The sequence below is a fragment of the Schistocerca americana genome, chromosome 3 (assembly GCF_021461395.2).
Source record: "Schistocerca americana isolate TAMUIC-IGC-003095 chromosome 3, iqSchAmer2.1, whole genome shotgun sequence".
Taxonomy (NCBI): Eukaryota; Metazoa; Arthropoda; class Insecta; order Orthoptera; family Acrididae; genus Schistocerca; species Schistocerca americana.
Window position 1 is genome coordinate 160,098,924 of NC_060121.1, and position 288,358 is coordinate 160,387,281.

At 42.5% G+C, this 288,358-nt stretch overlaps 1 protein-coding gene across 1 annotated transcript; it reads right to left on the bottom strand.

The window, feature by feature from the left end:
- Positions 1-34,894: 34,894 nt before the first annotated feature.
- On the bottom strand, positions 34,895-229,876 carry LOC124605941 (solute carrier family 22 member 7-like). Its single transcript, XM_047137900.1, has 10 exons — positions 229,787-229,876; positions 157,904-158,163; positions 125,912-126,142; positions 117,829-117,986; positions 109,004-109,171; positions 89,135-89,237; positions 81,076-81,297; positions 72,010-72,224; positions 68,767-68,954; positions 34,895-35,235 (listed from the first exon to the last, which is right to left on the bottom strand). Exons 1-10 carry the CDS (start codon positions 229,826-229,828, stop codon positions 35,035-35,037), a joined length of 1,788 nt encoding a protein of 595 aa, XP_046993856.1. The 5' UTR covers positions 229,829-229,876; the 3' UTR covers positions 34,895-35,034.
- Positions 229,877-288,358: the final 58,482 nt, after the last annotated feature.

A 288,358-nucleotide genomic window follows, 5' to 3' on the forward strand; every position in this document is an offset into this window, starting at 1 on the left:
TTCTCCACACACTGAGAAAGAAATTAATAGCTGCTGTTACGTTTCCATAACAGTTATGTAAATGCCTTCTCAATGGAATTTATATTTATTTTATTCAAGCCATGTAGCAAACAAAAGGCAACAAAAGGGGCACACTTAGTTTGCCGTTCAGAGGAAGCGTGTTTCTACAATATTAAGTTAAATTCTCTCTTTAAAGGCGGAGAACCCGGGCCGAGAAGGCAAAAGTTGGCTAGTGTAAAGGACAGGTTGAAGGGGTGCAAGGAGACAAAAAAAAGTAAAAAAACAGTGGTAATCGCTGCGCATTCTAACCTTATAGTCGCGTGTTCGCGTCCGACCATTACTCCCTTTCTTTACCATATTTCGGCCCTCGTCTAACGTTATGAGTCTGATTGAACATCGAAGATAATTCGCTTCACATTTTACCCACCAATAATAACAAATACTTCCAGAAACAATTCCACAGGACAGCTCATGGCTGCGTCGCGTTAAGAACAGCTTACGCTCGAGCGTTTCCTCGCGCTGCAGCGGCTACCGGCCACGGGCCAGACGCCACCCGCCGCCTGAAATCTGGCGCCGGCTAGGTGAACACGGCGCGACGCTGTCAGTGTATGTATCAGGTGCCACTTTCGAATTTGAAGTTCTAGTTATCATCTTGCAGTTAATCATCAGATTTTGCATACTTGAAAATCATGAACTACGGTTAAGCGTTATAAAATTGGGTCGCAAGTGGGAACAGGCGTAACATCTGCAACACAGTATTTACTTTTGGTATAATACAGGGGTGAATGCCAAGGAGGCAGCTCGAAAGATGTAAACTGTGTGTGGAGCGAGTGCTTTTAGGGAAAAAAAGGCACAAAAAGATCGTTCTAGCGTGAATGATTTTCCACATTAATGAAGTTTCACCTACTCATATAAGTGATTGATTACCATTTAACCATTACTGCGACATTTGCTTTCAACAGGCAAGGCTCAGAAGTCTAGTGTAGGAGTACTGCATGCTCTAATTCGAAACAACAAAAATCAACCGAGTGACTGTTATTGCAGTTTTGCTTTAACGTCGTCAGGTCGCTCATTGAGCGTTCCTATGCAATAGCTTGGTGTTATCTAATAATTCTTTGAGGGCAGAGAACAGAGTTCCATTGCAGAGAGCTGTGTATTCAGCTGTTCTACTGTCCGCCATCTTGTTTCTACAGGTGGTAAACAGTGAAGCATTGGCAGTGGCAGCTCAATACACAGAACTTTACAGTGAAGAAGATGAGGAAAAAAGAAAACGTAAGAGAAACATAATGTGAACACACACACACACACACACACACACACACACACAAAACGTGTAATTTCAGGCGTAGCCATAACAGTTTCCCAATCGTAATTTTTGCTTAAATACACTCCTGGAAATTGAAATAAAAACACCGTGAATTCATTGTCCCAGGAAGGGGAAACTTTATTGACACATTCGTGGGGTCAGATACATGATCACATGATCACACTGACAGAACCACAGGCACATAGACACAGGCAACAGAGCATGCACAATGTCGGCACTAGTACAGTGTATATCCACCTTTCGCAGCAATGCAGGCTGCTATTCTCCCATGGAGACGATCGTAGAGATGCTGGATGTAGTCCTGTGGAACGGCTTGCCATGCCGTTTCCACCTGGCGCCTCAGTTGGACCAGCGTTCGTGCTGGACGTGCAGACCGCGTGAGACGACGCTTCATCCAGTCCCAAACATGCTCAATGGGGGACAGATCCGGAGATCTTGCTGGCCAGGGTAGTTGACTTACACCTTCTAGAGCACGTTGGGTGCACGGGATACATGCGGACGTGCATTGTCCTGTTGGAACAGCAAGTTCCCTTGCCGGTCTAGGAATGGTAGAACGATGGGTTCGATGACGGTTTGGATGTACCGTGCACTATTCAGTGTCCCCTCGACGATCACCAGTGGTGTAAGGCCAGTGTAGGAGATCGCTCCCCACACCATGATGCCGGGTGTTGGCCCTGTGTGCCTCGGTCGTATGCAGTCCTGATTGTGGCGCTCACCTGCACGGCGCCAAACACGCATACGACCATCATTGGCACCAAGGCAGAAGCGACTCTCATCGCTGAAGACGACACGTCTCCATTCGTCCCTCCATTCACGCCTGTCGCGACACCACTGGAGGCGGGCTGCACGATGTTGGGGCGTGAGCGAAAGACGGCCTAACGGTGTGCGGGACCGTAGCCCAGCTTCACGGAGACGGTTGCGAATGGTCCTTGTCGATACCCCAGGAGCAACCGTGTCCCTAATTTGCTGGGAATTGGCGGTGCGGTCCCCTACGGCACTGCGTAGGATCCTACGGTCTTGGCGTGCATCCGTGCGTCGCTGCGGTCCGGTCCCAGGTCGACGGGCACGTGCACCTTCCGCCGACCACTGGCGACAACATCGATGTACTGTGGAGACCTCACGCCCCACGTGTTGAGCAATTCGGCGGTACGTCCACCCGGCCTCCCGCATGCCCACGATACGCCCTCGCTCAAAGTCCGTCAAGTGCACATACGGTTAACGTCCACGCTGTCGCGGCATGCTACCAGTGTTAAAGACTGCGATGGAGCTCCGTATGCCACGGCAAACTGGCTGACACTGACGGCGGCGGTGCACAAATGCTGCGCAGCTAGCGCCATTCGACGGCCAACACCGCGGTTCCTGGTGTGTGCGCTGTGCCGTGCGTGTGATCATTGCTTGTACAGCCCTCTCGCAGTGTCCGGAGCAAGTATGGTGGGTCTGACACACCGGTGTCAATGTGTTCATTTTTCCATTTCCAGGAGTGTATTTTGCCTACATTAAGTTGTATATGGTTGCAGATGACAAACTGTGAAAGAAAACAGACACTAAAAAAATATAATACAGCAGGAAAACCACACTATGTGGTAAAAAGGTATGAACACATAATTTTATGTGTGATTCAAACATCTGTAATTACGATTCAAAAACCAATATTTAAAGTATGCAAACAGTAAAGAGCATTCTTGATGTTTAACAGCCATAAAATAGAAGCTCACTGATGATGCTGCAACTGCAGTTAAACTGTTCTGGATATAAAAAAAAACTGTGTTTTGCTAAAGGCGGACACCATCCAAAAACATATGTACTGTTAAAGCAAACACGGACAAAAGAGCTTCAACCTCAAGATAATTATAAAGTACAGATTAATATGGAATGCTCCTTTTATATGAATCAGCAGTTATCAGCAGTAAACAACTGTTTGCTGATGACTCTATACTGCACGGGGAAAATGTCGTCGTTGAGAGTGTGGAGTAGGGTGTAGGATGCCTTAGACAAAATTACTAATTGGTACAATGTATGGCATATCTGTAAATCTACGAGGGGCGTTTTTTATGAAATCAGGGTGGTTTTATGTACGATTGCAATACACCGTATTATTCTCCAGTTTTGGCCACGAAATACTATTTCTCAACATTAAAACCCGTTCAGTGGGACAGACTTACTGCGCAGTCCCTCCCAGTGGAGGTTCGAGTCCTTCCTCAGTCGTGGGTGTGTGTGTTGTTCTTAGTATAGATTATTTTAAGTTAGTTTAAGTAGTGTGTATGTCTAGGGACCGATGACCTAAGCAGTCTGTACCCTCAGGAATGTGAACATTTGGAAGGACTTACGCCACATTAACCAGAAGGCCGGTTTGTCTGCGTGGTACCAATCTACAGGTCGAGGTCTCACTGTATCAATAACCTCTCCGTCAACCACATACAGTCCCGCTATGGGGTGCACCCTTCACTGGGCCAAATAGATGGGAGTTAGAAGCTAGGAGATCCCTGCAGGCTCTCACCTTTTGTAGCACAACTGGTGGACGAGTGTGTCAACACTACTAACAGAGACTTTCAGTTGGGCAGCGAGGTGTTTGATTGTGATCCGTCGATCACCTGGAATGAGAGTGTCCGCACGTTCCAACACCGCAGGAGTCACAGGTGTGTGCGGCCAACCGGCGAACGGGAAATCCGACAGGTTTGCGCAACCTTGTTGCGATGATGACACACATTACCTAACGATTCCCTGTGCTTTCACAACCAGGTCACTATAGACATTCAGCAAGTTGCTAAGAGTATCTGCGATGCTCTAATTTTCTGCCAAAAGAAAGTCTGTGCCTGGAATGCACTTTGTTACAGATGACACTGTGAAGGCTGAAGTGGGAATATTCCACGGTGTCCACAAGAAATTCTGCATTGTTTTTTTTCCGCATTCGGTAGGACGACGGTTCAATCCCGCGTCCGGCCATCCTGATTTAGGTTTTCCGTGAATTTCCTAAATAGCTCCAGGCAAATGCCGGGATGGTACTCTGAAAGGGCACGGCCGACTTCCTTCTCCGTCCTTCCCTAATCCGATGAGACCGATGACCTCGCTGTCTGGTCTCCTCCCCCAAAAAACCCAATCTGCGTTTCTTCAACCGAAACTGGCAGAGAAATAAATGTATTGCACTACTTATTGAATGTCCCTTTTAGAAAAATGTAAGTTAGTGTAAATAAGTGGGAAAATCAATCCGTGATGTTCCAATATAGTATTTGTGGAGAGCCACATGACCCAGCCACTTCGACTAAATATCTAGGCATAACGTTTCCAAGCTCTACGAAATGGAGCGAGGACCTAAGATTGATATTAAGGGACGCAGATTGTCGCCTTCGGTTTATTATTCTGGAGTAACACATCTATAAAAGAGCGAGCTTATAGGACACTTGTGCTATATGAGGTGACCTTGTGCTGTTGGGATTTATGCAATACTGTTGTGACGTGGCCTGGTTAGTTGTGTAAAAGTTTTCTTACTGAAGTATAGTGCTTCTTACGGAGGAAGCTAGTAAAGAAAGAAGAGCGCCTGCGTCTGCACTCACATCTACACAGAGCGTACGGTGCGTAGCGGAGAGTACATTGTACCACCACTTTTGACTTCCTAACTTGTTTCGCTCGCAAACAGAGCGAGCGAAAAACAACTGTCCGTATGCCTCAGTATCTACATCTACATCGATACTCTGCAAATCACAATTAAGCGCCTGGCACAGGGTTCATCGAACTACCTTCACATTTCTCTATTATTCCGATCTCGTATAGCGCACGGAAAGAATGAACACCCATATCTTTCCGTACGAGCTCTGATTTCCCTTATTTTATCTTGGTGATCGTTTCTCCCTGCGTAGGTCGGTGTCAACAAAATATTTTCGCATTCAGAGGAGAAAGTTGGTAATTGGAATTTCGTGAGAAGATTCCGTCGCAACGAAAAACGCCTTTCTTTCAATGATTTCCAGCCCAAATCTTCTATCATTTCTGTGACACTCTCTCCCATATTTCGCTACAATACAAAGCGTGCTCCCTTTTTTGAACTTTTTCGATGTACTCCGTCAGTCCTATCTGGTAAGGATCGCACACCGCTCAGCAGTACTCTAAAGGAGGCCGAACAAGCGTAGTGTAGGAAGTCTCCTTAGTAGGTCTGTTACATTTTCTAAGTGTCCCGCCAGTAAAACGCAGCCTTTGGTTAGCCTTCCCCACAACATTTTCCGTGTGTTCCTTCCAATTTAAGTTGTTCGTTATTGTAATACCTAAATATTTAGTTGAATTTACGGCTTTTAGATTAGACTGATTTATCGTGTAACCGAAGTTTAACGAGTTCCTTTTAGCACTCATGTCCATGACCTCACACTTTTCGTTATTTAGGGTCAACAGCCACTTTTCGCACCATTCAGATAATTTTTCTGAATCGTTTTACAGTTTGTTTTGATCTTCTGATGACTTGATTAGTCGATAAACGACACCGTCATCTGCAGACAACCGAAGACGGCTGATCAGATTGTCTCCCAAATCGTTTACATAGATAAGGAACAGAAAAGGGCCTATAACACTACCTTGGGGAACGCCTGAAATGACTTCTGTTTTACTCGACGACTTTCCGCCAAATATTACCAACTGAGACCTCTCTGACAGGAAATCGCAGACCCAGTCACATAACTGAGACGATATTCCATAAGCACGCAATTTCACTACGAGCCGCTTGTGTGGTACTGTGTCAAAAACCTTCCGGAAATCCAGGAATACGGAATCGATCTGAAATCCCTTGTCAATAGCACTCAGTACTTCATGTGAATAAAGAGCTAGTTGTCTTTCAGAGGAAGGATGTTTCCTAAATCCATGTTGACTGTGTGTCAAAAGATTGTTTTCTTCGAGGTTATTCATAATGTTCGAACACAATATATATTCTAAAATCCTGGTGCATATCGATTTTAACGATATGGGCCTGTAATTTAGTGGATTACTTCTACTACCTTTCTTGAATATTGGTGTGACCTGTGCAATTTTCCAGTCTTTGGGTTCGGATCTTTCGTCGAGCGAACGGTTGTGTATGATTGTTAAGTATGGAGCTAATCCATCAGCATACTCGGAAAGGAACCTAATTGGTATACAGTCTGGACCAGAAGACTTGCTTTTAATAAGTGATTTGAGTTGCTTCTCTACTTCGAGGATATTTACTTCTACGTTACTTATATTGGCAGCTGTTTTCGATTCGAATTCTGGAATATTTACTTCGTCTTCTTTTGTGAGCCCTAATTTCTCGTGTCTTACCTTCGTGGTCCGTATGCGCAATGTATGTCGCGGCAGTAGAATCGTCCGGAAATCAGATCCAAAAGCCGATTCTCTGAATTTTCTCAATAGTGTTGCTTTAAAAGAACATCGCCTTCCCTCCAGGTGCTCCCATCTGAATGCACGAAGCATCTCGGTAACACTTGCTCGAGTCTAACAGTAACAAATCTAGCTGCCCGCCTCTGAATTGCTTCGATATCTTCCTTCAATCTGACCAGGAACGGATCCCAAACACTCGAGCAGTACTCAAAAACAAATCGCACCAGCGCCCTACATGCGGTCTCCTTTAGAGATGGACCACATTTTCCTAAACTTTTCCCACTTACACCGCTTTGCAACGTCACGCCCAGATATTTTATCGACTTCACAGTGTCAAGCAGGACACTAGTAATATCGAAACGGAACATAACACGTTTCATCTTCCTGCTCATCCACATTAACTTACGTGTTTCCACATTTAGGGCTAGCTCCTTTCATCACACCAACTGAAAATTTTGTCTAAGTCGTCTTGTATCTTCCTATAGTCACTCAAATTCGACTAGTTCATCAGGGCATGCCAAAGTACTGCCTAGCCTGAAAAACCCTTATGTGCACTCCACAAGTTCAAATGGTTCAAATGGCTCTGAGCACTATGGGACTCAACTGCTGTGGTCATAAGTCCCCTAGAACTTAGAACTACTTAAACCTAACTAACCTAAGGACATCACACACATCCATGCCCGAGGCAGGATTCGAACCTGCGACCGTAGCGGTCGTGCGGTTCCAGACTGTAGCGCCTTTAACCGCTCGGCCACTCCGGCCGGCACTCCACAAGTACTCTGCTACTCGAGTAGCTGCTTCCTTTGTGCAGTGCACCCCTGACCTATCAAGGGGAATCATACAAATCCCTACACGCTAACGCTGGTCTTGAAACACGCAGTCAAGACTGTCACAGAATCAACAAAGCCTTTGGTTGAGACCCTTCTCTCGGCTCCAAACCAAAGGACCCCGATCAACTCTGTGAACCATGCTGCACATTGCGAACTCCGCTCGCACCCCGCGCGCGAGGCCAGCAGTCTTCACCACCACCAACACCAACACCACCGTCGCCTCCTATGCCAACTACTTGTACGAGGAGAGGATCGCCTCAGAGCCCATGCGGCAGGCGTCGTTGGTACCGACGTGAGCCACTACATGCAGACGACTGCGCTCTGCACGCTCGGTAGCCACAGGCAAGGCCGCCTCCACATCTCGGATGAGGCCCCCCGGCAGACATACGAAGTGCATATTGGCTTTCCTTCCAGCCCTGAACGCTATATGCCTAACACTGGAGCTCCCAATAAGTAGCAAACACCTCCCCCGTGTGCCTGCTGAAGGAGAGCTGTCCACACACATGGTGAGTGGCAGAGGCCAGACGATTGGTCTCCACGTTGTCCCTCCACCTCGAGCGACGCTAACGCCTTACCATCCGCCACTCACCCTACTGTGAGGGCGGATTCACCGCGTCCGGTGCACTAGGAGGCAGAGCCCTTAGGCAAAACAAGTGACGACCGAGGTGTCCTATGCGACACTCCAGACTCTTCACCACCGCTACACCCCGAGGTAGAGCCTGAAGGTGACTGACCGTAGCCAAAAGCTGCGTCTGCACACAGCATGCGCACATCCTAGGCATCCTAGCAAGACTAAATGAAGAAGTAAGCTATAAAAGCATGCAGAATCCAAGATATGCAACTTGGTGCCCACCTGATGTGTCACCAATGGACGCTGATGTGCTAATGAGCAACTATTGCACTACGCACTACACACTACGGAAAGAATGAATTTACTCTTAAACAAACGGGAGAAACACACACGAAATTTAATAAATACACTAAGTGGTAAACACAGAGAAAGATAAATATTTAACTTGTCGCTCTATAGATGTGTATTCGCTGATAGCTGAAGTCTATGTTTAATTGTCCTTTTTGTTAAGTTACCACACGCCGCATATGGAAGATCACCAGTATGTAGATAGCACAGACCCACAGGTAAGCAAATTATAGTTCGACAATAACATTACACGCGCTGTGAGTCAATTCTCGTTGTCTTGGTTGCAAGAATAGAAGTCTCTGATCGAAAAATGTTACGTAACTGCTTTCCGCATTTTACTTAAAGGGTTCCAGCACTGTCACTGATATTTAGAGTTTAAAATTCTACTGCGTTTTACTGTATGAAAAGATACATTAAGTTTCTCAATTAAAATTATCCTAATACTTTCAGTTTCATATGCCACCATAAAGCCAGAGCAGTGTTACGCCAGGAAAAAATGAATATTGCAGAGTCATCTGCAGGTGACTGCTTGTTATGAGAGAATAGTACGAAGTCCCTTTTCACACATAAACTTTTCATTTTAAAAGGATCCACACTAAAAGACAAGTCATGTAGAGAAGACGAACGGTAATGAATAAGAACAAGACTGCTCTAAGTTATGGCTTATATATTTCAGTAATAGTACAGAGCTTACACAAAATCATACAACATTCTTTGTGTTTTAAATAACATTATTCTTGTTGCTATTAATATCATTTTTGTACCTTCTATCATGCCAACTCTTCTAATATTTATGTTTTTTGGTTGGAATAACATGTAAAAGATTTCTGTGATGCGTATATTTACTTATTCCGTTAGGGAGGCTTGTAAGTTTGGTTACCGTGACCCATTTTGAGTACTGTATTAGTAGCGACATTTAATATTGTAATCCCCAAATCCTCGAAAAATAAGCGAATAATATACCTATTCAAAAAAGCAGTTAAAAATTTTCTCGATGCCTTCCTGAGAGACAATCTCCACTCATTCCAAATTAATAATATAAGTGTAGACCATATGTGGCTTAAATTCAAAGAAATAGTATCGGCAGCAATTGAGATATTTATACCAAATAAATTAAGAAACGACGGAGCTGATCCTCTTTGGTACTCAAACGGGTTAGAACACTGTTGCAGAAACAACGAAACAAACATGCCAAATTTAACAGATGCAAAATCCCTAAGATTGTCGATCTTTTACACAAGCTCGAAATTTAGCATGGACTCCAATGCGAGATGTTTATAACAGTTTCCACAACGAAACTTTGTCTCGAAACCTGGCAGAAAATCCAAACAGATTCTGGTCGTACGTGAAGTATGTTAGCGGCAAGAAACAATCAATGCTTTTTCTGCGCGATAGCGATGGAGATACTATCGAAAACAGTGCTGCCAAAACAAAGTCTTCTGGTCCAAACTGTATACCAATTGGGTTCCTTTCGGAGTATGCAGATGCATTAGCTCCATACTTAACAATCATATACAACCGTTCGGTCGACGAAAGATCCGTACCAAAAGACTGGAAAGTTGCACAGGTCATACCAATGATCAAGAAAGGTAATAGCGGTAATCGACTAGATTACATGCCATATCGTTAACGTCGATATGCAGCAGGATTTTAGAACATATATTGTGTTCGAACATTATGAATTATCTCGATGATGGTTGGTTGGTTGGTTTGGGGAAGGAGACCAGACAGCGTGGTCATCGGTCTCATCGGATTTGGGAAGGATGGGGAAGGAAGTCGGCCGTGCCCTTTCAGAGGAACCATCCCGGCATTTGCCTGGAGTGATTTAGGGAAATCACGGAAAACCTAAATCAGGATGGCCGGACGCGGGATTGAACCGTCGTTCTCCCGAATGCGAGAATTATCTCGAAGAAATCGGTGTATTGACACACAGTCAATATGGATGTAGAAAATATCGTTCCTGTGAAACACAACTAGCTCTTTATTCACATAAAGTGTTGAGTGGTATTGACAAGGGATTTCAGATCGATTCCGTATTTCTGGATTTCCGGAAGGCTTTTGGCACTGTACCACACAAGCGGCTTGTAGGGAAATTACGTGCTTATAGAATATCGTCTCAGTTATGTGACTGGATTTGTGATTTCCTGTCAGAGAGGTCACAGGTCGTAGTAACTGACGGATAGTCATCGAGTAAAACAGAAGTGATTTCAGGCTTTCCCCAAGGTGGTGTTATAGGCCCTTTGCTTTTTCTTATCTATATAAACGATTTGGGAGACAATCTCAGTAGCCGTCTTCGGTTGCTTGCAGAAGACGCTGTCGTTTATCGACTAACAAAGTCATCAGAAGAACAAAACAAACTGCGAAACAAATTAGAATAAATATCTGGCAGTTGACTCTGAATAACGAAAAGTGTGAGGTCATCCACACGAGTGCTGAAAGGAACTCGTTAAACTTCCGTTACACGATAAATCGGTCTAATCTAAAAGCCGTAAATTCAACTAAATACCTAGGTATTACAATTACGGAAAACTTAAATTGGAAGGAACATATAGAAATTGTTGTGGGGATGGGTAACAAAAGTCTGCGTTTTATTGGCAGGATACTTAGAAAATGTAACAGACCTACTAAAGAGACTCCCTACACTACGCTTGTCCGTCCTATTTTAGAATACTGCTGCGCAGTATGTGATCCTTTCCAGATAGAACTGATAGAGTGCATCGAAAAAGTTCAAAGAAGGGCAGCACTTTTTGTATTATGGCGAAATATGGGAGAGAGTGACACAGAAATGATACATGATCTGGGCTGGAAATCATTAAAAGAAAGGCGTTTTTCGTTTCGACGGTATCTTCTTACGAAATTCCAACCACAAACTTTCTCCTCTGAATGCGAAAATATTTTTTTGACACCGACCTACATAGGGAGGAACGATCACCATCATAAAATAAGGGAAATCAGAGCTCGTGCAGAAAGATATAGATGTTCATTCTTTTCGCGTGATAAACCTCTGCCAGGCATTTAAATGTGATTTGCAGAGTATCCATGTAGATATAGATGTAGATGTATTTGGTATCCCACTAGGTCGGATTAAAGAAAGAATTCGAAGCAATTGAGAGGCGTGCTGCTAGTTACCGATAGGGTCACTGAACACGCGGCTATTACGGATATGCTTCGTGTATCCAAGTCGGAATACCTGGATGGGTGACGAAGTTATTTTGCAAAACACCACTCATGAAATGTAGAGAACCGGCATGTGCGGCTGAATACAGAACGATGTACTGGCAGCAACATTCATCTTGCTTGATGACCTCGAAGACTAGAAAGAGAAATCACGGCTTGTATAGAAGTATATAGGCAGTCTTTCCTCTCCCTCTCCATTTCCACATTGAGCAAGAAACGGACTGACTAGCAGGGGAACAAGGCACCCCTCTACATGCATCGTATGATGGCTTGCGGGGTTTGCCTTTGATGTAGACTAGCGAAATACAGATGTAAGCGCGGAAACGGGGCCGGAAATTCTCCAGTGGGTAGCCCCTGGTATAGCTGTGCAGCGGTTGGGTTTGCGGAGGCTGTGGTTTGCAACCGGACGTCCTTGAGATATCTATTTGGTCTTGGCGCGTGGTAAGTGGCAGGTCGAAGCCCTGCTCTGGCGTGGGGATCCACGTGACCGCTTCAAGCAGTCACACGCCACAAGACCCACCCCACCTGCTGTGGCGACGATGGCTATAGCAAAGTTCAATTCACTCCTCACTAACGATACTCATTTTGTCGCGGTTAGTAACCACCGTTGTTGTCGCTTGCCTTAACGCGTCGGGTTAAAATACTGGTAGCAGAAGAGCATTGTATAATCATAACTTGGCAGGAAAGGTCAGGAGGATTGAGACTGGGTATACATTGAGATCATAGGATACCTCCTGATGTTGTTGTTGTAGTCTTCAGTCCTGAGACTGGTTTGATGAAGCTCTGCATGCTACTCTATCCTGTGCAAGCTGCTTCATCTCTCAGTACGTACTGTAGCCTACATCGTTCTGAATCTGCTTAGCGTATTCATCTCTTGGTCTCCCTCTACGATTTTTAGCCTCCATGCTGCCCTCCAATACTAAATTGGTGATCCCTCGATGTCTCAGAACATGTCCTACCAACCGATCCCTTCTTCTAGTCAAGTTGTGCCACAAACTCCTCTTCTCCCCAATTCTATTCAATACCTCCTCATTAGTTACGTGATCTACCCATCTAATCTTCAGCATTCTTCTGTAGCACCACATTTCGAAAGCTTCTATTCTCTTCTTGTCCGAACTATTTATCGTCCATGTTTTACTGCCATACATGGCTACACTCCATACAAATACCCCTAGAAACGACTTCCTGGCACTTCAATCTATACTCGATGTTAACGAATTTCTCTTCTTCAGAAACGCTTTCCTTGCCATTGCCAGTCTACATTTTATATCCTCTCTACTTCGACCATCATCAGTTATTTTGCTCCCCAAATAGCAAAATTCCTTTACTACTTTAGGCGTCTCATTCCCTAATCTAATTCCCACAGCGTCACCCGAGTTAACTCGACCACATTCAATTATCCTCGTTTTGCTTTTGTTGATGCTCGTCTTATATCCTCCTTTCAAGACAATGTCCATTGCGTTCAAGTACTCTTCCAAGTCCTTTGCTGTCTCTGACAGAATTAAAATGTCATCGGCGAACCTTAAAGTTTTTATTTCTTCCCAATGGATTTTAATTTCTTCCGAATTTTTCTTTTGTTTCCTTTATTGCTTGCTCAATATACAGATTGAGTAACATTGAGGAGAGGCTACAACCCTGTCTCACTCCCTTCCCAACCACTGCTTCCGTTTCATGTCCCTCGACTCTTATATCTGCCACCTGGTTTCTGTACAAATTGTAAATAGCCTTTCGCTGCCTTCATTTTACCTCTGCCACCTTCACAATTTGAAAGAGAGTATTCCAGTCAACATTGTCATAAGCTTTCTCTAAGCCTACAAATGCTAGAAACGTAGGTTTGCCTTTCCTTAATCTTTCTTCTAAGATAAGTCGTAGGGTCAGTAATCCCTCACGTATTCCAATATTTCTACGGAATCCAAACTGATCTTACCCGAGGTGGCCTTCTACCAGTTTTTCCATTCGTCTGTAAAGAATTCACGCTAGTATTTTGCAGCCGTGACTTATTAAACTGATAGTTCGGTAATCTTCACATCTGTCAACTCCTGCTTTCTTTGGGATTGGAATGATTATATTCTTCTTCAAGTCTGAGGGTATGTCGCCTGTCTCATACATTTTGCTCACCATATGGTAGAATTTTGTCAGGACTGGCTCTCGCAAGGCTGTTAGTAGTTCTAATGGAATGTTGTTTACTCCCGGGGCCTTGTTCCGGCTTAGGTCTTTCTCCGCCTGGTATCATGCCAGATCTTCATTTGCCCGGTATTGTGCAGCAACTCGGCAGTGGATGGACTATTCGTTGGAAGTCCCCTGCAGCTATATTGAGTCATGATGCCTCTATTTCCGTCAGCTACTGCGGAAGTTCTGCCAGTGTAGGATTTTTGGCACGAACTGACGCCTCATTTATGTCCCATAAACGTTCGTTGGAATTCATGCAAGGTGGTCTGGGCGGCCAATTTACTCGCTCGAACTGTTCAGAATATTCAAACCAATCGCGAACGGTTGTGGCCCAGTAGCATGGCGCATTGTGAACCATAGAAATTCCATCGTTGCTTGGGAGCATGAAGTCCATGAATGACTGCAAATGGTCTCCAAGTTACCGAATATAACCATTTCCAGTCGGTGATCAAGTAAACACAACCACACCATTATGGAGTCCTCCCCAGGCTGCTCAGTGCCTTGTTGTCCATGGCTCCATGGGTGTTTGCGCTTTACTGGAGCTCTATCATCAACTCCTACCAACTGCAACCTGGACTCATCTGACCAGGCCACGGTTCGCCAATCGTCTAGGGTTCAACAGATGTGGTCACGACTCCAGGAAAGACGCTGCTGGCGATGTAGAGATGTTAGCAAAGCCACTCGCATCAATCGTCCAATGCCCTAGGCCATTAACACCAACTTTCGAAGCACTTTCCTAACGTATACGTTCGTCGTACATCCCACATTGATTTCTGAAATTATTTAACGCAGTGTTGCTTGTCTGTTAGCACGGACAATTCTACGCGAATGCCGCTGCTGTCGGTCGGTAAGTGAAGGCAATCGGCCACTACTTTCATTGTGGTGAGAGGTAGTGCCTGAAGTTTGGTATTCTCGGCACACTCTTGACACTGTGGATCTCGGAATATTGAATTCTCGAACGATATCCGAAATGAAACGTCCCATGCGTCTAGTTCCAACTATGATTCCGCGTTCAAAACGTTAATTCCTGTCGTGCGACCATAATCACGTCGGACACCTTTCCACTTGTATTACCTTAGTTCAAATGACGGCTCCACCAATACACTGCCCTTTTATATCCTGAGTACGCGATACTACCGTCATCTGTGTATGAGTGTATGGCTGTCCCATGACTTTTTGTCACGTCAGTCTACAATGGGACACAGACGCAGCGGACAGTACTGTATCCAGTGACGTGTGCCTTAGTGGAGCATCGTAAGCATGGTTTACGCCGAATGCAGGGAACACGAGCGAACGAGCATTCGCAGACAATTCGCCGGTGTTCACTACCATTCGCCTCTTCCTGTGAACGAGCGTTTACAATACTGGAGAGAACGGCAGAGAAACGATGGAACTAAGACAGCGTGCCAGTCCTGCGAACCCTGCATTATGACTTTTTGGCGCTAATAGTCGCCACACACGTCACTCTCGTTACAACACTTCTTGTAGTGACACTGTCACATCCGTGGATGAGGACCAGGAACACACTACCTTTAGGACTGTTACAAACAAATTTTAATTTACACATTGTAATTATAATTATGTTTTACTGAAATCAAGCTTTTTGTTTATAATGCAATCAAACAATTTAAAATCCGTTACACCGCCTGCATGTAGATATTTCAGATTTGGCACTTAAGTGCGTATTGCCAACTTCTTCATTTGATATATATTCATTAACTGAACAGAAAAGAATTTTAACTAGGAGTAGTTTTAGAACTACCTTAAATTTGTTATTCACATTGATATACACCCTAATACAAAAATTAGATTCACCACGAAGAAATTGTCCGAATGGGACGGAAATCTGCAGATGTGATGTACATGTACATAAGACAAATGATTACAATTTCAGAGAAATTGGATGAGTTATAAGACATGGATGTTTCTATTGTCTATTGTCAAACCACAATTTGTAAAATATGTTTATATTTCATTAATAGGATTAAGTAGGAATAATTAATATTTGTCATTTTGGAAATAATTGTGGTAGCAGGGAATGCCTGCACCAAAGTATTGTTGGCGGGAGAGACCGCACATTGATATAATTTCAAAAAGGGCGTGAGTGACCGCGTATGGATACATTTTAAGAAAAGAGCGGGAAAGACGGCGCTCTGATGTATTTTGTAATGGTAGCAGGGATTGTCTGCACCAGAAAGCATTGTTGGCAGGAGAGACCGCACTTTAGCGCTCTTAGGAAGTCAGCATTAAGTGAGATGTGAAGCGAGTCGGTAGCAGGTCTGAAGTGAGAGGTTGAGATTATTGTAAAAAGTAAGTCCCATTTAAACGTTTGTAAAATCATTTCATTACCAACAGTACATATTTGAAGAATCGTTTTCAGAATATAATTAATTTTTGCCAGCAGTATTGCATTACTGATGAAAATCCATCCCAAAACCATCAACGTAAAACTTTGCAAAATTTTATTGTTGTCAAGAAAATGTTTAACTATGAATTACGTAACTCCAGTTAAATTAAATAAAAAATAACGTCTGCTTTGCTATTAAAGAATAACGTCAGCTTTGGTAATAAATACAGCCACTTATTATGACAGCCCAGCAGCAGCTAATAGAGTACAGTAAAGAGAGCAACTGTATTCATGTCAGTTCAATATAGCAGTCAGATGGCGATCTAGTTACAGTAAAAAAGGTAACGAACAGTTTTGGGTTATTGCAGGCAACGACTGAGGGCCACGACGACGACGACACATTCATTCTATGTTTCATCGAAGTAATCAGCAAATCACTTTTAATAAGCAGCATTTAAATTTGTATGCGAAGATTGCACTTATTATTATTGAGAAAGAGAATTAATTTCAAAGGGAAGATTTCATTTGTTATTATTAAGCAAGAGATAGAAATCCTAAGGGAAGGTTACAGAGGTTATTGTAGAAGGGGAGGTTGCGTAACAAAAGAGATATAAAGGAGACGGGAAGGTTTCAGTTACTCAAGAGAAAGAGCTTCACAAATTAAGAAAGTAAACATAGCGTTGGTGCACCTCTAACCCTTATGCAAACAGTTATTCGGCTTGGCATAGAAGGACAGAGTTGCCAGAAGTCCTGCTGAGGGATATCACGCAAAATTATGCCCAACTCTTGCTTCAAACCGTCCAAATCCCGATATGGTCGGAGGGCCCTGCCCGTAATCCTCCTAACGTTATCAATTGTACAGAAATCCGGCGATCTCGCTGGATAAGGAGGATACGGCAAGCACCGAGAAAAGCAGTAAAAAGTCTCTCCATTAGCAGGCGGGCATTATCTTGCTGAAATGTAAGCCTGGGATGGCTTACCATGAAGGGTAACAAAACGAATCATAAAATATCGTCAACGTACCGCTGTGCTGTAAGAATGCCTCGGATGACAAAAAAATGTGTCCTGCTATGAAAATAAATGTCGCCCAAGAGCATCACTCCTGGTTGTCGGGCTGTACGGTGGGTGGCAGTCAGGCTGTGGTACCCCACCACTGTCCGGAGCGCCACCAGACAGGTCTTCGGCCCGAAATCTCATTGACTGGAGTAGAATTGTCTTCAGTGATGAGTCGCGCTTGAAACTGAACAAGGACGACCTGCACACACGTGTCTCGGGCGTGGAGACTCCACGGATAACTGTGGGATGTCAATCTGACTGCCATCCTCATGTGGCCCGACAGCCAGGATTGATGGTCTGAGCTGCCATTTCATTCCATAGCAGGCACATATTTGGTTGTCACCTATAGCACCCATAGCACCCTTACGGGGCAGCGGTAGATCGACGATATTCTACATCCTGTTTCGTTGCTCCTTATCGTAAGCTGTTTCGAGCTTAAATTTTGGAAACATAATGGCCGCCCACAAGCGTCAGAGTTCCTACTGCTTGTCTTAGTGATTGCCAAGCCCTACGTTGGCCGGGAAGGGCGTGGGTCTCTCCCCGACTGAGAACGTCTGGAGCACTATCGGCAAGGCCATCCAACCATCTCGGGATTTTGACTATCTAACGAGAGAATTCTCTCAGAAAAACCATGGGCCAATTGTTGTTGTTGTTGTGGTCTTCAGTCCAGAGATGCAGCTCTCTATACTACTCTATCCTGTGCAAGCTTCTTCATTTCCTAATACCTACTACAACCAACATCCTTCTGAATCTGCTTAGTGTATTCATCTCTTGGTCTCCCTCTACGATTTTTACCCTCCACGCTGCCCTCCAGGACTAAATTGGTGATCCCTTGATGCCCCAGAACGTGCCCTATCAACCGATCCCTTCTTCTAGTCAAGTTGTGGCACAAACTCCTCTTCTCCCCAATTCTATTCAACATCTCCTCATTAGTTATGTGATCTACCCCTCTAATCTTCAGCATTCTTCTGTAGCACCACATTTCGAAAGCATCTAATCTCTTCTTGTCTAAACTATTTATCGTCCACATTTTACTTCCATACATGGCTACACTCCATACAAATACTTTCAGAAACGACTCCCTGACACTTCAATCTATACTCGATGTTAACAAATTTCTCTTCTTCAGAAACGCTTTCCTTGCCATTGCCAGTCTACATTTTATATCCTCTCTACTTCGACCATCATCAATTATTTTGTTCCCCAAATAGCAGAACTTCTTTACTACCTTAAGTGTCTCATTTCCTAATCTAATTCCTTCAACATCAGCTGACTTAATTCGACCACATTCCGTATACGCAACGTTGAAGTGTTATGCAAGAACAGCGCCAGAACCTCAAATGAAAAATGACCTTGATAAGTACACTTACAGCTACGTACGTACCACCACACCAGAGAAAATCGTCGCGAATGTAACCACCAACCTCCTATATCCAGGTAAAGTTTTCTCGTAAAAATATTTTACCCTTAAAACCATGCTACAATATCAAAGCACGTCATTATTGGCTATGTGAGTGCAGAAACGTTCCCTGTAGATCATAGGCTCAAGGCGCAATACGTCGCTATCACCTTCGATGACGCTGGTTAGTGTCAGGCCGTTGAGGCAGAAATTGTTCTGACCAGGACATGCAGCCACGAGCTCTTTCACAGAAATATTTCTCTAATGGTTCACTATTATTGGCGGGTAATAAAGTGAAGTAAATTACTTCTGAGCCTCCTACACATTGACACCGTTCACAGGCAGAGGAGGTGTGGTTTATTAAATTACAGAAAAATAGAGTGCATTAACTCAGCTTGGCGTTTGGAGTGTACGACGTTTACCAGCACAGGAGTTCAACGGAAAGCAACACTCCCTGCGGGAACTTCACATTGTACAGTGTTCATAGTTTGTGTGGATGGCAAATACATGATTTTATTTCAGTGATTACGAAATAAAGTCCAGTGTACGCACCGGGTAGCCAAGGCAGCTGCTTAATGGCGACTGAATCGAAAAAGAAAAAGAATTAATCTATTGAACAGGCTGCGATACACTCCAGAGATATGAGGTGTCAGAACTGTTATCAGATGTGGCACACCTGCGCTGATAAGAAATTGCAGTCGCGCCACATACGGAGCTGGGTTCGATTTAAGTTGTTTGCATTGATTTTTAATAGGCTCACGTCTAATTCTTCAATAACCGTGAAGATAAGTGAATATTGCAGAGTAAAAATGTTGTGTTGCTGCTATATGTTACTTGCTCTGCTAGTCTGGGTTAACACTGTGGAACAGTTTCATGTGTTATTCACGTCTCTTCAGTAGCCCAGTTTATAAATTCACTACTATCCATTAAAATTGCTACACCAAGAAGGAATGCAGATGATAAACGGCTATTCATTGGACAAATATATTATACTAGAACTGACATGTGATTACATTTTCACGCAATTTGGGTGCATAAATCCTGAGAAATCAGTACCCAGAACAACCACCTCTGGCCGTAATAACGGCCTTCATACGCCTGGGCATTTAGTCAAACAGAGCTTGGATGGCGTCTACAGGTACAGCTGCCCATGCAGCTTCAACACGATACCACAGTTTATCAAGAGACTTGCGTATTGTGACGAGCCAGTTGCTCGGCCTCCATTGACCAGACGTTTTCAATTGGGAAGAGATCTAGAGAATGTGCTGACCAGGACAGCTGTTGAACATTTTCTGTATCCAGAAAGGCCTGTACAGGACCTGCAACATGCGGTCGTGCATTATCCTGCTGAAATGTGGGGTTTCGCAAGGATAGAATGAAGGGTAGAGCCACGGGTCGTAACACGGGTCGCAATCGCGATAGGCTACAATCCGACCTTTATCGAAGTCGGAAACGTGATGGTACGCATTGCTCTTCCTTACACGAGGCATCACAACAACATTTCACGAGGCAACGCCGAACAACTGCTGTTTGTGTATGAGAAATCGGTTGGAAACTTTCCTCATGTCTGCACGTTGTAGGTGTCGCCGCGGGCACCAACCTTGTGTGAATGCTCTGAAAAGTTAATAATTTGCGTATCACAGCATCTTCTTCCTGTCGGTTAAATTTCGTGTCTGTAGCACGTCATCTTCGTGGTTTAGCTATTTTAATGGCCAGTAGTGTAATTATTTACTATAAGGAGAGTTCAAAAAGAAATGATCCTGAGTGTGGAATGCACAAACCGGTGACAGAAGGGTAATATCGTGGCGTGTGTAACGAGGTGTGGTTCCGACGAGAGCGTGGAACTTCACAGCCTATCTCCAGAGGGCACAAGTGCACGTCACGCATGCATCAATGGTCCAACGCTGCCAGTCGCATTGCAAACAGTGACATGGAGGCACCAACAGAAGAGCAAAGAAGTGTTGTTCGTCTTCTGATAGCGGAAGGAGTAGAAGGAACGGACATGCTGTAGTATACAGAGAAGTAGCAGCATTAGAAAATTGTAGCGAAATGCAGGAAGATCTGCAGCGGATAGGCACTTGGTGCAGGGAGTGGCAACTGACCCTTAACATAGACAAATGTAATGTATTGCGAATACATAGAAAGAAGGATTCTTTATTGTATGATTATATGATAGCGGAACAAACACTGGTAGCAGTTACTTCTGTAAACTATCTGGGAGTATGCGTGCGGAACGATTTGAAGTGGAATGATCATATAAAATTAATTGTTGGTAAGGCGGGTACCAGGTTGACAATCATTGGGAGAGTGCTTAGAAAATGTAGTCCATCAACAAAGGAGGTGGCTTACAAAACACTCGTTCGACCTATACTTGAGTATTGCTCATCAGTGTGGGATTCGTACCAGATCGGTCTGACGGAGGAGATAGAGAAGATCCAAAGAAGAGCGGCGCGTTTCGTCACAGGGTTATTTGGTAACCGTGATAGCGTTACGGAGATGTTTAACGAACTCAAATGGCAGACTCTGCAAGAGAGGCGATCTGCATCGCGGTGTAGCTTGCTCGCCAGGTTTCGAGAGGGTGCGTTTTTGGATGAGGTATCGAATATATTGCTTCCCCCTACTTATACCTCGCGAGGAGATCACGAATGTAAAATTAGAGAGATTAGAGCGCGCACGGAGGCTTTCAGACAGTCGTTCTTCCCGCGAACCATACGCGATTGGAACAGGAAAGGGAGGTAATGACAGTGGCACTTAAATTGCCCTCCGCCACACACCATTGGGTGGCTTGCGGAGTATAAATGTAGATGTAGATGTAGATGTAGACGAATGTCACACAGCAAGCGTCAAGGCGTGGCACAAGCGCTTCAGGGAAGGACGGCTGTCGTTAGCCGATGATGCACGGTCTGGAGCACCACACTGCATTACTGATGACGTCGTCCAGCTGGTTGATGCACTCATTACCCAGGACCGTCGAGTGACAGTGAAAGCCATAGCCGCCGTGGTCGGACTGAGCGTCGGAAGTGATCACTCCATAATGAGGGAACGACTGTACATGTGCAAAGTGTGTGCCCAATGGGTGCCCCACAGTCTTCAACCACACCAGGAAGCATGTCGAATGGCCCACTGTCTTGCTCATCTGCAGCGCTATGCTCGGGAGGGAAATGAGTTCCTGGCGCGAGTGGTGGCTGGAGATGAGTCATGGTGTCATCACTTCGAACCACAATCAAAACGACAAAGTCTCCAATGGAAGCATCTAGGGTCACCACCACCCAAAAAAGCCAAGACCATCCACACGAGTGCAGGAAATGTTATGATGACGTTCTTCTTTGACCAATATGGCCCCCTTCTGATTCACTTCCTGCAGCACATAACAACAGTGAATGCTCAGCGCTCCTCACAAACCTTGACCACCCTTCGCCAAGCGATCAAATCAAAACGACCAGGCAGTCTCACCCGTGGGGTCATTCTGCTCCACAACAATGGAAAGCATCACACGGCCAACACAGTCGCGACTCTCCTGCAGAAATTCAAATGGGAGATTATCGGCCACCCTCCATAGAGCCCGGACCTCTCCCTGTAGTTACGCCATTTTTCGTCTCCATAAAAAGTCTCTAAGGGGCAAACGATTCGCGTCAGATGACGACGTCCAGCTGTACGTGCGGAACTGGTTAACATTGCAGCCCAGGGAATTTTATGAGACAGCCATTCACCTCCTTGTGTCAGTGGGACAAGTGTCTCAACAGCCAGGGTCAATACGTCTAACATACAGGTATTGGTTTCTGTAGTTAAGCCTCTGGCTCGTTTCGTTTTAAACGCCTCTTATAGAAGTCTGAGAAACGGAACAGGAGAGGGTAGACCTTTCACAAGAGGTTTTGAATCTATGATACTGTCGGCATTTTTGCATCATGAGTGAGTATATATTGAGAATTACTTTATTTGCAAGTAGATGAGTAGAAGAATCAAGGACCTTTGTGCCGAACAAGGTATAAGAACGAGATTGATTATGTTGCAGTGGGAAAGGAGATAATGAAAAGAAAGTTTTTGAGGTAATGTGTCCTCATTCTGCAGTGTTTTATGAGTACTTAGATGCTATTAAGGGATTTGCGAATCACTTCAAGGGTAAGGAACATAAGAGATTTTTTGTCAGGCTATATGCAACACTAGAGATTTACAAAGAGAAAGCTGAAGCAGAAACTGAAATGTTGCCCCAGAGAGTGGTGTCAGCTCATATGACAATTTTTTGTTAGTAATCACATAGGAGTGAGGTCGTATTAGGTTGGTGCTGGGTTCAAGGGAGACTAATATAGTTATTTTGACAGAAACTGGTAACTTTTGACATTAGATGAGTTGTTGCAAGTCTTTCAAGGTATTAAGGTTCTGTGTCCAGTTGATCTAAGAGAAAGCTACTGGCATATTGAACTGCATCCTCCAGTTAGGAATTTCATCGCACTCTTCAGTTATGGCTGTTATTATCAGTTTTGTGGGTTACTTTTGTGTTGAATGTCAGTTTACCTGCATTTATCAGAGGTCCTAATAGCATAATTCCACTATATTTAGGAGAGATGTTGACCAAATATGCTGATGACATGTTAGTTTCAGAGGAAAGTTGGGAGGAAGATACTGAGAATTTGAATAGTTTTAATTATTTTCTATGAGTTTCGTGTATAGTCCAAGTAGAATGCCATGGGCATTAGATGTGAGAACGACAGGCCAAGCGTGGGGAGAGTGGTAGTGGTGGGGGTTATGGGCAGGTGTTGTAGAGGAAATGCCGAGAGCTAGAGGGGAAGTGCCATTCTACACTAAAGCATAATCTCACGTTTTTTGTAAATATTAGGTGGGACCCCTCCACCCCTACACTTGCATGGTGGCCATTCAAAAAGATCTATTGTCACCTCAGTTCCGTTCGTATCTAAAAAGAATTCGGCCGAAAATGCAGCGATTTACTTTCGCCTGGCTTGTTAACCATTTCAAGGTTACAGAGAAGCGTCATGAGTGCCGAATTTTGAATAAAACGTACGCATTTCTCTGGCTGACATTCTAAAATTTTCTTCTTCTGCCAAAACACAGTGAAGTTTATGCTGTTTAACCTCATTATAATGCTGTGCAGACACAATTGTGGTTTATTACTTTTCTTAAGTGAGGAACTGAAGAAAATTAAGGTCAACAGCATAAGAAAAAGCATAACATCAGTACAAAAAAACGAAACCCGTAGCATTTCTCGTTTCACCAGCTATTGATGGGCCTTAAAAACCACCTTCTTTCATCGAAAAAGTCTGTATTTAGTAGAATGACACGCTAGATAATGAATTTTTACATAATAATGATATGATAAAATACTCTACTCCTTACCGAGCGAGGTGGCGCAGTGGTTAGACACTGGACTCGCATTCGGGAGGACGACGGTTCAATCCCGCGTCCGGCCATCCAGATTTAGGTTTTCCGTGATTTCCCTAAATCACTCCAGGCAAATGCCGGGATGGTTCCTCTGAAAGGGCACGGCCGACTTCCTTCCCCATCCTTCCCTAATCCGATGAGACCGATGACCACGCTGTCTGGTCTCCTTCCCCAAAACCAACCAACCAACCAACTCTACTCCCTGTGTGCCATCCTTGCCAAAATATCATTTAGATATGTGAAACTGTCAATGAAATACGAGGAATGTGGTCGATATTTCACTCTGTGTTTATTGTTGGCGCTGTACGGACGCAAATGAGTGTTCAATGTCAGATCAATTTTCTCAAGATTGGTGATGGATAGATACCTCTACCAAAGTCTACAAAAATGAAATGGCTCTGACCGCTATGGGACTTAGCGTCTGAGGTCATCAGTCCCCTAGAACTTAGAACTACTTAAACCTAACTAAGCTAAGGACATCACACACATCCATGCCCGAGGCAGGATTCCAACTTACCACCGTAGCGGTCGCGCGGTTCCAGACTGTAGCATCTAGAACCGCCGGCCACCCCAGCCGGCCCGAATTCTAAAGATAAATTCAATATGTTAGCTATATTTCACACGCGACAGCATAACATGCAATATGCACCAAAAGCAAAATCATAGCGACCTCTATTTTTCATTGCAAATTTTTCAGAATTTTGCAGTGTCTTACTTCCGCATAAATATCACAATAACTATAACCATTAACGGATGATGGGCATAATTAACCTGACATTTAAGGCTATAAGTAAATCACAACTGAAATATTTTTACCGAGTACTTTCTGTAAAATCGTTTGAGAAAGATTGCAGGCTGTGCGCCTCGATTCTCTCATCGTCGACTGGCCAAAACGTGGAAAACACTTGTTGGCCTCCCCTACCGAACAAACGAATGAACTCACCCAGGGCTTTGGACGAAAACTGGTCAGTGCACATCAGCCACGCGTGTCCCATGTGGACTGTAACTGTTAATTTGGAAAAATCAGAATTTGGATACATTCTGAATGTGTCAGGGATTTCACCTGATCCGGATAAAATAATGCCATTTCTTGGACACATTGTGACTGTGTTAGGCAGTTTACCTGGTTCAGATGAAACAGATTAAATCTAAGACGTTTCTCGTCCTAAGGTGAGCATATTTGTTCATTTTTGGTGTTGATCTGTTTTTATGAAACATTATTTAATTTGACAATTCTGGCTACGCCATACTTCGGTTCATTGACTTCTTGGAATTTGATGCCCAGTCGCAGACAGAATTTGAGAGTATAGAACACTTCCCTTTATAGGCTTCAATTCCTTCTCATCCATACTTACGTGAGGATTTGTAACTAAGATCAGACACCTGCAAGATAGGTTTCCATGCCGAGTTATTCCAGAAATTTGAAGTAGATGGAGTGGTGAAGCACCATGCTGTTGCTTTTGCAAGCTGCGTGATAACAAAGTGCAAACCCAACTATTTAATGACTGACCTTAAGGCTCTTGCCATTGTATGGGTCTTTCAGAAATTTAGGTGTTCCTTATTTGGCCAGATGGCCAAGGTTCATACTGACCAAAGATCACTGTACTTTGAATGAGCGCAAAACTGAGTGGTCACTTAGCTAGGCAGGCGCTGTATCTTACAGAGATCGGTTTCACTATCGTATACATTTCTTGTCAGGAAAACAATGTCAACGAAAAATATTTCAGCAGCGTATAATTACAGAATGTTGCATTTTTGGAAAAGATTGTTTAGGGACAAGACAAGGAGCCGTCATGGAAGGAAGTAAGGTGAGGTGAAGTGATCACAATAACCGTTGTCGACTGACAACTTTATTTGATTAGAAATGGTATCCTGTTCAAGTAGAGAGATGCAGATGATTCACAGTGTGCTGTTTGTATTCCTGGTGAGCTATTCAATAAGTTAATTTGGCAAACTGATTGATTGATACACATTTCGGGATGGAAGTGATTTCAAAAGCTTCATGAAATGTGTTATTTTTTAATATTCAGGAAAGCATTTGCGATTAGCTTCCTGCAAGCATTGTCGCAAAGTAAAGCTGCCAAAGGTGTCTCATCATACAACTTTATTTCCAATTATTCCGTCAAGAATAAAAGAGCTTGTCTTTCCTAAGAACTAATCAGGGATATGCGCATGTTTTTGTTGTTGTTGTGAAGTTCCAAATTTGTGTTACCCACAGTGCTGAAGACAGCTGCTACTCAGTGTGTCATACACACAATCGTTATCCATTTCCAGTATAGAGTCAGACATGTGAAGAAGGTGCTATCGGGAAAAGGCCCAAAATTTAGCTCGAAACTTTGGAAATGTGCTTCAAATTGTCCAAAGATTAAAAACCATTTCCATCTCGCTATTTCATACATTGTCCAGTCCTTCTGAATGTGTAATGAAAGAACTAGGGCAACTATGTACATTTTACTGTGAAAGATGTCACATGCTTGTGGGACTCTTACATTCAGCAATTTAAGGAAATCATCAGTGAGGTGACAAATGATTCAACATTTCCACCACTAATTCAGGTAGTGTCGAATTGGCTTGTACAGGGAAAAATTCCAGAGACAGTGCCATTTCCAATAAGTACCAAGTTGTGACATAATGTTGTACTGAGGCTAGCTTCAACGAATATCAGGTAGGCTGCTGACTGATGACAGAGAAATGATAATCGCTGAAGATTATCAAAGTCAATTGCTGTCGAACAACAGATGTAAATAATATGATGTAAATTGCCCACCAAGTGTCATCCATTAATATACGAGTTTCTCACTGTATATCGAGGACCCTATAGAGAGAGAGAGAGAGATGTTTTGCATTCAAACACCGTAGAGGTGGAGATCCTCAGGAACAGAAAATGCTAAGTGGTCCATCGCATTTCCACTGTAAAAGTTGTTAAATGGTAAAATGTGTAGAGCAATATTTCAACTTGAGTAGAGTGTATCTGAACCGTGATGACGTGTTTATGGTTATGTAATGTAGTTTATTTTTTATGTGCTTGAAATTTTATAGGTACTTTGCGAATGGCAGTCACGCTCTGTGTCGTCCAGTTGGGAGTGATGATGCAGATGAAAACGAAAGGAAGGAAATGCTAGAGAAGAGTGGGCAACTAGACAATTTAATAGATATATCTGAGAAAAATCTGACGTAGGCAGAGGAGAGTAGGAGCAGGCCAATGAGTGCAAAATTGAATGCAGCATAGGTATTTGTAAATAGGTGATAATGAAACGAAGAGAAATTGATTATGTTTGAGAGGTACTTTGACATGATTATTGAATCCTGCCCAGTGCATCTTTCTATCTGTTTGTTATTAATGTCTCTGCACAGGAAGTGTCATCTGATAATTTCACATTGACTTGCATGCTTATTGATCTAGTATTTATCTGTAAGTGTTGACATTTCTTGAAAATGTAACAGAGTTTTCTATATGAATGATAGCAGTGATGCATAACTGTCATGTATTTTCTGTAGAATAGAATTTGCAGTTTGTTGTCATTAGTTGTAGAAAATGTACTGGCGTGTAGAGTCAGTGATTAGCAATACATACGGCAAGATATACAAAGAGGGAATTGCAGCACTACTGAGCTCTGCAGAAGGAGTGCACTTAGTAAGTACACAGTAATGTATGCATGTAATCATTTTAAAAGAAAGCATAACAAAATTTATTGAGAGATGTGAATAATGATGAAGCAACTAGGATTTAAACAAGATTCTATGCATAGTTGTGTTGTAACATTAGTCTACTAGAGCACTCTAGAAATGGTAGTACCAATATGATTATACGTTGACCTGCAGAACTTGAGAGAAGCAAGAGAAATAATTCTGGTACTAGACCCAAGCCAAATGCTAGACCATTGTGGAGGAGGCTCATTAATGTTTTGAGAACAAATGGGCTCCATGTGAGTACCATACCAAAACATATGGTCGTCAGTAGCCAGCTCTACCAAGATGAGTCGCCCTATACTGAGTGATACCGTTCCATCCTCCATTCTATTGTCGTGAAAAGCTATTTCCTTACAATCAGAAACAATGTGTACTTTGCAGCTCACCCTCTGGCCCTCCATGTGTTGAAAAATATGATGAATCATTGCAGAAAGTATGACACTCCCCTCAATACCTAATGCATTGAATGAACTGTTACCATTATGAATAGTCACAATCGATTAATATTCTGTGATGTAAACCATCTCATTTTTCATGAATATTTTTGTACATACGAATATCATTCATTGCTTAATCTAAATTTGTGGTCTTATTGAACTTACTAAACTGCGTCATACTCTATTAAAACTGCTGACAGTCCACCAGTGTCTCATAACTCATTGAAGGTATTTCTTTAATTGACTATAATTTCGAAAACCTTCCTCTATACACGTGTAACTGGTAGTGGGATCATTAAGAATGTAGGGAACAAAAAATAATTGGGAAACCCCTTTCCCGATTTGTTCTGCCACATGTGTCACCACACATTGAGCAGCCACGTTTTTTACAATGAGGTTACCTACACCTAACAACTCCGAGCAAAGTCTGGCAAGAACAATCCCCTTGAAAGACAGAGAACGAATGTTCCTTCCACGATAGGCTGTTTTAAATCTTTTCCTAGTAGCATACAAGAGTCCATAATTTTTTTGGTCTCTCGTTTTTTGGATTTTAATTTAATGCAAGAAACATGTCACTCTTACCATTTCGTGAAAGTACTTAAAACTTCCCCCAGCTAGAGTGTACATGGTTTCCAACACAAAGTATTAGAAATTCCCTGTGAATTTTGGTTTATTGTCACCAATAGGTAATTATGTTGATTCCTAATAGACGAATTCCTTTACCGACCTTTAAGTTCTGGATGAAATGTCAATTTCTTTTATCAGTTATCCAGCATCTCCAAAATATTTCCGTAATTGATAATCACTCCGCCGATTTCTTAAAATGTTTCCAGTCTTTTTCATCTTATTTATTACTTTCTGAGTGCAGACTTCGTTCCCTTATAGAACGTGCTAGATGACCCATTGCTAACCAGTCTTCTTTATTATGGCAATCTGAGATTACCTTAATTCGTTGAAGTCGAATGCCATGATGGATGCTTTGCAAGGCATCGATGCATGTATATCCCCTCCCTTTCATAGTGCGAGTTTGTTCTCCAACTGTAATGATATCGTTGCCGCTTTTCCTTCTTTTCTCCTCCTGCACAACTGATTAGTCACGTTGGTTTTAACTGGGTGTAAACGATAACTGTTTATAATGTCCCACAGTGGTGTAGATGAACTCGAGAAGATCAAACACTTGCTACCTTTAAACCTGGAAGCAGTCTCTAACTGGCCTATAGAAGACGCTTAAGCTACAGTGCAAGCGTGTCGCGTGAGTGCATTTCTTTTCCTTGCAAAAATCGTGCGTGAGTGTTTAAAACATCTTATCCTTTCAGACGTACCAACTGTTAAAGAATAGGGGTAGATTTTATAATTAGAGTCCCACATGGAAAACCTTAATTGTGACATACCAGATTAAGGTACTGGCGGTCGAATAGCATTTAGGCTATGCATGGCTCTGTTCACAAGATATGGCTCCACGTTGTCATCGGCTCTAGCCTTGTAAGACTGCTTAAATGCAAATAAGCGAAGATAGCTAAAATCACAGATAATGATCCTCTGGTCAAATTGCTAAAGTACTGAGAAGTTAGGCGAAATTTTAAATAAACACAAATTGTATGAATAATTGTAAATAACAATAATGGATTATTACCCACGGATATAGAGGACACCATAACTCGATTGCGAATAAAGAATATCTAGATATACAAGAAAGAATATCTGGATATGGTGGTCGTACAGTAATTCAGTTTAAAGGATACAAATGGATAAGTATACAGTTGCAGTTAAGACTGTGTTAATCAGAGTGGTAGTGGGCCCCTACAAATCAATAATTTCACCAAATAACAGTACCGTGCTTTTAACTAGGCACAAATAATCACGGAAAAGCAAGTAAATCACTTCAGAGTTGCTCGAAGCATGTCATACGATGCTTGCTCACAGTTAACGTTGATACTAGCTACTGTGTCAAAGTCCCATTGGCATGGTATTTTACCGATTACGAACAAATTTTAAAGTATTCACAACTACTAGCCGTTCATACCTCACCAACTTCTTTGCAACATAATTCTATCCTCTATTACGTCTCGACATATACTTCACTGTATCACTCCTCCACATCAAATCCTCTCTCTGTTCCCCTTCGACACGAACTGCCGTTGTACCACCTCTCCAAACCAAGAGTTTCAACTCTCTACCACTCCCAGATATCCCATCTTGCTCCCAAGAGCCACTCCATGAATCCTCAGCACTCGCGCCGATAAGAAACACTCTCTTCCCCCTCAAATAGCATCATTTATTATAATCTATCAAATAGCCCACCATCTGCATAGTAATAAAGTTACAGTTTAAATGTATGGGTGAAATTAAACAACATTTTATCTCATTTCTGCAGAGACCAAACATGTTAATGTACATACAAAAGCATAGACATAACTAATTAATTATGTTACAGTGCATATACACTTATAATAAATGATAAATAATACATGTTGAAAAATATGCAATATAAGTGTGGCGTGTTAAGCTGGTGCCTCTGTTCACACAATACCTATTTATGGTATTAAATCACACAGATAATTTAATCTTCTTAAGTTCATTAACAAGCAGTCAATAACTGAGATAGACATACGTGATTAGATATGGACAGATCTCAGAATTGTTGTACTGTTTCCATTTGTTGTGTACCTGTGTGGGATATACGATCTGACACATTTATGTAGTAAATGGGTATAAACGCAATAATTCAACAAACAAAATATGTATCAATGTTTGACTCTCAGAGATGGTAGCTGAAGTCCTGAGCTATCATCCAATACCTTGGTTATATAGATAGCAAAAAGCGTTCGGCATTTATTAATTTGTGGTCACTTGTAACTACATTTGTTAAGTGTCTTCAGCTAACTCCTATAATTTTTATATTTGTAATATGAAAGGCTTAATAAATGTGACTCAATGCCACAAGCAACCCGATATTTTGGGATTTGTCGTACTGTTAAACATAGAATTATGATGCAATTATGAAGTATTTCAATTTGGTCACCTTTCATCCTGAAGCAAAAGCCGCCATTGCACTGGAGAAGCATGGTATCCCAGGATGAATGTTCGCCACTTTCTGCCTACTACTGGGGGAAAAGCCTAGTAAGGTCCTCAGTTGGTTGGTCCTTTGTCGACTCAAGTGACCCATCCGGAAAGCCCTTGCAGCCGACCCCAATCTCATGATAGATTTTAAAATTTCTCGCTTGTCGACTTCCCGAACATATGTAATAAGATACACCTTGCACTTGCGAAATGTAAAATTGACGTTTGTATAAATTTAACCTCGTAGCATTGTGAATTTTTACAGCATAAATATTAACAGTTACATCGCATCAATTGACTGTCCTTCCTACAACGTAACCTACCCTATCAAGTTGCTCCGTCAATCGTATCTTTGCCTGCATATATCTTCAAAAGGCAACTACTGCACTTGATGGATTACGACAGACCTCACGGACGCTCTAGTACTTACGTCAACAATACCAAAAAGGGATTGTGATTGCGGTCATTTTCTCTATTTGACTAACAATGAGCGTGCAATCAGCAGTAGCTTAAATGTACTTCACTGCAAGGCACCGACCAGACACACTGACCACCTAATAAATTTGACGTCAGTGTGTAATAACCATTTACAGACGGCTGGTGGCAGCACTAGCAGGTGAGGGTGTATAAAGCGCCTCAGGGGGAAATTGATGTCGCACTGCGGTAGTGGAGCAATTTATCTGACCTCCGAGAGGGTATGATCATGGGCTTCTGGGCCAAGAGTGAAAGCATTTTCTAAACGGCCGAGTTTTTAAACGTTGCTCATCCCTGTGTGGTTAAAGTGAACTGCGCCTGGAAAAATGGCGTCATTCAAAACCAGGACCGAGGCAACAGTGGTGCACCACACCCCACACATGACAAGGTCGACCGACAGCTATGTGGATGCGTACAGGCGAACAGACGTGCAACTGCTGAGCATCTGACCACCCAGATGAACCAAGGAGCCACCAGCAGTGCCTACTCAGCCACCGTTCAGTGAATGTTGCCGCGTAGGGACCTTAGCAGCTGGCGCCCGCTTCATGCAGCCGTGCTAACTGGTGCTCTTCGGCAACGATGGCTGGCATCTGCCCGCCAGTACCGCATCTGGATGTCCACTGAGCGGCGATAGGTGACCTTTCCAGGAGAACAACGTTTTATGCTTCGTCGGTCACATCGCCCTTGCCGTGTAGGCCGTGAAACATCTGAAAGAATTGGGGTCCAGGACACAGACTGGAGCATTATGATGTGTGAAATGTTTTCGTTGCACTCCCTGAGTAATATCGTCACTATGGAAGAAAAAAATTGATAAACGGATACTACATCTATCTGTGGGGACCATGTCCACCCCTAGATGAAGTTCGTTACTCCTAGGCATGATGGCATCTACCGGCAGGACAATCTAACGTGTCCCGTGGCTCACTGTGTACGTGCGTTGTTCAGGGAGCACCAGGATGGGTTTACGGTACTCCAGTGGCCACCAAGCTCCCCGGATTTGAACCCAATCGTGAATGTGTGGGACATGTCGATCGGGCTGTTGGGGATCCTCAACCAAGAAACCCCGGGTATCTGACCAGGCACTGGAATCAGCATGACACCGTACCGCTGGCAGTACCTCCAGGAACCTCACTGACATTCCTCTTGCACATCTGCCGATGAAGGGATTGTTATTTTGGCTTTTACAAGAGTTCACATTAATGTGATTGGACAGCATATTATGATTGATAGCGTTCATTAAGACTTTTCCCACACTGTCTGCATGTGAGCTACACGGAAGCCATCGGCGCCTGTTTGGGCTCGTACTTACTTTCTTCTTTTATTTTTTGTAGTTCGTAATTTTATTAGCATGAACTTGAGCCATCTGCCGCATCACGTCACTGCAGTTGGATCACTTGCAGCTGTTTTCCTTTGATCTTCATTTAGTCTGTTATACCTCGAGTTAATACCCTTCTTCGAATTTACAGTGTGGGAGATGGATAGTGACTGTCTTCGTTTCCTGCAGATGCAGAGGGAATTGGACCTTTTTCATAAACAGCTAGATGTAGTGATCGACGGAGTTGAGGGGCTTTCCCTGAGCTGCAGCCACGTTTGGGTAGCTGAAGAAACGGCTGTGGCATTTTTGGTTCCATTGGAGTCGCCTAGGAAACGTGATACATCTGAAAGTTAGTACATGCTCGACATGAACGGGTCCCCAACACCCATGTGGCAGTGATGGGGTACCTGAGCGACTGGGCCCAAACATGGCACGTGTAGCAAGGCAGCCCTCTCACGACCTAGCGAGGATATGAGACGTTTCCTACTGTTGGGGGCATATCTGCACATCTGAACTAGCATGGGTTCCTTCCTCTGATGGGCCTGTGATGCCTGGGTGTGTCGTTGCCTAGTGGGGCCATATGTCTGTGGTAGCTGAGTGGCGGTAGTGGTTATGCATTTGTTTCCTGCTGATCCGGGGCGCAAAGTAAACGAAAACATAATTTGTTGATATCTTATAGAATTTTGCCCGAAATTACACTCTTACCTACCACCTCCGCCCTCCCACCAGGGTAGATTGAAGGCCTGAGTGACACAAGACGCCGATTATGGAGCCAAGATAAGAAGGCTGCAACAACTGTAAGATTTCTGTACAAGACGCATCACAGTTAGCAGCGAAAACTGACAAAGGCGAAAGTCTATAAGGGAAAAGGGGGGGGGGGGGCAACACGAAGGGAAGCCAAGTGGTAGGTTGCTTGTGTGGAAAATCTTCCCGAACTGACTCTGCCTCCCTACCAACCCCCTCCCCCCCCCCCTATTCTCACGCCCCTTTCTCCTTTCCAAACATCGGTGCTCTGTGCAGCAGGTTATTTCTCCTATATGCAAGAGACATCTTTTTTTAACATCGTTGACCTGGTGGACCAACCAGTCAGAGCATGATTGTTAATCCTACGTAGAAGTGTATACCAGGGTCACTCTGACGGAGTCTTTTCTTCTTTCTTTTCGTTCATGTGCCAACGCCACTGCAGATACACAGCTCGCTGACACCAACGTAGATTCAGCATTGAGTGCGCCATAGTAGACGATGGACGTTCGCAATTGTGAGGCACTGTTGTCTAATTAATTTGACAGAAATGTTTTTAAGGGTTACTGTGATCCTGGAGTACAGATTGAGTAACCATTTTGTCGCTGAATGTGAAGTTCATTTATGAGAAAATAGCATTTTACTAACGGAAGATCCTATACGGGAAGTACTGTCAGAACGACCCAATTGTGGAAGTGATGTAAGTCACTCACGTGATGGAAGTGATTCTGAAGCTGATGATACTGCAGTTTTTATGAACAATGGAGAAATGCATCAGACTGCCGACTGATGAAGAAAATCTAGTCGTCACAGTGAGAGTGGCTATTGCTGGAAAACAGTTGTCCCTAATAGTTCAGGCCTACCATTTGCCGATAACATTATAGTCCATATTCCAAAAATGTGGAAATAATGAATGAACGCATTTATGAATAACTGAGAATACCTCAACGTTTCGTGTAATATGTGCAGTTCATTAAATAAATATCATCAACATCTAACTGAACTGCAAATAAAGTCTTTAGATCGGGATCATTTTCAGGTTTCCTCCCTGAAAAGTTCCCATAACTGTTTTTACTTAGTCTCGAATTTCAGATTTGTTAATAATAATACCGACTGAAAAAGTTCATGACAGAGGTAAAATAAAATGAGTTTAGTAAGTCAGAGCACAATTTCATTACAAAATATTATATTTTCAAGCATTTCAATCGCAAATCATTGAGGGTTGCTGCGACCCTGGTGCGTACTTCGTGTGACAATTTACATTATGTACAATACTAGAGTTAAGCTTTTTTTCCCTCTTCAGTAGACAAGTTGTTCTTCAGTTTGAAGTATGTAAGACAAAATGGGAGACTGGACCGTAACTGAAAGCGCCTATTGTCCCTGAACAAATGACGGCGGGGCGATGAGTCTCCAGCTCCAGTAGGGACGCCCTCTGCCAAACTCGGCGGCGTCCTGCAGAGACTCCGGCAGCCTCTGCAGCGCAGTTTCCGGCAGGAACGACACCGACAGCGCTACCAGCAGGTGAATCGCTGACAAGATGGCGAACGGCAGCCTACGGTCCACCGAGCCTCCCTGTAACAGATGGTACACGACATGAGACATAGGACGGTGGAGCATGGAAAATACAAAAATAAATAACGAAGAACAACATTTGGAGATGAAAATGAGAACTTCAAGGCTGACTAGAACTCGGTGCCTGACCGAGACTCGAATCTGGCAGCCTCGCGCTTAACGAGCGAGTGCTCTAACAGCTGAGCTACCCGAGAAGAGGTACTGACGGAAGCAAACCTGAGAGGACGGACCGTGAATCGTGTTCTGGTAGATGAGTTGGTGGAGCACTTGCTTTCAAAATACAGAGGTCCCACACTGGAGTCCCAACAAGGCACAAACTTTTAATCTGCCAGGACGTTTATATATTGATACACGTAAGTTATTGATTAAAGTCTTCTTACTGGCTATTTCAACGAAGTTCGAGCTAGTTTCAGAATGCTGATATCCAGCTGGATATCAATGTTCACGTAACTCAAAAAAGGTAAGAGTGTTAGAAAGTGACATGTCTGAGAAACACTGACGATTTCCAGTTTCTCAGTAGACTAGCACCACCAAATTTCTCTGCACAAAAAATGCCTCTGAGCACTATGGGACTCAACATCTGAGCTCATCGCCGGCCGCGGTGGTCTCGCGGTTAAGGCGCTCAGTCCGGAACCGCGCGACTGCTACGGTCGCAGGTTCGAATCCTGCCTCTGGCATGGATGTGTTTGATGTCCTTAGGTTAGGTAGGTTTAAGTGGTTCTAAGGTCTAGGGGACTGATGACCACAGATGTTAAGTCCCATAGTGCTCACAGCCATTTGATTCATTATTGAGGTCATCAGTCCCCTAGGACTTAGAACTAATTAAACCTAACCAACCTAAGAACATCACACACATCCATGCCCGAGGCAGGATTCGAACGTGCGGCCGTAGTGGTCTCGCGGTACCAGACTGAAGCACCTAGAACCGCTCGGCCACACCGTCCGGCTTTCGCTGCATACTCCAAACAACAAACCAGCTTGTTACAATACGGAATTTCAATCCTGATGAAGTACCATTAGCTGCACTTCCGCCAAATACATCAGTTCTGAACAATGAAAGCTTGTGTGTACGTGTAAGCTTAACATACAAAAAAGAGATGAAACAGTAGACAGAGATATTATTTTCGTGATTCAGACCAGACACCATACGATATATCCTTGATTGAGAGAGACAAGTTCCGGTGAAAAACGGATCAAAAAATTGATAACACTGATGATTCCCCTCCCTTAGATAAGTGTACCTACCACCTCTTCGAGGAAGGTAACTACATTCTCTTCTCAGTGATAGCAGTAAAATTCGAAGTCAGTTTTTTGTATGAAGGGAAAAAACTTCTACAAGTCCTGTGCTGTACGATGATATTCAACCTGGGAAATTATTACATTAGAAAGGCGGTCAAAGCGCTCTGTTCAGTCACTGAAAAGCAAAGACAAGCATTAGAAAGCTTTAAACAGAAAAATACTTTTTCGTTAAGTTTTTTAATGGAGCATTCTAAAATACACTCATATTCAGTAGAACTGCAACACCTTGGAGGACCCTTGCAACAGACATCAATCGGTCAAGAAGTTTGCTACATTCTTGGATATGCAAATGATTAGCATTTCAGTGCAAATTAGTGTATATGAGTAGTGCTATCTATATTCTGTATATAGAGAAAGATTACCCAACGGATTTCTTATTAAGACACAGCAGGTGAATGCTAATTGTCTTCTAAGAAGAACGTTTTATGTGTTCGTGTGAAGAGGTTGTCCATCTGCACCTGTCTATGTGTGACAGCAGCGGAACAACAATGTTTCTGCTCGCATTGGTCGGGATCTTACAATTGTCACGCGAATATCTCATTTATGTGTTCAGCAGGACCATGCAAGACGCTGTGCCGGATCTCAATAGTTCCACGCAACTAGCGCCTGAGAGGACGGAAGTATTGTCCACTCAGAGGTGCAGCATAGTACAGCCACATCATATGTCTTAAGTCTGTTTGGAACTAGACAGGTATCCACACGGACAGTGCAATGACATCTGAAGCGCCACACATTCTCAGCACTGCGACCATTGTAGCAGCTTCCCTTGAAGCATCAGCACAGACGTGCCAGCAGAGATGCACTCAACGATGACACAGAAGCGGTTTAATGTCGTTTTCTCAGACGAGTCCCAGTTCTGTGAATGGACACATCCATGTGTTGAGGCTCCAACGAAAATGAACTGTCATTGAGTGCCCAACTTGATCACTCCTGCTTAACTTAGCGGGTACTACGGACATCAGAGGCATAATTAGGTCGTATTTTAGGCAGCTGGGAGTGCCCAGTCATAGAGATGTCCGTGGAATTATCTACCATCAATGTAACACAAGATAGCTTATTGCCTGTGCTGTCCTGAACTAGCCTCAAACAGGAGGTTTTCGACAGCAACCCTGTCCAGCACATTCTCCAGAATGAACTGGAAACATCTGGTGGTGGGTTGGCGGGAGGCTGGCATGCCACCACACTCAAAGCGCTACCTCTTGTATCAGTTCATTATGTTCTGGGGTATATGAGCGATTACAAGTTCTAGTAGTTTTGAAAATATCTGTAAAGTTGGATGGAAGTGCCTAGGTACCCTCATTCTCAAATACTGGGTGGATATAACCCAGGTAATTGGCAAGTATGTGTTACGCTGCCTCAAGATAGGTACACAGCTTCCAACAGTAATACTTCTCTTACTGTGTCGAACTTTAACGTAATGTTACGGAGTAAAGGCAAGCGTTCGCACGCCAGTCGGAAACAAGAGAGCAGAGAGGGCTGTGAAGAAGACGTTAGCCAATTGCACGCTGCCCGACTCCTCTCCAGGACGACAACGCGACAGCACCGGCCTCTAAACGAAGAGAACATAAGCTCCACGCCGACTAGCCGCGGCCCACTTCTACAGCAATATCAAGATTAGGCACTTCAAGACCAATGACTTAGGAATTGTACGGGCTGTTCAAAATGTCTCTCTGTCGTGCCGTATGATTGTTAGCCGAGCGTGCCGTATGATTGTTCGCCTGCCTGGGTTACTTCCCCTCTACTGGACGCTCCCAACATTCCACTGTTTCACTTATCTCAGCCAGCGTCAGCAGTAGCCTTGGTGTGTGTCGTTATGTGTTGACGTGAACGTTTAAGTTTTAAGTTTAGCTCGCGTTTCAATGTCACTGCTTGCTGACGTTTTTGGTGATCGCATAATTTCACAGGGAGTTTGGCCTCCTCCACGACCGCCAGACCTAACACGACCTGGCCGCGCGGGATTAGCCGAGCGGTCTAAGGCGCTGCAGTCATGGACTGTGCGGCTGGTCCCGGCGGAGGTTCGAGTCCTCCCTCGGCCATGGGTGTGAGTGTTTGTCCTTAGGATACTTTAGGCTAAGTAGTGTGTAAGCTTAGGGACTGGTGACCTTAGCAGTTAAGTCCGATAAGATTTTACACACATTTGAACATTTTTTTTAGACGACCTGACTATTTCTTCTGGGGTGCAGCGAAAGCAACTGTCTATAGAAACCGTCCAAAGTCCATTGATGAACTGAAAACTGCAATATCCACTTTCATTGCCTCTGTTACAGAAGAAATGTTACAGCTTGTGTTTGGAAACATAATTAGACGAATTGAATTCTGTGTTCAACATAAGAGGGAATTCAACATTTAATGCGAACATTTGTAAATAAAAATGAATATTCAATAAATTAATAACTTATATTTCACTGAGTTTCATTTCGGTATATTCACTGCGGCGTACGGCACGCGCGGCTAGCGATCATACGGCACTGCGGAGAGACTTTTTGAACACCCCGTATATACTGAAGGACATTGTTTATTTTGTCTGTCGCTCTTTGCTTGCGACACATCTGTTTAACACAAAGTTAAGCATTGTAATCCTTTCCTTTTGTAATGTAATTAATTAATACGATTTGCTTGAATTGTTGTCCAGCGAACCGAGAAAGAAGGTTTCGTAGGGACCCCATATTTGACGAGTAAGCAGGATTTAACAGCCGGCCGACGCGCAACAGCCTGGAACCGCGTGACCGCTACGGTAGCAGGTTCGAATCCTGCCTCGGGCATGGATGTGTGTGCTGTCCTTAGTTACGTTTAAGCTCTAAGTTCTAGGGGACTGATGACCTTAGAAGTTGAGTCCCATAGTGCTCAGAGCCATTTGAACCAGGATTTAACACATAATATTGTACCCCATAACTAGCAGATTATGACAGCATTTTAATCTTTTAAATTCGGTCAGTAATTATATGAAATATCTTAATTGGAGTAACAGAATCTGTTACGTTGGTATTAAGTGCACCTGGCACCTTAACATGTGGGAAGCGTCTAGTCTTTTTCCTGTTTCACGCTGCCACAGGAACACTTAGCACCAAGAGCGGCTTTTATTTATTTTCCTCTGCACAGTCCGTTTATTTTCTCAGATTACCAGTGTGAGTGATTAAATTCCAGTTTTGTAAATTTGTCTCCCCTCTTGCCAGAGATCTTACAGACTGGTGAAATGGAAGTCCCAACTTAACTTGTAGATGGGCAGTGCTGAAAGGAAAGAGCATGATCAGTCACCTGGCGTGAACGTGTATTTTTACGTGGCTCAGATGAACAAATGGTCTCAGGGACCAACTCTCTCCGCTGCCCACAGACTGGATGCTCTCATGCACAGGACCTGCTGGTTACTGCTCCGCAGAGCTTGGTAAGTTAAGGACGCTTTCGATTAAGCTTCCCTTTGGTATCATGAACAAAGATATTTTGTTGTTTTAATTTAAGTTGACGTTTCAGATACATTATTTATTTATTTGTTTATTTATTTATTTTGAGGATGTTAGGGAAATGTTTAAAGATCCTTTATTACTCCTAACGTTCTTGCGTAAAAATCACGTGTTAAAAATAGCATTAAGTGGTCCGCTTTATGTCATTACGGAACCCATTAAACTTGTGCTCTCAGCAGTATAACGTCAAAGTATCATTGCAAGACCTCTCGTTTCTTCCCTTTTCTGTCATCTCTTCTCTGCCTCTTGCATAAACTGAATGATCCATTCTAATTGTGCACTTGCAGTAACGCCCTAGAACTAGACGCCTGTGACTCGACTGCTCTATGGTGCATTGCCTGCGAAATCGGACTGTTACTTTACGTGAATTTCCGGTTTTACACAACATGCATTACCTGCCACCTCGGCATCGTTTTCACTTTCATTTCCTGAGTGAACTGAACCTTCATCAGAGGCGTGTTCTGCATTTTACATTTGAGTCCTGTTTAGAGCGTGATTTAAATGATCTTCTTCCGGCGTCCTACCTTGTCCTGCATCAATGACTGGCTCGTGTTCCATTTTGGACGACTGTGATGTGCAGCCTGTCTCACACACACACGAGCTTTGCTTCTCGTAAGCATTCAAATCAATATCCACTTCCGCAAGCTTCCGACTCAAATGAATCACGCGCCACAACTATAGTCTGGTCTTTTTCAAATAATGCACAAATTTATGCCTAAGCCCATGAAATAAAACCTAATGTAAACGTCTTACACATTTCTATAAACAAATATGCTCCACAAGAGCTTGCACAACGCTGTTACCAGCGGCACAACATCGGACAAGAAGTGATGCAGAAGTCACAGACAGGACACAATTCAAAGCAAAATGGAAGACACAGACAGTAGATACACTGAAATAAAATGTCTACAGCATACTACAAATTACTGAGATACAACGCAAAGCGCCAAAAGCGAGTCTAAATGTTCTCACTTTGAAGAAAATACAAACACTCACCTGTTCCACGAGATTACTAACTATATTTTTACGATTGCATTATGACTTGCTGATGTATCCACGTATCACCACAACAAAATAAAAGCAGAGAATGGCTGCGGGAGTATGAATGAGAACAGTGGCTTATCTAAGTTTACAAAAATAATGACAATTTTTATTTTCTACATCCTTGTACAATTTACAAAAAACAAAATGATAAACATAAATCAGGAAAGGAATGGTGCTTGTTTGGCAAATCATTCATTTGGGTGGAAACTCTACAAGTTTTCCCATGAACGCAATGAGACCTTTTACATCAGTCCACTCTGAGGCCAAATTCTGCTCTAATGGAATCAACTACGACCAGGTAAACCACAAAATATGGTTCACGGAGCATAGGAAGCTGTGAATATCATTTAACAACTGTACGCCAGTGCAGCGATACTTTACTCTTTCACCTTGGTTCAGGCGCCAACAGAAAACGGCGCGCTCTGGGCAAAGGACGGTGCGCGGGTGCAGCTATAACGTTCTGACGCGTCCACCAAAATTTGCAAACTAGGCGGACTGGCGTTCTCATTATTTGAACGCGGAAAACTTCCCTATCAGAGTTCTGAAATCCCGGCAGATTTAAGGGTGAGATGCACCCGTTCGCTGCTCTGGCCATCCAATTCGACTCTCAGGCACGATGGCGCGTGCTGGAATTGTCAAACGTCAGATGAACGACTCAGGACGAATAAGGTCACCCTCGTGACATACGACGTGTCTGAGATGATACGCAGTTTCACTATCGGTACACTTGGAAACTGCCACAGGCTCTTAGTCCACCACAAGTTGCAGAACACAAGTCTCACCCACTAGGAAAAGACCTAAAGTTCTCCACCAGGGGAGGACCAGAAGACGAAGACACCCAAGAATCATAAACACCTTCCACCAAATCTCGTACAGGAGATGAATTAGCAGAAAAAACTCGCCTCCACGTTGTATAAACAAATAGAACTGTCATCCACTCATTGGATCTCCCCTCTTGACTGTTGCGCTGTCCTTGCAACCAATGCAGATACAGCACCAGGGTTACCACACTGGGAGAGGAAACCTCTGCTTTGCATATACTGAGGAGAGTCAATCAGCTACTCAAAATCTCTCTTGTCTCAAAAAAGAATATTTCAGACTAGGGAGGCGTCGTTCTCACTGTAAGAATGGCCATGTTTCAGCAGAAAAGGTCTACCTGGATGGGACCGCAGTCCCTCATTTACGAAGAGATCTAATCTTTCCAGGCCGACCATATCCGACTTCTGAAAGAAGGCTAATAATCTTTCCAGACAGTCGGGCCTTTAATATATATATATATATATATATATATATATATATATATATATATATATATATATATATATATATATATATATATATATATATGGGGTGGTCAATTGATCGTGACCGGGCCAAATTTCTCACGAAATGAGAGCCAAACGAAGAAACTACAAAGGACGAAACATGCTAGCTTGTCGGGGGAAACCAGATGGCGCTATGGTTGGCCCGCTAGATGGTGTACTTGCTGAAAATGTAACTGTAACTGGAGATATCGCTTTGTACTATAACTATTAATAAAGTGTAATCCTTGATCTCTGTAACCGGGGAGCGTACATCGCGAAACGGGGGCTCAAGGATGCAACAGATTGACATGGCCAGATGTCCCTCTGCCGGTACAATTCACAGAGCGCTTCTTCCCCGAATCACTTGCACAGCTAGGATGCTGGACATAACATTCATCCCCCACAATCCATCTTTCTCCCTGTTCAGCATCGTCTGCACTACGGCCCCTCCGGTACAAGTACTCTACAAGCTACACATGCAGTTATAAGAACATTATGCTCAAAATCTCCTCATGTAAAAATTTCATAACCCACACATACCAAATGTAGTATTGGGAAACATGGAGATGATGAGTATTACGACTATTAATCTCACTGACAGAGTCGTTTAAGTGAGAGAGTGGCTTGCCACCTTTCGTCATGAGCAGGTGTATTTGTAGTGTGTTGCTGTCTACTGTTGTTCATGAGTAGTGTTCTAACTAACGTGGTTTCACAGAGTTTGATGCAGTTGTCTTTGTGACAGCGTGACTAAAGATTGGTCTTCAGTGGATCATGTGGCCACCATTTAACGGTTATTGTTGCGTGACCCAGCATTATTACAGAACTTAAAGTCCTGAGTGTAATGAATACTAGCATGGTTATGGAATGTTTATTTGTTTCATGCATTTTGAATCAACTGGTCTTTGCGTAAACTTTTGCCTCTAGTCAGTCATGTGACCTTCACTTAAACGTTCTTGATCAATGTGATAGCCCAAATGACAGAACTCAAACCTCTAATTATAATGAAAACTCACATGTGTGTGAAATTTCTGTTGGTTTCAGAGATTTTGAATTCACCAAACTTCACCTAAAATCTGGCGTTCCGCGAATCACGTGGTCTTTGCCTGAAGATTCTTCATTTGTGGCATAGCTCAATACATAGAACTAACATCCGCGAATTTAAAGAATAATTTCGTGCAGTTCGAATTTCTGTTTATTTCAGGGTCATCAATTTATTGGAGATAGCACCAATTTCGGCCCAAAACTGGCTTGTGTTGGTTTGAACCTGCTCACTGCTGCATTCTAATAGAAATAATGTCTGACAATGATTATTACGAATACAACAGCTACATATATATTTGGTGAATTTCTTTGAAATACCGACTTCTGCATATTTCTAAACGGTCGCAGACACGCTTCATCTCACCAGAAACATGCTCCCCTCCCCCAACTCTTCCACTCACACTCCGAGTCCCAGTAAGCTAGTGCGTGGCAGAAGTGATGTTGTTGGGATCACGCATGTTTCAGTACATGAGTAAGTGACGATTCTCCATTGCCATTTTCTTTATGCCTTTGCCATCCTAAAACATCGTATTGTGTTTGACAATAATGAAATATCGGGAATACATTAGTCTACGGGGCATTTTTGAGTGATTAACACTGCAGGATCAGAGGTTAACGCACGCGCGAGGCAGCTCATTCAAACGTGAAATGCTAATACATTAACGACCGGTGTAACCGCCAGAATGTTGCATGCAAAAGACACGCATTATGTTTTACAGGTGCCAGATTTCAGTCTGTGGGCTAGAGTTCCATGCCTGTTGCACTTGTTTGGTCAGTAGAGGGACGGTTAACACTGTTACTGGATGACGCTACGGTAGTCGTCTGGTGATGTCCAAATGTGCTCCACTGGAGATAGATCTGGTGATCGAGCAGGCCATGCCACACGTCGACACCCTGTAGAGCATGTTCGGTTGTAACAGTGGTATGTGAGAGAGCGTTATGCCGTTGGAAAACATCTGCTGGAATACTGTTCATGAATTGCAGCACTACAGGACGGATCACCAGATTGACATGAAGATTTGCAGTCAGGGTGCACGGGGCTCACACGTGAGTTCTTCTGCTGTCACACGAGATCGCACCACAGAGCACAACTCCAGGTGTAGATGCAGACACACTGTATGCAGGTTCTCAACTGGCCTCCTATTCAACACACAGCGAGGCAGAAACAGAAGATTCATCAGAAAACACAACAAAACTCCACCCTGCCCTTGAATGGGCTCTCGCTTGACACCACACGGTGGTTTGGCGTCAGTGAAATGCGCGCTACAGGGCATCCGTCTCGGAACTGCCATTGAAGTAAGCGATTTGTAAGAGTTTGTTGTGTCATTGAGGTGCCAACTGCTGCTCAAAATGCTGATGTAGATGCAGATACGATGCACCCGAGCAATAAGCCGAATACGATGGTCTTCCCTCTCGGTGGTGCCAAGTGTCCGTTTGCACTCTGGTGGTATTGAAATCATGTACAGTGGCTGCATTCCTGTCAAGTCTTTCTGCGTATCCTCGAAGGAATATACAGCTTCTCGTAGCCCTGTTACGCCACCTCGCTGAAACTCAGTGAGGTGCTGATAATGGCGTCTTCATCGCTTTAAAGGCAGTTTGGACTCATATTAACCCGCCACGTCCAGTGTCACAGGTAACTAACGGTCTGACCGTTACAGCGTGAATTTAACGGAAACCTGATTTGCATCGTCATAGCAGTGCTAATAGCGCCACTACTCTGTAACTAGTGCGAAATATGAATTGACATCATCTACAGATGCAGAAACAAGACCCAGATTTCATCTGTGTCTCATAACTCCTTCTTGATGTTGCGATTTTTTTCTGTCAGTGTATTTCATAAACTACGGTTCATTAATGGTTATTAGTTCTTTCGTTGTGTGAATATATGGTGGTATTCCTGTCATTTTTTGCGGTTGAAGCAGCTCATTTAGTGCTTAGATATATATGCTGGTTATTTATCGCATTATAGTAATCTATAATCTGTCCCCCAAATGGATGTTATTTGAGACCTAAGTAAAAATATTAAACTGAAATTTAGATGTATCCTGAGTTATGGAAACGATGGTTTCGTAAAGAGAAATTTGACAAACAAACATTGTATTGCATTGCTCATGACGTCAGCTTGTATACTCCGACATACCTAACACACATACAGAACGCATAAATGCTAGTTATCCGAAGCATATAAAACGCAGAAAATATCTTCTTACTTCTTGGACCAATTCGTCTGTCTGAAGGTAGCTTACCCGATGGGCAATCAAAGCTGGGAGTATGATGTGCACGAACGAAATTCGATCGACCCCATGTGGTGCTAACTCACGACATAAGACAACTTCAATTACAAGTTTTCACTCAATCACCTTTCATGTGGCGACGGCGCCAGGATAGTTCTTACTTTGAAAGCTTCCGGTTAACGGTTGAGTGGTAGGATTTGCAGCAACAATTTACCCTTCAGTTTCAGAAATATTTTTAAATTGTTTTTTAATGCACTCGAACCCACGACACCACACCCACCGTGCGAGACACTTACCATTATTTTTTTATTTTTATATATTTTTTATTGTTTTTTTTATATTTTACTGAATGTGAGCGCGGCAGGCAGGTGGCGGCAAGGAGGGCAGGGGTCAACTAGTCCGAGGCCTGGCCACTGTGCCGCCCTAATACCCGTCACCACTCACACTGTTTTTAAAGGAACATTGATTTTTTTATTTTATTTATTTATTTATTTATTTTGGAAAAGCATCACTAGGGGATTGGAGCCAGTTCATTCGGTTGATACATAAACGGGTGAGGTCGACCAGCTATCCAATACCTGTTCTATTGAATGCAATATGGAGCATATTACCGTACTTGCGACGGTGATCCACGTACTGTCTGATTTTTATATATTCCGTTTCCATGCGTAACAGAAATTCGCTGTAATCGTCGCCCGTCAGCCGATTGAAGACATGACTTGTATAGTGGCCCAACAGCCACATGACGGCATTATTTTTAGTTGGCGGAAAATATTTGACGTCCGGTCTGTGCAGTAAGTTCGTGTCTATGTTATTTTCAGTAGTCCTATTTATAAGGGCGACTTTTTGACGAACCCATTGCCAATTGTGCATGCGGTGACTGCAAGTATATCTGTGGGGAACAGTATCCACTTGGTGATAATCTGGACAATGGGCTGTGTCGCTTAGCCCAAACGCATGCAGACGCTCATTTGTGCTGATAATGTTGTTGACCGTTTTGTACCGCGTCGACCTGACCAAGGACGGAAGTACACTGCTGCTGATGTTCGCCCACAGGACATCCCAACTGACACCAGTATGCTTTTGTTCGATTTTGCTCCTGCACTCGTATTGTTTCCTATGCTCCAGAATGTCCTTGGCAGTTGAGGGTCGATGTTGGAGAAGGACCTCGCTCAAGTAGCTCTTTTCCAGGTAATATGTGCGGATGTGGAAGAGCTGGTAGTCGATCGTCTGCACATTGATCGGCGGTTCTACGCTTTTCGGCGCGACTGCCTCGAACAACTTTGCCGTAAAGGTGTCAGAGTAGCTTTGGATTAAGGATGTCATCCGTTTAATGTACAAAGCCATTGCTTTGACGTTCAGATCGGTCAGACCCATACCGCCACGCAGAGGGTCGAGGGTCACAGTCTTCACGTCAACTCGAAATATTTCCCCCCGCCACAGAAAATTGGTCAACTTGCTCATTATCTGTTTGGCTATGACAGTGGGGATTGGAAAGACCTGTGCCACATAATATGCTCGCGACAGGATACACGTATTTATAAATTGAACCCTCTGAATTTGGTCCATGCTGCGAAAGACGTTATCTATTAAAGCACCCTTGACTTTGAGAGAGACATCCCGCCAATTCGCCGTTATCATCCTTTGTGTGTGTGTGGCGGGGGGGGGGGGGGGGGGGGCCGTCAGTATCGTCCCAAGAGATTTGTGTTCCGTAACATGGTTAGCTCATTCTAGGCCGACATCGCCAAGTCCTCTTATACGTAGAAATTTGCTTTTAGTTTCATTCATTTTAGCGCTAAGAAGCGGAACAATAGCTTCTGAGGTCTGCTTCCAGTTGAATCACATCTTCCCTGTTCCTCACGACGATGCCGACATCATCAGCATATGCGCCAACTGCAGTTTTCTTCCCGGCGATCGTTATGCCCGTCATGTGCTCTTGTACTAGCCGCAGCAATGGTTCTAGTGCGATGACAAAGAGCAACATGGAAAGGGGGCTTCCTTGGGGGACACCCCTTGCGATGGTAATTGGTCTTGTGAGCTGGCAGTTGACGGAGATCGTGGCGGCCAGACCAGTAATCATATTGCGCACGACAGCGATGGAGTCATGCCGGAAGCCCATCCTCCGCATCGTTTCGAAGAGGTGTTTATGGCTGACACGATCAAATGCTTTTTAAAAATCGACAAAAAGGAGGCCGCAATTAATGGTGCTGGCAGACGACAGAGCGCCGATATCTCTATATTGTGCTGTAGTCTGACATATTGATCGCCTATAAGCACACGTTTGCTGTTGCCCAATTATGGTTGCGGTCAACGCCATCATTCGTTTGTTTAAAGCTCTCGCAATAATCTTATAATCTGAATTAAGAAGAGAAATCAGCGGGAGGTGGTTAATCATTTTACATCCTTTATTTTTAGGAATCAACACGATTTTACATTCTTTAAGTTCTGGTGGTACAAACTTTCCCCCCAGGACGTCGTTAACGGCTTGTGTCAACTTATCACCTATGATACTCCAATATCGTTGATAGAATTCGACCGGAAGGCCATCAGGACCCGGCGATTTCCTTTTAGGGGAGCCACGAATTATTTCAAAGACGTCATCTGGACTAAAAGCCGAAAATAGGCTGGCGTTATCGTCGGCCGTAAGTGTGGAGGTTGTAAACGCAAATAACTCATCCGAATCGTCCTCTTGCGTTGCTTCTGCCTCATACAGGGTACTGTAATACCTGCGGATTTCTCTGATTATCTCGTTTTGCACAGTGAGGACAGTACCGTTTTCTAATCTAAGTTCGTCCATGAATATCCGTCGTCGGTTCTTGCGGTGTTTAATGAGATGATATAACGCAGCCGTTTCCGCCTCGCTGACAGATCTGGCTTTTGACTTAATTTTAAGATCCTCCAGTTGTTTTCTCTTTAAGCTTAAAAATGTCGCTTTAATTTTCTTGATGTCGGACAATCGCCTGTCTGAGCCATCTGCCTGTTCATGCAAGTCGCGTAAAACCACGTAGTAAAATTCCATTTTACGGTGAACTGCCCGAGATCTCTCTATACCATAAGATATAATTACTTTCCGTAATTTGGGCTTCACCTTGCGGGTCCACCACTCCAAAACACTCGGATAGTTGTGTACAGAGCGCAAGAAAAATTCCCAAGCTTCTTTTTAATTCGGCCTCGAGCTCGTCGTCTGTTAAAAGGCCGACATTCATACTCCACTGATTCCTAAACCAGTGAGTTGGTTGCCGGTCTAAGTTTATGCAGGCACTCACACTACAGTGATCAGAAAAGCTGACTGGTGTGATTTCCACTTGTAGCAAATTCCTCACTGTGAGACTCGACATATAGATTCTATCAATCCTGCTGCTGGAATTATGTGAAATGTGTGTGTATTTCACAAGCGTGGGATACTTAACTTCCCACGCGTCCCTCAATTTCATTTGGGAGACAAGAAAGTTTAATTCAGGGGAATAATAAAAATTGTGGGATTGATCTTTACGGTGCAATACACAATTAAAATCGCCTGCAATGATCAAGTTTGGAGAGTCTCTCCGCAATAAGTAAATGATATCCTCCTTAAAAAACTTCGATCTGTCAGCGCGCCGTGCACTTCCTGATGGTGCATACAGATTGATTACACTGACGCCCATGATATTCACGCCTATCCCCCGTCCAGATTCAAACTTTTCGACATCGGTTAGAGGTATTCCTTCCCTGACTAAAATCGCTGTGCCAGCACTCAATTCGTGAGCGAAATTGATTATTGCAACATAGCCGGGAATGTTAATTTCCCATGTTGCGACCTCTTGTAAAAGGGCAATATCCGTACCAGAATCAAACAAAAATTGTTTTAATAAAGCAAGTTTTAACTCTGACGTAATCCTGTTGATATTAAGGGAGGTGATAGTGTAGGCCTGTAGCATATAGATATTGAGATGTAAAAGTACAACAAAACGTTGGCATGGGTCTCAAGAGTGCCGGATGCAGGATTAAAAAAGGTATAATGTGAGCAGCCATTGAAAGGATGAAATAAAAACCATAACAAGTGATACACTACGAATCGCAGGCCGGTTGAAGCAATAACGACACAGTGAATGCTGCGAACCATAACCGGATAAGAGGGCAGAAAGAAACACGAAGAAGCTTTGCAACCTTGGGCGACAGCACGGAACAAACCTTGTACCAACGGAATTACTACTGTGGGGGATGGGCTTCGCCGAGTTCTTTGCTGATGTCATCACCGAATCCTTCCTTCACAATTTCATAACATATATTTCGGGGTGCTACATCCGCTTGCGCCGAAGTGGAATTGCCCATGTTGCGAGGAACGGAGAGATTTGGCTGTGGATTGAGCCTTCGTCGTGGGGCCTTTTGAAGTCCCGGAGTTTTTGTGGATTCTTTGAGACGCGGTGGTGCCGTTGTCGCAGCACTGCCGCCGGCAGCTGGCAGGTTGGTAACCACTTTCGCTTGTGTACTTCCACCCGGAACTTGTTGTCGGGCGTCAGCTGCAGCGCGTTGTCGACACAACACTTCTTCACTGTGTGCGCGTTGTAGCGGCTGTTGTCCTTCGGGCGCGGCACGCAAAATTGGAGGTTCCTGTTCATGACCTGGCGTCTCAGAATTCGGCATCCCCTTAAGTCCATCCGCACTGGCTTCAAAGTCGACCCGCATAACATCATCCGGTACTAAATCCTCCGCGATTGATGGTTTGGGTTTCCGGGTTGCAGGAGTCGTGTGAGATACTTCCTCATCTGAATGCTCATCACTATGTCCCCGCGGCCTTTCCTTTTACTGAGATTCACTTTCAAGACAAACTGGTGCAGCAGTTTTCCGTCCTACAAGAGGTGGAAACTCATTAGCGGTTATGGAGGGGTCTCGGAGGTAGTTGCCTGGGGAGCATCAACATCAGGGCGTGCAGAAGAAGCAGAAGTATCTACTGCCATAACCTCGTTAAGTGTTAATCTACGCCGCGGCTGGAGATTATTTTTCAAGGAAAAAACTCGGCGGGGACAGTCCTGGCGAAGATGGCCTAATTCATTGCAGACATGGCAGGTGGGGGCTTGACCAGAATATATAATGTGAGCCTTATAACCATCGACCGTGATGTGAGAAGCAATATTCATTTTTACTTCCATGTCCACAGATCTAATCCCATTGAAACATTGTAATTTGTAGCGAGACGACCACTTTTAGTCGACAATTTCTTTAACCTCACCAAACATAGAAAGTACATCTTTAATTTTAGCATTGTCAATCTCTATGGGCAAGTTAAGTACTCGAACTGTCTGAATCGAGGCATCGGCACGTGTTACATTAACCATACTAGTGGTGCAGTCGCGATGAACAAAAGGGACTTGTTTGCCGATTTTTTCAAAAAGTCGATCAACTGCTACTGGACTGAGAAACTTGACAAACACGCAATAACGATCAGAATCTAGTTGGGTGGTGTGCACAGAATCAGAAGTGATACCTATTACCTCGGTTAGCCAGTCATGAATCTCGAGGGCGGTCGGTTGAACTCGGATATCCTTGTCAAAGCCAAAAACCAGGGTGTTTTTCCGGATGGTGGTAGTCATGGCGCTGCAGCTGTAGGGAATCCGGTCAAGCCCGAATCCCGTACAAAATCGGCAAGTTGCTGACGAAAAGGACGACCACAAAGAAGTACAGTACACGTGAATCACTCGCAACGCAGAAACACACAACGGCACACAGTAGACACTGGCAAGGACACCGACGATGCAGAGCAACCAGCTAGCACGTCCGATCGCGGCGACAGCGAAAGCCGGAATGACGAAATCGTATATTACTGTTTGTTCGGTATAGCCTAACAGATTTACTTCGATGTTTGAGAAATGTACTGGTAGATGTTGTTTTTGTACTTTTGGGGTTTTTGTTTGCTTTCGTTTCCGTGCATAGAGGGTACACATACGATATGTAGTGGTAATGAGCATTTGGCGTCATTGGCCGGGAGGCCCCTTACAGAGCAGGTCTGGCCGCCTTGGGCAGGTCTTGTTACATTCGACGCCACATTGGGCGGCCTGCGCTCCGGATGGGGATGAAATGATTATGGTAAAAACACAACAGCCAGTCCCTGAGCGGAGAAAATCCCCGACCTCGAGGAATCGAACCCGGGCCCGTAGGACGGCAATCCGTCACGCTGACTACGTTTTTTTTTTTTTTTTTTAGATCTTTTTTTTGTTTTGTTTTTTGTGGTAGGCGTTGTTATTTATTTATTTGCATGTGTTTTTGTAATATTCACTAATAGCATGAAATTATGGGAACACATATGCGAAAGAGAAAAGAAATATAAATTCTGGTTAAAGAAAAAGAAAGGAGAAAAAAATAAAGCAAAAAGAAATAAAATCCGCGCAATCTGCAACGCGCTCTCCCATCCGCGGAGGTCTGAAGTAGAATAGATCGTAGCCGGTTGAAACTCAGACACCGCCGGGGGAGGAGGGGTGGGTGCCCTCTGAGCCAGGCACCCCCCAACTCAGTGGAGGTCTAACAAAGACCGCTCGAAGATAGTTAGCAAATAATGTTCGGTAACGTGGCGTGTTTTCGAGAGCTGCATGGGCTGTTCGTAAATAGGTCCAGAAGTCGAGGCAGGATTTAGGTCCCTCACGAAAGAGATAAGCGACCGCCCACCCTTTGACCCACGTAATAGCATGATATTTGGCGGCGGGAAAATGTCGGTCCTCCGGGTATAGAAACATTCGAGGTTCGACTCTGTCTGGTGGCACCCGGAGATAGCAGGCAATGATTTGCTGCACAAAGCGCCATACATCTTGCGATGAGGCGCATGTCAGACGGTGTTCATCAGTGTCCAGTTGCTGGCAAAGGAGACAAAGAGGGGATTCCGACAAGCCAATGCTGTGCAGGCGCTGCTTCGTGGCAAATTTCCTGTTGACTATGTGATACCACAGTGCCCGGACGTTCGTAGGGAGAAAGGGCTGGTGGACGGTAGTCCACACTATGGGCCACTGGATGGAGGGGTGTTTGGTCTCCATCACATTCCGGGGAACACAGCGCAGCAACAGGCTGTAAAAATCCTTAGTCCTAGGTGGGCGTGTATCTGGGAGACTGGTATGTATGTAACTGTAGTCGACGAAAAAGGTCGAAAAATGGGACAAATAAGGCACGATATGGCCGACAGACACCGGTGGTGAGGTGGAAGCAGGTAGGAGGACCTCAAGCAAGCTGCGTGTTAGAGATGTACCCTGGCCCGTCCACTGTTTTCTCATGGTACTCATGTACAATGCTGCAGCTCGCATACGGACATTGACGAGCCCGACGCCACCATACCGTGAGGGCAGGGTAAGTGTCTCATAACGGACCTTAAACATTGAACCAGCCGTGAGATAATAGCCAAAAGCCGCCTGAAGGTTGCGCCCAATTGCAGTTGGTAGAGGGAGAACTTGCGCGATGTGAACCAATTTTGATGCCACATAAAGATTAATAAACTCAACCCGTTGAAGTGTGTCCTGGCGGCGCAAGAGGTTCTGGCGGACGTCGTTGCGGATGACGTGTAACAGGCGACGGAAATTCGTTGCCGCCGTGCGTGTGACCGTGGGGGTAAAGGTAATGCCAAGGTACCGGAGAGTCCGCACAAGCGGCAGGGGTGCCACTTCAGCCTCCTGGAGGCCTCGTCCAATGTGCATTGCAGAAGATTTGGCGACATTCATGGCACTGCCAGCGGCAGCCCCATAACAGGTAATCAATTCGAGGACATCCCTAATCTCAGAGCCGGAGCGAATGAGGAGGAGGAGGTCATCAGCATATGCTCGACAGCGAAAAGTGTGTTGGCGCAGGGTGAGGCCAGAGAGCTTGGTCGTCAAGCCCCCAATAAGGGGCTCAAGGGCAATGGCATACAGGAGGGTAGAGAGGGGGACCCCTGCCGTATCGAACGGCAGATAGGTACCGGCCCTGCTAAACGTCCATTGACTTGGACGTGGGAACTGGCACTGTCGTAAAGACGCCGGATGACGTCGAGAAACGGAGGGGGGATGCCCATTCGGGCTGCCACCGAAAACAGGAAACGATGACGCACTTTATCGAAGGCGCTGTCGAAGTCTATAGCGACGACCGCTGCCCGGAGCCTGCAGGCCGCCGCTATCGCAATTAAGTCGCGGCATTCCCCTGTGGCAGTCTGTATGTTAATCTGTTCGCCAGGCGTCGTTTGCTCTGGCGAGAGGATATGAGGGAGTGTAGTTCGGAGCCGCATTGCCAGTAAGCGCGCGAAAATCTTGTAATCGGCATTGAGGAGGGTGAGTGGTCTGTAACTCGTGACCATCGAACCACGGGCTGGTTTGTGGACTGGTATAATGATGCCCACAGCAAAGGCGGGTGGGACTGCTTGGTCAGATGTTATCAGTTCTTGATACATAGTCGTCCACCGTGGGGCCATGAGGTCCCGAAAGGAACGGTAAAACTCAATCGGTAAGCCGTCAATGCCGGGCGATCTGTTGACTGCACCCTTGGCGATTGCGTTGTGGACTTCGTCTAGCGTGACCGCCACTGTCAAAGCATCCGCCTCCGTGTGGGGGAGGGTGCGCGTGACGTAATGCAAAATGGAGTCGTCTGCTGCAGTTTCCCCCGCGTCGTCATCACTATAAGTACGACGGTAGTGCTCGACGAATGCGCGGACGATGTCATTCTGAGTGGTCACCTGCGTTCCATGAGGCGTGGTCAGAGTGCTGATGATCTGCCGACGACGCCTTCGTTTGTGGGACACTATATCATGCATGGATGGAATTTCTAAATCCGCGTGATCGTGGCGCCGCGACCGTATCACGACCCCTTGCAGTTTCCGGCGTGCCAGCGCAATTATCTTCGCCTTAGTTCTTTGCCGTTCCAACTGGTTGTCCGGGGTTGGCGGTTGAGCATCCAGATCTCGGAGAATCGCGTAATAGAAGTCAACAGTGGTGCGGTGCCAGTCGGCCATGTCCTTCCCGTATCTCATCAGTGTCCTCCGGAACGCCGGCTTGGCGCAGTCTAACCACCATGTCAATGTCGAGTGGTAGCGGGGAAGGCGTCGTTCGCAGGCTGTCCATGTTTCAGTGACTTGTTGGCGACACGCCAGGTCATGCAAGTGTGAGGTATTGAGTTTCCATGGCGCACGGCTGCGCCATACTGATTGCGGCGGAAGGAGGACCGTACAAATGTAAGCGCAATGGTCGGAAAAGGCCAGCGGCCAGCGTTCGGCGCCCCGTATCGCAGATCTAAGAGTTTCTGAGACATATATCCTGCCTAGTCGGCTTGCGGAATGACTTGTAAGAAAGGTATGACCAGAAAGGTCGCCGTGTTGTACTTCCCAGATATCGTGAAGCAGGAGGTCTCGCACCACTATACGTAACTCCTGGCAGGTAGTATAGTGGGGAATCTGATCTTTAGGATGCAGAACGCAGTTAAAATCACCCCCTAGTAGGCAATGATCATAACGCCCTAAAAAGAGGGGAGCGATTTCTTCGGAATAAAACTGGGCTCTTTCATGCCGTCGGTCGGTGCCTGAGGGAGCGTAGACATTAATGATGCGTGTCCCCATGGCAGTGAGTGCCATGCCCCGAGCTGATGGAAGGAAGGCGACATCGGTCACAGAAATCCCGTGGCGGACGTAGATGGCCACCCCGCGGCCCATAGGATCACTCGCGGAGGCGTGGGCGGTATAGCCATTGATATCCGGGAGACTAGCCAAGTGAACTTCCTGCAGAAGGGCGAAATCAATATCCGAAGCCCAGAACATCTCCTGCATAAGGCGGATTTTCACCCTGGAACAGATGTTGTTGGTGTTGATGGTTGCTATCCGGTAGGCCTGGTGTCGGATTGCTGGAGGCTGGTCCACTCCGCCGTCCACGCAAGGGCGTGGGCGTCGCAGTGGAACGTTATCCCGCTGGCCCGCAGGGGAGTCTGGGGAGAGTATGATTAGTGGTGCGGCCCTGACGGCGCAGGGTCCCGTAACGGCTCCTGCTCCGTGACCTCCTCCTCGTGCCACGCCGTGGAAGCGGAAACTGGTGTATCGTCCATTTTGTCTGCAGAAGATGTTGTAATTGTGCGTGGTGTAGTGTCGCCTGTGATGCGTTCTTGATTTAGTTCAGCGTCAGCACGGGGCGCAGGCACACCGATAGATGTCTCCGCGCTCATTACGTCATCGTCAGCAGTAGCGGGTTCTGAGGCCTCGTGCTGGTCGACGGTTACGTCCTCCTCGACTTGTAACGTCTCCTCTTGGCCGGAAACGGTGCGACGTCTTCGCTTGCGACGTTTCGGGGAACGTTGTTTCCTTGTGCGACCCTCCGTGTCCGACGACGGAAGGGAGTCGCGTCGTTCTGGCAGAAAGGCCGCTGTAGGAACGATGAGCGAGTCGATCTCCATCGTGGTTCCGAGATCAGGGTCAGCGTCCGGTTGCGCCGGCATCTTCGGAACGGCGTCGATGGCCGGCCGAGGCGGCGGGTCGTCCGAGGCGCTCTCCGTCGGGCTCGTTGGTGGCGTCGTTTGTGGTGACTGGGCGACGTTGCAAAGCGGTAGGAGAAGCCAGAGCAGCGGCATAGGTCACCGGTAGCACTGTAGGTTGCGATGTGGGTGGTTCTGCGGCAGCTGGAAGTTGCGTAATACGCCGTTGTAGGCATTCGGATCTAAGGTGGCCTTCTTTGCCGCACCCGGAACAGGTCCGAGGCTGGCCGTCGTATATAATTATGGCACGGCATCCGCCGATCTGTAAGTAGGACGGTACGTGGCTTCGGAGATCAATGGTGATCTGTCGGACCCCGTTTACGACAGGATACGTCCGAAACTGTGTCCACTTCTCCGCAGTGTGGCCGTGGACTGTGCCGTATGGGCGTAGTGCCGCGACGACTTCCTCAGCTGGAAGTTCGAATGGCAATTCGAAAATGCGTATCGTTCGCATACCTAAGCCTGCGTGGTCGACGGTTACCTCCCCCACATTGCCATCAGCGTGACAGAAGCGTAACCCCTGTTTGGTCTCACGTAGTATGCGTTCGCACGCCGCGTCGTTAATGATTTTCACACAGACCGTGCTGCTCACGATGGACAAATGTATGCCGATAATATCGGTCGCCGGGATCTTCACTTCCTCTCGCAGAAAACGCTCCACCTCGAGTGCTTTGGGTCTGGCATAATCGTTGCAGAAAGTAAATCGGAGTGTTGATTTACGGTAAAGGTTCGCCATGGATCGTACAAGGTAAGCCGGCACTTAAGCAACGGCCGTCAGAAAGTAAACAAGGCGAGCTCGCGCGCCGCACGAAGTCAACACGTACGCGTCCGCTCTGTTGCCCTGCCGAAGGCAGACTGGCTACTCAGCTATCGGGGCGGACATAATATGTGAAATGAACGTGCGTCTTAAATAGATAGAAGGTTTTTGCATTTTCTGAATGTAGTAAAAACGAGAAGTGTTTTCTCTTAAAGTGAAATCTGTGCAGTTAATCTCGCAGTACAGCTTTCGCAAAGATGGTAGGAACGACTGTGACATCTTGTGATGACTGTGGAATAACTGTTAGTGTACCGATAGTGACTCAGACCATAGGCAGCCCTTTGCTGCAAGTGGCAGCTAATAGGTGCACTCACTCCTGAGGTTCAAGGAAAACCAAGTACAAATAAATCAGCGCAGCCGTGAGGCTTTGCTGCACCTGCAGTGAACGAGTCATGGTTACATCTCAAGTTACCACCTTGCTTGTAACTCTTCAGTAAGATCATGAAGGAATTAAGGAATCAGGTAAGTTATGCCAGGTTTATCTCTCGTAGCATCATAGACCTCGGATGTCTACTTAAAGACTTCCAAAATATCATAAATGAGCTACATCACACATCCATAGGATTAGCTCCCGTATTAATTTTGAAATATAAGTTATTTGCCAACAGAAGTTGGGGATTGGTCAGTTTTCTACCTGGTGAAGAGAGAAGGCGAAAGGCCGTTGTTCAACTTGCGACTGAAACTGTTCTCAAAGAGTCAAAGAAGGGAAGATTACGAAATAAAGGTTCGGTTTCGAAAAAGGAACTAAGAGTCAGACAAAAGGTTTCATTGAGAATACACTGACTGTCATAGACACAGAAATTTGTATCTCATAAGTTTTCCATGAAAGAAGGTTGTATACGTGGAAGAGGCCTGGAGACACTAGAAGGTTTCAGATAGATTATGTGCTAGTAATACCGAGTTTTAGGGACTTGCTTTTAAATTGTAAGACATTTCCTGGGGCAGATGTAGACTCTGACCACAATTTATTGAATAAACTGTAGATTAAAACTGAAGAAACAGCCAAAAGGTAGGAATTGAAGCAGATGGGACCTGGATAAGGTGAAAGAACCAGAAGTTGTAGAGAGACCATTAGGGGACGGTTGACAAGAATGGGGGAAAGAAACGCAGTAGAAGACGAATCGGTAGCTTTGAGAGATGTGGTGAAGGCAGCAGAGAATCAAGTAGGTAAAAAGACGAGGGCTAGTAGAAATTCTTGGGCAACAGAAGAGATAATGAACTTAATTGATGAAGAAGAAAATATAAAAATGCGGTAATGAAGCAGGCGAAAAGGAATACAAACGTCTCAAAAATGAGATCGACAGGAACTGCAAAATGGCTAAGTATGGATGGGTAGAGGACAAATGTAAGAATTTAGAGGCATATATCACTAGGGGTAAGATAGATACTGCCTATAGGAAAATTAAAGACACCTTTGGGGAAAAGAGAACCGCATATGTGAATATCAAGAGCTCAGATGGTAAACCAGTCTTAAGCAAAGAAGGGAAAGCAGAAAGGTGGAAGGAGTATATAGAGGGTCTATACAAGGCCGATGTACTTGAAGGCAATGTTATGAGAATGGAAGAGGAAGTAAATGAAGATGAACTGGGACATATGACACTGTGAGAAGAATTTGACAGGCCTCTGAAAGACCTAATCCGAAACAAGGCCCTGAGAGTAGTCACCATTCCATTAGAACCACTGATAGCCTTGGGAGAGCCAGTCATGACGAAACTCTTCCATTTGGTAAGCAGGATGTATTAGACAGGCGAAATACCCCCAGATTTCAAGGAGAATATAATTATTCCAATCCCAAAGAAAGTAGGTGCCCACAGGTGTGAAAATTACCGAACTATCACTTTAATAAGTCATGGTTGCAAAACACTAACACGAATTCTTTGTAAAAGAATGGAAAAACTGGTAGAAGCCGACCTCGGGGAAGATCAGTTTCGATTCTGTAGAAATGTTTAAACACGCGAGGCAGTAATAACCCTAACACTTATCTTAAAAGATAGGTTAAGAAAAGGCAAACCTCTATTTCTGACATTTGCAGAGTTAGAAAAAGCTTTTTAAAATGTTAAATGGAATACTCTCTTTCAAATTCTAAAGGTGACGGGGGTAAAATACAGGGAGCGAAAGGCTATTTACAATTTGGGTAGAAACCAGACGACAGTTGAGGGGCATGACAGAGAAGAAGTGATTGAGGAGGAAGTGAGACGGGATTGTATCCTATCCCTGATGTTGTTTGTGGTGTCACCGCCAGACACCACACATGCTAGGTGGTAGCTTAAATCGGCCGCGGTCCATTTAGTACATGTCGGACCCGCGTGTCGCCACTGTGAGATCGCAGACCGAGCGCCACCACAAGGCAGGTCTCGAGATACGGACTAGCACTCGCCCCAGTTGTACGACGACTTTGCTAGCGACTACACTGACGAGCCTTTCTCTCATTTGCCGAGAAACAGTTAGAATAGCCTTCAGCTAAGTCCATGGCTACGACCTAGCAAGGCGCCATTAACCGTATCTGAAGATAGTCTTATCTGTATTATCAAGAGCGATGTACCACAAGGACGATATAAAGTTAAGTATTCGAGGAGCTGCATACTTTCCTTATTAGCATTCACTTCTTATCCTGTTCCAGAATTCACGCCCGTCTGCGTTAGATAGCTTCCTTTTCGGCCTTCTCTATCTACAAGGTGTTGGCACATTTACCAACACATCATTGTTCAATCTGTATAATGAGCAATCAGTAAAGGAAATAAAAGAAACAATTGGAGTATGAATTAAAATCCATGCAGGAGAAATGAGAACTTTGAGGTTTTCTGACGACAGAGAAAGCAAAGGAGCAACTGAACAGAGTGGACAGTGTTTTGAAAGGAGGATATAGGATGAGAATCAACAGAAGCAAAACGAAGATAATGAAATGTAGTTGAATTAAATCCGAGACTGATGAGGGAATTAGATTATTAAAAGAGACACTTAAAGCAGAAAATGAGTTTTGCTATTTGGGGAGCAAAATAACTCATGATGGTTGAAGTAGAGAGGATATAAAATGTAGAATGTCTGTGGCAATGAAAGCGTCTCTGAAGAACAGAAATCTGTTATCATCCAGTATAGATTTAAGTGACAGGAAGTCTTCTGTGAAAGTATTTGTATGGAGGGTAGCTCCGTATGGAAGTGAAACACGGACGATAAATAGTGTAGACAAGAAGAGAATAGAAGCTTTCGAAATGTGGTGCTGCAGCAGAATGCTGAACATTAGATAGGTAGACCACGTAACTAATGAAGAGGTACTGAACAGAATTGGGGATAAGAGAAATTTGTGGCACAGCTTAACTGGAAGAAGGGATCGGCTGGTAGGACACGTTCTGAGGCATCAAGCGATCACAAATTTAGAACTGGAGGGAAGCGTGGAACATAAAAATCGAAGAGGGAGACCAAGAGATGAATACACTACGCAGATGCAGAAATATGTACGTTGAAGTAGTTATTCGGAGATGAAGAGGCTTGCACGGGATAGAGTAGCGTGGAGAGCTGCATCTCTGGACTGCATCTCTGGACTGAAGTCCACAGCAGAAGCTTTTCAGAATCTGTATGCAGGATGATGCCTCAGACTGCTGTGGAGTTAGAAACTCTACAATTCAAACATTCCAAGGGAGTGCACCATGTGTCAAATGTAAAGGTTTCCATGGAATAAATGGATGTTGATCATAGGATATAAAGTTTCTTCATCATAAATCTGTATCATGTGTATGTTTGCTTGTGTGATTAACTATCCTTATGTCAAGGGAATAGCCTATCAGATTCTTCCTAGCAGTATACCTGTATGTGTGTCATCACTGGCTAAATATTTCCTGGTTATATTGTAAGTGGGACTGGTTCTCACAGTTTTAAAATAATAAGGAGTACAACCCGGAAGTAATCTGTTACAAAGACAACAAGTATGGTCGAATTTAAGGATTGTGTTTTCTAAGACTGCTAGATGATATGAACGCCTTTTCATGCAGCATTGTGTCTTTCAGAAAATCTCAAATTTCTTATTCACTCAAGGTTTCGACATCCATGAATCAGAGGAAACGAGGAATATTACATGTCGACTTATAGAAATATATGGCTGCAATGAGAAGAATGTTGGCTGAAAGAAAGCGCCTTGCTCATGTTAATGTGGGAAGCGAGACTGTATGGAAGTTTTATTTGTCAGCCACTGAGAAAAGCATCACTACTTTTACGCTATGCGTACACTGAGGGAGACGCAACCTGAAAGAATGATTACAGTGCAACTAATCTGTACAAGGTGAAATGTCAAAATAAGATTTTGTTGTTGCTGCAGATTAATAGTGTACTGTTATTTTTTACGCTTTTCTGTGATGGAACGCTCAGTTCAGGATGACAACCGAGATATATTATTGAGGAGTGTAATGTGGATAATGGCAATTCTGACTGTGAGAAAGAATTTTCGAAAAAATGGTGTCTAAATGAGAATAACACTCGTACTGATGAGAGACCCACTAAAGAAAAAGTTCATGATATAGATCGACTACAGCCCTCGCGTGAGGTAGTCAGTGCCATCTGTGAAATTAGGCAGATAAGGGGAAGAGGCAGGGACGACTGTTAAAAGTGGATTAAATAATATGTATATGAGAGTTTTGCCATGTCCTTGTATGGTTGTGCTGTGTCCATATGTTACTGTTTGCTTTATGGGTGTTTCTCCAGATATAGGTTTTCTGTGACGAAGAGTGGGATTCTTGCTCTTTGGCCAATGAGGACTGAAAAAAGGTGTTGAAGAAGTGTGGACAGTCGCTAGTCCCTACAAAAAAGCAATAGTAACTGAGAAGGGGAAATTTGAATATAGCAGATGGTCCACAACAGCCGGTGTATGTGATGAAGTAGACTGATATAGACTAAACAGCTGCAAGTTGTCCTGGCACAGTAGTTTTCCTGTGGATCTGTGGTCTGTGCGAATGCTGACAGTAGCGAGAAGGGGGATGCACATATCTGCTATAGTGATGTAGTTTGAAGAAAATATACTTGGAGTAGTTATGTAGTTTGAAGGAAATGGTAGTAGCAGGAACTAGTCCCTTCTGCCTCACCTCACACCTCATCCCAGTTACTTCTATATAGGACTTTTTATTGTGTTGTGTAATGTACCTTCTTGATAATAGTGCCAAGAGTACCTCACTGTCATAATCATCACATTTTTTCTTAAAATTATTTTTAAAATGAAGATAATGCATTTAAAACTTTACAACTGTTTGCTAATTATTATATTTTTGTCCCAGAGGGGATGAATCTATGCAATCCTGTTTACATTTTAAATTTCTGTTATTAAAGCTAGTTTTCTGACAGCTACTTGTGCCCGTCCATTGTGACTTCTTTTCATGTTTACTAGGAGAAACGGCTGGGTGTTATGATGTACTTATATAGATTTTTTTGTAAAAAGAATGATAGTGCAGAAGAAGCAAAAGACTGTCCACAATCGATCCCAGCAGCATCGGTGAGACAACAAATCGTCTCCCCCTCTGCCAGGCAGGTAAAATAACATATCCGGCGGCATCCCTGGCTGGAATTGGACAGGTTCCGCTGCCAAAGGTGAGAGCCCACTGCAGGTGGAGAGCGGACCACCTCACACCTACAGGAGGTAAGCTCACGTCACACCAGCGTCGAGTCAGTGGCTGGTCTCAGCAGCCGCAATAGATGGGGAGCCGTTACAACGGTGGTGACGTCACGAGGCAAGATTTTGGGCGAGTGGCGGCACCCGTGGTGAAGCCACGCCACTTCTAGCTTTGGAGCATATGAGGTGTGCGCGTCACAGTCTGTGCCAACCACGTTTTGACACTGCATGTGCAGATAGATTAGATTAGATTAGATGTACTTTTCGTTCGAATTGACCCATGGTGAGGAGAAATTTGGAAATTTGTGGTAAGGTCATATGGGACCAAACTGCTGAGGTCGTCGGTCCCTACGCCTACACATTTCTTAATCTAACTTAGTTTAAGTTAGATTAAGCAGTGTGTAGGCTATAGACTACACACACACACACTCGAACCTCCGACGGGGGGAGCAGCACGAACCGTGACAAGTCGCCCAAGACCACATGGCTACCTCGCGTGGCATAGTGAGGACATCCTCAAGGACGTCGAACATCTCAGAAAGCAACCATACACAGTAAATATTTACAAAATACGCCCAGAAATGGTAATGTACCTTCCACATATTCGAAATGAAATTCCGTTCTTGATGTGGAGTTGGTTAGCAGAAAAGCCTTAAGCCTATTTTCATTTAAAATGTTCAACTCTCTTAGTGCATATGATAATTCTTGAGCATTTGTAGCCATACATCATCAAATAAAATAAAAAAAAACATTTTACAGCACTTGTTTACAATGATCGCATCACACCACAAAATTGGGACCGATGTCAGATTGTAAGCAAATATTCACACTGTGTGATAATATCAATAACATACACGCTCAATAGGTTCTGCTAAGACATTCAACAATGGATAAGAAGGAGTTCGCTACCATTGCATCCTTTAGACTCTTCTAAAAATGAACTTCGTTATTAGTGATTTATGGTTGCTGGCATGTTATTGAAAATGTATACTGCGGAATTGTGGACACCTTTCTGAACCAAGTAGGTGACTTTAAATCATTGTGAAAGTTATTCTTATTTCTAGTTTGATTCGATGAACAGAGCTGCTGATTTGGGAAAAAAAGATATATTTTAATGACGAATTTCGTTAAGGAATAAATATATCGGGAAGCCTTAAATAGCTCTCTGCAGCACATTCTTGAGTTCACACCACAAATAATTCATATTCCACGTTTTTGGGCTCGGAAATCCTTACCTTGGCTTCATGAGCTACGCCAGAAAATATTTCCGTATGACATTATGGAATAAAAGTAAGCATAGTACGCTAGCGTTTTTTTTTAATTTTTACATCACCTGTGTCTCACAAAATTGACACAGCACATAAAGATTTGTTTAGGCGCTTTAGCAGTTCCGTGGTATGCTCCTCCCAGTTAAATCTGTTATTAAGCTGTAATGCTAAGAATTTGACACACAATCCTTGTACGCCCTACGCCATATGGCAGGTGACAGTACTTCAGATAACGTTAAGCTCGGCAGTCTGAGAGGTGCCATTAGACAGGATTACACCATGTGCCGGCTCTGGTATTCACGCTGCCCTTGCTCTCATTTAGATCATCAGTACAGATGGCGCAGCCTACACATTCTCTTCATACTAAACTACACTAAACAGCGACACTTAAAACTTGGACGACATTCTTTTGACAGCGGATGACATCAACGATCACTCAACTTGTCCCGAAGGTTCGCCAAGGTGACATTATCTCCTCTCTTCATCAGTCCAGGTAAAAATAGTTTTTGCACGATCTGCAGAATAAGCAAAGACCATTACAAAGAATTATTCTGGGAAAGGGTGCCGGAGATTTTCTACTCTGGAATTAACATACAGTGATTCTACTAACATTCTTCGCCACATTTATTGGTCATGGTTGTAATTTTGATTTAACATATTTTTACTGATTTTTCTTAGACAAACCGTAAACGGAAAAGTAACATACATTTAAATATATAATCGCATCAGTAAGCATGTGCTTTGGTGTAGCACCTTTACATAAACTCAACGTAAATTTTGTGGTTACTGTAAACTAAGTATTACGCCCACTAGGAAATAACTGTGTATCTGTGTAATTGAAACGAAGATACCTGAAATTGCAGCTACGGTCTACGTCACGGAAATACGTTAAGGCAGGATCGTTATATACATTGTGGGAAGAAGAAGCTTTATGAGTCTAGTTCCGGAATCCGATGCGTTGAGGTGAAGGCAAATGGTTCAAATGGCTCTGAGCACTATGGAACTTAACTGCTGAGGTCATCAGTCCCCTAAAACTTAGAACTATTTAAACGTAATTAACCTAAGGACATCACACACATCTATGCCCGAGGCAGGATTCGAACCTGGGACTGTAGCGGTCGCGCGGTTCCAGTCTGGAGCTCCTAGAACCGCACGGCCACTCCGGCCGGCGTGCTGAAGGAAAGAGAGATACAATCATGTGAAGAAGTTACATTGTTACAGTTGTAGAGGATCATCAGAGGCAACGACGAGTTTTGGTAGCTATTTCGTCTTGAAGATATGTAGTGTCAAAATCTATGTTGAACATCAAGTATACAAAATATCCGCAAGCAGTACATACGGCTCAAGAAGACAGGATGTTGTTATATTTACGGAAAAAGAAGCGAAAGTAATTTTTTGAGTAAGATTTAAAAAAAAGAGGAGAAGCAACATGAATCAACAGTCGTGTAATGGTGGAAAGCAGATGTGACGTGGTTTCATAGAACCCAGTAAGAAACTGGCCTTCGACTTGAATCTGTCTAGCAGAAGATAGGCACACTGGATTGTCATTGGAGTAAGTTAAGTGGACTTTCATGCTTCAGTGAGATAAAATTGTTATATACATGTGTTGTCTTTATCTGAATCAGCAAATATTATACGGACTTACTTTATTAACAAACAATTTTTATCTGTTTAACTTTGTAGTGTAGAAGCGTAGCACATTTGAGTGAAAGTTTAAATATCAAGCACACATTGCTCGATCATATAAATATATTATGCCAGCGCGTTCTTCTCCACATCTAAATCTACATCTACATGAATACTCTGCAATTCACAATTAAATGCGTGACAGAGGATTTATCGAATCACCTTCAAGCTACTTGTTTACCGTTCCACTCTCGAACAACATGCAGGAAAAATGAACACTTAAATCTTTCTCTGCGAGCTCTCACTTCTCTTACACATATACGATGTTTGTTTTACTCATAGATCACATTTAAATCGCAGCTGCAATTTTCTATAAAGTGTTTGTGGCATTTCATGTAATCAAATCGATTTTTAGAGCAGTACGATATAGAAAAATATTTTTTACGTAATTCAAAAGGGCTGAATCGAGAACTGGCGCTGTATTGTCAGCAGCCTAGTCTAGCGACACCTTGACAGTCGAAAATCACTGCAATCATCATCCACTGTCAGCATTTACGACTATCTCTGGTAGAAAAAGCGTCGAATCACATTTTTGACTCCACGCTGAAAACATCTACAGCATGGCCTGTGTACGAGAACGTAATAATATGCACCATTTTCTATTTGAGTGCAGTTTATGAATTACAACGTATTAGAAGAGTACTGAACAATCAGAAATTACATATTAAATCCAAACTCTTTTGTATTTAAAAAAGTATAGGAATATGTTCACGCTGTCAGTGCTCAGCACATTTGTTATTGAGTACACAGCAATAGTGACTTTTCTTGTAGTTATTTTCCATACAGTTTTAGTGCGAATATAATTATTTACCCTCAAATTGTTTTGTAAAGTTTTAGCAGGGTCATTACAGATGGAGCTCTTGTAACGTCACGTTAGGAATTCATAGTTTTACTTGATTTTAAACGGACATTGTCCAGTATTCAATACTAACTCCAACATTTACTCAAGAAATTAGTACTATTGTACTTCACTACGCAGTATTTGTGCGCCTCTGTGTAGTATGACTGTGTGAGTGTTTGAGTACAAATGCTAGATGCGTCAGTACGTAAAGAACTGAGAGAGTGCTCTGATAGTAAAGTTGTCTATCGGTGCAGATATTTAGCAGTTCAATAAAGCAAAGAGAATTTATCGCAGTACTTTGTGTGAGTGTTTATATATATATATATGTGTGTGTGTATGTGTGTTTTGTGTGTGTGTGTGTGAGTGTGTGTGTGTATGTGTGTGTGTGTGTGTGTGTGTGTGTGTGTGTAGGTGTGAGAGAGAGAGAGAGTCAGATTAAGAATAAAGCACATTTGTCATCGGGCCAGTGAGACACTGCAACGAGTTACTGCAGAGCACACAGTTGTTTAATTTCTGTTTTATTTGATAACGGCATCAAGTATAAAAAGAGTCGTTTGAGTCACTGAAGATCAAGTTGTGCTAAAGTTGAAAGAAGCAGAATTAGGAGGTGATAAACACATGATTAGAATTGTTTTAAAATCATGAGATTCACTGTAATGAAGCAAACACTCAAAATATCATCATCAGTGAATGGATGGTTCAGGACGTACTCGAAATTGGGGCATGTAAGTAAATAACGGGTGAAGCGCCAAAAAATGAAAATCTGAGTTGTAGGCGAAATTCCGCTGTGATCGCCAAGGCCAATGACACACATTCTGACACAAGAACGAGAACAGCGGGAAACAATGCTTACAGCTGCCACAAAACGACATTCGTGTCTAACACTGTCGACGTTCAAATAATGAGTCTTGTGCCAAGCCTCTGGTAATGCCTTAGCGTACACTGTTGTGAATTGCTGAGCGTTGCAACAATAGGGCAACGCTGAAGTAATTATTACAGAAGTAGCACAAAATATTTCAAAATGTAAAGGAAAATTCCACCAAAATGGAGGAAGAGAGATGAAGGTAGAGCTCAAAGTGAAAGAAAGAAACTACGCAGCGAAGGAAACGAATGTACTCTTCCTTCATTCAGGCACTGTTAAATGTACTACTTATTGGAGCTCTCAAATTACAACTTTTGCATTCGTGTTGGTGATAATCAAACCGGTTACATGTTTCTCTGGCATGTGGCCGTACGTGGCAGGGATGGGAATGCAACTGCTTCCTGTGTGCACCAAACTTTTAGATCGAAATTTACTTCTAAATAGAAACTAATAACATGAACTGACTGCTGCTGTGGGGAGAACAAAAATAAGACGATGTTTCTGTGACTTTACCTAACAGCAAAGGGTTAGCTTACGGAAATAGTACACTTTTATGTTCTGCGATCGTGATTTTGAGAAATGAAAGAGAGTAACGGTGTGTGAAGCTACGAAAGATGCAGTTCCCGTCTCACTGAACCTACGCGCACGACACCACAAACCTATGTTTACGACTTTTAAGTCAGCTGCCGAAAAATATAAAAGATCACCAGTGTGCATATTTCAATAGCACAGTTGATCAGACTGGCTACTCAACGCCTAGGGACTCTGTATTCATCAACTCTCAATGCAACTGAAGAGTTCAAGGACAATTACTCCTTGAAGAGGAATGTGTAGCCTTCTGATCATCAGAGGGTGCAGTTGGAAACAGTATCCTGTGAACCTAGGTTTTCTGAAGGAAAGAGAAGGGATTTAGCTAAAATGATTGCATTTGTTAGAGAGGAGAACATTCTGAACTGAGTGCTAATTGCTATGAGGGCACTTGTATCATTATTTAAGTTAAAGCCGTTGCATACTGAATAATTTATTATCTTCAAGTTTTATATCATTTTGTTCTTACCGTAGAATAACAACACGTGTATGAAAAGAAACCAGTACTGTTTTTATGTTGTACTGTGATCTCCAACTTTTATATTGATTTTGTACAACTGCTATACATAACCACAACAATATGCTAATTGTCGGACAGCCTTCCAAAAACTAATGTCAGCCACAAGTATTTCCATCTTCAGTGGGTTCTTTAATTCTAAAACGTGCAGAGATAGCATATACAAAAGTATATTTAAAAAACAAACAGTGGACATGTAGTAATCTTTTACAACGTTTTGTACCTATGCTATTGCTGCATATTTCAGAATTAAGGATGCCACTATAGATGGCGATATTTGTTGTCAAAACTAGTTTAGGAATAAATAACTAAATAATAAAAGTTTTTTGCATCGAGGCAGAGCCAAATTTCCCATATTGTTTTTATTGTAAGGAAAGACGCACCGATGGAAGAGCTGCAAGATTAAATTGCTGCTATAAACATTTTGCTAATTATCTGTAAACCAGATTTTTGGCGCTTGAAGTAGTATTTAGTTACAGGCCACAGTTGCTTTCACGGGTTCAATATAATTTTCAGTAGAAGCTGAGCACATTGTTACGGAGTACCTGAAAGACGATGTACGGAACAAGAGACATGCAAACACCAGCAACCGTGCACTCTACGCTGGCGGTGATCTGTCGCAGACACGTGGGGTGCACCTCGATGCTCTGAAGGTTGATGAAAGCTGAACCAGCCGACGACCAGAACTGCATGACCATCATTACCACTGCCATGGCGACACTCGGAACACCAACTGCAAGGTCAAAACACATGGGCTGTATGGCTGAAAGAGATTTGTTAGAAACATATTTGTAACCACACAAGAGTAAAGGAAATCGAAATGATTTTTCCAGTGTCTTCTAATGAACTGTCCTGTTAAAGTACAAATGATAAAAGTCTTTTGGACTTCACGTTGTCAGGAACTAAGCATTACCACAATCATTATGGTGGTGCTGTACGATCAGCCCTGTTGCCGATGTGAATAAGCCTGTTGAATGCTGAAAGCGACGGAATCGGTGAAAGTTACAGAATTATGTTTTCTGCATATTCTTAAGCCCACCTACGTAGTTGAATGTGTGTGAAATCTTATGGGACGTAACTGTTAAGGTCATCAGTCCCTAAGATTGTACACTACTTAAGCTAAATTATCCTAAGGTCAAACACACACACCCATGCCCGAGGGAGGACTCGAAGCTCCGCCGGGACGAGTCGCACAGTCCATGCTACGTAGTTGAATGATTGACGTGACTGCCTTCAATGCAGCGTCTAGAGTCTGCCAATTATGCTATGAAGACGGTACCGAGGCGTCTCCCTTGGCATCAAATGAAAGTCTCCTCCAGTCCTCGACTTATCGTGGAACATTTCGAAATTAATCCGCAAGTATGTCGTCACCTAGGCAAAGGTCCCCAGTTCAAGTCTCGGTCCGGCACACAGTTTTAATCTGCCAGGAAGTTTCATATCAGCGCACACTCTGCTGCAGAGAGAAAATCTCATTCTGGATCTCGAAATTCATTTTCTGTGCTCGTATAAAAATTTCAGGTCCCCTTCCACTCTTCTTGCAGGACCAGTCCATCTGTTAATATCGTCACGATTGGCTCAATTCACGACTTCTGCGTGCCACTCCCTGCCAGTCTGCCAAGAGCATCTGTCCCTCTCTCATTTCTCCTCTCATTTCTCAATCTTCCTTTTTCGCATCCGTCTCCAACGTGCTGTTGAAGCGTCTCACATTGCGTCTACTAGAAAATTAGAATTCCTTATCAGGGTATCCGGTACACGGCGGAAGAATTTTGTTGACGCCACTTCGTTACTCTCTGCATGTCACATTATGCCGTTTACCTGTAAGTGCACGCAAACAGATTTATGCAAGACTAAGGGGAACTCAGTCTATGACTGGCTGGCTTAACGAACTAGATCCGGAGATCTTCCTGTGATACCACTTTGGCCAGTAGGGCAATGCTAATGCTAATATAAGCTAGCCCTTCGCAGGATGTAGGATTCTTGCCCAAGCTTTACAATTTAAACGATTGTGTTACCTCTTCCATTGAAACAAAACTGTAGCGTTTTTTGCTTCAGTTGGTTGTAAATCACTGTAGCACTCATCATTCACAAGAGATGGCAGGTAGCCTGAAAAACGTGCAAACCAACAGTGTAACAATGGCTAAACAAGTCTTTGAGAGATGACACTAGGGGATGTCATCGACAGTTACTGTTTTATGTATCACAAGTATCACAAGAAACAGCCAATACAAAAATTGTTCAGAAGTGGCCGAAACGAGATGGTTATAATGGAAACAAACGATTTTATCCTGCATCAGGAATTTTTATGACAATTAGTACCTCTCAGCATACACTGTCTGATAATAAATGAAGCAATAAGGGCACGTGTTTAGATGTGAATACAACTTTGTACACATGCTCACCATTGGTCTGTATGCAAATCGTTAGTGTTGCAATTTTCTGTGATTGGTAGAATGGCCATTGTTCTGCATTAGTATTGTTTACGTTTAGTGTTGTTATCAGGTGTGCTGTGCTATATGAGGGGACTCAAGTACGTCAGATGTTGAGTGACCACTGTGAATAACATCGAGACACAGCATATTTGTATGAGACTGCGTTATCACATGAGAGACCTCACTGTGGGTCTCCACTTGACCAGCTCGTCGAATTGTGCAGCATCAAGATTTGTGGGACATCCGCGTTTCAAGTTCAGGCCGACCGACCGAATCTGCCTTGTGAAAAGGAGGGTGACCATATTCCGCACCCAGTACATCGTAACCCCTTCGCATCTGCGATTGCCATCCAACAAGTGATAGACTTCATGCAACATTCTGTGTCATTCTACACCATTCGTCAGAGAATAGCAGTAGGTGGTCTAGGGAATTATGATCCCATCACAACACACCCAGCTGCATTAGTAGTAGCGTCATGATTGGGAAAGATGTATTGCTGACGAATATTCTCGCATTTTTTTACAGTAGTGAATCGTGGTACTGCACTGCCTTCAATAACCGTCGACGACGGGTTTGAAGCGACTTGGGAGGAGGTTCCATTCTTTCCATGTTTCGGAAAGTCACAACGGTGTTGCTCCTGGCGTCATAGTCTGGGGAACCTTTTGGTATAACCTCAGGTCACCACTGGCAGAGATTGAGGGAGGACTGGCATATGCCCTGTGAACCCAAATGTTACCTCTCATCTGACAGTATAAAGACGCTTTTTTTCAACAGTACAATGCTCTTACACATGTGGCACATGTCTATATGAACTCTCCAAATGATGCTGAGGTGCTCCTGTGACCAGCTAGATCGTCAGATCTGTACCAGATGTAACATGTGTGGGAGCAGCTCGATCATAAATTCGATTCCGGTGGCAATATCCGGGATATCAAGGACAAGGTAACAACACTGGTGGGCCAGCTGGCCACAGGAGGGGATACAACGGATTTATAAAACCTTTCCCAAAAAAATCACTGCATGCACCTTGGAGAGAAGAGGTACAACATCATACCGATAAGTGGGTTCATATGGCCACCTTCTTTGTAAATTTGACTGGGTTCTGTAATTTCTGAAACAAAAATCACATACCCTCTCAACCCATGAATTTTCATTGTGTTTCCTCCTCCACTTCTGAGTGCTTGACTTTGTTTGTCGGGCAGTGGAGATCGGCTGTTGCCAAATGGTCTGACTCGATTGACACAGTAATTTTAGTCGCAATACAGATGTTTGAAATCTCTAATCCACGGCAGGTGGAGGAGGGCGCCAGCAGGCAAGTGTGAGAGGTGTGTGAGCGCTCTCACGGGCCGTGTTGTTTACCTGTGAGCAGTACGACACAGAGTGCACCAAGGAGGCCGACCAGCGCCAGACAGGCGACGCTGGACCACCGGCGCCCGAAGTGGGTCCCGCAGTAGTGCTGCAGCAGCACAGACGCCGCCTGCGCCATGGCCTGACCAGACACCGCCACCAGCGGGTTCACGCTGATGATGCCCACGCTCAGTACCAGTGCTAATATCGTCATCCAGCACAGGGACCTGTCAACATATGGGACGCTTCTGTATCCTCTCAGAAAGGACGTACTTTAGAACAGACACAAACTCAGCTTCTACACCAAAGTCAGCAATTAGCAGCAGCAGCATTTAAACCAGACTGAATCAGATAGTCATTATCAAACATCTGGGCCCATCTGTGACGCAGCTGCATTTACCGCTGTAGGCTCACGAATCCCTGTCCACACCTGAGCTCTCGGAAGCTTGGACAACTCGACACTTAGCCACCATATTCGGAGCACAACACGATGGACCAGACATCCATCTCCCTCCCATCCCCCTGAGGTGTCAAGGGAGGACCTCTTCAGTTTGGATCACTGCAACACATTGCAGTCAGTTGTTACACACAGCTACCACCGCTGGGCTGTCCATACTTCCGTCATGGAGTAAGAACCTCCTGTCAACACAGCACCAGTGACAGCAGGGTGCATGTTCAGCAGCTGGAGACTCTGTGATGTGGTAATCACGTCGCCTGCCATTGTCGCTCGCAGTTTCCTAGAGCCCTGATTGTAAACAAACATCAATAAATAAGTTGTAACCGCAGCTGGACCATCTTCTGCTGTACATCGCATCATCCTTATTTTTGGGTAATTGGTATACTAGTATTTATTATTAAACATTCAATATAGCTCAAGACGTTTCAGCTCAGAGTGCGATTCAGCAGTTGAGAGATGAAGTTGCTCAGGTGCAGATGGAATTGGGACAGTTAACGGAGGGAAGGACGAAACCATCCTTTCTGAGGCACCTACCTTTGACGCTGACAGCCCTTCATTGGTCATCTCACTTTCTCGTAAATTAGAAGACAATGGCTTTGTGACATCTTGGATATTCGGGAATCCAGCCAGATGTTCGCGTCGTTTTCGCACGATATTTCAACAGCGTGCCTCAGGTGCTACCTGAGACTTGTCCTTGGATCGATCGAGTCCAGTATTTATTCCTGAAAGGAGCTGGGCGTTCCTTATCGGTCTGCGCCGAGTCGAGTGTTCCGTCTGTGGTCCGCGCCCGCCAGACTCGGCGCCGAGCCAATGGGCTCCAAATCCCCGCCAATCGCCTAATCACCTGGAATCTCATGTAACTCAGCACTTTGCCTTTTGTGAGGATTCAGCCGTCACCGCGTCCAGTGAGGGGTCAACAGAGGACTTCTTCCTTCTGAACGCTGGAACGTGACACCACTAGAAGTACATACAGGTACCACTATCAGACCACCGAAGCTTTGACCGGTGAATACGAGCAGTAGTGTCAGTGGAGTGTATGGTCAATAACCAGAACCTGACTAAACGGGGTATGCCTAGATGGAGTATCTCCTTTGCCCGTCATCAATCACTTGCAGTTTCCAGGATGCACGACTGGAAACAAACTACAATTAAAAATGTATATATTTGCAGACTGAAGTGATGAATGAGAATCTGAACTAAGGCCCAGATTCGAACCCAGTTCTCCTCCTCACTAAGAATATGCGCTAGCCGCTATGCCACCGTGGCACAATGGCTTTGCACAACTGCTCGTGCTACTCTAGAAGCCTCCCTCCTCAGTCCAAATTCCCACCGATGCCACAGCCAACTTGGTATTCCCTCTACACTTGAACAGCATTGCAGAGGCTCTGCAACTGTATTGCAGTAGTACCTCAGCATTGGGCTACCTTGCTGGCTAAGCTGCTTGGCAAGCACGAAAATAAGCAGCAGAAATTTTCGCCTTGTGGAGGTGGGCATTGCCTTGCTAAAATCTAAGTCCAGAATGGATTGCTCTCAAGGGCCACAAAACAGGGAGTAGACTTTCGTCCATGTTCCACTGTGCTGTAATGGTGCTGGGGTTGAAAGGAAAGGGGTCCTGCTACGAAATCAAATGGCACCTCAGACCATCACTCCTGGTTGTCGGACTGCATGGGGTGACAATCAGGTTGGTATCCCAGCAGTGTCCAAGATGTCTCCAGTCACGGCTTCGGCCTAGAATCTTATCGACTGAACTAGAACTGTCCTCAGTGATCACCTTCACTTCGAACTGAGCCCAGATGACCAGCGAAGATGTGTATGGAGGGACCCCAGAGAGCAGATGGATACCACCAACCTGATTGTCACCCATCATGTGGCCTGACAACAGGACTGATGGTCTGGACTGCCATTTCTTTTCATAGGATGAGCTCTTTGGTTGCGTCCATGGCACCCTTATAGCACAAAGTTATGTCGACGATATTGTACCTCCCATTTTGTTGTCCTTCATGGCAAGCCATCCTGAGCTTCCACTTCAGCCAGACAATGCTCACCCACACAAGGCGAGAGTTTTTATTGCTTCTCTTCGTGGTTGACAAGTGCCAGCAAGGTCACCTGATCTCCCCCACAGTTGAGAACGTTTCGAGCAATTTGGGCATGGCCCTGTAACCAGTTCGGGATTTTGACAATCTAATGCACCAGTTGGACAGAATTTGGCACAGTGAACTCAGGAGCACATCCAGCTATCGATGCCAAACCGGTTCATGAATGACTGCCCAACAGGTCGAATCACCAGACTAACGCACAAAAATTTCGGTTAGGGTGCGTGGGGCAACCTCGGTACTGTTCCTGCGGACATACGAAACTACACCCCAGGTCATATATTCAGGTGTAGGTCCCGTGTGTCTAGAACGCAGACAGGTTGGCTGCAGTTCCTGAACTGGCCTCCTTCTGACCAACACACGGCCATAACTGTTACTGAGGCAGAACAAGCCTTCATCAGAAAACATGACAGACCTTCAGCCTGTCCTCCAAGGAGCTCTCGCTTGATACCACCGAAGTAGCAAATAGCACACCGTCTTCAGGCCACAAGTGGCCCATCGGGACCATCCGACCGCCGTGTCATCCTCAGTTGAGGATGCGGATAGGAGGGGCATGGGGTCAGCTCACCGCTCTCCCAGTCTTTATGATGGTTTTCTTTGACCGGAGCCGCTACCATTCGGTCAAGTAGCTCCTCAATTTGCATTACGAGGATGAGTGCACCCCGGAAAAACGGCAACAGCCCATGGCGGATGGATGGTCACCCATCCAAGTGCGGGCCACGCCCGACAGCGCTTAACTTTGGTGATCTCACGGATACCGGTGTATCTACTGCGGCAAGGCCGTTGCCGAAGTAGCAAACGGCGGTGGTTTAGCGCCAGTGGAATGCACGCTACAGGGCATCTGGCACGGAACTGTCCTTGAAGTAACCGATTTGTAAGGTACGTTGTGTCACTGTGGTGCCAACTACTGCTCAAACTGCTGCTGCAGATGCAGTACAATTCGCCAGCGCCATACGCTGAACGTGATGGTTTCTCTCTCGGTAGTGTTAAGTGGCCGTCCGGAATCAGATCATCGTGTGACCGTACAATCGCGTGATCACCGCTGCCAGCAATAATGTACAGTGGCTGAATTCCTACGAGGAACATCCACCTTCTCATAGCCATATTACACGACTTGCTTCAAATTCAGTGAGGTGTTGACAATGCGGTCTTTGTCGTCTTAAAGGCATTCTTGACTAACAGCTACTCACTACGTCCAATCTCAAAGATAACTAGCGCTCACGACCGTTGCATCGTGTAATTAAAACAAACCTGATTTGCATTCTCATAGTGGGCACTACTAGGGCCACTCTGAAGCGACTGGCGAGAAATTTGAATAGACATCATGTTTCAGATGCAGAAATACGCCTACTGGCTTTCGTTTATGTCGCACAACACTTTCTTGGTGCTGTGATGATTTTTTCCGTCAGTGGATATTTGGAAATGCGTTAAGTGTTTGCGTAGTGTTTATCACATATCATTGTGATTTCTGTGTTTAAGGTTTTCTCTTTACCTGCAACGAATGCGATGACGCAATCGATATATCGCACTCGACAAAGCCCCCCGCGCGGGATTAGCCGAGCGGTCTTAGGCGCTGCAGTCATGGACTGTGCGGCTGGTCCCGGCGGAGGTTCGAGCCTCCCTCGGGCATGGACGGGTGTGTTTGTCCTTAGGATAATTTAGGTTAAGTAGTCTGTAAGTTTAGGGACTGATGACCTTAGCAGTTAAGTCCCATAGGATTTCACACACATTTGAACTTTTTTGAACAAAGCCCAAGAATTATGTTCACACGTTCACCTCTTTCGTGGAGCGGCCTTATCTGTACAGTCTAGTGCACACAGAATGACGTGTTGCATAGTCATACAGCTCGCTTTACTTCCGCCAAGTGGTCGGCCGAACGTTTATATGACTGTCATTTCCAGGTTTTGCCTCTGCGTTTGGTAAGGTAACTTGATCTCTTGAATCGCTGCATGGACACATCTAGGCAATGATTCATTATGAGGTTGTTGGAAGTGTGAGCTGATTAACTTATTCGTTAAGATCCTATTGCTTTTAGCCTAATTTATTGATGTGTTTCACTGCAGGTGACCTCATGGTATTGTAACCCACGAAAGAGGTCGTGACAGAAGAAATGTGTTCCATTTCATTTGTGTAAGTTTTCGTTGATGGTTAATATTGCGATACATTGCGTATCAGAATGAATTACATCTTTTATTCTAACATTGGCAGCTCAAAGAGGTAATTCACATTTGTGGCAAAGAACACAGCTAATGTGGCTTTATGAAAGTAACGATAACATTACGAAGAACTATATGTTAAACACTCACGCTTCACATGATCTAAGGAAAAAGACTGGATGAGAGATACACGCGAACGACTCGTGGCAGTGATGTTCAGTCGTTGTCACATTCAATACTGGGAAATAATAAAGAGTGACCAGTAAAGCAATCGAATTGAGCAAGTACGCTTGTCGAGAGTTACAATTTTACCTCGGCAAGTGCTGCGGTCTTATGACTATAGCTGTGACTGACCTCGTATGGGGATTATGGATTTGTAAGTTAACTTCTCTAGAAAAGTTCCCAATTTGGTACCGCTGTGTCGACCGGACAAGACACAGCCAGGGCAGAAGCACCACAGGCGGAAAGAGCGAGCAGGTGCCAGCGCCATAGAGACTCGCCACTTGCACAAATTCGACCAGCGCCACGGGCGGCGCTTAGGACGAAGACATCGACTTCGCCTCGGCCAATTTCCGGCCGAGTACAATCCGCCAGTGACCAGACGACAACGGACAGAATCCTATTCGGAAGGCAGAAGAGCAGCTCTCGCCGACTGTGTTACAGATCATCTTCTAGGGCTGGCTTAGACACGGAACGTCGTATAGTGAATGAACTCTTAAGAAGTGAAGAGACAGTTGCCGTAAATTGCATTAACTGTGTACTGTGAAGTTTACCCACGATTATTTTCACTTAGTCTTTGAGGGCCTTTTTTGTCTTATATTATATGCAGTGTTCCAGACTTAATCATTCAATAAGTCACAAAGATAAGTAAACCTTTTAACTCATTTGTATGACTTTGCTACTAATTTGTTGGAGTATTGTGGAACCTTCGTTCTCCTACCCTGTTACGTGACCTTGAGGCATAGCTGCATTACAGTGGCAGGGAGAAATTATCTTAGCGGTGTACTGCGCCCCAAGCCGTTTCACGAACCCACAAAGTCACCCTCCACAGCAGTAGCGACGAGGCTTTACAAAACTGGCGACGAGGGTTTACAAAAGATACCTCCCATCGCACCCAACGGTTTATTTGCATCATTAGAAACGAAGCAGTGTGGAAGAATCTCTGGCTTCAGCCACGTAAGTTAACTGTGTCTGAGTGGAGAAACAAAATGTATAAACTGGTGTCCTACACTGACGTACCAAACAACTGTGCCCAACAAAACACATCAGAATTCCGTCATTTTAATGAAATACCTGTCTAGAATAACTGATGACCGATATTAATATTGCTGCTCTTGTGCTCGAACTTAATCGAGAAGGCGCACTTACTTACTTTAACTGAACTTCATGAGCTTGTAGGTTTTACACTACTGGCCATTAAAATTGCTACACCAAGAAGAAATGCAGATGATAAACGGGTATTTGTTGGACAAATATATTATACTAGAACTGACATGTGACTACATTTTCACGCAATTCGGGTGCATAGATCCTGAGAAATCAGTACCCAGAAAAACTACGTCTGGCCGTAACACCGGCCTTGATACGCCTCGGCATTGAGTCAAACAGAGCTTGGATGGCGTGTACAGGTACAGCTGCCCATGCTGCTTCAACACGATACCACAGTTCATCAAGAGTAATGACTGGCGTATTGTGACGAGCCAGACGTTTTCAATTGGTGAGAAATCTGGGGAATGTGCTGGCCAGGGCAGTAGTCGAACATTTCCCGTATCCAGGAAGGCCCGCACATGACCTGCAACATGCGGTCGTGCATTATTCTGCTGAAATTTAGGGTTTTGCATGGCCCGAATGAAGGGTAGAGCCACGTCAGAGTATCATCTTCCCGTCGGTTAAATTTCGCGTCTGTAGCGCGTCATATTCGTGGTGTAGTAACGTTAATGGCCAGTAGTGTAAATGAAAAATGTTACTGCACGTCACTCGGGGCAGTGCTGCTACAAAATGGCGCACGATAGACGTATGGGAAACAATCGGCAACTAAACTGAAAAGTTCATGGAAAGATAAACCGTTTGGAAAACAGAAACTGAGCTTAAAGAAATGACCACTACCATGTATGTGACTGCTGAACTTTATTTACTCGAGAGCACAGAGTCAATGAAAACAGTAGAAATAAATCAGCAAACATAAAATGTTCAAGGTAGAGCTGCTAATCTTCGCCAAACTTCTAGCAATGCAATTAAGCCGAAAGACGGAATGTTAAACACGAATAATGTATAACTTTTACAAGAGCTTTCCGATCCGAATTCACGTCTGAAATTGCGACAACACGCGTCAATGATAGCCTTCATCGTTGCTAGGTAACAACAATTACTCAGGTTTTTATACTCTGCTTGTTGGTTCTTTTTCTTCCTACCGCTCTAAACATACAAAGTCATTCACTGGGTCAATGACTTTATTGCTGCTATTACTCTTTTATTCTTCGTATTTACTTCAGAACTTTTTTAGTTTTATTACGGTTTGAAACCTACTTTCAAATTCAATTTCCTTCATTCTTTGTTACCCCTACAGATGCCCCCTTCAGATGTCGTTTCATACAACTCGAAGTTCTACATTTTTTTTCAGAAACCATGCGCGAGATTTTCCTGTTCTCTCGCTTGCTACGTGCTACGTGTGAGGCCTACAGAAAGAATTGAACAAGTCCTATTTGTAGGAAATTTAATGTAGATAAATTTTGTACCAGGATACATTTTCGTTGGAGGCAGTAGTTTTCGAGTTGTTCAAGTGAAACGCACGAAAGAGACCTTGAAACGCACCTCCATTCCCACATTCCGTCCCCAACGTTCAGGATTTCTAGTATGTTGTGCATGGCACTCCCTCTAACTACTGTACAAAAATATGCGACTGCAGGAATTATTTGCCAAATTTTACCTTCTTTGGTCTTCACTGATTGGCCTTATCACGTCACCGTCTTAGTCGAGCACATTGTAAAACTGGCGTTTGTCTAAATTTTACCCAACACTTTTGTGAATTTTCATTGCATAAACTAAACAATTACATCACTGTCAGGGTTAAGTTTACGTCTGCTCTCCCCGCCCTCCAGGGTTTCATGCCCTAAATCTACATCTACTACATCTACATTTATACTCCGCAAGCCACTCAACGGTGTGTGACGGAGGGCTCTTTACGTGCCACTGTCATTACCTCCCTTTCCTGTTCCAGTCGCGTATGGTTCGCGGGAAGAACAACTGCCGGAAAGCCTATCTAATTTTACATTCGTGATCTCCTCGGGAGGTATACGTAGGGGGAAGCGATATATTCGATACCTCATCCAGAAACGCACCCCCTCGAAACCTGGACAACAAGCTACACCGCGACGCAGAGCGCCTCTCTTCCAGAGTCTGCCACTTGAGGTTGCTAAACACCTCCGTAACGCTATTACGCTTACCAAATAATCCTGTGACGAAACGCGCCGCTCTTCTTTGGATCTTCTCTATCTCTTCTGTCAACCCGATCTGGTACGGATCCCACACTGATGAGCAATACTCAAGTATAGGTCGAACGAGTGTTTTGTAAGCCACCTATTTTGTTGATGGACTACATTTTCTAAGGAATCTCCCAATGAATCTCAACCTGGCACTCGCCTTACCAACAAGTAATTTTATACGATCATTCCACTTCAAATCGTTCCGTATGCATACTACGAAATATTTTACAGAAGTAACTGCTACCAGTGTTTGTTCCGCTATTATATAATAATCCAATAAAGGATCCTTGTTTCTATGTATTCGCAATACATTACATTTGTCTATGTTATGTGTCAGTTGCCACTCTCCGCACCAAGTGACTATCCGCTGCAGATCTTCCTGCATCTCGCTGCAATTTTCTAATGGTGCAACTTCTCTGTATACTACAGCATCATCCGCGAAAAGCCGCATGGAAATTCCGACACTATCTACCAGATCCTCTTGAAATAATATTTCCACATATAATGCCACACTTTTACTTGTTGTGATAGATTCGCAGGTGGTGGTACGCTGCTTGGTTCCAACGTTGTAGGTAACTGTCTAAAAATGGTTCCAGTTATCTCCATTATAAGTGAATACCACGTGTCACAGGAAGATGGACTTGTGATGTAGCTTCGTACTCTGGAAACATAATCCACCATTGTGTATAGGAGAGGAAGTTAAAAACGTGGCACCTCCAGGTAGTGTGGCCCGTGATTGGTTGGATAGTTCTTATGATACACTTCAGTTAAGGAGGAATCGCAGCTTTGGGATGTAGTTTTGACAATGTGTACCAGTTGACACGAAAGCAGTAGATTTCATTTCCTTGTGTTTATGAAAACGTGTTAGTTTTACAGCAACTCTTGCTCACCTGGCTATGGCGAGCAGGAGGGTGTTCTTGAAGAGGTTCCAGCTGGAGAAGATGGCCAGGTAGCCGACGCGATCCCGCTTGGCCTTGGCCACGCGGTGCAGCACCTGCAGGGTGAACGGCGGCAGGCTGGAGCCGTTGGTGGCCGCGATCCGTCGCAGAACGGTCAGCGCCTCCTCCTCGCGCCCCCTGCACGTCAGCCAGCGCGGCGACTCGGGGAACCACCTGCAGGAAACCACCTGTCTCGCAATATTTTACGTTATAAACAGAGTAGGAAGACTCGTAGGATTGAAGTTCACGTTTTGCCGGAATCTTTTTCATTTGTGAAGGAGTACTTTGTTAGTGCAAATAGTTAGAGTTGGTGTTATCCTGAGACATTTCTGCAGTGTACTGTGTTGTCCAATCCCATATCAAGAAAGAATCTTTTAGTATGTATAATTATGTTCCTGTATAAACTCCTGTCTGGCGAGAGATGGGGGTTGCACCCCTCTACCATCCTCCACACCTACAAATCCTTTATCCGTCCCATCCTCTGTTACGCTAGATCCGCCTGGATATCCACCCCCCCCCCCCCCCGCCCCCCAAATTCTATAAGTCCCTCCAGATCCATGAGCGCCACGCACTCCGCCTCGCCTTCCGTATACGCCTCCCGTCCCCCACACGGATGCCGGCCAGTGTGGCCGTGCAGTTCTAGGCGCTTCAGTCTGGAACTGCGTGACTGCTATGGTCGCAAGTTCGAATCCTGCCTCGGGCATGGATGTGTGTGATGTCCTTAGGTTAGTTAGGTTTAAGTAGTTCTAAGTTCTTGGGGACTGATGACCACAGATGTTAAGTCCCATAGTGCTCAGAGCCATTTTTCCTACAGAGTAAATTTCTAGTCTCCAGAAAAGTCATTATACTCCAACATAATACATGTTCCAAAACTCTACAACTGATCGACGTTAGAGATATACGTCTATAGTTCTTTACATCTGTTCGGCGTCCCTTCTTGAAAACGGGGATGACCTGTGCTCTTTTCCAATCCTTTGGAACGCTACGCTCTTCTAGAGCGGTCGCCTGGTTCCAGACTGAAGCGCGGTACTTCTTCCGTAAACATGGAATGTGTCTTGCTTAAACTTGGATCAATAGCTGTTGGACTGTATTGCGATACTCGGCTTCATTCCAGGATTCTTCACTGCTTTTGCTGCGAGATGCCAGTGTCACGTATCCTCCATTAATGACATAAGCATCTTCGCGCTCTCCCCATTTGCATCCATATCTGATATTTCTCATGACCAAACAGGCTCTCCCTTGTTGAGAGAAAAAAAAAAAAAAGAACCCTCTGAACACTACGCAACTTGACATCTGTGGTCATCAGTCCCCTAGAACTTAGAACTACTTAAACCTAACTAATCTAAGGACATCACACGCATCCATGCCCGAGGCCGGATTAGAGCCTGCGACCGTAGCGGTCACGCGGTTCCTTACTGAAGCGCCTAGAACCGCACGGCCACACCGGCATAGAACCGCTGTTTTCCTCTAAATAGATAAATGGTTTAGTGGCCAGTGTAGGCAGCAAACTGCGGTGCTTTGCTAGTGATCCTGCTGTGTACAGGAATGTGTCCAAGCTGAGTTGCTGTAGGAGGAGAGGAGATGAGTTTCACAAGATTTCTGGTTGGTATAATGAAGGACAGCTATCTCTAAATACAGGTGTAGTTAAGATGAGTAGGAAAAACAATCCCGTAATGTTAGAATATAGTATTAGTAGCGTGCAGCTTAACAAAATCACGTCGTTTAAATTCAGGGGCGTAACGTTGCAAAGAGATATGAAATACTAGCTGACCCGGCGAACTCTGTTCCGCCTTAATCTCTGCTCTGATCACGACTTTGTAGTCATTATTTGGCATGCGCTCTAAAGCACCCCTGAACAGCCTGACCAACGCATGATGTTCATGAAGTAGTTGCTGCAAATCTTGAAGAGTTGCTCTTTTCATTGCTGCATTGATATCTTGACGTCGATCAAGTTGTTCTTCCAAGTTGCCCATGAAGTATATGTGTAAAAATTTATGCTGTGCATCTTCGAGAGGTAGCAATGATCCAATTCGATGGTGAATCTGTCCTTGTATCTACAAAATAAATTATTACTTATTTATAAACACATTTTTTAGAGTTAGCAAACATAATACGTACGAATAAGTATAGTAAGTTATTCTTCTACTATGTGCAAGTAAATAATAAATAAATAAATACCTTGAATGTCGGACTAAATCCTCGTTCTTCGATACTGTCTGCCCCAAATGAGGTCATTTGGAAACAACCATTGTATTTTTGGGTGTTTAAAAAAATGACGTGATTCGGGTGTTTCGCCAGAAAGCAATGAACGCAATGGCTCAGGTGGCGGAGTCAATAATGGCAGTTTCACTTTCCAACTAAGGCAGCACAATCCGTACGTTTCCCCGGAAAACTTCAATGCGCCACAATACTCGCAAACAACGTCCATCGGCCCAATGCAAACGCAAGGATGCAAGCAGTAATCAGTGCTGCAATCGTATCAAAACGCATAACGCAAATCGATTCAAATCATCACGTGATAAATCTCTTCTTGTGCGTCGAAAATTATCTACATGTTGATCTCTGTTGTTCGCTCGACGATTTCGCATTGCCAACCGAGCCGTTTCACGGGCTGCCACACTTTGCTCTTGTGACTGATAAGCACGAAGTCGAGCCATACTAACGCGGCGCTCTTCACGGGCAATTTGTTGTTCTTCTTCAGTCCTTTCATTCGCAATGTTTTGTATCCTTCTTGCATTACGGCTTTGTCGAGAAATATTCGATCGTCTTGGTCGCGGTATTGTTAATGGTGATTCAAAGAAAATACAAATTATTTCTTTAAACTTTTAATTAATGATCTATACTAATACTTAACCACAGACGTTTAGCTGCCATTTCCGTTTTGTTATTCCATGTCAGTTGTCTTTTTGTTATACCCCGTTTTATGGTGACATTTAGCTGGCATTTGCGTTTTGTTACTCCATGAAAGATGTGTTTTTGTTATACCACGTTTTATAGCGGTCGAACGGGATAAAGGTATCCTATGACCGTCTACTGGTTCTAAGATACCTCTCCACCAATTTTCAGCCAAATCGGTCCAGACGTTCTTGAGTTATATATAGTGTAACTAACACGACTTTCTTTTATGTATATAGGTAACGTCTATGTAGCGATTGTGATAGTGAAGCCGAATGGTGAACTTGAGTTTACTGGGAGAATTTTGAGAAAGTGTAGCTCATTTGTAAATGAGTTCGCATACAGAATAATAATCAATCTCTTACTCAGTACTGCTGGAATGTTTGGATTCCGCACGAGGTTGGATTAAAGAAAGACATTGAAACAGTTCAGAGGCGGGTTGCTAGATTTCTTATCGATAGCTTCAAACACAACACAGGTATTATGGACATGCTTCAGGAATGCAAGTGGAAATCTCTGGAGGGAAGGCGACGATCTTTTCAAGGAACACTACTGAGAAAATTTAGAGACCTGGCAATTGAAGCTGACTGCAGAACGATTGTGCTGTCGCTAACATACATCTCATGTTAGAAGCACAGAGGTAAGATATGAGAAATTGGTGCTCATATGGAGACATATAGGTCATTTTTCCGTCGTTCTGTTTGCCAGTGGAACAGGAAAGGCAATGACTATTACCGCAATAGGGTACCACCTACCACGCACCGTATGATGGTCTGTGGAGTCTGTACAATATGTAGATGTAATCCAAATTGGTGTCCTTCATTGGCGTCTGCTCAGTATCTTGTTTATTTCTTAGGCAGTTATACAGCTGGTGTCTGTGTGTGTGTCCCGATCAGTCAGGTGCAGGCAGATTGGTGTGTTGGTCGGAGTCCTCAAACACACTGGGTCAAGTCCAGCCACAGATTGGGATGGAGCTGAAGGCTGCCGCCGAAAATCGCTACCGATGGTGGAGCTGTGCGGAGATTGAGGAAATTTAGTATGCAGTACCGCGGTCGTCACTGCGCACTGCTGGCGGACGATGCTGGAGTCTCTTCTGGAGCATGCTGGAGACTGGCACATGCACAGAGGGATGGGCATGTCGCTGTAGTCCTCTGGCGTTTTTGGAGTGGGACGTGCTGCTGTTCTCATACTGAGGAGCGTGTATGAGGAGAGTTGTGATTTTCGAATGTGTCTGGCTGCTTGGAGGACATGTGGGGTACGGTAACCTGCTGGCTGCGTATGTGTTATGTAATGGCAGGTTGCCAGGCGAGTGCTTACACAGCTTCTCCACCTTTATTGAGATGGTGAAGCCAGCTAGCCAGAGGCAAGAAGGAGAAAAACAGTGAAACAGTGAAACTTCCAAGAATGGAGACCAGGAGGTGTAAGGAAGTCCGCAAGGTCATAAGACACGACCGCAATGGGAGCACAATGGGGGGCGAGGGGTGGCAGGGGGGGCGGGGGAGGGGTCGATGACTAGACAGAGGCGGCACCAGGCAGGGCCGCACATTAGGCGCAATGTGTGCCTTGGAGCCATCTGTCAGAGCAGAAGGTAAATGTGTGAGTTGGGAATGACCCACACACAGAAAACAAGTGGCCCAGGAAGGTGTGGAGGAATCAAGGATAGGGGAGGGGGGGAGGGTAAGCAGCAGGCAGAAAGAAAGGCAGAATGATGAAAAATGTGGGAGGAGGTCAAATGCTTATGTTAGCACTGTTCGAGAATAGCAGAGTGTTGTCACCATAAGACGGAGAGAGGATGGCAATGGAATGGGAGGATGCTAAGGGCACAAAAATTGAAGGAGAAAGTCTGGAGGAGATGGGAGCATCGAACGGGCTGGCAGTGGGCCACACTGTATACGTATATGTATACCTTATACAAACCCTGTAAACTGACTCGTTTCAATAAAAGAAACGTTAAAAATGTTACTAACTACCTACATAGTCCTTCTCAGTACGAAACTGAAAGAGAATGAGAACAGTGTTCATTGTTGCCAGATTTTGTCCTCCCCCTCCCCACTCCCTCTCATCCTTCACCTTCCACTCACATACTCACTGCCCCTCCACCTTACCCACCCCCTCAGTTTCACCTCCCCACTCCCCTCACCTCACCCTTCCCCCACTGCTCCATTCCCCTACTTCTACTCCCACAACCATGCCCCCCTCCCCCACCCCTTCAATCCCTCTAACCCTATGACATCATTGATAATGTCATGGATAGTTACCAGATTGCAGCCACGCCTCTGATATTGACTGATTGCCCTATTGCAAAGTGATGGTAAACTGAAGAATGGTAGGAAATTCAAACAGTGTTAGTGTGCTACAGGGTTTTACCCCAGCCAATGATACAACTGTGGAAGTTGGGGTATTATACTAAGTATAAATTGGCCTGAAATTTTAAAAAATGCGGTGGGACATTAATCCGTTAGTGTGAAATTCAAGGGCTGTCTGTGGGACGAGAACCCAATGTGACGATCCGAGGTAGTGACCTGGATATATTAGGACACTCTCTACGATGCCCCAATCAAAGATGGTGACCAGGGGACACTAGGACGTTCACTATGACGTCATAATCTAAGAAGGAAATCCAAGATGGTGAACAGGGGATCTGAGAACAAATCCAAGATGATTTGTCTAGGGAAAGGAGGACAGCCTTTGCGGTTGGAAGATCACTTGTTCCAAGTTTAAAATGGTGCAGGAATTCACAAAATCATCGGTTTTCCCCATTCTTTACAATTCACTTGTGCTATTATTAAACAATTCTACCAACCCCCTCCATTCCCAACGTTGCAACTCGTAAGTTTGAAACCCAAGAGCTGACCTGTTCTATCTTTAAAACTGAATAGCCCATATTTGGTTGTGAAACACTTGTCACCATCATATGTAGTGATACAGTTGTTCATTTGCACCTTTATTATTGAATGATAGAACACAAAGTAGAGAGTTCCTTCGACACTCAGAAATTTCACCACTAGGGCATAGACGGCGTAAAGCCAAATGCTGTTAGTGCCACACCAAGCTGGGTGCAGCTACGCTACCCTCTCTCCACACTTTTAGTTTCCAGTAAGTCCAACATTGGCACCTGTCATCGTGCCACCAGCATTGTCTAGTGCACATGATACAAGGAGCAGATACGAAGTCAGCAATTTTAAATTCATTTCAGACACAGAGTTACCACTATCACTAACGTCTGCACCACTCAAGCCTTGGTATAGTGCAGCTATCAAAGTGGTGTTATTCTCAGTATCTTTTCAGCTGACTCCTAAACCTCCAGATGTAAGACACTGAGGTCCGTACCAAACGTCGTATGTCGATAGAGTATCAACGAAAACACCGATTATTTCGTGCTGTGTGCTGTAATCCAGTAGAAAATGTGTAAATGGTAATTAAAAGTAACACCAGAACTCCAGAGTATAGGCAAACAGCATCTGTAAGGTCCTAATGTGAAGATCTCTGGTTATCAATATGGTAGCTCAGCGTGTTCGGTCAGAGAGTTAGCTGCCTTGTGTAATAAAATAAAAATGAGTGACTGGATCGAAGATGATCCTGAACAGGCGTCATGGGACGTGCGCCCCAACCAGAAACAACGACCAATAACGAACAAAAAGTGATCAAGAAAGAAGGCAGGTGAGCTGGTAGAGTATCAGGTCGTTGTACTAAGGGTCACGAGGTCGAAACCCACTGATGGCGAATTCTTTTTTTAAAGACTACGCGTGAAATTTTAGTACGTGAGAACATTTTTCTGCCTTGTGAAAGGACGTTTCATAGTTCGTAGTAATGTTGTTTTGGCAGTCTGCCTTCGCTACATTAATTGAAAGTAGCAGTCCAATAGAGTACATTGTGTAGATAGGTGTGGTGTTATCTATACAAATGTACGCTACAGGTTTACTACTTTCAATTAATGAAGCGAAAGCATACTGCCAAAAGAATATAACTACAAACTCCGAAACGTCCTTTTACGTGGCAGAAAAATGTTCTCCCATATAACAATTTCACGCGTAATGTGTTAAATAAAATTACGATTAGTGCGTCTGGAACTCGGTATCTTTAGCGCAACAATCTGACGCGCTACCAAGTCACCTACCAGAGAGTACGTCAGAGATATGGTTTGCCTAGACTCTGTTGTATTGGCGTTACTTTTAATAACAGTTTACGCATCTTCTACTGGACGACAGCACACAGTACGAACTAAATCGGTGTTTTGGTTGACAATGTATCGTCACACATCTGAGTGTCTGACATATGTAAATTTGGGTGTGAGTGCAAGTGACAGTAAACACATTGTTGTAGGTATGTCCGCAGACCATGAGTTCAGTGTTGTGCTAATTTTTGAAAATCCACAATTTAATGATATGAAGTTAGTGCTTTGAGACCATGAATGGTACCAATCACGTCAGAATTCAGCGCAAATAACTGCAATGCTCAATGATGAACGATCGATGTTCAAATGGCTACATTGTTACTGGATTGTCATACAAAATGTGTTGGAACTACCCAAGAACAGTGAAAATATACAACAACGATAATACCACATAGTCCATTCACTAAAATGAATCTACAGTCACGAACATGATGTGTGCTAGCTCAGCCATCCAGTGTGCAGTGTATGATCGTCTTGGGAACTGGGAATATTTTTTGGAAATGTATGGTATGGGTTTACAAATATGACAATTCAGAAAATTTCAATGGAGGCCTTTGAAACTAATTTCGATGTATGCAGCTGCATTAGCAACATCATTACCTGGCATTGCAAGAGAAGTGTGTGCATTTATATATATATATGGTATTTGTATACTTTTAATTGTTAGCTCAAATTTAAAAAGAGAAAACACCATCTTTCTAAACTGTGTTTCATATCATAAAAACTTCAAATTATTGAATAAATTCTCCAGTTGATATAACAAAATTATATTTGACATCCAGAGTGATTTACATATCCAGTAAGAGACGCCCATGTAACATTAACGTATAGGCAGGAGCATGTAGTAGAAGTGCTATGTAAGTACAAACGAATACTTGTCCATGTACAGCATACATCTATACCTGGTAGACAAGTTCTTGATGTAAGGAGCCGTGAATTTACAGTCCAGGTATTGCTGTATCAAAGAGACATAGAACATTTTTACATGATATAAGTCTTGATAGTTCAGCTGTTGCAATGCAATAGAGTAATGGAGCATTGGCAGCTGTAACAAAATACCTCATGTTACACTAAAATTATTAAAAACTGTCCCATTTTACAGAAAAAGCTGTAACAAATTGGCTTTCATTATTTATAAATGTTGTACAGCTTTACATAGTGAACTCTCAAAACTAAGTACCTCAGACAGGTGTAGAAGTAAAAGACTACACAGAACCCACAGAGTGACTTTACAGTCCAAGTCGTCACTACGTCGAAAGGACTTAATACATCTTAAATGAGATAAAACTTATATAACAACTCAACTGATGCAGTGTCATAAAGAGAGAGACGGTTAACATTTCAAGCGTTTTGCAGCTGTTGTTGGACTTAGTAGTTCATTATTAGAAGTATGAAACATACAAAATGTCTGTGTGAGAGAGATCACGATCAAGAAAACTTTCTGCAGCTACAGTGGAATCGTTCTTTGACTTCATAAACTACATTTCTTACTGGAAAATACTATGCATTATATTTTATGTGCCAAATTTGACTCATATCAATGCCATCAGCAACCTTTTCATTTTGTGCCACACAGTATCGATGATGTAACGTACAGAAATGTGCTATTAAGCAATGATTACCATTTCTCAAAAAGAGGCAATAAATATCATTGATAACGTGTGGTGGCCAGCATCTTCTGAGCAGTGATGCTTCACTCATGGCTCTGTTCTGAGTAGACATAGGGGCAGCCAGTTGTGGGCTGTCCACCTGCATCTCATCAAGAGGCGATTCTCACTGGAGAATCCCGTTTCAGGTACGTGAGCAGAGTTATTCCGCCTGTAAATGGCTTATGCACCTAGTTTATTGATTTCCACTCTTGTAAAAATGTCATTCTTTTTTAATCACGTACACCGCTCAGACACAACATAATGACCACCTACCTAGTAGCCGGTCATTGGTGTGAGTTTACACCCCATCAACACACACAGGCCACCTAATTCTCTTAACTCCGTGGAGGTGCGCGATGACCTCTGATGACACATTCAATCACATCCCAGACGTGTTTGATCGGGTTTGGATCTGACGAGTTGGGGGCCAGCACACCAATTGCAACTCGCCACTGTGTACCTCGAACCACCCCATCACACTCCTGAGCTCGTGACACGGCCCATTCCCTTGCTGAAAAATGTCACTGCCATCCGGAAACATGTTCGTTATGAAGCGATGTAGGTGGTCTGCAATCAGTGTGTGATACTCCCTTGTCCGCAATGGTGCTTTGCACGAGCACCACTGGACCCATGGATTTAAACGTGAACGTTCCCCAGAGCATAATGGAGTCACTGCCAGCTTGTCTCTGTCCAGCAGTACAGGTGTCAAGGAGCTGTTCCCCTGGAAGACTACAGATTCGCGCCCTCCCATCGGCATGATGATGGGGTTTCATCAGACCATGCAACGCCCTGCCACTGCGCCAACGTTCAGTGCCACTGGTTGCGTGCCAATTTCAATAGTAGTTCCCAATGGTGTGGTGTTTACATTGGCATATGCACGGGCCATTGGCTGCGAAGGCCCATCGTTAGATGTGTTCAGACACTCTTGTACCCTGCCCAGGAGTTAAAATCTGATGTTAGTTCCGCTACAGATCGCCGCCTTTCCTGTTTTTCAAGTCTTCCCAGCCTGTGATATCCAACGTCGATAATGAGGGATGGCCGCCCAACCTCACGCTGTCTGGTTGGCTTCACCACTTGTCGAAGACACTCATCGCAGTACTCCTTGAACATCTGAAAAGTCGTGCAGTTTCCGAAATGCTCGTGCCGAGTCTCTGGGACATCACATTCACCCTTCGGTCAAAATCAGATGTATTGCGCTCCTTCCCCATTCTACACGTGGACAGAACGCTGATCGATACTATGTGCACCGTGTTTGTGTCTGACTAACAGTCATTCCTCCTCAGGCGATGTTCCTATCGCCTGGACGTGTTTATATCAATAGTAGGTCGGTAGTCATAATGTTCTGACCGATCAGTGTGTATTTGCCATGCTGTTGAGGGCTACAACTCGACTTGTAAATAAGAAAAAGTGTGTTTCATTCTCCATTTTCGTTTGTAAGTGGCTGCAGCACATAGGAAAGACGAATTTATAGAATAACAAGCAATTACCATAATTTTCATCATAGCTTTCATCAACCCCATATATAATTTTTTATGGATTTAAAGAACCTGCTCTTTCCACGGTTTCTCACCCACTGCACCAGGATGCCAGATGCGCATCTCCCTTTTTCATAGATTGCCCGGCGCGCCGAATGGAATCGGGGTTTGAGGCGCCATGTCACGGATTGCGCAGTCCCTCCCGCCAGAGGTTCAAGTCCTCCCTCGGGCATGGGTGTCTGTGTTGTTCTTAGTATAAGTTAGTGTAAGTTAGTTTAAGTAGTGTGAAACCCTAGGGACCGACGACCTTAGCAGCTTGGTCCCTTAGGAATTCACACACACACACACAAAACACACACACACAGATTGCCACTGCAGAATTTACGTGTGGGTTATTGTTCATTTTTAAACTGGGAAGAATTTTCAGTTTCCCTGACAGTTTCAATGCGCGGTAACGCACAAGTGTGCTTCTCGCATTTAAAATTCTCTGCTCCTCCTACCATTTTATGACACATGGGCTGCGACTGCAGAGCCATTACAAACAGTATCACAACATGTTAGGCATTTCAATTGGCAGTACGAAATTCAAATGGCTCTGAGCATTATGGGACGTAACATCTGAGGTCATCAGTCACCTAGAACTTCGAACTACTTAAACCTAACTAACCTAAGGACATCACACATATCCATGCCCGAGGCAGGGTTCGAACCTGCGGCCGTAGCGGTCGCGCGGTTCCAGACTGAAGCGCCTTGAACCGCTAGGCCACACCGGCCGGCAACTGGCAGTACGCAATGTACAGTATTTCCAGTGCGACCAGATGGCTTTTGCTAGGGGCAGTGGCAGGATAACTCTTGCGTTGGTCCAACCCAGGCTGACAAGGCACTCAAGATTCATGGTACATGGCTATATGCAGCTTACGGCCTGGTGGCGAACTTTGCAAGTATGGCAGAGGGCCCTCCCCGGTGCTGTATTCGCTCAAATAACATAGGTGCAAGTGAATACATATCCCACTGGACATTACGAGGGGCGTTTGAAAAGTGCGCGCAAAAATAAAAACTACTTCGTGTTTGGGGTAAACCTTTTTTATTTTTCGACATAGTCTCCTTTTAGACTTATACACTTCGTGCAACGCTGTTCTAATTTGTTGATCCCTTCCAAATAATAGGAATCGTCCAAGTCTGCAAAATAGCTATTAGTTGCTGCAATCACCTCCTCGTTTGAATAAAATCTTGGTCCCGCCAGCCAGTTCTTCAAATTGGGGAACAGATAGTAGTCCGAGGGAGAATAGGGGGATGTGAAACGAGTTGGAATCCTATTTCCATTAATTTTGCGACCACAGCTACTGAGGTGTGTGCTGATGCATTGTGGTGATGGAAAATGACTTTTTTGCAGTCCAATCGCCAGCGCTTTTCTAGCAGCTCGGTTTCCAAACGGTCCAATAACGATGAATAATATGCACCAGTAGCTCTTTTACTCTTTTCTAGATATTCGATGAGGATTAACCCTTGCGAATCCCAAAAGACAGTCACCTTAACCTTTCCGACCGAAGGAATGGTCTTCGCTTTTTTTGGTGCAGATTCTCCCTTGGTAACCCATTTTTTAGAATGTTGTTTGGTCTCAGGAGTATAGTAATGTATCGATGTTTCATTCACGGAGACGAAACGACGCTTAAAGTCCTGTGGATTCTTCCTGAACAGCTGCAAACCATCCTTGCAACACTTCACACGACTCCGTTTATGATCAAGCGTGAGCAATGGCGGAACCCATCTTGCGGATGGCTTTCTCATCTCCAAATGTTTATGCAAAATATTGTGTACCTGTTCATTCGAGATGCCCACAGCATTAGCACTATCACGCACCTTAACTCTTCTACATCTACATCTACATCTACATTTATACTCCGCAAGCCACCCAACGGTGTGTGGCGGAGGGCACTTTACGTGCCACTGTCATTGCCCCTTTCCTGTTCCAGTCGCGTATGGTTCGCGGGAAGAACGACTGTCTGAAAGCCTCCGTGCGCGCTCTAATCTCTCTAATTTTATATTCGTGATCTCCTCGGGAGGTATAAGTAGGGGGAAGCAATATATTCGATACCTCATCCAGAAACGCACCCTCTCGAAACCTGGAGAGCAAGCTACACCGCGATGCTGAGCGCCTCTCTTGCAGAGTCTGCCACTTGAGTTTATTAAACATCTCCGTAACGCTATCACGGTTACCAAATAACCCTGTGACGAAACGCGCCATCTTTTTTGGATCTTCTCTATCTCCTCCGTCAACCCGATCTGGTACGGATCCCACACTGATGAGCAATACTCAAGTATAGGTCGAACGAGTGTTTTGTAAGCCACCTCCTTTGTTGGTGGACGTCATTTTCTAAGCACTCTCCCAATGAATCTCAACCTGGTACCCGCCTTACCAACAATTAATTTTATATGATCATTCCACTTCAAATCGTTCCGCACGCATGCTCCCAGATAGTTTACAGAAGTAACTGCTACCAGTGTTTGTTTCGCTATCATATAATCATACAATAAAGGATACTTCTTTCTATGTATTCGCAATACATTATATTTGTCTATGTTAAGGGACAGTTGCCACTCCCTGCACCAAGTGCCTATCCGCTGCAGATCTTCCTGCATTTCGCAACAATTTTCTAATGCTGCACCTTCTCTGTATACTACAGCATCATCCGCGAAAAGTCGCATATAACTTCCGACACTATCTACTAGGTCATTTAAATATATTGTGAAAAGCAGTGGTCCCATAACACTCCCCTGTGGCACGCCAAAGGTTACTTTAACGTTTGTAGACGTCTCTCCATTGATAACAACATGCCGTGTTCTGTTTGCTAAAAACACTTCAATCCAACCACACAGATGGTCTGATGTTCCGTATGCTCTTACTTTGTTTATCAGGCGACAGTGCAGAACTGTATCGAACGCCTTCCGGAAGTCAAGAAAAGTAGCATCTACCTGGGAGCCTGTATCTAATATTTTCTGGGTCTCATGAACAAATAAAGCGAGTTGAGTCTCGCACGATCGCTGTTTCCGGAATCCATGTTGATTCCTACATAGTAGATTTTGGGTTTCCAAAAACGACATGATACTCGAGCAAAAAACATGTTCTAAAATTCTACAACAGATCGACGTCAGAGATATAGGTCTATAGTTTTGCGCATCTGCTCGACGACCCTTCTTGAAGACTGGGACTACCTGTGCTCATTTCCAATCATTTGGAACCCTCCGTTCCTCTAGAGACTTGCAGTACACGGCTGTTAGAAGGGGGGCAAGTTCTTTCACGTAGTCTGTGTAGAATCGAATAGGTATCCCGTCAGGTCTAGTGGAATTTCCTCTGTTGAGTGATTCCAGTTGCTTTTCTATTCCTTGGACACTTATTTCGAAGTCAGCCATTTTTTCGTTTGTGCGAGGATTCAGAGAAGGAACTGCAGTGCGGTCTTCCTCTGTGAAACAGCTTTGGAAAAAGGTGTTTAGTGTTTCAGCTTTACGCGTGTCATCCTCTGTTTCAAGGCCATCATCATCCCGGAGTGTCTGGATACGCTGTTTCGAGCCACTTACTGATTTAACGTAAGTCCAGAACTTCCTAGGATTTTCTGTCAAGTCGGTACATAGAATTTTACTTTCGAATTCACTGAACGCTTCACGCATAGTCCACCTTACGCTAACTTTGACATCGTTTAGCTTCTGTTTGTCTGAGAGGTTTTGGCTGCGTTTAAACTTGGAGTGAAGCACTCTTTGCTTTCGCAGTGGTTTCCTAACTTTGTTGTTGTACCACGGTGGGTTTTTCCCGTCCCTCACAGTTTTACTCGGCACGTACCTGTCTAAAACGCATTTTACGATTGCCTTGAACTTTTTCCATAAACACTCAACATTGTCAGTGTCGGAACAGAAATTTTCGCCTTGATCTGTTAGGTAGTCTGAAATTTGCCTTCTATTACTCTTGCTAAACAGATAAACCTTCCTCCCTTTTTTTATATTCCTATTAACTTCCATATTCAGGGATGCTGCAAAGGCCTTATGATCACTGAGGACGACGGTTCAATCCCGTCTCCGGCCATCCCGATTTAGTTTTTCCGTGATTTCCCTAAATCGTTTCAGGCAAATGCCGGGATGGTTCCTTTGAAAGGGCACGGCCGATTTCCTTCCCAATCCTTCCCTAACCCGAGCTTGCGCTCCGTCTCTAATGACCTCGTTGTCTACGGGACGTTAAACACTAACCACCACCACCATGATCACTGATTCCCTGTTCTGCACATACAGATTCGAAAAGTTCGGGTCTGTTTGTTATAAGTAGGTCCAAGATGTTATCTCCACGAGTCGGTTCACTGTTTAATTGCTCGAGGTAATATTCAGATAGTGCACTCAGTATAATGTCACTCGATGCTCTGTCCCTACCACCCGTCCTAAACATCTGAGTTGTAAGTAGGCTGTTTAGGTTTTTTTATTGGTAACGCCACCTCTGTATGAAAATCACTGGCTGTGCTGTGTGCAGTCTGTGGCTGCTCTGCATTGTTGTAATACTCGCCATTGTAGTGTTGGGCAGCGGCAGCTGGATGTGAACAGCGCGTAGCGTTGCGCAGTTGGAGGTGAGCCGCCAGCAGTGGTGGATGTGGGGAGAGAGATGGCGGAGTTTTGAAATTTGTCATGAACTGCTATATTTATATACACTCCTGGAAATTGAAATAAGAACACCGTGAATTCATTGTCCCAGGAAGGGGAAACTTTATTGACACATTCCTGGGGTCAGATACATCACATGATCACACTGACAGAACCACAGGCACATAGACACAGGCAACAGAGCATGCACAATGTCGGCACTAGTACAGTGTAAATCCACCTTTCGCAGCAATGCAGGCTGCTATTCTCCCATGGAGACGATCGTAGAGATGCTGGATGTAGTCCTGTGGAACGGCTTGCCATGCCATTTCCACCTGGCGCCTCAGTTGGACCAGCGTTCGTGCTGGACGTGCAGACCGCGTGAGACGACGCTTCATCCAGTCCCAAACATGCTCAATGGGGGACAGATCCGGAGATCTTGCTGGCCAGCGTAGTTGACTTCCACCTTCTAGAGCACGTTGGGTGGCACGGGATACATGCGGACGTGCATTGTCCTGTTGGAACAGCAAGTTCCCTTGCCGGTCTAGGAATGGTAGAACGATGGGTTCGATGACGGTTTGGATGTACCGTGCACTATTCAGTGTCCCCTCGACGATCACCAGTGGTGTACGGCCAGTGTAGGAGATCGCTCCCCACACCATGATGCCGGGTGTTGGCCCCGTGTGCCTCGGTCGTATGCAGTTCTGATTGTGGCGCTCACCTGCACGGCGCCAAACACGCATACGACCATCATTGGCACCAAGGCAGAAGCGACTCTCATCGCTGAAGACGACACGTCTCCATTCGTCCCTCCATTCACGCCTGTCGCGACACCACTGGAGGCGGGCTGCACGATGTTGGGGCGTGAGCGGAAGACGGCCTAACGGTGTGCGGGACCGTAGCCCAGCTTCATGGAGACGGTTGCGAATGGTCCTCGCCGATACCCCAGGAGCAACAGTGTCCCTAATTTGCTGGGAAGTGGCGATGCGGTCCCCTACGGCACTGCGTAGGATCCTACGGTCTTGGCGTGCATCCGTGCGTCGCTGCGGTCCGGTCCCAGGTCGACGGGCACGTGCACCTTCCGCCGACCACTGGCGACAACATCGATGTACTGTGGAGACCTCACGCCCCACGTGTTGAGCAATTCGGCGGTACGTCCACCCGGCCTCCCGCATGCCCACTATACGCCCTCGCTCAAAGTCCGTCAACTGCACATACGGTTCACGTCCACGCTGTCGCGGCATGCTACCAGTGTTAAAGACTGCGATGGAGCTCCGTATGCCACGGCAAACTGGCTGACACTGACGGCGGCGGTGCACAAATGCTGCGCAGCTAGCGCCATTCGACGGCCAACACCGCGGTTCCTGGTGTGTCCGCTGTGCCGTGCGTGTAATCATTGCTTGTACAACCCTCTCACAGTGTCCGGAGCAAGTATGGTGGGTCTGACACACCGGTGTCAATGCGTTCTTTTTTCCATTTCCAGGAGTGTATGATGATATCAAGGTAAATACATTGTTTGTTCTCTATTAATATCTTTCATTTGCTAACTATCCCTATCAGTAGTTAGTGCCTTCCATAGTTTGAATCTTTTATTTAGCTGGCAGTAGTGGCGCTCGCTGTATTGCAGTAGCTTGAGCAGCGAAGATTTTTGTCGGGTAAGTGATTTGTGAAAGGTATAGTTTAATGTTAGTCAGGGCCATTCTTTTGTAGGGAATTTTGAAAGTCAGATTGCGTTGCGCTAACAAAATATTGTGTGTCAGTTTAAGCACATTCATGTATAATTGTTCAAAGGGGACGTTTCAGAGTGTCCCAGTCTATATCCGGTAAATTGAAATCTCCACCTAAGACTATAACATGCTGAGAAAATTTATGTGAAATGTATTCCAAATTTTCTCTCAGTTGTTCTGCCACTAATGCTGCTGAGTCGGGAGGTCGGTAAAAGGAGCCATTTATTAACCTAGCTCGGTTGTTGAGTGTAGCCTCCACCCATAATAATTCACAGGAACTATCCACTTCTACTTCACTACGGGATAAACTACTACTAACAGCGACGAACACTCCACCACCGGTTGAATGCAATCTATCCTTTCTAAACACCGTCTGTACCTTTGTAAAAATTTCGGCAGAATTTATCTCTTCTGTCATCCATCACCATATCCTGAATTTTATCAATGATTTCTGGAGTTGTAATTTCCACAGGGCGTCCAGAACGTTCAGCATAACTTGTGCCCATATGGGCAGTCTGAAAATTTTCAAACCACTTATAAACTGTTCTAATCGAATGTGCAGAGTCATCGTAATGTTTATCAAGCTTCTCTTTGGTCTCCTGAGGCGTTTTGCATGTCATAAAGTAATGTTTAATCAGCACATGAAATTGTTTTTTGTCCTTGTTTTGACAATCACTCGACTTCCTTGATTCACACTAATGCCAAACAAAAACAAGTGGACCAATACGGTTGAAACTTGGTGTGCGCTCTTTCCAAAGATGCTACCAACTGCTACCCTGAGTGGCCTGGCTGGTCTAGGCGCTACAGTCTGGAACCGCGTGACCGCTACAATCGCAAATTCGAATCCTGACCGGGGCATGGATGTGTGTGATGTCCTTAGGTTAGTTAGGTTTAAGTAGTTCTAAGTTGTAGGAGACTGATGACCTCAGAAGTTAAGTCCCATAGTGCTCAGAGCCATTTGAACCATTTGCTACTAACTAAACATGACCTCGATACGCGCCGGTGGTGCCATCTCTCGGACTTTGCACGAACTTTTCAAACGCCCCTTGCATAATGACAAGTATTTGACAACAATATGTGATACGTTCCGTCTTAAAGGTAGAACAAGTCAGCTCTTGAGATTCAAACGAAGGTTGACAATTATCGGAACTGCAATTTTGGAGGACTGGCGGAGGAATTGTTTAAGCATAGTACAAGCGTATCATGTGCAAGAGTGAACAGTACCATCATCAGAGTGGCAAAAACCGATGATTTATCGAATGTCCGGCCATTTTCAGATTAGATTAAGGGATCCTACAACCACCAGGTCGTCCTCATTTCCATATGTCCACCATCTTAGATGTAAGTGACATGGCGTCTATGTAGACTGTCCTCATATCTCCAGGTCACTATCTGGGGTCGCCGTCTTGGATTGTAATATCATACGTACTGTCCTCGTATCTGCAGACCGTCATCTTGGATCACAATCTTGTATTCTCAGGCCATACAGACTGCCCTTGTATCCTCAGTTCGTCAGCTTACATTGATTTCTTGGATTCTGACGTCATAGGGACGTTTTGGTTTAGAATGTTACGATATTGTGGCGAGGGGCTTTAAATTTCTATGAGCACTGTAAACATGTACCTCCAAACAAACATAATATTTACCATGTAACTTTGATTTACCATGGACTCTACCTCCGAAAATGACATATAAAATTCAAAATCCATCCCAACATATACATTTTGAACACATGTTAAAAACACTTTCGATAACATAGTGTATACTTTTCACTCAGGGAGAAACAACACTTGTACAAGAAAACCTGAAGGCACCCAATATGAGATGCCAGCCCAGAATCCATAAGACCGCCATTCCCATGAGGTGAATTGTAAATGATTGTGTACCTCCTACAAACCTACTAACAGTGCAGATGCAATCTCTGTTCATTCAGTATTATACATCTGAAAATTGTAGGACAAGAAAAATTGCTATTTAGCTAAAAATACAACAGATAATAAAGAAATCATGTACAACAATGTTGCTTTGCTTCGATTTAGGAAAACTGTACATTATCATTACATTAACATCCATGTTAAAAAGGTCATTAAACTAACTGAAGAAAACCTGATGAAACACAAGCAGCTTCCTCAGGAACATGTGGATGAAACAATAACATTGTTACAGTTAATAACACAACAAAACTGTTTTGAATTCAATTAGGAGTACTACGGTCAAAGATGTTTGCCTACGAGTTTATCTATTTCCGAGACACTAGCCAACATCTTCATGAATCATACCGAAATACTAGTATTTGAAATTCTGTTAACAAAGAGAGGTTACAATGTCATCTACTGATACAAGTAGATGGATGACATCAAATACACTGAAGAGCCTAAGAAACTGGTACACTTGCCTAATATAGTGTAGGGCCCCCGCAAACACGCAGAAGTGCCGCAACACAGCGTGGCATTGACTCGATTAATGTCTGGAATACTGATGAAGAGAAATGACACCATGGGAGCAGGGCTATCCATAAATCAGTAAGAGTACCACAGGGTGGAGAGCTCTCCTGAACAGCACGTTGCAATGCATCCCAAGTATGATCAATAATGTTGATATCTAGGGAATTAGGTGGCCAGCGAAAGTGTTTAAACTCAAAAGAGTGTTTCTGGAGCTACTCTGAGGCAATTCTGGACGTGTGGGGTGTCGCCTTGTCCTGCTGGAATTGCCCTAGTCTGTCGGAATGCGGAAAGCATTATGGACATGAGTGGATGCAGGGGATCAGACAGGATGCTAACATACGTGTCACCTGTCAGAGTCGTATCACTCCAACTGCACACGCCCCACACCATTAAATGGACTCTGTCAGCTTGAACAGTCCCCTGGTGGCATGCAGGTACCATGGATTTATGATGTTGTCTCCATACCTGTACACGTCCATCCGCTTGATACAATTAGAAACGAGACTCGTCCGACCAGGCTACAAGTTTCCAGTCATCAACAGTCCAACGTCGGTGTTCACTGGCCCAGGCGAGACATAAAGCTTTGTGTTGCGCAGTCATCAAGAGTACAGGAGTGGGACTTTGGCTCAGAAAGCCCATATCGATTATGTTTCTTTGAATGATTCCGACGCTGACACGTACTGATGACCTAGCATTGAAATCTGTAGCAATTCATGAACTACTGGAAGCTGACAGTGGCTCCATAGTGGTATGGGCTGTGTCTGGGTCCTCTGGTCCAACTGAACCGATCAATGACTGAAAATGCTTACGTTCGGCTACTTGTAGACTGTCTGCAGCAATTCATGAACTACATGTTGCCAAATAATGGTACACCATATCATAGGCTCACAATCGCAAAGATTAACACAGTGGACTCGCTTTCGGGAGGATGACGGTTCATACCCGCGTCTGGCAATCCTGATTCAGGTTTCCCGTGATTTCCCTCAATCGCGCCGGCCGCTGTGGCCGTGCGCTTCTAGGCGCTTCAGTCTGGGACCGCGTGACCGCTACGGTCGCAGGTTCGAATCCTGCCTCGGGCATGGATGTGTGTGATATCCTTAGGTTAGTTAGGTTTAAGTAGTTCGAAGTTCTAGGGGACTGATGACCACAGATGTTAAGTCCCGTAGTGCTCAGAGCCATTTTGAACCTAAATCTCTTCAGGCAAATGCCGCGATGGTTTCTTTGGAACGGCACGGCCGATTTCCTTCGCCATCCTTCCCTAATGTGTCTGTAATGACGCCGTTGTCGATGCGACGTTTACCAGCAATGTTATCCTCCGAGGCCAAAATCGTTCGCGATTGGTTTCAAGAACATTCTGGACGATGCGAGCTAACGATTTGGCCACCCATATCGCCCCACGTGAATCCCATCGATCATTTATGGGACATAGTCGAGAGGTCAGTTCGTACACGAAATCCTGCAGCAGGAGAGACTTTCGCAATTTTCGACGGTAATGGAAACAGCACGGGTCAATACTTTTGCAAAGGTCTTCCATCAGCGAGTAGCTGAGTGTGTGCCACGTCGAGATGCTGCACTACGCCGGGCAAGAGGATATCCGACGCGATATTAGGAGGTTTTCTGTGACTTTTGTCACCACAGTGTATACTGAACAGTGTTTACTGATACGCCCTTAAACCCGCTGGGCAAAACAGGTAATAGGGTTGTGGACAGGGCCAAGGGTTGAGGTCAGTTTCTGCTTCTAATTGTCATTTATTGTAATTTAGCAACTCTTTCACGGCTGAAGGCCTCCAACAAGAAATCTTAACAAGATAAAAATCCAATTAAGATAGCAATAAAATAATTTAAAAAACAACATACGCAAAGTGCAATACAAATGGATGAGGGCAACAATTAATTTCCAAAATTTTAGAATATATTACCATAGATCTTTAAGGGCAGAAGGCCAACAAGAAACCTTAAAAAATCAAAAATTCAATTGAGATAGCAATAAAATAATTTAAAACCCAAAAGGCAACATATGCAAGGTGCAACACAAATGCCTGAGGGCCACAATTAAATTTCAAAACTTCAGAGTATATTACCATAGACCTTTAAAGGCAGAAGGCCAGCATTTTTAACAACAAGAGATCTTAAACATCAACAAGATAGAAAATCCGATTAACGTAGCAATAAAATAATTTAAAGAAACAACATATGCAAGGTGCAATACCAGTGGCTGAGGGCCACAATCAAACTTCAAAATTTCTAAATGTATTACCATAATCTTTAAAGGCAGAAGGCCGCAGTGTTTAAGCTTGAAAGGTACATTTAAAATTAATTTTGCAAAATTTTAAGAAACAAACAATAAACATAAGCCCAAAATTTAAAATAGCTGACAAGAGATAATTAAAAGCAGGTGGCACGCAGAAGGCCTCCAGGGAGGTCGGTCTGCCCTCGTTCACATAGGTGAGACAGGTGGTGAGCCCACCTATACTTGATCCGTCGGACCCCAGCTAGGGTCAGCCACGGACCGACCGACACAACAACTTCCTTCCCGTCTATCAGTATATGAGAACCCCAACCGGCAATGTTACAAACGTGAAGTATGTAATAGCTGTCAAAATTGCACACCATGTTGAACAGCGACAATAGGGAGGAAAGGACGCTGCCGGAAATTACGTTAGTGGCCAGAGCAGGTAACCGGAACACTAACGGCCACTAGTCAGAAAATTCCGTTGGAACACTTGAATTTGAAACACAGTAATAGCTAACTCGCTCAAAAGAACACTGCCTGAATTTACGTCAGTGCCCAGGGCAGGTAACCAGAACACTAACGGCCACAAGACAGAAAATTCCATGGTGCACTCATATCGTAGTCGACCAAAATAGTTCGCTGCTCCAGATGGTGGCTAAATCTCAGCAGTAGAACCACTCAGTGCTACTTACCGGAAAACCTCAGCGAACCACTAAAGCGAACCACCACAACATGAGCAGACGTTGCTTAGGTAGTTGAGACCACTACTCTACTTTGACGTCCTGGGTCGGTGAACCACGAAGCTCGTAGCGATCGCACAGCTCCACACACGCTCCAACACTGCACAGGGGCTGCCAGCGGCCCCAGCCGACTGCAACACGCGGAGAACTTCCCTCGTTCGCAACAACCGACCGACTCCCTCGAGACCCCCTTGCCGGAAACTGTATGCACCAAACCAAAGATGGTACATGGCGCAAATATCGATACACATCACTGCTGCCACACGCAGAGGGAAGAAGAACCACGATGTAACCGCGACAAGGGGGGGAAACCAAACGCAGATAGACAGCCAAGTTCACGAAAACGCATAGTTGGGAGAGATCGGGGCTCATTTACCTTACGGGTACAGAAACGACAGTTGTAACAGTTTCTTTCCTCGATATCTAGGTAAATACGCGTTTGCAGACCCATATACGCCGATGAAAAATGCTCAGCTGCAAATTATCTACTGATCCCGTCGTTTTTCAATCCACTTCGCATCATGAAGTGTTATTTTTCTCAAAATCTGAGGATGCTGAACGAAAATATATTACAGGTTTCGTCTGTACACAAATGACTTGTCTTACAGTAGACGAATTGGTCGGCCGTGTCTGGTTACGTTACTCGGCTTACAGTGGTATCCTCGATTTGTTTTTTACTGCGTTCGTTGTTTCTCGTAACGTCCATTTTTTAAGTTGTTGCAGTGAAGTAGGAAATTCATAGCAGATTACACAATACGAAGACATTATTTGTGATGATAAGCTCACCGAACAAGATACTGGTCACCCTGCAGAAATCATTACAAGCATAATCGAATACCGTATAATTCCGCCCTTGGACTTGATAACCGCCTTTATTCGGTTGGGATACGTGTCCACAAGTTTGTGCGGGTACGTCACAGCCGACTTAAGTCACTCGCCGTGGATCTGAGGACGCAGTTCCAATAAACTGCAGAGATGCTCTACCACTGTTCCAACCTATCCCACACATATACTGTGGCATTCAAGTCGGATGATGTTGCACGTCAGTCGAGAAGTAATATAGTGAGTAGTGGGGACGGTGTTCATAAAACCAGTCACATATTCCTCAAATCCTTTGAACTTTTTTCTGTTGTAAATACATAACATTTGTACTGTCGTCTTTGTGTGGCTGTGTGACCGACTCCAAATGTACATTGTATGCAATTCCCGTTGCTATGTTCTCTCGCTAACAGGTGCGGGTGGACATTTATTAACTGACTGCAGCGATTCCTGTCGGACTGGGAAGCGGTTTTGATTCACAAGCCGTGATCCGCGTCTCCGGTCCCTCCAGTCCAGATATTTTTTCGGTCACAGTTCTTATGTCGTGTTTCATCGCCACATATGCTAAACTTCTCCCTCTAGTCGCGTCAACAGTTCGCAGCGGAACACGAGTGCCCTTTTTTGCCACTCGGTAACGTCCTTACTTTCATTCACATTTATGTCCAATGTCCGCTAGAAACATAAATGTCCCACTGGATGTTATTTCACTGAGCTCACGCTGAGGTAGTTAGCGCACAGTTCAGCGCATGACTCGATCGCTGCGCCATCTGTAAAGACTTAAGGATCCTACTGCGCGTGCGCACAGGGGTGACAACTTTTTTGTCCAGTGAGCTTATCACACCTACGTGAGCCGATGACACGACTTCCAAAAACTTTTGTGGGTTTTGTTATTGTTCTGAGATGTGTATGGGCTTATCGATCTCTGTATAGTCCACTTTCGGAGGTGGTTAACACCACTATTTGGAGGCAGCTTGAAACTAGCAGTGCAAGGTATTGGAATTCCATTATGATGAGTACAGGCGTAACATACAAACATAATATACTCTTTGCGTGATATTCACACCCGTGGCTAATTCCATGACTAATAAATCCGCTCCATTTGCTCTTGATGAATCATTTATTTCGATGAAATAATTGACACGACCCAGCTTTCAGGATACAAATTCCATCTTCAGGCTGTAACGTCACAATAGGTTTCGTTACATTGTTAAAATCAGTGTTATGTTGCTATCAGCTGATAGACATTATCAGCGTAAATTCAATTACTTTACATAATTAATGAACAGTGAAATAATCTAAGCCCCAAATTACATGCATGTAAAAACAATTATGGATCAAAGTCTTTTATTCTCATTACAATATGCACGTCCTGTGTCCCTATTTACATTTTCCCACCTCTCCTTAAAGTACGTGGTCAGGTGTGAATGTTTTGAGTGTGGTAGCAGACAAACCAGAGATACAGTGGGTCTCAGAATCTTCCACCAACTTTAACACAGTCAGTGGAAGGCAAAGAGCAGGAACAGGATGGTTAGACCAGAGGTGCAAAGTCTTGAAAAAACGTTTTCTTATCAGAGGTTGGTCATGGGCCTCCCCCACCACCTCGCGCTGCTCGGGAGAAAGAGCCACGCAACGGTTACGAGGAGTTTTTTGGGAGACAGCAAGCGACCAGACGTTCCTTCAGAACGCTGCGTCGAAATCAGGACAAAGGTATTTGAATGTTTAAATATGTTTAATGGTAACAATTTATTTATCAGAGGCTTTTTCGCGATTGATTAATTAAGAACCATTTATTGATTTTTGTTCAATTTATCCGATATAAGAATAATCTTCTCCGTTCGAGATTTCCGTTACGAACCGCCACGTGGTGCATAGTTTCAAACTGCAACCGCCGAGAAAGCTAATAGAGGGAGTTGCAGCCAGTTTTTGTATTTTTGAGTTACTAGGGAATCCTAGACGATCTATGTCGTTTGTGAGTGGACTGTCTCGTGTTCTTGACGTTTCTTGTATGTTAGAAAAGACTAGGAAGTTTAAGATCATAAAATTATTTAACTGAACGTAATGCAGGCCATCTTAAATAATCGACGCAGTCCGTTGTATGGCGTGTGAATAAACGGTGCATTGATTGCTTATCACTCCATATTAAGAATATTAAAACAATATACAATTGAGCCGTGTGCGGCTCGTGTTCGTGCCGTTTATTACTTGACATCTTGCCTTTGCGGCACTGCCGTCCCGTTTCTTGTTCGATTTACTGGTGTCACTAAGCTGCTGGCTTGCCTGCCGTGAGTGGCAGCAGCAGCGCTTATCGATAAGAGCACTGTCGTTCTATCTTTGGAGCGACTGCTAGTATTTCTGGGTCATCGTGTATGGGGAGTTGAGTTGGGACGGAGCAGCAGTTAGGTCGAGACAGCCATGACTCGCTCGACCATTGCTGACACACATGAATTGAGTGCGGACGACCTTGGTTGGTCGTTCGGTCGGTTGTCTCATTGGACGACGTGTATTTGGTCGCCGACCGCTTCTGGGTTCTCTCAGTCACTGGTTTTAGTATTGTTCGAGTTCTTTGTGGAAGTGTTTCGTGGAACCGTGTGTGGCTTGTGTTGTTTTGACTGAGCAGCTATTTTAATGCTGTCTGCATGTTGCAGGCAGTCAGACGGTTGGGACGGAGCAGCGAGGATGTCCCGCGGCGCAAGGGCAGGCTGGTACAGCTGGCGGCGTGCATGCACTGTCGGATCGTGAGGTGCTAGCTGCGTGCGGTTCTAGGCGCTGCGGTCCGAAACCGCGGGACTGCTACGGTCGCAGTTTCGAATCCTGCCTCGGGCATGGATGTGTGTGATGTCCTTAGGTTAGTTAGATTTAAGTAGTTCTAAGTTATAGGGGACTGATGACCTAAGATGTCAAGTCCGATAGTGCTCAGAGCCATTTGAACCATTTGATTTTGCTAGCTGCGAGAGCGACAATTTTCGTTGGCCACTGTATCTGGAGGCTGAAGTTGAGTGATCAGTTAACCTGTAATGGAACCTCAGCTATTGTGACATCTCTTCGTTCATTTTTGGGTTGTTGCTCCCTGGGCCATTTGGGCTAGCAGCAATGTACGATGTGTTGGAGTCAGCGAAATCTTGCAGCCGTCTTCTTATATTGTGATTAATTATTAGATTGACTGTTACTTGCCAGTGAAGTGCACCAGCGGTATTTTCTGCCCTGTGGCCATTAACGCCCCAGTTACCTGCTCTGATAGTGTGCATTGTTTTCCGGCAGTGTGCCTTTTCTCTTTGTGTTGATGCTGTCCAGCAGGCATGTAGTTCGACAGCCTTTTAAGTTGTTTGGTTCATAGTTTGTTCCCTTGGCTGTTTTTAGACGCCAATTTCTGAAGTTGTAGTGCTGTTCATATCCTAGTCCTCAGCCGATATTTTCCATCGTTCTGCTGTTGGTCGGACAGACGAGAATTGTTTAACTTGTTGGTTGGCCCTTGGGCCATCTCTAGTTAGGATGGCAATCCGATTATTTAACTTCAACTCTTGGCTGTCTCTCTCCTTTCATCTTACGTTTGAGCTACCTTCTCAGGCTGACACTTGGAACACTTCTGAGCACCACTTGTTCTGTTTGTTTTAGATTGTGATTTTCATTTTAGTTTGAAGTATTGTCCGAGGCCTTTGTCCATGTATTAATTCAGCTTTTTTTTAAATTTTACGTAAAGGCCTTCAGCCATGTTAAATTAAAATTTTGATTATTGATTTTATTTTTTAAAAAATTGTTTTTCTTGAAAATTTGTTCTATCTGATATTGTTTATAATCCAGGCCCTAAGCCGTTAGTCGTTCAACGTGTTATGTTTGGCCTTCAGCCGAGGATTTACGTGAACCCCTTTTATAAGGCCTTCAGCTGTGTGTATTCTTCAAAGGAAAAATTTTTTATAAGAAGGAGGGGTTTTATTTTAAATTGTTTGTCTGACTTGTTTTTCAGGCCTTCAACAGTTGTTTCAAATTTCTTTGTGGCCTTCAGGCGTGCAATAAGTTAATATTTCTTTAATTAGGCTTTTGGCCATTCTGTTGTAACTTTAAAAAGAAACTTCTTGGTTAGAAAAAAATGTTTATTGATGTGTTTTAATTACAGTTGTCCTTCAGATGTGTAGTGTAGGCCTTCAGCCGCTAATTGTTTTCAATTGCATGTTTGTTTTAAATGTTTACCTTCTATTTTTAATTGCTTTTGATTTCTAAGCCAGGCCTTGAGCCATTCTCGTTTTTGGTGTGGTGTTGGCCCTTCAGCCCAGAAAGCATCTCAAGTTTTCTTTAACTAGGCCTTCAGCCGTATTGTCTAATTGTGATCTTTTAAAACAATGTATATACAAGTGGTTCTTAGAAAAATATAGCTGTATGTTTGATTGTGCAACTCACATTAACTGTTTACAGCCCCATCCACAATCATAACCTTATCCTGTGCGCTCTCTTAGTACCTACCAACCAGGTTTCAATAACAATGAACTATGTTGCTTGGGGCCAGGTTGTGTATCTTGCTAATGCCTAAAAATGTTCAGAAATATTTACAAAATAGCATTGTCGTTACAAAGTAAAACAATAGCAGGATTTTTTTGGTCGCAGTGACGCATCCAGATCTCTGCACCCGGCGGCATACTACAAAAAGGACCACGAAAACCCCAAGAACTAAATTACAAGACTTACTGCGAAGTAGGACAAGTCAAGACAAGACGGAACCGGTTTCAGTATGTCTCCGGATACTTTAAATCAGATAGCGTGTGAAACCCCATTGGGAGAGATGTGCGCGTCGGCGACATTGCAGCGGTCATGAATGATAACGGCTCGTCAACGATTTCGATGTCACGCCACAACATCTGGCCACCGACATCAGCATGAAAAAGGGTGCTCGACGTTCCTTGAGAGATGCACCTCTATACATTGTCCACAAAAAAAGGGTTACAGATGCAGAAGTACCATTTATTTCACGCACATAGGAAGAGGCATCGATATTGCATATCGGTTGATACTTCTGCAACTACGAGTAAGTCTGACATTACTTACATTTTCAACTTACTCGCAATATTAAATCTCAAATCGCCTATCAGCAGGCCTTCGTATATACCCATCATCTTACCTGCAGAAGAGTAGTAATATAAGGCAGCACAGTACTGCAAAAAGCAAGGAGTGCTTCCAGCTGGGAAACATCTGAACACATAAGCAGGTGGACACAATCCTATAGGTATACCAATGCATGCCATGCAATTGATACAAGAGCGGTTTCTGATATCCGTCAATTCCGTCCCTGAAATATCAAAATCAGCATCTTATTTTATTACTAAATTTAAAATGTCACGCTTTTTTATTTTAAGTTATTTCACGTGATACACTTCCATATTACCGTGTACACTAACATTTACAAATAAAATGCAACACTTAGCATAACAACAAACAAATGAATAATACTGAGTCCACATACAGCTTAAGGTTACATAATATATACATTAAATTTATAGAGCAAAATATTATACGACCAAAATCAGAGTTCGATCAGATTAACGTATAGTGAAGAGATCATATAAATTGCCTCGGAGAAATTTCACATTACCAACAAAGCACAAAAATAAAAAGAGCTATAGAGAACATAAAGCTGCTGACAGGAACCATTTGCGTGTTGTTATTATAATACGATTACAGGCAAATTTCTACGCACTCATCTCACATGTCACAACATGAAACTGCGTGTTTTCAAAGTGATGAAAGTTGTGCTCTTATTATTCGAAGAAGTCAGTTGGCATACTGAAATTGGTTCAGGGGGCTAGGGATATATTTTTTGCGACATATTTTCATACTTTTAACTAAATTGTTTAGAGTGTGTCTACAAATCTAAACTAGCAGTATCCAGGGTGTTTTTTTTTTTCTTTACCTGTGGCTACGATCTTCATGCGTCAGTACCACGATGCGCTGTAGTTTGGAGGTAAGCGGCTCCCTACAGCTAACAGAGTTAAGTTAGTTCAAAGGAAACCAAGGATACAGCATAAGACAGAACCTGCTTCAGATTGAGCATACCCTTAGCCGTATGTGATTTTGTTAGGGTGCCATTTTGTGCTGCTGCAGATTTTAGTGTACGATACAGTCCTTAGTTTCCCCTTCAGCCAAATTAGCTAGTCAAGAAAAGTATTTTATTTATTTACGTATTTTGTGTATGATGTGTGTACTAAAATGTAATTTTTTTCGTGTAAAGAAATATTAAATTATGGAATGTAAAAATAACTCAGCACTAATAGGGACTAAACACAGCATTTCTAAGGTATGAAAGAATGATGATTCTTCAGTGTATGAAAGACGTTACTTATGCAACATTATTGTAATTTTGTTATGTGAAGTCTCAAGTATTCGTCTCCGAATAACTGCTGCAACTTACATCCTTGTGAATCTTCTTAAATCATATTACTGTGTTCTTCTCTTGGTCTCACTCTACAATTTTTACCTCCCACACGTCCCTCCGATACTAAATTGGTGATCCCTTGATGTCTCATAATGTGACCTGTCAGCTAATCTTTTCGTCTAATCAAGTTCCGTCATAAATTTTTTTCTCTCTATTTCGATTCAGCACTTCTTCATTGGCTACGTGATCTGATCATCTGTCCTTCATCATTCTTCTGTAACACCACCTTTCAAAACCTTCTGTTCTGATCTAAACTGTTTATTGTCCACGTTTCACTTCCATTCATAGCTGCATTCCACACAAACACTTCCAGAAAAGACTTCCTAACACTTGAACGCATATTCGATGTTAAAAATGTCTCTTCTTCAGAAAGCTTGCCGTTGACAGTCTAGATTTTTTAACCCCTACTTCTGCCATCATCCGTCATTTTTCTGCCATATAACGAAACCCATCTATAAGTGTCTCGTTTCCTAATCTAATTCCCTGAGTATCACCTGATTTAATTCGACTGTATTCCATTATCCTTGCCATGCTTTTGTTGATACTAATCCTATATCCTCCTCGTCAATTCCGTTCAACTCCTCTCGCAAATCCTTTGCTGTCTCTAATAGAATTACAATATCATCGGCACACTTCAAAGTTAATTTGGTTTACTTCACTGATTGCTCATTGTACAGACTGAATAACATCGGCGATGGGCTACAGCCCTGCCTCACTTCCTTCTCAACCATTACTTCCTTTTCATGCACCTCGTCTCTTATAACTGCCGTCTGCCGGCCGGGGTGGCCAAGCGGTTCTAGGCGCTACAGTCAGGAACTGCGCGACTGCTACGGTCCCAGGTTCGAATCCTGCTTCGGGCATGGATGTGTGTGATGTCCTTAGGTTAGTTAGGTTTTAGTAGTTCTAAGTTCTAGGGGACTGATGACCTCAGATGTTAAGTCCCATAATGCTCAGAGCCATTTGAACTGCCGTCTAGTTTCTGTACAAATTGTAAACAGCCTTTCACTTCCTGTATTTTACCCCTGCTACCTTCAGAAATTTAGAGCGAGTATTCCACCCAGCATTGTCAAAAGATTTATTCAAATCTACAAATGCTGAAAATGTAGTTCACCTTTCGTTAAGCTGTCTTCTAAGTAGTACAGTTAATATTGCCTCGTGTATTCGTATAAGGGAGAGAGAGAGAGATCGAAGACTAACTAATGTTAAAGACACTCAGTGGAAAGTTACATGAAACTTAGTTTTATGAGGCTTTTAAAGTAGATTTATCTAGAAAACATTATTAAAAACTTTTGCTAAGCGACTGCACAAAAGTCACAAAGTAAGTGACAAACGGATGTTAGTCATTCATTACTATTATTAATATAAGGGCGATGAATTTGCGAAACGACTAGTTATCGACGCCGTCAGTCCTCACTGAGAAGATAGTCAGTTTCGTCAAAAAATGTATCAAATCTTTGTTCCCAATGGCGAACTTCTAAAATCAAACTTAAGATCGCTCAGCTTGGAGTGAGGAATATATGGTGTTCCAGATATTAGCTAAATGCACCATCTCTAGTGCCTGCTTGACCAACACACCAGGCAGGCACTGAAATGTATTATTTCATTACGTGCTTTGCATGTAACGTTTGTACTAAAATGTTGTTTTCTTTGTTCGTTTCATGCCGCACAGGTAAGACACTGACAAGGCGAACCAATGGTGTTCTACCAACGCAATAATTGCCAGTGCTTGTGACTAAACAAAAGGGAACTAAAAGCTTATGATGGTGAGAACAATGAGCCATCATTACCAGATCGTCTCTCCGCATCCTTATAAAATGTATGTACAAACTGATTTATGTGTGATGTATTACCTCACAAGAGGTCTTGAACATGTAAAAATCACTGTGTATTATATCAACATCACATTATAAAATGATTGATTGAGATCCGTAAACCAGTTCATTTTAGGGTAAGAGGGGCGCATATCAGCCGAACAGCTTGATCAACATGTCGCTCAGTATAGGGAAAGACAAAGGCAAATAACAATCATTTTGAGCACCTCTGTGCCAAGTGTCATCACAGCCTTAACTTTGTTGTGTGTTGCTTACTTTCTGATCAGGTGGAGAGCTAAATCCAAAAGGGAACCAAGGGTAGTCCAAGTCCCAGTGCATTGCATACGGAGGGCGTGAGGTGAGTAGGTAAGGGGTTGATCGGGCAGTGGTCGTCCAGTACGGAATTTTTATGTTTTGTTTCATGTAATGTGTTTTAAGGACACTAGGTCACATTTAAGTTTTCTGGTAGTAAGGGAATATGAAATAGGTGCTGACCCAGATAAGTTAAGAGCTAGTCTAGGGTCGACTCAGGGACTGGGTCTTTCCAAAAAGGGGAATAATGTAGCGGCACCCCAGTTTAAGATAGGAAAGTTAGATTCGGTGCAACATTTCTGAGCACAAGCTACAGCCAGCTGCGGGCCAGATTGCAGTAAGTTACACTGAACAGCAGTTGAAAAGTAAGGAGTCGTCGAACCGCTGAAAAGAGTAAATGCAGCGGTTTGCATGGCGTAACTACAGGCAAAAGTGGCCCACTGGCGCAACCCAATTGTGGTGCATATGTGACTTGGAGCGGCACATTAGCAAAACAGAGGCGCACAGCCACATACAAATAGGTGTCGTTTTCCAACGAGATTCATTGAAGTGTGGCAGCTCTCATGGATGACGAGGCATGTCACACCACCGGCTACACGCAGCAACAGATGGAGTGCGAGTGTCCCAGCACACGGCAGATCATTAGTTCGACCCTCTGAGGCCAACACGGCGTCCACAGCCAGCCAGTGGTGCGCCACTGTTTGGCTCGGTACCGCAGGCAGTCGTCTCGGTTCGCAACAAACGCCGGAGACATCCCGAGATGAGGGTCACAGATTCGGACGCCGGATCGTGGGCGCTTGCCGCTGTGATCACAGCTATGCCAGTGATGAAGAAGCAACAGCGGGAATGGCCTACGGCTCCTGGCAGAGCAGCACGGAGATATCGAGGATGGTGGGCGCTGAGGCAGCTGCTGGTGCACCCATCCTGACAACATCAGAACACAGCGGGCCAGTCAAGGCCAGCACGACACAGCATTGTATTGCACAGGCTGCTGGGGTGCTTCCTCAGCACTGCGAGGCCCAGTGACACAGACAGAGGTGAACGAGGACACTGTAGTTTGAAACAATAAATCATTTGGGAAAGTTCTCACCGAATTTTAATACGGCACCTCCTGGCACCCACCCACTGCATTTGGTGTCTCCCTGCTACATTTGGTCATCCTGATACATTCTGTAGCAGAAGTCGCCATTACACTACACTTTTATAAATGTGTCGCAGATCTCTTTCCATCTGTGTTTTATTGTTTACTTCTCTGCAGTAGATGCTTGTTTTCTGTATGAACTGTCTCTGGGTTTCGTACTGTTTTTGTTGCTGATTCATACCCTGCATTGTAGAATCATCTTTTACTTCTTTAGGCAGTGCAGTATTTTCCTCAGGTTTTGTGCTGTCGCATTCAACCAAGAACTACCCAGTTTCTATCAATAAATCCTGATAACTTGCAGTATAATGTCACTCCTATAACCGTCTGTGATCTTGCTTCTGTCTTATATCACATAGTTTTGAATTTTCTCCGAAAACTTTTCTCCTGATTTTTCGCCGGTCTCTGTCACATGTTCTCTTCTATGGTATTTACTGTCCACTTATTGGCAGAAATTTCTTGCTCTTTCGTCGTCCCTTTTATGTTCCTTACATAGAACACACTTAATGGTATCATTAGAGTGCTCATTGCTTTCTCATGCCATGAGACGCCTCTCCATAATTCGTTCTTAAAATTCTTCATTGTTAGGAGGATTTGATATGTGTAACATTCATCTCTCTTCCCCGTGTATTTTTACATCTGTATTTACATGGTACACACACTGCCACTTGTTTGTTTTTAATGCTGTATTTCCTGATCTGGCCTTTTTACTCACAATGTCCACAAATTACTAATTGTTTATCACAATGTTTTATGTTCTGCCAGATGACCAAGGTCTTGGTGTTCAAACACCTCCTCACTACTAGAAAGTCTTTCACTGAAGCCGAATGAAATCCAAGACATACTTTTTGTCGCTTCACGAGTGCTGTTATAACCAGGGGGCTCTCATTTCAGTAACTTGATGGACCACTTTTCTTCCCACTGGTTCTGTCCTGAATCGGACTGTAAAGCCGTTTCAGAAGGTTTCCTTGGGCAGTTCATCTTCAGGGTTCTTCAAGTGTATTGTGTCTTTCGGTGTCTTTGCATTTGTGTCCACTGGGATGTGGTACACAATCATTAAAGGTCTCTTAATCTTAGGCTATTCACAAATCAGTTTCTCTTGCACCTTTTTGTTGTTGATTATCTTTTTCGTGACCCTTCACGTAGCAGTTTCGACGACGATTACATTATCGATTTGCTTGACCTTCTTCATACAAATTTTCTCTTTGGTCTGGTTCATTAAGTTCGTCAGATTTTGTTGCACTGTCTTTGCCTCTTCATTTGTTCTTGACTTTATGAGCAAAACATTTTGTTCGATTGCTTGCTCTGCTGTGATTTCAGCTGCAGGAGCTGTTTTGCTTGCATCTCTACTTGGTCGCTCTGTTAGTACCACACATCTGCATATTTTCTCTAGTTTCGTTAATATTCTCTCGTTTTATTTTTGTAGGTGTTCCGAACTGCAACGCCAGTTAATAAGTCCTGCTTTATAGCGCATTGCGATATTTTTGCCAGTATTTCCACTTTTAGTCCGCTTGTTCTTGGGCTGTGTCATCTTTTGCCCAGAAAATTCATTTTCAATAAATACCATCATGTCTTCAAACAGCTGCTTCATATTGAGTGGTTTTCTAACTGTAGCGTTTTCCCATTCGGCGTTATTATTTGTTTTATCCTCGTCAACTGCCACCGTTTCTTTACGTGTAGTCGTACTGACTACATCTGTTTTCCCATTTGATGTCGAGTGCAGTGCAAGGCCTCTCCACATTAAGAAAGAGGTGCTGGCCACTGGAGTCTTAAGCGAAGCACACGTTCTGACTCGCCTGGAAAGTGTTCCATTAGGTTCAGGTATGGGCTATGGACAGGCCAGTCCATTCCAGGAATGTTATTGTCGACAAACGATTGCCTCACAGATGCTGCTTTGTGACAGGGTGCGTTGTCGTGCTAATCCAAACAAATAACGTCTCCTAAGTGACCCTGTACCGTGCGCAGTACCCAGTGCTGTTAAATGAGTTGATATGCTTCTGAATTTAGCGTTGTTTTCTTAAGCGCAGGAAAAGCAGTAGACAGTAATTACTAAAAACATTGCCATATCATAACACCAACTGCAGGGTTCTTTACTGTAGACACTACACATGATCTTAGGTAACGTTCAGTATGTTTTTCCCGAAGACAAACCCTTCCACTATATTGCCACAGGGGAACACGTGATTCATCACTCTAAACAATTCGTCTCCAATCACCGACTGTCCAGCGGCGGCCCTCTATACGCGGCCTAGAGCATTGCTTAGCACTTTCAAAGGGAGGCCACGACGTCTGGAACGCGGATTTGCTGGAAACTTCATACACTCGTAGTACTTCACGAGGACAACAAAATGTGTAAGCAGTAGCGCGTACTTCTCCAGCGTTACTGAGAAAATCGCAAGATACTTTCGGTCGTCAAACATACATCTGTGAGTGGGCGTTTTTATCATGAAGGGGCGGCAGCTGAGTGGTTAGCGTTCAAGCTCTGTAATCACTGCATAGCTGGATCGAGTCCCGTTCGTCAGTTATTTTTATTTTCAACATAGACATTTTCTTTACTATTTATATTACAATTGATATAATGAGAAGAATACGTGTAGTCGGATGAACTTTTATTAAATTTACGATGTTATTTGTCAGTCTACAAATTTTTGATATCACAAAACTGGCATTGATAGCATAGGCACATATGGAACACACAGGACACAGATGTGCAAGTCCACGGTATTGGTGATAAGTTGATTAAACCGCTCCGAAACACATGTGCTACAAAACGCCACTGTTTCCTCCGCATGTACCCCCACATCAATATGAGATATGATAACAATGCACACGTACACAATCCGCACAACGGGTTCATATACTCTGGATCAGGTAGTCGAGCAGCTGCTGAGGTATAGCATCCCATTCTTGCACCAGTGTCTGTCGGAGCTCCTGCAGAGTCCTAGGGGTTTGAAGACGTGTAGCAATAGGTCAACAAAGAGAGGGTTTAGGTCTGGAGAACAGGCAGACCGCTCCATTCGCGTGATATCTTCTGTTGCGATGTACTGCTGCACGATGGCAGCTCGGTGGCGCCGTGCGTTATCATCCATCAGAAGGTAGGTGGGACCCACTGCACGCACCACTGAAAAGGAGGACATACTGGTGCACAATGACGTTCCAATACACCTGACCTCTTACAGTTCCTCTGTCAGAGACATGCAGGGGTGTATGTGCATCAATCATTCCCATCACACAACATCAAACCACGACCTCCATATAGGTCCGTTTCAAGGACATTAAGGGGTTGGTATCTGGTTCCTGGTTCACGCCAGATGAAAACCCGGCGGGAATCACTGTTCAGACTATACCTGGACGTCCGTGAACATAACCTGGGACCACTGTTCCAGTGACCATGTACTGTGTTCTTTACACCAGGCTTTACGGGCTCTCCTGTGACCAGGGGTCAGGGGAATGCACCTTGCAGGGCTCCGGGCGAATAAACCATGTCTGTTCAGTCGTCTGTAGACTGTGTGTCTGGAGACAGCTGTACCGGTGCCTGCGGTAAGGTCCCGAGCAAGGCCACCTGCAGTACTCCGTGGCCGTCTGTGGGCACTGAAGGTGAGATATCGGTCTTCTTGTGGTGTTGTACACTGTAGACGTCCGTACTGTAGCGCCTGGACACGTTTCCGGTCTGCTGGAATAGTTGCCATAATCTTGAGATCACACTTAGTGGCACACAGAGGGCCCGTGATACGACCTGCTGTGTTTGACCAGCCTCCAATCGCCCTAGTACTCTACCCCTCATAACGTCATCAATATGTGCTCTTCGAGCCACCTTCAACACACCACTAGCAAGTCTGAACACTTCTGCACACTTACTCGCTGCCCCGTACTCTGAAATGCACCAACATACCTCTGTGTATGTGGACTGCTGCCAGCGCCACCGAGCGTCGACTGCAGGTCAAATGAACCCACATGGTCATACGCCGAGGTCATTTAAACCGGCTAACCGCCCACCAGAGCGTTGTTTCACCATGTATCAGCATTATCCTTAATTTATGAGCATGACTGTAGTTCTCAGCTCGAAGCTCCTGGACATATGACCACGTGGCCCGGATGGAAGCTCGAGAAAAGTTATCAAGGAAGAAAAGAGTAAAGAAACAGGAGAAGCCCTCTGTCAGAGTAGTTTCCAGTTCCTCCCACGAAAAATACTTTTTGAAGGTTTTGTAATCGTCGCTCTGGCACTGCTGCAACACTTTATCCCCCATACTCACCTACAGATACCGCCGACTCCAGCATGACGCCTGCAGCGCCCCCCACCAGCGACTCCGCCATGACGAACAGCGGGAGCAGAGACGGCGTGAACAGCATCGCCACCCTGCTGACGACATGCATCACCACGCAGGCCAACTGCAGCGGGCGACGTCCGTACCTGCAACCAGCGTATATCCGCTTGCTTCACAAATATTCCATTTCCCAGATTTTTTCTGTAAAATGTGTCGAGACACAAAGGAATTGAAGACATTAGCTGCCATCCTCGCCGTAATTATACACTACTGGCCATTAAAATTGCTACACCAACAAGCAATGCAGATGGCAAACGAGTATTCATACTAGAACTGACATGTGATTACATTTTCACGCAGTTTGGGTGCATAGATCCTGAGAAATCAGTACCCAGAACAACCACCTCTGGCCGTAATAAAGGCCTTGATACGCCTGGGCATTGAGTGAAGCAGAGCTTGGATGGCGTGTACAGGTACAGCTGCCCATGCAGCTTCAACACGATACCACAGTTCATCAGGAGTAGTGACTGGCGTATTGTGAAGAGCCAGTTGCTCGGCCACCATTGACCAGACGTTTTCAGTTGGTGAGAGATCTGGAGAAAGTGCTGGCCAGGGCAGCAGTCGACCATTTTTGTATCCAGAAAGGCCCGTACAGGACCTGCAACATGCGGTCGTGCATTATCCTGCTGAAGTGTAGGGTTTCGCAGGAATCACATGAAGGGTAGAGCCACGGGTCATAACACATCTGAAATGTAACGTCCAATGTTCAAAGTGCCGTCAATGAGAACAAGAGGTGACCGAGACGTGTAACCAATGGCACCCCATACCATCACGCCGGTCGTCAAACACGGATGCGACCATCATGATACTGTAAAAAGAACCGGGATTCATCCGAAAAGTTGACGTTTTGCCATTCGTGCATCCCAGTTCGTCGTTGAGTAGACCGTCACAGGCGCGGCTGCCTGTGATGCAGCGTCAAGGGTACCCGCAGCCATGGTCTCCGAGCTGATAGTGCATGCTGATGCAAACGTGGTCGAACTGTTCGTGCAGATGGTTATTGTCTTGCAAACGTCCCCATCTGTTGACTCAGGGATCGAGACGTGGCTGCACGATCCGTTAGAGCCATGCGGATAAGGTGCCTGTCATCTCGACTGCTAGTGATACGAGGCCATTGGGATCCAGCACGGCGTTCCGTATTACCCTCCTGATTCCATATTCTGTTAACAGTCATTGGATCTCGACCAACGCGAGCAGCAGTGTCGCGATACGATAAACCGCAATCGCGATAGGCTACAATCCGACCTTTATCAAAGTCGGAAACGTGATGGAACGCATTTCTCCTCCTTACAGGAGGCATCACAACAACGTTCCACCAGGAAACGCCGGTCAACTGCTGTTTGTGTATGAGAAATCGGTTGGAAACTTTCGTAATGTCAGAACGTTGGAGGTGCCGCCACCGGCGCCAACCTTATGTGAATGCTCTGAAAAGTTAATCATTTGCATATCAGAGCATCTTCTTCCTGTCGATTAAATTTCGCGTCTGTAGCACGTCATCTTCGTGGTGTGGCAATTTTAATGGCCAGTAGTGTATATGTGCTGTCTCGTCATTCGGTTATATTGATCCTGCAGCCATTATGATTCATGACACAAAGGAATTAAAGACGTTAGCTGTCAGGCAGAATTCATTTATATGAATGGGAAAAGTTGAAAATTTGTGCCTGACCAGTATTCGAACGTCTGTCTCGTCCATAATTTTTTTTATTATGAAACGCGAAGGTTAATACTGAAAGTTTTGGATCCGGTGGGGTGCGAACCAGAAACACACCATACGCTGCTACCTTACAGTTATTGGACAATATTAATTTCTTTCTTGTTTTGATTGTAATGGCAAGATAGAACGGACACAGGGGCAACTTAAGGCTGGGTGGAGACAAGGTGGGCAAGGGTCGCATGTCGTGGCCTAACCACGATGTCTCCCCCCCCCCCCCCCTTTCTCCCCCCCTACTTTCACTGCGCTGGACTATCACATAGTACCGCCCTTTTCTTTATTTATCTTTTATTTTTATTTATCTGAAATTACTTGCTGCTCTAAAAAGGAAGGAACATGGTGGGACAAAATCCTACATGGCTTCCACCACTTAAACAGAAAGTGTATCATTTTTAGTCTTACAGTGCAACAACTTATTTTTCCATTACTTAAACAACAAAAAGTCTAACAGAGCCACAAAAATGAAATAAACTGTGTAGAGATACATCTGAAAGGTAACGGCAATGAGAATTCCACGACGACCGGTTAACTCACCACTTTTTTGTCAATTTTACCAAAAACAAGGTAACAGGAATGAAACATTCCAACAGTAAAGGATTTCTACACATCATCCAACTCCTTGACGACCAAAGACGAGATACAGCATGTTCGCAAAAAGTGGACGACAGTGTGGCAACCTATCCATCGGGCAGAAACCATATACTGGAAAAAGGCACAAGGTTCCGTGTCATGACCGCTCACCATCACGTAATGAACATAGAGCCCGATACGCCACACAACTGTTTTGTTCTCTGTTCTGGGGAACAAGGTTGAATCGGGACGCAGTAGAATGTCAGTGGAGATTGTCGCTTCCGTCCTCCTGGCAAGAAATGCCAATTGTCGGCGGAGCCAACTGCAATAACTGTGTGCGCATGAGACCAAGGGGTGACATAAATGTATCTGTTTCATGGCAACAACTGCATCAGTCCAATAGGAAAAAGTCGAACGTTGTTGGAGACAAGGTTATGAACGACTTGGTACCACGAGAACACAGGGGTAGGCTGACACTGGATCAAACAACCTTCCATTCTGTGTCTGGTGATGGGGACTCCACAGAGAAAACGTGATTAGGAAACGTCCAGCGGCATACTATCATTTTTACAGAGAGATCAGATTGGGTTCAAATGGCTCTGAGCACTATGGGACTCAACAGCTGAGATCATCATTCCCCTAGAACTACTTAAACCTAACTAACCTAAAGTCATCACACACATCCATGCCCTAGGCAGGATTCGCACCTGTGACCGTAGCGGTCGCGCGGTTCCAGACTGAAGCGCCTAGTCCTGAAGTAACAGACATAAAAAAAATTCACGAATATGCCTTAATTTATTATTTATCCTACCAACATCTATTGGCGGAGTTAAGCTCTTGGGTCGGAGACAGGCAAAAAGGCGAGCTATAAGTCACTGGGGGACGCGTAGGCACTTAAAAGTAGTGCGTCGAAGAAGTAAATCAGAAGCCTCATCCCGAACATCAGGGAGGCCAAAACCTCCCTCCAACAGGGGTCGCGCCATAGCCGGATAACGCACTCGAAAAATAGGGTTTCACCAAATATACTTGCTAGATAATCGATGTAACTTTCGGGACATCATCGCAGGAAAGGCACAAATTTGGGCAACAAAATAAGATTTACACAACACGTAACTTTCCAAGGACTGAAAGTTATGAAGTAACGAGAGAGAGTGACGCGAGTGTTTAAGGATCGCTCGTTGAATCCAGTCCGTGACGGATGTCCAGTTTAACCCACCAATCTTCATCGGACAACAATCGATAACAATACCCAACGATCGATTGCGGGCGACCGCAAAAGCCCATGGAATCTCAACCGCGTCAGATCCCCGCACACTGAGTAATCAGTGTCTCCGGTCGTTAACCTGTGCTCTCCTAAGACGACAAAATGCATCCTACAGTCCTTGAGGATCGGTATGTCGTCATGAGAAGGAAGAAGCACCGTAAAGCCAACGGCGCACGCGCTAACGATAAACCTTTCGCCCAATAACGACCTGCTATCCAGTCGAGCAACTATGGGCCTCAAAATGGGTCCCAGAAGAAGCGCGAGTAACGACATAGATAGCGGACTACACCTCGTCACACTTCTATGGAGGGTGGGGGGGGGGGGGGGGGGAAGACCACCGTTCACGTCAGTAGACGCCTGAATGCCAGTAACTAGAGACGTGAACGTCCTTCGTGCAGCATCATTAAAACCAACAGCTGTCAACTCTCGCTACAGAATAACTTGACTAACCCTGTCACTCGCACGATTAAAATCAATGGAAAGTAGACCTCCCGTTAGAAGGACAGAGGAGGCAGTCGAGATCACGACATTCAGCAAGCGAGTACGACCCAGATGACAGCCTTGATAACGCGCGACCACGCCAGCGAGCAAAACCGACAGACGGCTGTTTATCGCCAGTGCGACTATTTTATGACCAAAATAGAGTAGCGTCCCGTCTTTTTGGTAATTAAAACAATTCTTCCGATCTTAATGGAGGGTGGGATGTAGACCCCTTGCACCATTTCATGCACCATATACGTTATCGTATCTCTTATCAGAGGCCAAATCCGAAAATAAAATTCTTCGGCAAGAACATTCAAACCCGGCAATGTGCGGGAAGGAGAGTGAATTGCAATCTCATGAACGTAGTCACGATGAAAACTGCCAAAAATTCCTCATGGAGAGTTGGCGTAACAACACTATCAAGGAGGAAGTAAAATCAGCAGGCCGTATTTCGTCATATTCCACTCCGGTGTAGAGATCGGAAAAATACCGAGAGAGTTCACGCATTATATCTGGTTGGGATGACCACTCGCTACCACCTACAGAACGAATGGTGCTCAGACACTTCCTTGGAGGCAACGTTCGAAGCCGAATTAGATCATACACAGACGCCAACTCATATTGGAGAACCGAACGTGTCTGGGAAGGCAAACGAAGACCATCTAACTGCAGTATTTTGAGTTACGGGAGTTTCGCCGTCAGGTAACGACATTCATAACTCTCAGTGGGACGTCTCGAGCACAGTCATAAAGATCGCGAAGGACAGCATAATAAAATTCCCAAGAGTTCCTCATTTCATCCGTTTTAACGTTGCTAAATCGCATGAGTGCAGTGCAAAGCCGAGGTGTGGCAGTGGCAACCCACCATTCCATAAGCGAGGGATAACACACTCGGAAATGGCTTGCTTGCCCCGCACACGGCAGCGATGACGTCATTCAGAGAGGGGACCACCAAATATGGCGAGAAAGATGTACCCACTCGGTGACCTGGTTAAGAGTCATTGAACCAACACAGTGAAGTTGGCAGGAATTATTTCAACTGACAAATGCGGAATACGTAGTGAAGCAGCCAAATGAAAGTGGTCCAGTCGACTGCTAGAAGTAGCTGTAAAGTATGTAAACCACACCAAAGTCGGATATTTTCAGATCTATGTTTCTCGTAGACTCAACGAATTTTTACGTTGTTCACAAATTGCAACACTTTCTAGGATTTTCACGCCAATTAGGCCATATAAGCGTGATCTTTTCCAAATGTATGTCTGACCAAAAAGTTTTTCTGGAGTCCAATACGTGATGTTAATGACACTTTTATTGCACACAGTTTTCTTATACCCCTGTCAGGATTTTTCACTGCGCGATTGCAGTACAAAGAAGTTATGTTATAGTTTGTTATCAAAATCCTGTGTATTACAGTTGTTCATTGTAAACATTTATAAAATGTTTGTAACTTGTGTCCTGCTGTTTTACACTGAATATGCTAAACATTCAGTAATTCTATTTTCAATTTTTATTATGTTTGACATGGACTACTGGTCAATAAGTTGTCCTCACCTAAAGTACGTTTGTACTCCCAAGATGTAGTTCTCATTTTAATGAACAACAGGTCACATATTTCTTTTCACTTAAAACTGTGTTGTTAAATACTGTTATGTACATAACCAATATGTATTGATATATTAGATAATTCATCTGTAACTCGATATCTACATTCTAGCTAAAGTGTTTAAGTGTGTACATATGCAAGTACGTATTTTGTTTAGCAATCACTTTAATTGATTATGAGCAGAATTTTTTCTATATGCTTTGCAAAATGTACACTCAATGGTTGAGCCCCTAATGCCTTTATCTTAAGGTTTACATTGTTTAAATAATGTTACTCATCGCTACCGCTACTACATACATATGTTGTCAATATTCCTTTAAGTCCAATTTGAGTACATGGTTGGTTACACTGTTGTTATTTATTCCCTCCCCTTCATTATGATACTAGCACTACTGATATACTAAGCTTCTAGTTACACACTGTAATGTAACTACATTAACATATGAAGATTTCCTTTAAATATAGTCGATATGTGGCAGTACTACTATACCTGGATGCATATGAACACTGAGTGACATTTCAACCCATTTAAGAGCACTGTATTTTAGCTTGTTTTAATGTTACAGGTGCGATTTCCATCACGTTTATGATGTAATTGACGTTTGTTTATATACTCATGCATTTCATTACGTATATGCAATGAATATGATACTGTTTAACATTAGGTTTATTTATTATTAGGGTTATAAAATGTTTCCTACCTCGCATAGAGGTAGAAACTTCATTTTCTCTTTACATGTGAAACTATACCTAATATTTTTACCAAAGATGGTCTAGTCCTCTACATTACCAAGTAACATGTCATACCATGTTATACCACACAACAAAAATTTTCTTTTAAAGATCTTTGACGAACTTATCAACATTTTTTATGAAGTAAAATTTACGGTTCGGATCTTCTCTTCAGTACTGCTCTGTGTACATTTAGTATTTGTGTGTTTGCTTCAAAAGTCGTGTGTCATAAATTTACATTGATGGCATGCACTACAGATTTTTAGTAATGACTAATGCAATATGGTGGCTTAAACCATTTTAACCTTGTAAGTATTCGTGTTAATTTACACTTCTTTGTAAAGAACAGTTAACATTTTCTGAATACTACAAACAATTATTTGAATCTTTTTGTAGTATCCATTAATATGGTCCAAGACTGAACCCAGAAGATATTTGGGTTTAATATAAAAGTTCCTAACGGTTCAATTATGTATCTTATACAAAAATTTGTAAGTTGAACGATGCACACAACAGTTACTGGATCAACAACATCTTTGTTGTTTACTACTTAACAATAAAATTCCATCGTCTGGTGTACAAAAAAAAAAAAAAAAAACACTTAACTGACTGAGGTCGTCTCCCGTTCCAGTGTTGTCATTGATGTAAAGTTCTGCACCTGAATTGCAAATGGGTGACCAAGGATGCCGTGAACAGTTCCCACGCTGCGTGAAGCCGGCCGTTGTGGCCGTGCGGTTCTAGGCGCTTCAGTCTGGAAAAGCGTGACCGCTACGGTCGCAGGTTCGAATCCAGCCTCGGGCATGGATGTGTGTGATGTCCTTAGGTTAGTTAGGTTTAAGTAGTTTTAAGTTCTAGGGGACTGATGACCACAGATGTTAAGTCCCATGGTGCTCAGAGCCATTTGAACCCATGCTGTGTGACCGAAATATTCGTCCCATGACAACGCTGGGGGAGAAGGGGGGATGGGGTAGGAGGGGAGAGATTACCTCAATCGGTAAAACGCTCTTCTTTTTTTATACTCCAGATGACAGAATTATAGTCTTCAGAAATCAGTCGTGTAGGCAATAAAAATATTTTTGATTCAGCAGCTGTTGTGCGGCTACTGAAATTTACAAAATACAATTGTGGCTGCTTGACAAGAATTCGAAGAAAAAGTATAGTCAAAGAGTTAAATATCAGCACTGGCTAGGAAGAAATAACGCGACACCCTGGGGCCCTGTTCTCGCCATGCACGCACTCATAAAACATTTGCCAGACATCTGGGGGGATTTTTCAGATAAGACCTGCTTCAGCCTGACCTCACTGAATCTTCTTCTCCTTTGCAGGAAGTCATTTTCCTTCAAGTAAAGGTTCCTCCCTAAATGTGAACTGCATTTCATGGACGTACTGTGCATTATTCCTACCGCCACGTGGTTGCATGGAGAGCTGGCGGCCACTTCTGCTGGTTGTTTGTGAGCTTTCAACTCAGCGTGTGCCAGCTCTCCAAGTGGCTCACTGCTCCCCTCAGTCAGATGTAGCGCTCTGGTGTACGGGCGATTGCAATGCCACTACCCGTTCTTGTACTGACAAACAGGGATTGTTCATATCCTTTAAGACCAAATGGTAACAGAAAATACAAAGGTAATAAGAATAGAAGGATTTTTTTTAATTACATGTCACCCATGTAGCCGAACAGCAGTCCCAGGACTGCTCCAATGTTCTGTGCATAGAACATGACGTCACTGACAATGTGCATGTCGTCGCAGACCCAGTTCATCTCTGACGGCACCGTCAGAGTGTACCACGTGTCGTCGTACTCCCAGCCGTGCTGGCAGGGCACCTCGGAAGCACCGTCCAGGGCGCTTCCGTTGTACATCAGGCACTTGCTGAATGTTCCTCCTTCCCTGTGTGACATAAGTAGAACCTCATTATTAATGCATTCTGCAACATAATTTGAAAACTAAAGCACTGGATACAACTAGTAATCTAGGACAAAATCCAGAAACTGTTTGGGAAATTTGTTTTGCAGACTGTTGTATTGCCTAACAAAAAACTAGAATCAGCCACAGGACACCAGAGAGAATTATCGTTTAATGATGCTCGTTCGCTCCCCTGTGTTTCGTGAGGTGCACTGGATTCATTCCACAGCTGTTTTCTACTGATAGGACTAGAGTGTAAGGAACCTGTTTCGGAAGACACCACTCAGTCCTACTATGTGGACTAAACAGTGAAAGACTTTATGTGGAAAAGGACAGTTACGAATTAAACTACTAGTACGTTAAATTTGCCTAATTTTCTGACAAAGTGAAGCACCAAGCATGTTGATGAGGTACTCCCATGGCCAACGAGATACCCATATCTCTGCCTGACAGAACACACGTTGGGCAAGCTCGGATGTCAACTTAGAACTACTTAAACCTAACTAACCTAAGGACATCACATACATCCATGCCCGAGGCAGGCCAGGAGATAGAGGACGAGTTACAACATATGTAGGTCAGCTTGCCTCGGATACAACGGCAATCGAACCAATGCATGCATCCAGGACTGAGTGCTCGTAATGCCTTTCTCATAAATGGGCTAACACTTCCAGGATTTTTGAAAATTTGACTCGGTTTTTTAGTCACTGCAGTAAGTTCACAAAGCCTTCAACTCATGAATTTTCAATTCGTTTCCTCCTTCCATTTCGGTGCTTCACTTCTTTTGTGAGGCACTGAGTGAGAAATGAAGGAGTGGTCTGTGATGGAAAATAAATATTTTTCTACAGGATTAAAACATAATTGAAATGGTGTAAATCCACCTTGTTTCATCCATGAATCTATTGCTGCTTTAATATGTTGTTATTTACTTTGCACAAATATGGTCTTAATGTACAAGTTCCTAGAACTGTAAGCGAATGATAATGTGAATGAGCCGCGGCGCGGCTGTCGGGCGCAAGACGCTATCGATTACTCCTCTGGTTGAGGCTGGCACTATGTGCGATCGCGAGCGCCTCCTGTCGGAGCGGGTGCTAACGAGGGAGTGAGTGCGAGTACGGGAGTGTGGGGCGGACAGCAGGGGAGAACGGACATTGCGGCCGCACTCTGAGGCCACAAGAGAAGAGTTGTTGTGCACGGCCGAGAAGGGAGCGTTGAGCAAGGCGGCAGTCAGCATCGCTTTCCGGGGGACACAGAGTTGCGGCAGTCCAGCGAGCAGACACCAGTTCCGGGAGCAGTGCTCCGGTTTGTGGCCGTGACGTGGGTCGTACATGGCGCAGTATAGTTTGCTTGGTACGCATCTGCTGCTCCCTTTATGCCCACGTGTGTTGTTCAGTCCGTATGTGCATTGAAAAGGTTACGCTCCGGCTTAAACAGTGGCTTGTACTTTACATTCATGCATCCTGACTAATTTGTTTTGCTGCAGGCAGCTGTAATTTTTGTCGCGATTGCCTTAGCCCGGTGGTGCCTAGTATCCGAGAACAAGACAGCTAACGTGTGACCTGTTGTTTTGGGTTTTGGAGTCCTGTTTGGGCAACCTAGTTATCACGCACACAAATGTACTGCTGCCGAGTGAGGTTAGTCCAAATCTTGTGGAACTGAGCTTTCAGTGACTGGTTCGTCTGCAAGTTAATTAATTTAACTTTTGTGGTGTGTTGTTTTTTTGCTTTCAATGGTGAATTACTTGCCATTCATTTGTGTATGTTTCGCCGTTAATGAGAACTGTGAGTAAGATAGCAAGGTCTTGAAGGGCTTGCGTATCCTGACTGTAATTTGGCTACTGTTTAATTTGATTTCTTGTTTATCGGTCTGGTGAAAACTTATGCCAAATTTACTAATTTCTGCCTGTGGTCCGGATGTTGGTTTGAAGGTAAATCCGTTGGTAAATCTTTACTGGACCTAACTGTTAAGTGATCTTGCGTTGGGCTAATTCCATTATTAAATAGTTTCTTGTGTGCTATAAATTGTATTACCATAGACAAGGAGACAGGGCACATTCTGTGGTCGAGGGGTAGGCACGGTTGCTGCTTTGCGCGTGGCGTCTTGTCGCTCGCTATCATTTCCCGCGTTAGTACGGGCAGCGTGAGATTTGTTTGCTCGCGGTTGTGTGGCCGCTAGTCAGCTGTGCCTGCTCCCGCTTCGGGGTGTGCCGTGTTTCGTAAGGCGTACGCCGACTTTCAGTCACTGTTACTCCTGTGTTGTTGTCGGTCGCTTACCGAAACGTTAGTCTGTTTTAGCACGGTGGCCACTGGGCCGTGACGATGTCGATTGATGACCAGCGTTGGGGCGGTCGTCCGCTCTGAGTGGTTTCGGTCGCTTGGACTTGGCAGTTACCTTTTGGTTAAACAGATCAAACTTGTTTATTTGCTGTAAATTCCTAAGTAGTTTGTGAGAAAAGTTGTGACTCAGCTATTCATGATTTAACACAATTCAAGCATTTTGGTAAGGCATTTTCCCATCTATGTTTTATTTAAATGAGAAATATTTATTGGGGTAATTCACCTGTTGAAGCTTAACATAAAATTTGTAACTTAGCTTTCATGATTTTACTTAATTTAAGCATTCTTGTAAAGCAGTCCTTTATCTACGTTTTATTGATTGGTAATTCCTTATTGGGGTTATTCACTGGTTGAAGGTTAACATATGTTAGTAACCAAGTTTATGTCGTTGCTTAATTGAGATTTGTTAAGAGCCTTTATTGCTGGAAGATCCTTAAGGCTTGGGTGCTTGTGATTGTGAATACTGTTGTCTATGTTGTGGGATACCCTTCCACTTCCACAGCCAAGCTGTCCTATCTACCAGTACAGTGAAGACTGTAAGGGAATGACAACGTGTCAAATGTGCAAATGTGGCAATCTTTACTCAAAGGGGGGGGAGTAATGTTGTTCGGTAATTTGCCTTCAAAACAATTACCGGTATACAAATTCATTGCCTTTCAAGTCACCACCAACTCTCTCCTGAACCAGAAATGAAACGTGGAAACACATTTTAAAATGTTTAATTTCTAATGTATTTTCAAAAATAGGAAATTACGCATTCAGAAATATGTGGGGTTTTTAACGATACATCAGTGAGATCCAGTGAATATCATTACCATTTTGGTTCATGTGGTGGAGCGGAGCCTGTGATCTGGGGCAAAAGGTTGGAATCAAACAACAAGAGGAGTGCACAAAGGACGTGGAGGAGAGAATCAAATTGGAACACAAATATGTCTGTTACATTTACTGATTTGTTTCTAACTGAAGGCATTCCTCTAATTTCTGCACACACACACACACACACACACACACACACACACACACACACACACATAGGGCATATCATTGATAATTCATACTGTTCTTTGACCAATAGGAGACATATTTCAAGTGACTGAAAACCAGTGCAGGGCCAACGGCCTTGCCGCAATGGTAATACCTTTTCCCGTCAGATCACTGAAGATATGCACTGCCTAGCGCTGTTGGCAAGCGGGGTGCACGCAGCCCTTGTGAGACAAAGTGGGGTGCTACTTGGTTGAGAAGTAGCGGCCCTGGTCTCTTAAACTAACAAAACGGCCAAGAAAGCAGATATCACCAATATCATTTTCTCATTGTTTAGCAGGGGTCAACTCAAAACAAATAGCGCTCATCACGCCTTTCATGCCAGTGTCGACAAAAAGTGTCGTCTTTTGTTTCTCATTACAAACAAAATGATACTTAAAGCGTAACTTCAAGTACCCTTTCTATAGAGCTGATCCAGGTTAGTGTGAGGGTGATTACCCCTGAGGGGTAAATGAAATGTTCTAAACTGAAACTAAGTCATTTTCAAAAGATTTTGAAGTTTGTGGTAAGGTCTTATGCAACCAAACTGCTGAGGTCATCGGTCCCTAGGCTTCCGCACTACTTAATCTATCTTAAACTAACTTACACGCACACATCCATGCCCTAGGGAGGACTCGAAACACCGACGGGGGCAGCCGCGCAGACCGTCACAAGGCGCCTAAGAATGCGCGGCTACCTCGCGTGAACATTTGCAAAATATTATTACTATTATCACAATTTTGAAAGAATGTAATACTGATTATATAAATTATCAATAATTATTGTTTCTCAATTAGCAGCATTAATACGGTGAAGGGCACAGGTTCCTCACATAGACCAATACACACATACGTTACGCTCTGTCCGGTACATCGCTGATGATAAAAGCGAGACATACACGTAACAAATGGTAATTATCTCAAGAAAATGTCTCCTCCAAGCTATAGATAGGACCAGCAGTAGTTCAGATACTGCACCATTACTCTCTTCCAAAGAGATAAAAAATTAATTGACAGGACGTAACAGCAGTAACTCCACAATCGCTGCTATAGTGCTGTTATTATTGTTATTATTATTATTGGTATTACAACTACACTACTGGCCATTAAAATTGCTACAACAAGAAGAAATGCAGATGATGAACGGATATTCATTGGACAAATGTATTAAACTAGAACTGACATGTGATGACATTTTCATGCAATTTGGGTGAATAGATCCTGAGAAATCAGTACCCAGAACAACCACCTCTGGCCGTAATAAAGGCCTTGATACGCCTGGGCATTGAGTCAAACAGAGCTTGGATGGTGTGTACAAGTACAGCTGCCCATGCAGCTTCAACACGATAACACAGTTCATCAAGAGTACTGACTGGCGTATTGTGACGAGCCAATTGCTCGGCCACCATTGACCAGACGTTTTCAATTGGTGAGAGATCTGGAGAATGTGCTGGCCAGGGCAGAAGTCGAACACTTTCTGTATCCAGCAAGGCCCGTACAGGACCTGCTTCATGTGGTCGTGCATTATCCTGCTGAAGTGTAGGGTATCGCAGGGTTCGAATGAAGGGTAGAGCTTCGGGTCGTAACACATCTGAAATGTAACTTAACCGTTCAAAGTGCCGTCAATGCGAACAAGAGGTGACCGAGACGAGTAACCAGTGGCACCCCCTAGCATCACGCCGGGTGATACGCCAGTATGGCGATGACGAATACACGCTTCCAAAGTGCGTTCACCGCGATGTCGCCAAACACGGTTGCCACCATCATGCACCTGTAAACAGAACCTGGATTCATCCGAAAAATGACGTTTTGCCAATCGTGCCGCCAGGTTCGTCGTTGAGTACTCCGTCGCAGGCGCTCCTGTCTGTGATGCAGGGTCAGGGGTAACCACAGCCATGGTCTCCGAGCTGATAGTCCATTTTGCTGCAAACGTCGTCGAACTGTGTGTGCAGATGGTTGTTGTCTTACAAACGTCCCCATCTGTTGACTCAGGGATCGAGACGTGGCTGCACGATCCTTTACAGCCATGTGGATAAGATGCCTGCCATATCGACTGCTAGTGGTACGAGGCCGTTGGGATCCAGCACGACGTACCGTATTACCCTCCTGAACCCACCGATTCCATATTCAGCTAACAGTCACTGGATCTCGACCAACGCCAGCAACAATGTCGCGATACGATAACCCGCAATCGCGATAGGCTAGAATCCGACCTTTATCAAAGTCGGAAACGTGATGGTACGCAATTCTCCTCCTTACACGAGGCATCACAACAACGTTTCACTAGGCAAAGCCGGTCAACTCATGTCAGCATGTTGTAGGTGTCGCCACCGGCGCTAACCTTGTGTGAATGCTCTGGAAAGCTAATAATTTGCATATCACAGCATCTTCTTCCTGTCGGTTAAATTTCGCGTCTGTAGCACATCATCTTCGTAGTGTTGGAATTTTAATGGCCAGCGCATTACTGTTAGTGTCTGAAGTCCGACGCAAATCATTAACAGTCTGAAGTCTTCCAATTTCCGACCATTCAGAAGTAGGAGGGCAGCTATCAATCGAACAGTAACAACAGTGCACACATTTTAACTTGGTTAATTTTAAATGGATCTGCAGTGTGCACGTCAAGCAATTGTACAATGGACAGTAATAATGCCAGGGATTTGTGCTTTGTTCAAGTTGGCTGGTTCAAATGGCTCTGAGCACTATGGGACTCAACATCTATGGTCATCAGTCTCCTAGAACTTAGAACTACTTAAACCTAACTAACCTAAGGACAGCACACAACACCCAGCCATCACGAGGCAGAGAAAACCCCGGACCCCGCCGGGAATCGAACCCGGGAACCCGGGCGTGGAAAGCGAGAATTGTAACAAGTGTCTGCCCTCACTGCGGATAGTTAGCTTTCTTATCTGAGGAGTTGTGGGTAACACTTGTCATGCACCACGAACTCCTTCGTCATTCATTCTAACACCTTCTCTTCCCTCCCCCTCCCTCCCCCCCCCCCTCCCCGCGCCCCCCAAACATACACACAAACCAAGTATCATTCACCTTTCGTCATTTTAAAAATAAATGTGTTTCAAGGAAAGTCTTTCATTCTAGAGTTTAGTTTGGTGCTGAAGATGGTAATGTGGAGGAGGGCGGCGGTACAAACGGCAGGGCAGATCTGGGGGTGGGAGGGGGTGAGGGCGGGGGTGCTAGCTATTGTCTGATTGCACTTGGCGGTAATGGTGTAGAAAAGATTGGGAACCACTGGTCTAGTGCTATATTTTTAACGATATTTATTAACGAGGTTACTAAAACACAAACAATAACCGGTACTACAGCACCGACTGAGCACCACTGCATGATTGGCAGGAGCAGTCAGCACACGCCAGGCCAGTCCTGTAACTGCTCGAGTAATGGTTATTCTTCGAGTTTTGCTGACCCTTTTAAATACATATGCATAAAATAAATATTGAACTAGACGAATCAGGAAACCCCTTATTGAATGAGCACGTAAAATTCCGCTAATAAATCATTTTGTTTCTAAAGGGGAAACAAGCCGATACTTTCCGTCGAGACTGGGCATCGCATGAAAAACGTGGTGAGTACTGACTCCAGCTACACGCTGCAGAAACGACAGTGCAAGTGTCTGACGAAACACTGGAGAATATGTGCCTGACAACTGCTAGGAGAGACACACGGTATACACTATGTGATGAAAAGTATCCGGACACCTGGCTCAAAATGACATACAAGTTCGTGGCGCCCTCCATCGGTAATTCTAGAATTCAGTGGGGTGTTGACCCACCCTTAGCCTTGATGACAGCTTCCACTCTCGCAGGCATACGTTCAGCCGGGGGCTGGAAGGTATCTTGGCGAATGGCAGCCCATTCTTCACAGAGTACTGCAATGAGGAGAGGTATCGATGTCGGTCGGTGAGGCCTGGCACCAAGTCGGCGTTCCAAAACATTCCGAAAGGTGTTCTGTAGGATTCAGGTAATCCCTCTGTGCAGGCCAGTCCATTAAAGGGTTGTTATTGTGTAACAACTCCGCCACAGGCCGTGCATTATGAGCAGGTGCTCGATAGTGTTGAAAGATGCAATCGCCATCCCCGAATTGCTCTGCCACTGTGGGAAGCGAGAAGGTGCTTAAAACATCAATGTAGGCCTGTGCTGTGATACTGTCACGCAAAACAACAAGGGGTGCAATCCCCCTCCATGAGAAACACGACCACACCATAACACGACCGCCTCAGAATTTTACTGCTGGCAGATGACGTTCATCGGGCATTCGCCATACCCGCACCCTGCCATCGGATCGCCACATAGTGTACCGCGATTCGTCACTCCACACAACGTTTTTCCACTGTCCAGTAGTCCAATGTTTACGCTCCTTACACCACACCAGGTGTCGTCTGGCATTTACCGGCGTGGTGTGTGGCCTATCGACCATGAAATGCAAGTTTTCTCACCTCCAGCCTAACTATCATTGTGCGTGCAGTGGATCCTGATGCAATTTGTAATTCCTGTGTGACGGTCTGGATAGATGTCTGCCTATTACACATTATGATCCTCTTCAACCGTCGGCGGTCTCTGTCAGTCAACAGACGAGTTTGGCCTGTACGCATTTGAGCTGCACGTGTCCCTTCACGTTTCCACTTCACTATCACATCGGAAACAGTGAACCTAGGGATGTTTAGGAGTGTGGAAATCTCGCGTACAGACGTAGGGCGTAAGTGACACCCAATCACCTGAGTGCGTTCGAATTCCGTGAGTTCTTCGGAGCGCCCCATTCTGGTCTCACCATGTCTAATGACTACTGAGGTCGCTGATATGGAGTGCCGGCCGAAGTGGCCGTGCGGTTAAAGGAGCTGCAGTCTGGAACCGCAAGACCGCTACGGTCGCAGGTTCGAATCCTGCCTCGGGCATGGATGTTTGTGATTTCCCTAGGTTAGTTAGGTTTAACTAGTTCTAAGTTCTAGGGGACTAATGACCTCAGCAGTTGAGTCCCATAGTGCTCAGAGCCATTTGAACCATTTTGATATGGAGTACCTGGCAGTAGGTGGCAGCACAATGGAGCTATTATGAAAAACGTACGTTTTTGGAGGTGTCTGGATACTTTTGATGATGTAGTGTAAATGCCAGTGTAAGACTTTATTTTTCTGATTCTGTCATCTTTGCAAAAATTCTCTTTCCAATGCGATTTGTATAGATATTTGTTATTATCTGTGAGAGTGTGCTTTGCACTGGGAATTTGGCAATTTGCGGCACACCTAGTCCCAGTCTCGCGCAGCCAGCCAAATAAGCACTGCTCCTGAAGTAGTGCCTCAAAAGGGGGAACTGCTGGATCCAGTCAGAAGTTACACGGAGACAAACGAGCGAGTTTTTGGCAGAGCCAAGTGCAAGATCCTCGAGAAGCTGAAGTACTACCTGAGTGAATTTCCTGCTGATAGTAGCACCCTGGTGGTTTTAAGATTGATACGGTGCACTGTCTTTTGTGCGAGCGGTGCCTTGGGTGTATTTGCCAGCAAGAACGTTCTACGTGGTAGCTGATGTAACATGCAGCGTGCAAGTGTGCACAGTGAATGAGAGAAGTTTAGATTCTTAAACTACACGCTGTGAACTCGAGAATGCTTTTGTTTAAACTACGCAGCTATCTTAAATAATTTGTTGGCACAATTGTACAAAGAATTCATCTTCTTAATTGTTCTATGCGAATGTGCAGTTGAATAGATACTTTGAAGAAGGAAGGTGCCGGAATATAGATTTTCTGGAATCATTAAGTTGTCCCGTCACGTCCTAACAACAACGTACTTTTTGTACTGCGATGAATATTATGAGATAACTGACGGCACAGCCATGGGATCACCACTGTCTCCAATAGCCGCAAATTTCTTCATGGAGCACTTTGTGGAGCAGGCTCTCCAAACTGCGACATTGCGGCCATCTTGCTTTCTACGATACGTTGATGACACCTTCTTGATATGGCCTCATGGTGAAGATACACTACAGCAGTTCGTCGATCATATGAATGGTGTCCATCCCAACATTAAATTTACTGTCGAGATGGAGAAGCACGGCAAGCTACCATTCTTGGATGTTTTGGTTGAGCGGAAGGCAGGAGACCAGCTTGGTTGCTCAGTGTACCGGAAACCTACACACACTGATCGGTATTTGAACGCCAATTGTTTCCACCACCCTGTACACAAGAAAGCTGTCCTTAACACGTTGGTTCATAGAGCCAAGATTATCTCTGACGACGATCACCTACAGTCTGAATTGCAGAACTTAAAACGTGTTTTCGGGGAAAATGGATATAGCAAAACAGACATCACAAACGCTTTCAAGGGCCGCCGACGAGAGACAGCTGGTCAATCGGAAGAAGAGGCCAAACGGACTGTGTTCCTGCCATACTGTGGAGCAACATTGAAGCAAATGAAGAATAAGTTATTGATGTAGTAGCTAAGCTACATGTTTCAAAATCGTGTTAGTTTGGAGTTTCTAATGCGATGCCATGGTTTTTGTTGTATGCCACATTTCCTGACAAAGTATGTAGCATGCTGCTGTTGCAAATGAACAATTTGAACCCTGAGATTAAATAACTTCATGTTCTCAGTGGCATCTGATAAGGTCAAAACTGTAACACCACTTCAGTGCGCTTTCTCCTTGCATTCGTAGCTACTGGTTTATTCACAAAAATATGTGATACGTTAGTACCTCCCAAAGCGAGGGTACTCCTTTCTTCAAGGTAATCGCAATTTTGGGACTGTGGAAAGGAAAATCAAACGACTACAAGGAATTTAAATACCACAACAATACACTGATTCAATTCAATTCACAAGGAAAATAAGATGCAATATTACTCAAATCTCTGATGCAAATACACTGGATTTCAACAATCGGTGGCCTTAATTCCACAAATAATCAACAAAGTTCCTGTAAAAGTCCCCATTTTCGATTTACAAGTTCAGGCAGTTACAATATTCATTCTACATCTACATCTACATTTATACTCCGCAAGCCACCCAATGGTGTGTGGCGGAGGGCACTTTACGTGCCACTGTCATTACCTCCCTTTCCTGTTCCAGTCGCGTATGGTTCGCGGGAAGAACGACTTGGTATAAGTAGGGGGAAGCAATATATTTGATACCTCATCCAGAAACGCACCCTCTCGAAACCTGGCGAGCAAGCTACACCGCGATGCAGAACGCCTCTCTTTCAGAGTCTGCCATTTGAGTTTGCTAAACATCTCCGTAAAGCTATCACGGTTACCAAATAACCCTGTGGCGAAACGCGCCGCTCTTCTTTGGATCTTCTCTATCTCCTCCGTCAACCCGATCTGGTACGGATCCCACACTGATGAGCAATACTCAAGTATAGGTCGAACAAGTCTTTTGTAAGCCACCTCCTTTGTTGATGGACTAAATTTTCTAAGGACTCTCCCAATGAATCTCAACCTGGTACCCGCCTTACCTACAACTAATTTTATATGTTCATTCCACTTCAAATCGTTCCGCACGCATACTCCCAGATATTTTACAGAAGTAACTGCTACCAGTGTTTGTTCCGCTATCATATAATCATACAATAAAGGATCCTTCTTTCTATGTATTCGCAATACATTACATTTGTCTATGTTAAGGGACAGTTGCCACTCCCTGCACCAAGTGCCTATCCGCTGCAGATCTTCCTGCATTTCGCTACAATTTTCTAATGCTGCTACTTCTCTGTATACTACAGCATCATCCGCGAAAAGCCGCATGGATCTTCCGACACTATCTATTCCATCCGCAGGGGTTAATTAGCTGTATCTGCGTTGTCTGATATTTCGGTGAAAAACATTTTCTTTACCTCAAGAGAACAATGCAGGATGCCCCACATTCCATCAGAAACCGTGTGCAGTGAAAAAATCCCGATACAAGATATGAAGATGCAACATGTACCCAAGATAGTTACATACATTCCATATCGGAATTGACCACTTTGCGAGGCGGTGTTGATGTGACCAACAACAGCTACTGCGAGGGCGGGGAAAATGAATCGCATTGATGGCCGTCAGAATAAATTTCATAGTTAAGGCTTTGAATGCCTGTGAGAAGTATAGATGTTTCTTGCATATGTCGTATTTTTTAAATGATATGTGAAAATGTAACTGATTGTGATGTTGTAATATGATGTTTTAGCGCTTAATTCATAATCAGTTTGGAGAAGGGAACAAATTCTCGGTTTTTAATATTGTGACGCCTCCTTCAGAACAATTCATCGTCCTAATGTTCTGATATAGGTGTCTAATGTAAACAAACTCATGTAACTGTTTGGTTGAGACAAATTTAGAATGAAGAAGAGGCGAAAGTTTTTTCTGTTTTTGTATTTACTCACAAAACGAGTTCCCTTCTTCGAACTACAGAATCAATTGTGTGTGTTAATATCTTAGATTTTTTAAGATATTTGTGTCGGTGTTTTGGTGTACTGTGTGGGTAGCTTGTGTGGTCGCTGTCTAGTGGAAGTAGTAGCAGTAGACCAATGTGTATTTATATGTTATTTACCTCATCCCAGATAAATCTAAGACTTGACTGGTATTCCTATGTTTAATTGCAGAAGTTGTCTCCATTGTCATTAGTGGTTATGGCTGAGGGCCATGCTCTGTAAATTGTGAATGTTAGTACTCGATTATCTAATGGCAAAGGCTCGATTTTAATTCTGTTGATTGTGTGAAAGATATCGGCTGCACTGAATGGTTTAAGCCCTGCTCAGGGACTTCTAGGAGCTACAGAAGGATATATTAATTTACAGAAAATGTAACAGCATGCTGTTGCTCACATGTATTTTATGTTTAATAATTTAATACTTAAATTCATCCCCATGGCTGCACAAGCACCAGCCAGACCCCATTCCGCTACGTTCTGCACAACAGCTTCCATTCCACTGTAAGCATATGATTTATCATATTGACTGTTGTTTTTCTCTGTGATTAAATTCATGATTCATATTAGGTGATCTGTAGCAGTATTTTGGATTTGTGAGGTTTCTGGGATTTCTGTCAGTTGTTCTTTTCCGATCGTTTTATCTTTTATTTTTTAGGTTAATGTAAAGGAGCTTTATATACTTCTGTTTTCCCTATAGTATTTTATGCTGAGGTTAGTGTTAATGTGTGAACTTTTCCATGTAGCAGGTGGCATCATTCTTGAAACTGTTAACTGATCTCATGGGGGTATTTTTTTATGTACTTTGGACGTGGCTTCTCTGCTGTTGTGTTGACGACTTTTTTATCTTTTTTGTAAGTTTTTGACGGCCAGTAGTGCGACAAACTTTAGTTCCTCAACAATATTTTTTCTTATATGTTTCGTATTTATTTTATTTATATATTACTCTAAATCTGTGACCATTACATTATAAATTCTGCCCGTTTTTGTAATTATGACTTCTCCTCCGTAATCCTTTTCCTATAGTTTTATTTCTTTAATGTGCTTGTCTGTTACTTTTCTGTATCTTTCTCTGAGTTTTCTTGTTTTTGATTAAATCATTTACTGATTTTAACATCAGTTCGCTGATTAGTCTGTTATTGATACAGCATTTTTCCTTCTGATGCTAAAATATAACCAATGTTTGCATATGTTATTTTGTTCTTGTTAACGTTATATTTAAGAAATTTGTCTCTGACAGTTATACTTCCACTTCATTCAACTGCATTTTAGTGAGATCTATTATTTGCGTGTGTAAGACAGAGAGTGAGAGAGAGTGAGAGAGTAGCATACAGTAAGGGGGATAGACAGACAGACAGACAGACACACAGACAGAGATAGAAAGAGAGAGAGACAGAGGAAGAGGGACAGAGGGAGGTGAAGAGAGAGATGTAAATAGTACATGTACTAATTATATAGTTTTTCGTTTAGTTCAAGTTCTTTCGCACACTGTCGCCTAATTTCAGTACAGAATGGCCAGCCTGTTTCAGATAATAAGGAAATTTCATGCAAAATTTCATATTTTATTTTTGTTTGAGTCTTTCAAGTTGTCTCATGGCTGTGAGCACTATGGGACTTAACAGCTGAGGTCATCAGTCCCCTAGAACTTAGAACTGTGTAAACCTAACTAACCTAAGGACATCACACACATCCATGCCCGAGGCAGGATTCGAACCTGCAACCGTAGCAGTCGCGCAGTTCCGGACTGAGCACCTAGAACCGCTCGGCCACACCGGCCGGCTCAAGTTCTCTTGCATTATAATTTCAACTATGCCTATCTGTCACTCAAACTTGTTCCTCAGGACAGAAGCAATTCATTTAAGAGGAAGCTACTAAAGTCAACATCACACGACCCACAACGGCGTCTCTGCACAACAAACCAGCGTACCCATGCCACCGTTTAGCCAATGGGGGACATGAATATCGGGGTCATGTCTGTGGTTGCTGGAGAGTCTCGATGGGAAAAGCACAGCTGCCACTCTCTCTTGTGATACAGACTTTGACAAGCACGGACAACTCCTGCCGTCCACACATGGTCCTGCTCACCAGTACCAGCCACCACTCTCACAAAACTAAACCAACACCTGTTCCACAACCTACTTAGTTCATGTCTTTGTCCAGACACCTAGACTGGTAAAAACTTTTATTTGTGCTCCAGGGGATGCCTTTCCCATATTCTGAGAACCAAGACTACAGATCAAGTATTCTTCATTTAAATCTCTTATTTCCCCACCTGCCATCTGATGCTCGTGTTCTGCATCCTGCACATCGGGTGGCAAAATCAGAATCTAACCCATTGTTCAGTATGGAGGATGACCATGAAATTTTGGTTCAAATTCAAAACTTTGTGGCCAGTTATAATAGTTGTTGCTGTTACTCTGTGCAAGCCAGGCGTTTAGTAGTCATGACTTCCTGTGTGGCCTGAGATGCACCTCGTTAGTGAATTCCAGTATGCCTGGGGCAGAGCCTAACTTGCAGCCACACTGCTGTGTGTGAGCTGAGCACAAGCCCGTCACCTACTGTCATCGTGGAAGTGAGCTGCTTGCCAGTGCCTCCCATGGAGGGCAGAGCACATCAGCGCACTGTGACTCATTGTTACGGCATGCTGCTGGCCAGAGGAATGCCCCATGGCTGCAGGTCAGCCACCAGCACCCCTCAACACTTGCCTGCCTGCTTGCCATGCCAGTCCCACCGTGGCAAGCTGCTCATCAGTGCATGGCTTAGCTGCCAGCCACAGTGCTGCCAGCATCGTGGCCTCCTCACCATGGCGACCTCCAGCCATGTGGCCCATCTGCTCTAGCTGTCTGTGCCGTAGACCATGCTGTCTCAAGCCAATCACACATGTGCCCATTTGACGCTACCAACTTCATACCACGCCCCCTCCATCGCCACCACCGCACTTTGCTCGCCATGGTTGCACCAGCCCTCTGAAATCTGAATCCTTGCAGCCCATCTGCTATAGTTGTCTTTGCTGTGGACCATGCTGCTTGATGCCACTTACTCATGTGCCCCATTTCACGCCACCAACCTTATTCTGTAGCTGACCCATCACCATCATCAGGCCACCTTTGTCATGGCTACACCAGGCTGCAGCAACCTGTAGCAAAGTGGCTCATCTGCTGTATCTGCCCCTGCTGCAGATCATGTTGCTTGTTGCCACTTAGTCACATACTCCAGTAGCCTCATTCCGTGACCAACCTGTCGACAAAATGGTGCTGGCCTCACGATGGCCGCACAAGCCCACTGTAACCTGTAGTCATGCGACTCATATACTGTAGCCCTTTGTGACGCCCTTATAGCAGCACTTTCAACTTGCCACCATCCTGCAGACGCTGGGTGCTTGTCGCCCTATCAGCCTCTTGTTACGGGGAATACTGGCGCCCAGTTGTATGGTGCACAACGCTCACCTCCACGAGGATCACCTGCAAAATATATGTCAAAGCAGCCTGCCAAGAGCTGTTCTGCCTGACGGTCCTAGCAACGACCTCTGTGCCATTTTCCGCTTCAATGCTTTTCCTGTTAGCTACGTCAGGTCCACACAACCCACATACACATTGCTGCCATCAACCATCACACAACGTGCGTCACACAGGCCAGTGCCATGACTAGGTGAGCACCCTTGAACATTGATTAACGAATGCAATTGGGGACTCTCAGACCTTGGAACTATAGTTTTAATTCGACAGTGTTAAACCAATTGTGGTCAGTTGGTTTATAGAGGTCTTTGAGGAACGTGCATTGGAGTCAGCGACCTTGAAACCTGCGTGTTTTTCAAATATGTAGACGATACGTTTTTGTTTGGCCTCATGGTAGTGAGAATTTAAACCGGTTTTTGCAACACCTGAATTCAATCGACCCGAATATTCAGTTCACTATGGAGGTGGAAAAGAATGGATGCCTTCCCTTCCTTGATGTGTTGGTCAGAAGGAAGACTGATGGTACGTTGAGACGTTCTGTTTATAGGAAGCCTACTCACACTGACTTGTATCTGCGAGCTGATAGTTGTCCCAATCCAGCTCAGTGTGAAGGAGTACTTCGTACCTTGGTTCATAGGGCCGAAGTTATCCCAGACTCTGATAGTTTGGAAGCTGAGCCATCACATCTCGAAGTCACGTTTCGTCAGAATGGTTATAGTGAGAGGCACATCAAACGTGCGTTGCGCTATCAGCCATCTATGCAACGGGTGAGTCACGATAGCAACGAAGTGGCACCTAAGTCTACGGCCATTTTGCATTAAACAGGAAGCATTTCCAACAGGATTGGACTATTTTGCGGAAATATGATGTGAAATGTGTTTTTCGACCACCTTCTAAGATTAAGGCTCTGTTGGCATCCGTAAAAGATGATCTTGGTTTGCGTAAGGCTGGTGTCTATTGTATTCCTTGCAGTTGTGGCATGTCATATATTGGTCAGACAATCAGGACCGTGCAAGACCGGTGTATTGAACATAAGCGTTACACACGCTCACAACACCCGAGCAAATCCGCTATTGCAGAACATTGCCTTGACACCAGTCATCCTATAGAATACAACAATACGGAGATTCTGGCTTGCACGTCCAGCTATTGGGATAGTGTTGTTAAGTAAGCTGTTGAAATCAAACTATCAAGCAACCTTATAAACAGAGATGGTGGATTTTGTTTAAATGCTGCTTGGAATCCGGCTCTGTCTCATAAAGAAAAACAGAGGGACACAATTAGTGCAACCTGACCTGTTGATTTGTAGTCACTATCGTTATTTCTGATGTTGGTTGTCTTTGGCTGTGTGTTGACTCTGCTGTTACTTGTTCTGTGTGTGGTATCTTCCTTGTTTCTCCTCTGTGAACCGAGGTATAAAATTCCCTTGCACATTGCTTCCTCCTTGCAGTTGTGCCTTGTGAATGGCAGGGTGTGCTCCTATCGAAATATGGGCGGTGGTCGACGACGTCACCTGGCAGTAAACACGTAAGTTATTTGAGTGTAAAACTAGAATTTTTCATCTCCACTTACAAGAAACCCTCTGAATGCTAGGTCACAAAAAGCCAATAATGTTCTTACAGCATTTCGTATCTCATACAGCGTCTTCCATGCAACCAAAATATAGCCTTCTAATGGAACAGGTGGCGGGACTGGAAGCATCCACTGGTGAGCACAGCATGAGGTTACGGGGCGTATTTGAACTTCTTAGTTGACGAGTAATTCACAATCGTGCTACTGTGCTAGTGGTGTTAATACAGAACACAGCAATGGGGACGACACACAAAACAAATACTCCATTGTATCTACAACAGAAGTTATCGACATTTCGTCAGAGAGGAACACAACGAATTTCACAGCCTGAGCAGAAAGAGGCATATGAAAATTAGCGCTTCTGCGAGATGAGTCAGCGATTTGTGTGGTGCCGTACACGCTCGCCTGTCTGGACAATGTACATGAGGAGTACAGTGATGAAGGTACGTGCTTAACATGAAATGATAATTAAATCAAGACCTTAACCTGTCGACAGGCGTTGATATACATGAACGGGGACAGTTGAAAATGTGTGCCCCGACCGGGACTCGAACCAAGGATCTTCTGCTTACATGGCAGACGCCCTATCCATCTGAGCCACCGAGGGCACGGAGAATAGCGCGACTGCAGGGATTAACCCCTCCATGCTCCCCGTGAGACCCACATTCCCAACTGAAAGTCCACACACTACATTCATAGTGCACCTGCCCACTACCCTCATTACTCGCGGCAGACAATCTTACCGAGTCCCGTAAGAGTTCGGGCAATGCGTGTGCATCCAGCACAGAAAAAGAAGGTCGATGACCGGTTAGCCTTAACTATATGAAGATGGTATCTGTTGTTTCGGACGTGTCAGAAAGAGCAGATACAATCTTCATATACATGCTTAACAAGTGAAAGTGATACTGAAACAGGTATCGAGCGATGTAGTTAATCATCCCTTGGACAGAGAGCCACAAATCCCGTCTATAGTGAAACGTAATAAAGGACAATCGTTGTCCAACGAGTGTCGGGTACTAAAACATATTTACGTATTTGAAAAATCATCCACAGCATAGTTGTTGTTGTTGTGGTCTTCAGTCCTGAGACTGGTTTGCTGCAGCTCTCCATGCTACTCTATCCTGTGCAAGCTTCTTCATCTCCCAGTACCTACTGCAACCTACATCCTTCTGAATCTGCTTAGTGTATTCATCTCTTGGTCTCCCTCTACGATTTTTACCCTCCACGCTGCCCTCCAATGCTAAATTTGTGATCCCTTGATGCCTCAAAACATGTCCTACCAACCGATCTCTTCTTCTAGTCAAGTTGTGCCACAAACTTCTCTTCTCCCCAATCCTAGTCAATACCTCCTCATTAGTTACGTGATCTACCCACCTTATCTTCAGCATTCTTCTGTAGCACCACATTTCGAAAGCTTCTACTCTCTTCTTGTCCAAACTGGTTATCGTCCATGTTTCACTTCCATACATGGCTACACTCAATACAAATACTTTCAGAAACGACTTCCTGGCACTTAAATCTATACTCGATGTTAACAAATTTCTCTTCTTCAGGAACGATTTCCTTGCCATTGTCGGTCTACATTTTATATCCTCTCTACTTCGACCATCATCAGTTATTTTACTCCCTAAATAGCAAAACTCCTTTACTACTTTAAGTGTCTCATTTCCTAATCTAATCCCCTCAGCATCACCCGATTTAATTTCAGTACATTCCATTATCCTCGTTTTGCTTTTGTTGATTTTCATCTTATATCCTCCTTTCAAGACACTGTCCATTCCATTCAACTGCTCTTCCAGGTCCTTTGCTGGCTCTGACAGAATTACAATGTCATCGGCGAACCTCAAAGTTTTTATTTCTTTTCCATGGATTTTAATACCTACTCCGAATTTTTCTTTTGTTTCCTTTACTGCTTGCTCAATATACAGATTGAATAACATCGGGGAGAGGCTTCAACCCTGTCTTACTCCTTTCCCAACCACTGCTTCCCTTTCATGCCCCTCGAGTCTTATAACTGCCATCTGGTTTCTGTATAAATTGTAAATAGCCTTTCGCTCTCTGTATTTTACCCCTGTCACCTTCAGAATTTGAAAGAGAGTATTCCAGTTAACGTTGTCCAAAGCTTTCTCTAAGTCTACAAATGCTAGAAACGTAGGTTTGCCTTTTCTTAATCTTTCTTCTAAGACAAGTCGTAACGTTAGTATTGCCTCACGTGTTCCAACATTTCTACGGAATCCAAACTGATCTTCCCCGAGGTCCGCTCCTACGAGTTTTTTCATTCGTCTGTAAAGAATTCGCGTTAGTATTTTGCAGCTGTGACTTAATAAACTGATAGTTCGGTAATTTTCACATGTGTCAACACCTGCTTTCTTTGGGATTGGAATTATTATATTCTTCTTGAAGTCTGTGGGTATTTCGCCTGTCTCATACATCTTGCTCACCAGATGGTAGAGTTTTGTCATGACTGGCTCTCCCAAGGCCATCAGTAGTTCTAATGGAATGTTGTCTACTCCCGGGGCCTTGTTTCGACTCAGGTCTTTCAGTGCTCTGTCAAACTCTTCACGCAGTATCTTATCTCCCATTTCATCTTCATCTACATCCTCTTCCATTTCCATAATATTGTCCTCAAGTACATCGCCCTTGTATAAACCCTCTATATACTCCTTCCACCTTTCTGCCTTCCCTTCTTTGCTTAGAACTGGGTTTCCATTTGAGCTCTTGATATTCATACAAGTGGTTCTCCTCTCTCCAAAGGTCTCTTTAATTTTCCTGTAGGCAGTATCTATCTTACCCCTAATGAGACAAGCCTCTACATCCTTACATTTGTCTTCTAGCCATCCCTGCTTAGCCATTTTGCACTTAATGTCGATCTCAGTTTTGAGACGTTTGTATTCCTTTTTGCCTGCTTCATTTACTGCATTTTTATATTTTCTCCTTTCATCAATCAAATTCAATATTTCTTCTGTTACCCAAGGATTTCTATTAGCCCTCGTCTTTTTACCTACTTTATCCTCTGCTGCCTTCACTACTTCATCCCTCGGAGCTACCCATTCTTCTCCTACTGTATTTCTTTCCCCCATTCCTATCAATTGTTCCCTTATGCTCTCCCTGAAACTCTGTACAACCTCTGGTTCTTTCAGTTTATCCAGGTCCCAACTCCTTAAATTCTCGCCTTTTTGCAGTTTCTTCAGTTTCAATCTGCAGTTCATAACCAATAGATTGTGGCCAGAATCCACATCTGCCCCTGGAAATGTCTTACAATTTAAAATCTGGTTCCTAAATCTCTGTCTTACCATTATGTAATCTATCTGATAACTTTTTGTATCTCCAGAATTCTTCCAGGTATACAACCTTCTTTCATGATTCTTGAACCAAGTGTTAGCTATGATTAAGTTATGCTCTGTGCAAAATTCTACAAGGCGGCTTCCTCCTTCATTTCTTCCCCCCCAATCCATATTCACCTACTATGTATCCTTCTCTCCCTTTTCCTACTGACTAATTCCAGTCACCCATGACTATTAAATTTTCGTCACCCTTCACTACCTGAATAATTTCTTGTATCTCGTCATACATTTCATCAATTTCTTCATCATCTGCAGAGCTAGTTGGCATATAAACTTGTACTACTGTAGTAGGCATGGGCTTTGTGTCTATCTTGGCCACAATAATGCGTTCACTATGCTGTTTGTAGTAGCTAACCCGCACCCCTATTTTTTTATTCATTATTAAACCTACTCCCGCATTACCCCTATTTGAGAAACAATTATGAATAGATTTCGAGTAAAATTGCAGCAGTAGAACCGGGTAGTGTGTAAGAAAAACAACGGATATTCAAAAGAGGACAAGGCGCACTTGTTACAAAAACAGAAACAGATGTTTGAGCGTTTCAAGGATGCTCGACGAAATTTACAAAGTGTGCCTGACGGTAACATACTAGGTTATCCACACCAAATTTCGGGGGACTTATATTACAGTGATTTTAAGGGAAGCAGTGGTTCTCTGCGTAACTTCAAATTGTGCCGCGGAACTGCATGACGTAATATGACGGAATTTCAAACAAAGAATCAACTTGACGATGTGGAATCGGCCCAGAAATTTATAGATCAGATAAACAAACTTCAGTCAGTAAGGAATTTTTTCTCAGTTTCGACAAATCGGGATTTGAAGAGGAAATGCATTTGAAAAGAACCCTGGAAATTAGAGGCACCAGGTGAGTTGTATCAATATCAACGAACATCAAGGCCTTGCATTTTGTATACAATTTTTGTGTCTGTTAATGTGGATGATAAATTGGCTGGAAAGTTATTTACTGTGCTTCCAGAATTTGAGGTGCTCTGGCACATACGATTCCTCCTCATGTGGGTGATCTTGGAAGGGCAGTAGTGAATATTTACGTCACAGCAAGCAAGAGTGGGAAAATGGGCTTAAGGAAAATACAGCTACTGTATGAGTACTACTTTTGGGCCACAGCTGATCAAAATAACTTGCTTCCGCTTGATTCTTGGTCTCCGTATAAGAATCATACTTCTTTAAGGCATACTATCACTCCTGTAAAGTGCGTGGCATTGCAGATCACACCACCTGGAACCACGTGACAAATTCAGCCTCTGGATGTTTTTTTTCCGTGTCTGAACCACATATTATCGCACTATGTCTAACTACGCATTAAAGTTTAGCCAGTTTCACATAAGCTATAAGGCAAACAGTTTCGCATTCTATTACATACCATCACATTCCATCAGTTCTCATCACCCCGTTACCCCAGTATGATTCTATACGCATTCCTTAAAAGTGGATGCCTTTCTGAAATCATTTTCCATTCTGTGTTCATGGTGCAAGTTAATGCTTTGTTCTGACAATTTCTTGAATGTCAACGATGTCCTTTTTGTGAAGTGTAATACATACATCCCATAGAGGGTTGATCTCTGCAACTTCTGGATAGTAATTTTATGTGATTCTCCTGACGTACATGGTGAGTCATTAGCTGCCACTACTTGTCACGTCATAATTATTAACACAAGACTTTCAAATTAGTCTTACCAAAGATTTAACCTGCGACCTCGCACTAAAGGGGTTCTTGTTAGAGAAAATTAAAGTGTGAGAAACAAAAAAACGGGTGCAGCAGGTACGAGATTCCAGAAAACAGACTGGTACGTAACTTTATTTTATGGAATCAATGACTGCAGTGAGTAAGTCGTGACACTTTCATTAGGAAGCGGTTGTTTCTGACTCGTTAGCGATCGTTATTTCATAGGTAGAACAGTTTATTTGGTAGCTGTGAAATTTTAATTCGTTGCTTTGGTCACATTGTTGAGCGTATTTAGTGTGTAAGACAGTGGGAAAGACACCCGTGAACTGCATCGGTTGTAGATTCTCAAGCGTTGCTTTTTTTTTAATTAATTTTGATATCTACTAGTCATGTTAGTAATATTTTTAGATGGCTGAGGTGTGGAATATGACGAAAAATAAGGTAGGTAACGCCTGTGGACAGAATATCTGTGTATGTACGTCTGTTTAATTTTGCCTTCCAAGATGTATATTGGGTAGAGTTTTCAGGTAATCTACAGTACCTTGTAGCTGGCAAGATGTAGCTTAATGGCGGCAGAGAGTCCGAGCTGACCGTGCATTCTCTTCTGTTACACTTCTGTGTCATGAGCAGCACTATGACTTTAAGCTTTCCTGTCAGAATCATTACTGCCAATTGGTGCCCCTCATGAATGTAGGTTGCTGCCCCAAAAGACGTGAGGATTCGAAGAGTTGTGTTTCCCTTATGTACCCACCACACTGCACCTACTGCAGACTCGAAACATTGGCGCCCCGATATTTTAAATAATGGCAGACATTTCACAGTTCGTTTAGAAATTAATAGTAGACAGATGCTGTAATCAGATTTCCAGTATCTTTATTAGTTTAAAGATTAGTATCTGACGATGAATTATACAAGTAACACCCAGCAACGAATTTCCAAAATGTAAACTCTTCATCCGATTTTGTCGATCGCCTTATCTTTAGAACGCTATTAGTGTAAATCTAAATTGGTATGAATTACAGGCATGCATAAGTACTCCACAGTTACACGAAAAAACAGTAGCAGAATGCTTATAAATATATTTATTCACCTATGTCTTTGTTTATACCCGATATATACTATTCATGAAGAAATTGGTTAAATATTTACTGTGTTTTAGATAGCACAGAGACTCTTGGCCTACCTTTTGCTTCTTTTCTTTTGATATATGTTTATTTAATTGTTTATGTATTTAATAATGTGTGTTAGAGCATGTTTATGGTCCAGCCATAGGAATATTTATTTAATTTCAAGTTATTAAAATGTAAATCCAGTATTTGGTATACGTTTCATTATGATTGTGACTGTGCGTTGGCATGAAGACATGGCGCGAGGACGCTAGCCAATTGGAGCGGTCGTGAATCGGGAGATTGGATGGAAGCGAGTTTCCGGAGAGGACAAGGGGCGGTTGTGGACAGTACGGGACAGAACACACGGGAGTGAGTGCTGGATGCGGACAGTACAGCGCGACGGACGCACAGTCGGCGGAAAGACTTTGACAGCGGAGCTGTTTGCGCGTGGTCGCGGCAGATAGAGAAACTTCGCAGTGCCGACTTGTGCAATTGTGAGAATTCCGTCGCTTCTACAGTGAAGACGTAGTGTGCGTTTAGAAGTGAATGTCTCGCGAGCTGTGTTGTTGTTCATAACTAATTACGCCCTGTAGGAATCTATTGTTTCCCTGTTATTCAACTCATATTTTATTTAATTGCTGGGGCATCGGAACCAATAAGTGTTTTGCAGAAATATACCACATTTTCAAAAGTACTTCTACTATCGTACTCATCATTTAAAGTCGTTAAGGTAGTACCTGAAAATTTTATTTAATTGCAATCTTTCATTTATAAATTTGTATGTTACTTTCATAATTCGCAACTGCCGAGTGATAGAAACCTTTGACCATTCGATTCATGTGTGCATTCTTATCGTATAATGTAGACTCAGCAGTATTTGGCCTGTAATGTGGCAACTACGTATCCCAGCCCCTACACAACGAAACCAGCCAAAACTTTAAAGATTTCAACGTTGAGTCGGAGGGTGCGTAGTTCTTTGAAAGCCTGCAATCGTTTATGCGAAAATGGTGTTTGGTAAAGGGAACCATTACCGAAAAATTTCTAAAAACGTCAGTTGATGACAGTTCGTTCATTGTATCCACTGTTTCTTGAGCATTATTTGCAATAACAGATGCTGCTTTCTCTCGGAACTCCTAATAGTAAATAATAATGTTTCACCTTTCTAGGCTCCGCAGGAAAAACCAACAAAATAGGAATAAGAACTCATATTCGCCAGAAAACGACAGTTACAGTTTTTTCAATGTAGAACATTACGCACTATCGTCTTCACAACAAAAAACTTCTAACACAACGTTAGGCGATGAAATTTTGTTTTTTTGATCGCAGTGGAACATAATATCCAGTACACCTAAAATCTAAAGGAATCAAAAGCTATATCAGCCAGTCCATAACGTCTGGGGTATTTTTCTTGTGCACAACGTACTGTATTGTCATTACCGCCCATCCACCCCTCCCAAAATGGTGTTTGGTAAGATTAGAATAGATTAAATTTACTTTAATTCCAATTGATCCGTAGTGAGGAGGTCCTCCAGGATGTGGAACATGTCAGAAAAACAATACATGACGAATATTTACAACTAAAACAAATAAGCTAATGTACCATTCCACAGGTCCCAAGTGGAATGATCGTCAATTTTTAATGAACAATATATGAAAGTCATTTTACAAATACTAATGCACTGAAATTAAAATAAAAATGTTTTTTATTCATTTATAAGGTCATAAAAATGTAATACAACTACTATAATACTTATTTACAATGAACACATTACTGCACTGAAATGGTGCAGAAGTTAGATTGTACTTACACACACACACACACACACACACACAAACACGCACACACACACACACACACACACACACACACACACACACACACACATTTACAATGAACACATTACTGCACTGAAATTATGCAGAAGTTATATTGTACTCCTGGAAATTGAAATAAGAACACCGTGAATTCATTGTCCCAGGAAGGGGAAACTTTATTGTCACATTCCTGGGGTGAGATACATCACATGATCACACTGACAGAACCACAGGCACATAGACACAGGCAACAGAGCATGCACAATGTCGGCACTAGTACAGTGTATATCCACCTTTCGCAGCAATGCAGGCTGCTATTCTCCCATGGAGACGATCGTAGAGGTGCTGGATGTAGTCCTGTGGAACGGCTTGCCATGCCATTTCCACCTGGCGCCTCAGTTGGACCAGCGTTCGTGCTGAACGTGCAGACTGCGTGAGACGACGCTTCATCCAGTCCCAAACATGCTCAATGGGGGACAGATCCGGAGATCTTGCTGGCCAGGGTAGTTGACTTACACCTTCTAGAGCACGTTGGGTGGCACGGGATACATGCGGACGTGCATTGTCCTGTTGGAACAGCAAGTTCCCTTGCCGGTCTAGGAATGGTAGAACGATGGGTTCGATGACGGTTTGGATGAACCGTGCACTATTCAATGTCCCCTCGACGATCACCAGTGGTGTACGGCCAGTGTAGGAGATCGCGCCCACACCATGATGCCGGGTGTAGGCCCTGTGTGCCTCGGTCGTATGCAGTCCTGATTGTGGCGCTCACCTGCACGGCGCCAAACACGCATACGACCATCATTGGCACCAAGGCAGAAGCGACTCTCATCGCTGAAGACGACACGTCTCCATTCGTCCCTCCATTCACGCCTGTCGCGACACCACTGGAGGCGGGCTGCACGATGTTGGGGCGTGAGCGGAAGACGGCCTAACGGTGTGTGGGACCGTAGCCCAGCTTCATGGAGACGGTTGCGAATGGTCCTCGCCGATACCCCAGGAGCAACAGTGTCCCTAATTTGCTGGGAAGTGGCGGTGCGGTCCCCTACGGCACTGCGTAGGATCCTACGGTCTTGGCGTGCATCCGTGCGTCGCTGCAGTCCGGTCCCAGGTCGACGGGCACGTGCACCTTCCGCCGACCACTGGCGACAACATCGATGTACTGTGGAGGCCTCACGCCCCACGTGTTGAGCAATTCGGCGGTACGTCCACCCGGCCTCCCGCATTCCCACTATACGCCCTCGCTCAAAGTCCGTCAACTGCACATACGGTTCACGTCCACGCTGTCGCGGCATGCTACCAGTGTTAAAGACTGCGATGGAGCTCCGTATGCCACGGCAAACTGGCTGACACTGACGGCGGCGGTGCACAAATGCTGCGCAGCTAGCGCCATTCGACGGCCCAACACCGCGGTTCCTGGTGTGTCCAATGTGCCGTGCGTGTGATCATTGCTTGTACAGCCCTCTCGCAGTGTCCAGAGCAAGTATGGTGGGTCTGACACACCGGTGTCAATGTGTTCTTTTTTCCATTTCCAGGAGTGTATATATATATTATTATTATTATTATTCGTTACAGTCAACTTTGGACTACGCTAAGCATCAGTCATTTCTTGTGCTTTTTCTTGCGTTCTTCCCAGTACTTCTTCATTTTTTCTGAGTGGGCTTCTTTACGTTCTTGCGACCAGGTTGTTCCCGTCTTCTTTGATTGCGTTCGGTCTTTGAATCCCTGTATTTTGTTGATGGCATTCCTATATTCCATTCTGTTGTAAACTGTCTCTGGTATAATGTTCATTTCTGCAATGTCTTCTTTTACTTCTTTCAGCCAGTTAATTTGTGTCTTTCTGCTTTCCATGTATTCCAGGATTTTCTTTGCCGTTCTTTCTGGTGCCATTCTTTTGACATGCCCATAGAAACTCAGTCTTCTCTTTTTAAAGGATGTTGTCAGTTTTTCAATTTTCTCGTATAACTCTTTATTGGATCGCAATTTATAATCCTGTCCATCCTTTTTAGGTCCTAAGATCTCAGTATTTTTCTCTCTTTTATTTCCAATTTCTCCAACAGACGTTTTCTGTTCAGTGGGATGCATTCAATCGCATACAAACTTTCTGGTTTTATTACCGCATTGTAGTGCCTGAGCTTGGCATTGATGGAGATCGACTTTTTATTGTATACATTTCGGCATAGCTGGTATGCCGTTTCCATCTTTATTGCTCTTTCCTGTAGTGAAACATTTGGTAACCCTGTCGGTGTAATCCATTCCCCTAGATACTTAAATTTATGAACTCTCTTAATTATTCCATATTTAGTTTGCAATGTCTGTGTTGGGTCTGTTTTGTCCTGTATCATCAGTTCTGTCTTTTCATACGATATTTGTAGACCTGTCTTCTCAGCGATCTCATGCAGCATTTCTATCTGAATCTTTGCTGTTTCGATGTCATCTGCCAATATTGCCATGTCATCAGCAAATGCCAGACATTCAATTTTTGTTTTATTTCTTCCTAACGTTATCCCATTTTTCACTCCAGCTTCTGCCATCTTCTTTCTCCATTCCCTGACCACTTTTTCAAGGACAATGTTAAACAACAGCGGGGAGAGCCCATCCCCTTGTCTAACACCTGTTCCAATTACAAACGGCTGTGACAATCTACCCAAAAACTTCACTTGCGATTTTGTTCCCGTAAGGGTTTCCTGGATTAGACTTCTGCTTTTATCATCAATCCCAAATTCTTCTAATGTGTTAATCAGAGTTGGTCTATCAATAGAATCATATGCTTTTTTGAAGTCTATGAATGTAATTACTAGATTTTTCGATGTGCGTGCGCGAAGTTGTATTATGGAGAGTAGACTGAATATCTGTTCACTGCATGATCTTCCTTTTCTAAACCCAGCCTGATATTCACCCAGTTCTTTCTCTACCTGATTTTCAATCCTGTTTTGTAGTGCCTTGGATAGGATCTTATAGGCCACTGATAACAATGAGATACCTCTGTAGTTATTTGCATTTGTCTTGGCACCCTTCTTATGTAACAGATGAATCAATGCTGTCTTCCATTCCTCCGGAATCTTCTCTGTATTCCAAATCTCTTCAAACAGCGCCTCGAAATTATTTATTAAGTTTTCTCCTGCGTATTTCAGTAGTTCCGCGACTAACGAATCTTTACCAGATGCTTTATTGTTTTTCAATCCTTTCAAGATCTCTTTAATTTCTTCTTTATTAGGTGGTTCAGAGTCTGGTAGCTTATTCTTAGGCTTCTCAAATGTCAAGGTTTCAACAGGTCTTTTGCAGCTTAGCAGCGTTTCAAAGTAGTTCGCTAGGTGTTGGCAATTTTGTTCCACGCTGGTGATCAGATTTCCTTTTTCATCTTTGAAGCAGAGTGTCGGTGGTTTATATCTTGTTATTGTAGTTCTGAATGTTTGAAAGAAATTGCGTGTATTATTCTTAGAAAATTCATCTTGTATTTTCTGTATTTGTTGTGTGTCATATTTCCTTCGTTCACTTTTAATGATTTTCGTCGTTTCACGTCTTTGCGTTTTGAACTGCTCCCAGTCAGTTGGCCTTTTGGTTGAGTTGTATTTCTCCCAAGTTCTGGCTCTTTTCTGTAGTGCTTTCTCACAGACCTCATTCCACCAGGGATGCTTTTTCTTTTTGGTTAGTAAAATTGTTTGTTCTGCTGCGTTTCGTATTGAGGTTGCAATTTCTTCCCATTTGTGACTTTTGATTTTATCTGTCTTTTCCTTGTAGTCGTCTAAGACTTGCTGATTGAGCATTAAGTCCTGTACTCTGTATATATATATATATATATATATATATATATATATATATATATATATATATATATATATACAGTTGGTTTTACTGAGAAATTCATCAATGGAGTAGAAGGAGTTGTCCACCAATAGATCCTTTAGGCTTCTCTTAAACTGAATTTCATTGGTTGTTAAGCTTTTTATAGCTGCTGGCAAGTTATTGAAAATGTGTGTTCCTGAATAATGCACACCTTTTTGTACAAGACTAAGTGACTTTAAATCCTTGTGAAGATTATTCTTATTTCTAGTATTGATTCCACGAATTGAGCTGTTGGTTTGAAAAAGTGATATATTCTTAATGACAAATTTCATTAAGGAATAAATATATTGAGAAGCAGTAGTTAGTATCCCTAGTTCCCTAAACAGGCTTCTGCAGGATGTTCTTGAGTTCACACCACATATAACTCTTACTGCACGTTTTTGTGCCCAAAAAACTTTAGCTTGGCTTGATGAATTACCCCAGAAAATAATTCCATGTGGCATTATGCAATGAAAGTAAGCATAGTATGCCAGCATTTTCATTTCTATATCCCCTATGTCTGACAAAATTCGCATTGCAAACAGAGATTTGTGAAGACGCTTCAGCAGTTCTGTGGTGTGTTCCTCCCAGTAAAATTTATTATCAAGCTGTAATCCCAAGAATTTAACACTGTCCACTTCTTCTATCTTCTTGTCATCATATGTTAGACACATACTCGTGGGACACCTCTTATAAGTTCTGAACTGCATGTAGTTTTCAAAGTATAGTGACAACGAATTGGCTAGGAACCAGTGATTAATGTCCAAATATTTTATTAGCTGATCTTTCTAAGACTACACTTGATTTGCTATTTATTGCAATGTCTGTATCCTCAGCAAACAAAACGAACTTGGCATCTGGTAATGTTACTGATGAAAGGTCATAGATATACACAAGAAAAAGTAAGGGCCCTAAAATGGAGCCTTGTGGGACCCCACATGTAATTAGTTCCCAGTTGGAATATGCCTGATAGCTTGATACATGTCTCTTTCCTAATAACACCATTTGTTTCCTGCCAGACATATAAGATTTGAACCATTTTGCAGCATTTCCTGTTATACTATAATACTCTCATTTACTTAAAAGGATATTATGATTTACACAGTCAAATGCCTTTGACAGATCACAAAATATACCAGTTGCCTGCAATTTTTGTCTAATGAATTAAACACATTCTCACTGTAAGTGTCGATAGCCTTCTCAATATCAGAACCTTTTAGAAATCCAAACAGTGACTTTGACAGTATGTTATTTGACATAAGATGGTTATAAAGCCGACTGTACATTACTGTTTCGAAAATTATTGAGAATGCTGGCAACAGTGAAATTGGATGGAGATTTGATGCTATTTCTTTATCTCTCTTCTTAAACAGTGGCTAAAACTTCAGCATATTTCAGCCATTCAGGAAATATTCCACTGATAAATGACCGGTTACACAGATAGCTTATAATGTTACTTAGCTCAGAATCACATTCTTTAATTAACTTTGTTGATATTTCATCATACCCACTAGATGTTTTTGATTTTAAAGATTTTATGATGGACATTACTTCTGTTGGGGTAGTGAGGGTCAAATTCATATTATGGAAGTTGCTTGAAGTTTCTGGTCTGAGGTATTCCATAGCAGCATCTACCGAGTCTGACAACCCCATCTTTTCGGTAACAGTTATAAAATGTGTATTAAAAAGTTCTGCAACACTATACACATCTGTCACGAATGTGTCATTTACTCTTAATGCTATTTGTTCCTCTTCATGTCTGGTGCTACCAGTCTCCTCCTACACTATACCCCATATTGTCTTTATTTTGTGATCTGATATGACTATCATTTCCTTGTAATATACTTGCTTGGACATCCGTATTACAGTCTTTAATATTTTGCAGTATTTCTTGTAATGTGCTATAGCATCAACATCGGAACTGTTTCGGATTGACAGATACAGTTTTCTTTGTTTTACAAGATACCCCTATTCCTCGAGTAATCCATGGCTTTTTTGTAGACTTTGCTCTAGCCTTGGTAAGTTTTGGGGGAAAACAGTGTTCGAATAAGGTAAGCCAGGGTGAACCGTTCCCAAAACACTTTTACAAATTTCAGGTGATGATACTTCGTTTTTTGTACCCACCATACCTTGAACATTATTTGGAATGACAGATGCAGCCCCCACATCGCATCATCAAAATTCAGCTCCTTTTACTTAGAATAGAGTGTTTTAAGAACCTCAAAATTATAGTACATAGTAAGTGAGCAAAAATGTTTTTAAGTTCCGCTTACAAATACTTTCAAATATAGCTAAACAAAAAAAATTTATTGATTTTGCTGTGGAAATAGCTGCAACTTCATGTCTTTTTTTTTTGTAAACCTTCAAATTACGAGATAAAGGTCAGTAGAAAATTACGAATGTTCAATAGACAAATTTTAATGCACAAACCACTCGCAACAGCCTTATCGAAATCAGAAAATATATCAAATTAAGCCAATAATACCTTTTAAAATTCTTTAAGTAATTATGTTTCACAATTTTGGGGCCTCAGAGTACAGCAAATGGATTAACATTAGCAATCGCGCAGATATGTTCGACGCCATGCATACATTATGCAATTGCTAACACTACTGGACGAGAATAATGTTAAGTACCTCCCATCGCAATGGGCTTTTCGAAAGCAATGGTGTGTGACTTAAGAAGGAGTCGAGGAATGTAACTGAGCAGAAAAATACTGAGCTGTGGTGGAGAGATGCATGTGCATTGGTTTAGAAGCTCTCTGAGTGACCCATTCCCAAGAAATTGGGAGGTGTAGCTTAAGGATGTGGTTGGACAGGTATATGCTGAGCTGTTATTGGGAGAGCTAAATATGTGTGAGGCTTAGAAACCCTCTCGTAGGCCTGTTTCCAAAAAGGGGGGTTAGGTTTGCAAAGGGAGCATAGCTTAATAAAGGAGGAGGAGAGGGTGTGAGTAGGAGAATGGGGTATGGCTTACGAGGGGCGTTGCTTAGGAGGGGGGCAGGATATGATGACGTCATGCATTTGTCTCTCCATGTAGGCGACCTGACAGCCAAAGGTCAAATCTGATTGGAAGTCACTATTGCTTTCCTACTGATATATATCTGTTATTGATTTAAGAGATCGCATTTTCTCAGCTTCTTTTAAATAAAAATCACATGGATTATATCTAAATATATATCTTACTTGGGGATAGTGGCGCTCTTCCACTCATCAAGAGTTAAGTTGGTGAACTCTCTCCCAGGGACGTGACACCAGTGATCAGGAGTTTGCATAACGAAATTGAACATTTGCGAGCTCAGCACACTGACGATTGTGCCATAGCAAATGAAAACAGTGTTTAATCTCTTCTGGAACTTTCCTCTAGAACCAATGACATCCATGATGTCCTCGAAAGCTGGTACAACCTCTCGATCCTGATGGTATTCATTGGTCTGGTTGACAGTCTGTAACCGAAGAAGGTATTATTCATTGCACAAATCACTGGCCAATTAACCTATTTGTTCAATAATCGAGGGTGAGTATAACACAGACACAACTTCACTTATTCTGCCTAAAGTCGTCTGTAATCAGGTAAAAATGTAACAAAATTTCATGTATTAACATGCATTTATGATAAAGACAAGAATGAATTACAAGAGACTGAAATATGTGAGCTACGTAGTGATCTTGTTGAATACTCTGTAATGATATGAAAAGTATTATACATTTAGCTACACGCATCTAGAGAATGTCAAACCGAAGCAATTGCTACGGAGCATGAATTGTACAATCTGCCCATTGTTACGTGACAAGTGAAAACGTATGCTCATATGCATTCAAGTCAGAAGGAATATTGCATCTTACTTCCGATGGTCACGGGTACTGCAGTTCCGTATTTGTACACTGACACCAAGCAAACGACTTTCAGTTAAAATGCCTGTTCTGTATGGGAATATACGTAATGGATGTAAAAGTGGCAGTTGTAGACACTTGGCTGACGACATATGGAAGTTTTAGTCTGACCGTAAAGCGTGTTTGGATAACCTAATAATAAAGGGACCGTTCGCAATAACCGAAAAATCTGCTTTCGAGCCACTCCATTATACAACGGATAGTTGTCCATATTCACAACTGTGAATACATTTCATGTATTTCATAACAGCTGTATCTGCCACAGTGCCCGTGCCTTTGGAAATGCAATATCATCGTGACGTACCAGATGGATCCTCTCCATCTGTTACGTTTTTCTAGAACCATAAATAACTTACTTTTTTATTTTCATATAATTTTGAATTTATTTATCCGTTGACATGCAATAACTATATTAAAACCTCACGCTTCTATTTAGACTTAATTTCACTTAAATTAATTATTCAGATCCTCATATAAAGTGTTCTGATTACATTTTTGTAATTGGGTTTCATTAGGACATTGTTAATTAAAAGTTACATTTAATTCCAGTTAGTATTACAGTTCGTTACATGCCAAATCCTACGAGCGAGTAATTATATTTGAGAAAGGTGACCTAAACCACCTGAAAGATTAGCATTCTCAAGTTTCACTAAATACTTTAAATTATGTACAATTTATTATCTCTGTAGAAATTTACTTGAAAGCTCATAGCAAGTACTATTTTACAGAGCAGATGTTGTAATAACTGCTGTTAGATTCCGGACGTCAGGTATACGGATTGATCAGGAACAATGCGCAAAGCTTGTAAGAATCTTGCAGGGTGGGTGGTGCTGAGTAACAACTGTCAAGAAAAGAATTCGATACATTCCCCGTTTCCGAGTTGATTAGCATTGAAGTTAGCCAACCAGGCCGTTGCGCCAACAAATTCATGTGGCCTGCATTAAACGGTGTTACAAAACATGTCCTTCGTTACTTTCTTGTAGCCGAATATGGGAGCGATACAAGAATTGCACTCTTGATGGTAATGAGGATCTAATCCGAGCCAAAGGCTGAGAATTCTCCTGTTCTGTCGTCTAGGCCTTGAGAACAGTTGACGGTAATTGTCTGGTCGCCCACTTTAATTTGCATGCGCAGCAGCCTGATTGGCTAACTTCAGTGCTAATTGACTTGGCACACCATAGAGAATTTTTTATTTCTTTCTCATCACGGCCCACCCTGCAACACGCTTACAGGTTCTTCACACTGTTTCTGACCACACTGCATAGTTTTGGTGCCTTAATTTTGCACTACAATATGACCTACAGCATTGATTAATTAATATACTTATTAATGATTTCCTGAAATTTACCATAATTGGCAATATGGCACTCTCATATGTAACGGAGGAGATTCACAGACAGAAGAAAAACAGTGTCGTTTCGTAGGGGACATCCTGAGACATCAAGGGATCACCAATTTAGTACTGGAGGAAAGCGTGGGGGTAAATATCGTAGAGGGAGACCAGGAGATGATTACAGTAAGAAGATTCAGAAGGATTATGAAGAAGCTTGCACAGGGTAGAGTAGCATGGAGAGCTGCATCAAACCAGTATTTGGACTGAAGACCAAAGGAACAACCTAGTTCTCAAAGTAACGGTTTTCTCTTACGCCAGTCTGTAAGTACTGGGACGTCACTCAGAATTGCCAGTCGATAGTTGAAAAGTACTCGAGTAATGTCTACGTTCGAGTGCACCCTCAGTGTTGGTTCACCCCACAGTCATGTGCATTCAGTACGCAACAACACGTGCACATTTAACTGCGAAACTCAGAAATTGTAATACGTCATTATTTTCAGATGAAATCTGTAATCTACATTAATGCACTTTTTAATAGAGCCGTGATGTGATCAATAAGTACCGTGAACTAAACTAATGTTGGGCTCAGCAATGTATATGATGGGCCCACTTAAATGAACCATAGGAGTGTAATTGTCTTTAACAGGAACTGTAATAAGAGAGAAGCGTAATATTCTCGTCTAAACAATCTAACATTCAACTTCATTACTGGACAGTGACTGTTATCAATGTCGGTTGTGTCCAGGATATCTATACTAACAATTTTTGGTAGCGTAACAATCTGGTCACCCTACTTACTAACTGAACTTCAAGAGAAATACATCGTAGTCACCCCACTTAGTAACTGAATTTCACATGGAATACATCATATATGTTATCTAAAGTTTGAATGGTACATCCTCGAATAAAAACCATCTCGCAATACTTTAAACATCCAGCTTCAAGGTGACGAAAATTTTTGCTCCCTAGGAGAGACGCAGGCTCTAAGTAATAGAATTACTAGTGTGTTGGACTTGAGAGATAACCATAACTATTACTTCTGCTCCTCAGTAGGATATTTAGTGTCTTGTGTGCTGTGTTGTATTTATTACAGAGGTTCAACTGAGCCATATTCTATTTGCCATCCGCAAATCCCATAGAAGCTACAGGCGATCATATATGTATTATTTATGGCCAAATGTGTAATTCGCCGATCCAGCTTAATAACTATCTCGAACTTTGCTTAATATACTTTCTTGAATCATTCAAGCATAATTTATTGTGTCTTACATGCCAGGTAAAATCATTGGTTCAGCTGGTGCGTGTTCATTTTAACCCATAGCTACTGTGAATGCTGACAAGACCACCATTAGTATGGAGGGATCTCTCACACTACCTTTTTATTTTTTATATATAAAACCTCTGTTTTGGTGAATATGTATTTTAATGACTTTTCTGTCGTTTGTTACACTTCTTGGAAACAAATTTTATGAAAATTTGCGTTTTTTAAACAAAGAAGAATTTAAAACACTTTGAAAACTAGAACACATCAAAATTGGCAGCTTATTTTAATTTTATGTATTACTAAAATAACAACACATCGTTACCTCTCTATTCACCCACCAACTATCATCAGGGAGATAGTATTACACATTCGCAACATAACTGTCAGGAAAAACGCATTTCAATTATGACAAATTGTATTTGGAATCATTTTGAGTTTACTAATATCATTTCAACCGTAGGGCAATTATTCCACCACATGATACAACCATGGCTGAAATTATGCCAAATTTTTATTTTAAAAATCAAGAATAAAGTAATTAACTTCCGTATTCTTCTGAGGAACTGAACTGGATTGTAATTGCTTTCAGCCTGCATGTGTTTCATACAGACCCTCTGTCGTTCTTCAAGCAAACCGGAACACCACAATGTTGACGCGGATATCTCGTTTTTACGTCAAACAAGGATAACAAAGGGTTGATGTTTTTCGTTTCTCAAAAAAAAAAAAATTTCTGTATTTCAGGCTCATATCTCCATAACAACAAGTTTTCTCCGAGACTTCCGGAATTTTTTGAAGACGAGGGAGCTGGAAGACAATATTGCGATGCCTTGTTCTTATATTAGTTAGCGAGTTCTGTTTTCTCCATCGAAAACATATTTGTGTTCTTACCGAAGAAGTACGCTTCTCAGTCATCACCACGTATCACTTCTTCATGACCTTCAGTTTCCTTCTCCAAATTAGTACGCGATCACTAAATACTAGAAATCAGGGTCATTATCACTTTCATCAAACTCCTCATCTGAGAATTCACTGAGGCATTCCTGAATACACACATCCCTCTTTCATCGAAAACGCTATGTAGAAGATTAGCTTTTCTCACCATGGAGAAACTGTAACGTTCGACAAAAACACGGCATGCGAACACTATGGCACATCTATGAGTCCTCTCAAGGTCTAAAAATAAGAAACAAATCGCAGCAACAATGCCAGATTTCTAGCATGTGTCACTTGCCATCCAATAGGAAAGTACACATAAGAGTGTACTTCACCTCACAGGGATGTGTGAAGTATTACAAGACAAAAAACTGTAGCGATCTAAGAGACCATCCATACTAGATAAGGGTGTGACCTGCTGACAGTCTGCCCTCGCTTTCTATAGCCAATGCAGATAATAGTAGAGGAACGATGTGTTGACTGTTGAAGACAGCTGAAGGGCTTCACCTCTAATTAACATACACTCTCTGGCAGTGGCACCTAGCCAGTTAGGACGTGTTCCACTTGTACTGTAGTTTCCAAAGGACTAACTTTCTAATCATTGTAAGGTGGCTTGCTCTCCTGACCTTCTTTTCTTATATATTCCGACCTCACAATCGTATTCTGCGAATGAAGACGTTTCATTCGAGCCCCAACTCGATAGGTTACAGTCAGTTTTACATATTTCCATTTAATCAATATGCAAATCTAATAAATAAATCGCAAGTGCTCTCTGAGATTAAAAAGTCGACGCTGGCGTACACAAACATTCAAGACACGACGGCCACAGAAGTTTTTGTTCGGTGGAGGCAACCAGCCCGCTGGAAAATCTGTAGGAGGGTGCGTTAGCACGCAGCTGTGCAGGCCGGTCGACCACCCAGGGACCAAAACGGTTCTTTGCCAGAGAAAAGGGTAAAGCCCCTGCAACCTGTGCATCTAGTGTCAAAAGTGATATCCCCTTACCCTTACATCTAAAAGACTGCCCATTATGTTTGGTGGCAACATCTGCAACAAGTTACGTCTCTGTACCTAGCTGGACTGGTGAGAGACGCCACCAAGCCATAGCCCATACAGTAAAGTTGTAGCCCGAATAGCAGAGTCGTCAAAGGAAGGTCGCTGGTTCTCAGCAGCGCTGTTGTCAGCTTTGAATTGAGCTACGAACAGCTGCAAGAGAATGATATATATATTCGTTTTGAGAACTGCAACAACACTTAGGCGTTGGCGTAGAGACAGACATTGAGCTGACAGAAGTCTTGAGGCACCTTCTAATCTCCTAATATCTTGTCAGGCCTCCTTTAGTCCGGTGTAGTGCAGCAGCTCGACGTGTCATACACTCAACAAGTTGTTGGAAGTCACCTGCAGAAACAGTGAGCCATGCTGCGTCTATAGCCATACATAACTGCGAAAGTGTTGAAGGTGAAGAATTTTGCGCACGAACTGACATTTCGATTACATTGCACAGATGTTCGATTGGAATTAGGTTGGAATATCGGAGCGACTAAATCTTTCCTCAAACTATCCAGAACTTCCTTCAAACCAATCGCAAGGAATAGTGATCCATAAAAATTCTATAGTTGTTTTGGTACATAACGTCCATGAGTGGCTGCAAACGGCCTCCAAGTAGCATAACATACGGAGGATCCAGCCCATTCCGTGCAAACTCAGCCCACACCATTATGTAGCCACCACCAGGTTGCACAGTGCCTTGTTGATGACAACTTGGCTCCATGGCTTCGTGGGGTCTGCACCACAATTGAAACCTACCGTCAGATTGAAACGTCTAAAACAGCTGAGTAAACGTACTCAGACATTTCTCTCTTTACTTATTCTGATCGTCACTAAACTGACACACAATTTTTTTTAGCGCAACGCAGTCTGACTTTCAATAATCCCTACAAAAGATTGGTCCTGACTAACAATAACCTGTACCTTTCATGAATCACTTACCTCTCAAAAATTTTAGTTACTCTAACTACTGCAATACAGCGAGCGCCAATACTGCCAGCTAAATAAAAGATTCCAACTACTAAAGACACTAACTACTGATATTCATAGTTAGCAAATGAAAGATTTTGATAGAGAACAAACAGTGTATTTACCTTAAAAGTGTTCAAAAGTCATATACATATATATGACATCCAATCTTACAAATTTTTTTTTTTCCGACAGACACCCGTCCACATCGTCCGCTCCCAAAACTCTGCCATCTCTCTCCCCACGTCCACCACTGCGGTGGCTCACCTCCAACTGCCCAACGCTACGTGCGTTTCACATCCAACTGCCCAACACTAAACAAGCGAATATTCCAACAATGAGTCCAACCAACCACAGACTGCACACAGCAGTCAGTGATTTTCATACAGAGCGCTACGTGGCATTACCAACATAAAAACCTAAACAGCCCACTTACAAGCTCTTACCAACTCCAATGCAGTCTCATATGACCAGGCCACGGTTTTCCATCAGTCTAGGCCACAACCGAGGCGCTGCAGGTGATGTCATGCTGTTAGAAAAGGCACTCGAGTCGGTCATCTCCTGCCACAGTCCATTAACATCAAATTTTACCGCACTGTGCTAACGGATGCGGTCTGCTTTCTGCGGTTATTTCACTCAGTGTTGACAACTCTACGCAAACGCCGCTGCCCCCAGTCGTTAAGTGGAGGCCGTCGGCCACTGCTTTGTCCATGGTGAGAAGTAATCGCTCACATTTGGCCTTCTTGGCTCAGTATTGACACTGTCGATCCCGGAATATTAAATTCCCTAACGATTTCGGAAATGGAATGTCGTCCCATGTGTCTAGCTCCAGCTACCATTCCGCGTTCAAAGTCTGGCAGTTCCCATCCTGAGGGCACAATCACATCGGTAATATTTTCACAGGCATCACTTGAGTAGAGTTAACAGCTCCACAGATGCACTGTCCTTTTATACCTTGTGTACACAACACTACAGTCATCTGTATACACCTTTATTTAATCCTATGGCTAGGGTCCCCCGTTGGGCAGACCTTTTGCTGGGTGCCGGTCTTTCAATTTGACGCCACTTCGGCGACCTGCAGTCGATGAGGATGATAGGATGAAGATGAGGCAGCACAACGCCCAGTCCCTGGGCGGAGAAAATTCCCTGACCCAGTCGGGAATCGAACCCAGACCCATAGGACTGACAATCCGTCACGCTGACCACTCTGTCACCGGGGGCGGACATCTGTATACACTGATCAGCCAGAACATTATAACTGCCTACCTAAAAGCTGGTACATCCACCACTGGCACAGAGAACAGCGGCGACGCTTCGTGGCATTGTGGCAATGAGGCCTTGGTAGGAGACTGGAGGGAGTTGCCACCACATCTGCACACACATGTCACCTAATCCCCATAAATTACGGCGATGGGGCGTTGACCTCTGACATCACGTTCACAGATGTGTTCGATCAGGTTCAGATCTGGTGAGCAGGGTGGCAAACACATCAATTGGAACTCGCACCTGTGCTCATCGAACCACTCTATCACACTCCTGGCCTTTTGACATGGCGCATTATCTTGATGAAAGGTGCCATTGCCGTCGGGAAACATGATCATCATTAAGGGGTGTACGTAGTCTGCAACCAGTGTACGATACTCCTTGGCTGTCATGGAGCCTTGCAAGAGCTCTGCTGGACCTATGAATGCCCACACAAATGTTTTCCAGAGCATAATGGAGCCACCATCAGCTTGTCTCCGTCCTGCAGCACAGGTGTCAAGGAGGTATTCCCCTGAAAGATGATGGTTTTGCGGCCTCCCATCGGAATGACGAAGATCATATCATGATTCATCAGACCATACAACACTCTGCCACTGTGCCAACGTTCAGTGAAGATGGTTGCGTGATAGTTTCAGTGGTAGGTGTCATTTTGTTAACATTGGTACATGCATGGCTCGGCAGCTGCTGAGGTCCGTTGTTGGGAGCGTTGTGTTCGCTGCACTGTGTGTTTGTGTTCAGACACAGTTATATTCTACCCACCACTGAAGTCTGATGTTAGTTCGGCAACAGTTCGCCGCCTGTCCTGTTCTACCAGTTTGTCCAGCCTGCGACGTCGTAGATAAGTAATGAGGTTGTCCGCACAACCCCATGATGTCTGGACGTGGTTTAACCACGTGTTGAAGACACTCGCCACAGCACTCCACGAACACACGAAAAGTCGTGCTGTTTCCGAAATGATTGCGCTGAGCCTCTGGGTCATCTTAACCTGCCCTCAGTCAGACTCAGACAGCGCGCCTTCCCCGTTCTACAACGGACAGCACGCTCACTGATACTACACGCACCCTGCGTGTGTCTGGCTAACAGTTGGCTCTGAGCACTATGCGACTTAACTTGTGAGGTCATGAGTCGCCTAGAACTTAGAACTAATTAAACCTAACTAACCTAAGGACATCACACACATCCATGCCCGAGGCAGGATTCGAACCTGCGATCGTAGACTAACAGTCATTCCTCGCCAGGTGACGCTGCTGTCGCCTCCACCGGTTTAAATCGATAGCACGTCGGTGTCATAGTGTTTACTCATTAGTGTATATGTGTATATCGCTATCCCATTATTTCTACTGAGCGAGGTGGCGCAGTGATTAGCAAACTGGACTCGCATTCGGGAGCACACCGGTTCAATCCCGCGTCCAGCCATCCTGATTTAGGATTTCCGTGATTTCCCTAAATCACTTCAGGCAAATGCCGGGATGGTTCCTTAGAAAGGGCATGGCCGACGTCCTTTCTCATCCTTCCCTAATCCGATGAGACCGATGACCTTGCTGGTCCCTTCCCCCAAACAACCCAACCCAACCCATTACATCTGTCTCCTCACTGCCTACAAAATCGCATTACGTGATTGGTCAAGAACACCAAATTAAGATATGTCTGCAAGAGGAAACACCAGACAACCCAAAGAAGAGAAAGCCTATAGCCTTCTTATCGTGTGCAGGAAATATTGCTCCAAAAATTGCAAGAATGGTGAAGGAGCATAAAGTGTATGTGATTTTTGTTCCACTGACCAAGATGCAAGGTCTTCTGGAGTCTGTGAATGATGATCTGCTTTTACGAAAGACTGGTGTACATATGGAAATCCTTGCAAGTATGGTAAAACGTACATAGGAAATACAAGAACGTTGCACTGAACAGCTGCTATCAACCCGCTTTCTACAGCTCAATAAATCTTAAATGGTCGAAATTTGTATTTGCACTGGACATTCCATCGATTATGGGGAAGTCAAGAAACTAGCCTCAGCCTAATCCTACTGGGTTTCAGTGGTCAAGGAAACGTTGGAAATACAATTACTAGACAACCTGCTCAACTGAAATAAGAGTTTTCAGTGAGTTTCAGTGGTCAAGGACACCGTGGAAATACAATTACTAGACAATCTGCTCAACTGAGACAAGAGTTTTCAGCTCGTTAAACCATGAAAATCCCTCATTTCACGTCTGCGCTCCCAAAGGAATTATGCTCTATGTCTTCACTGCCTGGCATTTGAACATATGCCACCCATAACAGTCAACCACACAATTCGTAAGCACAGCGGATTCCCCGATTCTGAACTTGCTTTGTTTTACTCTTAGGCACACAGAATTTTGGGGTAACACCCTTTATACAACGATTCCTGCAAATGTGACGTCATTTTGGCGTCCACGCAATATCGACAACCGCAGTAATTGCTGGCGACTTCTGTTGTCCTTAGGTAGGGGTTTCTCTCGCCTTGGTAACAGGCCAACGGTTTTTAGGAAGTCTTGTGAGAAGAGTGTTACGAAATATTTGTGATAAGGAAGAGTATGATGTTATTGCTCACAGAACCAATTTCAGCTGTGCTCTTACGTTCCTACCTAGCAACACCCTCGGAAATCGCCACATATTCTGAAATAAATAGCCAATTATTCATATCATCCGTCGTTGACTAAGCAGAGGGGGATGTTAAATGACATCGAAGATTACAGAACATACTTTTATTACATTTATAATAAAAGATCGAAAAAAGATATTATGCATATAGGAGGATGAGAACCTACAACATTCGGCGCCATAGACCTCGACATTATCCATTACGCTACGACTTAGTTCATATGGCTCCGAGCACTATGGGACTTAACATCGGAGGTCATCAGTCCCATAGTACTTAGAACTACTTAACCCAACTAAGATAAGGACATCACACACATCCATGCTCGAGGCAGGATTCGATCCTGCGACTGTAGCAGTCACGCGGTTCCGGACGGAAGTGTGTAGAACCGTTCGGCCACAGCGGCCGGCTACGACTTAATCATAAGATATTTGTGACATGTCGCGGTTATCATACTATATCTGTCGATATCAAAACCTAGCATGTAGTCGATATTGCTTGTCGTGTCAAAGTGACTTCAGGGTTTGTAGGACGTAATGTGAGACGATTGTTACCATGGAGGTAAAGAAAGAACGGAGAGGGTGCCAGATCTTTAGCAGACTATTGTTTACGATTGCTTCTTGTTCACTGTGTCTGTCGTGGGCACGCAACAGCTGTTTTAAATACTACAAACTACAGTGCTTACGTGAATAGCATAGTATCAGGAAGGCATTATCAAACGTTTCCCTATTCTTGAATGCGTATTTGCTCGTTAATGTGATGTGTTTCGTATAAGCAAGAAGAGAATGAAGTGATGCGAGAAGAATAGTTTCGTTATTCATTTACTTCCGCTTTTGCTGTATTTGTATCGATAGCAAATGAAGCTGGAACTCGGAAGCCAGTGTTTGTTTGTTACTGGTACTACTTCTTGTTCGTTGCGTTTTCAGCTTTCAACTCGTATGCACAACATTTTTATTGTTCACGTTTTCAAAAAACTTCTTTTGTGTTCTTTGCTAGCCCATAAACGTATATAATGAGGAAAGAAACAATTTATGCTATCATATCTTGTGCATAGCAACAAAGTACACGAATGTAGTAATGTCAAAGAATCAGAAGTGCATACCTTCATGCAAAACAGAGTTCTGTATTATTAGATCGTCAGTGCATTTGTTTCACTGTAGTTTACGCATCTTCTCACTTTGATGTCTTACCCACGATGCCTCACTCTACATGCGACCAATAATAACAGATTACAGAGTAAAAAAAACAGTATAACTTTTTAAATACGTTCCAGCAATGGCCAATACTGTAAATATGATTAAGGGAATGGCCTCAAACGGTTAGACCCCGTAAAACGGATATTTTGCTTTAACATGCATGTAAGTCCTTTTCCAGTAATGATAGCCTAACTAGTGTAACGTATAGCCCTACCTATCCAACAGCAGCCTAGTTTCTTCTTTGCCCGCAATATTTCTCGCCGGTAATAGTCAGTTTTTCAGCAAAAACTAAGCATATCACAAATGGAATGTAGGTTCATTTTTTTTATCTGTTTCATTTTACATTTGAATTTAGTTCTGAAGTTTTCAGAGTATGTAAATCTATACCATGCTATGTCATATACCAATAGTTAGTTAGTTAATTAGTTTCATGTTCTATGTACCAGTTACACAGTAAAATGTAATGATATGGATAAGTCATTTTATATTAGCACTAGGTTTTTAAAATATGCCTCATGTTGATCATTTATTAGTTTCTTTGCTTTTTAATTAAGCACAGACCGATATTACTCAGTAATTCCTATCCATCGCTATTTACACATCAATAATAGACAGTCTCCTGCTGAATAGGAGGAGTTGTCAAAGAGGAACGTTTTCAGTTTAGTTTCAAATTTTACTTTGCTGTCTTTCAGACACATTATATCACTGGATAAGTTATCAAAACCTTTGGTTGTAGCATTGAGAACCCCTGTTTGTGTTACGCACAATCTTAATGTGGCGTAATGAATGTCAGTTTTTGCTTTGGCTTCTGGTTTTGTAATTCCCTACATCATTATTTCTCACGAAGTGCAGTGGATTATTTATTACTTACAATACACTTTATGAAGGAATAACTGAACTGCGAAACGGTTAGCTAGCTATTCACACACCGAATAGCAAGCAGGCACGACGAAAATTGTGTTCGCATACGTTTTGGGCCAAAGTCTTACTTCCAAAGGAATCGAAGCATACTCACACATTGACTGAATCTACACACAAAAGTTACACACACAAGACAGCAAGACAGCTGTCTCCGCATGTTCTAGCCAGAATCGTTTTTGTTTAAAGAGGGACGAAATATGAATAATGGATAATTATCGGCGGGAGAAATTTAAGGCATGACATGCTGCATCAACTAAGCCGTGTGTTGTGTGGCAACGAGATCGTTGATACAGTTTGGCTCGGATATCGGAGCGTTTACGGCAATGAAAAACACAGGGAAGAATAAAAGTAAACAATGCAACCATAATTCATTTATAAAAAAGAAAACAGTGATTGCATGGATCCACTTATGAACGAAATGTGATTCTTTTAAACTTTAAATTACGATCGGATCGATTAGTACATCCGTAAACGACGCTAGCTGCCAGTTTCATAAAGCCACTGCATCTCCACTCGATAAAAGCACAAGATACAATTTAGGATACGACCACAAAAGCCGATAAATATATGATCGAAACTGGACATGGGCGCGTCAATGACATAATGGGAAAGTATCACCGCAGTGTACCATGGAAGTATAAATGCGTTGAAACTACATATGATTTGGGCTACATCGGATGGCGGATGTCGGCTACAAGTTTGTGATGTAATGACAAGTCCCTTCTTTTTTTTACCTCCGCGGTTGGCGCCATACATTTACGCTGTATGTTCTTTTGAAGCCAGAGTTATTTGGGCTTGCTGCCATCGTAAATAGCCCAAAACATTAGCACACTACTGTTTGTGATTGATTCTTGTTCATTATTTCTCTCGTGTGTATGGGCAACAACTGCCTGAAAAACTAAAACTTACAGAGCACACATGAGCAATATAGTGTCAGGAACACAATTTCGAACGTTCTTCTTGTCTTGAATGCGTATTCTCCTCCAATAGTACGACACATTTGGCCTCGTTAATGTAGCTTAGTCATCATAATCATCTTCGTTTCCCCTCTATCCAACATCTTGTCGCGATCGGACATCAATGGTGCTTCGCCACCTTACTTCGCCTTCCACCATTCTTCTTCCACAATTTGGTTCCATAGCAGGTTTCTCCTTAAACTCATCTTTATTGTATCAGTCCATCTTGTTCTCGGTCTTCCTCTTGGCCTCTTGCCCTCAATCTTGGACTCCATAATTCTTCTTGGTATTCTTCCCTCTCCCATCCTCTTCACATGCCCAAACAATTTTAGTCTATTCTATTCAATTTTCTCAGTCAACATCTCCATTCCACCATTCCAATTTCCTTCCTAACATCTTCATTTTTCACTCTGTCTCTCCTCGTCTTCCCTAGCATACTTCTCAGAAACTTCATTTCACTCGATTGTCTCCAACTCTCCTCTCTTCTATCACAGTCCAGGTCTCTGAGCCGTTAATTAGTATTGGTGTGAAGTAAGTCTTGTATAGCCCAGCTTGCATCTCATTGGCACTTCCCTTCCCCACACCAAGTCCCTCACACACTGGTAAAATGTACTACTCTGTTGTATTCTTTTGCTAATTTCTGTCTCCAAACGAGCGTTCCTCATTAATACACTTCCCAAATATTTAAAGATGTCCACTATTTCAATATCCCGTCCCTTAATATGAATTTTGTCCCTCGCCCTCTCTATCCCCTCTAGTTACCACCATGGTCTTGCTTTTCTCCACACTAAATTTCATTCCAGATTCCTCGACCTTATCATTTAGGATGTCTATTTGTTTTTGTACCTCCTTACTGCTTGTTCCCCACACCACTGTGTCATCAGCAAATAGTAACAGCTTAGTCTTTTGTCGATATATTTCGAATAACAAAGAAGAGAAGGATATGTCGTGAACAGGATACCTTAGTAAGCCATTTAATTCCACTTTTACTATATTTCCATCGATAGCAAATGAACTGTGGAACACCGAAACAGATGCTTGTCTGCTTACTGATACTGTGCTGTTCGTTGCACTTCCAACTTTCATCTCGTATGCACTTTCAATGTTCAAGTTTACAAAAAAAAAAAAAAAAACTTATTTTTCTTTGTTACCGCACCGCAAAGGCGTGAAATGACGAAAGAAGCAAGGCACGCTATCGTACCTTGCACATTTCAACAAAGTGAACGATTACTGAAATGTCAAAGAAACGGAACTGCATACAGATACAGTATACTTCCAAGAAGAATAGAGTTCTTGTCTTATTAGATTGTCAGTGCGCTATTCAAATCATAATTTACACATGTTCTCACTTTGAAATCTTACCATGACGCGTCATTTAGTGTGTGACTAATGATAGCAATTTACAGGGTAAGAAAACGATGTAGTTTTTAAACAAGGATTGCCCCAAAATGTTAGGCCCTGTAAAATGGATGTTTTGCCTTAACATACAGGCTTACTTTTCCAACAATAGCCTATTTTCTTCTTTTCCCAGAATATTTGTTGCCAGTAACTCTGTCAGTTATTCAGGAATAGACAAACATATCAGAATTGGAATCTAAGTCTACTTTGATTATCTGCTTCATTTCGATTTAATTTTAAGGTTTGCAAACTTTGTAAATGTATACCATGTTTTGTCATACATCAACAGCTAGTTAGTTAATTAGTTCCATGTTCCACGTGTCATTTGCACGTTAAATCATAATGATGTTACATTAATTTTTGTTGTAAATATGCCTCCATGCTGGTCATGCATTAGCCTTCTCTCTCTATTTTTTTTTCTGCTTTTTAATTAAAGACAGGGAGATGCTAATCATTAATTTCTACTCATCACCATTAGACATTACAGTAACACTCAAAGAGAAAAGTTTTCATTTTTGTTTCAAACTTAACTTTGTTCACTGTCAGGCATTTTATCCCAGATCACGTAAGAAACAGATTGCCCCATCGCTTGGTCTAGCAGGCAACCCTTGTCAGGGAACGGCCACCAGGCGGCAACAGCGTCACACCCTTACTTCTGGAATCAACCACTAGATGGCACTCCGTTCTATGAAATATGTGGCAACATCGGCCAAATGTGTGCATCTTTCCACATTTGGCGTCTGTGAAGTACAGCTGTTTCTGACATACCGGTGGTAGTGGATCGAGTCGTCATACCGAGGACCTACGAGTATCAACTGTGGAAGGAGTAGACGAACAAATTCTTAACTAAAAATGTTCAGATTTCCCGTCAAAGAAAAAGAAAGGTTACGCGAGTGGATTTTAAATTCAGGTAAATCAATAAATCAGTTACGAGTAAGAATTAATAAAGAGCCATAAGCATTCGATCCTATTTAAATTTTGTCGATGTTATATTCGATATAACGTGGCAGCCCTTCCTGTACAAGAATCATATCATATAATTTTTAAATGAAATCTTTGCTGCGATTTGGACTTTTTAAAACTGTTTATTCACTTCACTATCGTAATTTAGGGTGTAGAGGCATTTTTGTGTGCAATGTGAAACCTGAAACCATTATAACATATGGATAACAAAATGCAAAGCATAGTGTGGTAACATTTGGTAAACAATTTAAGAAGCATTACCTTACAAGACCTTTCCCTTGGTACTTGAAAATGGCTCTAGAGCTGAAATCGCAACAGTGAAATAAATGAATAATAGCCGTCATCTAACCGCTAGATCATCGGTCCCTCTAAGTCCTGGTACATACTAGAGCGAACGAGTGTAAAACATGTTCACTGCCATTCGTTTATACTTGTGAACAAGCCTTTATACTGGAATGAAGGGAGGACAATAGAAGACAACGAGCATAGCATGCAAACTATAGACGCTTCCTATTTTAATTTTTTTAATCTCTGCGCTAATAATCCTCTCACAGCTATCACTTGAAAACAACACTGCTTATAGTAACATGTCTGCGCGAGTGCGGATATCCCCAGTAATAACTGTGTCTGCTGCGAATATTTGCGGGTTATCTTTAAACTGTACAAAGTAAATTTTTAACATAATTATGGTTTGCCGTCTGTGGCTCTTCAAAGTTGACACCGCCAAAATATGCTCGAAAAACACGCTTTCACTTGTATATTACCGCGTTTGCAGCCCCCTTTCAACAACAATCCAAAATTCATCGTTTTGTGCCACTCTTATATCATTTACGATAGGTTACATGCAAAGTAAAAGAATTTAAATTTGAAATGACTGTCACTGAAATATGTCCAGCCTTAATTCGCATCATAACCGAGTGCGGATTTTGAAAAGCCGGCCGAAGCGACCGAGCGGTTAAAGGCGCTACAGTCTGGAACCGCACGACCGCTACGGTCGCAGGTTCGAATCCTGCCTCGGGCATGGATGTGTGATGTCCTTAGGTTAGTTAGGTTTAAGTAGTTCTAAGTTCTAGGGGACTTATGACCACAGCAGTTGAGTCCCATAGTGCTCAGAGCCATTTGAACCATTTTTGATAACTTTCTAGTGTTAACCTGCACGTGGAGATCTTTTTTACCACCATAATCCGTATCAGAAGAGCTGTATAGCAAAGAGGAAATCGACGGCATGGAAGGCGAGTATAAATCCCTTGCGACTGCAATACAGTCTGCATTTAAACAGTAACTCGCGAGAAATGTTTGTGTGTTACTTTTCATTTATTTCATTTCGCATATGATTGTGAGAAATAAACTTGGTTTGAAGGATTACAGGAGCTAATCGACATTCTTAGATTGAAAACTCGGGAAAAACCACAGCCGATAATGAGCTACAGTCAGCAGTGTGACGAATGCATTTCGCGCGCAGCGCTCTAACCGAACGCAAATGAGCGTCATTCACGTAACCGAAGATACAGCGTTGCCAATTCCGCGACATGGACAGGTCAGTTAGCATTGTAGCGTCGCCTGTGACATCTGTTGACCAACGGGAAAACTATTTTTACGGTTGCCTGTTCCGCCGTAAGGACGGTCAATCTGTTTCTTACGAGATCTGGGATTTTATGTCATTAGCTAAGTAATCAAAACTTTTCGTGGCAGCATTCTGAACTCCTGTTTGTGCTGTGGAAGACCTTAATATGACGCAAAAAACGTATTTTTTTTCTTCTGGTATTCTAATTACACTACTCGCCATTAAAATTGCTACACCACGAAGATGACGTGCTACAGACCCGTTATTTAACGGACAGGAGGAAGATGCTGTGATATGCAAAAGATTAGCTATTCAGAGCATTCACACAAGGTTGACGCCGGTGGCGACACCTACAACGTGCTGACATGAGGAAAGTTTCCAACCGTTTTGTCATACACAAACAGCAGTTGACCGACGTTGCCTGGTGAAACGTCGTTGTGATGCCACGTGTAAAGAGGAGAAATGCGTGCCACCACGTTTCCGACTTTGATAAAGGTCGGACTGTTGCCTATTGCGATTGCGGTTTACCGTTTCGCGACATTGCTGCTCGCGTTGGTCGAGATCCAATGACTGTTAGCAGAATATGGAATCGGTGGCTTTAGGAGGGTAATACGGAACGCCGTGCTGGATCCCAACGGCCTCGTATCACTAGCAGTCGAGATGACAGGCATCTTATCCCCATGACTGTAACGGATCGTGCAGCCGCGTCTCGATCGCTGAGTCAACAGATGGGTATGTTTACAAGATAACAACGATCTGCACGAACAGTTCGACGACGTTTGGATCAGCATGGACTATCAGCTCGGAGACCATGGCTGCGGGTACCCTTGACGCTGCATCACAGAGAGGAGCGCCTGCAGTGGTGTACTCAACGACGAACCTGGGTGCACGAACGGCAAAACGTCATTTTTTCGGATGAATCCAGGTTCTTTTTACAGCAGCATGATGGTCGCATCCGTGTTTGCGACATCGCGGTGAACGCACATTGGAAGCGTGTATTCGTCATCGCCATATTGGCGGATCATCCGGCGTGATGGTATGGGGTGGTATTGGCTACACGTCTCGGTCGCCTCTCGTTCGAATTGACAGCACTTTGAACAGTGGACGTTTTATTTCAGATGTGTTACGGCCCGTGGCTCTACCCTTCATTCGATCCCTGCGAAACTCTACATTTCAGGAGGATAATGCACGACCGCATGGTGCAGGTCCCCTACGGGCCTTTCCGGATACAGGAAACGTTCGACTGCTGCCCTGGCCAGCACATTCTCCAGATCTCTCACCAATTGAAAACGTGTGGTCAATGGTGGCCGAGCAACTCACTCGTCACAATACGTTAGTCACTACTCTTGATGAACTGTGGTATCGTGTTGAAGCTGCATGGATCGCTGTACCTGTACACGCCATCCAAGCTCTCTTTGACTCAATGCCCAAGCGTATAAAGACCGTTATTACGGCCAGAGGTCGTTGTTCTGGGTACTGATTTCTCAGGATCTATGCACCCAAATTGCGTGAAAATGTAATGACATGTCAGTTCTAGTATAATATATTTGTCCAATGAATACCCGTTTATCATCTGCATTTCTTCTTGGTGTAGCAATTTTAATGGCCAGTAGTGTATGTTCATCAGCGTTCCTGTTGAAGTACAGTGGATAATATACCACCATCAACGTCATGAGGAAGTAACTATACCGTGAAGTTGATAGACTGCTAATCACACGCTGAGCAGCAGTCAAGCACGACGGAAAGTCTTTTCACATAACCTTCCGGCCAAAGCCTTCTAACATACGAAAGAATAAAAGTAAACAGTGCAACCATAACTCATGTATTACAAAACATCATATTTCTTGAACGGCACCGGTTACGATTGAAATGTGATATTTTACAACTTCAAGTTACGATCGGATTGACTCGTACGCCAGTAAACGACGCTAGCTGGCATTTTTGATGAAACAACCACGTCTCCGCACAATCAAAGCGCTATATGCTATCAGCTACACAACATAAAAGTTGATAATTACCGTCAACCGTCAGAACTGTTTATTTGTAGTAACTTGTAGCCCTATTTGATTTCAGTAATTATTTCCTGAATTCCGTCGCGTTACTTATGTAAATTAGGCACTTTAAAATGAGATTCGTTCAAAAATAGTCTTCCTTATCCGGAGTATGTTACAACTGCTGCAGTATTGGTACTGGAACAGTGTGACCTGTTCTATTTAGCACACGGTGCCATAATAAACAGAATTAGTAAAATGTTCCAGGCTACTATGCCATGGTCCAAAGGATTTTCCTTGAAACCCAACGTTTCGTCCCCAACTGCAGAGGACATTTTCAAGGGACATGGTACCTTCTTTTTTTGAATGCCGGATTCACACCCTGGCTCGCTACTGACTACAGCAAAATTCCGCTTCCGTGCAGTGGCGTGACGTCACGTGTTTTGAATGAGCGACCGCAGATGGTCGTTGTCAACTGCCATCGTTCGCTGCTGTTAACACCTCATGGTGGATGACTGGTACACTTCTTCTTCAGCACCAGAATCCACATGTCCTTCCTGTTGAAACTCCTGTGGTGTTTCACAATCTCTATGGCCTCCATGTATAACCTTTCATTGATCTGCTTGTGGCTACCAGTACTTGTGTCCTATCAAAGCGAATATGGTGGTCTCCTGGCTGCAAAGCATCTTCCGCAGTAGCTGATCCGTCAATCTCCCCTCTTCTGCAGCTGCCTTTGTGCTCACTAGCCGCTTTGCGTCGGTTCTTTTCATAGTATCCACGTACATCTCCATAAAACTACACAGAATCCTCTAAATGCATGCTTCTTCCAGCAGTTGGCAAGCATCCTTGGCCAATTTTAGGGGACCCTGTACCTTCCGAGTGGGCTTGTATGTTACCGCGATCTTCCGCTTGGAAAGCGGCTTTTCATGTTTATAACTAAAGGAGATAATGGCTTTTAAAATCAGTCATTAGTTTCTTGCAATATATGTAGTGTGGTGGAGGTGAATTATTGTGTCATTAAGCGTCGGTAAAGGGCTATGATTCTTCTCTTTGCAAACTTGGTACACTTTGTGCATGAAAGGAATTCTTCTGGTGCGTTCCTAGCTGGGAAGCCCGGCGAACAGGTGGACACAGGTAGTGACCATGGGCGAGCGGCGGTCGCGCGCCCATGTCGGCACGCTTCACAGAAGGCAGTCCCCCAGAGGATTAGCGACAGGCGGAGACGCTGCGTACATCAACACGCTGCCAAGGGAAGCCGTGGATATTCGCACGTGTGCCCGAGGCAGCGGAAACTACAAACTTAGAGCGAAAAACAGTTTTGTCACGATTCTAGGACAGAGCGGCGAGTTGAATAGCAACAACACGGCTTAGGTATCCAAGAATCACAAGTAGCCCGGGGAACTTTGGCCGTTTCCCGCAAGCAGGACACCTGGGAACGTAGCGGCAATACTCAAAGGGAGAAGTCTCTGTCTTACACAGAGTATGGCTCTCTTTTCCCCGCGGAATGCGACGGCAAGGAGGGAGGAAATTTTGAAAGGGACTTCTTCGTTGGCAAGAATCTCATGTTCGCTTTGAACAATAGTACGAGCTACGTAATTTGCGGAAGGGCGGAGACAAGACGCTGGAGGGGAGCGGCTCTCTCTCTCTGCAGGTGCGAGGAGCGCACTAGTATTGGGCATTCCGAATTTTGCATCTGAGGAAGCAGGAGTTCACTGTTGGCTGCTTCCGATAAGTCGCAAGGATTTTCTCATCGCCTGTCATGAGACCATGCACTCTGCATTCGTCACAAACAGCGTAGAGAGAAAAGATCGAAGTAGGCGAGCTTCACTCACTGTGCTCGTTATCAAGAGCTTAACTCAGGATCACATTTTGATTTACTACATGACCGATGTCGGTAGTACCGTTAGAACAGTTTTGAACTTCGTTTAACGCAGTTTGACGTAGGTTTGCACTTGCAGATGGACGCATACCGTCGTCCAGTAATGATAACTTCCAGTAGCAGGTTTCGGTCACTATTTTCAGCGTAGGGCATGTTAGACGCTATCAACTACGTCGCCGGCAGTGTGTTCATGCAGCCACACGCAATCAGCCGACTCCACCTCCACGTCGACCACGCTATGAACATGGTAATACAGAAAACGCCCACTTTCCTAGCTGCGCATTCTTCTTTCGCGTTCTTCAATTTCCTCGCAATGTGTTAGATGCTCATAAAGACGCAAGGCACAGTATTCACCGTCTGCCCGCTAAGAGAGTCATTCGTTCAGATGTTTTGTTTTATTTCTTCCTCATTTATTACACCAGGTAAATCCGTCTCGTGTAAATTTATTTATATGTTAAATTAGAATGAAGTCATACAATACTCACGTTAAAAGGCAAATACCAGGGCAGGCAGCTTATATAATTCACTTGTCGTTGTCTTTTCTTTTTTATAATTTCTACAGTATCTGACGACCCATTTTTTTATTTTTGTTTATCATTATTTGAATAAATTGTGAGTGAATTTTTAATGAATTTGATAAAATTTCAATAATTGTTGCATATACAGGTTAATGCAGTTTCACTGAATAAACCACTTGTATGTTGAACAACACTCCTTGCATTTCATATATAGAATCTAAATAAAATTCACATCTCCTTCTCCCTCCCACACGTGGTATCCTGTATGCTTTTTCTAGTTTTCCCTATGCTGTCAGTAATGTTCTTAATTAAAGACAGGATAACTTTCGATTTCATCGGCGCTTGCGCACTGTTCCGTTTTTACGCAGTGTTCTAAAAGCTCGCCGGCCGCTGTGGCCGAGCGCTTCAGTCCGGAACCGGGCTGCTGCTACGGTCGCAGTTTCGAATCCTGCCTCAGGCATGGATGTGTGTGAAGTCCTTACTCAGGCATGGATGTGTGTGAAGTCCTTAGGTTAGTTAGCTTTAAGTAGTTCTAAGTCTAGGGGACTGATGATCTCAGATGTGAAGTCCCATAGAGCTTAGAGCCAGAATGATTCAAATGGTTCAAATGGCTCTGAGCACTATGGGACTTAACATCTGTGGTCATCAGTCCCCTAGAACTTAGAACTACTTAAACCTAACTAACCTAAGGACATCACACACATCCATGCCCGAGACAGGATTCGAACCTGCGACTGTAGCAGTCGCGCGGTTCCGGACTGAGCGCCTAGAACCGCTAGACCACCGCGGCCGGCAGAGCCAGAATGAGATTTTCACTCTGCAGGGGAGTGTGCGCTGATATGAAACTTCCTGGCAGATTAAAACTGTGTGCCGGACCGAGACTCGAACTCGGGACCTTTGCCTTTCGCTGGAAAGTGCTCTACCGACTGAGCTACCCCAGCACGGCTCACGCCACGTCACTCTTGAGCAATGCACTGATGAGGTTTTTTAATTTTGTATCAAGCAGCTCTGGTTTGCAGATTTTGCTTGACCTACCCCCCAACGTTTTTATGATGTCTCGCTATTGTTTTCGATGGTGGTTCGAATCCCGGCGTAGGTAAATGACTGTGTGCACCTGTTTTCGGTAAACCCTGCGGCCCAACCTACCATCTTCTTTCCTGAAAACTAGCACATCAAGAAAATTCAATCTTCTTCTGCCTCCTCCTCCTCATCCATGGTAGACAGAATATTCGGATTGATCCTGTTGAGACTATTGTGAAAACGATCCAGTTCCTCGCTGCCATGCCAACACAAAACAAATGAATTACCCACATACCGGAACCTGATATTCTATTTCTTGTTCTCGTTTAACAGTACCTGCTCCTCGAATTTTTCCATAAGGAAGTTTGCTGTAACTGTTCTTAATGGGCTCCCCGTATCGACATTATCCTTCTATTCATAGAACTCATCGCTCCATTTGAAATACATGATTCTGCAGCAATATTTAAATAGTTCCGTAGCATCGAGAGGAAAAATCTGATTCAGGTGTTGCAACACTTCATTGAGCGAAACCGTAGCGAATACCGAAACCACATCAAAACTTATATATCCTACAGCTGTACCACTATGCCATTTAATTTGGTACAATGTGCCGAATTCTTGATACACGAAACCAAACGGCCCAAACACAGTCCTAAAAACGTTGTCGAGAACTTGGCAATCGGATAGGTAGACGAACCAATCGCGCTCACTATAAGCCTTAGAGAAAAATGTTCTTTGTGTACCTTCTGCGATCGTTAAACTCTTGGTAGTAGCGCAACTGACCTGAACAGACTTTTCTGAAAGCTCTATTCTATAGAGGACTTCTTTATCAACCTTGTAAAAATTCTAAGAGATTTATCAGTGGGTTCTCTACTCAGTTTCCTATACAGGGTGGTCCATTGATAATGACTGCGCCAAATATCTCCCGAAATAAGCATCAAACGAAAAAACTACAAAGAACGAAACTCGTCTACCTTGAAGAGGGAAACCAGGTGGCGCTATGGTTGGCCCGATACATGGCACTGCCATAGGTCAAACGAATATCAACTGCGTTTTTTTTAAATAGAAACCCCCATTCTTTATTACATATTCGTGTAGTATGTAAAAAAATATGAATGATTTAGTTGGACCACTTTTTTCGCTTTGTGATATATGGCGCTGTAATAGTCACAAAGGTATAAGTACGTGGTATCACGTAACATACCGCTAGTTAGGACGGTATTTGCTTTGTGATACATTACCCGTGTTAAAATGGACCGTTCACCAATTGCGGAAAAGGTCGATATCGTGTTGATGAATGGCCATCGTGATCAAAATGCCCAACGGGCTGCTCGGTATCCTGGACGACATCATCCAAGTGTCCTGACCGTTCGCCGGATAGTTACATTACTTAAGGAAACGGTAAGTGTTCAGCCACATGTGAAACGTCAACCACGACCTGCAACAAATGATGATGCTCAAGAAACTGTTTTAGCTGCTGTCGCGACTAATCTGCACATTAGTAGCCGACAAATTGCGTGAGAATCGGGAATCTCAAAAACGTCGGTGTTGAGAGTGCTACGTCAACATCGATTGCACCCGTACCATATTTATATGCACCAGGAATTGCATGGCGACGACTTTGAATGTCGTGTACAGTTCTGCCACTGGGCACAAGAGAAATTACGTGACGATGACGGATTGTTTGCACGCGTTCTATTTACTGACGAAGCGTCATTCACCAACAGCAGTAACGTAAACCGGCAAAATATGCACAATTGGGCAAGGGAAAATCCACGATGGTTGCGACAAGCGGAACATCAGCGACCTTGGTGGGTTTATGTATGGTGCGACATTATGAGAGGAAGGATAATTGGCCCCCATTTTATCGATTGCAATCTAAATGGTGCAATGTATTCTGATTTCCTACGTAATGTTCTGCCGATGTTACTACAAGATGTTTCACTGCATGACAGTATGGCGATGTACTTCCAACATGATGGATGTCCGGCACATAGCTCACGTGCGGTTGAAGCGGTATTGAATAGCATGTTTCATGACAGGTGGATTAGTCGTTGAAGCACCATACAATGGCCCGCACGTTCACCGGATCTGACGTCCCCGGATTTCTTTCTGGGGAAAGTTGATGGATATCTGATATCGTGATCCACCGACAACGCCTGACAGTATGCATCAGCACATTGTCAATGCATGTGCGAACATTATGGAAGGCGAACTACTCGCTGTTGAGAGGAATATCTTTACACGTATTACCAAATGCATTGAGGTTGACGGACATAATTTTGAGCATTTATTGCATTAATGTGGTATTTACAGGTAATCACCCTGTAATAGCTTGCGTTCTCAGAAATGATAGGTTCACAAAGGTACATTTATCAGATTGGAACAACCAAAATAAAATGTTCAAAAGTACCTACATTCCGTATTAAGAAACCTACCTGTTACCAACTGTTCATCTATAATTGTGAGCCGTATGTTTGTGACTAGTACAGCGCCATCTATCACAAAGCGAAAAAATGGTCCAACTAATACATTCATATTTCTTTACATACTACACGAATATGTAATAAAGAAATGGGGGTTCCTATTTTTAAAAAAACGCAGTTGATATCCGTTTGACCTGTGGCACTGCCAAGTAGCGGGCCAACCATAGCGCCACCTGGTTTCCCCCTTCAAGCTAGACGAGTTTCGTTCTTTGTAGTGTTTCCGTTTGACGATATTTCGTGAGATATTTGGCCTGGTCATGATCAATGTACCACCCCGTATGTTTCCTTGTAAGATGTCCACATTGTCGGGCCTTGCATAAGCTGCATAACAACGATACCGAAAAAACCCCCATCAAGTAACGACATTATTGGCAACAAGAAATAATTAGCATCATCTCCTGTATGACATAACAAACGATTTACCCTTTAAACGACAGGGGCGTGAGTAATATAACTAAGTGTACGCAGCTAGGAGACGGACAAAGCAGGTGGCTAATGACATTGGAATGACTCAGTTAGCTTTAACAAGAAAGTCCAGGTGCACTGCAGAAAGAAATAAGGGAAAGTCAATATAATACCTATTAGAATACACAGCCGAGACGGAAGTAAGTGGCCAGTAACACTAACGAGTGGAGACCCGGGCAAGAAAAATAAGAATTTACCATTAACGTGGAAGTGGTCGGCTGAAGCCAGACGTGTGATGTAGTAGAATCAAGGTGGGGATGACAACGTCGTATAAAAGCAGCCAGAGAACTGAACTAAGACACAGAGACAGAGAGAGCGGGCGCTCACGTCTAGCGTCAGGCCACATACCTGCGTGTGGTAAAAGCGCGACTCTGACTCTATGTTTGCGAAGTGAGGGCGATACGCCTCACGTACCATAGCGACAAACGTAAAGCGATAGTTAAATATTCCTGCGGGAATCTTTTCTGGCTGAATTTTGCGCACATCGTTTCAACCAAGAGCGAGTGTGCAATTGCCATCAATTTGGACTAGTGAAATTTGAACGTTCCACGGAACACATAGCGTTTGAGACTGAATACTTTCAGTCAAGGCCAGACTAGGGAATTAGCGATTTCAGATCCAGCATGGAGACGACGCCGCTTCAGTTGCCGTTTGGTAATGTACAAAGTACTTTTGGCAAAATTACATGTTGAGTCCAGTTTTGCGAGAGTTGCATACTCCAACATGCGTACACTTTGAATACAGAAATTCAAGAGCTAATTATTAACCTACCCTCCAATGAGTACATGAGAATAAATTAGATAAAGTCATCCTCTCCCAACTTAGTTCATTGTACAGCTATGGCAGAGGTGTAATTTTCACTGCTAAAGATTTACTTGTTTAAATTGATAACATTTTCACATATAGAGATATAGTTTTATTAGTAACATATTCAATGTTTGAATATTAATTAATTTATTGACAGAAGATGTAATTAGATGGTGGTGGTGGTTAGTGTTTAACGTCCCGTCGACAACGAGGTCATTAGAGACAGAGCGAATGCTTGGGTTAGCGAAGGATTGGGAAGGAAATCGGCTGTGCCCTTTCAAAGGAACCATCCCAGCATTTGCCTGAAGCGATTTAGGGAAATCACGGAAAACCTAAATCAGGATGGCTGGAGACGGGATTGAACCGTCGTCCTCTCGAATGCGAGTCCAGTGTGCTAACCACTGCGCCACCTCGCTCGGTAAGAAGTAATTATACTTGCTTATTGATTATAGCTTGATTCTTGAGAGCTTTGGTAAACTAAATGTAATATGGAAGAGGGAGAGACTGTGTTATGATTTTAGGTTAAATCCCAATCTTGTCATTAATAATAATTTATGTATCCTTGGAATGTCACAGTAGCATTTCTGATTACTTTGAGATAGAGCTAGAATTAATAGCTATGTGGAATGTCTGTTTACCACCCTGGGCTTGAGAAGACAGAACGGTATCCTATGCCGCGTTCAAAATTATCAAATACAACGACACATTACAAAATGGCTATACCTTGCCAGGATACTGAATTAACAGCATTCTGATAGCGTGCCAAGATTTTTAATTAATAGCATTCTGCTAGACAGGATAGAAAACTGATAGATCGAGAGGTAGACAAAAGCTAACGCAAATTGGAGAAAATTAATTTTAACATTAAATGTGACTCAACTGAGTAGTTAAGTAAATAAGTAGTACATAAGTGTAGATAGAAGTGTATTTTTGTATGTTTATTTCTGGGGCAAAGATATTGTTGTATTGGGTTGTGTTGAGTTCTGTCTCAACATCATCAACAAAAAGATTGAGTTTAGAACTGTGTGAATGATATTTTGGGGTAAAGTCAAATCTTACAATCTGATGTTAACGCATAGTCAAGTTCATAAAATTGAAGAACAACAACGCGTGGAAGAACGATCGAAATTGACAATAATAGGTCAAGACAGAGCGAAATAATGGCAAACCTTGATAGGATCGAGTTGGACACACAACAGCCACATGAACCACCCAAAACAGAGAACGTGGCAATACCAAATGAGACTGAAAGTGCAACCCATGGCATTCAATCAGGTCAAAGTAATTGGCATGAGAATAGTGTTGCACATGATTCAGATGTAGAATCAGTAGACAGCAATTTACTGTATGTAGAACTGAACGTGATAATAATTTATCAGACAGTTTTACAGTCATATGAAAGTACGAATGTTAGTGCACATACACTGCGTTCGGAAGAGAGGGAAACACTGTTACGAAAGGCGAGATGGGGAATGGTTGCATCACATGGCAACAGGTGAGAATGATGTAAGTGTAGAATATGCTAACATATTGGTTATGTTCCAGCGTTTACTACAAACATCTTAAGAAACTAATAAAGGGCAAAAAGAATTAGCAGAGTGTTAAGAAGGACGAATAACACAGGGGCTGAAAAAAAGTAATAGAGAAATACAGAAAACGCGTGATAATATACGAGGAGTATTAGATCAAATCCGAACTGAAGTTCAAGAAGCACAAGTCACGCATCAAACGCTTATGACAGGGCACGCGCAAATGAGAACAGATATCGACACTGTACAAGCAAACGTGAATACGCTACGTGAAGATACCAACAAAATGTCAAGAAAGTAAAACAACAGGTCGAAGCTTTTGCCATCAGAGCGTCGACAAAAAGGAAACATGTCATTGCTGAGACGATGTCTCATAAATTGAACAACTAAAGCTGCATTACGGAGATTCGATGCTCGTACAGTAAAGATACAAGAGAAAAACGAACATCAACTTCAAAGGCTCAGACCGGAAATTTTGCCTTCAATAGAAAGTCGATTAGACGCAGAAAGCGTTAGTGGGGAGTCGCAGACGACGACAGAATCCACATTAATATCAGTAGATACTACTGTGAAGACGGCAAAGTCAACAGTCGCCACAAATGCAACAGAAAACGAACGTGAAAGTACGTGTGACACACGACGGAAAGGCACATGTGAATGTCATTCTGAAAACACAAACAGGGATCGGGAAATTAATTCAAGACAGCATATTCGAGAACAGTACGGTAACAGTAGGGAACAATGTGGTTTACAACAAGGTTACATACGTCAAACACGAAGCGTGACGTACGCAGACCAAGCGAAAGCGCAACATTACGCATTACCACAACCAGTATCACGAGCACCGACAGGTTACTGTACGGTATCTCACGGGCCAGAAATACTTTCTAGACAAGATACAGAGCCGGTCGTAGCGGGTGTTATGCACGCATATTGGGAAAAGAAACCTGCAAGTGGTTCTGCAGCACAAATGTCACACAATGAGCAGCCAAATTACACACGTATGCGGAGATTTGATGCAAAACTAGGTCAGAATTTGAGTTTCCAAAACACGGAAGGTACATCGCAGAACGAATTACGAAACTTTGATGGTAATCACTTTCTTACAGTGTGAAAATATCAGCACTATAAGGAAGACACAAACAGTCTGCACCCTCGCACGTTCATAGATCAATTCAAAGTAGGGATACCAACACACTGTCCTGTGAAACATAATTTCGTTTGTGCACACATGGACGGAAATACAGCGGAAACTATGCAAAAGATAGCGGAGACTTGTGATTCGTATGAATCGTTTCGTGCAGCCTTTATTGCTAGATATTGGTCACCGGAGGCACTAACGAGAATAAAGTATGGCCTATTGCAAAACGTCTCAATTGAAAACTCGCGAGAGTAAACCGCAGTCAAATTATTCGAGAATTTGGCTAAGCGAAATCAATATTTAGACAGTCCAATCCAAATATACAAGACGAAATTACTGATGAGATATCAACAGACATTGATAGGACGAGGGGGTGACAATGTTGAAACATTCAAAGGTATTTTTCGAGAGGTCGAATTCATGTGTGAAAACGACGCTCAAAGACGTCTCGAGTCAGGACAGAATAACTTTGAAAGGACAAGTAATAAGAATGACAGTACTGGCAGTAATGGTAGACAGGTAATGGGCTTGAATTCTGGGAGAAATGGCAATAATTACGTAGGTGGGAACAGTGTAAACACGTTACCACAACGTAACGGATATGGCTTTAATAATAATAATAGTTCGAATAGGACAAACAGGGACGATAATCGGAATGGCAACTGGAGAACAAGCCGGCCGTTGAGGCCGTGCGGTTCTAGGCGCCTCAGTCTGGAACCGCGTGACCGCTACGGTCGCAGGTTCGAATCCTGCCTCGGGCATGGATGTGTGTGATGTCCTTAGGTTAGATAGATTTAATTAGTTCTAAGTTCTAGGCGACTGATGACCTCAGAAATTAAGTCGCATAGTGCTCAGAGCCATTTGAACCATTTGAACTGGAGAACTCTGGAAAACCGACAGCCTGATTTCAATCAGCGATCTCCAGGTCCATGGAGAGAAAGCAGATGGGGAGTTGGTGCTGGAAAGCAGCCACAACCAAACACGTCAGGAAATTTCAGGAGAAATGAATCGCAGTGGGAGGTGGAATTACGACCACCAAATCCAGGGAAGCGTCCAGAATGACTAACAGTTGGCATTGCAGGGGTTCGAGCAGATGATATACCTTCTGCAGAGACGGACAACACAGTAAATGTAGCGATAAGAAGGTTACAATATGATGGTCAGGAATCGAAACTGGAAATAGGGAAGAAAAGGTTCGTTAGAAGTATCAGGACCGATATTTCAGATTGGAAGGAAGTCACTATTGAAGTGTTGGGACGAGACAGAATGGACAGATATGGACCCGAGAACGAACTCCAAGCTGTACCTATTCATGAACTAAATGACAATGAGGAAGCGTTGACGCATATGACGCAAATATTTGATTCTGAACAGCACTCAATACGGCTACTATAGGTCCGAGAAAAAAGAAAAGTACAAACACGTACAACTAACCAAAAGTTTGACACATTACAAGATTTTCTAAGATCAGCTGCCTTTTCAGTAGTTGCAGGGGCAACAGTCTCAATGATTGACTAATCTGGCCTTGTAACACTAACCAAAACGGCCTTGCTGTGCTGGTACCCCAAATGGCTGAAAGCAAGGGGAAACTACAGACGTAATTTTTCCCGAGGGCATGCAGCTTTACTGTATGGTTAAATGATGATGGCGTCCTCTTGGGTAACATCTTCCGCAGGTAAAATAGTCCCCCATTCAGATCTCCGGGCGGGGCTACTCAGGAGGGCGTCGTTATCAGGAGAAAGAAAACGCATTCTATGGATCGGAGCGTGGAATGTCAGATCCCTTAAACGGGCAGGTAGGTTATAACATTTAAAAAGGGGAATGGATTGGTTAAAGTTAGATATAGTGGGAATTAGTGAAGTTCGGTGGCAGGAGGAACAAGACTTTTGGTCAGGTGAATACAGGATTATAAATACAAAATCAAAGAGGGGTAGCACAGGAGTAGGTTTAATAATGAATAAAACAAATAGGAGTGCGGGTAAGCTACTACAAACAGCATAGTGAATGCATTATTGTGGCGAAGATAGATACGGAGCCCACGCCTACCACAGTAGTATAAGTTTAAATGCCAACTAGCTCCACAGATGATGGAGAGATTGATAAAATGTATGATGAGATAAAAGAAGTTATTCAGATAGTGTAGGGAGACGAAAATTTAATAGTCATGGGTGACTGGAACTCGATAGTAGGAAATGGAAGAGAAGGAAACGTAGTAGCTGAAGATGGAATGGGATTAAGGAATGAAAGAGGAAGCCGCCTGGTAGAATTTTGCACAGAGCATAACTTAATCATAGATAACACTTGGTTCAAGAATCATAAAAGAAGGTTGTATACATGGAAGAAGCATGGAGACACTGGAAGGTCTCAGATAGATTTTATAACGGTAAGACAGAGATTCAGGAACCAGGTGTTAAATTGTAAGACATTTCCAGGGGCAGATGTCGTCTCTGATCACAATCTCTTGGTTGTTAAATGTAGATTAAAACTGAAGAAACTGCAAAAAGGTGGGAAATTGAGGAGATGGGACCTGAGGTTGTAGAGAGCGTCAGGGAAAGAATTAGGGAACGATCGAAAACAATGGGGGAAAGAATTATGGTAGAAGAAGAATGGGTAGCTTCGAGAGATGAAACAGTGAAGGTATCAGAGGATCAAGTAGGTAAAAAGACGAGGGCTAATAGAAATCATTGGGTAACAGACGAGCTATTGAATTTAATTGATGAAAGGAGAAAATATAAAAATGCAAAATAGAATACAAATGTCTCAAAAATGAGATCGACAGGAAATGCAAAATGGCTAAGCAGGGATGGCTGGTGGACAAATGTAAGGATGTAGAGGCGCATATCACTAGGGGTGAGATAGATACTGCCTACAGGAAAATTAAAGAGACCTTTGGAGAAAAGAGAAGCACTTTCATGAATATCAAGAGCGCAGATGGAAACCCAGTTCTAAGGAAAGAAGGGAAAGCAGAAAGGTGGAAAGAGTATATAGAGGGTGTATAGAAGAGCAAGATACTTGAGGACAATATTATAGAAATGGAAGAGAATGTAGATGAAGATGAGATAGGAGATACGGTACTGCGTGAAGGGTTTGACAGAGCACTGAAAGACCTGAGTCGAAACAAGGCCCCGGGAGTAGACAACATTCCATTAGAACTACTGACGGCCTTGGGAGAGCCAGTCCTGACAAAACTCTACCATCCGGTGAGCAAGATGTATGAGACAGGCGAAATACCCTCAGACTTCTAGGAGAATACAATAATTCTAATCCTAAAGAAATCAGGTGTTCACTAATGTGAAAATTACCGAACTATCAGTTTAATAAGTCACGGCTGCAAAATACTAACACGAATTCTGTACAGACGATGGAAAATCTGGTAGAAGCCGACCTTGGGGAAGATCAGTTTGATTCCATAGAAATGTTGGAACACGTGAGGCAATACTTACCCTACGACTTATCTTAGAAAATAGATTAAGGAAATTCAAACCTACGTTTCTAGCATTTGTAGACTTAGAGAAAGCTTTTGACAACGTTAACTGGAATACTCTCTTTCGAATTCTGAAGGTGGCGGGGTAAAATACAGGGAACGAAAGGCTATTCACAATTTGTACTGAAACCAGATGGCAGTTATAAGAGTCAAGGTGCATGAAAGGGAAGCAGTTGTTGGGAAGGGAGTGAGACAGGGTTGTAGCCTATCCCAGATGATATACGATCTGCATACTGAGCAAGCAGCAAAGGAAAGAAAAGAAAAATTCTGAGTAGGAATTAAAATCCATGGAGAAGAAATAAATACCTTGAGGTTCGGCGATGACATTGTAATTCTGTCACAGACAGCAAAGGACACGGAAGAGCAGCTGAACGGAATGGACAGTGTCTTGAAAGGAGGATATAAGATGAACATCAACAAAAGCCAAACGAGGATAATGAAATGTAGTCGAATTAAATCGGGTGAAGCTCCGGTAATTAGATTAGGAAACGAGACGCTTAAAGTAGTAAACGAGTTTTGCTATTTGGGGAGCAAAATAACTGATGATGTTCGAAGTAGAGGGGATATAAAATGTAGACTGGCTATGGCAAGGAAAGCGTTTCTGTAGAAGAGGAATTTGTTAACATCGAGTATAGGTTTAAGTGTCAAGAAGTCGTTTCTGGAAGTATTTGTATGGAGTGTTGCCTTGTATAGAAGTGTAAGGTGGACGACAAATAGTTTAGACAAGAAGAGAGTAGCAGCGTTCGAAATGTGGTGTTACAGAAGAATGCTGAAGATTAGATGAGGAGGTATTGAATAGAATTGGAGAGGAGTTTGTCGCACAGCTTGACTAGAAGGAGGGATCGGTTCGTAGGGCATATTCTGAGACATCAGGGGATCCCCAATTTAATATTGGAGGGAAGGGTGGAGGATAAAAATCGTAGAGGGAGACCAAGAGATGAATATACTAAACAGATTCAGAAGGATGTAAGTTCCAGTAGGTACTGGGAGATGAAGAGGCTTGCACAGTCTCTGGACTGAAGACCACAACAACAACATATGAGGGCATAGTACGGCAATATTACCAAAACTGTGACATCATCAAGCCAACCACAGAAAACAGCGTCGCCATAAGAAGCGATTGATGTACAAAGGTAAATTTGCAACCTTCAGTAACAGACAACAAACATGAGAACGATTTATTGACTCAGGGTGCGAGTACAGACACACCTAATATAGAATTTAATGAATCCATAGAATTTTAGCGAGAGATACTGTCACAGTTAAAGAACATTTGTCATGTCTTAATATCCAACCTAACCCGATCACGCAAATCTGTGACGAACAAACACATTTAAAAGAGAGAGCTAGGTGTCAGAATGAGATTTTAAAATTGATATTGGCTAAGGTAGCAGCTGTTCTAAAAGTAGCAAAAATACAGTTGCACGAATTGAAAATGTGAAATACTTCTCCCCAAATAGTTGAACAGACAAAAATAAATAGATTAAATTGCGATGTAATTGAGGATACATTAATGGAGGAAGTTAAAGATGATAACATTTTGGAAATAAGTTCGATACTGCGTGTAACAGTAAAAGATATTGGCGTTAACGCGATTATAGATAGCGGAAGTGAGTTAACGGCAGTATCGTTGACGTTATTTCATCGATGCAATAGCGACAATGAGTTGTTAGAGTTTAAAACGCGCAAGGTTAAAGTAGATGGTCCAATTACAGGACGTTCGTCGAACGTCACAAGGCAGACAAGACTTATATTTGACCGCCAGGGTCATATAATAGAAACCAACTTCGTCATAGTGCCGAAAATGTCAGTTGATTTGATTATCGGAGCTGATTTTCTTAGTCATGGGCAGAGGATGTCTCACTTTAGGAGAAATTACTTTATATTTTGAAGACAACCTGAGACTCGAAAAAATCTGTGGAGACTACTCACAGTTACAGATGCAAGTAGAAGGAGATATGGCGTGTCAGGATAATCCGTGATATCTAAGGATAAGTGAGTCAGAGCCTATGGATGTAGACATACTTGAAGATATTCACACAGAGATCGAAAAAAATACAAAGTCTAGAGGGGTTAACAAATCAACAAAGGCGGGATTTAGATGGAATAGTAGGCAAGCATGCTATTGTATTTGAACCAAAACCGGGAGCAATCAAGAATTTTCAATACAGATTCGATGTTAAAGACCTTTTAGAGTAGGCCCATATAACATTCCATTAAGTTGCCGACGAGCTGTATTCTTAGAATTAAACAAGATGGAACAGGAGGATGTTATTGAACATTTACCGTCAATGTATAAAAGGCTGTTATGTGTTGTAGAAAAGAAGGGTGGAACAATACGTTTAGTGCTAGATTCCAGACAAATTAACACAATCATAACTCCAGAAACAGGTCATCCCATGAGACTAGAAGATTTACTACAAAAATTTTATAATGTAAAGGTATTCTCATCACTCGATTTACGAAGTAGTTTTTGGCAAATGATTCCAGAAAAATTAACACAATCATAACTCCAGAAACAGATCATCCCATGAGACTAGAAGATTTACTACAAAAATTTTATAGTGTAAAGGTATTCTCATCACTCGATTTACGAAGTAGTTGTTGGCAAATTGAACTAGCGCCAGAATGTAGGAAGTATACAGCATTCACTGCTTTTGGTAGGTGCTATAGATTTAAAAGACTCCCTTTCGGACTGAACATTTCATCTGCAGCTTTTAGTCGAGGTTTAGGAAGTATTTTACCTAAGGAATTACAGGAACGATCGACATGTTATGTAGATGACATTCTCATAGCTGAGTCATCATGGGGGAAACACAGTGACATTCTGGATACATTATTGCAAACACTTAAAGAACATGGCGTAATAATAAATTTGGAAAAATCCACATTTGGAACAAAACATATAAACTTTCTGGGACATGTCATATTTGCACAGGGAATAAAACCGAATCCAGGTAAATCAGAAACAATAAGAAATTTTCTAACACCATATAATAGGAAGACACTTAGAGGCTTTTTGGGACTAGTAACATTTTTGAAAAGATTTATTTGCATAGATACTCTAGTTACACCATGGTTATGCAGTTTAACTGGTAAAAACACTCCATGGATATGGGATGAAACCGCTGAACAAGAGTTTCAGAAATTAAAAAAAGGCGCTAGCGGAAGCACCAATTCTGTCACACCCAGATCTTATCCAAGATTTCTGTATGGCATCAGACAGCGCCAACGCTGATTTAGGAGTAGTATTATTTCAACATTACGAACAAGGTGGCCAGACTGTACATAAAACCATTGCATCTGCCAGTCGTGTCTTATCAAAAAGAGAGAGGAACTATTCTATTGCAAAGTTGGAAGCTTTAACGGTCGTCTGGGGTTTCCGAAAGTTTCGACATTTCCTATTTGGAAGGTAAACAATTGTATACATGGATCATAAAGTTGACACATGGTAGGCTAGCCAGGTGGATTTTAATCTTACAAGAATATGATTTCTGTGTAAAACACATACCAGGACCTGCAGACAGCTTTGCAGATTTTCTTTCACAGTATCAAAAAGGTGCAAGGTGCAGGTAAGTTCGGTACAGATCAAGACCAAGTTGGAATATATTATATTAGAGATGTACCTTTTGAGAATTACATTACAACAACCTGTTTAAATATTGCACATGAACAAAACAAGGATCAAGAAGTATTGGGAGTCGAGCATAAATGGAGGGACAAGAACTCGATCGACATTCGTCAGCATTACCTACTGAAGAATGATGTGTTGTTCCACAGACGAGAACCAAGCAGTATTTGTGGATGATACACATTCCTGATGAATTAATAAATAATTATATATGGTACACTCATTTAAGTAATGGACACATTGCGGCAAAGAAATATTTCATGAAACTCAAAGAGATGGCACATTTCCTCAATATGGAGAGACGAATTCGTGAAGTACTTAAAAGATGTAAAGATTGCCAGCGAGCTAAACATGTGACATTTCTCACCAGACCACCATTATCACCTATAGTACCGAAAAAATTAAAACATTTGGCAGCAACATATTTATTCGGTCCATTACCAAGAAAAAGGAATGGGAACGCATTTATTTTCGTGGTTATAGTATTAGCATCAAAATATATCACATTGACCCCTGTGAAATGTGCATCAGGTATTACAATTAGTAAAGCACTACACTGTGATTTCCTTAAAGAAGTGGGACATGTAGATGTTTAATATCAGACAATAGGCCACAATACAGGTCACAATCATGTTTAGAGACTTTGAAAAGACACAAAATTAAACCCATATTCGTATCCTGCTACAAATCAAGCGCTAACAGTGCAGAATGGACAATGAAAGATATTGGAACATGGTGTTGGTTGTACTGTAGCTCATGAAACATGACTTTGGGTGCAAAATTAAATCAGTTACAAAATATCATTAATGATATCTCACCCAGTACTATGCATTTACTGCTAATCACAGACCTCAAAAACAAAATACCTGTGGATGTGGTAAGAGAAATGGTACTGTTCCCCCCCCTCCCCCCCCACAACCAGAAAACCATCATACCAACAGAACATAAAAATAGCACTGGAAAACATTACATGAGCGGCTGAGAAAATGGAAGCTTAGAGCTGACAGAAGTGCATCCACACGAAAATTCTCGGTGGGACAGTTGGTTCTTGTTAGAACACATCTGTTATCAGATAAAGGGAAACAGGTCTGCCACAAATTTTATCCCGTATATAAAGGAGCTATGGTAATTAATAAAATAGTTCATGCCAATGCAGTAAAATTGGTAAACCCACGAACTGGAAAGATTATAGGCTTACATCATGTCAGCGATCTTAAAGTTTATAATGAATAAAATGTTTTACACTAATTTCACGATAAATAGCGAAAGAATAATCAATAGACCACACATAACATAGGAAAATGACAGTTATTTTACAGGTTGCTGCAGATATATTGATGCAGACAGAAGAACCATAAAAAAGTAACTATTCATCTCTAAATCTTATTACACTAATTAATTACAATAGTAGAGTAGATAAAAAAGAAATAATAAACAGGTAACTAATAGCATGACAAACTAACACATTAGTCCATATATCATCCATCATATTCATATATGAAGTCAAGAAAACTTACGTAATACAAACATATAAATGATTAACGTTTGAAACTCAAAAAAAGTATTTAAATATCGAATGTATATTCACTATGTTATTCATGAACATGTTCATACATACAAAAATTAAATATCAAAGTCTGCATAACTATTTAGTGTAAAGTTCATATTTATTGTATTATCTATGTAATCATTTATTGTTAAAATTGTTGTAAATATATGTAAATGAATTGTAAAGGGCCAAGAGGTCAAGAAGACGAGTCACATGTCATCACCAACATCTGGGGGAAGCAGGGCACCACAAAGCTGATGTTAAAAAAAATCCAGAGTCGACAGGAAGCTATGGGTCTGAGTGAAAACGTTTGCACAACATGGCGTAGCAATAAACCAGGCACCAAGGGAAAGAATTAGCTGACTCACACCATACATTGGGGCAGATGATGCTCCAGGTGGACAACTAGCCAGATGTTAAGGAATTTGTCACACACTTCACCACCCCTTTGCCACAAGGATTGGGGAAATACAGCCATTAAGACATTTGGAACACCTGTGACAAAGGCAAGCAAACATCTTTAGCGACAACAATAGTGACAGGAAACAATGTCATAATATCATTATTACCAACTGGAAAAGTATATACGGAATATTTCTCTTAATGACACAATAGACACTTGTGTATCTGAAAGCAGATTTATCACTTCTGTGATATAGTCAAACTTAGTATCTAATAATAACAACTGGTAACCCTTTCAAATAATTCCTCTAAACAGGAAATCCTATTCCTATGCCTGAGAAGCACAAGTTCCAAGACAGAAGACATAAAGTGGCACCAAGCAAAGAGAAGAGAGGTCCTAAGATCTGGGCAGAAGACAGAAGATTCCTTTTCTTTTCCAATCCCTTACCTCAACACCAGTATCAGATTTCTCAAATTCACTACAAGTAATAGTCAACAAGCTGCAACAAATATCTTATTCAACAGAACAGCGGTTAAATCTGTGAGCAGAGCACACATTGGGGCAATATGCAGTACTCAATCATCGTGGAGTTACATTCGACATCCTTGATGGCAACCATACCAGAAAAGGAACAAGGACACTTATGTCATCGCCTTATGACAGTACCTTGGCAAAATCGAGCATGTATTAGCAGTCATACTCAATCACTCAGAACTGTAGATGTCATTAAACTTCAATTACAGCAGAGTCTACAGCCATTGATCAACATCAGCAACCACTAATCAGCAATGTGGAAAAGAAAACCAGCAGAAAGTAAAAGTGTACTGAGAAAAAGTGTTGTGTGTAGCATAGTCACGGTAAAACATTAAAAAAAGGAAAAAGAAATTACACTCATTCAAACAAACACATACAAAATTTTACATGACGGTTGACCTGTACCCCTGTGCATTTGTAATTTCCTTCTAATGTTGTAAATTCATTAAAATGTAATTGAAAAATGTCCCCTGTTTTTATGTTATATAATTCACATGTAAAGATGTTTCATTTAATCTGAATTATCATATTTTATATGTTTATATTTCGTATGTAAAGTCCAGTCATTTAATTATTGGTATATTGTAATTATAGAAAACATACTTGTAAAGACAAATAATGATTGCATTAATATAATGAGAACTGAATTACAGTAGCAGATATGTACAGGTTGATACTATAGATATTAGGAACAAAAAAACGTTTCCATAACTTCAAATCATCCTCATAATCAATCTCATGAGAGTTTAACAAATGTGTATTGACTGTAATTATTATTGACAATGGACAATATCAGGGTGCATGAAACATTTTAAAATACGTTAACAACAAAACAAAGAAGTTGTAGGATAAATCAGGACTCTTATAAGGACTAAAGACAAGATCATCAAGAGAATATAACATGTAAAGTCAGGATTCAAATTAGAAATTCAAGACTAAAAAAAAAGGTTATCTAGAATAGGTTAGACCAGTAGTTGGGCAATGTAAAATTGATTGGTATAATAATTTTGCACTGCAATGACCAATTCCTCAACCACTGTTCACAGCAGTACAAAATGAAGTCGGAAGGAACAGCATGTGTATGATTGTCACGTCCCAGCACAGCCTCACTATATCAGAATGAAGTAAGTGCGAACTGCGTAGCGCAACTGAGACGTTAACCACAATGGGTTAATAATAAATTGCTTTCGACTTTAAATGAGAGATGAGAGGAAGAGAATCTCCTTGGTTTGAAGCAAATAAGTTTCCTCAAAATAGGTTACAGAACTGCAATAGGCAGAAAAGATTGGTTAGTTTCTACCAAGTTTATTCTCACATATAGTTATGTGAGGTGTTGGACCACAAACCCCTTAGTAAGATTCAGTCTATTTATTCAGACTTGCTACTTGAAAACTAATTGCCGGTATGTACAAGAAACAAGTACAAAGCAATCACTTGCTCTTGGTTAGCACTGAAATCTCTCTAAGTAATTGAGGCAAAGACTGACAGCCTCTGTTCAACACTATTCCAATGAAACACTAAAAATCCTACTTGACCTGCAGTTCCTGAGTGTCCACCAGGGTCTACACTGTCTTCTCGTAGTTGAAGTCTTTATCAGCAATATCTGCTGCTATGGGCCTACTCGGCCTCGCTGGCATCTGGTTGCGGAACCTCCAAACTGCCGGCACTAGCGCTGAATCTGCATCTGAATCTCTGCTTCTAATTATTCCGCTGCCTGGCATTTTATTTCGTTTCTCATGTACTTGGATGTACACGAGTTAATTTCTCTCACACAACCCTTTCATTTCTAAGTGATCGGATTGCACAAGAATGCCAATGGTTCCACACTACACTCTCGTTTATAATTGGTCGGCTTGTGCAAGAATGCCTTCAATTCCACATGATACTTTCGTTTCTGGGTGCACACCACTTAATTTGCTTCCATACGAATCTTTTCCCCACGTGGCTAACACTCTCTCTTGCTGTATTATCTCCCTGGTGATTGTGTCTTCCATTGCGCAAGTTTGATTCCTGCTGCTTCCTCTGGCAGGAAGTCAAACACTAAGTTATTTGATCAACAAGCCATACTTGGCAGCCTCTGCCACTTATCTTGTCCCAAAGTCCTGGTGGACTATTTCTTAATGTCTCTGTTACCACTCTTACTGGATTTTCCTTTCATCTTGTCGAGGTATTCTACTTAATGCATCTGTGTTAGCATTCAGTCTGCCTGGTTTGTATATAATGTCATGTGAATATTCTTCTAGTTTCAGTCTCCATTTTAATAAACGTGAGGATGGGTCTTTTACACTAAAAATCCATGTCAATGCTTTGTAATCTGTGACTAATGTGAACTTTCTTCCGTACACATATTGTCTAAACTGTTTTGTAGCCCATACTAATGCTAAACATTTCAGCTCAGTAGCTGAAAAAATTTTTTCTGCTTTATTCAGTGACCTAGATGCGTATGCTATTGGTAGGTTGTTGCCAACTTTGCCTTGTGATAGAACAGCACTAATTCCTATTCCAGATGGATCTGTTGTAATCACAAAAGGTTTTTCAAAATTAGGGTACTGCGGTATTGGAGCATTTATTAACTTCTCTTTCAGTGTTTCATACGCTTCTTGTTGTGGCCTTACCCATTCATATTTCTCATTATCTTCTAGTAAATTATGCAAAGCAGCTGCTTTTCTACTGAAATCTTTTATGAATTTGCGATAATATCCAGTTATCCCTAAATACCCTTTTAATTCTTCCTTTGTCTTCGGTACTGGAAATTTCTTTACTTTTTCTACATTTCGCTCGTCTGGGTGTACGCCGTTATCGGTTATTTTATGTCCCAAAAATATTACCTCCTTTTTCAGAAATTCACACTTGTCTGGCTGTAATTTCAGCCAGTGTTCCCTAAGTCGATATAAAATCCCTCGCAATTTATCATTGTGTTCTCTTAAAGAACCTCCATAACAGATAATATCGTCTAAATATACTAGACACTTCGTTCCGTGTAATCCTGACGATGCAACATTCATTAATCTTTGAATGTGGTAGGTGCCCCTTTCAATTCCATAGGCATTATCTTGTACTCTGTGTTGGTAATTTGCACTAAATGCTGTTTTCTCCCTGTCCTGCAGATTCATTAAAATCTGGCGATATCCAATGGTCAAATCTAAAGTGGAAAAATATTTAGCCTTCCCCAACAGGTCTAGGATCTCCGATATATTCGCGACTGGGAACGCCTCTCCTACTGAAATCTCGTTTACTTTAGGATAATCAGTTACCAAACTGTATTTTCGTTTCCCACTGACATATCTTTTTTCCTCAACTAACAATACTGGAGCATTCCACAGATGATATCGTCTGCCAACATTTTTTCTATCTGCTCACGTAATACATCCTACTGGGATTCTGGTATACGATATGGTCTGACATTTATAACTTTGCCAGTATGCTCGGGCAATAGTGGAAGCAAATGCGATACTGTCTCCGTGTATGATAATTTATCGCCTTTTAGGTGAAATATACCACAATATGCACTACACAATTTCTCTAGCTCATATTTTTCTTCCTCATTTAAGTGTTCTGTTCGCAAAGCATCTCTGACCTGTGCTATACGATTCTTGTAATCTGGTGCCTGTTCCGGCGTTTCTGTTACACTTCTTAGCACTGCTTCTTCGTGTAAGGGTTCATTAACTAAACACACTGAACTAACATCACATTCTACTTCATTCGTATTCACCACACTAATAATACACGTACCTTGTGTATTTTGTACTAGAGCTTCCAGAATGTATACACCCTTCATTACTTCTTGTTTCGGTACTATAATTTCCTCGCCTTCCGAAATCATCTTACGTTCTAATAATCGGATTCTCATAACCTTTTCTTGTCAGGGACCATTTGTTTCCGTGCAGTCACGACTTTCATTTGCCTGGCCTTGAGTCAGCATGTGTGACCCTGCCTCACTTGACCATGGTATCAGTCCGTTACTACTACTGATAACGCATTGTCCCTTTAACTCTCTGTTTCAATATTTCCTTTCATGCAACTCGTTCAGCTTACTCTTACCTTTTTGACGGCCTTGCCGTGCTCCCGTCGTATTTCCCTCCGTCCCTTTGGTAACTCGCCTTCAGGTGCTATGATCAACGGAACACTCCTCCCATTTATTTCTAGTCGGCTATCACCATAACCAATGACTGCTCTCTGTTTTTGTAGGAAATCTCTACCTACCAAACCACTATATGGGACATCTGTGTCTTTTCTTAACACATGGAAAGTATGCTCGCCTAACTCCCTTCCTGCTACTCGTAAATTCAACGTCACTGTACCCAACGTGTTCATCGTATCCTATGTTACTCCTTTAAACGTCCGTACCTCGTCCTTATTTACCGGCATTCCACTATCTATCACTTCTTCTTTGATTAAACTGAAGTGGGCTCCTGTATGTATTAAAAGCATTAATTCTTTACCCAATTCATTGCAATAAGGCATCATTACATCATTTTCAGCTTCGCAGCTTGCTACCCTCACCGTGGGCCGTTTAACGGTGGCTGCGCCTGACTGCTGCCCATACCAACTCTTTCGTTTCCCATCCCTTTGCCTCGGAACCTTTCTATTTTCTCTCTACACTGCGATGCTAAATGCCCATATTTACTACACCGATAACATTTAAGAGTTCGACAGTCTTTCTCCCTATGCCCATGCCTCTGGCATTTTTCGCATATAATAGTTTTATTACATTTCGCATCCGTATGACGCGTTTCATCACAATGGTAACAATAATTTTGAAATTTCTGTGCTTCTTCGGCCCTGCTGGGTGTCTGCATCCATCTTACTTTGGTATTTCTGTTGCAGTGCTTGGATGTCTGCCTCACTTTACCACAATTGTAACATCTCATCTGCTTTGGTTGGTGTCTTTGATAATTCTGCCTGCTTATTTCCCTTGACTTCTAATTCTTTTCTCTCATTGACATGATTGCATTTTCTTCTAGTTGCACGAGTTCTACAGCCTCACTTAAATTAATGATTTCGCCTTGACTGCGTACTATCATCTGTATTCTTTCATTCGCAAACCCTTGAATAAAACACGCAGAGCCCAGAGCATACACCAGTTCTATTGCATCCTTTAATTGGTCTTTACTTGTTACTCGTGCTACGGCAACCTTGAACGATTTGGATACCTCGTCTATTCTATTTCCGCAAGAGGCAATAGATACCCCCTGATGCTGTCTAGCTTGGAACATTTTGCATGCATAAAAGCCAATAATTCTTATGTCCACATAATTTTCCTGTAAAATGCTTCTTACTTCAGGCCAATTAGATGTGTTCTCTCTTACTGATAATTTTGATCTAGCATCCCCAGTTATTTTTGATTTGGCATATTTAAACAGTAATTTAGCATCCTCAGTTCTTACAACTTCTAATGCAGCATTCACGTTTTCAATGAACTCTTGAAATTCTCTTTTTTTACCTTCAACTATTTTCAGAACAAGAACTAATGCATCTTTAGCACTTATACCTGTTCTGTCACTACTGGAGGACGCCACTGTATACAAGCGGAAGGGACCTTATATTTAAGTTGTCTAAGTTGCTTGCCTTTTTCAGATGTCTTGATGTTGCCTGCGATGTTCTGCGCTATTCGGTGGTGCTCTGGCTCTTCTTGGCTCTGTTTAGCTCTGCTTGGCTCTGCATGGCTCTGCTTGGCTCTGCTTACGAATCTTGAGCGTTGCTACTCGTAACGGCTTCTTCTTCTTGCAGTGAGATTCGGTGACACAACTGATACTCTTTGTTCTCTTACTTTCCTTACAACTCCACCTAATTCCGAAACTACCCCACGCCTGGCACCATTTATTAGTGTCACGTCCTGGCACAGCCTCACTATATGAGAATGAAGTAAGTGCAAACTGCGTAGCGCAATCAGGACGTTAACGACAACGGGTTGGTTATAAATTGCTGTCGACCTTTATATCAGAGATGAGAGGGAGAGATTCTCCTTGGTTTGAAGCAAATAAGTTTCCTCAAAATAAGTTACAGAATTGCAATAGGCAGAAAAGATTGGTTAGCTTCTACCAAGTTTATTCTCACATATACTTATGTGAGGTGTTGGACCATAAACCCCTTAGTAAGATTCAGTCTATTTATTCAGACTTGCTACTTCAAAGCTGCTTGCCGGTATATATAAGAAACAAGTACAAAGCAATCACTTGTTCTGGGTTAGCACTGAAATCTCTCTAAGTAATTGAGACAAAGACTGACAACCTCTGTTTAACACTATTTCAATGAAACACTAAAAATCCTACTTGACCTGCAGTTCTCGGTGTCCACCAGAGTCTATCACCGTCTTCTTGTAGTTGAAGTCTTTATCAGTTATATCGGCTGCTATGGGCCTACTCGGCCCCGCTGGCATCTGGTTGAAGAACCTCCAAACTGCCGGCACTGGCTCTGAATCTGCATCTGAATCTCTGCTTCTAACTATTCCGCTGCCTGGCATCTTATTTCGTTTCTCATGTACTTGGGTGCACAGGAGTTAATTTGTTTCAAGCGACCCTTTCATTTCTAAGTGATCAGATTGCACAAGAATGCCTATGGTTCCACACTACACTCTCGTTTATAATTGGTTGGCTTGCACAACAATGCCTTTGGTTCCACACGACACTTTCGTTTCTAGCTGCACACAACATAATTTGGTTCCTCAAGAGTCTTTTCTGCATGTGACTGACACTCTCTCATGCTGTATTATCACCCTGGTGTTTGCGTCTTCCATTGCGCAAGTTTGATTCCTGCTGCTTCCTCTGGCAGGAAGTCAAACAATAAGTTATTTGATCAGCAAGCCATACTTGGCAGCCTCTTCCACTTATCTTATCCCTACATCCTGGTGGACTATTTCTGAATGTCGGCTGGCTGTTTGCCTATGGAGCCTGGACTCTTCTTCTGGTCACAAAAGCAAGAATAAAAATTAAAATTTTCTACGGTCACAACAAGATGTCCATATTTTCGGGCCTTTCATGAGCTGTATAAATGACGATACCGAAAAAATTCCCAGCAAATAACGATATAATTGACAACTGGAAATAATTAGAGACATCTCATGTACGGATTAACAAACGATTTACCCTTTTAACGACAGGGGCATGAGTAATACAACACAGTGAACGAATCTTGGAGACGGACAGGGCAGGTGGCTAATGACATTGGAATGGCTCAATTAGATTTAACAAAAGAAAGCCCAGGCGTGATCACATTAACGAGTGGAGATCCAGGCAAGAAAAATAAGATTTTACCTTTAGCATGGAAGCGGTTGGCTGAAGCCAGACATGTGACGTAGTAGAAGCAAGGTGGGGATGACAACGTCGTATAAAAGCAGTCTGAGAACTGAACTAAGACACAGAGACAGAGAGAGCGGGCGCTCACGTCTAGCGGCAGGCCACAAACCTGCATGTGGTAAAGGCGCGACTCTGACTCTACTTTATGTTTGCAAAGTGAGGACAATACACTTCACCTATCATGGCAACAAACTTAAAGGGATAGTTAAATATTCCTGTGGGAATCTTTTATGGCTGAATTTTGCGCACATCGCTTCAACCCAGAGTGAGTGTGCAATTGCCATTAATTTGTACTAGTGAAATTTGAATGTTCCACAGAACGCGTAGCGTTTGAGACTGATTACTTTCAGTCACGGCCAGAGTCAGGAATTAGCAAGATCCAGCAAGGAGACAACGCCGCCGCGGTTGCTGTTTCGTAATGTACAAAGCGCTTTTGGCGAAATTAAATGTTGAGTCCAACTTTGCGAGAGTTCCATACTCCAACATGTGTATGCTTTGAATACAGAAATTCAAGAGCGTATTACTAAGCTACCCTCCAATGACTACGTGAGAACAGATTAGATAAAGTCATTCTCTGCCAACTTAGTTTATTGTACAGCTACGGCGCAGGTGTAATTTTCATTGCAAAAGATTTACTTGTTTAAATTGATAACATTTTCACATATAGAGATATAGTTTGATTAACTACATATTCAATGTTTAAATAGTAATTGATTTATTGAGAGACAAAGAAGTTAAACTTGCTTATTGATTGTAACTTGATTCTTGAGCGCTTTAGTAAATTAAATGTAATATGGAAGAGGAAGAGATTGTGTTATCATTTTAGGTTAAATCCTAAACTTATTAATATCAATTTATGAATTCTTGGAATGTCACAGTAGCATTTTTGATTATTTTGGGATAGGGCCAGCATTATTAGCTACATGGAATGTCTGTTTACCACCCTTTGCTTGAGAAGAGAGCCAGAACGTTATCCTGTGTCACATTCAAAATTTACAAATACAATGACACTTTACATCCTGATCTAATAAGCCGGTAATATTACTGTCATATTCGGGCACATTCAAAACAACTGCTGAGTTTCCCTTGTCAACAGGACAACTTACTCGTTTGGTGTAGTCTACCAGATGCGAGAATACCTGTATTGGTGTTGCTGGAAGAGAAATAACATCCTCCAAAAGACTTCCACAATGACAGACGTGCTGTTAACTAACAACTAAATTTGTCTCTTTGACAGGGACTTACATTAAGAATACTGGTGTATTTATTGTAGCATGTAGTGGGGTTCTACAGATTTGATTTATTAAGCAATGATAGATGGCGCTGTTTTCTACAGGTCTAATACAGAATTTTGTACATTGGAATTAGTACCGTTTTAAATAGTGATTTGTTGAGATTTTGTATTGTTTTTGAGTGATTAGCTAAACTATAGGTTAGGTTTATGCTCATTTTGCCTCATCTTCTTAACGTAATGCTGGGTTAAATGTGTAGTTAGGCAATTTGCACTGGCTATCCAAAACGTTCTGAGTGTGATTTTATTCTTGATGCATAAGGAACATCAGTGCAGTAAGTATGGTAGCATCTTGACCTGTAGTTCTGCTCAGATGTACTGACGGGTGGCTGTTAGTGCACTGTTGCCAGACCGTGAAACACAGGCACTTTATGTTCTGGCATAACCGCAAGCGCCGGAACGAGGATGCGGAACACAAGAGCAGAGAAGGCAGTGAGGAAACGGCGGCCAGTGGTGAGCGGAAATGGACCGTGCCACGCCAAGAGCGACACCTGGAAGAAGCGATATAAATGCCAAGCCTGCTAGCCGCAGCCCACAGACCGGCTCCGGATCAGTGATGTTAGTTAAGAGTGACGTGTGTCAACCTGACTCAACAGTTCACGTGTCAAGGACTCTAAATTATATTGCCTATAGCCCCTCGTTTGCGGCTACTATTTGCAAACCTCCAAAGTTAAGTACTGTCAGTTGCTTCCTAGAAATAAAACTATTAATGTTACTTGTTTGAAACTGTTTTATAGCATTCGGAGAATGCTGCACCCCGTAGGCACCCTATTAGTGACGAGTGGGCAAGACCCCATACTTTATAGTTACTTGCACCCCTGTTACTCGTTGTAATGATTTATATTTTCATCAGAACGAATGTAATTGCGATTTTGCGCTGAAAAATTGATTTAAATTATGTGAACAATGTAAATGTATATTATTTGAATTTAAAATTATTTTAAAAGCCTTGTCACGAACCTACACATTTTAAATAAAACCAGGTTACTACATGACAGATTGCTGTAAATACCTACCTTGTTTATCTAATCATTGTACTCTTACTGAGCACAACAGTTCCCCAGAGAAACCAATCTGATATCCATATGTGTCTGCCAAAACTTCTTTATCAAAGTCGTTTAGTTTGGTTAAACCACTGTGTTATTTAATTGTTTTCCAGGGGAAATCGAATGTTGGACATTTTCCCTCATGACGCACATGCTGGATACTTTGTAAACCAATGCCACAAACAGTCTGTACATTAACAAGGTTTTTTCTTTACAATTGTTGTGTTTTTGATAATAAATCACCGCATTTCTTGATACCAACGCTATTGCTTGTCTATCTTCCACAAATGTTTCATAATGAGTGTGCATGTAAATGCTAAAACTTCACCACCATTGTCTACAACATGTTTTAAATATCTACAGACTTTGTGAATCATAGATACGCTTTGCCGCTCAATCTCAGTTGCCCTTTAGTATCGTATTCTTCCTGCTGTCAAAGTTCATATTGTTGGAGCTGTTTGTAGACTCGACCCACTTAGTACATGAGAAATCTCTCTTTCTTTCTGCTCCTCCATTTTCAACTTAACAGACACTTCCACTCAGTAGAATAAACTGCACAAATACTGCCACAGCCGGCCGTTGTGGCCGAGCGGTTCTAGGCGCTTCAGCCCGGAATCGCGTTGCTTCTATGGTCGCAGGTTCGAATCCTACTTCAGACATAGATGTGTGTGATGTCCTTAGGTTAGTTAGGTTTAAGTAGTTCTAAGTCTAGGGGACTGATGACCTCAGATGTTAAGTCCCATAGTGCTTAGATCCATTTGAACCATACTGCCACAAAATACAGTTTTTGTGTCGAGCCAAACTGCCAAATCCAAAAATTCGGTAGGGAATGGAAAACCAAGTATCATTAAGATCTAGACCAAAATTAAATTCACAATCAATGGACCATCAAGTACCTCATGGAAAGCTACAGATTTAACAGGTATTTTTTCTTCATATGACCTGATGTAGTACGCAGTTCAGTATTTTCTATAGACTTTATACACTGTATGTCTTGAAAACAATGAGATCTTCTCTGAGGAGATACGTTGGTGTTCAGTGCAGCAGCCCAGTCCAGACCACACCAACGACACACCTTATATACGCACTCCGGACTTAGCTACTGACATTCCACATACTGCTTGGACCTAGTTTTGAGGGCTGTGGACTGGAAGGCTGATGGTTACCATTCTGCTCGATTGGTGACCATCTCGCCGACCGGCCGTTTGCCCACATCTCTCGTCAGAGGGGGTCATAGTGTGGTTGGGTTGAGTGGTTACCTGTCTCTGCTGACGGTGTTTTATTGTCCTCTTCCATTCCTGCATTACTGACCTTTTTTTCACATTCTCACACCAGCCTGATTCCCTTCAGTACTACTGACTGAATGTAGATTTTCCTTTAGAGAAGCATTTAATCAGTGTGGTTCTTGTACTACCTCTTTCACCTATGTTATGTTAGAGCTGTAGCCACCTTTGATACCGTAGACTCGTACTTTATGACAGTGAGAACGTTTTCTCTCAATTTTAAATCAACTGTGTATTTGTAAGAAAACTTATTTTCACAACTGATTTTCGAAAGTGTATGCAATTCTGTCAGAGATTTTCCCAAAGTATGGAATGATGGGAAATTTTATATATTTACTACCATGTGTAGACCTAATACTGACGATTAATCATTTGTTATCTTCCTGCCTGTTTCTCTGTATTGCACTAGTGCCAATAAATCTGAGAGTTTGAAACACTTACTGTCTCCTGAAAGTGGAATACTCAGCATTGTGCCAATCACTGGATGAAAAAAGGCTTTTATGAAAGAAAAGTTATCATGACCCACAATGAAATACTCAGAGGCAGTAGGTTAATGACAAATGATTAATAAATGTTCCCAATGGTTACGCCCAGTCCTCAGATATAAAAACTTTATCCTCTTGCCTACGTCTTTCTCAATCATGAAATTAAATTACCACGCAGACAACTAAAAATATGTCTTTGTCTCTCCCATAAATGACGATATTAGTGTCATAGTTGTAGCGCCAATAAAATTAAATCATACTACTTAAGACAGGATTATAAATAAAAAATTATTCTCTAAAACATATTATCTTATGTCCCAGCTAAACAACCCTCTTCCTCCAATCGTTACGTTTGCTTGTATTCTGTGGGGTGGGCCACAAATTATCTGAAAGATAAAATTATCTGAAGAAGTTTCATCATCTGATTTGTGGTTTGTTAGTCCACTTCCTTATATTTCAGTAAGTATTTCTTAAGATTCCAATAGTTCCTTCTATGGGAACACTGTTGTGGAGATTATTTGCTTTTAACGAGAACACTTAATATTTTCAATTTATGTGATTAGGTCTACTGCATTTCTTAAGAAATACTGCATTTGAAAATGTAGTACTGTAAAATAATATTATTCAGGATTGTTTCCATAATCAACAATTGGTCTCACGAGACCTTAAGAGCACATGGATTCATAAATACGAGATATATGTACTCACCACTCGCTTAGTGTACCAGAAAAACATCAGCCCAGTTTTCTAACTCCTTTTCTACAACCTCACACTCCCCTCCTCTTTCACCCTAGCAATAGTTCCTCTTACAGCCCAGATACACAATTCTATAAGTACTTCTTTGAAAGTATGTTCTTCACTTAGTTATAAATTTACGATTTTGGTTTTTCACTGATTACATATACCTTCAACATTCTATATCTGTTATATCGAAATATATTCGTTTTGTGTTTCACTCATTAAGTTATTCTTCTCCATTTTTGTTACCATAATTTTTTGGTGCAGTATGACCTACAGCATTGATTAATTAATATCATAACTACAAATGTTAGCAATGTACATTTTTGTATAGTGGTCTGATTCACATTCACAATATAAATGGATTTGGCTTGTAATCAAAATATTATGACAGGCTATAGCGACAGCTGACGTTTATGTACGTATATGAAGACTAATATTTTTATTTCCATATGATATGTTTTTGTATTTGAAGGGTAACAGTTCATTACTTGCCAAAACCTGTGATTTAATGCTTATATTTGAGGTCGTTGTTGTTGCCTTCAGTTCTGAGACTGGTTTGATGCCGCTCTCCATGCTACTCTATGCTGTGCGAGCTTCTTCATCTCCCAGTACTTACTGCAAACTACATCCTTCTGAATTTGCTTAGTTTATTTATCTCTTGGTCTCCCTCTACGATTTTTACCCTTCACGCTGCCCTCCAACGCTACATTTGTGATCCGTTGATGCCTCAGAACATGTCCTACCAACCGATCCCTTCTTCTAGTCAAGTTGTGCCACAAACTCTTCTTCTCCCCAATTCTATTCATTACCTCCTCATTAGTTATGTGATCTACCCATCTTATCTTCAGCATTCTTCTGTAGCACCACATTTCGAAAGCTACTATTCTCTTCTTGTCCAAACTATTTATCATCCATGTTTCACTTCCATACATGGCTACACTCCATACGAATACTTTCAGAAACGACTTCCTGATACTTAAATCTATACTCGATGTTAAAATTTCTCTTCTTCAGAAACGCTTTCCTTGCCATTGCCAGTCTACGTTTTATATGCTCTCTACTTCGAACAACATCAGTTATTTCGCTCCCCAAATAGCAAAACTCGTTTACTACTTTAAGTGTCTCATTTCCTAATCTAATTCCCTCAGCATCACCCGACTTAATTCGACTACATTCCATTATCCTCGTTTTGATATTGTTGATGTTCATCTTATATCGTCCTTTCAAGACACTGTCCATTCCGTTCAATCGCTCTTCCGTGTCCTTTGCTGTCTCTGACAGAATTACAATGTCATCGGCGAACCTCAAAGCTTTTATTTCTTCTCCACGGACTTTAATACCTACTCTGAATTTTTCTTTCGTTTCCTTTACTGTTTGCTCAATATACAGATTGAATAACATCGGGGACAGGCTACAACCCTATCTCACTCCCTTCCCAACCACTGCTTCCCTTTCATGCCCCTCGACTCTTATAACTGCCATCAGGTGACTGTACAAATTGTAAATAGCATTTCGCTCCCTGTATTTTACCCCTGCCACCCTTATAATTTGAAAGAGAGTATTCCAGTCAACATTGTCAAAAGCTATCTCTAAGTCCACAAATGCTAGAAACGTAGGTTTGCCTTTCCTTAATCTATTTTGTAAGATAAGTCGTAGGGTCAGTATTGCCTCACGTGTTCCAACATTTCTGCGGAATCCAAACTGATCGTCGCCGAGGTCGGCTTCTACCAGTTTTTCCATTCGTCTGTAAAGAATTCGCGTTAGTATTTTGCAGCTGTGACTAATTAAACTGATAGTTCGGTAATTTTCACATCTGTCAACACCCGCTTTCTTTGGGATTGGAATTATTGTATTCTTCTTGAAGTCTGAGGCTATTTCGCCTGTCTCATACATCTTGCTCACCAGATGGTAGAGTTTTGTCAGGACTGGCTCTCCCAAGGCCTTCAGTAGTTCCAGTGTAATGTTGTCTACTCCTGGGGCCTTGTTTCGACTCAGGTCTTCCAGTGCTCTGTCAAACTCTTCACGCAGTATCGTATCTCCCATTTCATCTTCATCTACATCCTCTTCCATTTCCATAATACTGTCCTCAAGTGCATCGCCCTTGTATAGACCCTCTATATACTCCTTCCACCTTTCTGCTTTCCCGTCTTTGCTTAGAACTGCGTTTCCATCTGGGATCTTGATTTTCACACAAGTGGCTCTCTTTTCTCCAAAGGTCTCTTTAATTTTCCTGTAGGCAGTATCTATCTTACCCTAGTGAGATAAGCCTCTATATCCTTACATTTGCCCACTAGCCATCCCTGCTTAGCCATTTTGCACTTCCTGTCGATATCATTTTTGAGACGTTTGTATTCCTTTTCTTCCATGTGTACAACCTTCTTTTATGATTCTTGAACCAAGTGATATCTATGATTAAGTTGTGCTCTGTGCAAAATTCCACCAGACGACTTCCTCTTTCATTTCTCTCCCCCAATCCATATTCACCCACTATGTTTCCTTCTCTCCCTTTTGCTACTATCGAATTCCAGTCACCCATGACTATTAAATTTTCGTCTCCCTTCACTACCTGAATAATTTCTTTTATCTCATCATACATTTCATCAACTTCTTCATCATCTGCAGAGCTAGTTGGCATATAAACTTGTACTACTGTAGTAGGCATGGGGTTTGTGCCTATCTTGGCCACAATAATGTGTTCACCATGCTGTTGGTAGTAGCTTACCCGCACTCCTATTTTTTTATTCATTATTAAACCAACTCCTGCATTACCCCTCTTTCATTTTGTATTTATAACCCTGTATTCACCTGACCAAAAGTCTTGTTCCTCCTGCCACCGAACTTCACTAATTCCCACAATATCTACCTTCAACCTATCCATTTCTCTTTTTAAATTTTATAACCTCCCTGCCCAATTAAGGGATCTTACATTCCACACTCCGATCCGTAGAACGCCAGTTTTCTTTCTCCTGATAACGATGTCCTCTTGAGTACTCCCCACCCGGAGATCTGAATGGGGGACTACTTTACATGCGGAATATTTTACCCAAGAGGACGCCACCATAATTTAACCATACAGTAATGCTGCATGCCCTCGGGAAAAATTACGGCAGTAGTTTCCCCTTGCTTTCAGCTGTTCGCAGTACCAACACAGCAAGGCCGTTTTGGTTAGTGTTGCAAGGCCAGATCAGTGAATCATCCAGACTGTTGCCCCTGCAACTACTGAAAAGGCTGCTGCCCCTCTTCAGGAACAACACGTTTGTCTGGGCTCTCAACAGATACCCCTCCGTTGTGGTTGCACCTACGGTACGGCCATCTGTATCGCTGAGGCAAACAAGCATCGCCACTAATGGCAAGGTCCATGGTTCATGGGGATAGGATACTTGAGGTAGGTGACCTAATTTGGAAGTTAAGCATTCCTGCATTCTAGTAGAGTACTTTACATTACCTAAAACTAATTCTCTTCCACAATAATTGATATCAAATGTCACAGCCAGTACCATTTTCCAGCGCAGATGTAATAGCCATTGTTTGATTCGAAGACTTGAACTACTTACATTTGTTACTATAATTTGTCAGCACAGTATGACCTACAGCATTGATTTATTAATATCATAACTAATGATGTCATGAAATTCACTGTAACTGGCAGTGTGGCACTCGCACATGCAAATGAGGGGATTCACAATTTATTCTTATGAATTTGTAACCAGTAACACTTTCTGTAATCCAAAGTATTTTGGTAGTTGTAGTTCATCAAACATAATAAATTCCAACCTAGCCAAATTTTAAACTATTATGTGTTTTTCAAAATAACAATTTAATCTTCTGCCCATCTATAAATAGATAGATGTCATCCAGAATAGTCAGTTTGAAGGTACTTGAGTAATGTCTGCCTTCAAGTGTACTGCACAATTATGTACATCCTCTGCACAAAAATATGCACACCAGTAATTGTAAAATTCGATGTAATTATTTTCAATTGATATCTGCAATCTCAAGTACTTCACTTTTTACTTGAGTTGTGATGTGATCAACAAGTACCATGAACTGCCAGTGTCATCAGTCTGAACTATTGTTGGACACGTTAATCTGTGTGATGGAGTCACTTAAACGATTCACTGGTGTGCAGTTGTCTTAACATGGATGAAAATGTGTGACGTATTATTATCTAAAATATGGTGTTGGGTCATCTTTTAGCAAACACCAACCTGCACTCGTTTAAACTCTCAGCTTTAAGGTGATCAAGGTTGCTGCTACCAAGGAGAGGACACATAATTTAGGTCAGTTCCGTCCCAGACCCTAACTAATAGAACTACTGGTGTATTGGTCTTGTTGAATAACCATGACCATTGCTTCTGCTCCACATCAGGACGTTAATCGTCTTGTGTATTGAGTAGTATTTATTATAGAGTTTCAGTTGAATCATATTCCCTTTGTACTATGTCGAAATAGCTGCTGTTTTTATCTGTAAATCCCATAGAAACTACTAACGATCACACATGTAATACGAGGGTTGGAACATAAATAGTGGCAACTATATATTCACAACCGATACAAAAGGGTTACATGTTTGCACCTGTTACTGTCCTTCAAAGTAGTCATCAGCGTTGTGTAGAACCCGTTGCCAGCGATGTGGGAGGCGTAGTATATGGTTAGCAGAGCCTGTTCTGTTGATGGTGCGAATGGAGCGGTCTACTGCCTGTCGAATCTCTGGAACAGTTCTGAAGCGAATGCTACGAAGTGGTTCCTTCGTCTTCGGAATCAAATCAAAGTCACAAAGACTTAAGTCCGGGGAGTATGGTGGATGGTACAGTACTTCCCAGTCGCATCGACCGAACAGAGCAGCCACAGATTGCGCTGTATGGGCCCGCGCATTGTCGTGCAAAATGATGGGTGGGTTGCGCAGAAAGTGTCGCCGCATCTTTCGCAAAGCTGATCGCAAGGTGCTGCTCCGAAATCGAACAGTAATACTGTGCATTGACGGTCTGCCCTGGAGGAAAGTAATGCGTTAGGATAATAACATCACAGTCGTACATGAGAATCACCGCAACTTTCACCATGCTGGGGCACTTTCGACTTTCACGACGACCCATAATGACGCCATTCGTTGGATTGGCGTTTCAGTTTTGGCTCGTACGATGTGGCCCATGTCTCATTCAATGTTACGACACGGCGTAAGAACGCCTCTCCTTCGAGCTCATAGCGCTGGAAGTGCGTCTGAGTAGCGTTGTAATGCAACCATTCTGCGTTTCCATCAAGTCATACGGAACCCATCGTGATACAATTTTTCCCACGCCCAGGCGTTCCTTCAGAATGCGAAGCACATTCGTACGCGCTAATCCGGTTTCGTAGGTGAGCTCACGAATCGTATGGCGTCGATCACTGTCCACTAATGCGGCAACAGCATGCACTTCTTCTTCAGAGACGCTATGACGACCTGACCGATGCATGTCTGCCACAGTTTGCCGACCTTCGTTGAAGGCTTTTACCCAACGTGCCACTGTTCTGTACGGCAATGCCGATTCTCTGCACGCCTCTTGAAGACTTTGATGACACTGTCGTTCTGTACGACCTCTGGCACATGCAGTCTTGATCCAACTCCGTTGTCCCTGTTTCGAAAACATAGTGACACCGTTACGTTAGACCGCTCGCTCACAAGTGGCTGTGTTTCCCTCGATTTTGCGCACTCCGGTGACGTGGGACAGGCGAGTCCGTATGCTCGGATGTAAGGTAGGTATGTCAACAAAAATGGTTCAAATGGCTCTGAGCACTATGGGACTTAACATCTGTGGTCATCAGTCCCCTAGAACTTAGAACTACTTAAACCTAACTAACCTAAGGACATCACACACATCCACGCCCGAGGCACGATTCGAACCTGCGACCGTAGCAGTCGAGCGGTTCCGGACTGAGCGCCTAGAACCGATAGACCACCGCGGCCGGCGGTATGTCAACAACGTGTGCTTGCTGCGACAATAGTAGATTCCATTGCACAGTGTTTCCACAGCTGTGTTGCCACTGTTTGAGCTACAAACTACATATTTTTGGGCCAATGTACAGTTCGCGCAGTCAGTTTAATAATTATTTCGTGTTTTTCAAATGTAATTCATTTTTACGTACATGCCACGTAAGAGCGTCGCTTCAGCAGAGGTACGTTTCTGTGGAATTTGATCTGCAGATTATTAAAAAAAAAAAGTCATGTGGCTAGGGCCTCTCGTCGGGGTGCAAGTCTTTCGATATCACGCCACTTCGGCGACTTGCGCGTCGATGGGGATGAAATGATGATGATGAGGACAAGACAACACCCGGTCCCTGAGCGGAGAAAATCTCCAACCCAGCCGGGAATCGAATCCGGGTCCTTAGGTTTGACATTCTGTCACGCTGACCACTTTAAAAAAGAAAAAAAAAAGAAAATTACAGTTGGACGCGAACATGCGACTCTTTAAGTTTTTTTTTCTTTTTTTGCATTTTGTTCGTCGTGTTTGGTCGTTGCGGACGTCGCAAGACATCCTGTTCAAGGTCGGTTGTTGATCATTGCACTCAGTTTTTTATTACACAGGCCAACCGGCTCTCTGACCAAACACCCTGAGCTTCCGTGCCGGCGTCCACTCAGCTACCGAGGGCAGACGCAGGTAATAATAATGTGACAAGGATCACATGTTGACTACTAGCTATAGCCGAAGGACGTCAGCCGCAAAGTCACACACCCTACCAGGCGCTGGCATCCAGCTGGTTAAGACGTTTTTCATTCCTGGCTCCTTTAAGGATTGTAGCTCCGAACCGACTTACATTTCTAAGGTGTCCCCTCTCGGCCACACCAAGACTGGCTGATGACCTTGTAATCCGACTTGGGCGCGCCTATCTGTACCTCTATAGGGGATAACGATCTTTTTGTCCATATAAACCTATATCTTATCATTTAATACTCCCTAAAGATACCCACACCTCTGCTATCCAGATCAGGCCCCTCTGCACCTGGACATCTAGTGTCAAAAGTGGTATACCATACCTTTAGACGTAAGAGACTGGCCGTTATGTTTTGTGGCCGTTATGTTTTGTGGCAACATCTCTCTACTTAGTTGGGCCGGCAAGTGACATACCACTCGGGAGCCATCATGCCGTAGTCAGCTTGTAGTACAATCGATAAATAAAGATCGCTGGCATCTGCCAACGCTATTGCTAGCTTCCAGCTGAACTACGAATGGCTGCTGGCGAAAAATGTTTATTCTTGTGCTTGGAACCGCAGCAACACTTAGGCGTTGCCATAGAAACATACACTGAGATAACAGAAGTCATGGAATACCTCCTGATATCGTGTCGTAACTCCTTTAGCGCGGCGTAGCTTGCTGTGGCATGTCGTTGAAAGTCCCATGCAGAAATATTGAGTCACGCTGCCTGTGCAATATATCCGTCCATAATTCTGAAAGTGTTGCCGGTGCAGGACTTTGTACATGAGCCTGCAGCTTATGTCCAATAAACATTCGATGCGATTCACGTCGGGCGATCTAGGTGGCCAAATCATTCACTCGAAATGTCCTGAATGTTCTTCGAACAAATTGCGAACAGTTGTGGCCCAGTGATACAGCGCATAATTACTCAAAAACATTCCATCGTTGTTGGAGAACATGAAGTTCGTGAATGGCGGCAAATGGTCTCTGAGCAGTGCACGGCTCGCGTTTATCCCATTAATTGTTTATCATCTTCTATTACGGTACTGCCGCCTCGTTTTCTTATTCTATTTGCTGGGGTCACTAACTTCCAGCCTTTCTTGCCCGTGAGCGGCAGCAGCAGCGCGTATCGATAAGTGCATCGGTAAGTGCACTGTCGTACCATCTCTGGAGCTACCGATAGTATTTCCAGGTCGTCGTGTGTCTGTCAGTAAGTTCGGGACGGACCAGCATTGCAATCGGAACGCAGCAGCAGTGAAATCGGGGGACCTAGCGCTGGTGAGGCGCCAACAGCCAGTGCTCGCCGACAGCTGGCGATACACAAGGTCCGACGGGGGGAGATTGGAGCGGGACGACCGTTGGTTGGTCGTTCGGTTGGTCGTCTCATCGGCCAACATATACTTTCTCCTTTCACCGTTTCCGGGCCTGAGGGTTGGTTGGTTGGTGTGGAGCAGCGGCGAAGTCTCCGTCGCTCGTGTGGCTGTGCCACGTGCGGTCGGAGTGTGAGGGGCTGTTCTCATTGCAACGAGGTCCCTGGCTTACCGATCCCGGGCGCGAAAGTTAAGCCTTTACTTAATCTACCAGCCAGCCCCAACCGTTCACATTCTGTTATTGGAATTTCGTTGTGGGTTGTTGGGACATCCTGTCGCTTAGTCCGTTGACTGTCTGTCGGTTGGGTTGTCGTCGGATCGACAATGGTTGGGCCGACTGCCTGTCTCACCTTAGCGAGCGTTAGTGTTTGAATTCCAGGCTGACCCTCGGAACTTCTGAGCGCCCTTGCGTGTACTGCCTTTTATTATTTGTTTTTGTTGTTTGTACTTGTATGGCTTCTAGCCAACTTTTTTTAAAAATTAAGGTTGTTTTGCCCTTAAGGCGCAAGATTCCTTAGGTCTTCAGCGTAATTTAAAGAACTGTTTCACGTATGACCATTGGCATTTTAAAAATGTTAACGTTGTTGAATTTTAAGTGTTGGGCCTTCAGCCGATTTTGAGTTTGAGTTTTTCTGCCATTAAGGCCTTCAGCCTAGTTCAAAGAATTGTTTCACGTAAGGCCTTTGGCATTTTAAAAATGTTAATGTTGTTGAATTTTAAGTGTTGGGCCTTCAGCCGATTTTGAGTTTGAGTTGTTTTGCTCTTAAGGCCTTCAGCCTAAATTAAAGAACTGTTTCACATAAGGACTTTGGTATTTAAAAAAATTAATGTTATGGAGTTTTAAGTGTTAGGGCTTCAGCTGATTTGAATTTAAGTTGTTTGCTCTTGAAGTGTCTTATTCTTTGGGCCTTCAGCCTAATTAAAGAACTGTTTATAGGTAAGGTTTTGCCTTTAAAATTTTCGTTGAGTTTTGCGTAATTAAGAACTGTTTTAAAAAACGCCTTTTTTTAAATTTAATGATGTTTAGCCTTAAGAGCTAGGCCGTCAGCCAATTTTGAATTCAAATTCTTTGGGCCTTCAGCTTCAATAAAGAACTGTTGTAAGGTAAGGCTTGCCTTTAAATTTCTGATTATGCTTGCGTTTTAAGTTATTGGATTTCAGCCGTTTTTAAATTAAAGTGGCTTTCAGCTGGTAATTAAGTCCCAAAGATTAAGGCTGTGTGTTTAAAAAAAATTTCTTTTGGACTCTTGTAATGTTTGATCAAATCATTAAGTTGTATGTCGAGTATAACTGTCAGCCCCTTATTTTGGCACCTTTCCTCGATTTAAACTACCTGTCCTGTCCTTCGGGTTTAGCGGGGCGTCTGAGTCTCCAGGTAGCGTAACATAACCATTATTCAGTCCATTCCAAGTAAACACAGATCACACCATTATGGAGCCACCACTAGCTTACACATTACCTTTTCAACAACTGGGATCCATAGCGTCTTGGTGTCTGCGGCACATTCGAACCCTACCATCACCTCTTACCAACTGAAATCGGAACTCATCTGACCAGGCCACTGATTTCCAGTCGTCTAGGGTGGATCCGATATGGTGACGAGCCCAGGAGAGATGCTGCAGGCGATGTCGTGCTGTTAGCAAAGGCACTCGCGTCGGTCGTCTGTTGCCACAGCCCAGTGACGTCAGATTTCGCTGCACTAAAGATACGTCTCATATTGATATCTGGGTTATTTCACGCAGTGTTCCTTGTCTGTTAGCACTGACAACTGTCCGTGAAAGCCACTGCCCTGAGTCGTTAAGCGAAAGCCGCCGGCCACTGCGTTGTCCGTGGTGAGAGGAAACGCCTGAAATTTCTCTGGTGTAATAAACGAGAGATAAAAGAAAAAAAGCAAAGGGGCTTGGTCCTTCCGGTTTGTGTGTCCGGTTTGTAACACGATTTTTATATATATATATATATATATATATATATATATATATATATATATATATATTTTTGCTCTTTTCTTTTATTACTCGTTCATTACATCAGAGAAATACACATTTGAAGACAAAATTTAACTACATGAAATATTGCTCCCAGTAAAAGTTAACATAAGCAGTGACAAAACTTTGTCTCTTAAGGGTTTCTGCTGGCAACAAATTTTAAGTAGGCAACGTAATGTTTATGTCATTTTAGCTCAAACACGTAGCTAGTGCCTGAATCACGACACAGGCACTTTAACAATTTCGGCAACAAATAAATAGCGTGAATTTGTACTCACAGTAACCAACTAATCAACAGCCTTGCCATTGAATAAGTAGTAGGCCATTTGGAACGAATTAGCAACACCCAGCAACTAGGTGAGTTAATGCCAACAGTCTTTAAATATCTTGCTCCCCATTAAATAAACAAACTTACAGTAATTAAATGAATAACAAATCAAACACACTACGCTCCACTCAAACTCTTCAGTGGAAGCCAAGCCAAAATGATGATTCCATTAACTGACTAGCACTGAAGTCACACTAAAGGTCATCTCTGTGTTGCCAGACACACATGGGGCAAACTTACACAAGACAAGATTTTGAAGGGAGCACATCAGTAAAACCGGTAGTGGATCTAACTCGTGGCACTGAAAATTAAGGTACTAGACCGGGGCACATGTTGGTATACAATGAGGTTGCCTTAGTGCTATATTGCGCTCCAAAATATTAATTCAAATGGCCAATTCAAAATTAAGTACGCATAAACCAGCATTAATTAACGAGGAATGACACCAGGCCGCTCGAAGGGATGACAATTGAAAAGACGAATGCCGGAGGCGGCAGTAACATCAAACACCTTCTCCGAGTTTTAACCAGGAGTCACTTCCCGCTATACAAGTAAACATTTAACCAAGCACAAGGAAGGAACCCCAAAGAGAAAATTCAAATAAAACCCCCAGAAGATTATAAAGGACAGGGAACCCCAACTATTTAAATTTAGAAGAATTAGCTCTCCCCAAAGGCAGTGTAAACGCTAAGGCCACACTTAACGAGGCTACCAAAATTGGTTACAAAAGGTCTTATACATTTGCTCCTTTTCTTTAAAAGAAAAACCAGGCTGCTTAACTTCTGCTGGACGCCCGGTATGGCTCGTGTAGGATACACCAGGCAGCAACCCAAGCTAGGCGGTCGCAAGGCACGCCGAGCAAAATCAGGAGAGAAGACAGGCAGCCGGCCAGCACATATCCTCCATCCTCAGCCGGCAGACCGCGTACAACCAACTCCACATATACGTGGCTGCTTCCCACCTCGTACCTCGCGGCATCTCAGCAGGTCGCCCGAGCAAACCGTCAACTGCCACAGGGCAAGCAAGGATAAGAAACATCGAAGGATCGATAATGGACATCCAAGAGACTGGCGCCCCAGTAACGAGCGCTACGGCTCAGATAGTGTTACCCAGTGACGTCATTGTGACGTAAGAACTTTTCAATTTATTCAGGATGATTTCACAGTGCCATGACGCAGCGCTGCTAACGTCAAAACTTATTAATCTCGATATGCAGCCAGTCTTTAATGGAAGGTCACATTAAAACTTTGAATTTTGTTATTGGAAAGAAATTTTTCAATTGGGAACTTAAACGAGATTTTTTCTGTTGGAAGGTTACACTAAATGTGAATACTATAATTATTTTTTCTGTTCGGAGGTTACACTATGTGGTAACTTCGTCGCGGACATCTGGACTCTGAAATAAAAACGACGACGCATGGACGCCTGCTGCAACTTATTTCAAATGTAAAACGAGGACGGTTCTTTTCTGGAGAAAACCATCATCAGTGACGAGACTTAGTGTTATCTATAACAACTAATCACAAAACGACGAAGTGCAGAAATTCACATGAGGGGCCAACGCTCTGACGACAAAGCCGACATTCCGGCCAATGCAACACGCAAGCGGGACACAATGCGAAAAAAATTCCTTCTAAGAGTTATACTGAAGTAGAAAGAGACCGTGTAGAACAGCTGAAGCACTGCAACCAACCTCTCAACTTTAATCCAGTCTCGAAACATTTTGGGCTGATGCGGTATTTAGTGGCCTGACGTAAGTGTTCAGCAAAAGTTGCAGTACTCTCCGTAGGCGTACTGTACTTAAGTGTAGCAACTAGTTTTTAGGGCTGTGGGCAGGAAGGCCTATGGTTATATTTCTGTAGAATTGGCGCCCATCACATATTCCGACACATCGGCTACGCCTCTCCTCAGAGGGGATCATGTTCTGGGTGTGTGGGTGGGATACCTCTCTCTGAAGCTTTTTTATGGCCCTCTCGTTCTCACATTCCGAACTTTTTCACTTTCTCACACCATTCTGATTCTCTTAAATACGACTGGCAGAACTGCGATTTTCCCATAGAGCAGCGTTTAATGCCGAAGAGTGGTTGTTGGTTTTCCCAGTATGTTTCTCGATCTGCAGTTCACTTCCACACCTCCTTATCCTACGTATATCATGGCAACGACATATTTAATATCGAGATTCCTACTTTATGACACTGAAAATATTTCCTTCCAGTTATGCTACTTTTAAATTAACTGTGTTATTCGTACGAAAACCTATTTCCACAATAGATTTTTGAAATGTGTATGCAATTCTATCAGAGATTTCCTCAAAATATGTCACGTTCGGAAATTTTGTGGACTTACTCTCTTGTGTACACCTAATTACGATGATCTAATCACTATGTTTCCTTCCTATCTGTTTCTCTGTATCGTACTAGTGTCAATACATCTAAAGGTTTGAAGCACTTGCTGGTTTCTGAAAGTGCAATTTGCAGCATTTCGTTAATAATTGCATGTAAAGGGCTTTTATGAAAGAAAAACTAACATGACGCGCTATGAAGTTCGCAGTAGTACTAGATAATGGTAAATGATGAACGTATGTTGCCAATGATTATTCTCAAACCTCAGATACATAAAGTTTAACCGCTTGTCTACCTCATTTCCAGTCATGGAAGTAAATCACAATGCAAACTATTAAAAATACGCTTTCATCACTCCAGTCAATGAGCATAATTGTGTAATCGACGTATCGCCAATACAATAAAATCATACCATAATATTCGAAGAAATACTTCAGTGCCAAAATATTTAAATGCTATTTTGGCTCTGAAGTGCTTTTTCAGACATTACAATCTGCAGATCGCCCCGGATCAGAACGTTTGTAATATATAAAATGATTCCATTAAGTCAAGGTTATAAGTAACAAAAACTATTCTATGAAAAGATGTTACCCAGTTGAAATCTGGGTTCGCAGGGCAGAGCGGATCAAGTTATGGTTATGGAAAGCGGCCTAAATCAGTTACTGTTAGATGCACAAAACACACACACTTTGTTTCCTAAAAACGCTTATTCTCACATGCCCTTAAAAGGATTAAAAAAAGCAATACAGCTGAAGGCCTGAACACAAGGTATTAAAAATTGCTTTATGGAATACACGCAGCTGAACGTCTTACTTACAACAAATTACATAAATACTCGGCTGAAGGCCACATACTTGACATAGAAGAACTGAGGGCTTAAGGCCTGGATAAGAAGAATTTCAAATAGAGACGATAATTTAAAGTTTTAAACAAGCGTCATTTCAGATTTCACCTTAAGACGGCTGAAGGCCTTTTCTGAAAATTATTTGACGTAAAAGCTCGGCTGAAGGCCACATACTGAACATAGAACAACTCAAGGCATAAGGCTTGGATAACAAAGATTTCAAATGGTGCCAAATCTCCTTCTTAAAATTCGTTTTAAACAAATCAATCTAGAAAGCTCATTTTAAGTAGACTGAAGGCCTTATTTCAAATTCAAAACAAGCTAAACTAATAAACGGCTGAAGGCCTTGCACAGTACTTCAGACCAAAAGAAAATCACAATCCAAAACCACGAGACACAGAGGGCCATAGACTCGGGTTCCCTGGTAGACGCCGTGTTTCTTCACTTCCGCGAGGCGATCGATACAATTCCCCACAGTCGTTTAATGAACAAAGTAAGAGCGTATGGACTATCAGAAAAATTGCGTGATTGCGTTGAAGAGTTTCTAGATATCAGAATGCAGCATGTCATTCTCAATGGAGAGAAGAGTGATTTCAGGTATGCCGCAGGGGAGTGTCGTAGGACAGTTGCTGTTCACAATATACATAAATGACCTTGTGGATAACATCGGAAGTTCACTGAGACTTTTTGCGGATGATGCTGTGCTATATCGAGAGGTTGTAAGAACGGAAAATTGTACTGAAATGCAGGAGGATCTGCCACGAATTGACGCATGGTCCAGGGAATTGCAATTGAATCTCAATGTAGACAAGTGTAATGTGCTGCGAATACATAGAATGAAAGATCCTTTATCATTTAGTTACAATATAGCAGGTCAGCAACTGGAAGCAGTTAATTCCATAAATTATCTGGCAGTAGGCATTAGGAATGATTTAAAATGAAGCCGGCCGGTGTGGCCGAGCGGTTCGAGGCGCTACAGTCTGGAACCGCGCGACCGCTACGGTCGCAGGTTCGAATCCTGCCTCGGGCATGGACGTATGTGATGTCATTAGGTTACTTAGGTTTAAGTTCTAGGGGACTGATGACCTTAGAAGTTAAGTCCCATAGTGTTCAGAGCCATTTGAACCATTTGATTTAAAATGGAATGATCATATGAAGTTGATGGTCGGTAAAGCAGATGCCAGACTGAGATTCATTGGAAGAATCCTATGGAAATGCAATCCGAAATCAAAGGAAGTAGGTTACAGTACACTTGTTCGCCCACTGCTTGAGTATTTCTCAGCGGTGTGGGATCCATACCAGATGATGGAAGAAATAGAGAAGATCCAACGGAGAGCAACGCGCTTCGTTACGGGATCATTTAGTAATCGCGAAAGCGTTACGGAGATGACAGATAAACTCCAGTGGAGGACTCTGCAGGAGAGACGCTCAGTAGCTCGGTACGGGCTTTTGTTGAAGTTTGGAGAACATACCTTCACTGAGGAGTCAAACAGTATATTGTTCCCTCCTACGTATATCTCACGAAGAGATCATGAGGATAAAATCAGAGAGATTAGAGCCCACACAGAGGCATAGCGACAATCTTTCTTTCCACGAACAATACGAGACTGGAATAGAAGGGAGAATCGATAGAGGTACTCAAAGTACCCTCCGCCAAACACCGACAGGTGGCTTGCGGAGTATGGATGTAGATGTAGATGTAAAACAGTGGGGCTCAGAAGTGTTCCAAGGGTCGGCCTGAGGAGGTAACTCTAACATAATTCTAGGTGAGACAGGCAGCCAAAAGTAAGACTAAATAATTGGATGGGAACCCGATCCAGGTACGGCTCAAGGGCCGACCAACAACCTATTCAATTCAGTTCCAGCCGACCAACGGCGCGATAAAGGAAAATGTCAGCTAGGACAGAAGCACTACGTCTTCAAATATTGGCGTCTAAAAGCAGCCAAGGCACAACAACAACTGAAAAATATGAGGAAACACCAAGATCTGTCGAACTACACGTGCTATCGGACAGCATCAACACGGCGAGGTAAAACACACTGCGGAATACTACGCTAATGCCCTCGCCGCAGAGACTTCCTCACTGCTCTGCCCCAACCGACCGACTGCCTATTCCAGGACGCAAACAGCATTAAAATAACCGCTCAGTCGTTCCCACCCAAGTCATGTGTTCAGAACTCGGAGACCCGGCGACCCGGGCACACTCGCTCGGAGCCAACCATGTAGAGGGAACACTTTCCTATTGGCCACCTGACATCTCTGCACAAGGAAGGAACCGACCCACGTTTCGCAAGATGACCAACTGACGAGGGCCCAGAAACGGTCAGAAGACCAAATACACGTCGCCCATTAGACGACCGACCGAACGACCAAACAACGGTCGTTACCACTCCAGTCTCCTTCCGTCGGACAGTGCATTGTGTCTCGCAAGCAGTCGGCGAGTACTGGTTGTCCGGACCTCACTGTCGCTGTCTCCTGACTGAACTTCCGCAGACAACGACCCGGAAATACTTGCGGTCGCTCCAAAGACGGTACGACAGAGCTCTTATCGATACCGCTGCTGTTGCCTCCCACTGGCAGGTAGGGCGGCAACTCAGTGACGCCAGAAAATCATATAAGGAACGGGACGGCAGGACCGCAAAGACAAGATGTCAAGTATTAAACTTCACGAACACGAGTCGCTCTCGTCTCACCAGTGTCTCAGCTAGATATCACCCGTCATCCAGTTTTCATGTTTGCTTGTATACCTTAGTGTGGGACACAAAGTATCTGAAAGAAAAAATTATCTGTAGAAGTTCAGTTACTTCCTTATACTTCAAAAAGTTTTTCTTATGATTTCAGTAGCTGCTTCTTTGGGAAAATTGCTATACAGACTACCTACTACTAACGAGAAGACTTAATACTTTCAGTTAGTTTGATAAGATCTGCGTTTTGTAAGAAATATTTCGTTTGAAAATATAGTAACGTACAGTTATTTCACTCCATTTAAGAACCGTGCAGATTACCAGGCATGACTCTACAATTAACGACAGGTCTGGTCGGACTAGTTACTATATCTGGGCTGGGTCTCAATTGAAGAGCGCATTTATTCATAACGATACATGTATTCACCACTCCCACTGTGTACCACGAAATCAGCCACCCATGTTTTATAATCTCAGTCTTCCCCCACCCATTCTATCTTACAATGGTTCCTCTCACCAGATAGGTACACAATTCCATAAGCACTTTTTTGAAAGTATGGATTTCCCTACTGAATGTATTTTAGTCACATATTTACGACTTTCGTTTTTCACTGATTGTGTAAAGCTTCAACATGCTGAAAATATTATAACGATTTATATCCGTTCTCTGTTTCAATAATTAAGCTATTCTTCTACATTTTCGTATATACAGAAATTTTAGCACTGTGCAATTGTGTATAGTAGTCTGTACTCACATTCAAAATATAAATACTGTAGGTATAGCTCGTAAGCAAAAAACTACTATTGCTTTATCCCGACAGCTAATGGTTATTTAAATACACTATGTGATCAAGAGCATCCGGACACCTGGCTGAAAATGACTTACAAGTTCGTGGCGCCCCCTATCGGTATTGATAGAATTCAGTATGGTGTTGGCACTCCATTACCCTTTATGACAGCTTCCACTCTCGCAGGCATATGTTCAATCAGGTGCTGGAAGGTTTCTTGGGGAATGGCAGCCCATTCTTGACGGAGTGCTGCACTGAGGAGAGGTATCGATTGCGGTCGGTGAGGGCTGACACGAAGTCGGCGTTCCAAAACATCCCAAAGGTATTCTACGGGATTCAGGTCAGCACTCTGTGCAGACCAGTCCATTACAGGGATGTTACTGTCGTGTAACCACTCCGCCACAGGCCGCGCATTATGGACAGGTGCTCGATCGTGTTGAAAGATGCAGTTGCCATCGCCGAATTGCTCTCTAACAGTGGGAAGCAAGAAGGTGCTTAAAACATCAATGTAGGCCTGTTCTGTAACACGCCACGCAAAACAACGAGTGGTGCAAGCCCCTTCCATGAAAAACACGAGCACATCATAACACTACAGCCTCCGAATTTTACTATTGGCACTACACACTCTGGCAGATGACGTTCACTGGGCATTTGCCATACGCACAACCTGCCATCGGATCGCCACATTGTGCACCTTGATTCGTCACTCCACAGAACCTTTCTCCACTGTTCAATCGTCCAACGATTACGCTCCTTACACCAAGCGAGTCGTTGTTTGGCACTCACCGACGTGATGTGTGACTTATGGGCAGCCTCTCGAACATAAAATCCAAGTTTTCTCACCTCCCACCTAACTGTCATAGTACTTGCAGTGGATCCTGATGCAGTTTTGAATTTCTGTGTTTGGATTTACTGGGTAGATGACTGCCTATTACAGATTACGAACCTCTTCAAATGCCGGTGGTCTCTGTCATTCAGCAGACGAGGTCGGTCTGCACGCTTTTGGCTGTACGTGTCCCTTCACGTTCCCACTTCACTATCACGTCGGAAACAGTGGACATAGGGATTTTTAGTTGGGTGGAAATCTCGCGTATGAGACAAGTGGCACCCAATCACCTGACCACGTTCGAAGCCTGTGAGTGCCGCGGATCGCCCCATTCCGCTCTCCCACGATGTCTAATGACTACTGAGGTCGCTGATACGTAGTAGCTGGCAGTGTATAGTAGCATAATATGAAAAACGTAGTTTTTTGGAGGTGTCCGGATACTTTTCATCACTTAGTGTACATACAGACTAAAAGCTTTAGATTTATACGATATTTATTCGTAGTAGTAGGGTAATGTTGTTGACGCTAATGTAGTAGATGTCTGTGACACAGACTCCTTTGACATATGCATGATACAAATGAAACAGATAGACTAACATATTTAACATCATCAGCTCATGGGCTATTCTGTACTGTTATGACACACAATTTCGCAAGCAAGTCATTCATTCCTTTGCTGAAGAGGAACTCTGCGAGTTTTCAAACATGATCCTCATGTAGACCATGTAACGGATTACAGTGACTTTCATATTACATAGTTTTAGGAAGTCAAATTAAACACCTTTCAGCCGTCAAATTTCAGCCTTAGTAATTTGGCAACCAGTTTCAGTGTTTTATTACGCTATCTTCAGCCCTTCACCGACATGTAGGAAGAATCTACCTTGATTGTAATCAAAACGGGGGCAAACAATACAGGTATTAATAGATATTTGCTATAGTGATCACCTACCTGCAGGTAATGATCGAAGTGATCACTATAGCAAATATCTACTAGGGGTTATTCAAAGTAATAGTTCTCCTACCAGCGGACTGTAATGGGGCCTGGAGAAGATGCACACACATACTACGTTTTGACACAGCCATCGACCAAGAAATATGATGGGCTACTAAAATAAGTGCAGTCCACGTACTACAATGCCCTAGCAGGATCCTTGAGGTGCTGTCCAGTACCGCTGGTTCTGACATAGCCTTTGACCATAAAGCATAATCTATTAAAATAACAAGAGTGCTCCTACTAGTGGACTGCAGTAAGTTCCTTGATACAACACTCACTCTAATTTCGTTCTGAAGCAGCCATCCGGCAAGAAGCAGTGGGCTACACACCACCATCTAGTGGACATTAGTAGCTGCCTTGAGAATATGCTCACTTCCATTCCTTTTTTTATGCAGCCATCAGCCAAGAAGTATTACGGTCTACTGGAATGACGTAGAGTCCTGCTCTGGTAAACTCTAGCAAGTGCCTGAAACGATGTTCTCTTCTACTATGTTCTGACGTAATCATCGTCCTAGTAGAATAATGGGATATTAGAATGAGCAGAGTAACTCCACTAGTGGACAGGGGACCTTGGGGAGATGGTCATTCGTTGTATGTTCTGAAGCAACCACCTGTAACAGTTCAGTCTGGTTCTTTACACAAGAATGTTCTACTCACCTTCCACTGGTCTTCTCATGCAACACACGTTTCCCTGAAGAAAACTATCGATGCTTGTCATCTAGAGAAGCTGTAGTTAACACTAGCCGCACTAAACGTATTTACTGGACGCAAAAAATTGTTTTCTAGTTCCATTTTGTACTAACTAGTAAATGAGAGAAAGTAATCTAATAAAAATTTCAATATACTGTCACATCTAGGACACCATTTCAACTGCCAAATCCAACTTAATTTGGAGTTAACATTACGACATTCGCAACTAGAAACATTCACTCTCAATAGCCATCTGGGTATACAGCGTAACATATTACTCGAGTCCTCCCTCCGCCATGGGTGTTTGTGTTATCTTTAGCGTAAGTTAGTTTAACTTAGATTAAGTAGTGTGTAAGCCTAGCGGCCGATGACCTCAGGAGTTTTGTCCCATGGGAACTTACCACAAATAGAAAAACACATACTGATGGTCTGTGAATTGCACGCTCGCTCAATATTGTACAGAGCGTTCATTTCAAACTATCAGTTCTAGGTTACTGTGATGTGGTCGGAAAAGTGAGGTCACGTGTTAATAGTGGAAGTGCTATGTGTCAGAAGATATAGTCATCAGCTACAGAGGATTGAGAATCAGATACAAAACCTTCTGTGAAAAACACTAGCAGCCATCGTATCAGTTGACTTCATAAGATTTATGTTACCAGCAACACTCACGAACTTTCAGAAAGGTCATAAATTTACATCATACTTCACAAGATGCACACATTTAAGTGGATCAGATTAAATTTATTCAGAAGACGATAGACGATCATTTATACTACCAAACTACAAAAACGGTGCATAGCGCACGGGCGTCCTTGCAGGATTCGTGTCAATTAGTTTTCAAGGGTAACTAAAGTTACAGTATTTCATGTAATTATTCACCAAATAGAAAAATTTAAAAAACTGTCATAATCTACTCAGTAAGAGGTACAATATTACGCTGAAGGTTTTTACACAATAACTCAAGTATTAAAGTTAGAAACTGTCTACAAATCTTCAGACAGGACACGCATACTCCCTAGACTATATTCATCCAGCATTTGAGATTGAGAGGACTTAGCGACTTCCAACAAACAATAAATACGAATTCAAACATTTTCGAAACTGTTTTATCGACCCCTGACCCTCCCTCGCACCCTACCACAAAATAATGAAAGCAAAAATTGTAATCGCTTAATACTGATCATGTAGTAAAACTTCAACATGAGTCACCACTGACTGTATCTGCGAAACTACATCACTGTACTACACGTAGTTCAGAAGGTGTCACCTCATAAGCAAGAGGACACGAGAAAAACGGAGCAGAAATTACTCACCATATACTCATTCATTGTTTGATAATGAGAGCAATTTGCCCCTGCTAACAGACTTTCGATATTGTTTCATACCTTTTCTATATATTTTCATTCTCTGTCGGTTAATATACTGTAATTAACACAATCCAGCATAATTATCAACCACAAATGTTTTACACGAATGGCGTCACATTTTTGACACATTAACAATGCAAGGGAGTTCGATTCTTTAAATAATTTGGGACTGGAGGCTTATTATTGATAAAGCTAAAACATCGGCGTGAGGTTAGTATAAGGCAGATCCTTCCTAAAATTTCCCATATAATAATGCAAAATAAAGCGAGTAAACTATTTTGGCCGTACCTGAAAAGGAATGGAATCGTCTTGGTGAGCAAGGTTTCGCATCGCTGCAGTTCTGCGTATGGCCGTGCAAACACTGGTTCGGTGCGCGACACACCGTTCATACTTTTTTAGCTGTAATACACCATCCACGCGTGTGTTAGTAGCAGAAGGACAGATAGTATATCGCATTTTATCACTTGTATTCCAAGAAAGTGCGTGTACACCTTATCGTTTACTATTATGCCACTGTACCTCCCTATACTTATCTACATGTCCACTTGTTTTCTTACAGTTACCTCTCCCAAAATATGTAAATATTCGTATCACACAACGCGCGCTATCGCGGGAAATGATTCATTGTCGAGAATTGTTAACTTGTAAGTGTATGCATAGAAAGTCTAGTAAATAAAACAGTCTCTTCAAAAATTGCGGAAGAAAGTATACAAATCGTTGCCTGGCAGATAACTTTCTCCTTCCTAACGAATTATAGCGCAATTTAGTGAAAAAGCGCAGTCGCAAGTAACATAGTGCGAAAGAAGAACTATATTATTTTTGTAGTCCCAGAAAGGATTCCAGTCCAGCTGAAGAACAGTCCAGATTAAACAATCTTTATACGCATGATGACGTTACGTAATATGAACGAAATAAATATGTGCTGTGTACAGTGAGCGATATTTACTTCAAAATCTAAAGAAGTTTGCTATTTATTTCAAAATATTAAAATAGAAAATTGATTCATACTGAAATATTTCAAATCCATAAGAGACAAGGTCTCCAAATTATCAACGGAAACATAGTGTCTCACAGTAAAATGAACCGATAGTTTTTTGTTATTGTGCACTTTAAACGAAATCGTAGATGTTAACCTTTGGATCGCAGATACGTTTTTGATACGTGAAACTTCCCAATGTTGTAACAGACAAAAATCTTAATATTCAGAAAAATGAGTTAATTTAATTAACTTTAGCTATCATTTACACTGTGTTGAAGAATCCTTAATTACATCCATATCAGTTTGTCTCCGTCTTCGTTTCTATTTAACTAGTTTCGGGCCAGACTGCGTTATCTATGGTACTTTTTCTTCTATAATTTTTGTTCCAGTCTAGATTCCACCTCCTTATACTGGTCTTGATCGAGTCAGTCCATCTCGCTCATTGTGTTACTCTTGCCCTCAAACTTTGCCTCCATAATTCATTTTGCTAATCTATTTCCCCTACTCTTCCAAGTTCTGTCATTCAACTTCTCTGTTCCAAGTTCCTTCCTAACATCTTCATTTCTCACTCTTTCACTCCAAGTTAGTAGTAGGGAGATGGCAGTGTCAGCGAAGTTTTCAAATCAAATTGCTGTCAAACTTCTAAGCAAATTAATTAAATTGATCAATCAATTAGCTTCATTCCCACCCACCCCCACGTATGTACATCCACCCCCACCCCCATCCCCAGATGACATCATGTGTTTACCTCAGCCTGCATGTGGCTTCCCTGTCCCTCACCCCTCACCCCTTCCATCACCTGCACTATTGGCAGAAATTTCGAATTTTGGCGGGAATTTCGAAGTTTTGCAGGAATTTCGAATTTTGGTGAGAATTTCTTTGTCCAAGGAATGCGCTCAGATCCCACCACACCACCCACCCGGAAATTGGCGGGAAATGTGCCGTTTCCTGTACTCGAACCATGTCCTTCTGGATGGAAAGCCCAAATGCACCCCCTCCATCACTTGCAAACTGTCCAGATGCAGGAGATGAAGGTTAGGTTAGTGTGCTTTATTTGTTTTGGTTGGGAAACTGAAGTAAAGATCAGTCCTAATTATGTAATTAATCATAAATATGAGTCCTAATTACACAAATATATGCATAGCGCTACACAAGAACTGCCTAAAGTCGCAATACAGTTCAGAAATTGATGATACCATACAACTGGTGTTAGCCTCCTGGGAAAAACTTCACAGTACCACTCGAAACTAGTGGCAGATGCACTCAAACTCTACCCTTGATCTACAGGTTTGTGGGAAAAAAGAGGTTGGAGTGTGAGGTACTATTATTTTTTATTTTTTTGTGTGGGGGGGGGGGGAATATTTTCAACTCGTGAGATACTGGTGTTGGACATAATGGAGTTCAATAAGTGTAACCTGTAAAAATACAACTGAGGACTGTATCTGTCACTGTTCGCTAACAGACGCCTCACGCTGAAGTCCAGGTCACTGAAGCCAAAACACGCTACTGCAACTGACGGAAAATGTTTCAGTGTTCTAATTACATACCGAAACTGTCGTGAAAAAACCAGCACTCGTAATGATTGGGTCATAATGTAACACATGTACTGGGGATAATCGTCAACCCAAAAGACTGCAGATGGGTGGCAGCTGAATGTGTGTTCTCCTTGAGATACAATGACAAACTGCCTAAATTAGATGTCCTCTTACCTTCCCTCATCGCTCCCCCTCCCTCCCTCCTTGCATATACGGTGGAAACACAGACTTTTCAAACAGTCAACTGCTAGCCCAAACACCACGCGATTTTTCTACCGCCCTTCTGCCAGCGGCCGGCTGATGTGGCCGAGCGGTTCTAGGCGCTTCAGTCTGGAACCGCGCGACTGCTACGGTCGCAGGTTCGAATCCTGCCTTGGGCATGGATGTGTGTGATGTCCTTAGGTTAGTTAGGTTTAAGTAGTTCTAAGTTCTATGGGACTGATGACCTCAGATGTTAAGTGCCGTAGTGCTCAGAGCCATTTGAACCAATTATAGCCTTCCGCCAGTGAATGAGCTCGCCATTGTCACTGACCGCTTTGAGGTAATGGTCCTTCACCAACACAAAAGCATGAAGCAACCATGCACCACCCTGGCAAGTGCCCAATATTCTGAGGGGAAACACTACACTGTAACAACTGCATTTGACGTCATCATAGCTCCTATAGTCGAGCATCTATTAAAAAGGTAAACAAGTCCTCTTTCCACAAAAATAGGCGCAGCCCCTTTGCTTTTAGTTTTGTGAGCAAAATCGGTATAGCTATTACTGCAGGATGCAATTCGCATCTCATCCAACGAAGTGCACTGCTACCGATTACAGATGACCAAAATTCTTCGGTCGAGCTATACATCTCCTGTATGTGTCCACCCTGCATAAAACTGGGAAGAAAAGCTTCCACTACTTTGATGTGAAAAATACCGATCACCATAGAATATCCTCGTTATTTCTAAAGCGTCATCAGAGTAAAGAAAAAGCGAGGATTTTAACTCCGAAGAAAACACATCTATGTTAAGGAATTTCTTTCAGTTTGATGGACAAATTACACGGCCTGAGAGTGTCTTTCGCGTTCAAATCAGTGTCCATAAATAAACAGTCATGCACGTGTGTATCGCAGAGATTTCAGACACATGAAATAACATTACAGAATACAATTTGTCACACCATTTAATCACATCTTGAAAAAACACAATTATTTTTCGTTTGACAACAACGAACAGTAATTCAAGAGGACATTCATGTTTTGTACGTATTGACAGGTTCTGTTTTACCAATGCAATGCCGTATCACAGTGGCGTTTACAAAACAAATAGAACCTACTATAAGACTTTACTGTATCTCTTTCTTCCAATACATCGAAATCAAATACTGCCTGCATGCTTACATTTGACAGTCTTGATCCAGAACTTACCTCTACCGATATGTGTGTAAAGTTTCTATCATACAGCAGATTCTTGCGTTCTAGTTTTGCAAGTAATTTGATCATCACAGCCTGCTTCACACAAGTTCCTCACATGTCGGGAAGAAACACTGTCATTTCTAGGTTCCACAATGAGGTATAACTCAAGTAGTGTCTACTTTATAATTAGAGGTTATGAAGTATGAAATGACATAGTACTTGTGTTAATACCTACTTTTAAACATGCAGTGGTGACAATGATAATAAAAGCAGTAATGATCCCATGAAGACAGATGCAGCCCATTTCTATCAGTTTTATGAACAAAATCGGTGTATTTTGGAGAGAACTATCGACATTCAAACTTTAACCAGCTACACTGCCCCTTGTAATAGAACCTCTTATAAGATATTACTGCATCTATCTCTTCCAATATAGTGATGACGGGGTGTTGTGTGATGTCCTTAGGTTAGTTAGGTTTAAGTTCTAGGGGACTGATGACCGTAGATGTTAATTCCCATAGTGCTCAGAGCCATTTGAACCATTTCTTCCGATATACTGAAAACCAAATACTGTCTGTGTGTTGATATGGAGCATATTACATACACATGTGCCGCTCCACTGGAGCAGGTCACCAATGGTCAAAGTTGCTTGCACAGATGTGCGTAAATTTTTATCAATGGTACTGGAAAATGATCTTACCCAACAGACCATCAATCACAAGAGAGGGTTCCTGTATTGTTCGGTCATAATCAGTTTAAAACATTGTTTTTTCAGCTCTAATGCATCCATGCAGTGTACCTGTACATCACTTTACACATTGTTTTTCTACCATGACTTCGAGGGCAGTGTCAGGAGCTAAACTGGCATTAACATATTTTGATCCATTGGCTCTCACAGAAAGTTGAGCATCGCATCGTGTAAGCTATGCAGCTTCCACAATACACAGATTTGTAGAAATGAAACAAAGACATGACATTTCTCACTGACAAGAATGTGGAAGACTTTCCAACATATGGAAACTGGAAGAGTCTGCGACATTGTAGAGTGTTTCTAACAGCTATCTGAAGGTGATGACCTGTACAGTTAATTTCATCTTCCACAGTGATGGGGTAGTGGATGTCTCCGTGTTCTGTTTTGAAGAACGATGCCGGCCGCTGTGGCCGAGCGGTTATAGGCGCTTCAGTCTGGAACCGCGCGACCGCTACTATCGCGAGTTCGAATCCTGCCTCAGGTATGGTTGTGTGTGATGTCCTTAGGTTAGTTAGGTTTAAGTAGTTCTAAGTTCTAGGGGACTGATGACTCCAGATGTTTAGTCCCATAGTGCTTAGAGCCCTTTGAACCTTATTTTTTAAGAGTATTGTTTTCTAATTTTACAGTGATTAATGTTTTAGTGTTGACCATTTCCGGAACCTGCCGTTCACACGATGAGTGAGGTAATAGAAAAAAAGAGGTACCATTTTCTTATTGATGGAAAGAAAAAACATGTGAATCTGCATCATTTAGGAATGCCTGCAAACAACTGTTTGAAGATGAAGACCTGTACATTTAATCTCACGCTCCACAGCGACGAGCAGCAGATATCAACTTTTCTGCCAAGGCTCTCTATGTCTCATCCAAGTTGATGCCTGTCTATCATTATGTGGTAATGAGCAGCATACCATCAGACAGATGGTATGAGAAAGACACCGTTAGTATGGGATGATGTACTGTATTAAACACTGCAGTTGATAGTGTGATTAATTTAAGAATTTTACCAGTTGCTCCTTAATTTCAACTCCAACCAATGATGTGGCAGAATGCTTCCCAAATTCTGCATCATTGCTAAATCACCTCCACTACTATTCAAGTAGCATATACTAGATTGCGACTGTGCAGTATCTCCATTCGGCCATATAACCAAAGTATACCAGACAGTGTCTTATACTGACACAATTATCTACTTATTTACAGTACATCAATCATAGTGCACAATTTATGATTAAAACTGGCTATCTTTCCCTCTATGGATGGGCGTCACAGTGTATTCTCGCATTCGAAGGATAAAATTGGAGATTGACAGATCCATCCCACATTAGACTTGACCAATCCTCCCTGTAACATCAATCTTACTCAGGGCAACCATCTACATGCACGACATATCTCCAGATGTGTGCGTTTCAGTTAGGGTAGCACCTCTTATCGCTGTATAATAATAGACGTAGGAGTGCTGCAGTGATAGACAGTTAAGAATAAACACATGGTTTACAAGTGGTGGAGATCCAGATGGACGGAATTTGAAACATTTCACGTGAATCAATCGCGTTATCAATTCTGAAGAATTATTCCACTGTCTGGAGTCAGTACCAGGAAGGCACCAGCGTAAGAGAAATTATGATAGTGCATTAACCGACACTCCTACAGTTACGCGGTTCTGCACTTAAAAATTCTACAATGTTAAAACCATATGATTTGTGAAATATTAATCGTGCAGAAAGCAACGCTCTTAATACTCTAATGCAGGATATATGAGTCTGTCATCAGACATAAAACCACACGACAAATACCCTAACCCAATCACTATAGTGACAAATTTCAAAACAATAAAACTATTTTCTTCTACACTATTCTGTTGTGCTAGGAAGGCATTTTCAGTGCATATCCGCTGCTCGAGCTGCTTATAAATCAGCTAGAACGAAGTCAGGAGACTGGTGTTCTGTCTCTTAGGAAATTAATGGATTTTATACGTATTTTTAAATTGGAAATGTACGTACCCTCAATCAGACTTCCCATGTCAGTCATGTTTATCATTAGTAGTAGCAGTCTTGGTTTTGATGGATGCAGCTATGTCTCACCAGGAAACAGAGCGGGGAAAAACGGACATGAATAGTTGTAATAGCTGATACATTGAGGTACCACCCACGCCTTGCTGCACGAAAGCGCACACAAGCAAGTAGCAGCTTCTTATGATGGAGTAAGCATCACAATCAGTAGTCAAAGGATATGTACCAGCTTTATTGTTGTTTACTGTAACATGACCACAGCTATGGTAGCATTCCTCTTGCACAAAGGTGTCTTGGTCTGATATTAAGTATTTTTCCTCATGTGTAGGACAATATGGCAATGTGTCTCTCTATTATACCCCCGTCACATTATTAAAGGTGATATATGTGACATTGCTCCACTGTCCTACAGGACCCTATGGGGATGGCTTAAGTCTGATACACGCATTGATTCATCTCCTTTATACATACCGAATAACATTGTGTGTGAGAAGCAGCTGTGATTCGGTAATACCTGTATCTATATTCGACTTCATGTGTGAGAACACAGTTATGGATTATGACAGACATGTTTTGCATGCTTTATTATCACACCTCTGTGTAACACTTCGTTGAATTATGCATTATCAAAACCCACATTGTTTACAGGGGAGGGGCGGGGTTAAAAGAGAATACAGTCAGAGCGTAGTTCTTAAGCTTTTCTCTGTCTTGAGTGTCCTGGTACCCCCAACCCACATCTTTCCCCGCATTTCGTGGTACTTTTTTCCTAATTTTGTTTATTCTTAGTCAATTTTGGTAATTGTACAATTCTTTTCAAGATTTAGCATATGTTGTCGTATTTTCCTCAATTTGAGGTGATTTCCCATCAATTTGTCGTAAATATACCAGGTTTTCCTCGATTTTTGCCGATTTCATGGCATTTTTCCATGTTTTTTGATATTTTCCCAATGTATCTGTTCATTTTTTCTGCATACCCACATGTTGCTTGATTTTATATAAGGACATTTGCATGTCCTATACACCAGCCTACTCAAAAATCCTAAGAATTCCCCTCCTCCAGATGATCTGCAAACATGCATTTTGGATGGGAATATCATGAAAAGTACAGTGACACTAGCATCGTACATAGATGAGACTCAGTCAGTGGTGCAGATTAAAAACTTGTAGTCTAGGAACAAATCCATGAACTGTTATGATACATCAGAGAGCTTGTGTGCGGGCTCATGTAGCGATACACTTGATGCAAACTCAAAGCCTAGCACAGCTCTACACGTTCATCAGTCATTCCACTCTACCGTGTAGAGATCTACAACAGGGAGATGTCATTTATTTATTTATTTATTTACACATCAAGTCCCGTAGGAGCAAATTGAGGAGCAAATCTCCAAGGTCATGGAACGCGTCAGTACTTGAAATTACAACATAAAAGTAATAACAGATAAAAATAAAATGTTTATAAACCCAAAAAAACACAAGCCATATGTTTAAGTATACGCAATCAACATATAACATAATAATCAGCTTAATTTTTCAAGGAATTCCTCAACACAAGTTACCCATGAGGAAATTCTTCAGTTTCGATTTGAAAGAGCTTGGATAACTGCTAAGATTTTTGAATTCTTGTGGTAGCTTATTGAAATGGAATGCAGCAGTATACTACACACATTTCTGCGTAGGAGTTAAGGAAGTCCGATCCAGATGCTTAGTATTAACTGAGCAAAAGCTGCTTACTCTTGGTAATAAGCTGATATTGTTAACAAGAAACTACAGAAAAGAATACGTCAAAATACCAAGACTAATGAACAGGGATTGACAAGAGGTTCACAAACTAATATCACTTATTGCCCCAACCACCCGTTTCTGAGCCAAAAATATCCTTTTACAGTGGGAAGACTTACCATTGTAAAAGGATACATTACCACAAAATATAATACCATATGATATAACCGAACGAAAATAAACAAAGTAAACTAATTTTCGTGTCGAACGATCACTTACTTCACATACCGTTCGAGTAGTAAAAATGGTAGCATAAAGTCTTTGAACAAGATCTTGATTGTGGGCTTCCCACGACAGTTCTCTGTCTATCTGCACACCTAGAAATTTGAACTATTCAACTTCACTAATCATCTGACAACACTAAGAAAATAAAACGTCGGGTTGTGTTGAACTGTGTGTTAGAAACTGCAAAAACTGAGTCTTATGGTGATATTGGGTTAGTTTATTTTCTACAAGCCATGAACTTATGTCATGAACTGCACTATTTGAAACCGAGATAATGTTGCACACAACGCCCTTTACTACCAAGCTAGTGTCATCAGCCGACAGATATATTTTAGAGCTATCTGTAATACTACAGGGAATGTCCATTTAAACAAATAAGGAACAGAAGTGGCCCCAGCACTGATCCCTGGGGCACCTCCCATTCGAGCATACCCCACTGAGACCCCACATTACAGCCATTCTCAACACTGTGAATTATGACCTTTTCCTGTCCATTGTTAAAGTAGGAGGTGAACCAGTTGTGAGCTACTCCTCATATACCATAATGGTCCAACTTCAGGAGCAATATTTTTGGATCAAGACAACACCTTAGTTAAATCAAAAAAATATGCCTAGCGTTCTAAACCTTTTATTTAACCCATCCAGTACCTCACACACAAAAGAGAATATATAATTTTCAGTCATTGAACGACTTCTAAAGCAGAGCTGTACATCTGGTAGCAAATTATGTGATATAAACTGATCAATTATCCATACATACACAGCCTTTTCAATAACTTTAGTAAACACTGATGGCATATAAATAGGTCTAAAACTGTCTACATTATCCCTTTCTCCCTTTTTACATAGCGGCTTTACTACTGAGTACTTTAATCGTTTACTACTCACCACTCCTAAAGGAAAAATTACAAATATGCCTAAATACGGGCCTGACATGTCCAGCACAATACTTAAATATTGTCCTAGGCGCTCCATCATATCCATGAGAGTCCTTAGTCTTCAGTGGCTTAATTATTTACCTAATATACCCCTTGTCTGTATCACAGAGCTATATGATTCCCAGTAGAATCAGAATTTTTATTTAATTCACCAGCAATGTTCAGAAAATGACTGTTAAATACTTTACATATATCTGATTTATCAGTAAGAGAAATATTTTTACTAGAAACTCACTTTATATCATCAACCCTTTGCTGCTGGCCAGACACTTCCTTCACAGCTGACTACATGCTTTTAATTTTATCCCATGAATTAGCTATTCTCTTTGCATACCACTTACTCTTTGATTCCCTAAACATGGAAACATGACGTCCTCTGAAGGTGATTCCTTAGTTAAAGGGACTTCCTTTAGGCAGCTGATTTCAATCTAAAAAAGGAGCAGCTGTAACATGAACTACTACAGGAATCTTTCCATGAGTGATCCCACCACAACCCACTACACTGTCATCTATAATCATTGCCAGACACCCCTTCCCATACCTATTGAGGTGGAGGCCATGCCTAGTGAACCCCAATCTACTGGTAAACTGAGCGGGCACCACTGAGATGTGACCCATGTCATCTGCCATCAGCTCCCTCCCCAGCCCCATGTTAACAGGCTTGCCAGCCACATTAAGATGTGTACAGTGTCGATTTCCACTGCTGCTCTGATATCTTTTTCCCATAAGTATATGCTCTTATTGGGTACCAGATGAGCTGCTGTAGTATTGCTTACATCTTCCAGCACTGATACGTCAGCACAACCGTCTCAGGACATCTACAAATTGTATATTTTTTAAGCCTAGTAATAAGTTATTAGTTAGTTGATAGTGTGTTGACTGCACTTAGCATCCTCAAAGATGAGATTTTCCCCTCTCCATACCTACAGAGTATGCACCCCTGGCAACAGAAAATTAATGTGTTTTTTCGGACATGTGACTAAATGGTGTGGTGAATGATTGTATTCTATAATATTATTCCACGTGTCTGAAATGTTTGTAATAGATATGTGCATAGCGATTTATTCACAGACACTGATTTGCTCACGAGAGATGCTCTTAGGTTGTGTAAGTTGTTCGTCAAGCTGAAAGAAATTGCTTAACATAGATGTTTTTTCTTCAGAGTTTAAATTCTCGCTTTTTCTTTACTCCCTCAACAGTTTTGGAATAACGAGGTTATTTTGTAGTGACCGTAGTGCACACAACAAAATACTCGAAGCTTTTTCTCCCAATTTTAAGCAGCATGGACATGTTTAAATGTTCAAACGGTGACCAAACTGCTGAGGTCATCGGCCCCTAGACTTACACACCACTTAAACTAACATATGCTAAGAACAGCACACCCACCCATGCCCGAGGGAGGAATCGAACCTCACGCAGGAGGGGCCACACAGTCTATGGCATGGCGCCTCAAACAGCGGGGCCACTCCGCACAGTGTAGGATGGCCATGTATCAGAGGTATACAACCCGACCTGTGAATTTTGGTCATCTGTAATCGGTGATGGTGCACTTTGTTAGATGTTGCAAAATAATGAGATGCGAATTTTATCCTGCAGTCGAATGTGATATCTATACAGATTTTGCTCATAAACTAAAAGAGAGTGGACTGCATCTATGTTCCAGGAAAGAGGACATACTTTCCCTTTTAATAGCTACTCGATTATAAGAGATATGTTGATGTTAAATACAATTGTCACATTGCAGTGTTTCTCCGTACATGGTTGCTCCATATGGCTCTGTTTCAGTAAGGTAGGAGGGAGGGGGGGGGGGCAGATGGGGTGGGGCTCTGCTGGTCCTATTAGACAAACAAACAAGTTGGGGCAGCCCTTCATTTATCTCCTACTGTTTAGCGGACTGCAAATCCTTTTGTGTTGATGAAGGATCATTACCTCAAGGCAGTAAATGACCACGGCGAACTCGTCCACTCGTCGAAAGGCAGTAGGCTGCAGAAAAACTGGGAGGTGCATGGCGTTAGCAGTTGACCATTTCAATAAGTCTGTGTCTCCACCGTATGTGGAGGGAGAGAGGGATGAATGGGGAGGGATGAGGGAAGGTAAGAGGCCTCTAATTTCAGGGTGAGGAATGAGGGAAGGTAATAGGGCTTCTAATTTTGGCAATTTGTGATTGCACCTCAAGGAGAACACACATTCAGCTGCCACCCATCTGCAGTATTTTGGGATGACGATTATTCCCAATACATGTGTTACATTATGACCCATTAATTATGAGTGCTGGTTTCTTCACAACAGTTTTGACGTATAATTAAGGTAGTGAAGCATTTTCCGTCAGTTGCCGTAATGTGTTTTGGCTTCAGTTACCTGGGCTGCAGCGTGAGGTGTCAGTAGTGGACTCCGCTGTATGTTTACAGGTAATACAATTATTGAACTCCTTTATGTCCAACACCAGTATCTCATGAGTTGAATATATTTCCCACAAAAAAATAATAATAATACCTCCCATTCCAACCTTTTATTCCCACCAGCTTGTAGTTTGAAGGGCAGAGTTTGAGTGCATCTGCCACTAGTTTCGAGTGGTATTGTGAAATTTTTTCCCTTTAGGCTAACACCAGTTGTATGGCATCATCAATTTTGGAGCTGTATTCCGATTTTAGACAGCACTTGCGTAGCTCTATGTATATATTTGCGTAATTAGTACTGATCTTAATGATTACTTAATCAGGACTGATCAGTTTCCCAACCGAAATTAATGAAGTACACTAAACCAACCTTCCTCTCCTGTGTCTGGACGGTTTCCAGTTTTAATTTCCCACACATACAGACTGAAGAAATGTGAGGGTGGATAGTGGTTGGGGGTGTTGGATGGGGGTGGGGTGGGTTGAGGGCCATTAATTGTTCAATTTCATTAATTTGCGTATCAGTTTGATATCAATAATGCGCTGATACCGCCAAGTTCCTACTACTCACTTTTTGCTTAAAATACTTGTTATGAATTTCATTTCACTAACTGAAATTCCACCCCCCCCCCTCTTCTTGTCGTTGTCCAAGACTTCAATGTATACATCAATATGGGCGTAAAGCAGGTCCTACGCAGACTAAGACCTTCCCATATTGGGAACACAGATTAGTTATTATTTCAAAATAAAAGCAACTTTATTACTTTTTTTGATATTTAATTACAACTTATTTTTAAAAAATTTGTGAGCAAAACTTTTGCATTAATATGACCTGTTTTTCAGTGTACTAATCAAGGAACTCATTCATGTATGACATTATTATTTCAATTAGAAAATGGGCTTAGGATCATAGTTTATCGGAGCTATCACATAGAACGATAATAAAAATAGGATATGACTGCATTTTAAAGAGAATCAATTATTGTTATCAATAAGTTTAGCACTGAATCATTTGGCAAGTCTGTCCGCAGCTCGTGGTCGTGTGGTAGCGTTCTCGCTTACCGCGCCCGGGTTCCCGGGTTCGATTCCCGGCGGGGTCAGGGATTTTCTCTGCCTCGTGATGACTGGGTGTTGTGTGATGTCCTTAGGTTAGTTAGGTTTAAGTAGTTCTAAGTTCTAGAGGACTGATGACCATAGATGTTAAGTCCCATAGTGCTCAGAGCCATTTGAACCATTTGGCAAGACTTGATTGTAAACGATGTTAAATGGTACACTTGTTGTTGAAGTATATATTTTGTGGTCGTCTGACCTCGACAGTGGTACAACTTCTAAATTTAATGAGAGGTGACTCATGGTTGGCCTATAGCCAGTCAGAGGCTCACGATGTTAGCCTCTCTCCATCCAAATAAAGCTATATGCGCCGAAAATGCGTTTGGTTTGCTAACTGTGTGAGCAGCACTGTGTGTCCACTTGCATCGCTCACTGAATAACGACTTGCGCTTCCTTACACTGCATAATGCTTCATTCCAAAGATACTGCACACACAGTCTACCATCTCCTGTTGTCTGCATTGGTAACTATGCAGTCTTCTCCCTTACCCAATGTCACGAAATTATGCCATTCACCACGTCATACATAACAGTCGTTCAAGTAAACTGGAAATAAAGTTTCATAATCTAAATGTTTTCGTCTCAATGTTTAAATTCTCACATACGATCGGCTAAAACACAATGAATATATCATAAAATGTAGCTAGAACGAGATGAAAAGATGCACTTTACCCCCTCCCACTCAACTTCCAGTAAATAATGTGTTAATTTTTATGCAGTGTGACACAAATTCGTGGAAGCCCAACACAGCTGAGGTGATCACTACTTGTTAAAAATAGAGAAAAAGAAGAAAGTGAAATTATCGCACTAGGAAAAGTTACACTAATTAATTATCCAAGAACAGGTCTCGTAATTTAGAAATACAGATCTGTTTACTATTCAAAGAGATCCGTTAGATCGTTTTCATAACAATTAAACTTGCTTTGTTTTATTATTGTTTCTTGCTACTTGTTGATGACAGTGACTGACCCCGAGAAAGGACAAGAATCGCCGTGATTCTTTATTTTTCTGCTCCGTCAAAAGAGTACCAGCGTTACTTCTGTCTTTCCCAGCATCGTCCTGAATGAGTGATATAATGGGTGGAACATATCTTCTAGTCGGTGGCGGATTTGTTTTCTGGTAACTCAGTCTTGCGAGTCTTTGAGACTCTAGTGTGTAGACAGAGAGGTTACGTGTATCAGCACAAAAGGCGTAGTGATGAGTGTCAGCCCCACTATGTTGGCAAGGGTGTGATGAGCTTATTTGGAGCGGTCGTTTTCCCCCACGACTGCTCTGTACCCGTAGATAATGATAGAAGATTTGAAATGGCACTCTGGCAGACGACTCTAGATAAGACAGACATGTTTTCTATTCACTGTGTAATAGGTACAAGGAAGGTATTTGTATGTGCGGAATGTTCTTTAGGAGTGCTGCTATTCTGAGCAACCGTTATTCATTGCAGATTCAGAGTGTTAATTGAAGACTCAGTTGTGGAAATGCGTATGATTTTGTAGATAAACGATTTTTTCCAATTTTTGGCGGGAATGCTTTGTGTTCAGGGCAAGTAGACCATGTCCTTCCTATTACACAAAGGAACTGGTCTTTCACTATCATCTTTGAGATGTAGATCAGCGGAATTAATTGCGCTCATTGCAAGATTGAAATTTCTATTTTTTGTTAGACTAGAGGATTTGAGAAGTTGCTGCTGGTGTTGATATAATGTAATCGTGTGTCGGGATCATACTGAGTGAATTTAAAGCAATGAGGGCTTCAGTTGTTTAAGCCAAGTGTTGTTTTCAAATCCTTATGCCACTTTGTGCTGAAATACTTCATCCTTCATTGTCCATTGATCGTTTGTGACCATCCAACTGACTTTCAGATGCTTGGTATGTTCCTAAATGAATAGGGTGGCTTTTCCAAAGACTGTCTGCTATTTGCTCGTATGGAAAACTTTGTTAAATAACACGAATGAGAAATTATTTTCATTGATGTCTGTATGTCTTTCTTGCAAACACATCTGCATATCTGTCCTTCTTATTCGGCATAAGATAAATTATGAGTCCTCCGTATCCACAGTCAACAGACTACCCCCAAAATATATCTCTATCAGAGTTCCAGAGGCATAGTATGGCATGCCTCTGGAACTCCGATAGAGATATATTTTTGGGGTAGTCTGTTGATTGTAGATACGAGGGACTGATAATTTATGTTATGTTGAATAAGAAGGACCACTGCGACTGTTTAAAATTTTCGTTTAAAGAAACGACTATTTTTGCAAACTGTATTTGCCTCATCAAGTGTTCGTTATCAATCCATAAAGGCGGCTTACAAAAGCTGCAGACAGCACATTCTGATCAAGGTATTTTAAATTTCGAATTCGGAAATGTTGGAACGCCCTTAAATAAAAAGTGGAGGCTACGGCCATCCTGAAGCCTGCAGTGTAGCCAGCATTGGGAGGAAATGTTGCTGTAGGCAATTTAACACAGTCCTCCTTATGCAACGTGGAATATTTAGACTGGAGATGACCTTCATAAAAAGTGTTGTATTTTATTTTGTGTTGCCCCAAAGCGCTATCACCTGCTCATCCTGAGTGCAGTAATACATATGATACTCTCAACTAACATGTACCTAAAATAAAGTGCAGTGTCTTATCATCAGAGCTCGGATTTGTATGCAAAGTGCTTCGAGCTTTTGAATAGACTGAATGTAGGCATTAGCAATATTAATTACCGTCCTCACCTTTATGTGGTCACTGAAGCTCAAAATGGTTCAAATGGCTCGGAGCACTATGGTACTTAACATCTGAGGTCATCAGTCCCCTAGAACTTAGAACTACTTAAACCTAACTAACCTAAGCACATCACACACATCCACGCCCGAGGCAAGATTCGAACCTGCGACGGTAGTGGTCGCGCGGTTCCAGACTGAAGCGCCTAGAACCGCTTGTCCACACCGACCGGCGTCACTGAAGTACTTTTAAATTGCGTATTATTGTATATTTTGGGGAAAATTGATTCTGTATGCATATTTATTAAAATTTACAAGTAGTGGAATATTGTTCTTTATCTAGCCAAAATAGAACTTCGCATTCATAATCAAATAACGTTTTATCACAAAATCATAAACTGCAGTATTTAAAATTCTAGTTGGTTGACAAATGCAATAGCTTTCTTTTTTTTTCTTGAAATGACGACTAGTGACTGCAGTTGTTCGATTTCATTGTATAAGCTAATCTTTTAGCCTTGTTTCAACAGAAGCCGGAGTTACCCTACTTCATATTGCAATGTTGAACCATCTGAAGTACGATATAAGATCACACCTACCGGACAAATTACATGCATTTACTTGCAGTTACGATCACACTTCAGAAGCAATAACACAGAGTGTATAATACTTTGCTTTGTTATTCCACCAATGAAACTGCCATGACATCTGTGTTGTGTAAAGACGTTACTAAGTTCGGGAGTGATATCTGTGAAGATGAACAAGTATTTTTTTTTATCATGTGAATGAAGAATTGCTTCTGACAGAGAGTTCCAAGTAACACAACATCGAAACACTGTGAAACACAAACAAAATACAGCCAGAATTTCAGCTTTAAGTCAAAAATTTTTAAGTATGTCATTTAGGAAATAGGTCGCCGTCCTTGGAGGTACAAGTGACTTACGCGCTAAGGAATTTTGTTCAGTATTTGTAATTCTTGCAAACATAAGAGTGCCTGAAGAATGTATCCTTCGTAAAACGTATGTGACCGAGTATTTCAAAGAAGTTATTCGTGATATCCGGGAATCGTTAAGACATGGAAACATTTCTGTTTCAATAGGCGGGACGACAGACGCTGAATGTAGTGTGTATGCAGGGCAGCAGTCAGTGGCATAAAATCCAAAACTTAGCTGTTAAACATTCAGATACTGAAAATGGTAAATCAAGCTGCAATTGCAAATTTTTTAACGGTTCCCGTGCTTCTTTGCAAATGGCCAATATAAAATATGACAGTGTGACGTTATTTCTTACAGATGATACTTCATACGTTTTAAAAGTAGCAAATGCATTCAAAGCTCTTTACCCCAAACTAATTCTGAGCCGTGCGCGGCTCGTGTTCATTCCGTTTCTTGCTAGACAGATTCCCTTTACGGAACTGTCGCCTCGCTTCTTATACGATTTACTGGCGTCACTAAGTTGCTGCCTAGCCTGTCCGTGAATGGCAGCAGCAACCCGTATCGATAAGAGCCGGCCGTTGTGGCCGTGAGGTTCTAGGCGCTTCAGTCTGGAACCGCGTGACCGCTACGGTCGCAGGTTCGAATCCTGCCTCGGTATGGATCTGTTTGATGTCCTTAGGTTAGTTAGGTTTAATTAGTTCTAAGTTTTAGGCGACTGATGACCTCAGAAATTAAGTCGCATAGTGCTTAGATCCATTTGAACCGTATCGATAAGAGCACTGTCGTATTATGTTTGAAGTGAACGCTAGTGTTTCCAGCTCGTCGTGTGTCCGGGGTTCAGTCGGGACGCAGCGCCGACCGCTTGCGACACGCATGCACTGTCCAACGGAAGGAGATTGCAGCGGAAACGACCAGTGGTTGGTCGTTCGGTCGGCCGTTTCATCGGGCGACGTGTTTTTCGTCTTTGGACCGTTTCTGGGCCTCATTAGTTGGTCATTTTGCCGGACGTTGGTCGGTTCCTTCCTTGTGCAGAGATGTCGGGTGGCGGGTCTTCCCTCCGCATGGTTGGATCCGAGCAAATGTTGTGAGTGTGTGGGTTTTATTCTGTCAAGTTGCGCAATGGACTGATCCAACAAGTACCCTTTGGCTTCTGCAAGAAACAATTTCCACCTCATACTACTACAGGAGTCAGTCAGACACTCCTAATGTACCAACAAGAACTGCTTGAAAAACATTCAGCAACAAATATCTTCTGGAGTCGTCCGCTGTAAGGAAAAGACACAAAAATATTATATCTTTTCTTACATAACTAGTGGGATATTTGGGTACAGGAGTATTGCTAGTTAATGTAAGAAAAACATTAAACAAACGAAAAATATTATTTACTACAAAAATTCTGAGAAATCAAGTGAATCTTTTTCTTATAAAATAATAATAAATTTCCGGATTCTTTTCGGAACAGTAGATTGCCTCTTATGGATAGGAATGCTATTATTTTACAAAGTATTGAAAGGTTCTTTTCTCCCTTTTCTTTAGGAATGCTATTTACTTGGCAGAATGGCTGAGAGCCATGCCTACACAGCTTGAATAACTTGTCTAGATACGGTTAAGGCTGTCACATAAGAAATGTAGTGGAGTGTACTCTTAGGGAGGACAGATGGGACTCGCATATGCTGTTGCGCACAATACCGTGAGCTGCGACGACTGCTGCCTGCGTTGCTCACTGCTGGCAAATAACACAACTATCTGTTTCTATCTGGATTGACCTTCACCAATCATACTCTCCCTATGCCTTGATGAAGTCAAAGACTCCTATCCGCCCCTAGGCTAACTATTGGCATGGTACACTGGTCAGATTACCACCAAGATGCCACTCAATACTTGGTCGCAGATGTTTAACTAGTACTCTGTCCATGTTCACACCGCACAATAAGTATGGCGGCCAACACAATGAACAAACGCTTAATCGCAACCGACTCAATATAGAGTGTCAGTCCGATTCGGTAACGACAGAGGTGCTCTCCCAGTGAAGTACTGAGGAGAGACTTTGATCTTCTCTCTCTTTGTGTACACGTACGAGTGCACTCGCTCTCGTTATGTGTTCCCACTCCAAGAGCGACAACGGAACGGCCCCTTTTTCTGGAAAAGTTGAAAGAATATATCATTCGTTGTCTTCCCTCACTCCACTGGCTCTTTGCGTCAGGAATATTCCGACAATCAGCATTGCTCATTTAAACGGGAGAATGATGTTTCGTTTAAGTCGACCCATACGGAAATCTGTAGCATCTCATTAGGCGTATACTGTCCTCCTGTGAGAACTCCATAACTACACAGTCGGTCCGTGAAAAATTGCGTCTTCTGGGCGCTCTCACACAATGGAATTTGCTTTTAAGTCGAACACGGAGGTCGTTATCCCTTTACTCTGGCAAAAGCTGTCTTCTCTCTGGGCAGCCACTTCGGCCAAAATAGGTGTGTTGTTGACCCAGCCCTCTGAAGGGACGGTCTTCCCAGCGGGCTGGGAACGAAAATTCCTGTGGCTGTCATGTTCTGTACACCATCTTCGACTTTTTTCAACCTAGGTGTGTGCACTTGCGATTTATTTACTAGATTTGCATATCATTTACGTGAATTCATACAAAATTGACTCTACCTCATCGAGTTTGGGTTCGAAAAAGAGTCTTGATGTGCAGAGTACGATTGTGAGGATGGAATATGTAAGAAATGAAGGTCAGGAGACCACGCCATCTTACAGTGCCTCCAGGTCGTCGTGCGTCCTAAGGCAGTCGGGACGGAGCAGCAGTGAGGTCCAGACAGCCATGACTCGCCCGACTATTGCTGATACACATGAGCGGGGATGACCTTGGTTGGTCGTTCGATCGGTCGTCTCATCAGATGACGTATATTTGGTTGCCAGCCACTTCTGGTTCTCTGTGTGTGTCGACTTGTCATTCGTCCTGGTGGTTCCACAGTGATTGCTTTTACGATTGTTCAAGTTCTTGTGGAAGTGTTTTGGTGGAACTGTGTCTAGCTCGTGTAATTTCGACTGAGCAGTTATGTTAATGCTGTCTGCGTACTGGAGTAGGCAGTCGGTCGGCTGGGACAGAGCAGCGAGGAAGCCTCTGCGGCGTGGGCATTAGCGTAGTGTTCCGCAGTGCGTTTTTTGTCGCCGTGTTGATGCTGCCCATACCGCATGTAGTTTGACAGCCTTTGGTGTTGTTCATATTTTTGAGTGGTTATTGTGCCTTGGCTGTTTTTAGACACCAATTTGGAAGACGTAGTGCTGCTGGTATCTTCGTCCTCGGTTGATAATTTCCATTGCCATGCCATTGGTCGACGAAGCGGAATTGATTAGGTTTTTGGTCGGTCCTTCAGCAGTCCCTGGGTCGGGTTGCCATCTGATTACTTAATCTTATTCCTGGCTGTGTATCTCACCTAGCCTTATGTTAGAGTTAACTCCTCAGGCCAACCCTTGGAACACTTCTGAGCACCATTGTTCTGTTGTATTTAGATTGTGATTTTTGTCTCAAGTAAGGTGCGAGGCCTTCAGCTGCCTATTAATTTAGTTTGTTTTAATTTCAAAATAAGGCCTTCAGCCGTCTTAAGTTAAAACTGAAGATTCTTGCTTCAACCAATTCTTTTAAAAAAGAAAAGGGGATTTTTGCTCTATTGGAAATCCATGTTATCCAGGCCTTAAGCCGTGAGTTGTTCTATGTTCGCTGGCGTGGTGGCCGAGCGGTTCTAGGTGCTTCATTCTGGAATGGCACGACCGCAACGTTCACAGGTTCGAATTCTGCCTCAGGCATGGATGTGTGTGATATCCTCAAGTTAGTTAGGTTTAAGTAGTTAAAAGTTCTAGGGGACTGATGACCTCAGAAGTTAAGTCCCATAGTGCTCAGAGCCATTTGAACCATTTTGTTCTATGTTCAGTATGTGGCCTTCAGCCGAGCTTTTGTGCCAAATATTTTTAAGACAAGGCCTTCAGCTGGCTTAAATTAAAATTTGAAAATTCACTTGTTTAAAACCATTTTAAATTTTCTTCTCTATTGGAAATTCTTGTTATATAGGCCTTAAGCCTCAGTTCTTCTGTGTCCAGTGTGTGTCCTTCAGCCGAGTATTTATGTAAGATTTTCTTTTTTAAGTAAGGCCTTCAGCCACCTGTATTCCTTAAAGCAATTGTAATAACTTGTGTTCAGACTTTCAGCCGTATTGTTCTGAATCCTTTTGATACGTGTGGTTAAGTGCTTTTAGGTAAATAAAGTTTGTGTCTTTTATGCAACTGATTTTGGCCCCTTTCCATAACCATAACCTGATCCGCTCTGTCCTGCGAAACAAGATTTTAAATACATTTCATCCGATGGGCTACACCGCGCAGCAGAAACGGCTAGATCAGTCTCGGGAAGTGAACCATCTTGTTTCCAATGTCAACAAAATTTTCATTAAAGCACTTGCCTGCGTTTTAATTTTCAGACAGGTGGCTCCAAAGCTTTCTCAGCCTGTCTTAACACTATTGGGTTCGTGGTTGGAGACCTATTTTACTGTGCTGAGCATTTGAGCGATGTGAAAAAAATAGAACATAGTTTCGATCCAGAAGACGCAGCTTCTATAGGGATTGCTCAAGAATGTTTCAACTCAAGTGATACAGAAATTAAGTTGCATTATATACGTGGTCGCTTTTGAATGTTACCAGAAATCGTAAAGGAACTGCAGTCTACGAACAACTGAAGACATGCGCGGAGAAAAGGTCTAACCGTCAAAAGTAAAACCTTAGAGATAAGTGTTGTCACCTCTTGCTGGGTACGGCAACTATGAAAAATGACATTGATCTCACCACTAAAAATCACACTAGGTTATTAAGGGATGAGAGCAAACGTCAGTTTTGATAGCTCCCGTACCCAGCAACAGGTGACAACATTTACCTCTAAGGTTTTACATTTGACGGTTAGATCGTTTTTCTGCGGATGTCTTCAATCAGTTGCAACTATCATTTTTCCTAGTCAATCATGGAGATGCGATATATGCTTTTGATTAGTTCACTGCAGTTCTTGGTAAAAGTTCAAAACATCTGGCATGACTAAAGTGTAAAGTGCAAGAGGACATCACCGAGAACAGCCTCTCTCATGTACTGCTGGCATCCTGTGACGTAGAGAGGTCTTTTTCATTCCACAAACCCGTCTTCATGGACAATCGATGATGTTTCGCCTCGGGAAATCTCAAGATGACATTTCTCACTATTGCAACAGCAGCGTTGTAAAATAGAGTGAGTTTCTAATATTAGATATTCTTTATTTCTCTTCCCGTTAAGATTTAGGTTAAAACAGTACAATACGTTTCTTTAGTAACTGATTACAAATTATTAAATTGTTATGAACTGATGACAATTTTTATGTCACATCATTTGTATTAGGCTTATGGGCTATACACATTTTACAAATTTTTAGTGTATATTTTTTCTTGGGGTGTATGAAATGTTCATTGAGATTTGCCTTTTGTCAGTTAATAAAGATTCTGGTAATCTCACGCTAGTATATTATGAACGTCCCACCCAATCACTATCCTCGTTTGTCAGTCTGAATTGTTAAAAGCGATCTGCATTAGACCATGTCACTGTAAAGTAACGGTTGGTTCTGGGTAGGGTTAATAAAAAGGGTTAAATTGGACTATCTCTACTTACTTGAACATATTAATAAAGTCGTTATCCGTTGCTACCCAGTAAACTAAATTATCCACATTCTTAACCTGATTAGCATGTCAATTCTCTTCTCCTGACTACTTTCAGTTATTTTATGAACTTACACGAACCGCACCCTAAAACTTGATCAAACCGCCACGTAGCAGTTCTGCAATTGCCCGGGGACTGGTTGGTTCATTAGGTGACGGTGTTAGGTCAAGATCAGTTAAGAAAGTAGCTCCTCGGGCATGGGTGAGCAGTAGCTCGGTGGGTAGTGGACGGTTCGGAGCCCAAGACTGCTAACGAATCATCAAGCATTTATTGTTGATATGTAAAGTCATCTTCATTCACAGTCACCAGCAACAGGAGCAGGTAGGAGGGTGCTAGGCACAGTGGACTGTCCTGACACCCACACGTTTACCTGCTGCAGCTATGGTGGCGCGTTTTCAGCATCCTGTGACGTCATGGCAGTCTGGGCGCAGCTGAGTTGGTATTGTCCACGCTGACTCAGGTGTTGGCAGCTTGTGGCACTGGGTTACCAGGGGACTCTCACGACATCATCGTACACGGTGCTCCAGTAACCTCCCACTAGCTCTGCACGGAGTGTGCGACATTGGAATGAGTCGCACTACAGCCTTCTACATGGAAGAAAGGTAGGTGGAGGACCATGGCACGCTCCTCTGCAATGACGTTTGTTGGCAGCTCCATGGTCCCGCTGGTTAGGCGTCCAGAATGCCTGATCGTGGATGCCGCCCACAGATTCCCATCAAGCCTGACTCGAATGGCATCACTGCGGCTTGCAGTGACAAAGATCTTCTGATAGGACTCGTTGTTTCATCAGAGTTCGAAGATTTCCTTAACAGACAGATGATGGAGCGACACAGGTCCCGTCTTCAGCTTGATGGGCTGCGAACTGAATACAAGAAGACCAAGCCACTGATAGGACAAATATTTATGCAAGAACTTGTTTCGCTTGTAGGGCTATTGCTAGCTGACGATTACTTCAATAGGCCTGCATTTCTTGACTGGTGAACATTCCAACGGCTTCAGCTGCAGCTGAAAGGTGTCTTGCTTTTCCCTTTCAGAAGCACCACTGGTCGTATTCTGCATAATTTTTACGCCCGTTTTGCATCTTGTTACTTCACTCTGCGGGGTCGGCACAGTCGTCTTCTCTCTGTGACGTCATTCTGCTATGCAGGAGCTTTGGGCTCCTAACTGTTATGATGTGCAGCGATGTACTCTGTCCTCTGGCCATATTGCATGTAACATCAGCAGTCTTTCCTTGTTGGCTTTCCACCCAGCTGTTGCGTACCGACCTGCTTTTCTCTCGTGTTACCAAGTGGAGACTTCTAAAATTCTCCCCCACTACCAAGTCAAATTATTTCAGGGAGCTCCATTCCGCTTGCCTATACCAAATCCGCCTCAGACTTCACTCTAGGTGTTCCTAGATCATACACATAAGTTTACATTGTACGTTTTAGTTTTCCATTTTTGCTTCAGCTGAGATGGAATCCAACGGTCCCTGGTTGACAAAAAAATTACACGTTTCCAGCGGTGGAAGACTAACAGGGCTGCATGGCTCTAGTGAATTGTAGACCTGGTTCTGCTTCTTCGATGTCCAACAGCACATCCTCAACAAGTAAAACTCACCTGATCTTACCTGTAGTGCAGCCGCCAGGACGATCCGCTACACCACATGACTTCTGCTACGATAACAGTACTCTGAGTGAAGTCGGTACACCCAAAAATGAATAACAGGTAAATCTGGCAAAAGCTTAATACGCTGTGAAGGCCCAGTGTCCGAGCTCACACGATCGCTAACTTCTTACTGTCGACTCCACAACGCTGATACTCGAGAAGAAGTTAGTATCACACGAATTTACGTTGTTAAACTGTGAGAACTCTTTTACTCATCGCCCATCTCCACAGCCGAGGTCGCTAACGCATGCCCGTGCGGTGGCACTCGACCCAGTGGTAAGCCGGTTCGAATCCTGGTGATGGGAAAAAAATTCACTGCCAGTATTCGGCCTTCAACGGGAAGAGAGGTGGTGGCATAAATTTCCTGGTCAACAGACTTTCTGCCAATGTCCAGCTTTAAACACAAAACCTCTCTGCAATGCCGCATGAAGTGGGGGGCAAGTGAGGTCATGTGACACTGTGGATGCTGACCCGTCGGTCAGGTGGCGACACTGAGCTTGGCAACCAAAAAATGGCTCTGAGCACTATGGGACTTAACATCTACGGTCATCAGTCCCCTAGAACTTAGAACTACTTAAACCTAACTAACCTAAGGACATCACACAACACGCAGTCGTCACGAGGCAGAGAAAATCCCTGACCCCGCCGGGAATCGAACCCGGGAACCCGGGCGCGGGAAGCGAAAACGCTACCGCACGACCACGAGCTGCGGACGCTTGGCCACCTCCTTGGTACTTGGTACAAGTAGTCGGCTATGTGCTGACACCGATTTTTACCCTCTCCATGCTCTCACCGCCATCGTCATCATACAACGAAAATATTACACCACACTCCCCACACTCTCTCTCTCTCTCTCTCTCTCTCTCACACACACACACACACACACACACACACACACACAGATAGAGCATACATGTAAGTCTCAAATGAGGCACGTTGCAAATAAATAAATCCGCTATGCTATGCAGCATATGACTGTTGCTACGTGCAATGCAGGACGTCTAATTACAATGCCAGCAAAGTGTAGGAATTTCTGGCATCGAATAACCTAGTATTCTCCTCACGCAAAAGTATGACATAACCTCACTGTTGCAACTAAGTGATCATCAGCGACGATAAAATCACAACACTCAGGCAGTACAGACTATAATAGTCGAAGCGTGCAATCCACTGGCATGAAACTGGTGATGCCATCATGCCTGGCACAAGAATTGCGCATTGTCTGACATCGTCTAAGTCACAAACCAAAGTATACTTTAGCAATACCAAAAAAAAAAATCATTTCCTATGCAACTCTATGTGCTGATACGTAAAATGCGCGAAATCGAAGCTTATGTGCCATAACGGCGAGCGGAGTTCTTCTCTAACAGTGGTGCGTCACCTCTTCTATTGACTAGTCTGGGAGATAGTAACGCCATCCCATTCACTTTAAAAACTGGTAATGCTTTTCATACTTTAACGACTTAACATCGATTCCTCCACGGGAGACACTCTCTGAGGTATATCTGATGGAATTTCTACTACTTCCTAACGGGAACGATACATAGCATTCTCCTGCACTATTTTTCCTCTGTCGTTGTACACTCCCATTGACTTTCCCAGCAGATCGTAGTACGCAGTGTGCAGTATTTTTGCTTAGGAAACAGTTTTGTAACTCCACCAGCATTCGAGCCCTCCCAGTGTCCATACCACCGGTGACTTGAGTTTTTGTGGCCATCACTGCAATGCTACGCGACCGTTGCAATCCGATCCTGCCTCTGTCTCATACGAATTCACATCGATAAGCCGAATTAAAATTCAAATATCTCGTGGTTCTCCACTCGGATCATTCTTAGAAGTTATCCCAATACTTAACAGTACTGATTTCAAAAAACATAAATTTATAACAGTACCATATAAAATCCCTCTAAGCAAAATTTAATACTAATACATCTTCCTGTAGAAGACCCTTTTCTTATTCGATATTTGCACCGTGTCACTGTTACTGTCACACTATAACACCTCGAATCGGTCTTCACATCACCATTTCATACACTAGTGTTCATATGGCAATCGAGACGATCTGGGAGGAGACCAGGGAAGGGTGACACAGAATCTCCTCCATCCTGAGGCCTAGCAATAGGCATCGGACAAAGGAGGGTCCTCCTGCACGCTGTACCTACGACGACATCTCCTCCTGTCTAGTGGCTTTCTCTGTCTGCTCCAGTCGCTACCTGTACCTGAATTTATAATTAACTTTTTGAAGTTTTGGGCAATGTCTCTCAGGATGATGAGCTACTGCTTCTTCTTAAAGTTTACAAAAACAGTTTCTGATAAGAGGTTTGACGTTTGTCTTTAAATAAAAAGTCTTGGCCATGATGTCATTTTCCACCAGATAGTTTACTTCCAAACTCTGATAATGTTGTGGACTGGCAAGACAGCCAATCCACAATGGACGGGAGACGGAAAGGCACGCGTTTAAGCTCACGCAGGCTGGCGTGAGGTCTGGAACAGTTAAAGGAGTTGATTCTAGTAAATATAGTACGGAGCTTCTGGATTGGTGAACATCGGTCTGACGGTACATGCATCACAGGATAAATATCAAATGATAATGGCGCCTTGCTAGGTCGTAGCAAATGACGTAGCTGAAGGCTATGCTAACTATCGTCTCGGCAAATGAGAGCATAATTTGTCAGTGAACCATCGTTAGCAAAGTCGGCTGTACAACTGGGCCGAGTGCTAGGAAGTCTCTCTAGACCTGCCGTGTGGCGGCGCTCGGTCTGCAATCACTGACAGTGGCGACACGCGGGTCCGACCTATACTACCGGACCGCGGCCGATTTAAAGGCTACCACCTAGCAAGTGTGGTGTCTGGCGGTGACACCACAGAGAACACTTTGATACTGGTTACAATATTCACATTTCTTAGTGATGACAACAGGTTTTAGAATGACCTTCAAAGCACGTCCACTTCCTACCATCCATGAGAACCACGTGCGTCGTCTCTCTCGAGACGTCAAAGACCTCGTGAAGCCTCCAGGTTCAGGCTGGAGTTATTACTCTGAATTTTGTTTCGAAGCTTTTGACACAGGTCAATATTATTACAAAAACTAAAAAAAATTGAAACTTACAGATTGAGAATAATGGTTACAGCAAGTATTGCTAATTACTTATCACCATATGATGTTTACGTTGTGTTGAGAATGGCATACTTAATTTGACTTCAGCATGTTTTCCGCTCTGATATTCCAACAGGTGTTTTGCGGTTTTGTATTTTTCTACACATAGGTTTTAAATTTCATATCAGGATTTACAAGTAATAAAAGTAATTATGGAAACAGTTTTGTGAATCAATTATGCTTTTTAATTCAAAATTACGAAGCGATTTCCATATTTAAAATTTAGCAATTTTCTATTTGGGATAGAACTGACAAAAACTGGTAAGCATTTCCGTGTATCTGTCTCCTAAGTTTTCGGGTAGGGCATAAAGCTCTAAAAGATGATTTAACTAATAATTTAACAATATTGCACAATTTCTAATTTTCCTCTTTTGGTTCGTCATTGAAATTAATATGGCTATTTCTATGATGTCACTCCTTAAAGGTTTGTTCACCTGTAATATATACATTTTGTCTGTTCAAAAAATTTATGTTTTCTTGATAACTGTGTGGTCTCAAATTTGTTTGTAAGTCTATACTGAAGGTAATTTTCGATAAGTGTAAAATCCATCGTATATTTATTGTCTATAGAACTTATAGGGTGTCTACAAGTGTTATCTGTCGAAATATAGTGCCTCATACTTGGCTGAAGACACTATTGTTCCAAGCATCTTTACTTGCTCACTGTGCGCTCAGAACTGAAAAGAGCGACATGACGCGATAGACGGGAATACTATGGACACTGCCAACACATCTGTGGAAAGCCTCATCTGATGTTCACTGTTGTTTGCATTTCGCGCCCCATTGGAACTTACTTGCTGAATAGTTCTCGTAATTATTAGAAGAGCATGAGCTGCTTTATATCTCTCCCATGTTTTTATCTTGTAAGTATTGTATCCGGTGGCTGTAGAATTTCTTAATAAGATGGTGGCTGAATGTACTGAGAATGGGATTTCAGTAGCTGATTTTCATAATAGAATTTTTCAGGATCAGATGGATGTCTGCGTGAGGGAAGACCTGACTAATGAGTGTGTTTTTCGAATACAAGGAATGCTAAAAGGGCTGTGTACTTACATCGAAAGTATTCGGGTTGCCGGTATAGCATTATCTGTAAAATTATAATCTTTGGGAAACAGCTGAAAGTGAGCAACCACTAATTACTGTACACAACTGGTTTCCAGAAGTTGTCTGTTTTCAATGCAGTCAGCCCACTCGTATAGTTCGCAGCTGTCAACTATCGAGACAGCCCTTCAGGACAAGAGTCCTTGAGTTGGTGGGCTGCAGAGGGATAACAAACCACTAAGCGTTCAGAATGTGCGTAAGTTACACGTAGATACCTTAATCTTTATGTGTCGCTTTTGAGATTATGAACCAGTTATAAAGGCACATTTGCATGCCGTGCGTGAGTTTCCTCGGAAACGCGAAATCTTAATAATTAATCTCTGACAAATAAATAAAGCCTATGGCACAGAACTGCAGCGCTATGCCGCTGATAAAACAAAATACAATTATGACACTCTTATGTTTCATTAAGAAGGAGGAGGTCTTGTAGAAATAGCTGAGGCTGGAAGCACGTATATGTTATTAACTGGCACACCGCCATTTTTAATGTTATATAAGAACACTGCGAGTTGCAATCTTACTAGGCACTCGATTCTGTAAAGAATTTATATTTATGAAAGTAAGTTGAATTATTTAACTGTAGGCTTATTCGTTGAATATATCTGATTTAACTAACTGTGTAAACTTTTTTATGTTTAGTAGACAGTCACCTCTGTACGATGTATTGACATGGCTGGCAAATTATTCTAATATTGAGATTTAGATTTTGAGTCCGCACCTACCACTGCAGTCTTCGGAAATGATTTAAATACGAAGTCCGATTATTTGAGTATTATTTCACGGTCAACTACGAATAACATTGCACTTACGAAAAAGCCATTGTCAAGCGTCTGATACCAAATAATTAAACGTCCACGTTCCAGATAAGCAAATATTAATTACAACCAATCACTATCATACATAATTAATAATTAATATTTTATTTTCTTTTATTTTATTTATTTTATATTGGCGACTGCGTGTCGGACTTGTTATTTTGTCATTTGTTACATTGTTCTCTTTGTTTCATGTGAAAAATCAACCTTCTGGACCTGGACTTGAATACATGAGAAATAACAAAAATCTGAAGATATTTTCCAATTCTAAAATTTTGCGGGAAGACGCAATGAAGCTTCAAGCAAAATAAGGTAAGACGCAGCATCTGTGCATTGGCAGGCTTGACCAGACGCATAATTCAGTGTATTAGCTCTTCAGTAGATTCTGTAGTATTTCTTTCGCGCGTAGCAGTTTTCAGTGATACATTTCATTATCAGTGCTTTTCCTTAAACAATAACTTCTGCATCAATACCAATACACGAGTGTACAATATGGCCGACTTCTGTTCGGTACGTTGTAACATGGCCAGCAGCCAGCAGCCATTAATCCCATGTTCAGTTTACATTTTTAAATTAACAAGCAGCCATTGTTGCTACGATCGATTCATTTTCAACTGCATTTTATTTTAAAACCAGTGTCAAACTTTATTTTCTTAAAGCATATCTTACGTGTGGCATGGTCATAACTAGGAAACAATACGCAAAGATGGAACAGCAAAGACATACTATTCAGACGCAATCCGACTCGGACGAGAAACAAATGTTTGAAAATGACTTTACAATAGCAACAGGTAGTGACGATTCATCAAATATTGACGCAACTGTTAACGGAAATTTTGACAATAGGCCGTTCACCACAAAAATTTCAAAGTCTCAGTCAGAGCCCATGTTAATACATGACGCCATGTCTAATGACGCGGCGGGGGCAGACACCTCGCAAACAGCAAACGTTGCCAACATGTTACAAATGCTAATGAAACAAAACGCAGAAAATATGGCAACCTTAAAGACACAAAATGAACAGTTAATGACACAAAATGACGAAATTAAATCTGATCTCATAGCAATCAAGACAGGTAATGACACTTTATGTAAACGTGTGGAACTTATAGACGCCACACTGACCAAACAGATGACTGAACTCAGTACGAAATTTTCCAAGCTTAATACGATACAAGAAAAGACTACAAATGACTTAGCACTTTTATAGACACAAGTAAAAAACCTTAATGTCACGTGTGAAGCTCTTACTGAACAAATTCAGCATGTCCTTCAGTACACAACAACCTTGAAAAACGAATTACTGACGTGCAGAATAAATTTTTTTTGACGATGTTGAACAACACCTGACTGACATCTTACAATCTGATGCCACAGCTCATTTTCAAAATATTAATAAAGAATTTCATGATTGGGTAGAGAACAAAGACAAACATTTTGATAGATGTATACGTGAAAATTTACCAACAATTGTGCACGACTCCGTAGCGGAATACATCACTTATAACAAACAGCTGATTAGTGACGCAGTACAATCTGTCACTGCACCCATGAGACAATTCACCAATCAACCACAGTCTGAATGTAACGAAAATATCAGTCAAAATGTACAGTTCAGAAACCAATATACATACGAGTATGACGCACACATACCGCACACGACAAACACACAAGAACAAAACACACCACGACAACAACACATACCACGACGTGCAAACACAAACACAAGCTATTATCAGGGTAAACCACAGCAACATTATCGTAATTACTCGTCATCTGAACATTACAGTAATTACAGTGGAACAAATCCATATCATAATGCAAAGGAAGAAGAAAGCTTAATAAAACACAGGAAATTTCAGACTTTTATACCAGAAAAGCGAACCATTCATCCGGTGATTTTTCTTAAATCTTTTAGTAACGCATTTCCACGCACTTGGAGTGACCGGAAAAATATTTCATATATTGTCGGTTACATCCAAGGTGATGCAGCTGTCTGGGCATACAGTCTAGCTGACGTATGTACCACGTACAGTGCGTTGAAGGCCAAATTGCCTTTCAACATTAAAGAAAAACTCTTACATATTCCGGATGACGACTCAGATTATTTTTTAACAGCTTTAGATTCCGTTGACATGTTACTAGAAGATCAGAGCTTCGCGCGGCAAAACAGCAGCCAAAATGTTTATACTAGTGGTATGCAAAACATGCAGGCTTGCCAACTCAATTCTGGCGCGCCGACAGTTGGATACGCGGTACAGCAAAAACGGCAATCTCACATGCCGTCTCAATACGGAAATCAAAATCAACACGCGTATTCCAATACAAACAACAGTCATAACACTTCATGCGGCAATCCATACAAAAGGCATCGTGGTAATAACAACAACAACGGTAACAACGGATATAAATTTAACAACAAAAACACAAACTGAAACAGAAACAATAATAACTACGAGCCAAGACAGCATCAAGGCTGGACTCGTAGCGATCACTACTTTCATTCAAACACTGCTATACCACAGCAGCCACCAGGACAAAATTGGAGCATACCTTACGACCGACAGGTAAGTCATAATGCGTAACTGCAACAACAACCGCAAAAGTTTGGAGATAACAACACGCAATATCCGAATGTGAATATAATAGAAGTGACACCGGATACACAACCTCAATCTGTATCAGTACCTAATACAAATGCTAATACAACAAACTAGAAACAGTCACTTCTATGCCCCGGGTCGTGGCTGAAAAATTCTTGGGGGGCGACTTCAATCAGTTATTTGACACCACCATTGAACAACAAAATATTGATATGCCTAATAATTGCAAACAAAAACAACCTGTTTTATTTATAAGATACAACCACAATGAGAATATATCAGATGAACTATTGCAAGACAGTACACAATGTCGTTCAAACACAAATGAAATTGTTTTAGCATCTACTACTGGCGTAGTAGGTGGGATTCCAACCACTATTATCTTAGATACAGGTGCAGCTATGAGCGTTTTGTCTTTTAATTTCTATAAAAAGATGTGTGAATTGGAGCCTGTGCCTGAGTTTCCCGCCCAAAACTGTAAAATAACTACTGCTCTAGGTAATAAGTCATGTAGGGTTAAGAAGCAAGTTTTTGTAAACATTAAAATAGGTAATGGAACCGTACAATGGCCATTCCTGGTTGCACAAAACCTTGTGACAAATTGCATATTAGGATTAGATATTACGAGCGAGAAGGACTGCATTATAGACTTCTCCAAAGGTAAATGTATTTTAAATGATAAAGGCAGTGTAATTATTATTGATTTGGACAGGAGAACTCTAAAGCATGACAAACACTGTACAGGGTAGAAGGTTCAGTTAGTACTTGACAATGACATTCAAGACATGCAAACACACTCATCTGAAACAGACCTAATGGACTTGAAAACATTGCTTGACCATAAGATAAATGAAGCTACAGCTCTCAGTGTACATGAACGTATAAAACTACCGGAAGTGTTATCCAAATATTTACAAGTTTTTACCAAACGATTAGGTGTTATCAACACGTATGTGTACAAGATTGAAGTTAAGCCTCACAAGATCTTCTACCACAAGATATATAACGTACTGTTATCTCAACGACCAGGTGTGTGGCAAGAATTAAAACAAATGTTAGACTGGAAGGTCATTGAACAATCCACCTCACCTTACTGTAGTCCTCTACTTGTTGTCAAAAAACCAAATTGTAGCATTAGGCTAGTGTTAGACGCACGAGAAATTAATGAAATAATTTTACCGGTTCACACAAAACCCGAAAATTTAGAAGAGCGGTTACAGAAATTTGTAGATGCAAAATATTTTTCCACAATAGATCTCGCTAATTCATTTTCACAAGTAGGTATCACTCCTGATTCTCGGAAATATACTGCATTTATGTTCGGGGGGCGAACCTATCAGTTTTGTGTTCTACCCGTCAGATTGAATGTCAGTTCTGGAGTATTCATTACAGCCCGGGATACCGTGCTTGGCGATGATTTAGTTGAAACAGTCACACACTATGTAGATGATATACTGATAGCTACTCAGTCTTGGAATGAACACGTTGACACACTTCAAAGAATTTTAGAAAAATTTGCACAAGCTGGAGTCACATCCAATCTTAGAAAGTCAAAATTTGGTTGCAGTGAGATAAACTATTTAGGACATATCATTAATTCACAGAGCATACGTCCTGATCCCAGTAAATTAGATGCTATAAGAAACTTTCCTAGCCCTCGAACAAAATAGCAGTTAAAATTATTCCTTGGGCTATGTTCATTTTTCAGACGTTTTTTACCACAACCACTTTTGAACAGTAAACTTCTGTTAAATCTACTCAGAAAGAATCAAGTTTGGATCTGGTCGGAACAGTGCCAGAATGACTTTAATACAATTAAACATGCTTTAGTGAATGCAAACATATTGAGCCATCCAGATTTCAATTTAGATTTTTGTATGACTTGTGCCGCTTCACGTTCTGGTTTGTGCTGTTGCTTATTTCACGTTGTAAGGAATAAAGAAAAGGAACAGATAAGAATTATTGGATTTGCAAGTCGTACTCTAAGTGAATGTGAGCGCACATACTCCACCACTGAGTTAGAAACGCTTTCCATAGTCTGGGCATTCAAGAAATTCATTTATTATTTATTTCGCCAACTACAGTAATTTATACCGATCACCAGGCCCTGACATTTTTGTTAACTTGTAAGCTTGTACATCCTAGATTATCACGATGGGCAGTTACTCTTCAGAACTACTCTTTTGAAATTAAGTACATAAAAGGTAAGGACAACACCATTTCCGACTCTTTGTCTAGACTTCCACAAGGTATGAATGAAACCAACAGTGACTTAGAAAATATAAATGACTACAGGATTCTCTTAATGCAAGACGAACAGTATCACCAATATTATATTGATATGTGCAGAAACATGGCTAAATTACAAAAATCTGATCCTCACTAGTATAAGGTAATAACATTACTGGTAGAAAAACACAATCATCCTTTGACTATGTATTACAAGTTACACAATGATGTGTTATTTTATCGCCAACATCCAAATGCTACTAACTGGTGTGTATGCATTCCCAAAGAGTCTGAACGTAATTTGATTTGGCACACACACTTAGTTTGGGGTCATTATGGGACGAAAAAGTGTTTTGCAAAGTTCAGTACATACTGTTATTTTAGCAATATGAGAAGAAAAATTTACAGGGAACTGAAAACATGTGTCATATGTCAAAAATCAAAACCTCAGAATTTATCCACAAAAACAGATAACTCTGGAGGCGTCAAATATATCTTAGCTTTTTACGATATATTTTCTAAACATATAAAACTTTATGCTTTAAAATCCGCCACTGCAAATGGTATAATACGAAGATTCTCAAGTGATTACCTGACGCACGTAGGAAAACCCAAAGCAATTCTGTCAGATAATGCAGCATACTACTCTGGGTACAAATGGAGAAATTTCTTGAGGGACAATAAAATTAAAAGTATATTTATTTCAAGGTATGATATACCAATCATTGCCATCATCGACACATGTGCAAATATTAATGCTATGTCTATGTGTGCATATAAAAAGATGTGCTCTGTAACAAAGATTCCTTCACTTCCTATACAAGGATGTACTGTATCCGGAGCAGTAGGCTCCCTAGTACAGAAGGTTAGCTTGCAAGTACAAGCAACAATACAATTTAAATCCGACTGTACACAGTACACATTTCTAGTAGTAAAGAACCTATCAGTGCCATGCCTGTTAGGAATAGACTTTCTACTATGAAATCGTGCCATCATTGATTTAGTTGAAGGTAAGTGCACGTTAAGACTAGGACACTGGTCATACATCTAATGAGAACCAAAGTCAGGATAACCAACGTGGAACGTAAAGTGAAAATACGTAGACCTTCTGGCAGGCAACATTACCACCGTGCGGTTGACGAGTTCAGTGACATCAACAATGACCCTGACTTATTACCAACTGCCGACGAGTTACGAATAAAAATTGTGGAAACAGAAGGACTCGACGACAGACAGAAGTATGAACTACATGACCTATTATCAACATTTGTGAACATTTTTTCCAGAAAACCAGGTATCATAGCAGACTATGAATTTAACATGAGAGTGAAACCCCATGATACTTTTTGCAAAACAACCTATTCAGTTCCGCAGTCCCGTAAAGAAGCCGTCAAACAAGAAATACGTAAAATGCTTAAGTGGAAAATCGCAGAACCGTCCGACTCTCCCTACTGACGCCCGTTGTTACCTGTTTTCAAACACGATGGAAGCGTCAGACTTGTCTTTGACGCAATAAATATTAATCAAATCATCATTCCAGTATGCACAAGACCAGAACCAGTGGAGGAACAACTACAAAAATTCCATAGTGTGAGATTCTTATCCTCAATAGACCTCCCAAGTAGCTATTAGCAGGTGAAACTATCATCATCATCGAGGAAGTACACAGCCTTTATCTTTGCCGGCAGATCCTATCATTTTCGTGTAGTACCTTTCGGTCTCAACATTAGTTCTGATGTTTTTATTGCAGCACTTGATCATGTGGTAGGACCAGAGTTACTTGACCAAGTCACCGTCTATGTTGATGATTTACTGATAGCAACGACTTCCTGGGAAGAACATTTAACTCTCCTACAAAAGATCTTTCAAAGATTCTCAGATTTTGGTGTTACCGCAAATTTACAAAAATCCAAATTTGCCAAGAAAGAAGTCAAGTTTTTAGGACATATAATTTCTTCGGAAGGAATCTCACCTGATCCCAGCAAGTGAACAGCAATAGAAAATTTCCCTGTGCCTTGCACTATTGGATTAGCTTCAATCTTCCGTCGCTTCATTCCGAATCAATCAATGAACAATCCCGCATTGTTAAATTTGCCCAAGAAAAACGTCCACTGGATGTGGGCTTCTGAATGCCAAACAGCCTTTGACAAGTTCAAAGAAGCTCTTCTAAAGAGTAACATTTTAAGTCATCCAAACATGAGTTTAGATTTCTGCATTTCCTGCAATGCATCGTTTCAAGGATTAGGTGCATGTTTATTTCAAATAGACAAAACTGATGGGCACGAGGAAGTCAAAATAAGCAGTTTTGCCAGTCGGGTCTTAACCGAATGTGAGAGATCATATTCCGTAACCGAATTAGAGGGATTAGCCGTTGTGTGGCTTTTCGCCGCTTTAATTACTATATTTATGGTCACAAAATCAGAGTATACTCAGATCATCAAGCACTGAGCTTCTTACTCCTTGCAAACTGTATCATCCTAGGCTTACTCGATGGTGTTTATTTCTGCAAGAGTATGATTTTGAAATTATTTACGTAAAGGGCAAGAATAACAATATTGCTGATGCATTGTCACGTATGCCGGAAGGATTGCCATAGCCTACTGAATTAATAGAACAGATTTCTAATCACAAAATTCTTCTTTTGAAAGATCCTTTACATAGGAGTTACTTTTTGCGTCTTTGCCGTCAAATGAATGCTCTTCAAGACACAGATCGCAATTGGCTACAAATTAAACAGATTCTTCAGAACAACCCTGATCACTCGTTGTCAAAACTTTATAAAGTACACAATGGAGTTTTGTCTCACCGAACTTCTCTGTTGACAGGAAGGTGGTGTGTCTGTATTCTTAAAGATTATGTTGAACATCTCATTTGGCACACTCACCTCTCCTGGGGTCACTATGGCCCAGAAAAATGCAAACGCAAGATTTAAACATACTGCTATGTACCTAATCTTCACAAGAAGGTGCACCAGTTATTAAGAAATTGTTCCATTTGCCAAAAGGCGAAACTTATCAACTTGTCAAATCCCTTACCTTTAAACCCGATACGTACAGAATGACCAAACCAAATCGTCAGTGTGGATTATGCAGGTCCACTTCCTCAGGGAAGAGGAGGTGTGAAGGATCTGGGCGTATTGTTAGATCTTTTTACCAAACACGTGACACTCTATGCAATGAAGTCATCTAATATACTTCCACTAATTAGACGTATTGAAAAAGACTATTTTCCTCGCTTTGGCAAGCCTGAAGCCATGTTATCTGATAATGCATCAACTTTCGTGGGGAAACGATGGAGAAATTTCCTTGTAACCAACAACATCAGAAAAATTTTGATATCCCGGTACCGACCGCAAAGTAATCCCACAGTTAGAGTATTCAAAGAGTTCAATCGTTTCATACGAATGTATATTCCAAACCAGCAGACACGGTGGATTGATTTCGTCACACCCTTTGAAGAGATTGTTAATTATTTACCTCACACATCAACTGGTTTCACACCATCAGAACTAGTCTCTAAACGACTAGAAAGAAATGAATGGGTACACCCCATCCCAAAATTACAACACCCTGAAGTAACATTAGACGACAAGTTAAGACAAGCTCTCATATCTTTAACCACTCATGCCAACCTAAGAAAAAAGGCGCATGACAAACACATTAGCAAAGTCTTATCGTATCGTATAAATGAACGAGTGCTATTAAAGACACACTTCATACCATCTTTGATTCATCATAAGAATCGCAAGTGGCAGCACTTGTATGAAGGACCATATATTATATTAAGAAAGCCGCACACTGGTTGCTATCTATTAGCTGACCCTGTATCTGGACGAATAAAAGGATTGTGTCATCACACAGACTTGAAGAAATACCGAGTCAACCATTGAAAATATCTGTTCAGTTAAGCTGCTGAAATAAAATATACACACACTATAAGTTGTAGTACCGACGTATGTAAGAGTAATGCACAGGACTAACACGCTGTCGACCTGCCACGACAATATAAGTAATTTATATGAGCACCTGAAGTAAAAATGATTTATTGTAGGAGAGCAAGATTTGCCTTAGATGTAAGTTAGTTTTAAGTTAATTGAGCCATGAACGGCCACAGCCGAAAGAGCTGACAAATAAATATTATAGTAGGGACGTGCTAAGTGCCACCTGCTACCACTAGTTTTAAGTGTAGCAAAGCTCTCTCCTCTTGACTGAAATAAATTAAAATGATCATTCAGACCAGAATGATTGCTTGTAGGTAAGAAAATAAAACAAAAATTATTAAGGTCGCTTACTCTAATGAGGTAAATGTTATGTTATGCATAAGGAGTGTGTGACAACAAATTTTATGAGACCACCTATGAAACGCAGCAGGCAAAAAGCAGCAGCTTACCATATAAGAATCAAGTAAGTCAATAACGATCCAGGTAGCAGGAAAAAAGTGCGCAACTCAATTATTTTATTATAATATCGAGAAAACCGTATACGCTCGTAACAATTTTACGGCACAGTGCAGCTGAAATACTTACAAAGACCGTTTATAAATAAACTAATTTAGTACTAGAAATATCTATTTCAAGTCCTCGAGATACGACGATTTTTTTTTAGAAAACCGATTTTACAATACATGGAACAGAAGATAGTTAACAGACACAGTTCACTGCTAATGCATGGTTTAAGTAATTTTAGATATGCATAGAAAATTGTTTAGAGAGCTGGATCAGACGACACTGAAACTACTGTATCGATTTAATTATACTATTTGTCATGAAAAACTAAGGTGATTACAATTCATGTTAAGCTCATCATATCATACGTCATTAACACTGTGTCTTCAAATCTCTTCACTCCATAAAAGTCTTTTGTGTTTTCCTGTAACCAGTATCCTTACCATCCTACCTTATCCAGTAGAGAAGTGAATTTTACGAGCTGGTTGCATGATTGATACATAGAGGCTATACGAATAGATAGTCGTGAGACATTGGTTGTCGACGGGCTATGCTTATTCTCCGCAAATTGCGAGTTCAATTAAGATTTGTTATGTGCAATTGCACGACAGGGAACACCAAGCTTCCCAATTTCCCTAATGGCAGTTTGAACACGAACTGTTCATCACGTAAACGAAGCCACATTGACTATGTCTTCAAACTAACGACGTAATAGAGAGAAAATGAAAGAGCTGAACTTGAGAAAAGAGCAACTATTGTAAAAAGAAAAGAATAACAAGATCTCGAACAAAGTGTAAACCTAAAGTGCCTTGTAAGCACAAACTAAGAACAAGAGACACGCTTTTCGTCAGGCCTTGTAGTCACAGAGACTGAATATTTCTTTGTAAATAAATTTTATACATGAATTTTATACTAAATGGTAAGTGTACTTTGTAGTAATAATGCAGTCAGTAATAAATGGACACGTATATGCTGCTGCGTGTGAACCGACTATAGACAAGTAATTAATGGACACGTATAAAAGTGGTGCGTGTGAACCTTAACATGACGACCAAATAAATGTGAACACGAATTAACAATAACGTGAGAACTGAAAACGTGATAACTCCAAGGACACGTGTGAAATACCGCGTGTGAAGTAATGTTATAAGTACTTGTACCACGGAACCACGATGTAGAAAGCCGAAGAGTGAAAGTGAATAAGTGTTGTACTTACCACAAACGGCACTGTACGCCTTTCCACGGACACATTCTTCGAAACAGCTGCGGGAGTCGCCGCATCTGGCTGCTTCCGTAATCCAGGATCGATGAAAAACTGTGTAAAATCTCACACCACGGCTAGTAGACACCAAACGCTCTGCTTCTCGCAGAATACTGCTGCTAGCGTTGTGGAACTGTCAAGTTATTATCACGTGATTGTGACCAACGGACGTAACACTGTGTACGCTGAGCGCTCAACAATCAATTTTTCTTTGCACAACGAGCGCGGATGCCAAATGTGTTTGAAATGCATTCGAAATAAAATATGATAAAGCAATGAATTAAGCATTCATGTACCTTGTGAAATTATAAAGTCACTAATCGGAAGAGTCTTAAGCTCGATTTTGACAATTGCTACCGAATTTACTGGCCAGGCCGAGTAATGACGAAAACATGTGGAACGAAATAAAACCAGAAAAATAGATAAATATGAGAACTAAGCATTCCTAAGAGAATGAGACCTTATGTACATAAACAATTGTTATCCTTACCTAATCCATTTTTCTTTTAGACTAAGTTATTAGTAAGTAAGCACATTCTAATACAGTTTTTTTATGTATTTTTCATGTACGAAAACATAAATGGAAGCACGGACATGTGTCAAGTGAAAGAGACAAGCCACCATACGGCTCAACATGTTGCAGAACCAATCTTCCAGTTCCTGACCCACGACGTATTTCCGACGCAACATCACACCCCGACAACTACCCCAACTTCCACAGTGAAAGTGATGCCCTACTTTTCCTCCACCGTGAAAGTGGAATCAATTTCCCTTCTCAAGTGCAGTGCTATCATTTATACCCGACGTTCTACCACTCCCAGTGCAACTCATACCTAGTGTAGTGAAACATTTTTTTTGGCAGGTCATGAAAGCCACAAATAAGTAAAGTGCTACGTATTTACTGCAAGAAATCCTCGACAAAACAACGACAAAAATGTTCCTGTAATATTTCATTGTAAAACAAGAATGTCAATTTTTTCTAATATATTTTTTCCACGAGTACACACAGCACCCAGACTTCCTGCGAAGTCAAGTAATTTATTTCTTTGTTATTTTTTAATATTTATTATGCCATGTATAACGTATCTATGTATGTGTATCTTTATCTTAATTTCATTATCTTTTACCGAGAAATGAACATTTGTTATCTTTTTACAATACGTTAGAAAGAGCACAGTTCAATTGTCATGTAGTTACCCTATGGACAAATTACTATCAATTTCAGTCGTACGAATATACTTACCTGATACTCTGTATGTTAACCACTTTGCCTGATGTAGTGTGTAAGATCTATTGTAAAGAATTTTTGCAAGTAATACTAACTTGTTTCGCGAAAGCAATAATATCACGACTCCGCGTGAGTCGCGATAATCCTGACGGAGTCATCGCTCCTCACGCGGGAAGCAATGTGATATTATTGGATTTCAGACATTTTGCATATGAGAAAAGGACAGCCATCGAGCTGTAGTTTGTAATGATACTAAGCATGACAACGCGAGAGTAAAGAAACGAAATCTGTTTATAACGTGCGCCTATACCAAGACGCGCGGCCAGCGTTTAAAAGGTACTTTTATACACTATGACTCACTGGGTGCAGATATTTAAAATCATTGCCGCAGCGCTTGATAGCAAGAAGCTGCGAAACAGAGAAAAGAACAATTTATCATTTGTTAGGAAAATTCTAGAGTCTTTATAGTTAGTTGTACTTCTGGTCGCCGATATGTTAACATGTACTTCATTACCTTTGATGTTTGGTCGCCGACTTGTTAAGACGTGTTGTGTAGCACCGCGACAAGTTATATTTCATTTAGTGTGAAAAACCACGTTATCACCAAAAAAAAAAAAAAACGCTTTTGTAAACCATGTGACGATAAAAAATACTTACGCGCACGCCAGGACATTTAATTTTTACAAAATATCACACATACAAAAGCAGCGATTGTTGGACTGCTCCATGTATGAGAAAAACATAAAAATGTAAGTTTTGTATTCATTGCAAATTTGTTAATGTTTATAGTTTAACGCCTTTGTTTATTAAGAATATATTGATGCTTCACTGTACAGGAAATCTATGCTTATTCTTTTCTTTAAATTAACCACAAATAATGATTATGTTTAAATGAACTTTGTTACAGGTTCGCTCTTCATCGCGGTGTCTCGATTCTATTTGCGAGGCCATTAATGTGTTCAATTTCCGATCTGACAACTTTTTTTTTACAAAATTTCACTGTTTTGCATTCATTTCCAATTTTTTTTTATTATTAATCAAATAGGTCCCTTAGGTAATTTCATTGATGAGTCTGATTGCGTGAAAGCAATCTGGGTTAAGAGGTCATTTGAGAAACTATTTTCGCGCAATCAATCTGTACGTCTCCTGAACACAATCGAGAACTGACGCATCGGCGATCATTCATTAATTTTTCTCTCTTTCCAAGTCGTACCAAAAAACGGCCAAGGAGAACTGCCGTGAGTACGCAATCTAATGTTAAAGGTTGCATTTTTTATCTTGTCGGCAAACATTGCCATATATTATCATCATCAATGTTATATTTGGTTAAATCTGAAAAGCAAAAACATTTTAACGCTAGAAGGTATATGTGGAAAACACAGAAAGGAGAAGGGACCAGATGATAGGGCATCCTTCGAGACATCAGGGGATGACTTCCCTGTTACTAGAGGTAGCTGTAGAGGGCAAAATCTGTGGAGGAAGACAGAGACTGGAATAATTCAAGCAAATATCTGAGGACGCAGATTGCAAGTGCTACTCTGAGATGAAGAGTTTGGCACAAAAGGCGGGCCGTATGAAACCAGTCAGAAGTCTTATGAGTCAAAAAGAGAAAGAGCCACTCAGTGGACGTCCACGTGCGGTAGTGGCGTCCATATTCCAGGCTTCGTCGCCAGAGAACAGCAGTCAGCATGGATGCATGAGCTAGGTGCCTGCTGCGGAGGTCCACACGCAGCAATGTTCGCTGAACCGTCGTTAAGGAGACACTGTTGGTACAACCTTCGTTCGTCTGCGCGGTCAGTTGCTCAACAGTTGCCCGTCTATTCGCCCATGCACATCTTCGTACCTGCGGTCTCGTCTATGGCCCATGGTGCACCACATTTGCTCCCGAGCCGTTTTCGGATAGCGCCATTTTTCCACGTGTGATATGCTTTAACCACAGCGGGACGTGATCAGTTTAATCTTAGCCGTTTCAGAAATGCTTCAACAATTTGCCGGAAAGCCAATAATGACCATGCTCTATCGGACGTCAGATGTATCGCTCCGTTTCCGCATTACGACAACGACTGCACTGTTTTCCGCGTCATTATTTGCTTTTCCGTCAGAAGTTTTCAACGTTTAATCTGTTTAACGTCAACTAGATTTTGTAATCCGCTTACAGGGTAGATACGGTAGACTGCCCAGCTGTTGCATACTAACATGCTTTTCTCGCCGCTTCAATTACCAAGAGAAGAGTTCTAAAATATACTCCATCCCCAAGCCTGTTATTTCGGGGCATTTCACTTCATATGTGCTCCACCCAAGACCAAATTTTAAGTACTTAAACGTGTGTTATTCCCCCCCCCCCCCTCCAGACAGACTACGTTATGCTAACTTACTCTGCTATGTAATTAATGCTGGGGATTGATATTTGGAATCAACTGACGCTGCCACCACCCAGTAGCTGTGGCCCGGATATTAGGTATATTATACTATTTTGTAAATTGCCACGAGTACAAGGCGAAAATGAAAATTTCTGTGTCTTATTCAAAAATAAATTACGTTGGTTTAAGGAAACACAGTTCCTGCTAGTACCATAATTAGTACATTAATTACAGTGACTCAGATAACACATACCGACAATGGAAACATGCCACAACTCATTAAAGTTTACGTGTACAGTTTTTGCAATTCCCAATATAAGATATTTAAAATTATTTTTTTAATAACAAAGGACACTCAGAATGATGATTCACCCATAAATAGATTTCAAAAAATCGTTAAATGGCGATGAAAAACTTGTGCTAGAACAATTTTCAGCAGAGAACATTAATTCAGATTTCATTAATGGTAGCGATTACTGTAAGTTTTTAAGACTGTGGGTGTCTGGTAAATATTTTGAAAGCTAACCGCTTTCTTCAGCTTTTGGCATGAATGTTCGACTAAATTTGTGAAACATCTATTTAACTGATTTTATTGTCATTTTTCACAAAGTCTATGTGATAACGCTATCTGCTTAAAAAATATCCCGTAATGATTAACTTCCGCAGGCGCAACGACAAATTTCTTTAGATGTTTCAGAAGTAACGTATTAATTAATAGTATGAAAGCAGATTTGGAATAGCTAATAGGCTCTTAGTGTAAAGAGATTAGTGTTAGAATCAAATATTCGTGCAGTGTGTACATCCACGCAGCCTGTGCAAGCATGGATGCATGTGAAATTTGAATTACATTCCCAAAATGTTAACCTCTGAGTTTTAGTCTTCGACAGACTTATTGAGGGAAGTGTTCTACAAGTAGAACAGCCGGTGGAACTGCATTCAGCAAGCAAATTCGGCACAAATAATGAAATGGTACGTAAAATATGAGAGGAACATGTGCCGCTACTATGTGAAGATATTATTTGTTCAGAGTGGAACCGTTAAATAGGACAGAAAATAAGATATACCAGTGTAAGTCGCGAACGTGCGTAGCTACGAAGTTACAAGTGCAGACAAAAGAGGTTTATACACAATAAACAGAAAAATGTGGATTCTCATCACTGTTGTACTACAACGGTCACGGTTTCAAATACAGGGTGTTACAAAAAGGTACGGCCAAACATTCAGGAAACATTCCTCACACACTGATAAAGAAAAGATGTTATGTCGACATGTGTCCGGAAACGCTTAATTTCCATGTTAGGTGCTCATTTTAGTTTCGTCAGTATGTACTGTACTTCCTCGATTCACCGCCAGTTGGCCCAATTGAAGGAAGGTAATGTTGACTTCGGTGCCTGTGTTGGCATGCGACTCATTGCTCTACAGTACTAGCATCAAGCACATCAGTACGTAGCATCAACAGGTTAGTGTTCATCATGAACGTGGTGTTGCAGTCAGTGCAACGTTTACAAATGCGGAGTTGGCAGATGCCCATTTGATGTACGGATTAGCACGGGGCAATAGCCGTGGCGCGGTACGTTTGTATCGAGACAGATTTCCAGAACGAAGGTGTCCCGACAGGAAGACGTTCGAAGCAATTGATCGGCGTCTTAGGGAGCACGGAACATTCCAGCCTATGACTCGCGACTGGGAAAGACCTAGAACGACAAGGACACCTGCAATGGACGAGGCAATTCTTCGTGCAGTTGACGATAACCCTAATGTCAGCGTCAGAGAAGTTGCTGCTGTACAAGGTAACGTTGACCACGTCACTGTATGGAGAGTGCTACGGGTGAACCAGTTGTTTCCGTACCATGTACAGCGTGTGCAGGCACTATCAGCAGCTGATTGGCCTCCACGGGTACGCTTCTGCGAATGGTTCATCCAACAATGTGTCAATACTCATTTCAGTGCAAATGTTCTCTTTACGGATGAGGCTTCATTCCAACGTGACCAAATTGTAAATTTTCACAATCAACATCTGTGGGCTGACGAGAATCCGCACGCAATTGGCTCTGAGCACTATGGGACTTAACATCTATAGTCATCAGTCCGGTAGAACTTAGAACTACTTAAACCTAACTAACGTAAGGACAGCACACAACACCCAGTCATCACGAGGCAGAGAAAATCGCACGCAATTGTGCAATCACGTCATCAACACAGATTTTCTCTGAAAGTTTGGGCAGGCATTGTTGGTGATGTCATGATTGGGCCCCATGTTCTTCCACCTACGCTCAATGGAGCACGTTATCATTATTTCATACGGGATACTATACCTGTGCTGCTAGAACATGTGCCTTTACAAGTACGACACAACATGTGGTTCATGCACGATGGAGCTCCTGCACATTTCAGTCGAAGTGTTCGTACGCTTCTCAATAACAGATTCGGTGACCGATGGATTGGTCGAGGCGAACCAATTCCATGGCCTCCACGATCTCCTAACCTCAACCCTCTTGACTTTCATTTATGGGGGCATTTGAAAGCTCTTGTCTACGCAACCCCGATACCAAATGTAGAGATTCTTCGTGCTCGTATTGTGGACGGCTGTGATACAATACGCCATTCTCCAGGGCTGCATCAGCGCATCAGGGATTCCATGCGACGGAGGGTGGTTGCATGTATCCTCGCTAACGGAGGGCATTTTGAACATTTCCTGTTACAAAGTGTTTGAAGTCACGCTGGTAAGTTCTTTTGCTGTGTGTTTCCATTCCATGATTAAAGTGATTTGAAGAGAAGTAATAAAATGAGCTCCAACATGGAAAGTAAGCGTTTCCGGGCACATGTCCACATAACATATTTTCTTTCTTTGTGTGAGGAATGTTTCCTGAAAGGTTGGTCGTACCTTTTTGTAATACCCTGTATAGAACAGACGTTAGTGTATAGAAACCCACAATGTCAGACGTTACATACGGTACCATGACATACAACGAATTTTAGAATGTTCAAAAATATGTTACTGAGAGACAGAGGGGTTGAACACTACGTATGATCATGGATGTATGAGGGATTCGTCGATATTGGTATGCACGGCAAGACACGATCCGAAACTCATCACAAAGAAAAATGTTCTGTTTTCATTGGAACATGTAGAAAGCCCGAAGAATTTAGCCGGCCTAACCGTGACTTCAGAAAACAAACTAGCCCTACAGTAACTTTTCTGCATATTAGCTGTAGTTTAAACCAAGTTCTGAATCTAGGGGACTGATGACCTCATCTACTTCTACATCTACATATCTACATATATACTCCGCTAGCCAGCGAGCGGTGTTTGGCGGAGGGCAAATTCGTGCCAAAGTAATATTCCCCTCCCTCCCCCCCCCCCCTCTCTGTTCCACTCGCGGATCGCGCGAGAAAAAAACGACTGTCTGAAAGCCTCAGTACGAGATCTAATTTCCCTTGTCTTTGAATGGTGATCATTGCGCGATTTGAAAGTTGGTGGTAATGATATATGCTCTCCTCGGTGAAGATCGGATTTCGGAATTTAGTGAGCAGCCCCTTCTCTTTAGCGCGCCGTCTATCTGCAAGTGTGCCCAACTTCCAACTTTCTATGAGATCTGTAACGCTCTCGCGATGGCTAAGTGTACCACTCACGAATCTTGCCGCTCTTCTTTGGACCTTCTCAATCTCTTGAATCAGACTCAACTGCTAAGGGTCCCATACAGACGAACATTATTCAAAGACTGGACGAACTAACGTATTGTAAGCAATTTCCTTTGTTGAAGGACTGCATAGCTTCAGGATTCTACCAATAAACCACAATCTGGAGTTTGCCTTACCCGTTACTTGTGTAATCTGATCATTCCATTTGAGATAATTTCGAATAGTCACACCGAGATACTTGACCGATGTTACCTCTCCCAAAGACTGGGCATTTATTTTGTACTCGTACATTAATGGAGATCTTCGCCTTGTTATACGCAGTAGGTTACACTTACTAATATTGATGGATAGCTGCCACTCAATACACCACGCATTTATTTTCTGCAAATCCTCATTTATTTGTTCACAACTTTCGTGTGATACTACTTTCCTGTACACTACAGCATCATCGGCAAACAGTCTCAGACTGCTGTCAGTACCATCAACCAGATCGTTATGAAAATTGTAAAACGCAGAGGATCTATTACGCTGTCCTGGGGCACACCTGAAGTCACGCTTGTTTCTGTCGAAGTCACCCCGTTCAGGACGACATACTGCTCCCTGTCTGATAGAAAACTTTCTATCCAACCGCATACGTCATCGGATAGACCGTAAGCGCGCACTTTTTGTAGCAAGCGACAGTGCGGAACTGAGTCGAACGCCCTTAGAAAGTGGAGCAATGTGGCATCAACCTGGGAGCCGGTATCTACAGCCTCTTGTATATCATGCACAAAGAGGGCCAGCTGTGTCTCGCATGACCGCTGTTTCCTAAAACCGTGCTGGTCTCTGCAGATGATTTTCTGAGAGTCTAGAAAGGTTATTATGACTGAACACAAAATATGTTCCATGATTCTACACCAAATCGAAGTCAGTGAAATTGGCCGGTAATTCTACGCATCCGGTTTTCTACCCTTTTTACAGATTGCTATGACGTAGGCCTTCTTCCAGTCTCGTGGAACTTTCCGCTGTTCCAGTGATCTCTGATAGATGATGGATAAGAATGGTACTTTATTGTAGCATAGTCAACGTAAAATCATACGGGATACCGTCTGGGCCAGATGCCTTCCTGGCGTCTAACGATCTTAACTGTTTTACAATCTCAGATACACTAAACACTATGTCAGCCATCCTTTCGTTTGTTGGATAACTGAAAGGGGGAATGGTGCTGCAGTCGTCCACCGTAAACAAGTTTTTGAAAGCTAGGTTTAGAATTTCGGCCTCCTATTTATCATCGTCAGTTACATAACCTGTACTGTCAGTAAAAAAAGGTATTGAATTACTTGTAGATGTTAAGTCCCAGTTAAGAGCCATTTGAACAACTTGACTCGTAGGATGGGCAGACTGGTAAAACGGGACAGCTGGCGTACTGTGGCGGAACTAACATCGGACTTTAATGCTGGGCATAGCACAAGTGTGTCTGAATAAACAGCGCACCGAACACTCCCAAGGATGGGCCTCCGCACCTGACGATCCATGCATGTGACAATGTTAACATCACAACATCGGTAACTACGACTAAAATGGGCACGCGACCATCAGCACTGGACATTACCGCAGTGGCAGAGCGTTGCATGGTCTGACGAATCCCGATACCTTCGTCATTATGCCAATGGGAGGGGGTGAATCCGTCGTTTTCGCGGGTAACAACCCTTTGACACCTATACTATTGGGCGGAGACAAGCTGGCGGCGCCTCCATTATGGCGTCAGGAACATTCAGGTGGGTATCCATGGGTCCAGTGCAGCTCATGCAAGGTACCATGACGACTAAGGAACACTGCACACTGGTTTCAGACCACGTACACCCGTGTATGACGATCATGTTTCCCAACAGCAGTGGCATTATTCTACAAGATAATGCGCCATGTCACAAGGTCAGGAGTGTGATGGAGTGGATCAAGGAACACAGTGGCGAGTTCCAATTGATGTGCTGGACCCCTAGCTCGCCACATCTGAACCGGATGGAACACATATGGGATGTGACTTCAGAGCTAACCGCCCAGCCCCTCCCCCACCCCCACCCCTACTCCACGCGTTTGAATATATGGGAATTAAATTAAGACACCCAATATCAATTATACTCTTCATTATCTTTCAAACCTTCCTTGTTGGGTTAATAACAGGAACAATAACGGAAAGTTATTGATTGTCATATATTCTACTCTTAACATTTCATGGTGGCACATTAGTTCTATTTATCTATATCATAAGAAATGCATCAAATGAAATATTTCAGCCTAAATCAATTACTATAATCGTCACTTTAACCATATGAACTGTGTACAAATGTAACGCCAGGTCCCTTTAGCGAGCTACCAAGGCCTCATTCCTTCCATACCATGACGTGTCGCCGCTGTTATCTGTTCCAGTGGGAGATGTATGGAGTATCTGGCAGGTAGTCATAACGTTCTGGCTGATCAATGTGTTTATATCTTTTGGTAAGTAAAATGGATTATGTATCGATGCAGGCAAAGTCCCTGTGAGTGAACATGCAGCGGGAAAAAGCGCAGGTGACTTCTACACCTGAGAAGGGTAAAAGGACGGACCCGCAAAATTACAGAACAGCATACCTAACTTCGTTTTTCTGCAGAATACATGAACATATTCTCAATTCGATTATAGTAAATTTTCTTGAGGGCGGGGAGCTTATATCCACGAATAGGCACGGTTTTAGAAAGAATCGTTCGTGCGAAACTCAGCTTGCCCTTCTGACACATGATATACTGAGAACTATGGACGAATGGCAATAGGCAGATCCCATATTTCTAGCTTTCTGGAAACCGTCTGATAGGGGCCACATTGCAGGCTGTTCACGAAGATACGAGCATATGGATTAGGTCCGCAGATATGTGATTGGCTCGAATAATTCTTAAGTAATAGAACCCAATATGTCGTCCTCGACGGCGAGTGTTCATTAGAGACAAAGGTATCGTCAGGAGTGACCCATTCAAGTTTGATAGGACCGCTGTTGTTCTCTACATAAGTAGATAATTTGGCTGACAGGGTGGACAGCCATCTGCGGTTGTTTGCTGACGGTTCTGCGGTATACAGTAAGGTGTCGAAGTTGAGTGACTGTAGTAAGATACAAGGCGATTTAGAGAAAATATCTAGTTGGTGTGATGAATGGCAGCTATCTCTAAATGTGGAACAACTAAGAATAAACTTAAAATGTTCGGTTACAGTGTTACTAGAGTCCTAGTTAACACAATCAAGTCGTTTAAATATCTGGCAGTAACATTGCTGTGGTAGGAAAGACGAATCGTCAACTTCGGTTTGTTGGGAGACTTCTGGCTTAGCGTGGTCCATCTGTAAAGGAAACCGCATACAGCGCACAGGTGCAACCAATTCTTGAGTACTGCTCGAGTGGTTGGGATCCGTACCAGACCAGATTAAAGGAAGACTTACACTACTGGCCATTAAAATAGCTACACCAAGAAGAAATGCAGATGATAAACGGGTATTCATCGAACACATATATTATACTAGAACTGACGTGTAATTACATTTTCACGCAATTTGGGTGCGTAGATCCTGAGAAATCAGTAGCCAGAACAACCACCTCTGGCCGTATAACGACCTTGATAAGCATGGGCATTGATTCAAACAGAGCTTGGATGGTGTGTACAGGTACAGCTGCCCATGCAGCTTCAACACGATACCACAGTTCATCAAGAGTAGTGACTGGCGTATTGTGACGAGCCAGTTTCTCAGCCATCAGAAACCAGACGTTTTAAATTGCTGAGAGATCTGGAGAATGTACTGACCAGGGCAGCAGTCGAACATTATCTGTATCCAGAAAGGCTCGTACAGGACCTGCAAGATGCGGTCGCTCATTATCCTACTGAAATGTAGGGTTTCGCAGGGATAGAATGAAGGGTAGAGCCACGGGTCGTAACACATCTGAAATGTAACGTCCACTGTTCAAAGTGCCGTCAATGCGAACAAGACGTCACCGAGACGTGTAACCAATGGCACCCCATACCAACACGCCGGGTGATACGCCAGTATGGCGATGATGAATACACGCTTCCAATGTGCGTTCACCGCTATATCGCCAAACACGGATGCGACCATCATGATGCAGTAAACAGAACCTGGATTCATCCGAGAAAATGACGTTTTGCCATTCGTGCACCCAGGTTCGTCGTTGAGTACACCATCGCAGGCGCTTCTGTCTGTGATGCAGCGTCAAGGGTAACCACAGCCTTGGTCTCCGAGCTGATAGTCCATGCTGCTGCAAACGTCGTCGAACTGTTCGTGCAGATGATTGTTGTCTTGCAGACGCCCTATCTGTTGACTCAGGGATCGAGACGTGGCTGCACGATCCGTTCCAGCCATGCGGATAAGATGCCTGTCATCTCGACTGCTAGTGATATGAGGCCGTTGGGATCCAGCACGGCGTTCCGTATTACCCTTCTGAACCCACCGATTCCGCATTCTGCTAACAGTCGTTGGATCTCGACCAACGTGATCAGCAATGTCGCGATACGATAAACTGTAATCGCGATGGGCTACAATGCGACCTTTATCACAATATTCCTTACACGAAGCATCACAACAACGTTTCACCAGGCAACGCCGGTCAACTGCTGTTTGTGTATGAGAAATCGGTTGGAAACTTTCGTCATGTCAGCACGTTGTAGGTGTCGCCACCGGTGCCAGCCTTGTGTGAATGCTCTGAAAAGCTAATCATTTGCATATCACAGCATCTTCTTCGTGTCGGTTAAATTTCGCGTCTGTAGCACGTCATCTTCGTGGTGTAGCAATTTTAATGGCCAGTAGTGTAGAAGCAGCTCGGAGGCAGGCTGCTAGATTTGTTACCGATAGGTTCGGACTACACGTCAGCGTTACGGACGTGGGTTGGATACTGAAATGGCAGTCTCTGTTGGGAAGGCACCGTTTCTTAGGAGAAACACTACTGAGAAAATTTAGAGCATCAACAATTGAAGCTGACTGCATAAAGATTCTGTTGCCTCTAACAAACACTGCGCTTAAGGTTACAAAGGTAAGATATGAGAAATTATGGCTCATACTGTGGCATATAGATAATTGTTTTTCCCTGCTCTGTTTGTAAGTGGAACAGGAAAGGAAATGACTATCAGTACCCTTCGCCACACGCCGTACGTGGTTTGTGGAGTAGCTGTGTAGATATAGATGTAGATCCATAAAGGGATCCGCGGATTTAGTTCCACATTTGTCCCCAGTCAGTTTGGGCCCGTCTCTATTGGTTTCAGCTTCGACGTGACGTCAAAAAGAAACTACCCTTCCTTTCTCGTCTTATAAAATTTTATATCACGCTGACGCTAGAATGTGTGTAATACTATGTGGAAAGGTGGCGTGAAATTTGAATGAACGAAATTTTTCCACGCAGTGCATTGTTACTAAGCATAATAACACACGAATTTCCAAAAGTAGACTTTTTTGTGACCTCACACTCGTTTGGAAGATTCTATCTATGGGAAGTGAGGGCATGTGTTCGACTTAAAGTGCGTTTAAAACAAGTTGCGACTCTTAACAGTTCAGTGCGGAGCAAGTGGAGGGAAGCGTAGTTGCCAGTCTCGCCTCGGTGCGTCAGCAGGTAACCATAAAATAATGCCAGGTTACACGGGGCTTTACCTGTCAGGCTCACCGACCGATGTTTCTACAACGATTTTAAAGAAACTATTCGGTTATAGACTCGGATTCTCACGCATGTTATAGCTTATTTCGTCAGCTTCATCTAGAACTGCCTGTCGTACCGTTAATGGTCATAGTTATTGATATTTCGATAGTAGGTAAACTACTGCAGGAAATTCTTAAAGTTCTGCGTCTTGTGCATGCTATGTTATATGTTGTTATATGCTGCGTATGAAATGTAAATTACAAATGTCTGCTTGTGTCTGTGTATGTGCGGATGGATATGTGTGTGTGTGCGAGTGTATACTTGTCCTTTTTTCCCCCTGAGGTAAGTCTTTCCACTCCCGGGATTGGAATGACTCCTTACCCTCTCCCTTAAAACCCACATCCTTTCGTCTTTTCATCCCTTTCCCTCTTTCCTGATGAAGCAACTGTTTGTTGCGAAACCTTGAATTTTGTGTGTATGTTTGTGTTTGTTTGTGCGTATATCGACCTGCCAGCACTTTTGTTTGGTAAGTCTCAAAATCTTTGTTTATATATATATATATATATACATATATATATATATATATAAAAACCTAAAATTATAGATCGTGATCTTCATTATAGTAAAGTGTCTTCATTGCTTTGTATCTCAGTTTAATATTCTCTCCTTGAAAGAATTGAAAATCCCAACTGTTAATTTATTGCAAATATCATCTGGCAAAATAATTTTAAATTCTTTATTCACTTCCAAGCACACGTCCTCTCCATTTCAGTAATCAAAAATTCACAACTAGTAACGTTATATAAAACATTTATCTGTACCTCACAAATTTTTGTAAGGATTTAGCATTCTTAGCACTGCTGAGTCACTTCAGTAAGGCTTCCACTTATGTAGAATAAATATTTATTAATAAAATTTAAAATCCATGTGATACTGAAAATAATTTCCAAGAACTATTCGTTTATCATACTGAAATGTAAATTCCTTCTTAACTATTTTGTTTATTAAATTTTTAGTATTTACATTTCTAGTTATTTGGTTGTACTTTTCTTTCCCTTCATCCTCAATTAATCTTAGATTCACCACTCAGCTTTTGAATATTCTTGTAGTTGAAAGAGAATACCTTTATTTTCATCTCTGTATTTATGTTATTTTTTCACAAAATAATAACTTATAGGTCCACTTGAAGCCCAGTCTGTAATACAATTATTTCTTAATTCATCGACCCATGCACCTGTCCCACAGTATTTTCACAATTATTGGTATGTACTATACTGTCTGTATCAAAATATGCAACAGCTTTGTCTAGCTTGCCTAACATATCACGTAACCTGAGTCTTGCATCTGATGTGGTGATAGCTCCAATGAATGTATAATTTTCTACATTATAATCCTTGAAATTGTACATCATCTGAGCCATACTGTCATTAATATCTTAGCAACAGATCGTTTTCTTAGGTTTAGTTTTATTCTTTTTAGATCTCAATAAACAATTATTTTTGTTTTCACATATTTTATATACTACTCATTACTTTCAAACTTATGGGGCTGGTTTCTAATTTTATTTTCATAAGTTTTTTCATGTAGTTTTTAAACAAATTTTTATGTTACTTTTATTTCTGAAATTCCACCTTTGTTAATAACTAAAATGTTATGTCCTTTTTCTATAACTTTATTTACTTCACTAGTTGTCTAGTTCCAGTGAAACTTTTTTGAGCATCATTGTGATTATTTTCATTTATTCTTTCTTCTAAATATTTTACACACAAATGAAACAACAGTTTTTCACTTTTATCAGTCTTCATGCACACAATTAAAAGAGAAAGATACAGTCCTCTAGATACCACTAGAGCTTATAATCCCATACCATCTTTTACAATAACATCTTGGCATATATATTATTGTTGCATGACCTACATGATAATAATCATAATATTGTAGTGCTGGGTACAGACTACACATATTGATGTATTATTGTGTGTTTGAACACCATCTGCTGTACCTCTAAATTTTATTGTAATTGTATGGCCATGATAACATGTAGCTCTTTGACAACTTCAGGAAACTGTTTTCATTTCTAAAGATTTTTACATACTGCTGAGTTAATCCAATTACATTCCCACATCTATATTAAATTATGTCCTGAATTTCATATTCATGTAATTCTTGTTAACATCTTTCGATATAAATTATTCATTGATTCTTGATTTTTGTTGTTAACCATTTCAGTTTTAAAACATTTTTTTCAATCATTCCAAAAACAGCTGTGGTTTTGGCAAACAGTATTGGTTTCTTTATCATAGCCATTTACTTTAGCTCAAGCTATAATTACATCCTTGCCATTAAGAGTATGATGAATATTTTTATATTTAAACTATTTAACCATAATTTTAAACTGTTTAACCATAGTTTTCCTTTTGTTCTTATCCAATACAGCACTTCTTCTATTAGGTGAATTTTTAGATCTGTATATGGTCTTTTAAACTCCAGCAACTGTTAAATAACAGATTGGGTATATTTTAGCTATTTCTAGGAATTGTTTTCTTGGTTCTGAACAACCTCTTCTTAATATATGTACATCAGAATTACAGAATTTATTAATTTCTTTCTTTATATTGAACAAGTAATTTATTTAATTTTTAGGATACACCATTTGATAAATATTTTCCTATCTTCCTGCTTCATAGTATGAACAAATAATATTCGTTATTAGGAAAGGATCCTATGTAATTATAATTTTCTTGTGTATTGAATAAATGTGGTAAGTAAAATTTCTTGAATTTTTTCAAATCAAAGTATCTGGAAATTTGCTAAGTTCCCTGTGTAAAATATCGTTGCTATCTGTAATTCTTAGTCCTAATTGTTTCATTTCCAATAACGTTAAGTTAGGTCCTGTGTAGATACTATATGGCTTTATTGTATTTTCAACACAGTACTTTCGAATCAATTGTGAATCATAATCATCAGCTTAATGAACTTTAGGTATATATTCATTATGTTCACTAGATATCAGCCACCTACAGGACTCATTATTTATTTAAATTTATAAACAGTATGACCATTGAAATTATGAACTATTATGACATTTGGAATAAGTATTCTTGTTTCTTGTTGAGCTTCAGAATTAAAAACATACATTTTTAGTACAGGTACAAGGGATTCAACTTATGAATTCTTCTCTATAGCACTTAAACCGTTTTTCTGTAACTATATTACTGCATTTGGAACATTCAAAAGTATATTCACTTCTATATTCTCCATTAACATAAAAACCATTTTAATACATTTTTGACAACTTTTACTATATATTATTCAATAAATTTTCTTTCACAAAACCACCTTTTTGTAATTTGTATTGCATGTAATACTAATGATTTTGTAATTTCTACTTCCAGTTTGCAGTTTCTACATATTTCAAATCACATATATGTTCTTTAGATCTCAAGCAAATCCTTTTACATTCTTCACATTTATAAGCTAAATAAAAAATTTCTTCGTGATAGTTTAAACATTCTTCATTATAACATAATAAATACTGTGTTCACAGTATATCCAGTTTAAAATGGTATTGTGTTCTGTGCCATTGTATAATACACATATTTTTCTCTCTGTTTTGCATTTATATTCGTTCATGTTCTTGCATGTACTGTTACATTTGTCACAAAAATATGAGGATACTATTCTGCTGATATACTGTCAATTATATCAAAATGGTTGTGACTTCTATCCAGACATAATTTTATTGTTTCCTCAGGACTATGACAGATAACTGAATTGAAATTTTCACTGCATACGACATTTATTTGAATATCCAAGAGTTAGTCAACATTTTTAATACAAAACTTCCTGGCAGATTAAAACTGTGTGCCCGACCGAGACTCGAACTCGGGCACACAGTTTTAATCTGCCAGGAAGTTTCATATCAGCACACACTCCGCTGCAAAGTGAAAATCTCATTCTGGATGTTTAATACACTCTATAGTAAATCCTAACTGGTTACATTATATTATGGTTATGCCCTTTATCATTTGTATTTGTGTCCTGCTCTAATTTTTTAAATTGTACCAGTATTTAGTTCTCCACCTAAGATAAAATCTGTGTGATATGTTAATGTAACTGTTATTGCTCTAGGACACCACAGGTTATAATTACTATTAATGCTAGTAATGCATAATTTAGTCTCTTTATCATCAACTAAATCTATTACTTTATTATGTTTGCTATTTCTTGGAACTGCCAACATTTGAACATTAAATGTAATATTTGATGTATCAATTGACTCATCAAATGTTAATATATCTCTGATTTTATTGCGCAAAGCTTGAACAGATTGTTTAGTATTATTTGAAGCATTATATCCAGTAGAAATTGGATAAAATATTTTGGGATTTCCTGTTGCTATATTCAACTTATCTCCTTCTCAGAAGTTAATTCTATTTTTAGCTGCTTGTACCATAGGATTAAGTGCTTCCCCTTTAATAACCTGCTTTTCCACTAACAGTAATAAGTTTACTAATATTAGCATTGTTAAAGACATTTTTTTTGTGTTAGAAGATGGGCCAACACCGTTTTACGAACGGAGGCCGAAATGCACGCGTTTTAGCTCACGCAGGCTGGCGTGAGGAGGGAGGAACTATACTGACATGAGGTCTGGAACATGAGAAGGAATGAGAATTCAGAAAGCGGACGTAATAAGTTTGATACTTAACTTTAATACATTAATGATGAACGTCGCTCTTGACGGTACATGATTCACAATATTATCTGTTCAGAATACATTCTTGAAGATAATACTTATAGTAACCGAGTATGGCGCCTTGCTAGGTCGTAGCAAATGACGTAGCTGAAGGCTATCGTCTCTGCAAATGAGAGCGTATGTAGACAGTGAACCATTGCTAGAAAAGTCGGCTGTACAACTGGGGCGAGTACTAGGGAGTCTCTCTAGACTAGACCTGCCATGTGGCGGCGCTTGGCCTGCAATCACTGATAGTGGCGACACTCGGGTCCGACGTATACTAACGGACCACGGCCGATTTAAAGGTTACCACCTAGCAAGTTTGGTGTCTGGCGGTGACACCACATTCCTCTCCCGCAAATCGGCGGACGGTTGTGGTATGAGGCCTCCTCCCGCCATGGGGAGGACCTCATGTTGACGTATGCGATGAGGTGGGGAGCCTAACAACAGGCGAGGCTAAGCCACCCGCACCCTGCCATTCAGACCAAGGGGAGCTAGGGAACGCTGGAAAATCTACTCCAGGGTGAACGCCAACATGCGGTGTATGGGCCCGTAGAGAGACAGGAGGGGCCGAAGGGTCGACCTCCATCAGGCTGGGGCAACCCAATGGGCGAAGACGACATATGGTCCAGAGTGGGCAAGAGTTCCATGTCGGAGGAAAACTGGTCCCGGGGAGCGTTCGTCGGCGCGTGTCCCAGGGGGCGCCCAGCGGCTGCAGCGTCACTAACACCTGGAGCTGCGGCGAGCCAGTAGATGGACGGCACCGTCGCTGAAAGCAGACGGGGAGCGGCAGATCCTGTGCGACGACAGACGTGCAGCTGATTGAGATGCCGGCGCACCTCACCACAGGGCCCCTAAACCAGATACATAGCGCGTCCGAGGCATCGAATAACGCGCCCTTCGATCCAACGCCGTGAACCTCGATAGTGGCGGTAGTAGACAACATCGCGTGGGGCAAAAGCAGATGTCTGCCGCTGGACAGGAACCGGATTTGGCGGATGTAGCAAAGACATCAAGGTTCAATTATGGTGACCGTGGAGCAACTCAGCCGGCGAGCGACCATCTCGGGGCAGAGAGCCATACGAGGACAAAAAGAGCAATAATGCGTCCTCTCGAGAATGCGAATCTTTCAACTTCAACATCTGTGACTTGAAAGTCCTGACCAATCGTTCAGCGGCACCGTTTGACTGTGGCGAAAACGGCACGGACATCAGATGTTGAATACCATTGGCCTTGAAGAGTGACTGAAATTCTGCGGACATGAATTGTGGGGCATTGTTGGAAACAATAGTCTGTGGAAGACCTTCAATGGCGCCGGCCGTGGTGGCCGTGCGGTTCTGGTGCTGCAGTCCGGAACGGTGGGACTGCTACGGTCGCAGGTTCGAATCCTGCCCTGGGCAAGGGTGTGTGTGATGTATTTAGGTTAGTTAGGTTTAAGTAGTTCTAAGTTATAGGGGACTTATGACCTAAGAAGTTGAGTCCCATAGTGCTCAGAGCCATTTGAATCATTTGAATAGACCTTCAATGTAA

Excerpts from the sequence above, each read along its gene's own strand:
- LOC124605941 (XM_047137900.1), bottom strand. The coding sequence starts at position 229,828 with ATGCGAAACCTTGCTCACCAAGACGATTCCATTCCTTTTCAG. Across the intron at positions 158,164-229,786 it reads ACGATTCCATTCCTTTTCAG|ACTGTCAACCAGACCAATGA; the intron begins GTACGGCCAAAA and ends CTTCGGTTACAG. Across the intron at positions 126,143-157,903 it reads AAGAGCGCCACTATCCCCAA|GGAAGGAGGAACATTCAGCA; the intron begins GTAAGATATATA and ends TATGTCACACAG.